Genomic DNA, 276,715 nt, shown 5'->3' with positions numbered 1-276,715 from the left:
ACCATACATAATGAGATATCACTTCATACCCATAAGAATGGTTGTTTTCAAAAATATCCAGGGCTAGATCTGAGGCTTAGTTGAGTGCTTGCTTTACATTACCAACACCCTGGATTCAGTCTCTGGCATTTAATAAAACTGAGCATGGTGGCTGAGCGGTAGTGGCATATGCCTTTAATTCCAGCACTTGGGAGGCAGAGGCAGGAGGATCATTGTGAGTTCAAGTCCAGCCTGGTTTACAGAGTGAGTTCCAGGACAGCCAGGGCTACACAGAGAAACCCTGTCTTGAAAAACTAAACAAACAGGGCTGGAGAGATGGCTCAGCGGTTAAGAGCACTGCCTGCTCTTCCAAAGGTCCTGAGTTCAATTCCCAGCAACCACATGGTGGCTCACAACCATCTGTAATGAGGTCTGGTGCCCTCTTCTGGCCTTCAGGCATACACACAGAAAAAATATTGTATACATAATAAATATTAAAAAAAACTAAACAAACAAAACTGTGCATGGTGACACATACCAGTAATGTCAGCACTGGAGTAATGTAGGCATGAGAATCCGGAGTTCAATGTTATCTCAGCTACATAGTGAACCTCAGCTACATAGTGAGCCTGTAGCATTTTGTGAGGCTGAGGCAGAAGGATGGCTACAAGTTTAAGGCCAGCCAGAGTTGCACAATCAGTTCCAGGCCTGCTTAATCTACAAATACCTATCTAATCTATCAAAATACCTTATGTAATGATCTGGGCAGTGGTGGCGCACGCCTTTAATTCAACAGAGACAGGCAGATCTCTGTGAGTTCAAGGCCAGCCTGGTCTACGAAAGCCTATTTACAGAATAGGATCCAAAGCTACAGAGAAACCCGATCTCCAAAAACTAAATAAATAAATAAATAAATAAATAAATAAATAAACAAATCCCTATCTCATGAAAGTGTGAAAGTTCCTAGCATGCCTGGAGGCAGATGTCTAAGTCCAAGGCCAGCCTAGTCAGTTTAGTGAATTTAAATTTAGTAAATTTAGAGCTACGATGAGAGACCCTGTCTCAGAAAACAACAGAAAGAAAGTTCTTAACAATTTAAAGTGATCTAGCAATTACATTATTGGGTGTATATCCAATGAAAATGAAATCAGTTGTTATGATAAGTCGCCTGTACTCCATGTTCATATTAACTGCAGCAGTATTCATAATAGCCAAGAAACAGAAATGACCTGAGTACTCATCAACTAATGTTTGGATAAAAAAAATGTGATTTGTGATGGGGATGGAACTGAAGATAATTATGTTAAGTGAAATAAACCACACAGAGAAGACAGACATGATATCATAGAAGTCGACAGAATGGTAGTTAGCAGAGAAGGGAGAGAGTAAGGGGATGAGGGATAGGGAAAGGTTGATCAATGGGTTGCATTTTGTTAAGAATAGGAACTTCTGGTGTGACAAGCATGATGATATGCCTTTAATTCTAGAACTCTAGATGCTGAAGTAGATAGATCCTTATGCATTAGAGACCAACTGGAGCTACGTAATGAGGCCCTCTCTCAAAATGAAACAGGCCTTTGAAAGGTTTCACCAAAAAGTGAATCTGATAGAAGATAATAGTTTAACATGATTTGGACATATATACAATAAATCTAACCGTCATTTGATGCTCAATATATATTCATGATTCTTGTGCATTCATAGATGGGTTAAAAATAGATGTAGCTGAGTGTCAAGGCATGTACCAGTAGTCCTGACTCTCAGGAGGTGAAAGCAGGGAATTGCCTCTGCTCAGGAGCTCAAGGCCAAATCAGGTAACAAGTCTATGTCCAATCTCTGAATAAAAGACTGAGGTTACTGTTCAGTAGTAGAGTCCTTGCCTAGCATGTGGGGAGCCCTGAGTTTAAACCCCTAGTTCTATAAAATAAAGATATTTTTCTTTTTATTCTGTTGAAGCAGGGTTTTTACTTTGTAGACCCGACTAACCTAGTCCTTTAGATGTAGACCAGCCTGGCCTTAAACTTACAGTTATCCTCCTGTCTCACATACCTCCCAAGTGCTAACATTACATGCATGCAGCACCACACTTGCGTTCTTGTTGGTTTTATTTCTTTTGAGATAAAGTTTCATATAGACCAGGGTGGTATCTAATGTGAATTCAATATGTAACCTTTAATAAACTTGAACTCGTGATCCTTCTGCCTCTACCTCCCAAGGGCTGGGATTACAGGCATGTGTCACCATTCCCTGCCTAATACTTTGGACAACATGGTACTGTTGTAAAAGTAAATCAGCTGGGCACAATTGACCATGCTTATAATTCCAGCACTTGGGAATTGTGTGAGGCAAGAGGATCGGAATTTTGAAGTATTCTTCAATACATAGGAAGTTTGAGGCTAGCCTGGGTTACATAAAACTATCTTTAAAGAAGCAAAAATAAACCAAGCATAGTAGCATAGGCCTTTAAACCCAGCATTCAGGGGCAAAGACAAACAGAACTCTTGAGTTTGAGGCCAGCCTAGGCTACATAGTGAGTTCAAGGACAGCCAGAGCTACATAATAGAAAAACACGGTCTCAAAATTTTGAGAATAATAATAATAGCCAGAAAGTTTATATAAATTGTCTTTAATTCTAATTGATTTTTCCATTTTACTTACCCCACAGAATTTTACCTTAATGTAGCATGATCATATGCTTTAAAAATGTATGGATTGAATATTTCTTCCCGAAATTTGTTGTTGAAGCCATAATTACCACTGACTGCTAGGATATAAGGCCTTTGGGAAATAATTAGGTTTAAACGAGAAGCCTGAGAGTGTGTGTCTTATATTGGGATTGGTGCCCTTGTACAAAGAGATCTTCGTGGGAGTCCTGATGTGGGGACACAGGGATAAGAAGCCTGTGCACAGTCCAGAGGAGCACATTTACCAACACTGTATGTGTTCATGCCTTCATCCTGAACTGCCAACTGCTGCCATTATAAGCATAAAACTCTAGGATAACTCTGAAGCCATTTCTGACAACTCTGAGGCATTTCTGAGGCCTCTCAACAGCAGTGCTCCACCTTCCCTAGGAACCAAGGACCTACCCACTGCACATGCACGTACTGGAATGTTGGGGATTTTCCATCTCCCTGTGACCTTGTGGATATTCTCCAGATAGAACTCAGTTATTGGAATTGGGGCAAGATAACCCTTAGATGTTGACTCAGTTCCTCAGCCTTGGTCAAGGGATATTGTCTCAGTTCCTCAGATACAGTTAGAATGCCACACAACCCCCAGACTACCCCCTTGTTTCTGTGACTTTCTGCTTTAAAAGTAGCCTGTACCAGCTATTTGGGGTCTTTCTGGCTTCTCGAATGCTGAAAGACCTTGTCACAACAGAATTAATTAAATCCTCTTGCTTTTACATCAACTGTGGTATGAGAGTGGTGGGTCTTTTGGTTAGAATATAACAGAGTTTAGCATCAATTCTATTATTTTTTTAAAAGGGTATGTGTGAATGTGTTTGTGTGTGTGTGTGTGAATATGTGTATATATAAAGGGGCACTGTATTTCTTGAAGCTGGGCCAGTGGTCAACTGCCACATGTGATTGAGGAGATCTGAACTCTGAGAAACCAGTAAGTGCTCTTATTTTTTCATGATTGGGCCTCACTATGTAGTCCTGGCTGTCCTAGGAACTCTCTCTGTAGACCAGGCTGGCCTTGAACTCATAGAGATCTACCTGCCTCTGCCTCCCGAGTACTGGAATTAAAGGTGTGCACTACTATGTCTGGCTTTGTAAGTGCTCTTAACCAGTGCTCCCAGCCTTCTTTCTTTCTTTCTTTTTATTTTCCACCTTTTAAAGATTTATTTCTATTTTATGAGTATTAGTGTTTTGCCTGTATATGTGTCTGTGTGAGGGTTTCTGGTCCCCTGGAACTGGAGCTACAGACACTTTTTTTTCTTTTTCTTTTTGTTTGTTTTTGGTTTTTCAAGATAACTAGCTCTTGTAGACCAGGTTGGCCTCAAACTCACAGAAATCCGCCAGCCTCTGCTTCCCAAGTGCTGGGATTAAAGGCATGCACCACCACCACCCGGCACTACAGACAGTTTTGAACTGCCATGTGAGTTCTGAAAATTGAACCCAGGACCTCTGGAAGAGCAGTCAGTGTTCTTAACCACTGAACCATCTCTCCAGTCATATTTTTATTTTTTTTAAAATTATTATATATGCTATGAGTATTTACCTGGATGTATGTCTGTGGACCACATGCATGCCTGTTACCTGTGGAGAACATAGGTGGGCCTTAGATCCCCTCAACTGAAGTTACAGGTGGTTGTGAGCTGCATGTGGGTGCTGGAACTGGAACTTGGGTCCTCTCGAAAAGCACCCAGTGTTCTTAACCACTGAACCTTCTCTCCAACTCCTACCTTTGTTTCTACTTTTTGAAGATTTATTTATTTACTATACTTTGGGGGCTTGCCTGCATGTATATCTTATGATGTGTCAGATTCCCTGGAACTGGAATTTCAGACAGTAATTCCTTGTGGGTGGTAGGAACTGAACCTGGGTCCTCTGGAAGAGCAGTCAGTACTCTCAACCCCTGAGCCATCTCTCCAGCCCCATTGTTTCTATTTTTATAGACATAATACATCAAGAGACCTGTTCAAACACATAAGAAAATGGGAAGAGACTATTGTAAAGTAAATGCAATTTAATTACTTGAACTCTTTTAGAGTCTTCTGGCAAAAAGAAAACACAGAAGACACGCGTTGACATATCAGAAATGATATTTTGTGATCTATTTGATTAGACTTTCTTTTAAGTTTGTTGAAAGAAAATAATTGGAAACCACTGAAATTGAAAAATATTTGTCTCTCACTACCTAGAGTTTTTTTTCAGTTTCTAGGAATTATCAATAAGCTTATTAAATGACCAATAGTTATGCTTATCTATTCTTTCACTTAGAAGTTAATTAATTCACTTGATATATTCAAATAGTCTTAGAAGATAAACTATTGTTAATTTGAAGTGATGTTTACTACTGTAGAGTTTAAAATTAAATGTTCCTATCTTCTCTTGTGCTTTGAATATGTTTTCATTAGTGTTTCAGAACTGATTGTTTGCATTCATTAATTTATGGAGATAGTGCCCCATATAATCTCGTTGGCAGAATCAGTCCTACTGTTGAAGAAGATTCTGTCAAGTGAGATTTACATTGGTTTTTACAAACTGACTTACTTTCAATTCAAATGAAAGCATATTAATATAGTCTTTGTAAACAATTATCATTATCTCATTTACAAGGTCTATTTTTCTTAAATTTTATTTATTTTTAAATTAATTTGAAAAATTATGTTTTATTTATTTTATGCGTCTGAGTGTTTGGTCTGCATGTCTATACACCATGTGCATGCATGACCTATGGGGGTCAGAAGAGGACATGGTGTCCCCTGGAAGTGGAGTTACAGGAAGTTACTTGCTGCCATGTGAGTCCTGGGACTAGAACCTGGGTCCTATGGAAGCACAACCAGTGCTCTTAACCTATCTTTCTAGCTCCGAGATTAATTTTTAAAAGATATTTTTCAGAGTTTCACTATGGAGCCCTAGCTGGCCTGAAACTTGCTATGAAGACCAAGCTGGCCTCGAACTCACAGAGATTCACCGTCCTCTGCCTCTGAAGTGCTGTGATTAAAGGCATGCACCACCTTCCCTGGCCTTTCAGATTTATGTTTGTGTGTATATGAGTGCACTCACAGAAAACAGAGAAGGGCGTCAGATCCCTTGAAGCTGGCGTTTCAGAAGGTTGTGAGCCCCTGACATGGGTGTTGGGAAGCAAACTGGTTCTCTGGAAGAGTAGCAAGCCGTTTCTCTAGCGCTCTGTCTCCTTCCTTCCCTCCCTCCCTCCCTCCCTCCCTCTTTTTCCTTTTTTCATGTGTGCACAAGTGCCATGTCTTATGGAGGTCAGAGCAAAGCTTTCAGGGGTCAGTTTTTTTCTTCAACTGCGTGGGTCCTAGGGATGGAACTCAGGTTGTCAAGTTTGATGGCAGGCACCTTTATGTGCCTAAGCAGCCTCCCTGGCTCTCATTCTGAAGTCTAAAACGGATGTGGCATAGTCTTGCCATGAAATTGTTGCCTAGAATAAGGCTCTGCCACCTTCAGTATTTCTTACTCAAACTCTCTTTCCCTTTCTTTTTCCCTGTGGGAACAGGAACAGAAAAAGACACAAAACTAAGGCTGTGGAGATGCTTTCTTGGCATCAGTACTATTTGTCCATTATCCCTTTGATATGTTATTGTGAAACATTTTAAACAACTGGAGGAGTTGATAGGGTGGCCTTGAACTCTTGAGCCTCCGTTGGCCCTAGACCTGACAACACGTACACTTTTCACGTCAATATATTGATTGGCTCCTTTGTTTGGGTTGTCAGAGGCTTTCTTTCTGATTCAAGTGTGATTTAAGAGGTTTAACATGATTCAGCTTGTGGGGTAAAGATGCAGGCACACTTGTGAAAAGAAGGATGGGAAAGGAAACCAAGAAGGAGTACACCACGCAGGCACTCTAGAGGTGTTTCAGCTTCAGGCATGAGCAAACATGGAAAAGGGGGGTCTGAGATAAAGCTCAGTTGGTAGATCACTTGCCTAGCATACACAGCATACTGGCTTCTACGCCCAGTACCATAGAAAACCGTGCGCAGCAGCACCTGCCTATTAAAGTCATTCTCACCTATGTAGCTAGTTCAAGGTCAGCTACATGAAACTGTCTTCAAACAAATAAAAACCCTGCCAGAGTAGACATGGAAATTGAGGATATGGAAAAAGTCCCTTAAAGTTATCTATATTTGCTTTGATATGTTGGTTTGCTTGCTTGCTTACTTACTTTTGTTATTGGCCTGTGAAACAGAGCCTCACGTCCCAGGCTGGCCTTGAACTCACTATATACGTACTCCAGGATAACCATGGGCATCTGATCTTCTTGATTCCACTTCCCAAGTGTTGGAATTGCCAGTGTTTGCCACCATACCCATTTTTTTTTTGTTTTTTTATATTTATTAATTTTGCACACTTGGAGTTCAGAGAACAACTTGTCATAGACTGTTCTCTCTTTTCGCTGGGTCAGATTCAGGGCTGAGACTCAGACTGTCAGGCCTGCCAGCAGTCACCCATTACTTGCAGAAGGAACCAACTCCCCGGCCCCAGTTTTATGCTGTTTGGGACATTGAGTGGATGGCCTTGTGCATTCTAGGTGTGCACTGTGCCAACTGAGCTGCATCCCCAGTTAACTTTTTTTGTTGTTTTTTTTGAGATAGGGTCTCATGTAAACACTCTAGTCTTGAACTATGTATGTAACTGTGACTATCTTTCAATTCCTTATCCCCCTCCTGCTCCTTAGTGATAGGAATATTGGTATGCGTCATCTATATACTTGAACAACTCAAAAAGTCTTTATATACCCATAAGGAATATTAAGAATATACCTCAGACTTTAAGACCCTGGTCTTAAATAAGATAAAACTATAAACTGTAAAAGAAAAAAATAGTTATAGATTCGACTGCATTAAAAATTTAAAACTCTGCATAAGAGAGATACATAAAGTAAGAGGACAAGATATTTACAACATGTTAGAGACTTATGATTAGCAACCAGAATAAGCGCTTCAAAAAATAAAAATGTTAAAAGACAAGCAACCCAAGCAAAAGTGAACAAAGTGTATGGGTAGAAAATATACAGAATGAAATATGCCTACCAAAAAAATGTGTTCAGGCTTACTAGTAAGCAGGGAAATGCAAATTAAAACAATAAACTGAAAATAAATGAAAGTATACACCCACAAAGAATGATGTTGTGGGCCAGCCAGATAGCTCAGTGGGTAAAGGAACTTGCTACCAAGCCCGATGACCCGAGTTAATCCCTGAAACGCACACGGTGGAAGGAAGGAGAGATCTAACCCTCACAAGTTGGCCTCTGATCTCTACATGCTGGCAATCTGTGGTATACACTTACCCATACATATGAAAACAAATGAAATAAATGAATTTTTACCAAAAGAATAGTAAACAGCTTCATTTATAATGCCTAAAAACTAAAAATAGACTAGTACTCATCATTGGAAAAGTGGAGGAGCACACTAGAATATTCACATAGTGAGATTCTGTTCAACAATAAAGGACAGCAAATTTCTGATAGGTGTCATAACCTGGACAAATCTCAAAAAAAAAAAAACCATTACGTTGAATGAGAGGAACTGTCCACAAAACAGTACACAGGATCCAGAACAGGAAAAACCCGTATATTATCTAAAATATTTTCTAGAAAACCAAAAACAGATAGTACATGCTTATATTCCCAGTATTCAGCAGGTAGAGACCTTGAAGATCAGGAAGGAGTTCAAGATTAGTTTTAACTACAGTATAAATTCTGTGCACGATTAACAAAATCTCAGAGAAATTGGGGTTCCACTTGAAGATCCAAAAAAAAAAAAAAAAAAAGCAACCAGTCACTGGCTCTTACCTAGACCTCAGTCTGAAATGGTTATCCTCCCTCCAGGAATCTCAGAATGAGACTGTGAATGAGACATGTCTCCTCCCGTTTTATAATCCTCTCTAGTTCTGGGTTTAAAGGCATGCCCCACCTGGTTTCTATGGCAACTAGTGTGGCTACTGGGATTAAAGGTGTGTGTTACCACTTCCTGGTCTGTAAGGCTGACCAGTGGGGCTGTTTTACTCTCTGATCTTTAGACAAGCTTTATTTATTAAAATACAAATGAAATATCACTACAGTTTTAACAACAGAATAATTTCCAGACCAGTCTGGGTTACAGGAGACCCTTTCTCAAGAAAACAAAAGAGGGGGACGGTGTGTCAGCAGTTAAGAGTGCACACTGCTCTTGTAGAGGACCTAGGCTTGGTTTCCAGCATTCAAAATGGGTGGCTCACAGCTGTAACTGTAGTTCTAGAGGCTCTGGTACCCTCTTCTGGCCTCCTTAGGCATGTGCATGCACATACCCACACTCAGACACATACATACATATGTGCATATGTATAAAAAACTAAAGAGAACAAAAATATATTCAAAAAGCTAAAATAAAAACAAAATAATGGTTGCCCAAAAGAAGTTGAGTTGGCGAATTTTCTGAAAGAAATGAGATATATATATATATATATATGTGTGTGTGTGTGTGTATGTATATGTATTTATGTATATATAATGGTATATAGAGAGATATATTGGCATGTATTATATATTTAATGATATGTAGAAATAGAATATGTCATATAGCTCAGGCTGACTTCTATCTTATTATGTAAAACAGGATGACCTTGAATTTCTGATCCTCCTGCCTCTATACACTGCATGCAGGTTTATAAGCTTGCTCTACCACATCCGACTTTTTGTTTGTTTGGAACAAGATCTTAAGGGATAGACCAGGCTGACCTTAAGCTTGTGATCTTCCTGCCTCAGCTTCTGTATGGAATTGTAGGTGTAAATCACTTCACCAGGCTTTATCTTACACTTACATTTAGAGATAACATATACTAATGTTTGGTATAGTGGCACATGCCTATAATCCTAGCACTCAGGGGGCAGTAGGTTCCAGGCTAGCCGGGGTTGCATAGTGACACACCCTCTTAATGAGAAAGGGCAGTTGAGAATGTAGCCCAGTTGGTAGAGTGCTGGCCTAACATTCACAGAACTATAGCATAGTATGAACTGGGAATAGTGGTGCACACCTGCAGTCCTAACATTTGGGATCAGAAGTGTAAGGTCATTCTTTTCTAAGTAGCTGGTCTGAGACCAGCCTGGGTATGTGAAATCCTGTGTCATAAAAAAGCAAAATCAAAACTCATCACTGACGTTTATAATTTACTTTGAATTATCTAACAAAATTAAATAGACTGAATTGTGTGTAGTGGGATTGCGTATAAAAGCAAAATGGACAAAATACTTATGTAGTCATCACCTGCATTCAAATTTTATATATGTCTAAAGTTTTTATAATAAAATATTGAGAGAAGAGGTGATGAGATAGGAGCTTACATCATTGGAGTGGCAGAAACCAATCCCAACAGTGCAAAGCACTGATGCTACAGTGAAATGCAGTGGCAAAGCTGTCTTGGAGAGGAACTTAGCAGCAATCTAGTGAAGCTGAAGGTGGCCGGATTTTATGGTTCACAAACCACATCTCAGAATATAACCCACAATTTCATGTGCTCAAAGAAATATTTGCAGAAATGTTTATTGCAGCATGGTTTTCTCCATTGACACTTATTAATTTCAAAACATTTCAAGGTGGCCCTGATGTCACACACTCATCATACCAGTACATTGTGGATACAAGCTAAAGGAGTTCAAGGACATCCTCAGCTACAAAGCAAACTGGAAGCTGAGCTAGGGCTGTGTGAGAACCTATCTCATAAAACCTAAACAAAACTTCTTCCCAAAACATTTAAAAATATTCATTTGTTTGTTTATTTATTTATATGTGTGCACATATGTTTTTCATGGCTCTGACTTTTTCTGCTTTTTTAATTTTATTTTATTGATATTTATTGAGCTCTACATTTTTCTCTGCTCCCCTCCATACTTCTTCCCTCCCCCTTTCAGTCTTCCCCCAAGGTTCCCATGCTCCCAATTTACTCAGGAGATCTTGTCTTTTTCTACTTTCTACTTCCCATGTAGATTAGATCTATGTAAGTCTCTCTTAGTGTCCGCATTGTTGTCTAAGTTCTCTGGGATTGTGGTTTGTAGGCTGGTTTTCTTTGCTTTATGTTTAAAAACCACCTATGAGTGAGTACATGTGATAATTGTCTTTCTGGGTCTGGGTTATCTCACTCAAAATAATGTTTTCTAGCTCCATCCATTTTCCTGCAAAATTCAAGCTGTTGTTATTTTTTTCTGCTGTGTAGTACTCCATTGTGTAAATATACCACATTTTCCTTATCCATTCTTCAGTCGTGGAGCATTTAGGTTGTTTCCAGGTTCTGGCTATGACAAACAAAGATCTATGAACATAGTTGAGCACGTGTCCTTGTGGCATGATTAAGCCTCCTTTGGATATGTACCCAAAAGTGGTATTACTGGGTCTTGAGGAAGATTGTTTCCTAATTTTCTGAGAAATCACCACACTGACATCCAAAGGGGTTGTACCAGCTTCCACTCTCACGAGCAGTGCAGAAGTGTTCTCTTTTCCCCACAACCTCTCCAGCATAAGTTGTCATCAGTATTTTTGATCTTGGCCATTCTTACAGGTGTAAGATGGAATCTCAGAGTTGTTTTGATTTGCATTTCTCTGATGACTAAGGATGTTGAACATTTCCTTAAGTGTCTTTCAGCCATTTTAGATTCCTCTGTTGAGAGTTCTCTGTTCAGGTCTGTACTCCATTTTTTTTATTGGATTATGTGATCTTTTGGTGTCCAATTTCTTGAGTTCTTTGTATATTTTGGAGATCAGATCTCTGTTTGATGTGGGGTTAGTGAAGATCTTTTCCCATTCTGTAGGCTGTCGTTTTATCTTGTTGACCATGTCCTTTGCTTTACAGAAGCTTTTCAGTTTCAAGAGTTCCCATTTATTAATTGTTTCTCTCAGTGTCTGTGCTGCTGGGATTATATTTAGGAAGTGTTTCCCTGTGCCAATGCGTTCAAGTGTACTTCCCACTTTTTCTTCTGTTGTAGGGAGCACAGGGCCTTTTTGTTCTGTCCTGCCTGGCTAGCTTACACCTGAAATAATCACACAGAAATTGTATTAATTAAATTACTGCTTGGCCCATAAGCTCTAGCCTCTTATTGGCTAATTCTCACATCTTGATTCAACCCATTTCTAATAATCTGTATGTCACCACAAGGTCATGGCTTACCGGGAAAGATTCAGCATATCTGACCTGGCAGCTTCATGGTGGCTCTCTTTACCTGCCGTCTTTCTTGCAGCATTCAGTTCTGTCTCCTCGCCTATCTAAGTTCTGCCCTATCAAAAGGCCAAAGTAGTTTCTTTATTCAACCAATAAAGCAACGCAAATACAGAAGGACATCCTACACCACTTTTCTATAAGGTTCAGTGTGGCCGGCTTTACGTTGAGGTCTTTGATCCATTTGGGCTTGAGACTTTTTCTATTTTTAAGCTCTGATATCTCTCATCTATCTATCTATCTATCTATCTATCTATCTATCTATCTATCTATCTATCCATTCATATATATTCTACTTTCACACATCACGCAAGTACACAGACTCTCTCTCACACACAGATATAGGATTTTATGTGTCTGTATAAAATCTAACAATCATAAATCATAGAAAGCATGAAATTTGTCTGACATTGTCCTAATCCACTTCATATATTCTCTCTCTCTCTCTCTCTCTCTCTCTCTCTCTCTCTCTTTGGTTTTTTGAGACAGGTTTTCTCTGTAGATTTGGAGTCTGTCCTGGAACTAGCTCTCATAGACCAGGCTGGTCTTGAACTCACAGAGATCCACCTGCCTCTGTTTTCCGAGTGCTGGGATTAAAGGCATGTGCCACCACCACCCAGCACTTCATATATTCTCTAGTTGTGTCTGTTTCCTGCAAAAGAAGTAATTTTAGGGACCAGAGAGATGTCTCAGTCACAGAGATCACCTGCCTCCCTCTCCCAAGTGCTGGGATTAAAGGCGTGCATCACTAGTGCCCGGTGCATTTGCTATTCTTGTAGAGGACCAGGATCAGTTCCCAGCATCTCATGGTGGCTCACAAATATCATTAACTCCAGTTTTTGGTGATGGGACACTCTCTTCTATCCTTCAGAGTAACCAGGTACACATTGGGTACACATGTACTCCTGCAGAAAAACATTCACACACATAAAATAAAGTAAAAATGAATGTATAGAATTTAAAAGTAAGAATAAATATTTTAAGATAATTTAGATACAAAATTATTAGAAAATAGATCATATAAGCTGGGTGGTCATGGCATATGCCTTTAATCCCAGCACTCAGGAGGCAGAGACAGGCGGATCTCTGTGAGTTCCAGGCCAGCCTTGTCTACCAAGTGAGTTTCAGGACAGGCTCCAAAGCTACAGAGAAACCCTATCTTGAAAAAACAAAAACAAAAAAAAGAAAGGAAAAAGGAAAAGCAAATAGATCATAGACCTATGCAGTTTGTGAAAACAAAAATTAGCATGAGAGAAAATATTGATGACCCTTAGGTATACTGTTGACTTTTTGCTTGTATTCTTTTGAGACCGAGATTTATTTACTTGTTTAATGTATGTTGGTGTTTCACCTACATGTATGTGCACCATGTGCCTGCAGTGACCATAGAGGCAATAAGAGAGCATTGGATCACTTTGGAACAGACTATAGTGGTGAGCTAGCTGCAATGTGAGTGCTCTGAATCAAATGTAGGCCTTCTTCAAGAGAAACCAGTGTTCTTATTGGCTGAGCCATCTCTCTAGCCCTGCTACTGATGTTTTTAGATAGAAAACAACAATCATTGAAAGATCTAATTGATAAAATGGATTTCACTGAAGCTAAAATGTCAGTTCTGACTGAGTCTGGCACCACAGGATTGTAATCTCAGCTACTTAGAAGGCTGAGAACTGGGCAGTGGTGGCACATGCCTTTAATCCCAGCACTCAGGAGGCAGAGGCAGGCGGATCTCTGTGAATTTGAAGCCAGACTGGTCTACAAGAGTTAGTTCCAGGTCAGGCTCCAAAGCTACAGAGGAACCCTGTCTCGAAAAACAAAAACAAACAACAATAACAAAACAAATAAAAAATAAAGGCTGAGGCAGGAGGTCAGAATTTCAGGCCCTGTTCGAGCAATTTAGGAAGACCCTGTATTGAAACAAAAAATGAAAAGGGGGCTGTGATATAGCTTGGTGGCAAAACAAGGGTGTTTGCCTAGCCTTTGCAAGACCCTAAATTCATTCCCAGTACTTCAATTAAAAAGACAAAACCCCTTCTCTTCTCTCTTCTGTAACAGTGTTAAGAGAATAAGACAGATTAAAGAGGAGGAAATATTTGCCAAGTCCGAGAGAGAGAGAGAGAGAGAGAGAGAGAGAGAGAGAGAGAGAGAGAGAGAGAGAGAGAGAGAGACTTAACCAAATTATACAGTGGAATCAGAGGTGGAGGCAGATGGATTTCTCTGAGTTCCAGACCAGTCAGCACTAAATAGTAAGGCCCTGTCTCAAAAAGGGAAAAAAGGAAAAGAAATGTTAAAAATCAGCAATATGAGACTAACAGCTCAACTCAAAATGGACCAAGACCTGAGTGATACCTATCCAAGGAAGAGATCACATGCCAAATAAGGTTGGAAGGACATTCTACTTCATATGTAGTGCAAACTAAAACAACAGTTAAACATGACTACCCAAATTTAAAATGGTCCAAATCCAGAGCATGGACAGCATCAGATCCCATCAAGGATGTGGGGTAGTACGCACTCTCTTTCACTGCCCATGGGAATGCAGAATAGGACAGGGACTTGGAAGTTTGGAAGTTTTCTTATCTGTGGCCGGTATCTGGATCAAGTGTTTTCATGTTCTTAGCCTCTTATTCAAAGAATTGGGAATAAGGGCTCAAACAGATTTGAAAAGGAAGCAAGACAATTTTGTTTTGAGCAAAGCAATAACACAGATTAAAGAAAGATACCAGCTGTCAACATTGATATGGTGGGGGCTATTTCTTAGAAGGCTCAGTAGTTAAGAACATTTCGCTGCTTTGCACAAGAGCAGGGTTTGGTTCCCTGTACCTACAAGGTAATTCACAACTGTTTTTAACTCCAGTTCCAGGGCATCTGATGCCTTCTGCTAGCCTCCAATGGCACCTGTATGCTTGTGGTGTACATACATAAATGCAGGCAAAATACACAGATAAAGTAAAAATAAATTTTTAGAAAGGTTGACATCAGACCACATAGGTAAGGAGACCCAAGGGCCACAATTATTCTTTTTTTTTTTCCAAGACAGTGTTTCTCTGAAGCTTTGGAGCCTGTCCTGGAACTAGCTCTTGTATACCAGGCTGGCCTCAAACTCACAGAGATCTGCTTGTCTTTGCCTCCCGAGTGGTGGGATTAAAGGCATGTGCCACTACTGCCTGGTTGGGCCCCAATTATTCTTAAGGGCTTTCTTTTATGGGATTCAAGAAGGAAGAGTTGGTTACTAAGGAGCATAGTTTGGGTGACTATTTTAAATGATAGATTGGGTTATATAATTGTTTCTCTGTGTATTCCCTTCCCAAAAATACATCCTATTTGGATTATATGTGCGCCTGTAACATGAGGGCTGGCTTGTTGGGGTTCTGTCCCACCCAGTACCCCATAGCTGGCAACTCCCAAGGAAAATCACACACAGGACTCCATAAGATTATAAACTGATTGGCCCATTAGGTCAGGCTTCTTATTAGTCCTTGTAACTTATATTAATCCATTATCATTATCTATGTTAGCCACACGGCTCAGTACCTTTCTCAGCTGTCAGCTCACATGTTGCCTCTTCAGTGATCTGCGCAGGAGTGGTGGAGGGAGCTTCCTGCTCTTTGCTCCATCCCTACTTCCTGTCTGGCTTTCCCACCTATACTGCCTGCCTGGCCAATCAGCGTTTTATTAAAATATGATTGACAGAATACAGACAATTCTCCCACACCATGCACCCAATTATGCATAGGTATAAGATGGTAAATAATAAGATGGTAAAAGATTCTCCCTAAAATGTTACTAGAAGACTCAGTTTCGCCTTCTATGAACCCAAAACCAGTTTTGTCTGGATTGATCCTCCTGTTCTCTATACCTAGCTATTTTCAGAATACACCTGAATAGAAATTGTTCAAATTTGATTGTTACCAGGGTCAGAAAGCTTATGCATGTTGTCTGTTGCAGGAGTTGGGGTTGAATTCTGAGGGTACTTAGATACCTAGTTTGGATAGGGATGTGGGTGAATACTTTGTGCAGAAGGAACTAGGGCTGCCAAAGGCAATAGGTCAAGTGAGGGGTGTGTGTATAACTCAAAACCAAATGGAGGTCCAAGGGTACTAAAGTATATCTTATGCTTGCCTACTTCAGTTTGTTATCAAACTAAGCACTGTCCTACTGTATAATTAGGCTATCATGGTCTTTGACATTTACCCAATGAATTGAAAAGGTATGTCCACACAAATACTGTATATGTATGTTTAGAACAGTACTCTTTTCTTGCTGTTGTTTGAGACTGGAAGTCATATACAATCTCAGGCTGCCTTGAATTCTGTATGTAGCCAAAGATGACTGTAAATCCTGCTCCTTCTGCTTTCACCTCCATACTGCTGGGATTAAAGGCTGATGCTGCCATACCCACCATTGTAAGGTAGTTGTTATTCCTTTGCGGTCCCTTTAAGGACTAACCACGCCCACTCCCAGCCACTTCTGACCTCCTGGTTGCCATCTTAACTCTCTCTCTTCTGTCCGTCTCTTGGCATGTGTACACATGTCTCTGTCTCTCTCTCTATGTCTGTCTCCATGTCTCTCTGTCTCCCTCTTTTTAAGTAATAAATGTCTCCCTCTTTTTTAAGTAATAAATGTTTAGCTTTATGTATAGCCTTATGTCCATTTACTCTGCCGTCCCCTGCATCCAGCTGCCTGACTCTGCTGCTTGCCTGGGCGGCAGCCTCTGTCTGGCTTGCAGGCCGCTCAGGGCATCCCAACACATCTTTTTAAAGAACAATATTGGTGCTGTGATTCGGATATCCTGAACCGGGTTCTTTTTCCACTCCCACCACTGGCTTCCCGGACGGCTTCAATCGGTGAGTGGCTCCTCGTTCTGCTACAGGTGGTTGCTTTCCTTTACCGGAATCATGCTTGGACAACCCCGGGGGTTGGTCCACCTGCGTTAGCACTGCATACTTCCCGTGCTGTGCATTCGACATTCGTCTGGGGACCAGGCGAATCTTTTTTCATTTTCACTTCTTTTCTTTCCTTTTTCTCTCCTCTCGTCATACCGCCGCTATGGAGCAGCCCTGGTCTCTGGTTTCTGAGTAACCTTCCCAGATCCAGCTAGGCCCATAACACCCCACCCGTGGATCAAGGATGCTTGTCCACATGGTTCTGGGCGTTCGTTTTGTTTGCACGGGTTTTCACGATTCAGACTCTGAATAGCAACCGTCCATGGCGGCCCCCAGCTTTTAAAATTCCTGTGGCTTTTCCATTCAAGCCATGACATGGTGCAGTTTTTTCGGTTCCAGCCTTTTGCCCCCCCTCTGTGGCTTATGGTTCGGCATGGCGGCTCAACAACAGGGCAGATAACGCCTTCAAGTCTCTCTCTTTAAGCTTAAAATCCTTACAGCTCTAAAATTGTAACTTTCCCCACAACACGTGGTCGCCGCCATGTTCACTGGGGTCAGGTAACTTTATTGCTATCTCGACTGAGAGCCAGATCACATGACCAAGCTCTTTCATTCTTATGTATGTCCTGCCTTCTCTTCCCCCTCCTCGGTGTTCACTGAAATCCTCTCATTAATTCTGATTACAGGTGTTTTGCATAGTGACATGCTTTTTGATAGGGCCCATCAAAAACATGCACTTTGCCTAATTCCTGGTCAATCTTTCTATGTATAATGATTGTTCATTGCATCTCGTTTCAGACTACAAAATCATAAGTCTCATATTTTAAACTGATATGTACTTTTATATTTAATATTAAGCTGTTCTCTACCATTGTCAGTTCTGCCACTAATCTTAATGTTACAAACAGTTTTTTTTCTTTCTTTCTGTCTTTTTACAAATGTGGATCTTACCTGTAAAGAGTCAGTACAGTCAAACTCAAACCCAACCTTCCAGATAGATTCTATATTGCAGCTATACCTAATAAACAGCCTCAACTGCTCAGAGATCTGGGGAATGTGATATTTAAGTACTTAATTATTTAAAAAACTTTTCATAACAAAAAGAGACAGGTTGGCTCCTAGTAGCAAGCACTCTGTTTCCTCCAAGAAGACAAAAGACAAATGGTCACAGAACAACGTCCATCTGCAGTTTGCTTCAACTGCCAAATGCTGACCATTGGGCAAAAACTGCCTTTCACCTAAACTGGAGACCTCCAAACGTGGACAGAATCATTGGAATCGACAGCCTAGCTGCCCAGGGTAAGGTAGGCCTGTCTTCCTACAGATTTCTTAGCCCACAGGGTCTTCTAAAGCCTGACAGGCTCTGAACTAAACAGCAAAGGTCAAATGCAACCTTCAGCAACCAGGGAGGACCCAAAAGAATAGCTCTGGGTGCCAACCAAGTAAGTTCTCTGTCATTTTTTAATCAGTAACTCAAATAAAATCTTATCCTTCTCAAAGATCTCTGACAGTCTGATAGCTAAGAGGTTTTGCCAGGTTGCCTCACCAAATAAAAATATTTTTCATTATATAAAAATATATCACATCCATTATACAATACATATGTCTAATATTTCTGTTTTTACAAACCCAAGGAGTTCTTGTGAGTTCCAGGGAGCCAAATTAAAGAACCCACCATAAACAGGTCAGATACAAACCCCTCAATTCCCTGGTCCTAAAAATTTTTTCTTAATTTAACTTTGTTCTCTGTTCTGCTAATACCCTAACCAGGTACAAGGGACACCAGACATTTCCATGCCACAGACACCTGTCGGGAACAGAGACCAACTATGCCAGGATGTAAACAGCACCCAGCCTTTTCTCGGATTTCCCCCACCCCCCAAAGATAACGCCCACAAATCAGCCGGAAGCAGTCTTGAGAATTCGCCACCCCAATTCCTTCAAACTGTAATGTCTAACCTTCTACTTTTTATTATAAAAAGGATCCGGGAATGTTATTCCTTTGCAGTCCCTTTAAGGATTAACCACGCCCACTCCCAGCCACTTCTAACCTCCTGGTCACCATCTTAACTCTCTCTCTTCTGTCCGTCTCTTGGCGTGTGTACACATGTGTCTGTCTCTCTCTCTATGTCTGTCTCCATGTCTCTCTGTCTCCCTCTTTTTAAGTAATAAATGTCTCCCTCTTTTTTAAGTAATAAATGTTTAGCTTTATGTATAGCCTTATGTCCATTTACTCTGCCATCCACCGCATCCAGCTGCCTGACTCTGCTGCTTGCCCGGGCGGCAGCCTCTGTCTGGCTTGCAGGCTGCTCGGGGCATCCCAACATATCTTTTTAAAGAACAATAGTAGTATTTTTCGTAACTGTTGGAAGCAAGCAAGACACCCTTTTGTTTGGAAATGAATAAACAAAATCCAGACAATGGACTGTTTTTAGCACTAAAATTAAACATGCTTCCAAACCATGGAAAGACCTTGCAGGACTTGAAATGTATATTAAGTAAAAGAAGGCAGCCGGAAAGGACTACAGACTATATGACTCTGTGTGACATTGGGAAGAGGCTAAATGAGTGTGAGACCAAAAGGTCCGTTAGCCCAGTGGTAGTTGGTGAGAGGGACCAGGAGGAAGCGCACAGATTTCGAAAACAATGAAACTCTTTTGTGTGACAGCAATAATGGCGGATACATGTCACTCTATATTCTTCCAGTAGCCTAGACTACTTGTCCCGAGTGAACCCTCACTTGGAATTTGCAACAGCCTCCGGCAGGGAGGATGACTCAGAGCTTGTAAAAGTATCACTCCATCCTCAATCAGCCATGCCTTGGGCACAATTAACACCTGGCTATATAGAAGCTGTGAAGATTTGTAAAGTTCACACAGGAGACAAGGTAGAGCCACACCTTTTATTTTATTAACGTCTATAAAGATTCAAGTCATTTCTAGATTTACAAATTTTAATATATGCAACACAAGTAAGAGTCAACCTGATGCCATCTCCCCATGAGCCCTGTCTGCCATCCTAAAGAGGACTATACTGAAGGGGAAGGGGCCAGCTGACTGCGGCGTGAACTGTGACACACACTTCTTTGGAGGAAGTCATTTTAGGCTGCTTTTGGGGAGATAATAGTCTATGACTTTGCATTCTATGAAATATCCATTTCCACAAATTTGTACTTTGTGTCAGATAAAACTTTTATTTTAGCCAGGGGGTGGTGATACATGCCTTTAATACCATCACTTGGGAGGCAGAGGCAGGCAGATCTCTGTGAGTTTAAGTCCAGCCTGGTCTACAGAGTGAGTTCCAGGACAGCCAGGGCTAGACAGAGAAACCCTGTCTCGAAACAAACAAACAAACAAACACCCAAAAGAAAGAAATAAAGAAAACCAAAAACAAATAAACAAAAACAACCACCAAAATCCCTTTCTTTTTTTTTTTTTTTTTTTAGTAAATTTTATTAAATTATAAAAGTTTCCATTTCCGCCCCCCCTCCCAACACCCTCCCACTCCCCCCACTCCCCCCTCCTTCCCCTCCGTCCCCCAGGGCAGTCAGGATTTCCTGCCCTGTGGGAAGCTCCAGCTCCCTCCCCCTCCCTCCAGGTCCAGGAAGGCGAGCATCCAACCAGACTGGATCCCCAAAATCCAGCATATGTAGAGGAAACAGGTCCCAGTGTCATAGTCAATGGCTTTTCAGAAAGACCCCGGGCCAGCCACAGTCAGAGAATCCGGCCAAATTCCGAGAATCTGGCTAGATCACGTCCTCGTTCAGTCCCAGTCCGACTGGCCCTGGTAAATTCTCATCAGATCCGTTCCCTTGTATCAGTGGGTGTTGTACATATTCTACATGAAAACAGGTTCGTATTCTGCAGAGACAGGGCAGCAACAGCCTTTTCTCAGCAGATTCTGTGAAGCAAAGAGAAACTGGTTATGCTAGTCTCGTAAGGGACAAAGGACATCGAGTGGGATGGTCTGGTAATAGTTCCTTCCTGGCTGTTAGACTCTCCTGTTGCATAAGGGTCACAAGGCATTCTGCCAGAACCCAGGTCAGTTGGGGGTCAAACCTTTGCTTATGTGGGTACCTGCAAGGCTAGGGAGCTATGATGGAGTCATTTCCCAACAAGTCGATTTCTTTTTGTCACTCTTAACTCTGTTTCTGGGCTGGAGCGGTGGATCGGTGTCTTGGCTTCTGTTCCTAGCGCACACATGATAGTTCACAACCTTCTTTAAGTTCATTCTACAGATGCCCTCTTTTGATTACTGCAGGTACCAAGCGTACATGTGATGCACACATATGTATGCAGGCAAAGCTCATACACATAAACTAAGCTAAATACATCTTAAAAGTTCATTTCTCAGCCAGGTTGTGGTGGCGCACGCCTTTAATCCCAGCACTCGGGAGGTAGGGACAGGTGGATCTCTGTGAGTTTGAGGCCAGCCTGGTCTACAGAGTGAGTTCCAGAACAGGCTCCAGAGCTACAGAGAAACCCTGTCTCGAAAAATAAAAAAAAAAAAAAGTTAATTCTTGCCTGGTGGTGGTGACACACACCTTTAATCTCGGCACTCGGGAGGCAAAGGCAGGCTGATCTCTGAGGTAGAGGCCAGCCTGGCCTACAGAGTGAGTTCCAAGACAGCTAGGGCTGCACAGAGAAACCCTGTCTTGACAAAAAAACCAAGCTAACTTCCTAGTCAGTTTTGCGCACGTACACAGTGGACACCGGCTACTTTCACCTCTCACCTCCCTAAGCTCCTTGGAGGAGTTCTCTGACTCATTTATGACTGTTTGTTTTGTGATCCACGGGGATTATCCAGGACTGTCTGTGTGCCTACAGATTTGAGCTATCTCTCGGAGCCCAGTGGACTCAGCCGTAGGTACACAACTGCAGATGCTGGCTCCCCTTCTTCCGGAGTCTTAGCAATAGCCAGTATTTCAAAGGTAAAGAGGAGGGTCCTTTGACCCCCCCCCCACTCCCCTTGGCTTATTGATAGGGCTTGTCTTCTATGCACCCAGTACAGGTAGCTTAGCTGATTATTAATAACTAGTAGTTATTGTATGGAGTTAATAACTGCAGCAGTTGTATGGAGTCTAAAGAATGGTAGTTCATGCCCCTTCACTGTATCTTCAGCTCTTACAAACTTTCTATCCTCTTTTCCATAGTGTTCCCTGAGCCTTAGAGGGGATACTTTAAAAGCCTCGTTTAGAGCTGTGCCCATGACAAGCCTATTTATTGACGATAGTTTTAGCAATGGCTGCTGCACTCCTGTGTGGTTGGAAAGATGATGCAGGCCTCCCTTGATTGATCATGATCTTCCGAATATACAAGGTCTCATTTTCTGACTGTTAGATCTTAGAGCCTTTATGTGGTTCTAGAAATTGATTTGCTTCCTCCAGCCACGTCTTGTCAGGGGAGAGAGAGGATTAGTGGCAAGTTAACGACATTGGCCTTTGAATTCTGATGATTTCATTTGTATTATATTGTTCTTTCCAGGGTACAGTTCCTTTTTCTCAATTAGTCCTTCTTATTTTCCTTAGAAGGTTTTTAGGCTGGAGCGTAGGTGAGCAGTAGAGTCCGTGCTTAGCCTGTGAAAACTCTGGGCTTTCCATCCTCAGCACCAAAGGAAATGTCGACGGAAGATCTTTCCTATGCTTGGGCGTTGCCAATGGTTACAGCCATATTTCTGTCCAGCTAGAGCAGACTAAATCATCAGTTCCTCATCAGGATGCTGTTTGGGTATGCCTCATGTTATAAGGCATTAGGAAAAATTAAAGCTAACATTCACAGTCAATACCCACAGGAAACCCATTGACTGTTTAAAAAAATAAAACACCCGGTTGGAAGCCTGGGGGGAAAAGTGTGCCAATGCTGAAGAAAAAACACTAGGTATGTGGGAAATCAAATACACAGCTTGGTTAGCTGCGAAGTCAAAGAAGCTATTGTAAGAAGGAAAAAGATGTCTTTCAAAACCTGGAAATATAGTTTCTAATGGGGAGAATTGAGGAGTTAGAAAAACATGGCAGCTCAGCTACCGAGCAGAAATTACACCGACTCAAAAAGATTGACAACTTCTTTGCTAGGGACTCTAATGCTCCTCTCTCAAACATATCTGAAAAATTGCCAACTAGAGAATCAATGGGATAAAAGAGATTAAAAGGGGATTTGATGTGTGGCCAGAGTCTCAGAGGTGGGGGTTTCAGGTTGCTGGTAGATTAAATGAATGGGCTACAATAAAGCTTCGAGTGGGGGGGGGGGTCTGAGTAAAAATGTTCCATCTTTCCTTCTCTCTCAGCCTATTCTTTCACCCATATATTTCATTCTCCCCTTGGCCTTTTCCTAAGTCAGCCTGGCTTTTCTTTTCTGCAGTGAATGTTTTTTTTTCTTCTGCTTCCTAACCTTATATTTGTCATTTCCAAATTATGATGCCTAGTCAGAAACTTTCAAGAGGGCTTGCTGTGCAGACAGAAGAGTCCCCTTTCAGAAGCAGTCCCGTGAAGTTTCTCCACCAAAGTACCTGGGACCAGAAGAAGCAGGTGAGGTGCAAACAGTCACATCCTTGTACTTTGTCTCTTCCCTGGTGCTGGACCGGACCATCGACTAGGCCACCCGGGCCTAGAAGGGTTTAGCTGTGGGAGCCTGACACCTGGTGGTCAGGCATGGGAGGTGCAGAAGAGTTCATAGTGGCCTCCTACTTTGACCATTTACCTACCATCTAATGTGAACTATTTGTTTAAAGGATTTATCTCATTTAAATGTCACAACAAACCTTGCATGCTTACAGCACTCAAGAGGCGGAGGCAGGAGGATTGCAGAGAGTTCAAGAGAAACCTGGGCTAAAGTATGAGCCCTTTTCTTTAGAAAAATGGAGGGGGCTGGAAATGTAGCTTAGTTGGTAGAGTACTTGCCTACCATGTATGAAGCCCTGGGTTCAAAACCCAGCACTGTATATGCCGGGTGTGGTAATGCACACCTATAATCCAAGCACTTGGAAGGTAGAGGCAGGATCGGGAGTTCAAGGTCATCTTTGGTGACTTAGGGAGTTCAAGACCAGCCTGGGCCATATGAGACCATGCCCCAGAAAGCCAAAAAGTAACAGTAAAAAAATCCAATAAAAATAAATCAAAAGACATAAATCTATCTCATAACAATCCTAGTGAGGCATGGTGGCTCAGGCCTGTAACGTCAATACTTGACATGCAGAAGCAGAAGAACTGCCTGGAGTTCCAGGCTAGCCCGGACTACAGAGTGACACTCTTACCTCCACAACCAAACCAAATCCCCCAGACAATCTTTTGCAGTGGGAATCACCACAACAACTTGATACACAAATGATTTTTTTTAATTAAAATGTTAAAGTAGCTTAAGAATCTGTGTATCCAGCTCAATTGCTAGGCTGCTTGCCTGGCATGTTTGAGGCCCTAACTTGAGCTCCAGCACCGCATAAGCTGGGAGCGGTGGCACATGCCTGTAATCCTGACATGTGAGGGGCTGAAGTAGGACAATCACTGAGAGTTTGAAACGATCCTTGGCTAACATAGCGACTTTCAGGACACTTTGAGCTACAGAGTGAGATTTTTGTTCCCGAACCGAATTAATTATTTTATTAGCACAGTCCGTGAATGTTAAAAACTCTGACACCAGAAAGCCATGTCACCTTATGCTGTTCGGTTGCTGCTACTTTAGACTGCCCCACCTGGATGGGTTCTCGAGATGGTTTTCCCTCATAAATATGCTGCAGTTAGGGCCAGTGAGATGACTCAGTCGGTAAAATGAGAGCTGCCTGCACCTGGTGACATGTGTTTCATCTCTAGAACCCACAAGAAGGTGGAAAGGAGAAAATTAACCTCACAAAGTTGTTCCTAGACCCCCACGTGCATACGCTGGCACCCATACCCACCCCACATCATGGACATACATATACAATAATAACAATTCATTAAAAACCAAGCAGGCCTAGTGGCGCGTGCCTCTAATCCCAACAGTCAGGAGGCAGAGACAGGTGTATCGCCTTGAGTTTGAGGCCAGCCCGGTCTACATAGTGTGTTCCATATATGCGCATGCTCAATATTCTGATAAGGAGAATGTGGAGGCTGGTGACATGTTCAGTGATAGGCCGGCCAGGATGTTGTTTGAGAGTTTTAGTGAAGGGCGGATGATAGATAGCATGGAACTCACAGATGCAATGGTGAAAGAATTGCTGCATAGTGGAAGCAGTGATGAAGTGGGAGAACGCCAGCTTCACCTCTGCCATGGTTCTGTGCCATACAGAGCATAAATAAATGAGCATCTTCCACTGGACGGAGGTGCAGGAGGAGTGGTACCTTTCATTTGGGGCTCAAAAGTGGCAGGGTATGGTGTGGGAGAATTGTCTGTATTCTGTCAATCATATTTTAATAAAACGCTGATTGGCCAGGCAGGCAGGATAGGCGGGAAAGCCAGACAGGAAGTAGAGGTGGAGCAAAGAGACTGGGAGTATTCTGGGAAGCAGGAGGCTCCCTCCGCAGTTCTGCCCAAACCACTGGAGAGGAAAGATGTAAGCTGCCCCACTGGAAAAGGTACTGAGCCATGTGGCTAACATAGATCAGAATAATGGGGTAATATAAACTATAAGAGTTAACAAGAAGCCTGACCTAATGGGCCAATCAGTTTATAATCTTATGGAGTCTTGTGTGTGATTGATTTTCTTTGGGGTATGCTGGCTGTGGGGTACCGGGTGGGACAGAAACCCCAACAAGCCGGCCCCCTCATGCTACAAGGGTATATGAAGATGAAGGGATGAAAGAAGGACCATGACCAGTCAAATGAGATGTCTACAAAGAAGAGTGGTCATTAGCTTTCCTCTAAGCAGAGGCTCTTGGCTACCTCGGGGGATAGACATTTGGAGCCATCATTTTGACTCATGGGGAGGAGTCTGGAGCCATCAACAAAGACGTAGTGGTTGTGCAGACAAAATCAAAGCCATTACTGTGATCAATTTCACTTGGTGGAAATGATCGCAATTAGAAAGCGAGGAGTACTTTTAAAAGGCTGAAAAGTAAGAGCGCTTATGCCCTAGAAAGGGGGCTGGTTTCCATCAGTAAGCTACACTTTGGACTTCAGTAATTTAAAGTTGCGTGTGTGCCTGTTAGAGGCAGAACCCAGGACTTCGTGCAGAAGCATTCTACCACTGAGCTGCATCCCTACCTCTTACGAGGATTTCTTTAGCTTTTAGCTCCCTTCACCCCTTCTCTCTCTCTCTCTCTCTCTCTCTCTCTCTCTCTCTCTCTCTCTCTCTCTCTCTCTTTCTCTCTCTCTCTTTTAAATCTGAGCCTCAGGTGTCCCAGGATGGCCTTGAAATCCCTGTGTGGCCAAGGATGACCTTGAACTTCTTGTTGGAGGAGGCTGCTTGTTGGTTCCCTGGCTAGTTTAGACCTGGAACAATCATACAAGAACTGTATTAATTAAATCACTCCTTGGCCCATTAGCTCTAGCTTCTTATTGGCTAACTCTTATGTATTAATTTAACCCATCTCCATTAATTTGTGTATCACCACGTGGCTGTGGCTTACGGGTAAAGTTCCCAGCATCTATCTCCAGCGACTCCATGGCTTCTCTCCTGACTCCACCTCCTTTCTTCCAACATTTAGCTTAGTTTTCCCTTCTGCCCTGCTATAGGTCCAAAGCAGTTTCTTTTTCATTAATGGTAATCACAACATACAGAGGGAACTCCCACATCAACTTCTGATCCTTTTGCCTCCACTTCTGAAATGCTGAGATACCAAGCCGGCATGTTATCACATGCCCAGGTATTAGTACCTGACCCAGGACCTAGTACCTGTGAGGCAAGCACTCTAACAACTGAGGTACATCCTTATCCCTGCTCAGCATGTCTTTGTACGACAACTTTCTGAACTTTCTTGGAAGTTCATTTTATACATGTCTTTGCCTCTTATTTTCCATTGTGTAAGCATGTATGTGCCTGTGTATGTGCAGGTGTGAGTATGTCTGTGAGGTCTGTATGTGTGTTTGCTGGGAATAAAATCCAGAGTGAGCCTCACACATGCTACGCAAGTGTTTTGATAAGTTGTTTTTTGTTATTGTTCCTCTTAGACATCTGTTCTTAAAAATTTAAATACGTGACTGGACGGTGGTGTCACACACCTTTAATCCCAACACTCGGGAGGCAGAGAGGCAGAACTCTGAGTTCAAGGCCAGCCTGGTCTACAAGAGCTAGTTCCAGGACAGGCTCCAAAGCTACAGAGAAACCCTGTCTCAAAAACAAAAACAAAATAAAAAATAATTGAATTACGTTTTATTTATTTTATGTATATGAATGTTTTGCATGCATGTGCATTATGTTGTACCATGAGGGCATGTGGCCCTCAGAGGTCAGAAGAGGGCAATTCCATCCAGTTCTGTGTTCTTGAGAACCGCAGTCTCTCACAGTCTCTCTCTTGTCTGTCTGTCTGTTTGTTTGTTTGTTTGTTTTGGTTTTTCAAGACAGGGTTTCTCTGTAGCTTTGGAGCCTGTCCTGGAACTAGCTCTTGTAGACCAGGTTGGCTTCAAACTCACAGAGATCCACCTGCCTCTGTCTCCTGAGTGCTAGGATTAAAGGCGTGCACCACCACTGCCCGGCTTCTTGTCTGTTTCTAATTCTGCCCATTTGACATTTTTTCCAAAACTGCACTACAGGAAACAATGTAATCAAAAGCCCGTAGGGATTTTGAAGTAGTAAGAGTGAACGTGAAACGACTTGTGTTGATTGGCCTTGTTCTTTTTCTGTAGGGTGAAGGATGCTATTGTTGGCAGAAAGTGAAGGGCTAATTCATCCCCATGAGGTTGTTCTGATCACTAAATGAGATAGCAGATGTGAATCAGTTAGCATAGTGCATGGCTGAATAGCAGAATTTTGACAAAGCATCCCCATGTCTGTTGGGCATGGTGGCACATACCTGTAATCCTGGCACTTGAGAGACTGAGGCAGGGAGATTGAGAATTTGAGGCCATCCTGCGCTACTGTCGTTATACCATTACAAACACCAGAAGCAGACCTTGTGGAAAGTCAAAGTCCTGTTGGGCATGGGTGTAGTTGAGGCAACTTACAAAGGATGGGCAAGGCTCCATAACTGCGCATGAGCTATGGATGGAGCAGGTGTGGTGGTGTCGGGCATTATCCAGCAATAAGCGAACACAGAGAAGCAGAAGCTCATATAAAGCAGCTGCGTTCCATCACATGGATTAAATAGTTGATTTTAAGAGAAGCGTGTGTGTTGGCAAATTATTTTCTAGCCAGGTTGCTTTAGGTTCCCAAGGTTCTTTCCTGGGTAGGTCTTTGAGGATCATCCCTTATGATCCATTACAGAGTCTAGAAGCCTAACTTTGTACAGAGTCTAGGCAGCTAGGCAGGATAATTGAGAGTTTTTTTTCAGGGCTGGAGAGATGGCTCAATAATTAAGAGTACTGACTCTTCCAGAGGTCCTGAGTTCAATTCTCAACAATCACATGGTGGCTCAAAACCATCTATAGCAGGATCTGGTGCCCTCTTCTGACATAAAGTTGTACATGCAGATAGAACACTCATATCCATTAAATAAATAAATTTAAAAAAGAGTTTCTTTCATAAAACATTAAAAGGAAAAGTAAAGAGAGAAACGAGGACAATTGATGGGCAAGGAGAATTAGATGAGGGGATTTAGGATAGTAGAAGCCCTAGTTTTGACTGTGAGTAGAGGCAAGTGCCTAAAGTAGGCACTTGGAAAGTGGAGACAGGGGACCCAGGACAGCCTTGGGTACCTGATGAATTCCAGGCCAACTTGACCTACATCAGGCCCTGTTCCCACCAAAAAAATAGGCAAAAAGGGCATATTTGGGGGCTGAGGAGATGTCTCAGCCATTCAGAGCACCTGCTGCTCTTGCAGAGGACCTCCCTTTGATTCCTGTCACTCACATAATGCCTCAGACCATCTGGAACTTCATTCTAGAGGGTCCAGTGTCCTCTTCTGACCTCCATGGGCCTACGTGAGTACACATACATACATGTAGAAGAAATGTTCATAAAGATAAAATAAAAGGAGACATAGTGTGTGTGTGTGTGTGTGTGTGTGTGTGTGTGTGTGTGTGAGAGAGAGAGAGAGAGAGAGAGAGAGAGAGAGAGAGAGAGAGAGAAATATGTTGAGAAGCCAAACAAAAGATAGGGTTTTGTAGGCTAGCTTATGACTGTCAGTAAGAGAGAAAAAAGCTAGGTTTGGTGATACAGGCCTGTAACCCCAGTTACTCGGGAGGCAGAGGTAGGAAGATTGCAAGTTCAAGGCAAGACTTGGTAACTTAGTGAGAACTGGTCCCAAAATAAAAAGTAAATGAAGTCCTAGACTACAGCCCAGTATTGGAGAGCCTTGCTTAACATGAAGAAGACCCTAGGTTTATTTCCAATTACTAAGGATTGGAGAAGGGAATAAGAGATATGATAAAAGTACATTATTTGAATATGTGAATGCATCACAATGAAATGCATTATTTGGTATAATTAATAAATGCGAATACAGATGTTGAACAAATATAATAACTGGGGCTGGCAAAATGGCTCAGTTGAGAAATTCTTTAAAAACTAATAGAAACAAACAAAAAGATAGCTTAGTCAGTAAAGGCACTTGCTGCCATGTCAGATTACCTGAGTTCAATCCCAGGACCCGCTTGGTGGAAGGGGAGGACCAACTCCTGCATGTTGTTCTCTGCCCTCCACATGTGTGCTTTGTCATGCATGCATGCACATATATACAGAAATAAAGAAAATATGGTAAAGTTTGTATCTATCTCTATGTGTAGATAGGTAGATAGATATCTAGGATCCACATATGTAAAGCCTGGAAGTTTAGTTCTAAATATGAACACTACAAATCTGTAAAGTAAGTATTTGTGCATTGTGGCAAGGAAGAAACCTGCCGGGGAAACAAAAATATCTGATTTAAAAAAAAAACAAAACAAAACTGGAGAGCAGAAAATTCAGTGTCCTGGAGGCCATGGTACATATCCCAGATACAGACTTTTAGAGTGGGTTTAGATTCATTATTATGGAATAGCAAGCAGATTAATAAGGAGAAATACTGGTGGTGCAGGAGACGGCTTTATTCAGAGCTGGGCCCATGCCCCTGGGAAGGTTCAGGATACAGGGAGATACACTTGCCAGACTGGATCCCTGTATCCATCCTATGACCCTAGTCAGGAGTAAGACAAGGACTCCACTGGACCCAATGCAGGCCCTATGAGGAGACAACCTCCCACTCAGCATGAATGCTAATCAGACCATTAAGCCAACCTCAGTCCTCTCTGGGCTCCCCAATGTTCTCCAAATCTCCCAGGTTCAAATGACTTCTGTGGTCCTAGTTTGCCCCTGTGTCCCCTACCACCCAAGAATAACCTGCTGTTTCCTCTCTCACACAGTGAGTCAAGGGTCCTCCCCTTACTTCCTGACTGATAGGAACCCCCGGCACTCACCTCCAAGTCCCCCAGGCAGGAAGACACAGAACTGGGCTCCTCCCCAGCCAGAGCCCTGTGTGTTTGGAAGATCCAAAGGGGAATGAGTGGCTGTGAGCTGCACAAGCAACCCCTGAGCTCCCACAGAAAGGCGGGAGAGGACACACAGGTCAGCACACTGTTGGGCAAAAGCTGAGGAAGGAAGAGGCGAGAGGGGCTGTGAAATCACGACTGCTACCAGCAAATGGCTCTGCTAACTACAGACAGCAGAGTCAGTGTGAGTTGAATTGGCTTAGTTGAGTGGGTGCAGACTTAGCTACTAGGAGAGGCCTGGAGGGCCCTTGAAGTCCTGCTGTTAGTGAGGGTAATTTAGCAGGTTTGAGAGAGCCAGGATGCTCTGGAGGCTGGAGAGAGTCATACTTAGCTACAGGCCAAATGATAGTAATGGCCCTCCAATTCCAGGTCAAGTGATGGCTTCTGAGTGTCCAGAGCAATCAGGCCTCTCTCTGTATGCAGGGACCCAGCATCCTTCTGGGCAGTGGTGGGGAGGTGCCCCATCACAGGGAGACACAGGGACAACCTTACCAGCTCTCCCAGACCTGGAGAATTGTCTAGGAGATGGGAGCCAGGCTTTGCATTTGACATGTCAGGATAAGCCAAGCATGGTGATACAGCCTGTAATCCAAGCAATGGGAAGGCTGAGGATCAGTAATTTAAGGCCAGCCTGGGCTACAGTGACACCTGTATCAAGAAAAAAAAGGCTTCCTTTTTTTGGTGACACTGGAAAGCCTGACAGTGTCAGAGCAGAGGAAGCTCAGGAGGCTTTACTCTGAGTTTTACTAGGGTTTGCCTTGGGACCTTTGATCCCAAGGCCGATTCAGCCATGGAGGCGGCATGTCTTAAGCCTTCATCTGGCAAGACGAACACCATAAGGGTTTTGTCTCAGCTCCATTTTGGGGGTATAATTTGGTATATTCATAAAGGCCAGAGGCTGTGCCGATACCATTCTGGGAGGTTCTTGGCTAGGATCAATGTGTACCCCACAAGTGTATAGGAAACACCTTAATCTTGGTATAGTTACATACTACAGACTCAGTCTGCATGGGTATGTGGTCACACCTGCAACCAGTGTCATGAGTTCACTGGGGAGGTGATCATACGCTGGTCTCAGTGTAACTTGTTTACTAGTGGAGACATGAGTGGTATCTGAGGGAAGATAGGTTTTTTTTCTCCCCCCTTCGGTTTTTCAAGACAGGGTTTCTAAGTGTAACAGCCCTAGCTGTCCTGGACCTAGCTCTGTAGACCAGACAGAGATCCACCTGCCCATCTCTCAAGTGCTGGGATTAAAGGCATGTACCACCACCACCCGACTGAGGGAAGGTGATTGTGTGTCTAGCTAAAGGTTGGCCAAAAGCTCTGGTCTGTTTAGGAAATGCTTCATCTGGGTGTGTTTGTGCATCACGTCATTGGAAGTGATGTATCATGGTGTCTTTCCTACTAGTGTCTCCTGAGAAATAACAGAGATGAGGAAATGGGCTACGACCGTCCCTTGACACAATAAGAAGGGGCTTTTCAGCCAGTTTTTTTCTAGACTTTGACATTCTTGGGACTCCTGTTCTTTTTAATGACAGACTTTTTGTTTTGTTTGAGGCACAGTCCACAAAGCTACAGGTGCATAGCTGAGGAAAGCCTTGCATTCCGTATCCTCCCAATTCCAACTCTAGTCTGCTAGGATTACAGGAATGGGCCATCATACCAGGCTCCCGAATTTCATCTAAAGAAATAAAGAGTGCTTCAGTGTCTATGTTGCTTCTGCCCTGGGACACTAGGTTGGCCTCGTCTGGAGTCTGTGAGATACAGTGCAGGTGGCAGCAAAGGGCACCCAGCTGAGAAGTCTGCTGTGCAATTGGTTGAGGTGAGGCTGGTAGCGTTTTCCAGGACAACAGATGTAGTGAATTGAGCCTTGGGTCTCTGCAGCAACCACCCCTTTGTCTATGCCAGCAGGAACTCTGAGCTGACAGCTGTAGCAATCAGCAGTGGCTGAAGACGGACACTAAAAAGAAATCCCACACTACCTCCGAACTGAGTATAATAAAGGGTTATTTATTTAGGGGCAGACTCACAGTTCACAGTCCTCTGCTCTAACGGGGAACAGCAACCGAATCCTGCAGCTGGAAGAGAGGGCAACTGCACTTTACATTGACATTCATAGTATGAGGCCACGCCCAAGTGGGTGGGTAACTTAAAGACTACTGCTGTAGTAATTCCTACAGCCCCTCCCCCTTTTGTTTAAATAAGAGAATTCTAAGCCTAGTACAAAATTACATACAATAAGAACAAATATCAGGTATTAGAATTACAATATCATAAACAATATCAAGCAAAAAACATGTGATAAATGTTTCAATAATTATTCTATCCTAAAGAGTTTAACTATTGTAGTATAAATAACTTGGCCAAGTCATGAGAGGAAAGTAACTACAACTATCTAGTCTTCAACCCCCATTGAAGACCCGAGAAGGGAAATAATATTACTTGAGTAAGCAGGAAGTGCAATCAAGCAACCTCAATGGCCTCACATAGACCCATTAAAGGAATCCTGAAGACCAAGGCATCTGCAGCGTTCTCAGTGGTGGCCAGGGGACCAAAGAATGGATATTAAATTAGCTGAACAGTTCATTTCAACAGATCTATATGATGAAAAGAAAGATTAAGAAATATTAGAGGCTGTAGATGGATATTGAAGAACAATATGGATATTGAAGAATCAAACTGAGGACCGACAAGAACCCCCAACAAGGACAGATAATAAGGACCCACAACAAGGACCGACAGCAAAACAGATCGCCAAGTGCATAGAAGAAATGTGTTCAGCATTGCAGTCATTGGTCAACCTGGTTGCAAGTAACGAACTATAGAAATGATCCCTGACAGTATAGTCTTCACACCTGGTTGTTCTAATACACTATTTCTTGTTCTCTACAATTTGTGACTTTAGTATCAAAATGCATGGCCAGTTACTATCTACTACCAAAAATTAAGTGATAACCGTGGAGATTGATTAGACTGAAAATTCCTGATTACTGCACATATTCTTGTGCTTCATAATTCACCGCAGCTACAGTGTAATATCTTTAATCCAGAACTGCTTTATTTTTAAAACACGCTGGTTAATTTATGTAAGGTATTACATAGCCTTTTTGTGTTGGAGACGAAATGTCATTGGGGGAATGGATTTGTCTATGTCACTTCCAGATGACTGTAGCTCTTAGAATAGAACGTTTGTGAGGGGGGGCTGTTTGATTATTTCCTGCTTTTAATCAAATACCCATTGCTACAGTGGAATACATAGGTAGGTATTTAGAGTGAAAGATAGTTTTACCTGTTTTCTTTCATTTGATTTGGCTAACTGAGGAGACTAGGAGTTGTCATTGCATTTTTTTCTGATCCATGACCTCTAAAATTCCTGTTTTCTTTGCGTTTGTAAGGGAAGAACTGAATGTTTCTCAGCCAAACTAGTTTTTCCCCACTCCTGCCCAAGTAAACGACCATTGTTTTTTTCTTTTTTTGTCTTTTATTTTATTTGATTTTTTTTATGGTTTATTTAGCTTTATTTTATGTGCATTGGTGTGAAGGTGTCAGATCCCCCGGAACTGGGTTTTCAGACAGTTGTGAGCTGCCATGTGGGTGCTGGGAATTGAACCTGGGTCCTCTGGAAGAGCAGTCAGTGCTCTTAACCACTGAGCCATCTCTCCAGCCCCTATTTTATTTTATTGATATTTATTGAGCTCTACATTTTCTCTGCTCCTTTCACTGCCTCTTCCCTCCTCCCTTCAATCCTCCCCCAAGGTCCCCATGCTCCCAATTTACTCAGGAGATCTTGTCTTTTTCTACTTTCTAATTCCCATGTAGATAAGATCTATGTAAGTCTCTCTCAGTGTCCGCATTGTTGTCTAAGTTCTCTGAGATTGTGGTTTGTTGGCTGGCTTTTTTTGCTTTATGTTTAAAAACCACCTATGAGTGAGTACATGTGATAGTTGTCTTTCTGTGTCTGGGTTACCTCACTCAAAATAATGTTTTCTAGCTCCATCCATTTTCCTGCAAAATTCAAGATGTCATTATATTTTTTTTCTGCTCCATTGTGTAAATGTACCACATTTTTCTTTTCCATTCTTCGATCGAGGGGCATTTAGGTTGTTTCCAGGTTCTGGCTATGACAAACAAATCTGCTATGAACATAGTTGAACACATGTCCTTGTGGCAAGATTGAGTATCCTTTGGATATATACCCAAAAGTGGTATTACTGGGTCTTGAGGAAGGTTGTTTCCTAATTTTCTGAGAAATTGCCACACTGACATGCAATGTACCAGCTTGCATTCCCACCAGCAATGCAGAAGTGTTCCCTTTTCCCCACAACCTCTCTAGCATAAATTGTCATCAATGTTTTTGATCTTGGCCATTCTTACAGGTGTAAGATGGCATCTCAGAGTTGTTTTGATTTGCATTTCTCTGATGACTAAGGATGTTGAGGATTTACTTAAGTTTCTATCAGCCATTTTAGATTCCTCTGTTGAGAGTTCTCTGTTTAGGTCTGTACTCCATCTTTTTATTGTATTATGTGATCTTTTGGTGTCCAATTTCTTGAGTTTTTTGTATATTTTAGAGACCAGACCTCTGTTTGATGTGGGGTTAGTGAAGATCTTCTCCCATTCTATAGGCTGTATGTAAACCACCATTGTTAAAGTGGCACTGGACAGACTTGAGATGAGTTTCCTAGTGCCACGTGCTAGCTCGGCGTTCCCTTTACACACCTGTCTTGATCTGCTTTTGTTCCCACGACCTCTGCCTATACACATACAGTTGTATTATAGAATGGCAAAGTCTGTTGGACACGAGGAACTCTTTTCTTGCATCTTCTAGCATTTGCTGCAGTAATGAAATCCCCACTTTGAAACCTGCTAGTCTTAATACAAGAAAGAGGCAGAGCAGCTAAACAGCCTGATCTCTCTCTGTGCTTCTCTGATTAACAGCTTGGTCAATACATGGCTAATATTAGCTCATTTGACCTACTTAGACCTTAGGAAACAATTAACTGAGGGTTTTTTTTTTGGCATAGTGTGAGAATTGTATATAACCAGATATAGGAGTGTTACTGAATATACAGACAGAATTTCACATCAGTATTTTTAAATGGAAAAATTCTAGGTAGCCCCTGCTTTATGGGACTATAATGCACACCACGACAAATGTTGATTCCTCTAACATGCTGGGAATTATTTGGACTCTCCCCTGAAATGTGGTGTAGTTCCTGTGTGCCTTAGTTTAGTGATGTTTTTCTTTGTAGTCACTTGTGGTATTGTAAGTTTTTGGTGGAACCAAATGAGCCTACTATATGACAGACTTTTTAAGTAACATATATACATATATGAAATAGCTTTTATTGACAGATTATCTTCCACTTTAAATATATGGAACTGTCATGATGTCAATATTTTTACAAAGTGGAGAGAGTCCTAAAGCAAAAGGAAGAAAGGAAGAAAGGGGCCAGCCGTCGGCTATCAGGTAAAGGTGCTTGCCGCCAAACCCGAAGGCTTGGATTTGCTACCTGGGACCCACATATTGAAAGGAAAGACTCCTGTGGTTTGTCCTCTGGCCTCCACATTTGAGCTATGGCACTTTTTATAATTCCCCCAAATAAATGGACAAATGTTAAAAAACTAATAAACGATAGGGTTGGTGATGTGGCTCAGTTGGTAGAGTGTCTAGCATGTGTGAAGTCCTAGATTAATCACAACACTAAATAAACCAGGCCTGGCGGCTCAAATACCGGTAATCCCAACACACAGGAAGGAAAGGCAGGAGGATCAGAAATTCAAGGTCATCATGGCTACCCAGTAAGTTCAATGCAAGCCGGGGCCACATGACATCCTGCCTTAACAAAGCAAAACACCCTAAACCCAAGCAAACAAAAAGAAGGAAAAAATAAATAAATACAGCAAGCCCCAGCTGAAGTTCCTTCTGTGTATCTTAGATATAGAGACATACAGAGATATATTTCCTAACTCCAGCGGTAACTACACTCTGGAATTGGACTTCATATTTCCATACATGCTGGAACTCTTAGCTAGCCTTCCCTTTCTTTTTCTCTTCAGAATTTCATCATCCAGCAAGGACAAGAAATACTAGTTTCACAAGTTCATATAAACTCCCCAATCATTTTCCTCGCACCTCTGATGAGGTGTACTTTGAACCTGCTTGTTTGGAGTCCAGTGTCTTTGTTCTTGATGATTTTAATCTCTTCAAGAGTGTGGTTGCCAGCAAGCGGGCGGCGGGGAGGGGGGGGGAGGTAGCACTGAACAGATCTGGAGTCATGACTAAGTTATGTCAGCCACAAACAAGTGCTTCTCAGGCCTGGGAGATGGGTCAGCAGGTAGGGGCACTTCCCATCAAGACTAAAGACCTCAGACCAATCCCCAGGACCCACACGGTGAAAAGAAAGAACCCACTCCTTCAGGTGGACCTCTGACCTCCACACTCAATGGTGTGCCTGCATGTGCACGCGCACACGCACACACAATGTAATTTTTAATAAGTACTTCTGAGTGTCATCAAGTTTGACACTTGGGGCCAAAGCAAATATAGCAGAGTCTCTTGTTATAAGAGTTTTGTCCAAATCATATTCCAAAGTACACGCGGAACTGGGGCTGATTAGCAGAAGAAAACATCTCAGGCCAAGGGGTGAAGAAGGAAGGAGACTGGAAGTTGAGCCGTTAAAGCGGTGGCAAGATCAGAGCGTGATCTTCAATAGACGCCATGAAATCAGTTAAGGAGTAGTGACAAGGGGAGGTCATAGCTGCTGGGAAAGTCCAGGGTCAGACTGTGAAGCCAGCTGTGGTAGCACGGGCCTGGAAGGAATTCCAGCACTTGGGAGGCTGAGGCGAGGGTTTCCAGGTATTTGAAGTCAACCTGGATTGCACAGTGAGTGCCAGGCCAACCTGGGCTGTTTAGCAAGATTCTGTATACAAACAAACTGGGCCAGGTTGAGGTAAAGAGCTGTGCTGACGTGAGGGACCTGGGGCATGTCCTTTATTGATCTGTTCCTCTAGATTCATCTCCCTCTGAAGGGCCCTGTAGCCTCTGGCTGTCACACTGGCTTGGCCTTCGGAGTGGCCTGGCAAGCATTTGAGGACAATTGTCCCTTGATGAGTTTCTCTGGGCTAGTTTGTGGCTTTTTTTCCCATGGGAGACTAAGCTCCTCCTGTCTGGTAGGTAGTTCATTTCAGAGAATACTTGTTGTTCCCTAATTCAGGTAGAAGGCCCTTTCTTCCTTTGCTGTGTCAGGCAGAAGGGTGTCTACAGCCTGTTCCTTTGTTAGCCTCTGCTCTGCAATATTGGCTGTGGCTTCTCTGCACCCTGCCTAGATGTTGTAAAAGGTTGCTTTATAAAATGCTTCTTTCAAAAATCTTGAGGTCGAAAAAAAAAAAATCTTGAGGTGGGTGTGGTGACACAGCCCTTTAATCCCAATGCTTGGGAGGCAGAGGTAGGCAGATCTTTGTGCGACCAAGGTTGATGTGGTCTAGAACATTCCAGGACTACAGAGTGAGACCTTGTCTCAATAAAACAATATATATAAAAAAAGAGCATGAGTAGTGGGGAAGAGGCGGGAAGTTGGAATTGGATCTGGGAGGAGTTAGGGGGAATAGCCGGGGCTGAATATGATCAAAATATAGCACATGAAGTTCTCAATTAATAAATATTACATTAAGGAAGTCTCATCTTGAAAATATGACTAAGTAGCAGAGAATATGCTTAACATGTTGGCAAGGCTTTGAGTTTAAGCTTCAGTACTAAAAGAAAGAGCAAGGGGAAACATAAAGATATTTAGGAGTATCAAATCCTCTACTTAGGAATATGTATTAAATGCTCAAATTATTAAAATAATATTTGAGACAAGTCTCGTTTATTCTAGGCTAGCTTCAAACTCTATGTAGCTGAGGATAACCTTGAACTTCTGATCTTTCCTGCCCCTATCTTCCAAATCGTGGGGTTATAGGTATACGGTACTAGGGATGGAACCCAAGGCTTCCTGCACACTAGGCTAACACTGCCAACCGAGTTTCAACCCCAGCCTGAAATACTGAGTCCTGCAAAGACAATCTCTGATGTGCTTACTTGTGTAATGTCTGCTTCCCCTACTAAACTCCACAAGGAAAGAGACTTGCTTGTTTTATCTATTTGTTTGTTCATTTGAGAAGGGTCCCCCTCTGTAGTCCATGCTGGCCTCGAAGCCATTGTGTGGTCCAGGCTGGCCTAGAGCTCATGCAATCTCCCAGTGAGGAGGAAGGCCTCCGCCTCCCAAGTGTTTACATTACAGACGGGATTATATCTGTCTTATTCAGTGCACTGTTCATGGAGATAAGGATAGCATCTCTAAACACAGCTTACAAACATTTCTCTTTGTTTGGTTTGCAGTGCTGGAGAGGCAACCCAGGGTTTTGTGTGTGCCAGGCAAGTGTACCTTTGCCTCCAAGAAAACTTTAAAAAATTTGTATGAGTGAAAGCCAGGCCTAAGAGTGTATGCCTGTAGCCTCAGTGCTTGGTAGGTAGGGCCTGCAGCGTGAGACTCTAAGCCTGGGCTACATGAGACCCTGCTTTAAGAAAATAAGAAATTAATATATGAGTAAAAAATAGAGAGAGGCCGCTGAATTGAAAACCGAGAAGAATAATGAGTGGATAAAAAAAAAAGTTAAAAGCAGCAGTAACAGCAATTAACCATGATGGATGCGCGGTGAGTCACAGCCTTCATTAGCTACAGATTTAATGAGACAGACACTTGTTTGGACATCTTTCTCAGAAGATCCTGTGACCTCTCCGTGCCTCATAATCATATCTTCTTGTGAAGGTGGTGTGGGAATGTTCACGCCTATTTCAGGGTGTCTGCTTGGGTATCGAGATAGCAGGAGATGGTCCATTTCAACACAGCCTATGCAGAATTGCTTGAACCTTAGGAAAGCCTTCACACATTCAGAGCTGAGAAATCCAGAACACATACTTCACAGGGGTGTGTCAGCAGTGTCTGCCGAAGGCTGAAGGGAAGAGGCAGGACTATCAGGCAGCCTGAAGGTGCTTTAGGTGGGAACACCAGCAGAGGTTTTAACTTACTTGAACCCTTACCTCCCACATTACCCAGGGACTAACCTTTTTCAGCCCACTCTCTTCCTGTGAAGTATTCCCTTTTTCAGTGTGTTTGGCCAATCGGCGCAAGTTCGTACTGTACCTTGTTTGTCTCCTGTCCGGTGTAGAGCTCTCCCACTCCCAGGCTCTGGCATGATGATGAGGACACAGTCTCTATGTGATTGCTCAGAGACTAGTGGAATCACAGTTTCAGGATATTAATGATACATGCTTTAATGAAGACATTATTTTTTGGTTTGTTTTTTTAAGATTTATTTTATGTGTGTGAGTGTTTGCCTGCATATATGCATGCTCGCCATGTGCGTGCCTGGTTCTGGCATCAGCACCGAACAAATAGCAGTGTTTGTAAGTACTGTTTAAAGAATGTCCTGATCCTCATAAACAGAGCCACGAATCCAACACATGACCATGCCTATAATCTCAACATCTGGAAGACTAGGGCTGGAGGATGACAGTGAACTCCAGGCCAACCTGGGCCATACAATGACTACAAGGCCTGCATAGGCTGCCGAGGAAGACCCTTCTCAAATCAGCAAACAAAACAGGCAAATCTCTATTTTTGTGGAGTTTCCTGGGGGAAGCAGACATTACCTGAGACCAGAAGGGGTGTCGATCCCCTGGAAGTGTAGTTAAGTGAGCTTCCATGTGGTTGCTGCGAACTGAACCCAGCCTCTGAAAGAGAAACTAGTGCTCTTAACCACTGAGCCGTCTTTCTATGTCTTGTAGCTTGGTTTCTTTGCTTTTCATTTAGGGAGAAATCTTTTTTTTAGGCAGGGTCTTATTCTGCCTCAAACTCATGCGAGGTCCTCTTGCCCTGGCCTTCCAAGTGCTGGAATTATAGGTGTGAGTCACTACACTAGACTTTGAAGAGAACCTTAAAATTTCAGAAAGAGAACTAGAATAAAAATAGTATAAAGGATACCTATATACCAATTACCAGGTCCACTTCCTGTTAACTCTTTACCCGAGGTGTTTTCATCATTCCTGTGGTCATTCTCTCTTTCATTGAAAATCAAACTGTGTGTGTGTGTGTGTGTGTGTGTGTGTGTGTGTGTGTATGTGTGCGTGCATACCCACGTGCACATGTGTGCACATGTACCCATGCCCATGCATGCATTTGAAGGTCAAAGAACAACTTGTAAGAGCTGGTTCTTATCTTTTAGCATGTGGGTCCTAGGTATTGCATTCAGGTTGTCAGACCTGGTGATTAATGTCTCTACTCACTGCTCCATCTTTTAAAATCTGTCTGTCTGTCTGTCTGTCTGTGTACCTTCTCTCAACTATTGGAATGTAATATATATCCTGACCCTTCCTCCAAAATTATTTCCATTCTTATTTCCTAAAGGATATGGTAAGCCAGATGTACCGATGCCTGTAATTCCAGCAATTGGGACACTAAGACAAGACACTTGCTACAAACTAATAAGCAGGGCAATTAGCTATACTCTGTAGCCAAGCTATAGAGTGAGACCATATCTCAAAAAAAATAAATAAAAATAAGAAATACAGTGCTGCTGGGCATGGCAGCACACACCTTTAATTCTAGCACTTGGGAGGCAGAGACAGGCAGATTTCTGAGTTAAGGGCAATCTGGTCTACACAGAGAATTCTAGGCTAGCCAGGACTACTTAATTGGACCCTGTCTAAGAAAAATAAAACAAACAGCTCCCCCACAAAACAGTGGTCCTTTTTTATCCAAGCATAGGCCAGTGAATTTCAACAATTTACATAGTTTCATTTATATTTAATCTAATGTATGGTCTTATATTCCAGTCTTAGCTGTCAATCCACTAACGTCCTTTATAGCATTTCCCTCCTCCAGGAGAGAATGAAGCCAGGTACTCTGTACTTAGAATACATTCAGCCTTGAAAAGATCAATTCCTGTAGAATATTAAACAATCATTGCACAGGCCTATTAGACAGTGTTGCACTCATAAGAAAACAACACAATTTTGCTTTGCTGTAAAAAATCCTAAACATTCGTATTTTTCATAGTGTGGATGTGTGTCTGCCTGTATGGGGTTACGTGCATATGAGTACAGGTGCCTGAGAAGGTCAGAAGAGAGCTTCTGTGCCTCTGGAGTTGGAATTAGAGATGGTTGTGAGCCACCGTGGGTGCTGGGAACCAAACCCAGGTCCTCTGAAAGAACAGTTAGCACTTTTAACCACTGAGTCATCTCTCTGGCCTGTTTTTTGGTGCTAGTTTTTTGTTTGTTTGCTTGTTTTTGTTTTTGTTTTTTTCTGACCAGGGATGGCATTCAGAACACATTGAGACAGAGTTTCACTTTGTAGTTCAGATGAGCCGAGAACTCACTTTAAGGCCCCAACTTGGGTTATTTCTGCCTCAGCACCATACTATCCCTTACTGACAAATTTTGAGTAATTTTTTAAAAACCTCCACAAAGGAACATGCTTAAACATTTGCTTATTTTTAAGTATAGAAGTGCTTTGCCTAAATGTGTGCCTGATGCCAGCAGGGGCCAGGAGAAGGCATTGGATCCCCTGGAACAGGAGTTTTAGAGCCACTGAAGGGTTTTGGGTCAGCCGATGCTGAGAACTGAACCTGGGTCCTCCGGCAGAACGGCAGGTGCTCTCCACCCCTGAACCGTCTCTCCAGCCACCAGAAAGTGTTTATCTTGTAGAACTCTCACACTGTGGGTGTCGAGAGAGTACTCTCTCCCACATTATCAAACTGCAGCCGGAAGCCATATTCATCACTTTTTGTCATCAATTTCTTTCCCCACAGGGTCCAAACACGTGTGTCTGAGGCTAGGCAGGGAAATCAATACCCATGAAAAATAGTTACCATCCTCTCCCCAGATGCTCATTGAAACCTCATTTACGCAGGGGCCTTGTGCAATTTGTTACTGACACCATATTAGTTTTGAGTTTCCTGTCTCTCCAAGTCATGAGACATGCCCAGGCATGGTTGAATTGCAACCATGGGACCAATGAACACAAACAGGAGGCGCACAGTCCTCTTCTTCTTAGATGACTACTTTCTTTCCAAGAGCTCATCTAGCTATCTAGGCTAGATTATAGTGCCATCTAACTGGTTTTGGAACAAGGCAAAGCTATCACCAAGTCCAATGTCAGCATCCAGTATTGACACTGCCCTACTAAAAAGGCGATGGCATCTTGATTTGTCTCTGGTTCAGATAAGATTTTTTATTCCTGTGAAGTCTGATACAGAGGACTTCAGCTCCCTGGGCACAATCTACTTAGACAAGTAGGAACAGACAGTGGTTCTGTGCCATCCTGTTTATTTAGGGTCTGGTAGGTTTAGCAAAGCCTATTTGCCTTGTCTTCCTTTCCCACCAAATGTCCTGAAACTGTATAAGAAACCATCAATGACTCTTGCATTTGTCCGTCCTTCCTTCCTTTCTTCCTCCCTCCCTCCCTCCCTCCCTCCCTCCCTCCCTCCCTCCCTTCCTCCCTCCCTTCTTCCTTCTTTGCTTTCTTCTTTTCTTTTCTTTCTTTTTTTTTCCGAGACAGATTTTCTCTGTGTAACAGCCTTGGCTGTCCTAGAACTTGCATTGTAGACCAGGCTGGCCTCGAACTCAGAAATCCACCTGCCTTTGCCTCTTCTGTGCTGGGATTAAAGGCGTGCACTACCACTGTCCTGCTCTTGCGTCTTTCATTAGGTTTTTTATTTGCCTATTTTTAGGGCCCCAATCCATGCCTTATTTGAGGAGTTGGAGACCCCCCCTCCAGACTCATTGTAAATGGCATTGCCTGACCCCAGTTTTATGGCCCCTCCTTGCTCTGCTTGTATAAGACAGAGTCCTGGCAGAAAGCAGATGGCTCATTCAAAGGGTTGATGTGAGGGGAGTTGAATGCAGATGTAGGCAGGGAGAAAGGAATCACTACAGGCTCATAATGTCTTCCAGGTGATAACAGCAGAAAGTCATTACTAGCTTTATTAGTTAGGGTTCTCTAAACGAATAGAATTTATAGGATGAATATATATCAAAAGGGATTTATTAGAGTGGCTTACAGGCTGTGCTCAGGCTAGTGCAATGGCATCTCTCAAACGAAAGACCAAGAATCCGGTAGGTGTTCACTCGGCAAGGCTGATATCTTGGCTGGTCTTCAGTTTATGTTGGAATCTCAAAGAAAGTAGGTTCTAACACCAGAGAAGGAATGACTCAGCAACAGGACAGATGAACTTGCCAGTGAAAGTGAGGGCAAGCAGGCAAGAAGCCAAAAGCTTCTTTCTTCCAAATCCTTGTATATGGGCTGCCACCAGAAGGCACGGCCCAGATTTAGCCCAGGTCTTCCTATCTCAAATGATCCAGTCAAGAGAATTTCTCACTGATGTGCTCACCTGCTTGGGTTGTAGGCGCTTCCAGCTGTAGTCAGGTTGACAGCCAAGATTAGCCAGCCCTCACCTTGAAAGGAGAGAAAGAGACATCATTAAAAGTTGGTGAGAAGGGAAGCTGTGGAAAGGGAATGCCCAGTGGCCATTGTGGCCATTGGGACACCATGCTGTCCTTTCGTCGTGACATGCTCATTGTTGCTTTGAAGTAAGAGCTTCTGCATTTACCCACGGGACTTCCTCACAAAGTTTGGCCCGCATACAGTTCCTTGTGAAGGGGAGGAAGCTCATGTGACAGCCCTCGAGGCCCCACCCCTCCCAAAGGAGCTATACTCAGTTAACGGTTGTTGGGATGAGGAGACATTTTCTTTGGCGGCATAACTGCCTGCCATTAATTGCCCATGCTCCTGTGGGTAACCACTTACTCTCTTGTAAGTAGCCTGGTTCAATTAAACGTACTGTGTTAAGATCAGACTATGCCCTATTATAAGCGACTCCAGTATTGAATAAAACAGTGGTTTTTTTTTGCAGGCTAGGCGTTGCTATAGGAGACACCATTTTACAAGCAGATTTCGACTCCATTCTGAGGAAGAAAGAAGACTGCGCGCACTGGGTGGACCCAGAAATTGCACCATCTGTCAGGCACCACCCACCCAACACAGACTGATAAGTGACTTATTGCTGGGAACAGAGAGGGAACCACCCTCTACATTTATTGGGGAGGTTTGAAACTGTGGGGGCACATGGACATCTTAAAATCTTATCAGGGAAGCCAAGCCTAGGAACTTATCAAGGAACGGGTGGAACTCCTTCACCTGCACTCTGTAAAGGGATGGACACCCAGCCCTGGGATGGCACGGTCCTGCACTGATGTATCATTGGATACCCTGTGTGTACTGATGACCCCTCTATGTGGCTTGTTTTTATGGCAGGTGATGGAAGCCACTCTACTGTCTTCCCATGTGTTTGCCTGTCTAGACTTGGACAGGACCGTTTCCTGCTCTGAACCTGCCTAGGCCTTTCCCCCTTCAATTCTGAAGCCTCCCTCAAGGCTGACAGCAGCAGTTTCAACCAGCAGCCCATCCCTCCCGCCCCCCCCCCCCCCCGCCAGCACTAGTCTGGTTCATTAGCTTTCCTATACAGACCTTTTCCAACCCACTTCTGCCTCCACTTGAGCACTGGTGCTTCATCTTTTCATTCCCGTTGCTCTAACTATTCATTCTGTAACACACACACTCACAGGCACAGAGCTGGATGAATTTACTGGGTTCTATGATGAGGGTTAATATTAGTAAATACAACTGGAATAAAAGAATCTGCATTCTCCTCTGCCAAGCTACCAGGGTAGGCAGATTTTATGACGAATTGCTGTCGTTAAACCCTCTCCACCTTGCGAATTTATTTGTATTTAATACATTCTGATATTGTGGAAAGGCACAAGTTTGTTTGTATGTTTCTGGCGTACTGTGTTCACAGCACATTGACTCACCAAGCGGAACTGTTTGTCTGCTCTGCCACTGGCACCCTATTTGGGGTGACTAGATGTTAGTTTGTGTTTTCCCAGGAAAGGATCATGTGACACATGGCTGGGCATGAAGAGAACAACAATAGTAAGTCCTCAGGGTGCTCTTTCTCTGCACTCAGTTGGGTGTCACGGCATGTTGCCTACCACAGGCCAAAGCCAAGTGGAAAAACCAGTGATCAAGAGAGCTCATGGGATCCAGGCTGTGGCAAGGTCAGCTTTCAGGGCACAGGGCAAGGGAGAGAGAGGCAGAGAATGGAATTTGAAGACCCTTAAAACTATGCAGCACTTCCTCGTCATGAGTTTGAGATTTGCAGGACCATCCTTCTTGTCAGATCCTCATGGGCCAAGTGAGGGAGGAAGGGCTTTTCAGAGCTGCCGGCAGGACTCAGAGGTGAATGCTAAGGTCCAAGTTGTTTGTTCTTGAGACAGGTCTCACTGTGTAGCTTTGGCTGTCCTGGAACTCATTATGTAGGCGAGGCTGAACTCAAACTCATGGATTCAAAGCATAAACTACCACAACTGGCAAGAGCCTAGCTTTTATGCAATATGTTGTGAAATGTGGGATAAAGGACATCTGTACTCACGGTGACAAGATGACAACATAGGGATTAAGAGAAAGCCATGTGTGGATATCTGTGATCTGGACACCCAGGAAGGAGAGGCAGGAGAATCACTGCAAGAGACAGGCAATAGAACTGACAAAGGAGATTGAGGGAAAGGGAACAGAGAGGAAGGAGAAGAGCCTTGTAGCTTCATTTCTGTTGTTTTTGACAAAAAAAAAAAGCAACTTAGGGAAAGGAGATTTATTTGGCTTACAAGTTCAAGTTAAGGTCCATTTTCTTAGAGAAGTCAAGGCCAAACTCAAGCTGCTAGTCAGACCACATCCACAGTCAAGAGAAAAGAGGGAAAGAATAATGCATCCTTGTGTGGCTACTTGCTTCTGCTCAACTAACTTTCTCTATGTCTATGGCTCGGGGACCCGGCTCATGAAATGGTGCCCACATTTAGGGTTCATCTTCTCACTTCAATTAACACCTAAGACAATCTCCTACATACAATTCCACAGACCAACCTGATCTAGGCAAGTCCTCAATTGAGGCTTTATTCCCAGGTCTTTCTAGGTTGTGTCAAGTTGGCGTTTAAAGCTAAGCAGTATAGCCAGGCTTCATGGCACACACCTGGAATCCCAGCCCTTGGATGACAGAGGCAGGCAGATCTCATGGTTGGATGCTAGCCTGGTCTACATAGAGAGTTCCAGGCCAGTTAGAGCCACACAGTGAGATCCTGTCTCAAAAAGGGCAGGGGTGGGTTTTTTGTGATTGGAATTGAGAATGGACAGAAAGGCAATAATGGAGAAGGATCAAAAATATGCACTTTGGAATTGGACTGACCTTGGGCCTTTCTTGCTTCTAGATGTCAAATTACAATTGTTTTCATACTGTGCAGGTGTATCTTAGTCTTACAATTCTCCATCTTCTAAAAGATGGATAACAGACACACTTTCCTACTTAAAGGTACCAAATGGAGTCAGAGTGCTAAAGTAGACATGAAGGCTCCAGCATGACAGTGATTACAAAGGTCATTACAGGAGAAAAAGACAATATCGCAAGAACATAAAAAGCCCAGCACAGACAAAGGCTGTGGCCCAGCAAGGCTCTGAAGAGACCAGAGGGAAGCTCCAGTTGTCCCATGAGAGGACATTCTGTCTGTAACCTGAAACCACAAAAGTTTAACTCCAAAAGCTGGGGTGGGGGTGGGGGGTGGGGAGGCACAGCAAGGGACTTTTGGCAACAAAGCTAGGTTCGAATTATTAATCTACTAATGAGCTTGAATACTCTCATCCAAAATACCTAACTAAATCTTATAATTTGGCAAACATAAGAAACTTCAATTTAAAACTGGCCAAAGCATCTGAAAAGTCATTTCTCTAAAGAAGATAAAATGAGTATTAAAGACATGAAGAGATACTTGTTAGTCATTAATGTAAACCAGAGCCATAAGATAGCACTTCAAAGTCACTGGGAACACACACACACACACACACACACACACACACACACACACACACACAGAGAGAGAGAGAGAGAGAGAGAGAGAGAGAGAGAGAGGTCAGCGCATAGCAAAGGATGCCTGTATAATTGTAGCAGTGGCTACTATCCTGAGTTTAATATCCTGAGTTTAAGGTCAGGCTGGGCTACATGGCAACACTACATCTCAAAAAGAAAATCAACAGGATGACAACAATAAAAATCAAAGAGGGAGACAAAAATAAGGACTGAGAAAGAAAAATATAATGGGGAGTGAATGTGATCAAATATGTGGCATGCATGTGTGAAAATGTCATAATGAAACCCATTATTACATATAACTGATATATGCTATTATTTTTTGAATGCTGGCAAGGATGAAGAAGAAAGGGACCCTAGCTGATAAAGTTATGTAATGGCACAGTAACTTTGGAGAAGTTATTTGGTCATTCTTCAAAACACTAGTGTTCCCATATAACAAAGTAATTTCATTCTTGGGTATATGCCCAAGTAAAGACATATATGTGTGTGTGTGTGTGTGTGTGTGTGTGTGTGTGTGTGTGTGTGTATACATATACATACGTACATATACATATATATGTATATCTGTCTTCACAGAAGTATTATCCTAAGAAGTGGCAACAAATGATGAGTGAATAAACAAAATGTGGTGTAATCACAAATGGAATACTATTTAGTCATAAAATAATACTGATATATGGTAAAACATGGATGAATCTTGAAAGCATTATGCCCTGTTGTACTAGTTAGATCTGGAGAGTGTTTATTTTTTGTTTTTTGAGACAAGGTTTCTCTGTGTAACAGCTCTGGCTGTCCTGGAACATGCTTTGTCAACCAGGCTGGCCTCAAACTCACAGAGATTCACCTGCCTCTGGTTCTTGAATGCTGGAATGAAAGGCATGTGCCACCATGCGCTGCTGTGCTAGTTAGCTTTAAATGTCAACTTATAACCTAGAATCATCTGGGAGAGAACCTCATTAAAAAATTGTCTAGATTAGGTCCACATCTATGGAGAAGAGTCTTGATTGTCGATTGATGTGGGAGAAATCAGCCATTGTGGGTGGTCTCATTCCCTGGGCAGGGGATCCGGAATGGTGTAAGAATAGGAAAACCATGCTGAGTCGCGAGAGCAAGCAGGAAGCATGGGTGCAATTCTCTGTGTTTTTGACTGTGGATGTGATGACTAGCTGCCCAAATTCCTGCCTTGACTTCTCCCCTATGATGAACCGACACTTGGAATTGTAAGTCGGAATAAGCCCTTTCTTCCTCAATGTTGATTTTGGTCAGGGTATTTGTCTTAGTTAGTTCTTTAATTGCTGTGGAGACACCATTGATCATGGCAATTCCTATAAAGGAAAACGTTTCACTGGGGCTGGCTTACAGTTGAGAGGCTTAGTCCATTATCATCATGGTGGGAAGTTTGGCAGCACACAGGCAGATATGGTGTTGGAGAGGTAGTTGAGAGTTCTACATCTGAATACACAGGCAGTAGCATGAGGAGGTGATTGGGACTGGCTTGAGCTTCTGAAACCTCAAAGCTGGCCCCCAGTGACACACTTCCTCCATCAAGGCCACACCTACTCCAACAAGTGTGCCTCTCTCCAATGATGCCTCTTTCTATGAGTCTGTAGGGGCCATATTCATTCAAACTACCAGAGTGTTTCATCCCAGTAACAGAAACAAAATAGGGTATATGTGAAAGGAGTCAATTCCTTAAGGCACCATATTATGTAGTTCACTAATATGAAATGTATCTAATAGTAAAATGCAGAGAGAGAAAGAGGAAATCAGAAGTTACCAGGGAATGAAGGAGATATTCAAGGCTTCTTTTGGTGGCAATGAAAATATTCTGGAATTAGATAGTGATGATGACTGCACAACATCCTGAATACATTAAAAAAAAATTAACGGGCCTCCAAGTGGTGGGATGCTTGGTTAACGAGCACACGAATGTGGGGTTCATCCTCAGCCACCACCCAAATAAAAAAGAACTGAATCTTAAAATAGAGAAATGTGCAGTGTGAACTAGTTAAAATTAAAACGATATAAGAGCAATAATGATGTTGTTCAAACTCTTCTGAAATGACTTCCCTGAAGACTAAAAACCATCTATTTCCTCCTTTGATTTGGACAAGGGTCCTGGAAGACCCTTGACAAAGTTCTCTGGCGAATTTCAAGATTGTTGGCCACTTCATTATATGCAGCCTGCATGTAAACAAAGGTTCTGTCCAATAGGTTACCACAAATATGATCTTACAGCGTGCCCAGAAGGTAGTGTCCAAATCAGAGCTGACATTGAGTTCCCTAGGGTGAGTCCTCCCAGAAGAGGTCCCAAGCCACTCCACCTTTAGGCAGAACTGGATAAGGATCCAAGATCTGAAGGGCACACTGCTGGGCTATAACTCAGAGTAAGCCCCCCTGAGCTTCCTCTGCTCTGACACTGTCAGGCTTTACAATATCACCTAAACGGGAACAAAATATCTCTCTGTGCATACTCTGTCCTGATTTGTTTTTGTTGCTGGAGTATTCTTTTCTTTTCTTTTTTTGAGACAGGACCTCACTGTAGCCCAGGCTGGCCTTAGAGCTTGATCCTCCCAGTCTCAGCTTTCCCATCACGTGGATTACAGGCTGTATCACCATGCTTGGCTTATCCTGACATGGCTTATCCTTCAAATGCAAAGCCTGGCTCCCATCTCCTAGACAATTCTCCAGGTCCAGGAGAGTTGGTAAGGTTGTCCCCGTGTCTCCCTGTGATGGGGCACCTCCCCACCACTGCCCAGAAGGATGCTGGGCCCCTGCATGCAGAGAGAGGCCTGATTGCTCTGGACACTCAGAAGCCATCACTTGACCTGGAATTGGAGGGCCATTACTATCATTTGGCCTGTAGCTAAGTATGACTCTCTCCAGCCTCCAGAGCATCCTGGCTCTCTCAAACCTGCTAAATTACCCTCACTAACAGCAGGACTTCAAGGGCCCTCCAGGCCTCTCCTAGTAGCTAAGTCTGCACCCACTCAACTAAGCCAATTCAACTCACACTGACTCTGCTGTCTGTAGTTAGCAGAGCCATTTGCTGGTAGCAGTCGTGATTTCACAGCCCCTCTCGCCTCTTCCTTCCTCAGCTTTTGCCCAACAGTGTGCTGACCTGTGTGTCCTCTCCCGCCTTTCTGTGGGAGCTCAGGGGTTGCTTGTGCAGCTCACAGCCACTCATTCCCCTTTGGGTCTTCCAAACACACAGGGCTCTGGCTGGGGAGGAGCCCAGTTCTGTGTCTTCCTGCCTGGGGGACTTGGAGGTGAGTGCCGGGAGTTCCTATCCGTCAGGAAGTAAGGGGGGGGACCCTTGACTCACTGTGTGAGAGAGGAAACAGCAGGTTATTCTTGGGTGGTAGGGGACACAGGGGCAAACTAGGACCACAGCAGTTGTTTGAACCTGGGAGTTTTGGAGAACTTTGGGGAGCCCAGAGGACAGCGTCCAGGGAGGACTGAGGTTGGCTTAATGGTCTGATTAGCATTCATGCTGAGTGGGAGGCTGTCTCCTCATAGGGCCTGCATTGGGTCCAATGGAGAGCCTGGCTCATTCTGTCGCCATGGACTCTGAGTTACCCTAGGTCATGGCTGCAGCTCTGAATGAGCCCTTCCTTCTAGCTGCTTATGTGATGTGCATGTCTTTGATAGGCTGGGGTAGTAGGGAGATTTGCTGACATAGATGCTGCTTTTGTCTATCTCAGCCTTTCTCTTGGGATGCTGAAGGTTGGTATGTGTCAAAGGTTCTCTGTGAGGTCCTAGGGAGTAGTGTTTGAAGTTTTGTGTTCCTGTAGGGAAAAGGCAGTTGGACAGAGGAGAAACCAGTACTCTCTTTGTTTTGTTTTTTTTGTTGCTGTTTTTTCCATTCTTGGACAAAATCCATCTCCATTTGCCCTCTGCATGGCCAGGAGAGTTCTGCCAAGTTACGAACTGGCTGATAGCACAGAAACCTGGAATGGATGTTTTCGCATGACTCAGGAAAAGACTGGGAGGCTAGTGAGATGGCTCAGTAGGTGAAGATGCTAAGGCGCTTGTTACCAAGCATGGTGACTTGAGTTTGATCCTCAGGCCCCACATGGTGGAACCAGAGAAGCAATTCCCTCAGATTGTCCTCTAAGCTCCACAAATGTGTTATGGTACTTGCGTGCACGCACACACACACACACACACACACACACACACACACACACACACACACGTAAATAAATAAATAAATATGATATGTTTTTGTTTTTTGAGACAGGATCTCACTATGTAGTCCTGGTTGGCCTGGAACTCACTATGTAGGCCAGGGTGGCCTCGAACTCACAGAGATCTGCCTGTCTATGCCTCCTGAGTGCTGGGATTACAGATGTGCGTCAGGCCAAATAACTGTAATTTTTTTAAGGGAAAGGAATAGCAGCGATGAGTACATTGCCTTGGCGGTCAGGACACAAAGCTCAAGGATGGAAAATGAGGGTGTGCTTGGGTGCCTTTCATCTGAATAAGGAACAGCCTGAGGAGACCTGTGATGTGGGGAGGAGAGGCAGGGAAGGACTAGGCTGATCACTCCCCCAGTTGTGTGTCATTGCACACAGTTGGGCCTTCTCCTATTTTTTTTCTTTTTGGTCTGAGAGGTGTTGTCAGAGGCCTGGGGTATTGAGCTGCTCAGTTCTCAGGTTCCCCTGCTGAACCTGGTGTGACAGATCCTTCAGGAGGGCTATCTTGGGCCGTGAGCTGCCCTCTCATTTGCCAGAGTTAACCCTAAAATATCAAGTTTTGAGACTAGAAAATGGCTTAGCAGTTGAGAGCACTTGTTGTTTTTCCACAGGACCAGAGTTCGATCCCGAGAATTTACATCAGCTGGCTCACAGCTGCCTCTAACTCTAGTTCCAGAACATTGGCATTTTTGGTCTCCGTTGGCAGCTACACACATGTACGTACTCATACATGTGCACGTGCACACACATAAATAAAAATAATACATAAAATTTAATGATAAAGTAAGGATACAAACAGTGTAATCCATCCACCATCCAGGTATGGTGGTACTCTCCTGTAATCTCAGCACTTGTGTGGAACAGGCAGGGGGATCAGAAATTCAAATCCATTCTAATCTACTAGTGCATTTGAAGCCAACCTGGAGTATGTGAGATCATTTCAAAAACAAAACTAAACAGAACAAAGAACAAACAAAACAGTATACAGGTTAAAAATAGTATGAGGTTTTGAGAGGATAAATTCAATTTTCTGTTATTTGCATATGAGATAAATATGCATACTAATACCCCCAAAGTATTTATAGATCAATGGTTAGGATTAATAAGACAGTTCAACCAGGAGGTTCACTTATTTTATTTTATTATTCTTGTGGTGCTGAGGATAAAATTCAAGGCTTTGTGTATCCTAGGTAAGCAGTGTACACCTGTGTCCGCAGCCCCTCAGTTAAGATTCTGGATAGAACTGCACAGTGTTCAGTCTTGTTTCCACAGAATGGTAGCAAGAAGTTAGAAGCGGGAAACTAGAAAAAAGATGAGGATGTGGAGGGATTTAGAGACAAGTGCACTGGTGGACTTCAATTTTCCATGTGGCTTCTGGGGCTGCCCCTCAGATCACCAGACTTCACAGGGAACACCACTCACTGATCCAGCTCGCTTCCAATAGTCTTTTTCTAGTTGCAGTTTGCTGAGTGTGATGGACAGAGTCTGTTTTCTGAGCTGCATTAGATATATCACAGAAACGAAAAGTAAATCTTTTGAGGTTTGTGTTTTTTTTTTTAAAGATTTTTCTTTCTTCGTTCTTGAAATAGGGTCTCACTATGTAGCCCTGGCTGGCCTGAATTCACTATGTACACCAGGCTGACCTCAAACTCATAACACGCTTCTCCATACTGAATGCTGGTACTAACCACATATGCCACTACACTTGACCTTATTTATTTTTAATTGTGTGTGTGTGTGTGTGTGTGTGTGTGTGTGTGTGTGTGTGCGTGTGACTGGAGAGATGGTTCAGAACAGAGGCTGCTCTTCCTGAGGACATGGGTTTGGTGGCCTGCACCCACATGGATGCTCATAACGATCTGTAACTCTAGATTCAAGGAGGTGACAACCTTTTCAGGTGCCAGTCACACAGGCAAAACATCCATAATACACACAAAATAACAGTTAAATGTTAAAATAAATAATTAGAGAAATAAGCCTTAATTGTGCATATGTATGTGCGTGGGGAGCGGGCCTGTGCGCTTGAATACAGGCACCCCTGGAGGACAGAAGAGGGCATTAGATCACTTGGAGCTGGAGTTTCATGGGGTTTTGAGTCACCCGATGTGGGCACTGAAAACAGAACTGGGGTCCTCTGCAAAAGCGGCTAGTTCTCTTTACTACTGAGCAATCTCTCCAGCTTTCTACCAGGAGGTCCTCAGTCAAATCATTGTCATTTCAAGCCATTGAGTTAAAAGAAATGAAAAAAAGAAATCAACACAGATACACCTAACTTGATTGATATAACAGTGCTCACCACACAAAATTCCGTGTTCAAAGGTAGCCTCTAGGACATGCCCCCGCAAAGGCCAGGGACTATGTGCAAACTAAAACAGCTTTGGGTATAGCACATATATCCAGAGCAAAGTGTGCTTTCCACTACTCAAAGGCTGAACTCATTCTTTGATTTAGACTGCAGACCACTCTCTCACTTTGCCACTTAATTTGCTGTGAAATAGTCATCAATAAAACCAGTGTGTGCGTCCACGTTATAGTTGAGTAAACCACAGAAAAATGTGATTCTGGGTTCATCTTGTTATACAATGAAGGACCGAACTTTACATGTTGGAAATGGGGCTATCTGGTATAGCCCATAATGTGTCGTGAATGGCAGAATGCACATAGGTTTTTACTTGGTTGATATTTATGTTAGTTACTTGTCTTGTTGCTGCAACCAAGCACCTGTCCAAGAACACCTTAAAGAAGGAAGGGTTTATTAGTTGTAGTTCTGCAGGCTGCAGTTCATTATGACAGGGAAGGTATAGGAGTAGGAGCAGGTCAGATTGCATCCACAGTCAGGACACAGAGGATGATGAATTCCTTTGCTCCACTTGCTTTCTCTTTTGATTTCAGTCTGAGACACCAGCCTATAGAATGGTACTTCTTGTCCTTTCTCAAGTATCATATTTTAATCATATGTGTGCATAATCTTGCATAGACATAAGATGGTGAATATAGCGCTTCTCCTAAAAGTTCATTCAGAGGGTACAGTCTGTCTTACTACATATGCATCTAAAACCAGTTCAGACTAGATTGGCCCATTGTCTCCAATTTTAGGATATATTACAGAATGTATTTAGTCACAAAAGGCAGGGGTGGGGGTATCAATGTGTTGTTAGGGAGCTACTGGGGCAGAGTGACTAGTTGTTTGCTTTCAAGCAGCTTGATGTACGTGAAGGCCAGATCACAAAGTGCCTTGTGAGAAAGGAATGTGTAGAGAGCTCAAGCCAAGCAGGGCTCCAGGTTTCCGTGCTATCCCTGTGCTTGCCTGTCTCCATGTTGAGATGCAGTGGAAACTTTTTACAGCCAGGCGTGGTCATGCATGCTTGTAATTCCAGCACTGCGGAGACAGAGGCAAGTCCAGCAAGATAGTCAGGGTGACAGTGTAAGACCCTATCTGAAAATTATAAAATGAAATAAAAAAATGTTAGAGCCAGGCGGTAGTGGCCTTTGATCCTAGCACACAGGAGTCAGAAGCAGGCGAATCTCTGAGTTCAGTGCCAACCTGGTCCACAGAGTAAATTCCAAGACAGCCAGGGCTGCAAAGAGAAACCCTGTCTTGAAAGAGGAAGAGGAAGAGAAGTGTGGCTTAGTAGAAGACAAATGGGCTGTCACGGTAGTGGGTTTACAATGGGTTTACGTCTGCTGTGCTTTAGTTCTTGTGAGAATGGGCTACTTCTAATGTGAGTTCAGGTCTTAGGCTCTCTCTGGCTTCCTGTCTCACTAGCTGATCTCTATTCTCTACTCACACCATGAGGCCATGTCTCCTGCTGTGATATAGCCATAAGGCCCTCACCAGAGCTTACAGTGAACAAAGACTTACATAACCCTAGTCTATCAATCAAAACTGAAGACCACTTACACCTCACTCTTTGTCTGGATACAAGGTAGAGTCATTCAGGAAGAGGAACCTTAACTGAGAAAATCCCCCACCAGCATGGCCTGTGGGCAAGGCTGTGGTGCCTTTTCTTGATTAATGATTGATGTGGGAAAGCTCAGTCACTGTGAGTGGTGCTGACCTTGAGCAGATGGACGAGGGGTGTCTAAGAAAACAGGCTGAGCAAGCCATAAGGAGCAAGCAAGTAAGCAGCATTCCTCCATGATCTCTGCTTTAGTTCCCACCTTGAGTTTCTGTCCAGACTTCCTTCTATGATGGATTGTCATGTAGAAGTAGAAGCTAAATAAACCCTTTCACCCCCATGTTGTTTTTGATCATAGCATTTTTATTACAATAATAGAAATCCTAAACACCTAGCAATCAACTCTTCCTTAGACCTGAAAAATGAAGACCCAGATAGTGACCAGGGCTCTTGAGTAAATCTCACCCAGAGCCCATTGTTTTCTTGTAGTTTATCATCTCCGTGCTCTGGTATAAAATCCTTGTTACTTGGTTATTTATGTGCGGTGACCCAGAGACATTTGATTCTGACAGACCGAGAGTAACAAGACTGCCACCACGAGAACCAAAATTCTGCACATGAACTTTTAGCAGACATGCCTAAAACTATATCTAAACCACAGTATGTGGTCTCTAAAGATGCTGTTTCAGGGCAGTGACTTGGGGATATCCATATGACTACCATACTGATTTGTTTTGAATGAGCACAGGCATAAGGTTTAGGTTTATTCCTCTCTAGTTATACGTGATTATGTTCATGGAGGAACTGGGTTATACTTGCTTAGTAGTGGGAATCATTAACTCCGATGTCTGTAGGTAAATAAAGGGATCATTTAGACATATGAGCATTATTTGTATAAATAAATCAGCTCTAGGGCTGGAGAATGCAGCTAAGTAGGTAGAATACTTGCCTGCCATGCTCAAAACCCTGGGTTCTATCCCCAGTGCTATATAAACTAGGGATGATGGAAGATACATAGAATTCCAACATCTCTTTAGGAGGTAGATGCAGCAGGATCAGAAGCACAAGGTCATTGTTGGGTATAGGACAAGTTTGAGGTCAGCCTGAGATATATGTAACCCTGTCTCAAAATATGTAGAGAGAAAAAAACAAACCAAAAACAACTTCCATTTTTCCTAAAACACACCTCATAGAAGCATGGGCTCAGAAAATGGTCTAATATGAGAGAAAAACAAATAGTATAAGCACAATGGTAAATGGTAGCCAACATTGGAGCCGAATTGTGAATGGAACGCAGTAAAGGCAGCTGCTATTGTGATGTAGCTGTAGAGGAAAGCAGTTGAGCGTTGCCATATTTTCCAACTTCTAAGAGACTCCGAAGAAATCCAGATTGTGTTTTTAACAGTGAAATATTCTGATTTTTAAATCTTGGCTCAATTTAAACAGAGTGGAAGGAAGGGAAAAAATAAGAGGGAGGGAGGAGGGGAAAAATCAAAGGAGACAGAAAGAAAACATTGTGTGTGGACAGAGTGTGCAAAGCAGATCTGCCTTGAAGGATACCACTTTTTTTCCCTCTTGCTTTCATGTAGCCTAGGCTGGTTTTGAACTCCTGAGCCTCCTGTCTCCATTTCCCAAGAGTCATGACACTAGAGATGCATTACCATGTACAGCATGCCCTACAATTTCTCATATAGTGTGGGTGGGACTTGTCACTGTTCCCTTATCCTGAACTGTATTAAGGATCTAGACCTTGACTGATTTTGCTTTGTTTGCTGGGAGGATTATTTAGTGAGTTCCGATCGTCTACACCTGGATAACAACACTGAACTCAGAGGAGAATATCGCCCTGCTTTCTGGCCACTGTGATTGAGGGCAGTGGGTCATGTGAAGGCTCCATGGTCTGTGTTAGGACATAATACAGGAAGGATTATGTTCACTGTGCCGGCAGTGATATCCATATAAGCTTTCTTCCATTTGCTCATCTTTTTTTTAAAAGATTTATTTATTTATTTATTATGTATACAACATTTTGCCTGCATATATATGCCTGCACACCAGAAGAGGGTGCCAGATCTCATTGCAGATGGTTGTGAGCCACCATATGGTTGCTGGGTATTGAACTCAGGACCTCTGGAAGAGCAGCCAGTGCTCTTAACCGCTGAGCCATCTCTCCTGCCCTCATCTTTTTGTTTTGAAACAGGGTCTTGCTATGTAGCTAAGGCTGGTCTGGAACTCATTATATAGACCAGGCTGATACTGACCTTTTGCTGATAGACCTGCTGTTGCCTCCCACGTGCTGCAATTACGGGCGTGCATTACCACATCTGGTTTGATATCTCCTGTCTTCCTCCTCCTCCCTTTTCTGCCTTCCACTTCTTATTTATAGAGAGGGTCTCATTGTGTAGCCCTGGCCATCCTGGAACTCATTCTGTAGAGCAGGCTGGCCTTGAACTCACAGAGATCTGTCCAGCTCTGCCTCCTGAGTACTGGGATTAAAGGCATGTGCCACTGTGCTGTGCCCTTGAGCTCTGTTCTTGATACAAATGCTGATTAGTTAGAAAACACATAAGTCAAGAAAAACAATTGACTGTTCAAACCAAATTTGATGAAATAACGTGAAAAATATAGCTACAAGCTTGGTATAGTAGAAGGCACTTGTAACCACAGTACTCCTAAGACGGAGGCAGGGTTAGATAAGTTCAGAATCATTCCTGGATACATAAGTAGTTTGAGACCACCCTGGGCTGCATGAGATACTGTCTCAAAAATATTGTTATAAAAATCTTTTAAAGATAATTAACAAAAAATTCAATAGTTCATTAGCCAGGATCAAGTGAGATTCATCTATGAAATCTGATAGTTACATATGATGAAATATGTGTGTGTATTTACATTTGTATGTATATATATGTAAATATCTATATTTACTTATGTGCTAGGAATAAAACTCAGGACCATGTACATGCACATTCTAAGCACATGCCATATCACTGTATGCACCTAGCTCCTTCTAATAGTTACTGAGTTGATAGATGAAAGATAGAAAACCATATGACCCTCCTAAGTTATTGAATTTATTATTATTGATTTGTCTGGGTGTGCACATGTCAGAAACATGTGTGCTGGTCAGAGAACAACTTACAGGAGTCAGTTTTCTCCTTATAATTGGGCTTAAGACCTGTCCAACAAAAGGGAAATCGTGCCTCCTATTGGAAACTTAGCCAGCTACCCAGGGATAGTGAGATCATAGATCATTTCCTTTTTTAAGACAGAGTTTCTCTGTGCAACAGTCCTGGCTGTCCTGGAACTATGTCTGTAGACCAGGCCAGCCTTGAACTCACAGAGATCCACCTGCTTCTGCCTCCCGAGTGTGGAATTAAAGGTGTGCGTCACCACCACCCAGCTGAGATCATGGATGGATCTTTTAGGAGAAATGAAAACCATCACTTTATTAAACCAATATCATCCTTAAATTGTATTGTGTACTTAGGCATATATATGTATATACATATATGTATTTAACAATAATTAATGAGGAAAGAGGCCATGAATTTGAAAGAGAGAAAGGAGGGGCATATGGGAGGACTTGGAGTGAGGAAAGAGATGGGGAAATGGTATAATTATATTATAATTCACAAAAATATTAGAAATAATAAAAATGTCATCCCTTTCCCTATGTGCCAATTAGCCAGCTAAAGCAGAATGTGAAGTTGAGCTCCCACCACTGGGATGAAGCACAGTCACCATGATAGTCATAGATAAAAGATGGAAGTCATCTTGGTAAAGTGTACTTGGTAGCCCAGTTTTGGTAATGGTACAAAACAAATTGCTTTTTACAATAGTAGTTGCTGTGCTTGGAGAGAGAACTCAGTGGTCAAGAGCACTGGCTATGCTTTCATGCTTTCAGAGGTCCTGAGCTGGATTCCCACACTGTGGCTTACAACTACTTGTAACTCCAGTTCCAGGGCATCCAACTCCCTCCTCTGGCCTCTGCTGGCACCAGACATACACGTGTTACAAAGACATACATACAGGCAAAACACCCATATGCAGAAAATAAAGTAATAAAAAAATTAGAAAAAAGAATCTCCTTGCTGGGCACCCATATTATTCTTTGTATCTAACCCTGCTGAGCCATCTCAGTAACACCCATATTATCATTTTAATTAATGTGCCCTGAGAATAATCTGGACTAATTCAATGCTTATTTATGATACCAATCTTTTCGAGACAGGATCTTGCTGCCTGGTGCTGGCTGGCCTGGAACTCGCTGTATAGACCAGGCTGGTCTTAAACTCGAGGTGAGGGTCTGGATCTTCTGTCTCTGCCAACCAATTCCTGGGATTGTAGGCATGTGCCACAGTGCTGGCTGATACTATTTTTTTTTTGCAACTTTTAATTAAACAGGGACAGATGGATATTGCCTTAACGTGACTAAAAAATAAAAAACAGGCCTCAAGTAAAAAGCCAGAATCATATTTTATTTTTTTTTCCTCCTGTGTGTTCTTCTGTGATGAATAAAACACTAAGGCAGATGCTGCAAATTGGAATGAAAAAAAATCTTTTAACTTAACCATCTACTGGGGCAGAGAAAAATCAGTATCAGTGTCTGAGTGAAGACGTGTTGCTGCTTCTACCAGTGGATTTCTTGTGTAAATAGCACTGCCGTGGGAGAGCTTTAGCAGGTTTGGGAGGCCCTAGATGGGCTGGAAGTGGGGCAGCTGGCTCAACAGGAAGGGTCAGTATTTCTGTGTGGGCTGATAATGTTAGTGACCACGGCAGACTACAAAGCAGACTCAAGAGGTATTATGTAATGAGTGACCTGGAGCTGGTAGCTGTGTGTGTGTGTGTGTGTGTGTGTGTGTGTGTGTGCGCGCGCGCGCGCGCGCTTGAGAGAGGGAGAGACAGAGACAGGGACAGACAGACAAGAGAAGGGTTGCTAACATAAAGCCTGTATGATACATGAAATATTTATAAGGAGGGACACAAGGGGGCTTATGGGATAACTGGGATAGATGAATACTTAAGGAATAGGTAAGGGATCTAGTGCTCACTCCGTACTTTCTTTTCCTAGGGTCCTACTGTTGGTTTGGGGAGATCAAATCCAGGCCCCATATATACACTGCGTCGTCAGTACTGTGCTTTGCTATGATAACATCTTTTGACTCCAAACTTGGCCTTGCAGCAGTCATTGAGATTATTCTGCTTTTGCTTTGCTCCCATTTTCAGGTGTATATAGTGTCCATGTTCTTTCCATGCTACAGGCCTTTGGTGTCTCAGGCTGGCCTCATACTTGATGTAGCAGTAGTAGTTCTGATTCTCGTGTCTCCACCTTCTGAATGCAGGGATTACACGGATGCACCACCATGCCTAGATTGTGCAGTACTGGGAACTCAATGCTGGGCTCAGTACATGCTAGGCAGGCATTCTGTCAAGTGAGCCACAACTCCACCCGGAACCTAAGGACCTATTCATGTTAGGCAAGTATTATACCCTGAACTGTGTCCCCAGTCCTATTTTTTATGTTTTTATTTTGAGGCTGAGTCATACTATTGTGTTCATACTGGCTGTGAACGGAGTCAGTCACCCACTGGCCTTGAACTTGGGATCCTCCTCCCTCAGCCTCTTAAGTAGCTAGGATTTTAGGCCTGTGCCAGGCCCAGTTTCTATATTCTGAAACTCCTAACCATTTTTTTTTCTTTTTTGTGCATGGTTAAGAGTTGAAGAATGTGGTAGATTTATAATGAAACCTATTGAAGTCTGTCTAGTTCTTGGCCAGAATGCCAATCATCTCTTAGATGAAAATTGTCTAGTAGAATCTTCAGGAAGATCTATTAAATACAAAATTTCCACAGGTCTTGAATGTATAAAACAGAAATCTTGGTTAATTTGTACTTTACTTGTTTTTAATTTTTTTAAATTTTATTGTGTGTGCATGTGCGTGTGCACGTGCAAGTGTGTGTGTGTGTGTGTGTGTGTAGGTCAGAGAGCAACTTGAAGGAGTCAGTTCTCTCCTTCCACCATGTGAATTCTGGGGATTGAACTCAGGTCGTCAGGCTTGGTAGCAGAAACTTATACCCCTCCGAGCTATCTTATTGGCCCTCACTTACACTTTTTTTTTACTTGACTTTCTTTTCAATTGTTTCACCCCACACACCTTTCTTTCAATATCATGTCAAGTATATTGGTCCCTTCTGCTTTTCCTTTCTAATAGGTCCTGTAGGTTTATTGTATTTTGGCATATAGTTATTTTATTTTTCTTTAAGAGGTAGAGTCTCATTGTGTTACCCAGGCTGACCAGTAACTTGTGCTATTTCTGTGTCAGCCTCCTGAATTCTGGGATTTCAGGCCTGCCTAATTGTGTCTGGTTGACTGTATTTGGATCTTTTATCATCAACATCTGTTTGCTTTAGCCTTGTTACAGAGTCGACTGTCAATGAGTTACCAACACAAGTTGGTTATTTTCTTCTGGAAAAGGCCAATCAAGGATCAGTGGTTGGGGCAAAGAAAAAGATTTATGTAGAAAACTAGGAAACAAAGAATTTGAAGGGTACCAGGTGTAGTGGTCCATGCCTTTTGTCCCAGCACTCAGAAGGCAGAGGCAGGGGTTCTCTGTGAGTTCGAGGCCAGTCAGGTCTACAGAGTGAGTTCCAGTACAGCCAGGACTACACATATGTTGCAGGATATTTGTTTACACTGTGTGAAGATGTGTCTATGTTCTGCCTCATCTACCTAAGGCACCTGATTGGTTTAATAAAAAGCTGAATGGCCAATAACTAGGCAGGTGGGGATAGGCAGGACTTCTGAGCAGAGATAGAAACTCTGGTAAGAAGAGAGGTGGGAATTGCCAGCGAGACACATATAGGAAGACTGATGCACATTTTGAACGAGGGGTAACAAGCCACATGGCAGAACATAGATTCATATAAATGGGTTAATTTAAGTTGTAAGAGTTACTTGGAAACTAGCCTAAGCGAAGGTCATGCTTTCGTAATTAATCAGAAGTTTCTGTGTCGTTATCTGAGAGCTGGCAACCCGAGGAAAGTCTGACTACACACAGAGAAACTCTGTCTTGACAAACACCAACCAACCAGACCAAACCAAACCAAACAAATGAAGACAACATAAATCATATTAGAGAGCTCAGGTTGCCAAAGGGATTTGGACGGAGGAACTGGGGGCAATGGGCAGGAAAGCATTGATGCCTGGATATCTCCAGGGTCTGTTCCAACAATATGGAACAGGGTGTTGTCTTAATCATTCTTAGCTTGCTGTGCTCATTCTTGAAGCAGGAGAGATTCAGTAACTTGAGGTCAAATCAACCTTGCGCAGTTCTGAACGAACCGTTTTTTTAATATGCCTCATCTATTCTACATGAAATACTGAGAAGATACAGTCTGACCTAAAGGCCAAGGTAGTCAAGGAGACATGCAATTGGAAGGCAGAGAGGCCAAGCTTTTCTACTGAGTTAATCACTCATTGGACATCTGCGGGGCTCAGTGCTTTCAGCAAAAGTGGACTCCATGTTCCTGAAAAGTAACCTAGGCAACCGTCATTCTCATTACCCACACAGCAGAAGTGGTGTTGACAGCAAGGCTAATGGGAGACTAATAATATATTGCCCAGCTGCATGACCTCCAAAAATTAAGAATTTTAAACTCAACTGAAAGCAAGGGAAGCTAGCAGGTTTATCGAGGTTTTCCTTCAGTTACAGATGTTCCTGAGTATGTGGCAGGATCTTTTAGCATGTACATTTAGATGTTATTTTGTTACTGAGCGTTCTGCTTCAACTGTGATAAATTTAAACATTTTTTTCTGTGCCATGATTTGCTTTTTCTTAACTTCTTTTCATTGTCATTCTTTCTGTCTTTCACCAGTTTGTTTGTTTTTGCAATCCTGAGGATTGAACCCAGGCTCTTCTGTGTGCTAGCTCCACTAGCCCCTAGCTCAATTCATTTTGACAGAGTATCACCAAATTGCTGAAGTTGGCTGCAAACATGTGTGACTCTTGCAAACATGTGTGCCTCCTGCCGTGGCCTCCCCAAGCAGCTGGGATTACAGTCACAGGCCACTAGTTTTAACTTCTTTGTTTTTTGTTTTGTTTTTGTGTTTGCTTGTTTGGTTTTTGAGACAATTTCTTTGTGTAGCTCTGGCTATGTTGAAACTCGCTCTGAAGGCCAGGCTGGCCTCGAACTCATAGAGATCCGCCTGCCTGTCTCCCAAGTGCTGGGATTAAAGGTTTGCGCCATCACAGCCCAGTTTAGTCTTAAATTCTTATTTTTATTTATCTATTTAGTCGAATCTCATGTGGCCCCTACTGGCCTTCAATTTGATGTGCAGCTGAGAATGACCTTGACCTCCTCATGCTCCTGCCACGGACTAAAAAGCCTTGAATACCTTTAATTTAGTGTTCTCGTCTGAGATGATTTTGTTCTTTCCCTTCAGTGTCTTTCTTGAGTTCAGTCATTCTCAGCATTCATTTCATATTTTCCTATTTCTATCGTGGATTTTTCCATTTCCAATGGTTTGTTTAGAAGGTATTTATTTTTATTTTATTTGTATGGACGTTTTTGCGTGCATGTTTGTGCGTGCCTGGTGCCCGTGAAGACCCAAAGAGGGCATTGGATATCCTGAACTGGAATTACAGGTAGTTGTGAGCCACCATATGGATGCTAGAAATCAAACTTGGGTCCTCTGGAAGAACAAGTACTCTTAACCACTAAACCATCTGATCAGCCCCAATTTCCCACATTTGGTTGTTTCAGATTTCTATTGATTGTTTAATGATATTAATTTGTCTTCTCTTCTGCTTTGTGGTTCTTTTGATCACAGGATGATTATTTACATCCACTAGAGAAAGGTTTGACTCTTAGAGCCTGGGGCCCAGTGGTAGGGGCAGAGCCCTTACTTGTCTAACATATGTAAGGCCTTGACATCAATTCCCAGCACATCCTACAGGCACTAAATAAATAAAGATAAGCCTCTAAAAATGTCTGGAGAGATGTCCCGGTAGTTAAGAGTATTGTTTCTCTTCCAGAAAACCTGGGTTTAATTCCCTGGACCCACCTGGCAGCTCACAACCATCTGGAACTCCAGGTCTAGAGAATCAGATGCTGTCTTCTGGCTTCCCTGGCCTCCACACACACACACACACACACACATGGTGCACAGACATACATGCAGGCATAGCGCTCAGGCACAGAAAGTAAAAATATGTAAAGCTTTCAAAAATGTTTTGACTCAGTGGAGTGTACTGTCACAAGCGTCTGGTACCAGCACTCAAGAGGTGGAGGCTGGAGGATCAGGTGTTCAAGGAAGTCCTTGGCTATATATCAAGTTCAAGGCCATCATGAGATCCTGCCTCAAAAACAAAAGCAAGCAAGCAAGAAATAAAGAAATAAAAGGGGAAAGACATAAAATTAGGGCCAAGTAGATGGCCTGGTGGGTATAGGAGCAGGCTGCTAAGTCTGAAAGCCTGCATGTGATCCCTGGGTCCTACACAGTAGGAGGAAAGAACTCTGGCATTCACTTGTGAGTTGAAAGCCTCTGTCCCCCAAAGTTAAAAATAACAAGATAATGAAGAGTTTGACTCTTGATTTTCTTTTCTCTTATTGTACCCTCATACAGATGCTGCAGGTTCTTCTCATCACAATAACGTGGCCCCAAGTTCTCTGGAATTATGGGGCCAAAATTTGGATGCCTTATTTGGTTGATTAGCTCAAGAGCACCCTCTTCTGTTGGTACAACAAGGTACAGTTGTGTTCACTAACCCTAGCTCTGGGAGCAGGGCCATGGGACTGATGGCTGTGGCGCCAGTCCACCAGCAGCCATGTTTCTATCTTCCTGCCTAATGAGATTCCTAGTTCTAATTGAGTGTTCTCATGCACTAGTCCCGACCCATGTTCTTAGTATTCACTTGGTTAAGGTGGCCTTTTTCCTTTCAAGTGCAAACTGTAGGTGACGGACGGTATGTTTTGTTGCTGATCATCCTCTGCAGAGCTCCCTTCTCTTTCTTACATTTCTTGCCTGACAGTTCAAAGAAATGGAGTAATATATGCGGTGTTGCGTAACTGTTTTCTGGATACAATTTCTTCAGTGTTTATCTGTGCCCTAAGTAGCGTGTACCATCAGTAGTTTATTCTTCTTATAAGTGTATAATCTTCCATTGTATAAATATCTCATATTTTTGTGGGTGACAGTTCTGTGGCCTGAGCAGACTGTGGGGCCCCTGGCAGTGGGACCAGGATTTATCCCTAGTGCATGAACTGGCTCTTTGGAGCCTGTTCCCTTTGGAGGGATACATTGCTCAGCTTTGATGCAGGGGAAGGGGCTTGATCCTGGCTCAAATGATGTGACAGACTTTGTAGACTCCCCATGGGAGGCTGTACCTTTTCTGAGGAATGGATGGAGTGTTGGGAGGGGAAGGTGAGGGGGAGCAGGAGGAGGGGTGAAAGAGAGGGGGAACTGTGGTTGGTATGTAAAATGAAGAAACAACTTTTAAATTTAAAAATAAATAAACATTAAAAAAAATAAATATCCCATATTTTCCTCACTCATACACATGATGGCCCATTCCCAATATTTGGCTATTATCTGGATTTGTTTTATTGGTGCAGGGAATTGAACTTCATATATATAAACTGTACTACTATACTCTGGCTATTGTGAATAATGCTATTATGAAGATTTGTGTACAAGTTTTTTGTACAAACATATGTTTCATTTACGTTGGGTATATACCCAGAGGTGGGAGGAGTAGTACATATAAGAGCTTGTATGTATTTTGAAGAATGGCTAAATGATATTTCAGAGTGCTTGTATGAGAGACCAGGTATGTTGTAGGAGGCTGCTTGTTTGTTTCCGGCTGTTCAGCACTGAAATAATCACTCAGAAACTATATTATTTGCAATACTGTTTGGCCAATAGTTTAAGCATATTTTTGCTAACTCTTATATCTTAATTTAACCCATTTTTATTAGCTTTTATATTGCCACATGGCTGTGGCTTACTGACAAGGTTCTGTCTGGTGTCTGTGTTTGGTGGGGCAACATGGCTTTTCTCTGACTCTGCCTTCTTTCTTCCAGCATTCAGTTTAGTTTTTCCCCGCCTAGCTCTACTCTACCCAATCACAGGCCAAGGCAGTTTCTTTATTCATTAACCAATAAAAGCAACACATATACAGGAGGACTTCCACATTATTTCCCCTTTTCTGTTTAAATAAAAAGGGAAGTCCTTCTGTCTACATGTTGCTTTTATTGGTTAATGAATAAAGAATCTGCCTGGACCTATAGCAAGGCAGAACAGAGCTAGGTGGGGAAAACTAAACTGAATTCTGGGAGAAAGAAGGTGAAGTCGGGAGACACCATGTAGCTGCCAGAGGGGAAAGTTGTGAGCTGCTAGGTGGAACCTTGCCGGTAGGCCACGAACCTCGTGGTAAAATATAAAATAGTAGAAATGGGTTAATTTAATATGTAAGAGCTTGCTAGAAATATGCTATAGTAATTTGTCAAGCAGTTACTACAGTTTCTGTGTGACTATTTCGGGGCTGAGCAACTGGAAACAAACAAGCAGCCTCCTATAACACAGGGATGTGGCTCAGTTGGTAGAATGCTTGTGTAGCATACGTGAGGGCCCTGCCGTTCCCCACTACCGCATAAATTATGTGTGCTGATGCATGCCTATAATATCAGCACTTGGGGGGGGGTAGGCAGGAGGATAAGGAATGTAAGGTTATAATTGGCTGAATAGTGAGTTTGAAGCCAACCTGGAATACATGAGACCATGTCTAATAAAACAATACAAAACAAAAATAGTTGTGCCATTTTACATTCCTATCAGCAGTATCTGACAGTACTCAAATGTCACATCTTCAACATTTGTTATTTTTTTTAATTGTAGCCATCCTGGTCATATACCATTATCAATTTCATTTGTATTTCCTTAATGATTACTTCTGTTGAACATCTTTTCAAGCCTTATTGACTACTTGTACTCTCTGTTTTTGAGGCAGGGTCTTACTCTGTAGCCCAGGCTGACCTCAGATTCACAGAGATCTATCTGCCTCTGCCTCCCAAGGGCTGGGATTAAAGTTGTGTACTACCATGCTTGACTATTTGTATATTTTTTATTGTTTTATATTTATTTATTTTGGTCTTTTGACACAGTGTCTTACTATGTCTTACTATACCAGACTGGTCTTGAACTTTCAGCAATCCTCTTGAATTCTGGGATTATAGGATTGTGCCGTCTTGTCCAGCTTATCTCCAATATTCTTTATGCATAAATATAATGTCATATAATATTTACAAATACTTTCTCATTCTGTTGGCTTTCTTTTAATTGCCTCTTTTACTCACCTCTTTGAGGTGGAGTCTCGTTATATATAGTCCAGTCTGGTCTGAAATTCACTGTAGCGCAGACTGGCCTCTAACAAACTGTCTTGAGTCTCCTGAGTGTTGTGATTATAGATGTGCACCACCATACACAGCTATCTTCTCACTTAAAAAAGTGTTCCATTCATTGTGTGTCGGGGGCGGGGAACAGATGGCAACTTGCCAGAGTAGCTTCTCTTTTTTCACAGTGTGGACTCTGCGGGTTGAATTCAGGCTTTAAGGACTGACTGCCAGAGCCTTTGCCAACAGTGTCATCTCACTAACCCTCGTTTCCTTGCTTTCATTGTGTTGAGTGTCTTTATCATGCTCCATCCTATTTTTTGAGACAGGATCTCCCACTGAACCTGGAGCCCACTGGCTTGTCAAGAATTGCTGGCCTTTCTAATGCTAGGAGTACAGATTATATACCACTACTTCTAGTACCCTGTAGACCCTAGGGGTCTAAACTTAGGTCCTCATGTCTGCATAGTAAGTACTTTGCCAACTAAGACATCTTCTCAGTCCTTTTTTGAGGTAGAATCTCGTGCAGAAAGGCTGCATTTAAGCTATGTAGTTGATATTGACCTTGAACTCTTGATCCTCCTGCCTCTGCCTCCTGAGTGCTGAGATTACAGGTGTGTGTTCCTATAACGGGCTCACTGGTTGTTTCGATGCTGTGTCTAATGACATGTTGTCTAAACCAAGGATTTTAAAGCTTTGTTTGTTCTTCTAAAAACGTTTTAAGTAGCTAGAGAGGTGGCTCATCAGCTAAGAATGTGCTGTGCTTCCAGAAGATCCAAGTTCAATTCCTAGCACCCACACCAGACAGCTCACAACTGCTTGTGCCTCCAGCTCCAGGGCAATCGGACACCTTGCTCCTCTTTGAGCACATGCACGTGGACACACACATACACAAAAATAAAAGGAATCAAAATAAACAAATTAAGTTCTGTTAATTTGTGTGTACACGTGCAGAGTGCATGTGTGAGATGTGTCTGTATGTGGTGTATGTCCATATGTGTGGACAGCTATGCACACATCTTCACTCTCCTCGAAGTCAGAGGACTATAGCATGTCCTCCTCTATCACTGTTTGCCTTATTCTTCTGAAGCAGCAGCTCTCTAGGGACCTGGAGCCCTTTTGGCTAGACTAGTTAGAGTGATTCTTCTGTCACCGCCCCCTGCAGCACTGGAGTGACAGGCACACTTGACATGTGCCTGGCTTTTTACAAAGTGCCGGTGTCTACACAGATCCGCATGGTTGCACACCAAGTCCTGAGCCCTCTCCCCCCAGCACCTTTATTCACTCTTATTTCCTCACCCAAGAAAATTTTACGCAACAGCAGGTATATAAAATAGATCTGTGTCAATAAAACATTTGTTGATAAAAAATCATAAAGTAGGCCAGGCATGGTGGTGCACAACTTTTTAAATCTCAGCATTGAGTACCAGAAGCAGGTGGATCTCTGCGAGTTTGAGGCCAGTCTGGTCTACACAGTGAGTTCCAGGTCAGCCAGGGTGATAGAGTGAGACCCCAGCTCAAAAAAAGAGGGAAAAAAATCTATTTTACTTATAATTAAATTTATATTTTTTGTATACATGTAATTTTACCATTAATTAAAGACAAAATCAAATTTTCATACTAATGAGATGCCTGTTTATTTTTACATAAAGAATTAATTCTTGGCTGGATATTTGCTATTGCAGAATGTAGATCATCTTCAAGATTTTTCATAGTTGATTGATACTTTGATTTTATAATTCTCATGCTAAAACTGCCTCCTTGTATAAATCTGTAATATAAAATGGCAGAAGTATATTTAGAGCCATTTCAGAAAGCGTTGGAAATTCATTTCTAATTCCAAGCCAAATGTACTTAATTTTTTTAAAAAAATAAAACTTTAGTCAGCAACTCAAACAGCTATTTCTACTTTTATTTTTAATGTGTATTACATTTTATTTCTTTCATGTGCATATATGTGGGAGTCATTGTGTACCACTGTGCACACATGGAAGTCATTCACAGGTGGAGGTCAGATGCAACATTTGGGAGGAGGGCCTTCTCTTTTTAATGTGTGGGTCCTGGGGCTCAAGCTCAGGTCACTAGGCTTAACATTAAGTGCTTGCACCCACTGAATCATCTTGCCAGCCAAAGAACAATCTTAAAAATCCAAGAGTCTAACACACTATAACCCAAATATGACATGTTGAGGAATAATGGTAGAGAAATACTTAAAAGGACTTGCTTTCTGTAAATAAAGCTATATCCCTTTAAGAGCAGGGAAAATGTGCATGTACACTAAAAAAAAAATACTGCAATTCATAACCGACAGCAGCGTTGGATCTGAGCTGAGATGTTTCAGGCAGCCTTGTTAGCTTTCCATGCTCTAGTGACATGCTCACTGTAAAGTATGCATGCCGTGTGTGCAGAATCTAGGCAGCAGTCAAGTGGCACTGTGCAGCGTCAGCAAACCATGCTGGAAACACCTCAGATTAGTGACGTATTTTAGTCATCGAGCATTCCGAAACCTTTTCCTGTTGCTAAACTTTTCTTTCTACATTGTGAATCCACATTATCAGTCACATAAATATTCGGAGCTGTCGTATCTTCTTGTGAGTGCTGTGGCAATGTCTCCCGCAATGCTGTTGGTTTTGTATTGTTTTTGAGACAAGGTCTCACTGTGTATGTAGCCTTGGCTGTCCTAGAACTCAAACTGCAGACCAGGCTGTTTTCGAATTCACAGATATCTTCCTGCCTCTGCCGCCCAAGTGTTGGGATTTAAAGACATGAACCATCAAGCCAATCCTCTAGAAATGCTTTTATAATTATCTGTCTGTCTGCCTGCCTGCCTGCCTGCCTGCCTGCCTGCCTGCCTGCCTGCCTGCCTGCCTGCCTGCCTGCCTGCCTGCCTGCCTGCCTGCCTATCTATCTATCTATCTATCTATCTATCTATCTATCTATCTATCTATCTATCTATCTATGTATACACACACACACTTGTAAGAATCAGTCCTTTTTTTGTATCAGGTGGATCCTGGGATCTAACTGAGGTCATCAGGCTTGGCAGCAAGTGCTAGTCCTAGCAATGCTGTCTGATTTATTTTATGTGATATTAGAGCATGTGTATAAAGTTTATTTTGGATAGAGCCTTAGGGTTTCTATTGTGTGACGAGACACCACGACCACAGCAACTCTTCTAAAGGAAAACATTTAGTTGGGGCTGGCTTCCAGTTTCTGAGGTTTCATCCATTATCGTCATGGTGGGACACGGTGGCATGCAGACAGATATGATGCTGGAACTGAGAGTTCTATGTCTAGATCTGCAGGAAGTAGGAGCAACTCTGTGTCACATTGGGAGTAGTTTGAGTATGGGAGACCTCAAGACCTGCCCCCCACAATGACACACTTCCTCTAACAAGGCCACACCTATGCTAATAAGGCCCCACCTCCTAATAGTATTGCTACTTATGAGCCAATCATTCAATCACATGAGTCTGTGGGGACCATGCCTATTCAAAACACTGCAGAGAGTGTTTAAATGGCATACCATTCCTCACCTTTTTGTTTTGTGTTTGTTTTTGAGGCAGGATATTATGTAGCCAAAACTGCTCTGAAATTCACTATATACTCAAAAATGATCATGAATTCTTGATTCTCCTGCTTCCAAGCATTGGTCTTACTTACAGGTAGACATGCCCAGTTTTATCCCAGGTTTTAAATATTTCTATAAATTTTTATAATACATACATTTTTAACTAAAGCAAGCAACTGTGTGTACACCTGCACATGTATGAGTGAGTGTAGTCTAACAATCTGTTTTTAATTGATGCATTTAGTAAAATTACAGTTAATATAATTTGGCGTACATTAGTTGATCTTTTTAATGTACTATCTCTTTGTGCCACCTGTTCTGTGTTTATTTTCTTCCTTCTAACTCTGGATGGTTACGGTTTTAAAATTATTCATGGAATAGGGGCTGAGTACATCAGTATATGGGGCTTTCTTAGCTTGGGTGAAACCTCAGGTTTAATTTCTAGGAGCTCAACAAATTTATTTCCTACTTATATAACTCCCTAAATTACACCCTTTGAAAACTTTTTGGGAGGTTATTGTGGTGGTACATGCCTTTAATATCAGCATTCAGGGGGCAGATACAGGCAGATCTCTGTAAGTGCAAAGCCAGTTTTGTCTACATTGAGAGTTCCAGGGCATCCAGAGCTACACAATGAGAACCTATCTAAGGGAAAAAAAAACTCAAAGTTTTTTTTTTTTTCAGTTGTGATGGCACATAGATATCTGAAGAGTCAGAGGCAGAGAGGCAGGAGGCTCACAACGTTGAGAACAACCTAGGCTATCCATTCTTAAGGAGTGGTGGCATACTACTTTAATCCCAACACTCAGGAGGAAGAAACAGGTAGATCTTTGTGAGTTCAAGACCACTGTGGTGAGTTCCAGGCAGCCAGTGCTACATAGTGAGACCCTTTCTCAAAAGCAAGTTCTTTGACGGTTTCATATATTTATACAAAGAGTTTTGGTTATTTTTGCTCCCTGTTGATCTACAACAAGGTCAAGAACCCTCAAGAGATAGTCCCTGGTGGCAGGAGACCTACTATAATAGTTTCTCTAAATAATCAGTTTCTTTGTTCTTCATTCCTGCTGTAATCTGACCTTCTGTCTGGAATCAGCCTCCTTTTGCCTGGAGAACAGTGTTTAAGACTTTGTTCTCTGAGTGATAAGAAATGCTCTCATGGGAAACTCTTCTCATTTTATTTTCCTTATTCCAATGTATCCCAGTGACATTCAATTATAGGTGGACGGTCATTTCCTTGTAACATCTTTTTCTTTTCTCTTGTGAGGTAAGGTCTCACTACTGTGAACTGAAGTTCCCGGGGGGGGGGAGTGCTCACGCTTGTAACAAATGGAGACCTGTACAGAAAACCACAGTCAATCAAAATGCAGAGTTGTGGAACCTGGTCCTAATGGATGTAACCACAAAACTCCCACAGCTAAGGTTCAGGGAACATGGCTGAAGAGAGGGCAGAAAGATTGTAAGAGCCAAAGGAACAGGGAGTTTGCTGTGAGATTGTAACATCAGAAGCTACATCCACAGTCTCACCAGCACGATTGCCCAAGCACGTGCTGAACAAAGGTGATAACAATGAACATGTCAGACTGCGCGGGAGAAGTGGGGGGCATGTAGCTTCAACCCCACACAAAGAGCTACAGGCAAGTGAGCCAATCTGGAAGAGGGAGGAGTGGTACTCCTCAGAAAAGCGCCCTCCACTGGTTGTCCAGTGCCAAACGGTCAGCCCTGAGAACATGCATACCAGTAACGCTATATACTCAACAGGTTATATTTGGGAAGATATATGCATATACAAACGCATGTATGCAATAACAGTTGATGAACAAAGGAGAGTGGAGAGGGATATAGGAGAGGATTTGGAGGGAGGAAAGTGGAAAGAGAAATGTAATTAAAAATGCAATCTCAAAAAAACCAACAAAAAGCTATGCTTGTATTAAATATTCTATAAGGCTGCTTGACTGAGAATAGGAATGTTACAGGTTAGGAGCCCAAATTATCTTAGACTAGCTTAGTTCCCTAAATAGTCAATTATTACCCCTATGTATGTGACCTAACTTCTTTGTGACTATAAGGTGAATATTTTTGGAGTATACAGACTCCCTAGCTTCCAGTAACTCAAAGGCTAAGAATTTCACCAGATAACATCTAAAGCCTATTACAAATTGCCCTGTTTTACTATAACTGGCATATTTGATTTTTTATTATTGTATTTAAAGTGCCTTGATTTATGATATCTTTATTCTATTACTATAAAACATTATGAAATTATTGCTTCATTGGAACATGATGCTTGGAATAATGTTAAGTCCGTGTTCCTGGGCCTGGGCTCACTCATATTTGGCTCCAGACTAAATTATCTCCTATTTCCTTTGTGCTGTGAGTGCTGTTTTGTTTCAATCCTTTGTAGTGCTAATCGGTCTAGAACTCGCTACATAGCCCAAGCTGCTCTCAGACTTACATTAATCATATTGCTTCTGCCCCCAAGTGCTGGAATTATAGGTCTGCTTCACTGAAGTCTCTCTCTCTCTCTCTCTCTCTCTCTCTCTCTCTCTCTCTCTCTCTCTCTGTGTGTGTGTGTGTGTGTGTGTGTGTGTGTGTGTGTGAGAGAGAGAGAGAGAGAGAGAGAGAGACTTGGCCTACTCAATTGCCTGCCCACCTCCCTGTTATCAGGACCTGAACCTGTTCTCTGCTTTTTCACCCCACAGGTGGACTCCACCATGCAACACTTGTTTTCAGCCCGGACTTTTCTGTGGATCTATAGCAGCTCCCCCTGGATTCTATTAACTTCTTGATCAGTTCACTTCTGCACCCCTAGGATGTTGCTACAGCCTTATTAACTTGTAGTCATGCTGTAACCACATATATGACTGTATGAAAAATATCTACTGTTTGCAGTATGAGAGCTAATGTTTATTACTTGTTCTTTTAAGATTATTTTTATTTCTTAAATTGTGTATGCGTGTTGCATGAATATGTGGATGTGAGTGTAGGTGCGTGTGTTCATCAAAGGAGCTGGATTTCCTGCGTTATGCCCATGTTTCTGGTCCTCAAATGATTTCACAGAGCCAGATTTCCGGTGCAAATTACATGAGGATTTTTAATATACAAACTTAAGTTTAGACCAACACCTTTCCAGCACTCCAGCATTGTTGGTGCGGAAAGTGTGGCAGGGAGCCCTGGGAGGGTAGAACTTTTAAAGGGGAAACACCATAGTCAGAGGAGTTCATGTCCCATCATCTTGGTATTGGGTAAGGTAGTTTCTCAAACCGTTGATCAGTTTTTGGGCACAAAACCCGGCAAAGAGCCATAAATGACTGACAAGGTGTCTTCAAGGACAGGATGCCTCCTAGGGACATCGGGACCTCATTAACTTTTATAACTCTGCTCCCTAGCTTCTTAATTGGCTACTTTCAGGGTATCCATTCAAATTCTGCTATGGCAGCATGTAGTGTGAGGGCCAGCTTGTTGGGGTTTCTGTCCCGCCCAGTACCCCAAAGCCGGCAAGCCCCAGAGAAAAATCAACCACACAGAGATCTCTATAAGTTATAAGCTGATTGGCCCATTAGGTCAGGCTACTTATTAGCTCTTACAACTTTTGTTACCCCATTATCCTTATCTACGTTAGCCACAGGGCTCAGTACCTTTCTCAGCTGGGCAGGTTACATCCTGTCTCTTCGGTGGTCTGCGCAAGAGCGGCAGAGGGAGCTTCCTGCTTCCCAGAATTCTCCTGTTCTCATTGCCCTGCCTCTACTTCCTGTCTGGTTGACCTACCTATACTTCCTGCCTGGCCAATCAGCATTTTATTAAAATACAAGATTGACAGAATACAGACAATTCTCCCGCACCAGCAGCACGTTTCTGGAGCTGAGATTGGTTGTCCCCCCGCCCCAGCTCATTATATGGTTTAAGATCAAACCCCTTCTTTAAAATTGAGTTTTCAAAGTCAGGTCCTCACACCTGCAGCTAGAAATGCAGGTGGTTGTGGGCTACCAGTTGTCGATGGCAGGATTTGAACTCTGGTCCTCTGGAAGAACAACACGTGCTCTTAACTGCTGAGCCATCTCTTCAGCCCCGTATTTATTTATCAGTTTTCTAGTAATTAATGTTAGAATAGCCAGGCAGTGGTGGCACACACCTTTAATCCCAGCACTAAGGAGCAGAGGAGAAGTGCGATTAGTAAGAACTCAGATGCAGAAATTGGGGTTCAACCTGAAGGTCAGAAAAGCAAAACAGCCAGCCACTGGCTCTTACCTCCACCTCAGTCCAACATGGCGATCCTGCCTCCAGGAATCTCAGAATAAGACTGCGACTAAGAGCTGTTTCCTCCCATTTTATAATCCTCTCTAGTGCTGGAAAAGGCATGCACCACTGGGATTAAAGGCATACACAGCCTGTTTTCTATGGCAACTAGTGTGGCCACTGGGATTAAAGGTGTGTGTTACCACTGCCTGGTCTGTAAGGCTGACCAGTGGGGCTGCTTTACTCTCTGAACTTCAGGCCAGCCTTATTTATTAAAATACAAATGAAATGCCACTACACAGAGGAAGGCGGATCTCTGTGAGTTTGAGGCCAGCCTGGTTTACAAAGTGAGTTCCAGGACAGCCAGGACTGTTTCACAGAGAAATCCTGTCTTGAAAAACAAAAACAAACAAAACAAAAAAAGATTAGAATAAAAGAACCTGTCTCAGACAGATTACCAAGGTAGTCAAGATTATCTGGCAAATTGCTGTCATCAAAACTGCCGGCCTTAGTGAATTTATTGTTATTCAGTAATTTCGATCTCAGAAATACACACTCCTTCCATGTGTGATTCTGGTATAGTGCTCTCACAGCAAATACCTTGAGTGTGCTAAGTATCTCTGTAGACAGAGTCTATTCACATCCCTGTGTTCTGACCACAGTTGCTGTCTCCAGTAAAATGACATCCTCTTTTGTTGTTATTTTATTTTTGCTTGTTCATTTGTTTTTTGAGAGAGGGTTTCTCTGTGTAGCCTTGGCTGTCCTTGAACTTGCTCTGTAGGCCAGGCTGGCTTCAAACTCACAGAGATCCACCTCCCTGCCTTTGCCTCCCAAATTCTGGGATTATAGGTGTACACCTCCTACCCCCCACAAAGTGATGATAATTTTATCAAACCATAAATCAGTCATTTCGTTCCTTTGTTTAAAACCTCCCTGCTGCTTTTTGAACCCAATCAAATTAAAAGACTTACTTCACTGACTCCCTAGTTCCCATTTTGATCATATCAGGAACACTGCAGTCAGCTAGCTGCTGGCTATTTCTCAAATGTGCCAAATATGCTTCTGCCTTGGGGCTTCCCTCTTCCCCTCTTGCTCTCACTGTTCTTCACTAAGATATTTTCTAGCTCATTTGTGCAACTCCAAGTTTCTGCTTGAATTTTACCTGTCACCAGAAGGACTTTCCTGACGATGTTATGTAAAATAGCATTTCTCCCTTTATGCCAACTAAAACTCTTTTCAGTTATAATAAAAGATGTGTTTCATTACTGCATACTTTGTACCTTGCATATATTAGCTACCTCCACTACCCTTCCCTGCCCTGCTCCCCACTTCTTGCTGCTTCCCTGACTCCCTATAGACCATTCTGCCGATTTCATAACACACACATGTATACACACACAGCACACATACACACACACATGGATTAAATCTGATTTCCCCATATGACAGAAAACAGTCAACATTTTGTCTTTCTTCCTCCTTTCAACAATTAAAGCAAAACCAAACCAACCAACCAAACAAAAAAAGCACTCATTTCAAAAGCAATGAGAGATAGTTTATTCTGGAGCCAAATAAGAGTGACATAGCCCATTACAGATTTAGATCACACAAATTTCACATTCCAACATGTTAACAGTTTTTTTTTAACAAATTCATCTTTTCTTTGTGTGTATGAATGTTTTATCTGTATGTGTATATGTGCACCACATTTGTGCTTGGAGCTCGCGGAGCCAGAAGAGGGCACCACTGCTCTGGAACTGGAGTTAAGGATACCCCTGAATATTTTGTCATGGAAACAATTTGAGCAAAAACTGACACAGAACTTTGAGATCCATGAGATAGACTTTTAGATCTAAAATGTTTCTCAGAACTTCTGTTTTCAAAGCTTATCACACAGCTTGCTGCTATTGGAAGGTGGTAAAACTCAGTAAGATGTTGTACTTAAGGGGTGAGCATTCTGGTCATTGAGTAATTGAGAGTGGGCCTACCAATAGGATATTAGTACCCCTGTCTCTCCCTGATCCTCTGTTTTCCAGTTTCTAGCTGTCATGAGCTATGCAGCTTCTTCTACCATATACTTCTGCCTATCAGCCTTGCTGGTCAATCTTGCCACAGGCACAGAAACAGTGAAACCAAATTTACCATGAACTGAAACCTCCACTGCCAGTGTGCACTCCTATAAGCCTAGCCCTTGGGAGGACCAGAAGCTCAAGGCTTATGGCAAATTCAAGACCAGCCCAGACTATATAAGATCCTGTCTCAAAAAACCAAACCAAATGAAACCAAAATCTCCTCCAAAACTATGAACCCAAACAAACCATTCTGCTTTCATTCTTTCTGCTCTAATGGACCCTAGGCAAGTGTCTTCTCAGGCAGCTGTGACGTTAATGAAAAACCAACTAACATAAAAATAAAAGGAAATAAAATTCAATGAGGAAAGAATAGTGCAGCATCTGTATAAAGGAAACTAAAGCTACTCAAAGCAACATAAAAAGACTAAATTTTGCAAAGATGTTATCCTCAAGTTGATTCATAAAGTTACTGAAATTCTCATTTTAAAACCTCACACTACTTTTTGTGTAGTCAGAAAGATCTTAATGTTTTGTCTAAATAATTATATATATTGAGGCAGCTTATGAAATCAAATTTAATACAGGGAAGACTAAGGGCTAGAATCATAGCTCAGCCAGTAAACTGCTTGCAATCACGTAGACCTGAATTGGACTCCCAGCACCCAAGTGTGGGGGCACATGATTGTAATTGGTCCTGGGGAGGTGGAAGCAAAAGGAACCCCAGGACCCAGCATAGTTGCATCAGTCTATCCCAGTTCCCCGTGAGAAATCCTATCTCAAAAAATCAAGGGGGTGGCTGCTATAGGCTGACACGCAGGGTTCACACACGTGCATACACTCATGCACCCTCACATATGCGTAGAAGTCTAGCTCTACTGTACTCGAAAACAAATTGTAAGTTAGTAGTTATTTTAAACTCATGATTCAATTAACTATAGTATAAAATAATAAGCTAACTACATGTGATATTTTAGATTTTGGTAAAGGTAGCCTTTTGAAACCAGTAGTGAAAATATCAAATTGTCCAATGAAACTGTCTGGAAAATTGGCTGGTATTTTGGAAAAATGGAGATGCTTTTCTACCTCATTTCTTTTTTTGTTTGTTTTTTGTTTTGTATATTTTTATTGCTTTATAAATACCATTCAAAATTTCCACCTCGTCCCCTCCTCCCATTTCCCTCCCATTCCCTCACTACCCCTCTGACCTTCAGTCCTAAGAGAGGGCAGGGTACCCTGCCCTGTGGGAAGTCCAAGGCCCTCCCACCTCCATCCAGGCCTAGGAATGTGTGCATCCAAACAGACTAGGCTCCCAAAAAGCCAGTACATGCAGTAGAGACAAATCCCAGTGCCTTTATCAATGACTTCTCAGTCAGCCCCCATTGTCAGCCACATTCAGAGAGTCCGGTTTAATCACATGCTCGTTCAGGCCCAGTACAGCTGGCTTTGGTGAGCTCCCATTAGATCAATCACACTGTCTCAGTGGGTGGATCAATCCCTCGTGGTCCTGACTTCCTTGCTCATCTTCTCCCTCCTTCTGCTCTTCAACTTGACCTTAGAAGCTCAATCCAGTGCTCCGATGTGGGTCTCTGTCTCTACCTCCATCCAACACCAGATGAAGGTTCTATGGAGATATTCAAGATATTCATCAGTGTGGCTATGGGATAAGGCCAGTTCAGGCACCCTCTCCTCTACTGCCCAAGGACCTAGCTGGGGACATCCCTGTGGACACCTGGAAACCCCTCTAGAGCCAAGTCTCTTGCCAACCCTAAAATGGCTCCCTTAATTAAGATATCTTCTTCCCTGCTCCCATATCTGCCCTTCCTCCACCTCAACCATCCCACTTCCCCAAGCTCTCCCCAGTCCTCCCCTTCTCCCTTCTCTCTCTCCCTTTCCATTTCCACCCATCCCACCCCACCCCCATGCTCCCAACTCTTGCCGGGCGATCATGTCTGTTTCCAGTTTCCAGGAGGATCTATATATGTTTTTCTTTGGGTTCACCTTATTATTTAGCTTCTCTAGGATCGTGAACTATAAGCTCAATGTCCTTTGTTTATGATTAGAATCCACTAATGAGTACTTTCTGTAAGGCTGGGTTTGTGGCTACCTATTGTTTAAATCTGTTTTTGTCCTGGAATATCTTGTTTTCTCCATTGATGGTGAAAGAAAGATTTGCTGGGTATAGTATTCTGGGCTTGCATTTATGGTCTCTTAGTGTCTGCAGCACATCTATCCAAGATCTTCTGACTTTTGGTTTCCATAGAGAAGTCAGGTGTAATTCGGATAGGTTTACCTTTATATGTTATTTGACCCTTTTCCTTTGCAGCTCTTAATATTCTTTCTTTATTCTGTATGTTTTGTGTTTTGATTATACATGGTGAAGGGACTTTTTTTTATCCAGTCTATTTAGTGTTCTGTATGCTTCTTTAGGTTGGGAAAGTTTTCTTCTTTAATTTTGTTGAATATATTTTCTGGGTCTTTGAGCTGTAATTCTTCTCCTTCTTCTACCCCTATTATTCTTAGGTTTGATCTTTTCATGGTGTTCCAGATTTCATGCAGGTTTTGTGTTAATAATTTGTTGAATTTACTGTTTTCTTTAATCAATGAGTTTATTTATGCAATAGTATCTTCAGCGCCTGAGATTCTTTCTTCTATCTCTTGTATTTTGTTGGTTATACTTGTCTTTGTAGTTCCTGTTTGTTTGCCCAGATTTTCCATATCCAGCCATCTTTTGGTTTGTGTTTTCTTTATTGCTTCCATTTCAGTCTTGACGTCTTGAACTGTTTCCTTTACCTGTTTGATTGCTTTTTGTTGGTTTTCTTGGGTATCTTTGAGGGATTTATTAATTTCTTCTAACTTTTTGTTTGTCTTCTCTTCCATTTTGTTAAAGGGATTTTTCACATCCTGTTTAAGGGCCTCTATTACTTTCACAATGTTATGTTTAAAGTAGATTTCTTCTACTTCTTCTGGATTAGGGGGTTCAAGTCTTCCTTTTGTGTGTTCACTGGATTCTGGTGTTGTCATATTGTTTTCCAGGTTGTTAGAGGAATTCTTTTTTTCCCCCGTTAGACTTGTTTAGTCAAGTATCCGAAAACACTCTTTCCACTTCCTCCCCTCCTCCCAATACCCTCCCGCTCCCCCCACTCCCTCTCCTCCTCCCTCACCATTCCCCAGAGCAGTCAGGGTTTTATGCCCTGTGGGAAATCCAAGTTCCTCCCCCCTCCCTCCAGGTCCAGGAAGGTGAGCATCCAGACAGGCCAGGATCCCAAAAACCAGTCCATGCAGACGAAACAAGACCCAGTGCCATTGTCAATGGCTTCTCAGTCTTCATTTGGACCTTGGGGGCTCAGTCAGCCTCCATGTCAACCACATTCAGAGAGTCCGGTTAGATCTCATGCTCGTTCAATCCCAGTCCAGCTGGCCTTGGTGAGCTCTCATTCGATTAGACCCCTTGTATCAGTGGGTGAACGCACCCTTCGTGGTCTTAACTTCCAGTGCTCCAATGTGGGTCTCCGTCTCTATCTCCATCCATCGTCAGATGAAGGCCCCCTCTGATTTTGCTTTCCATGCTCACGAACTCCCTCCCTCTGCTTCTCATTTGGGCCTAGGGAGTTAAGTTCAGTGTTCCAATACGTGTCTCTGTCTCTATCTCCATCCATCGCCATATGAAGGTTCTGTGGTGATATGCAAAATATTCATCAGTATGGTTATGGGCCAAGGCCAGATCAGGCACCCTCTCCTCTGCTGCATAGAGTACAATCTGGGGACCTCTCCTTGGGCCTGGGAACCCCTCCAGAACCAAGTCTCTTGCATACCCAAAATGGCTCCCTTAGTTGAGATATAAACTTCCCTGCTCCCATAACCATCCTTCCTCCCTCCCCCCTCCCATTCCCCCAATCCATCCCCTATCCTCCCCCTCTCCCCTCTCCCTAACCATCTCCCCGTACTTCCCCCCCCCCCTGTGCACCCAAGTTTGCCTGGCAATCTTGCCTACTTCTAATATCCAGGAGGATAACTATATGATTTTCTTCAGGTTCACCTTCTTATTCAGCTTCTCTAGGATCACAAATTATAGACTCAAAGACCTTTAACTATGGCTAGAAACCACTTATGAGTGAGTACATACCATATTCCTCTTTTTGGGTCTGGGTTACCTCACTCAGTAAAACGTTTTCTATTTCCATCCATTTACATGCAAAATTCAAGATGTCATTGTTTTTTACCGCTGAGTAAAACTCTAATGTGTGTATGTTCCACACCTTCTTTAACCATTCTTCTATTGAGGGGCACCTAGGTTGTTTCCAGGTTCTGGCTATTACAAATAATGCAGCTATGAACATAGTTGAACAAATACTTTTGTTGTATGTTAGGGCATCTCTTGGGTATATTCCCAAGAGTGGAATTGCTGGGTCCTGAGGGAGGTTGACTCCCAGTTTCCTGAGAAACTGCCATACCGATTTCCATGTTAGAGGAATTCTTGCATTGGCGCCTGCCCATCTCTTTCTTCAAATGCGTCCAGGAGAGTCTTGGCATCTTGGTCCAATCTTTGCTGTCACTGACTGTGTACTCAGGGGATTTTCTTGGTCTGCCCTCTATTAGGATCCCTCAGCACTGAAGCTGGCTCTCAGATTCCCCTCTGCCCTGAAGCATGTTGTGCTGGTGGATCTAAGGACCTAACGATCTAAGATGGAAAGGAGTGCTTGGAGGCAAGATGGGATGGGGTAACTAGAGAAAGCCAGTAGTTGGGGAGACACCCCGTTGAATGGCCAGAAACATTTAGGGAAATGAATGGGGGCTGTACTCTGTTTCTGGGACTGTCCAGCAGGGCAGGCACATACTTACCCCTCTGGATGGATCTCCTCAATACAGGAGCAGGGACTCTTGCTGGGCCAAGGACCTTGCAGACAAAAGGGCAGGCTTGGAGGAGACAGGGTAGTGTGGAGCAAAGAAGCTCCTGCAGCAGGAGCTGGAGGGGGCCTGTACTCCCTTTCCAGGACCAGCCGGGCAGGCACACACTTTTTCCTCTGGATGGATCTCCTCACTCTCTACCTCATTTCTTACTCTGGAAATATTCAAACATCTCAAAGATTTAATTAATAAAACCATAAAAGTATTATAGAAAGAAAAAAGAGTAGTGAGGCATTGGTAAGCATAACACAAAACCAGAAATCAGAAGGCAAAATATACAAATTTAATTGCACACAAGTGAAAAATAAACCTATGCAACATAAAATGTTAGAGATAAAAGTAAAAAAAATTAAATTGGACATAAATACTTACACTACAGATGATAGAAAAATGTTTATCTAATGAAAAAATAACCCCAAACCCTTATTACCAATAACCAAACAATTAGCAAAACGGACAAAATACAGGCACAAATATAGATAGCTAACAACTGTATGAAAGACACTCTTTACTAATAACTAAGGAAATGAAAAGCCAAATACTTCATTTGAACTATTGGATGGGCAAAGATGCAAAATACTGATGGGTCTGTCCCTTGGTAGACCAAACTGTGTAACACATACAGGCTCTCATCAGGGCAAGCAAGGGCTCTCTCTTATATGTTTAGTGTTCTATGGCCTTAGAAACCTTTTGAGGTTCCTTGGTGGCATCTGTATGAAGAGAAGTGTGATCTCCTCTTCATATGGCACAGTGTGGCTGCCCAAGAGGAGTTTTGTTCGCAGTCTCATCCTGGTGTTACAGGGCTATAGAACTTCTTAGCTGATGCTTCCTCAGGCAGCATTAAACGCTGATGTGAATATGTCATGTTTCTATCAAGACCAAGTAATGATAAATATATTGGTTTATTCCAGTAAACCAAGGAATGATATGATGATGGCCTTGGTTTAAATAGGTACTTTCAAAGGGTGCTGTGAGAGCTGGTATAGAACTTACACTGGTGCTATTAGTTAGAGATCTCAATTGGGCTACAATACAGTTTTCTTTTTAATAGACAAAAGAGTGTTTCACCTTTTAGCTAGCCTTTTTGCTATCTGATGAATGTAGTATTTGTATGGGATTATAGCTAATAGGTAGAGTGTGAAGGCCGAACAGATGTCTCAGTGGGCAAGAGTGCTTGCTGCACTAGTGTAAGGACATGAGTTTATATCCCCAGCACCATTAAACACACACACACACACACACACACACACACACACACACACACACACACACATCAAAACCACCACCAATGAAAGCCGAGAGAGGAAGTTCACTGGAGCTTATTGGCTACTGGCATAGGTCCAGATTCAGTGAGAGACCCTCCTATGATCTCCACACACCCCGTTATGCATGTACACAATACTTAAACTCACACATATATAGAGAGAACACAAGAGAACAAGAGAGGGAGGGGGTGGCTGGATTGATTGCTCAGTGGTTGAGAAAACTTGGTGCTCTCTTACAGAGGACTGGAATTTGGTTCCCAGAACCCATGGGGGAAGGCTCACTTTTTATTTTCCTTCATTCCTTTTTTCAAGTTAGCACCAATGCAATGTCCCTATAGTATTTAACATGACACTTGACCCCGATATTCTCTTCTTACCAAATCCTGCTTGCAAGTAACACCACAGCTGGAGTTGGTAGAGTGATGGAGCCTGGAGGGTGTATCTAAGGCTGCACTTCTTTTTTTATTTATTTTTATTTTATTTTATTAAATTATAAAAGTTTCCATTTCCACCCCTCCTCCCAACACCCTCCCACTCCCCCCTAAGGCTGCACTTCTTATAGAAGCATCTACAGGAGATGGAATGCAGATCTGAGGAGTGTCCAGCCAATGACTGTGCATAGCCATGATGTCAGCTCATGACAATTTCTGCTTTGTGGGAGACACTTAGGTAATCTTTCCTCTGGATTTCTTTGCTGAAGTGGCCAAACTGTTCAATCTACTTAGTTCTGGGAGAGAGCTCACAGACTGTATAGGACTACAGCATATCTCTTGGGACCTGGGATAACGATGGTTATTCTGTGATTCTTCAGACAATTCTGCTTTGTGTGGATTATAGACCTCCCTACCAGGTTTCCTGAGGATGTAGCATACTTGTCTGATTCTGATGACTATGATGGACCTGGAAGAATACTCTTTGGCTAGCCAGAGTTGTTTTCAGCTTCTCTGATTTGAAGAGATTGCCACTTAAGCTCTGAGGAAACTGAGGCAAAGGCTTCTTCCTTGTGTTTCAGCAGAGGGGTAATGACTCTTCGTCTAAGTGTGAACCAAAAGAGCCAAATCTGCTAAGTCTTCCACTATTTACTGGATAACCACTGCTCATGGGACCATAATAATCTGACATACTGGCTAAGAATTCTAAATCATGACCAGGCAAAGGAAATGACTCATTCCAGGAGATGCATTAGCTAGATAAAGGAAGAACAACTTAAACAACTAGAAAAGTGACTTCTATTGACGTAGCACTACAGGATGAGGCAGAGAAAATTATTAACTGATTAAACAAGTTCATATTTGTAGAATGTTCAGAAAAAAGTCTGGTACATACTATGTGTCATATAAAACCTGCCAAATAAACTGCATCAGAAAAGTTATGTGAGCTCTCAATGATGTACTGTCAGGGTGCGCACACGTACACACACACACATACACACACACACCACCACCACCACCACCACCACCACCACCATAGAACTAGAAAATGGGCTTTTAGAATGTAAAACTTCCCACATACTAATACTAAGCTGGGCTGGAGAGACAGCTCAGCAGGTTAAGAGTACACTCCTCTAGCAGAGGACACAAGTTCAAGTCAGTTCCGATCGCCTAGTTCAGTTCTCAGTACCGTTATTGGGTAGATCACAACTGCCTGTAACTCCAGCTCCAAGGGATCAGTCTTTGGACACTGCACTCAAGTACACACACACACACACACACACACACACACACACACACACACACAATTAAAAAAATATGGGGGCTGGATAGATGGCTCAGCAGTTAAGAACACTGGCTACGCATCTAGAGGACTCAGGTTCAATCCCCAGCACCCACATGTTGCCTAACAAACCACTTAGTCTTAGAGGATGCAATTTCCCCTTTTGGTCACCGTGGACACCAGGCATGCATATTGTGCACAGACATACATGCAGGCAAAAGTCTCATGTACATAACAATTTTTAAAAAAATCTTTAAAAATAAAAATACGTAAGCTGAAAAAGAAAGGGATGATCTTTAGCTCGGAAACAGATTAATAATCTGAAAGCTCAAATAGGAGAAATATCATGTAGCAGATGCTTCAAGGAGCTAGAGATCACGAGGATTAGAGGAACAGAGAACAGACTCAAGAGGCTTATCATGAAAGCAGTGAGCCCAGAAGAGCGAAGTGAAAGTAAGGAAGAGAATTACATAACTAGTTAATTAAAAACAAGAAACTTTCCCTGGATTGAACAAAGATCTGAGCTTGCCAACTGAAGGTATTCACTGAATCTCATGAATGAGAATCAAGAGAGAGAGAGGTGGAGAGGGAGGAGACAAAGCGATCCTTGTTGAGTCCCCGAATTCCAAGATAAAGAGAGGGTCTTACAAACTTCTGAACATAAAGAGCACATCATGACTTGCAGCTGGCTTTAGGGAGAAGGAGGCACTGGTGGGGGAACGGGGCTTTGCTTTGCTCTATACCTCAATGCGTCTGTGTAGTGTCAATTATATACTGCACATAGGTCTCCGCTGGATAGCCTTTTGTCCCTGTTTGGTTTATCAGTTCTTCTATTATTTGTTTAATTTATTCTCTGAATTGCGATAGTTCATGTTTTATTCATTCAATTACTTAGGTTTTTTATTTTATTTTATTTTATTTTTTTTGAGACAGAGGCTCAAGTAGCCCAGGCTGGCCTTGAATTTGCCATACAGCAAAATATGACCTTGAAGTCTTGATCCTTTTACTTCCACTTCTCTGGTGCTGACATTATAGGTTTGTGTCAACATGTCCAGATATTGTACTTGTTTTCTTTAACATATTTTAACTTTTTTATTGTTATTGTTTTTTTGTGTGTATGTGTGTATACACATGATGTGGGTACATAGGCACTAGGGCCAGACTGAGCATGTGGAGGTCAGAGGAAAATTTTGTGTAGTCAGTCCGCTCTTTCCACTGGGTTAAAGGGATCCATCTTGGGTTATCAGGCTTTATCTGCTAGGCCACCCTGCTGACCCCATTATATTTACTTTTAATTAGTCATTGAGACTGAGTTTCACTGTGCAGCTGGCTTCAGCTTGCTTTCTTGCTTCTATACTTCTTGGTCTGCTCTTTCTATTTTTTTTAAAGATTTATTTATTTATTATGTATACAGTGTTCTGTCTGTACGTCTGCCTGCAGGCCAGAAGAGGACACATGATCTCATTACAGGTGGTTGTGAGCCACAATGTGGTTGCTGGGAATTGAACTCAGGACCTCTGGAAGGGCGGCCAGAGCTCCTAACTGCTGAGCCTTCTCTCCAGCCTCCTACTCTTTTTATTTTACTTGGAGGAGTTTCTATCTTCTGGTAGGACTGTGACTGACACATGTACCAATGAAAACAAATCAGGATTAGACCTTTTATCCATACCACAAAGGCAATAGAATGGTGGGATACAGAATTGGTCAGAGTTCTTTCAAACAGAACTGAAAGAATGAACGAACGAACACACACACACACACACACACACACACACACACGAATGAATGAAAGACTTAAGGCTGTGGTCCAGCTAATCCAACAATGGCTGACTATGGACGGAAAGTACAAGCATCCAGTAGTTCAGTTTGTAAGGCTGGTTGTCTCATCTGGTCTTCTGCATAAGCCAGAATCCCAAAGAAGTAGACTCTAATGCCAGTGAAGGAATGGACTTGCCAGCGAGAGTGAGAACAAACAGGTTAGTAAAGAATAAAAAGCAAGCTTCCTTCTTCCATGTTTTCTATATAAGGTGCCAGCAGAAGGTGTGGTCCAGACTAGAGGTGGGTCTTCCCACCTCAAAAGAGCTGTATTAAATTCCAGCACTTGGGAGGCTGAGCCAGGCAGATCTCTGTGAGTTGAGGCCAACCTGGTATATAGAGTGAGTTCCAGGACAGCCATGTCTGTTACATAGACAGACCCTATCTCAAAAACAAAAACAAAACAAAACAAAAATGGCCTAGTGGTGGTGGATCTCTGTGAATTCAAGGTCAGCTTGATCTACAGAGCAAGTTGCAGGACAGGCTCCAAAACTACAGCGAGACCCTGTCTTGAAACCCCCCCCCCAAAAAAAAGCAAACCCTGTATTAAAGGTATGTCTTCCCACCTCAGAGAGCCAGCCAGATCAGAAGTGGATCTTTCCACTTCAAATTAAGCAAAAATCCCTCATAGGTGTGCCCCATTGTGGGGATTTAGTTAATTCCAGATGTAGTTAAGTTGACAAACAATAATAACCATCACAAATACCAAAACCAAAATGTTGAGAGAAAAGAAGTAAAAATCTTATATTTAGCTGTGAGATGATTCCTCAGAGCGTTACCGGTATTCATGGATGTATGAAAATCTTTCCAAGTCAGGCATAGTGGCCTATGCATTAGTACCAGCACTCAGGAGGCATAGGCAGAAGAATCTCTGTGAGTTTGAGACCAGCCTGGTCTATAGAGTGGGGTTCCAGGAGAACCAGAACTACATAGTGAGACCCTGTTTCAAACAAACAAACAAACAAACAAATAAAAAACCTATCCATATTGTAGGTGTGTGCGTGTGTGTGTGCGCGCGCATTAGGACTAGTAAAAATTGACTTTGAAAAATGGAGGAGATTGGGGCATGAAAGAGTAGCTTCCATACGTCACTCGCCTTCTCGGTCCGTCTCTTCTTGTGTGGTGTCTTTTGTAGAGGGCCACCTGGCAAGGAACAGAACACTTCCAACAACCGTGTAAAGTAGGTCCTGTTCCAGAGGAGTCTTGAGCTGAGAGCACAGATACTTGACTGTAGTTTGCGAAAGACCCTAAGGGGACACACTGGTTGCAATCTTTTGAGAGAGTCTGAAGCAAATCAGGCCATGCCTGAATTCCTAAGACTCTGAAACTCTGACACTATAATGTGTGCCAATTAAGCCAATGTGGTTTTGCTTTTGCTTTTGCTTGTTTTGTGATGCTAGAGATTGAAACCAGGGTCCTACGGAGGCTACATACATGCCATACCACCGAGTCACACCCCCGGTTCAGTAATTAAGTTTTATGGGGTAAAAAAAATAGAATTCAAAATCAAAAGCACTAAGCAGTTATATCTCAATTTACCTTGTGTATTTTTTGTTTTGTTTTGCTATGTTTTGAGACAGGGATTTTCTGTGTAGCCCTTGCTGTCCTGGAACTCAATCAGTTCAGGCTGGCCTTGAACTCAAGGAGATCCACCTGCCTCCCAAGTGCTGGGATTACAGGTATTTGCCACCATAGCCCAGCACCTTGTGTATTTTTTTATGTTTCTGTTTGAGACATGGTCTCATATAGTCCAGGTTGGCCTACAACATGCTATGTAGCCATGAATGACCTTGAACTTCTAACCATTCCACTTCTTTCACCCCAGTTCTGGGATTACATGCCTGAGGTAGCACACCCAGTTTCTATGGCTCTGGGTATAGAATCTAGGGCTCTCTGTGTGCTAAGAGAGCACTTTACCAACTGAGCTATATTCCCAGCATTGCTTAATGCTTTTGATGTACAATTTGGGAGACACAGAGCTTGCAGAAAATTGGAAAATACGAGACAGGCCTAAAAGCATTCAAGTTCAGCAGCTTGCTATAGTCCATTACCATAAATGCTTTTATAGCAGTTAAAAAAATTAAAACCATGCAAACTATGTAATCTACTAAGAGCATATAAACCACAAGTTATCAAAAGAAAAGACAAACAGGCAATTAATGAAAGATAAACCTCAAATAACTGAAAGAGAAACTTGTCACTGGTTGGCTTCTCTGGGAAACAGGCTGAGGGCTGAGTTAAGGGCATAGAAGAGTTTTAGAGGAGCAACCTAGAAAAACAGTGACGAGTTGGGTTGTGAGAATGCGGTAAACACCCGCTTGTCTCAGCTGGCCCAGCAGGGAATTTGGGAGCAATTACTGCCCATCAAATGAGCTAGCTGTGCCTTGAACAGACCAGGTTAGACCCCAGCACCTCCCCTCACTTCATGTCTTGCCTTGGGCATTCTGAGAGGAAGATGACCTCAGCTCAAGCACTGAGGTGGACCCTGGAGGAGCTAACAGCCAGCTGCGCTTCCAGCGGCTCACATTCCCTCCACTGGGACAGTGAGACCCCATTTTTGAAGCAAGGCTTAAGTGGCTCCTTTTTGTGTCTGCCACATAAAACAAACATCATCAGAAGCCCCCAACCAAAACCTACATTTAAAAAGATAGATTCGATCTACTAAAGCATCTACCCTTTCTTTGTCTGTATGTAATTTATAAAATGGTTCTACAGGTGGGATATATGTGCACAAAGCCTCAGGGGACATTTCAGATCTGTCAAATGATTTATTAAGCAAAACAAGTAATATTCAGAGGGCTGCCTGCCAGCGTGGAGCCTTTAAATGAAATGATTTTGATGCAAGACTTCCTTGCATTGCCTCTAAACAAGGTAGAAAATTCTGACAAAATGAAAAGGGGCTACTTTTTTAGAAAAAAAAAAGCCTGTTCTGTTAGATTGGGGTTTCTGTGTCTGCCAGAATTGAAGTCAGTAGCTTGTTTTTTGAACTTTCAATTTTGGGTTTTGTTTTGATTTTCTGAGACAGGGTCTCAACTACATAGCCCTGTGGGATTGGCATTCTGTGTTGATCAGATTGGCCTCAGATTCACAGAAAACTGTCTGCCTCTGCTTCCTGAGTGCTGAGTGCAAGGGGCAAGGGAAGTATTCCGGGAAGTATTTTTTTAGAATATATATATATATATATATATATATATATATATATATATGTATATATGTATATGTATATGTGTGTGTGTTTAAAAGAGAACAAACAATCTACAGATTCAACGAAATGCTCATCAAAATCCCAGAAAAATTCTTCAAAGACCTCAAATGAACGGTACTCAACTTCATATGGAAAAGCAAAAAACCCAGAATAGTCAAAACAATCCTGTACAATAAAAGAACTTCTGGAGGCATCACAATCCCTGACTTCAAACTCTACTACAGAACTACAGTACTGAAAACAACCTGGTATTGGCATAAGAACAGACAGAAGGACCAATGGAACCGAATAGAAGACCCAGATATCAATCCACACATCTTCGAACACCTGACCTTTGATAAAGAAGCAAAAAATATCAAATGGAAAAAAGAAAGCATATTTAATAAGTGGTGCTGGTATAACAGGATATCAACATGTAGAAGAATGAAAATAGACCCATATCTATCACCATGGACAAAACTCAAGTATAAATGGATCAAAGACCTCAACATAAAGCCAGCCACACTGAACCTTACAGAAGAGAAAGTAGGAAGTACACTTGAATGCAGTGGCACAGGAGACCACTTCCTAAATATAACCCCAGCAGCACAGACACTGAGAGAAACAATTAATAAATGGGACCTCCTGAAACTGAAAAGCTTCTGTAAAGCAAAGGACATGGCCAACAAGGCAAAACAACAGCCTACAGAATGGGAAAATATCTTCACTAACCCCACATCAGACAGAGGTCTGATCTCCAAAATATACAAAGAACTCAAGAAATTGGTCATCAAAAGAACACATAATCCAATTAAAAAATGGAGTACAGACCTAAACAGAGAACGCTCAACAGAGGAATCTAAAATGGCTGAAAGACACTTAAGGAAACTTTTAGCATCCTTAGTCACCATAGAAATGCAAATCAAAACAACTCTGAGATTCCATCTTACACCTGTAAGAATGGCCAAGATCAAAAACACTGATGACAGCTTGTGTTGGAGAGGTGGTGGGGAAAAGAGAACACTTCTGCATTGCTGGTGGGAATGCAAGCTGGTACAACCCCTTTGAATGTCAGTGTGGCGATTTCTCAGAAAATTAGGAAACAACCTTCCTCAAGACCCAGTAATACCACTTTTGGGTATATATCCAAAGAATGCCCAATCATGCCACAAGGACTTGTACTCAACTATGTTCATAGCAGCTTTGTTTGTCATGGCCAGAACCTGGAAACAACCTAAATGCCCCTCAACTGAAGAATGGATAAGGAAAATGTGGTACACTTACACAATGGCGTATTACACAGCAGAAAAAATAACATCTTAAATTTTGCAGGAAAATGGATGGAGCTAGAAAACATTTTGAGTGAGGTAACCCAGACCCAGAAAGACAATTATCATATGTACTCACTCATAGGTGGTTTTTAAACATAAAGCAAAGAAAATCAGCCTATAAACCACAATCCCAGAGAATTTAGACAACAATGCAGATACTAAGAAAGACTTACATAGATCTAATCTACATGGGAAGTAGAAAGCAGAAAAAGAGAATATCTCTTGAGTAAATTGGAAGCATGGAGACCTTGGGAGAGGGTTGAAGGAGGGAGGGGGGAGGCAGGGAGGGGAGCAGAGATAAATGTAAAGTTCAATAAAAATCAATAAAATAAAGAAAACAAACTACCTTTTTCCATTATACATACCTGGTATGAGAGGTCCTTCTGTGTATGTGTTGCTTTTATTGGTTAATGAATAAAAAACTTGGTGTGGGAGAACTGTCTATAATCTGTCAATCATGTTTTAAATAAATGCTGATTGGCCAGGCAGGAAGTAGAGGTGGGAAAACCAGGCAGGCAGTAGAGGTGATGCAATGAGAACAGGAGAATTCTGGGAAGGAGGAAGCTTATTCCTCCCATTCCTGCCCAGATCACGGAAGAGGCAAGATGTAAGCTGCCCCGCTGAGAAAGGTACTGAGCTGTGTGACTAACATAGATAAAAATAATGGGCTGACATAAGTTATAAGAGCTAATAAGTAACCTGAGCTAATGGGCCAATCAGTTTGCAATCTTATGGAGTCCTCTATGTGATTTTCTCTTGGGCTTGCCAGCTGTGGGGCACTGGGTGGGACAGATACTCCAACAAGCAGGCCCCCTCATGTTACAAAAACTGGCTTGGCCTATAGCATGGGAGGAGAAAGGCAGAGTTAGAGAGAAGCCATGGAGCTGCCTCAGATAGATGCTGTGAACTTTACCAGGTAAGCCACAGTCACATGACGATACACAAATGAATAGAAATAGGTTAAATTAATTTGTGTTAGCCAATAAGAAGCTAGAGCTAATGGGCCAAGGAGTAATTTAAGTAATACAGGTTCTGTGTGATTATTTCGGAGCTGAGTGGCTGGAATGAACAAGCAGCCTTCTCCAACACATACCAATCCAAGTTCCCACTCCCTCCCCTCCTCCCATTCCTTCCACTTACCCCCCCCACCCCCATCCAATCCTCAGAGTGGGTAAGGCACATTGCTTTGGGGAAGATCCAAGGCCCTCCCTACTATATCTAGGCTGAGCAAGGTATCCATCCAAAGAGAATAGGTTCCCAAAAAGCCAGTCCAAGCAGTAGGAATAAATCCTGGTGCCACTGCCAGTGACCCCTCAGTCTGCCCCAGTCATGCAACTGTCAACCATAATCAGTGGGACTAGTTTGGTCCTATGCTTTCCTTCGAAGTTCAGCTGGTGTTGGTGAGCCCCCATTAATTCAGGTAGACTGTTTCAGTGGGTGTACCCATCATGGTCTTGATCTCTTTGCTCATATTATCATTCCTCCCACTCTTCAATTGGATTTTGGTAGCTCATTCCAGTGCTCCAATGTGGGTCTCTACCTCTGTTTCCATTAGTTGCTGGATGAAGGTTCTATGGCAATATTTGAGATATTCATCACTCTGACTACAGGGAAAGTCAGGATTGGACCCTCTGTCCTTTATTGCTTAGGGTCTTAGCTGGAGTCGTCCTTGTGGATTCCTGAGAATTTCTATAGAGTCAGATTTCTTGCTAACCCCATAATGGCTCTCTCAATCAAGATATCTCTTTCCTTGCTCTCATCTCTGTTCTTCCTCCATCTCAAGTATCCCATTCTCTCAAGTTCTCCTCACCCCTTCCCTTCTTCCCTCCCCTTCTCCTTCCATCCTCCCTTTTCCTCCCACCCTCATGCTCCAAATTTTGTTAGGCAATCTTGTCTATTTTGACTTTCCAGGTAGATCTATATATGTTTTTCTTTGGGGTCATCTTATTAATTAACTCCTCTAGAAACAGAAACTATAGGCTCAATGTCCTTTGTTTATAGCTAGTATCCTCTTATGAGTGAGTACATACCATATTCATCTTTTTGGGTATGGGTTACCTCACTCAGGATAGTGTTTTCTAATTCCATCCATTTGTATGCAAAATTCAAGATATCATTGTTTTTTTCCCCTCTGAGTAGTACTCTAATGTGCAAATGTGCCACATTTTCTTTATCCATTCTTCGGTTGAGGGGTATCTAAGTTGTTTCCAGGTTCTGGCTATTACAAATAATTCTGCTATGAACATAGTTGAACAAATGCCTTTGTAGTTTGATTGAGCATCTTTTGGGTATATTCCCAAGAGTGGTATTGCTGGATCCTGAGGTATGATGATTCCCAATTTTCTGAGAAACCACCATACTGATTTCCAAAGTGGTTATACAAGTTTGCATTCCTGTCAGCAATGGATGAGTGTTTCCCTTACTCCACATCCTCTCCAGCATAAGCTATCATTGGTGTTTTTGATCTTAGCCGTTCTGATATGTATAAGATGGTATCTCAGGGTTGTTTTGATTTGCATTTCCCTGATGGCTAAAGATGTTGAACATTTCCTTAAGTGTCATTCAGCTATTTGAGATTCTTCTGTTGAGAATTCTCTGTTTAGTTTCACATCACTTACTCTAGGTACACATTGTGCCATTGAACTCTGTGTCCCCAGAGAGATATGGATCCAGTTTCATTCTTTACATGGAAATATCCTGTTTTTTGAGCACTATTTGTTGGAGATTCTTTTTCTTCCTTCCTTCCTTTCTCTTTCTCTTTCTCTTTCTTTCTTTCTTTCTCTTTCCTTCTTTCTTTCTTCTTTCCTTCCTTCCCTTTTTCTTTCTTTCTTTCCTTACCCCCTTCCTCCCTCCTTCCCTCCCCCTCTCCTTCCTTCCTTTCTTCCTTCCTTCCTTCCTTCCTTCCTTCCGTCCTTCCTTCCGTCCTTCCTTCCTTCCTTCCGTCTTTCCTTCCTTTCTTTTTAAAGACAAAGTTTAATGGAGCCTAGGCTAGCCTACAACTTGAACTCCTCATGTAGTCTGAGAACTTCTTATCTTCCTGCCTCCACATTCCAGAGTATTTAGATCATGAGTATGTGGCACTACAATCTGTTTATTCAGTACAGAAGTTGGAATCGATGGCTTCATGCACAGTAGGTATCTACCAACTGAGTTACATCTCCCAAACTAAAACTGTATTTTTTAAGCATGGTAGGGTAGTTTTGAGGCACAGCTTCAAATATTACTTTGTCTTATTTGAGTAAATTAGAATACTGAAACAGTACTGAATAAAAATGATGGTAACATCCTTTAATTTTAATATTTTTATATTTTAATATTAAGAACTCTGTATTTTCACAATTTAGTGTAATGCTTGCTGTTGTGTTTTCCTTAGAAATTTAATTATATTTCATTGTTAAATTTTAATCTGTATTACTGTAAATATTACAATGGGTGCTACTTTTAACTGCCTTTTCAATGTCTACTGACATAATAATATGTATCTTCTCCTTTGATTACTTCATATGAATTATGTTGATAGACTTCCTAATGTTAAATCATTTTTGCATTTTTGAAATAAAGTTTACTTAGTCATGATGTGCTATTCTTTGCCACACTGCTAGATCTGCTTTGTTATTATTTTATTTGAAAATTTCCATGTGTATATTTGGTACAGACATCATATTTTAATACATCATATTTAACACACTATATAAGAAACATGAGCTCTTTTCATATTTTTCTGTGGTCTGAGGACACATCAGGTGGTAAATACAGAATTGAAGAGAGTCTGGAAATCTTCACAGTAATTTGATAACTGTAATGACACCCAGAGAGTGATCAATGAACACATCAGTGAAGAGCACATTCTTTCCTAATTATTTCCTGTGTCTCTATGCGAATCTTTTCTGATCATGCTTAATGAAAAGTAACTTTATTTTGATGATCGCAAAAACTTAGAATCAGAAGAAAACTAGACACACAGTGTTCTGAACTGGACTAAAAGGCCCTTTACTCATTTTTCCATTGGCATACAGAGAATGGTTTTCATTGTAACATATTTATGTGAAGACTGAGCTAAACAACTTTTTGATAACTTTCTGTTAAAATATTGGACTTGGAGCAGGAGAGATGACCCAGTGGTTAAGAGCACATACTGCTCTTGCAAATGTCTTGAGTTTGGTTCCCAGCACCCATGTCCTGAAGCTCACAACTGCCTTTAACTCCAGGTCCAGGGATATCTGCCTCTGACTTTTGAGGGCAATAGACTTACATGCACTCACTACCTCCATACAGTTAAACATAATAAAATAAATCTTGAAAAGAAAGTTGGCTTGAATTTAGTTGCACAACCAAGTGGACCTGGTGGTTTCCATCCTCTTGCATGGTTTTCTGTTTCTCGGTTCACTCTGTAGACCAGGCTGGCCTGAACTCACAAAGATCCTCTTGTCTCCACCTCTCAGGTGCTGTAATTAAAGACATATGTTACCATGATTAGTCATTTTTCATTAATTATTTAACGAAGTATTTTATTTTTAATTATGTGTGTGTCTCTGTGCACATGAGTGCAGGTACAATTGGAGGCCAGAAAAAGGCATCAAGTCCCCTGAAATGAAAGTTACAGATGTTATGAGCTGCTTGACATGTGCTGGCAACTGAATTCTGGTCCTCTAGAACAGAAGCAAGTGCGCTTAACTGCTGGGCCATCACTCTAGCATTCTTAGAACTCCAGTTCTGTGATGTAGTTAAAAAATCCTAAACTTCCATAGATTTCAGGATCATTTTGTATTTACAGTTGTTATTACATTTATTTATTTTATGTGTATGGGAGTGGGGCATAAGTGTGCCATGGCACATGTGTGGAGGTCAGAGGACAATTTAGAGGAGTCAGGTCTTTTCTTTTGCCATGTGGCTTCTGGAAATCAAGCCTAGGTCACTAGGCTCACAGGAAAGCACTGTCACATTCGGAGCCATCTCACCAGCCCATAGTTAAGGTTTTGTGAACTATTATTTCCATATCATTTGCCCTCTATTCTAAGTGGTTTCTCATTTTCTTATTGGTTATAGTTCATGTATATTTGTGGTCGTAGATATTAAAATCACTTATAAGGGCTAGGTGTGGTGGTACATCCTTTTAATTCTAGCACTCAAGAGACAGAGACAGACAGATCTCTGAGTTAGAGGCCAACTGATCTACAAAACAAGTTCCAGGTTGGTTAGGATTACATTGTGGGTCCCTTTCATAAAGAAAAAGGAATAGCTGTACAGGCCAGGACCCAGATATGGATGTGGTGGACTGCTTGTGCCTCTATGTAAGGCTTTTCTCAAGTCAAGTGACATAGTATGCTATGTAAATGTGTTGGTAGAATAGGTGGAGTGGCATCAGACAAGGCACATGCCCCTCTTGGCCATGACTATACACAGTATCTTCAACTACCAGTGGTTTTCTCTGGGCCACCTTCCTTTGCTTTTTACAGCAATATGTGATGATGCATGAAGTCAGTGTGCATCTTCCTTCTTAAAGAGGAGGCCATAGCATTGGAGAGCTCCCCAAGCAGTGAGATGTTCAATGTTCCCTTCCCATGACTAAGTTTATACTTCACTGGGCTTCCTGTTGAGAAGGTACTCGATGTACAAGCTGTGTGCATTGTATAAATGTTCCTCTTTCTCCAAGGCTTTGCCATTATTTTTTTTTTTGTCATTTGTTTTGATGTTCGCCATTCCAGTTGGGATGGGTAAGAATGTCAAATAATTTTTCAAGCTCTTATTGGCCATGTTTTTATTTTTATTCCATTCACTTGCCCACTTATTGGCTAGATGATTTAATTTTTCTGTATGTTTATTTTTGCATTTTTATATACTAGATATTAATCCTGTGTGATAAATAGAAGGCAAAGATTTTTTCCATTCAGTAACTAATTTCTTCACTCTAGTAATTCTCTCTCTCTCTCTCTCTCTTCCTCTCTCTCTCTCTCTCTTTTCATTTTCAGACAGGGTTCCTCTGTGTAACTATCATTCTGGCTGTCCTGATGGTGATTGTTTTCTTTGTTATGAAGACATATTTTAATTCCATGCGACTCCTTCTGTCAGTTATCTACTATTCTATTCGAATCCTTTCCAGAAAGTCCTTGCCTATGCATTTATCTTGAATTTTTTTATCGGTGTTTTACTCTAGTATGTTTAAAGTTTCAGGTCTTATTATAAGGGTTTGACTCATTTAGACATGATTTTTGTGCATGGTGGGAGATACGGATCTAGTTTCATTCTTTTATATGCTGCCATCCACTTGTTCTAGCTCTGTTGATTAAAAAGTCTGTCCAATTGCTGGTGCATGTTAGTAGTTTTATTTATTTATTTGTTTAATTTTTGAGACATGATCTTATGTAGGCTAGACTGGCCTTGAGCTTGTTATAAGGCTAGCTTTGGACTTCTGATCCTCCTGCCTCTACCTTAGAAATGCTACCATTACAGACATGTGCCACCACAACAGATCTGGAAGTATGTTTTTGACACCATGGTTGAAAATTAGGTGTCTATAGCTCCCTTCACTCCTTTTCCAATTCATAGAATCCTATTCCTTGATTACTGCTATTATACACATATAAATGCACAAACAGATAATAAAATCTGAGGTGTCCTTTTAGTGTTACTTACATTTGTATGCTTTCAGGGCTGACCACTTAGTACTGGGCAATCAATTAGGGGCTCAATCCTTGGAAAGACTAATAGTCTCTCTCTCTCAGCAGTCATTAGTTGCTTGTAGTTCTTTTCCTAAGGGTTGAATCCCATGAGATACACGGTGAGACCCTGTCTCCAAAAGCAACAAAAAGAACTTACTTAATTGCATCACAAAGGTTTCTGTAAATGGTACTTTCATTTGAGTCTAGGAGTTTTTTAAATTTCTTCTTGACTTTTTAGTGACCCACTGCTGATTCAAGAATGTATTCAGTCTTCATGTATTTCTTTAGTTTCTGTACTGTTTTGTAGCTGGAGGTTTCTCATCCCACAGCTGGGCCTGCAACTGCTTTTAAAATAACCACTCAGAGGTTTAATATTAATTACATACTATTTGGCCTGTTAGCTCAGGCTTATTATTAACTAGTTCTTACAACTTAAATTAACCCATTTATATTATTATTTATTTTACCATGAGGCTCATGGCTTATACCTCACATCTTGTTTCTCTGGTGACTGCTTATGTCCCCTGACTCCACCTTCTTTCTCCTCCTCTCTCTCTGCTTGAATTTTCTGCCTAGCTATATTCTCCCCTGCCATAGTCCAAAGCAGCTTCTTTATTAACCAATGGTAATAAATCATATTCACAGCACACAGAAAGGCATACCACATCACTGTTTTTTTTGCTATTTATTTCTAGTTTTTTTCACCATGCTCTGATAAAACAGAATAAAATATTTTAGTTCTTTTGTATTTGTTAAAAGTTGTGTTGTGGCATATAATGTTAGCTTATTTTAGAGGAGGTTTCATGACCTGTTCAGAAGAATATATGTTCTCTATTTATTGTATATATCTGTTAAGTTCATGTGAACTATGCTATAGTTTAACTCAGAAGCTTCTTTTTTTCATTTGTAGTTTGAGTGATATATCTAAAATATATGAAGCACTTCTTAGATTTGAATGTCATATTTTTACACTGAGGCCATGTTAACATCTGTATTCCTCCAATTTTTGTGTATGTGTAGCTAAAGTGAACACTCTATTTGGTTTTTTATTGAGACTCATTTTATATTTTATCCACACATACCCCCTAATTTGAGACTAAAATGTGTTACTTGTCTAATTTTTTCACTTTTATACTATTTTAGACATAATTGACAACAGTGGCAAATGGAAGTTTATGATTATTATATTTGGGTGAATATTTTGATGTCAGTGGAATTCAGAAACCCTAATTCTGTCTGTTTAAATACAAATTTCAACACTTCATTCAAGCAGGAGAGCAGGCCTAACTCCAGAAGTCTTGCCAGGATATTAAATTTTAAGTCAAGGGAGAATGTTCCATCCACGCATACACCCATATTCATTCTTCCCATATCCAGCCTCCTAAGATCCATCCCCAGCTTTCTTTTCTTCTTCTCTCTACAAATACAGATACATTGAGTTGATGTGGGAAGTCCTGTATATGTGTTGCTTTTATTGGCTAACGAGTGGCCTCTGCCAACATCAAGTTTTATAAATAGTCAATGGATAATTTTTAAAGATTCATTTGGGGCCTGGAGAGATGGCCAAGTGTTTAAAATCACTTGCTCTTTCTTAAAGGGATTTATTATTACTCTTTTTATTCGTGAATAAAAAGAGTAATAATAAATCTTTTAAAATAAATGCAAATAAAATTAATCAAAGAAAAAGTCTAATTTTGTTCACCACCTCACAGATTTAGTATATACTCAAAGGCAAACCTGTACAGTGTGATTCTTGAGGTTATATTCAGTGCGTGAGTGTGTACTTTATAATAAAATGTTCCGATTTCTTCCTTTGTCTCATCATACAGTTCTTTCGTTCACTGTGACAAGAATTTCTTCTGGTTTCTCTACCCTGAGGGTGTATTTTACAGGATCACTTCTGATCTTGCTGTCTTACTTTGACTAAAACAGGCCCTGAGGTAAGTATCTGAGAGGAAAAGTTTTCTCTCGTAGGTAATCCCAGGAAGCGATGGAGGGAAGTTAGACAGGGGAAAAAAAGAAAACAATACAACTTCTGTTAATGAGGAGGTTAGTGCTGTGGGCAAGTGGCATTCAGCTCCACCGGGATCTCAGGAAGACTAAATAGAAAAAACATGCCTTAGAGTCTTCCACCTAATAAGCAAGAAAGCCAGAGTAGCTTCCTTTTATTCACACTGTTATTTCTTTTGTTGTTGGTTATTTTGGCGGGGGGGGGGGGGGGGGAGGAGCGGTGTTCGAGACAGGGCTTTTCTGTATTAACAGCTGTAGCTGTCCTGGAACTCACTGTAGACCAGGGTAGTTTGAACTCAAAATTCACCTGCCTCCCCCTCCCAAGCGATGGGATTAAAGGCACGGACCACCACCGCCAGGTTCACGCCAGTGCGTTCTTAGAGGAAAAGTCCTTAGGCACACATGTTGAGGGCTTGGTTCCCAGTGGGTGGTGCGACTATGGAAAGCTCTGGAAATGCTAGCAGGCAGAGGCTGGCCAGAGCTGGCGAGTCACTAAAGGTGAATTTTAGGAGGCTGTATCTTGTCTCTGGTTCCTTCCTCTCCTTTTCTGTTTGGTTACTGTGAGGTGACCAGGGTTAACCTCCCCTGCCCTTCCCACCCTACCGCTCTGCTCACCACAACCCATAAACAAGGGAACACACAACTGTGGACTGGAGCCTCTGAAAGCATGAAGCAAAATACAGGTTTCCTGCTTTTAGGTTTATTCAGCCAGGTACTTCGTCATGGCCTTCCTTCCTTCCTTCCTTCCTTCCTTCCTTCCTTCCTTCTTTCCTTCCTTCCTTTCTTTTTTGAGACAGGGTTTCCCACTGTAGCCCTGACTGTCCTGGAACTAGCTCTGTAGACAGGGTAGCCTCGAACTCACAGAGCTCTGCCTGCCTCTGCCTTCCAAGTGCTGGGATTAAAGGCGTATGGCACTACTGCCCCCGCCCGATTTTTTTTTTTTAACAATAAAGCACCATCCGCATTGATTAAGGGATGCTCCTGGTTCCCATAACTCCTTGACGCATCTCTATTCCATCTTACAGTTTGGTGAAACGCTTCTGTGGACAGGAAGTTCTTAGGCAGAGGGGCAGGGGTACTTGTAGTAAGAAACTGTATAGTAGAGAACAACGGATTGCTGCGGCACACAGGGAGAAGCAACGGCAGAGGGCTGCCTTCAGGCCTATGAAAGAGTGTAACATGACGGGGGCCGGCTTGTTGGGGCTTCTGTCCCGCCCGGTACCCCAACAGCTGGCAAATCCCAAAGAGAAATTACACACAGGACTCCATAAGGTTATAAACTGATTGGCCCATTAGGTCAGGCTTCTTGTTAACTCTTATACCTTATGTTACCCCATTATTCTTATCTATGTTAGCCACATGGGCTCAGTACCTTTCTCAGTGTGACAGCTTACATGTTGCCTCTTCAGTGGTCTGGACAGGAATGACTAAGGGAGTTTTCTCCTCCCTAGCCTTATCCTATTCTCATTGCCCCGCCTCTACTTCCTGTCTGGTTGACCCACCTATACTTCCTGCCTGGCCAATCAGCGTTTTATTAAAATACATGATTGACAGAATACAGATAATTCTCCCGCACCAAAAGAGAATGAACATTTCCTTAATATATTGTCTCCCTCCCTTTCTGGTTGAGGTAGGGTAACAGGCGACTGGGCAATGGTTGGCAAAAAGCATCAAGATGGAATGTTTCCTCCTTAGAGATCAGACATTTCCTCTTTAGATTTGGAGCTAGTAGATTTGATAGTAAAGTCCATAAAACCTGTACCTGGTAGAGAACTACCTCCCATATGAATGGGAGCAAGGCAGAAGGGGAGAAAGAAAAATTCCATTCCCAACATATAGACCTTGCGTGCCTATGGCTGAGTCTCAGTAATATTCTCTCACAGCTCCTGGTGCCTCTACCTTACTGCTCTGAGATGCTTTTGTCTGTAAGTACAGAATACCTAAGTACAGTGGCATTAAAATAAGGGTTTGTGTGGTTATTTTCTCACCAACAGGAAGGCTGAAGGACACGAGCTGCTGGCACTTGCGTAACAGCTCAGCAAGGTCAGGGATGATGGCTTTGCAGCCTCTTGGCCTTTCTCTCAATGTCACTAGGTCTACATTCAAGGCAAGGATAAAGGAGAGAAAAGAGAGTTCCTGGATACGGAAAGCAAATGTGTATCCAAAGAAGCCGTGAATTAGTTTCTTCCAGAAAATTATCAGTAGATCACAAATTTAGTGGCTTCAAGAAATACAAACTTAACATCAATATCTTACAGTTTGGGACATCAGAAGTCCAAAGTGGGATCACTGGGCTAAAATTCGTGTCACCAGGGCCAAGTTCCTTCTGGAAACTGTAGGAAAGAAAATGTCTCTTTGTTTGGAAAGTCATATTCTTGGCTGATAGTTCCTTTTTATCTTTACTGCCAATGACTACACCACTCTGATACCTCTCTCTTTCTCTCTCTCTCTCTCTCTCTCTCTCTCTCTCTCTCTCTCTGTGTGTGTGTGTGTGTGTGTGTGTGTGTGTGTTACAGAGACTGGAACCCAGTGCTTCATGCACATGCTTTACTACTGAGGCTCTGAGACCCTCACTGCTGTTTTTGCAAGCATGCATTCTTTCCTGATTCTGCAGCCCTCCATCTTCCACATTTAAAGACCCTGGTATTCTTCTTTCATTGTATTTGCAACCATAGTTTTCCTTTGCCATGTAATCTAATTTATTCACAGATTCTCAGGATAAGCATGTGGGAATTTAGTGGGGGACATCCATTATATCAACTATTACAACCCACTAAGATCTCATTAGCCAATAGTCAAGCTAGAAAGAACCCAGGCAAAATAGGATTGGGAGGGTGCATTGACTCAGCATAACAATGCCTGTTAACCTTGATGTAATTCTCTCAGCTTGTCGTTTTTTTTTCTTGTATGGTTTTACCCCCGAGTTATATAGTCCATGAGAAAAGGAATAATGTCTTATTTATCATTGTTTTCAACATGTGACCTAGTACTCAGCACACAGCACATTTTAGTGCACATAGGCATGCATGATGAAGTACACATGCCCACAAAGTGTGCATCCTTATTAAGGACATTTGGGGTCAGGCAAGTACTGAGCCAGGCATTGTGGCTCATGCCTTTAGTCCCAGGACTCAGAAGGCAGAGGCAGGTGGATCTCTGTGAATTCGAGGTCTTGAACAAAACAACAATAAAAACCAAACCCAACAAAACCAAAAACCAACAAAAGAAATGGAAACAATTTAACTCTTCATATGGAGTAAATGGATAAACAACTGAATTTTTCGCAAATGAATCCATGTACATTTTATCCAATGGAATACCCTTCAGCCTTTTTAAACGGTGAGGCAGCTCTTAAGTGTAATCACATGAATATTCATGATTTATCATCAAGGGACACTGCAAGCTGCAGAACAACATGTGTTGTGTGTCCTTATTTATGTTGTAGAAAATAAATTGCAATTTATTGTCTCGAGGGGAAAAAAAGAACACAAAGATACCAACTTCTTGGTTTGGAAACCTAGGTGCGGTAGCACCACCTGTGATCCCAGCAGTCAGGAAGCAGAAACAGGATAACCCAGATTTCAAGGCTAACCTTACTAGGTAGCTAGTTCAAGGAAAGCCTGTTGCCAAAAGAAGCATAACAACAAAAAATAATTTTTAGGACCAGCCAGATGGCTCAGCAGGTAAAGGTGCTCCACCAAATCTGACCGCCTGAGTTCAGTCCATGGGATCCACATGGTGAATGCAGACAGCCAACTTTCAAACGTTGTCCCATGACGTCTACAACATATTCACATACACTCTTCATCCTCCAAAATAAGCACCTGTAAAAGAAAAAAGAACCTAATTCTTGGTTTTGAAGTATTCCAGAAACACATACCATATTCTTCTCATGTCTTTGCACTGACTTTTCTTCCTTTCTGTAATACTTTTCCAGCAATGTATTAAGATATTAATGTATCTTGTAGAAAAAGACAAGATCTCCTGAGTAAATTGGGAGCATAGGGACCTTGGGGGAAGGCTGAAGGGGCGAGGGGAGAGGCAGGGAGGGGAACAGAGAAAAATGTAGAGCTCAATAAAAATCAGTTTCAAAAAACCAAAAATATTAATGTATCTCCAACACAGAAAAAATAGAGGAAATGTTCTCTGTTCATTAAGGTCTCTGTGTAATGTCTTCATAGAGCTACCGGACTTGATTGACGTAGCAGGCTCTGTCACTCTCTCATCCTCATGCTCCACTCTATTTTCATGACATTCCATGTCCATTTGTCTGTCCCATCCCTTGAGGCTGTGGATCTAGGTTGTACATTTAACCTGGTGATTGTGATCTGGGCCACTAAACTGCCTCAGTTTTGGAACCATTTCTAACACGTAGTTAGAACAGTAGTTCTCAAAACATGGTCTCCAGGCCAACAGCATCAGCATCATCTGGGAACTTGTTAGAAATGCAAATTATCTAAGCCCCACCCAGAACAACTAAGTTTAAAGCCCTGGGAATTGGGCCCAGCAGGCGGTGTTTAACAAGCCCTCCAGGGATTGTGATACCTTGTTGTTTTTTTTTTTTTTCAAGTCAGCACTTCTCCAGTTTTCTTCTTAGGTATCTTTCCCAAGAGAGAACATGGCAATTGTCTCACCTATTCTCTCCTCCACGATGCACGTTTTCTTCTATAAGATTTATTTTTCTTTATGTATGTTTATGTGAACTTCGCGTATGTGAGTGCCTGAAGCCAGGAGGAGTCATATCCCCTGGAGCTGGCGTTGTGGCTGCTGGGAACTGACAGCTAACGTCCTCTGCAAGAAAGTAGTACAAGCTCTTACTGAGTCATCTCTCCAGCCCCCAGGCTTCACCTTTACACGGGTGATATAGCTGTTGTTGCATTCCCAACAAACCAGCAGCAGAGAACAGCACTGAACTCCTGATAAAGTATCAGTGACTGAGGATATCCAATTGTTAGATTTCAGCATCTCCTCAATCTCCTAAGGAGAAGGGGGATATGGGCTTCTTATGTACATCTGCTCTGAACCTGCCTTCCCCTTCAATTCTATTCTTGAGGTTCTTGACATGGCTCTCCCTTGAGCCGCCAGTGCCAATATTGGTATACATTGTTCTTTTCCTAAGTGTCTCCCTCTACTAATTACTGCCCATTAAAAGCTGTTTTAAAAAGAATGTAATTTGTGGTAATAGTAGTGGTAGTGTGTGTGTGTGTGTGTGTGTGTGTGTGTGTGTGTGTGTGTGTGTAAGGGGGCCTGAGGACTCCAGAAGAAGGTATCATATCACCAGGCAGCTTTAAACCACCTGACATGGGTGCTGGGAACCAAATTCAGGTTTTCTGGAAGAACAATAAATGTTCTTTATTGGTAAGCCATCTCCTCAGCCTTGAAAACCTCTTTTTAATAAATTCTGACTTTGTTTTTTTTTTTAAAAAAATCTGTGCTATAGGATGACCAACTATCTTCATTTTCCCAAATTGTAAGGCTTTCCTAGGTTGCAGTATTTTCTGTTTTTATAAAGAAAAATTACTTTATTGTAATGAACTCACAAATAAAACATACTAATATAGCACTCAAATGCTTGTCCAGTTGATCATCCTCTTAGGAGACCACTGTATCAAGAAATATATTGGTGAGGGGCTAGAGATGTAGTTTACTGATAGAGTACTTGTATAGAACAAGCAAAGTTTGATCAACGCACACACACCACCACCACCACCACCACCACCACCACCACCATAACAACAACAATCAAAGCAAAAACCACCAGGAAAGACTAAGCATTGGGGTTGTGGAAGTAACAAACCTCTTTCTGATTAGATGTGAGGACTATTTACCTGAGGAACTGGATATCAGTTACTGTAATTCTGACCAAAATCCTGTGACTTGGGGAATCATAGTACATAAGAGAGAACCTGCTGTTGTTGTTAAACAATGGTCATACTGTCAAAATAGCTAAAATATTTTAGACCCACAGATTTGTATTGCTTTAATATGAGAATATGGTCAGTGTTTCCTTTTGCCCTTTAGCTGGAGGTTTGCTATCTTTCTGGTGACTTCCACTATCTGGTTGTCCTCTGACATTGTCCTTGATAGTCCAGGGCCAGAGTAACTGAACAGGAATCCATAATGTTCCAGTGGATCCATCTGCAACAACAAATGCATAGCCCTCCTCCCATGATAAACATTTTAATTTTGCTGAAACTGCACTGGAACTACCAAGTGCAGCTCTTGAGACCAGGAAAGAATTGGGTGAAGTCCTTCCTTTTCCCTGCAATGCCTTAGATTGTCTAGGTTGTAAATTCAGCCTTTTCATAGGCTTTTCAAAATCCTCGTGAGGAAGTGGAGAGGATTCAAGATTAGACTGATTATCAAATTCCTCACCCAGTGCTTCAGGGTCATTTTCAGGCGATGGCGGTTCCGCAGCTAATGGGGGCTCCAGTAGGGGAGTTTGTCCATGCGTTTTCAGTGGCGTTGTGCTTACTTTTGATTTTGCCTGAATGGGGAACATCTTCTTTGCCTCTTTTACCAGTTTTAAGGGTTGATTTTTCCAATTTACATTCATTTAGCCATTTCTTCCTTGTAATTAATAGCCTCCTTATCTTCCTTGAGTATTCCACTAGTAGTCTGAATCAATGCCCAAGCAACCCAAAACTGAATGGTGAAATTTTCCTCTTGTTTTTACGCATTTGCAATATTTTTTGAACTCTGTCCTGTACTTCTTCATCTAAAGTTCCTTCTTCTGGAAACCAGGGATTATAATAAACAACTTGCAATCAATCTAAGAGTTATGATTTTGATACTCGTGCTCCTTCTTTCTTTAAAACCTGATGCACAAGCTCGACACAAGGTGAAGCCTTCCCTGGTCTCTGCCCCATTGTTCTCGTCACCTCTACTCTCTTATCTCATAGGCTACTTCAGGGCCTTGATTTTGGGGCCACTTGTTTACCACGCTAGAGGTGGTGGGACCTGAGTAAAATGTACAATCACAAAGGTAAACCACACACCGCAGACAAGGCACACATGGCAGACAAGCTGCCTGCGGCAGAAACATGTTTCTCCATAGAGGAATAGAAACAAATAACAACAGCCAGTTGTAATGAATAATCTGAAGTAAACTCACTCCTCCCCACTACAGCTGAGAGGGGGCATGAAAACACATTCCAAGAACAATTTCACGGTTTTGAAGAAACTGAGGTCACAAGAGTATTGCCTTATTGGAAGACTTGTCTTGTTTTCTTGGCATTTTTTTCTCACAAGCTCTCAGAATTCTCCTCATACGGTGGGCCATGTTCTGATGGGTAGTAGTTAATGGGGAGACTTAAAGCAGGTCAGTATGCTGAGTGTAAGTAACTGAGTGCTCAGCTGTGGTTGAATCCTCTGTAGCACTCTCTTCCCAGCTAAGGAAGGGACATTGTGTAAGAGAGGATAGAAAGAGTGGATAGGGAGGAGAGTTTTTCTGGGGCCCTACAGTCAGCTCTGTCCCTTCAGCTGGCTCCCAAATAACCACACTGAGACTTAATATTAGTTATAAATGCTCAGCCGATCAACCCTCTGCATGTGGAGGTATCTTTTCTCAGCACCTACCTAACCTCTCCCTGCCTAGCTATTGGCCAGTCAGCTCTTTTATTAATCCAATCAGAAGGTGCCTTGGCAAAGATACGTCTTCACAGTATACAGAATGATTATTCCCAGTGCTTGTGAGGTAGGCGGATCTCTGTAAGTTCGAGGTCAGCCTGACCTACAAGAGCTAGTTCCAGAACAGCTAGGGCTGTTACACAGAGGAAACCTATCTTGAAAAACAAAACAAAGGAAAAGATTATTCCATAACATTGTACACAGCAACTCACTGCAGCTATGTTTACTTGAATAAGACCTGGACGAGATCATGCCAGTCAGAATTTCAACATGGTTTGGGGAGGGGCCCTAAAGACTCCATACTTATCTCAGGAGTTACCAACAGTTAAAGGCCTGTGTAACCAAGCCCCTTTTTGGCAAAAGAAATGAGATATTCTTTAAAAATTCATCATTGTTAAGAGTAGCATCCGCATTATTGAAAAGTTGCATAAAATACCATTTGTAAGCTGGAGATGATGGTGGGAGTTACCATGGTGAATCTAGGCACCCTGATTTCAATAGAAACCATAGGGCCCTAAAGGATATAGTCTAGGTGATAACACTTAAGTATCAGAACTGAAGTTGGCACAATGAGCATAATCAAGACCAGGGATAGGGTGAAGACAAGAGGATGTTCTAAAAACTGTAGTGGTTGACTGTGGAATTTTCAGGAGGTTATTTCATGCCACGTAGATGCTGACTTGGTACTTGGCAGACTTCTAGACACTGTTACCAGAGCTGCTAAGCCAATTTACAGCTGTGGGATCTCTACATGAGAACAGAAACTGAATGTCTTTGAAAAAGAACCCTACTGCTATGCTATCATATACACATGTGTGCTACAAACCCTGCAGGCCTTCCTCATATTCGGACCTATTGTCATTTAATAGCTAAGCATGGTCAGGGAAAAAGAAACACCTTCCTTCTCAGAGTTATCAGATCCTGTCATTGAATTGATACTGACTCTTCTTTATTTTTTCTTATTGCTATTTGTGAGTTTTTGATACAAGGTTCTACTATATAGCCCAAGCTGCTCAGGGTCCACTATGTAGCCCAAGTTGAGCTTTATCTTGTCAAAACCCCACCATAGTCTACCAACTACTGGGATTATAAACATGTACCATCATGCCTGTTTCAAAGCTAAATCTTGGATACTTAGTATGACCCTTTGTTTTTTTCATTGAGTGGCATCAACTGAAGTCACCTCCCCAAATCCCTGCCTACATTATACAATCTACAAGGATGATTGATTGATGACACTTTGATGTTTGTAGGGAGTTGGGGTATTTATTCCTAGAGCCAAATCTAAGACTTGATCCCCTAAATAGCCATGAGTTACCTACCTATGAGTGTGACCTAACATCCTTGTAAATAGGTTTTGGAGTATAATATCATATCCCTTAGTTTCTACCAGTCCAAAGGCTAAGAATATTATCACATAACATCTAAGACCTACATCAGATTACTGTTTTGTTGTAACTGATCTCCCTGATGTTTCCAGCAGCGTATTTGAAAAATGTCCTGAGTTATGATTTTCTTTGGCATGTGACTATAAATCTTCATGAAACTGTTACCATGTTGGAAGATGGTATTTGGTACATATAAAGTCTATGTTCCAAGGCCATGGGCACTCTCATATTTGACTTTAGGATAAACAATCTCATTTTCTTTGTTTGATTTTTGCAATACCCATTAAAACATCTTTATTAAATATTTAAAAATTATTTATCTATTCTTAGTTCTTGTGCATTGGTGTTTTGCCTGCATGTATGTCTTTGCGAGGGTGTCAGATCCCCTGGAACTGGAGTTACAGATAGTTATGAACTGCCATGCAGGTGCTGGGAATCGAACCGAGGTTCTCTAGAAGAGCATCCAGTGCTCTTAACTGCTGAGCCATCTCTCCAGTTCCTATAATAAACAATTTCATATCCCATTTGAACTGAGGGCTGTGATTGTTCTGCTTCTGTAATGGGGACATAGGAAACGAAGCCTTGGTTTTATCATTTTCACTGCCAACTTGCACCCATCTCAACAGAATCACCACACGTCATTTTTCTGACACACTGACCCTTCGAAAGAGAGTTTTATAGAGATAATCACTTCTGCAACTTTTCCTCACCCTCCTTTCATCCTTGAAACTGAATCAGTGCTGGATCCCAGGAGCAATCAAAATGAGGAGACACACAACCAAGAACTTAAACCACAGAAATATGATGACTTCAACCACAATCTCTCCCCTTTATCTTGCTTCATCTATGGAAAAGGGTGTAAGATTTTGATGGATGATTATGGATTATTGTTAGTTGATCAGGTGCTTGAAGATGGACACTAAAATGAAATCCCACACTAGCTCAGAATTGAGTATAATAAAGGGTTATTTATTTAGGGGCAGACTCACAGATCACAGTCCTGTGCTCAAACAGGGAATAGCAACTGAATCCAGCAGCCAGAAGACAGGGCAACCACAAGCTTTATATTGGCATTTATAGTGTAAGAGGCCACGCTCAAGTGGGTTGATAACTTAAAGGCTACTGGCTGAAGGATTTCCTATAGCACTTCCCCCTTTTGTTTAAATAAGACAGTTCTAAGCCTAATATAATATTATATATAATAAAAACAATTATCAAGTATAAAAATTAGAATTACAACAAGCATAAACAATATCAAGCAAGAAACGTGATAAATGTTTCAATAATTATCTTATCCTAAGGAGTCTAAGTATTACATTATAAATAACTTGGCCAAGTCATGGGAGGAAAGTAACTACAACTATCTAGTCTTCAACCCCATCGAAGACACGAGAAGAGAAATAATATTACTTGAGTAAGCAGGAAATACAATCAAGCAACTTCTAAAATACGCAACAAATGACAGAGACAACTGGCTACCTGGGCAATCACCCAATCTCATTTGCAATGTTGGAGCAACCAACTTTGGCTAACGCCTAGAGTAACTGACAGATCATTTTCAGAGAGAGGAAAAATTTTCAAAACTGTCTTAGCCTGTATTGGATAGATTTGACAGTCTTTTTTCTTGTATCCTGCTTGTCCTATAAATGTTTGTTTACATTTAAAGGAGGATATGATATAGAGATGAATGTGTTGCTTTTATTGGTTAATGAATAAAGAAGCTGCTCATGGCCAATGGATTAACAGAATATAGCCTGTAACATGGAGGGGTGTGCTTGTTGGTGTTTCCTATCCTACCCAGTTCCCCACAGCCGTTTAGCCCCAAATAAAATCACACAGAGATCTCTATAAGTTATAAAGCTGATTGGCCCATTAGCTCTAGCCTCTTATTAGCTCTTGTAGCTTATATTAACCCATTATTCTGATCTATTTCAGCCACATGACTCAGTACCTTTTTCAGTGGGGCAGCTTACATCCTGTTGCTTTGGTGATCTGGGCAGGAGTGGGAGGAATCAGCTTCCTCCTTCCCAGAATTCTCCTGTTCTCATTGCATCATTCTACTTCCTGTCTGGTTTTCCTGCCTATACTACCTGCCTGGCCAATCAGCATTTATTTAAAACATGATTAACAGATTACAGACAATTCTCCCACACCACTTCCCTCTCTTTAAAAAAAAAGGAAAATATCCATAGTCCATTTTTTTGTGGGGGGGAATGTGGGTGTAGTATTCCAGGCTACTTCCAGCTGGTTGGGGTGCTGATAATCTTATGGGGACCTAAAGAAAATTTAGAGTTATGATCAAGTACTAACTGAAGTATCCTGTGAGTCTTATCATCTCAGTCAGCAGTCTTGAATCTGTTCTGGATGAAGAACTCAGACATCTGGGCCATCTGTTCCTGCTAGAGATTTCCCAGGTGGTCTTCCTTGATCAAAGCCAATTTTTCTTAACTCTGAATAAATCTAGAGCCTCTCATTTTCTGTGGAAACAAAAGCAAAATCTCTTCCCCAAAGTAACATAACTTTTGACTTCAATTTTGAAGTCAAGGTATTTTCAAATTACCGATCTTGGATTAATTCTGCAGCATTTAAAAGCAAATATTTTTTAGCAGCTTTTACTCCTTCCTCAGCATTCAAACAATTTAAAGAGAGCATAATAACATACAGTATCCAGATTCTCTGTGTATTTTCCATCTTTACGTGGCTTTATTTTAACCTCTATTTCTTTTATTTTTACTTTTAACTTTTGGCTTTTTGAGACAGGTTCTCTGTGTATCTTTGTCCTGGAATTCCCTCTGTAAACCAGGCTATCCTTGAACTCATAGAGATCCGTCTGTCTCTGCCTCCCAGGCAAATTCTACTGGCCTGCACCACCACAACCAGCTACTCTTTCTTTCTTTCTTTCTTTCTTTCTTTCTTTCTTTCTTTCTTTCTTTCTTTCTTTCTTCTGAGAACTTTAAACTTTAGCCTGTATATATGTTTAATACAGTGTAAACCATTTAGAGGTTTTCTTTCACTATGAAGGCTCTCTTTACTGTATATCTCTCTTTTTCTGACGACATGGGTCTTTAATTTGCTAAGGAATATGGAGAAGTTTTTTGCCATAGCTCTATAGTGTTTTAAGGTCCTTGCCAGGAAGCAAGCTGCAACAGTGTGTCCATAAACAACACTGAACAGCTCCTATGGCATTTCAAGGTCCTTGCCAGGAAGCAAGCTACAACAGTGTATCCATAGTCAAGACTGCCTGCTTGAAAAAGTCAGAGCTTTCCCTGGCAGGACGACCCAGAAAGCCGGCATTTTAAAACAGGGCAGCTTTTTTCCTGCTACGGCTAAAAACCAAAATGCTTTACTCTAGACTTTCCCAAACTTTCTCAGGCTTTCTGTGGATGCAGTTATCCACGTGGGCACCATTGTGTAACATGGAGGGGTTTGCTTCTTGGGGTTTTCTGTCCTGCCCAGTTCCCCACAGCCACTTAGCCCCCAAATAAAATCACACAGAGATCTCTATAAGTTATAAAGCTGATTGGCCCATTAGCTCTAGCCTCTTATTAGCTCTTGTAGCTTATATTAACCCATTATTCTGATCTATTTTAGCCACATGGCTCAGTACCTTTTTCAGTGGGACAGCTTACATCCTGCTGCTTTGGTGATCTGGGTAGGAGTCGGAGGAATCAGCTTCCTCCTTCCCAGAATTTTTCTGTTCTCATTGCATCATTTCTACTTCCTGTCTGGTTTTCCCGCCTATTCTATCTGCCTGGCCAATCAGCATTTATTTAAAACATGATTAACAGATTACAGACAATTCTCCCACACCAATAGCCAGGCTGGAAGAGAGAGAGAGAGAGAGAGAGAGAGAGAGAGAGAGAGAGAGAGAGAGAGAGAGAGAAGCCAGAGTCAGGGAGACACCAGAGGGGAAAGACACTAGCTGCCAGCTGGAAACTTTCTGATAGGCCATTGGCCTCGAGGTAAAATATAGAATAATGGAAATGGGTTAATTCTAGATGTAAGAGCTAGCTAGCAATACACTTAAGTGATTGGCCAGGCAGTGATTTAAATAATATAGTTTCTGTGTGATTATTTTGGGAATCTGTGTGGCCAGGAAATGAACAAGCCTCCTCTTACTACAGATGCTGGTGTTCCTGATTGAAACTGTGATTCCCAAGCTAATGTCTTATTTGTATTTTAGAAACTTATTTCTTTTTTGAGATAGGATCTCATTATATAACACTAGCTGGTCTAGAACTCACTATGTAGACCAGGCTGGCTTTGGACTTACAGCTATCTACTAAACCCTGCCACCTGACTGCTAGGATTTATGGAGTGTGCTATTACACCTAGTCTTAAATATTTTTATTTATGTGTATACACGTGTGTGTGTGTGTGTGTGTGTGTGTGTGTCCACGTGGACACCCTTGGCGGCCAAAAGAGAGCATTAGATTATTTGAAGCTGGTTGTGAGCTCTTTAACATGTATCCTAGCAACGAAACCCAGGTGTTCTGCAAAAGCAGCAAGTGTTCTTAAGCACTGAACCATCTCTCTAGCCTCCCAAGGTTATATCTTTACTGAAGAAAATAAACACAGCTTTTGGTATATGTTGCCTTAGCAACTATTATCAAAAACGACTTGCCTTCCTGGATGTGGAGCTATGAAATAGAGAATAAAAAAAAGGTTGGGGCTGGAGAAATGACAAAGAGGTTGAGTATTCACTGCGCTTACAGCATATGGAGCTTCAATTCCAGGCACCTACTTGGTGGGTCACAACCGTTTGTCACAGTTTCAGGGGACTGATGCCTTCTTCTGAAGTCCACAACACCAACAATGCACTCATCTGGCGCCTGTACATCTATGCAGGCGAAACACCCATACACATAAGATAAAATCTAAAAAACAATAAAAATGAAGGTAAAAATGTTTACCCTTGTTCTCTAACCTCAGTATTATCTACTGCCATAATCTATTCCAGAAAAAAGCTGGTTATCTTTTTTTTTAATCCCACAGACATGATGGTGACATTATTCTAATAATTATACCGAACAGGAAGAAATAGATACTTTATCCACACAGGAAAGAAGATAAGCCCCCGTGAAAGGTCAAGTGTCTGTTACATGAATGTTTCTAGATAGTTCAGCCATTCGGAGTATGCTAAGACATGTCCTTTTAAAAACTCCATTCAAGGGTTTAGTACTTTGCTTGGCAGAATGCTTGTCCAGCATGATTGAGGCTCTGGATTCAGATCAAAGCACCACAGAAACTCAGCGTGTTGGTGCTCACCTAGAATCCTAGCACTTGGGAGATAAAGACAGTGGCATCAGAAGTTCAGAGGCAATCTCAGTGCCATAGAAAGATTGAGGGCAGCCTGGGAAACATGTGGCCTGTCTCAAGTATGAATAAAGAAATGAATAAACTCCCTAAAGTCGTTTTCTTGTGCATCAACCACTGCAAATAAATCCATCTTCAGTAGCCTCTAGGGTTTAGAAGGTAATGTATATGTATTATATTTAGGTACATTACTTTGACCCACTTACGGGGTAAACTGTTGGACGGCCAGTTTTGAGTGCTATCTGAAGAGATGGCTCAGCAATAAATCTAGACTGCAGTGCATACAGTTCTGTTCCTTGGGCCTCATGACTCAGCAAACTCACACAATTAATATATGAAAATACAAAAAGAGAAAAATACCCTAAAACTCCCAAATCCTCCAAAGTTACGAGTTTGATTATCTACTTTGGAGGAAAAAGAAACAAACTAGCCTGATGTCCCAGCTAGACTCACACCCCAGCACTTGAGAGGCAGAGAGGTTATCTTTGTGTTCCAGAACAGCCTGGACTACACGAGGAGTCCCAGTACAGCCGGGAATACACAGAGAGATCCAGTACAGCCAGGACTACGCAGAGAAATTAGTTTAAAAACAAAAGAGGGAGAGAGGGAAGAAGGAAGGAAAGGTAGATTACACTTATTCATGTGCAGAGACTAACAAGGTAGCAGCTGAAGAATGGGGCAAAACAAGATAGGAATTTGATGATAAGGAGACCCAGTAGAGACACGTGTGGACAGACCTCTAGAATGGGCTCCACTGTGAAGATAACATTGTCTCCAAAGTGTATCTGCTGTAGAAGAGGTCCCGTGAGCTAATAACCTATTTGAAAGAGGTTAGCGGACCTGTTTCCTTAGCTACCCTAGTGCTTGCTCAGGAGGCACAGGAATAAATGCTAGAGACAGTTGAAGTAGGTTCCCTGGACTCAATAGTAGCTTTTCCCTTACTGGAGCTGATCTGTCCACGGCCACTGTTAATTAGGCAGTCTGATTATCAGCGGAGACCAAACACTGAAATGCCAGAATGGCTCCACTCTTCAGGGGCAGCAGGTAGGCAGTCTCCTAGTGGAAGGCTGGTTATACTAGAAATCTTCCATCATATGATAGGTTCTAAACATCTTCACAGGATTAGAAACATGCTTTGAATGCGCATTTGCTTCCCACGTTAGTAATGCTTGATCTGGCACCATCCTGTGGACTCACAGGATAGTCTATCCATCACCATGGCAGTTCTTTCTAATGTTGACATTGTCGATTCATTTTTAGGATGGAGGACACATTGTGATCAGCCAAACCCCCATGGAATCTATTGGTTTCTAACAAGCATTCTATCAACCAGGAAAATGTGGCTCAAAAGAATGGTGAAATTTCCTGCTGGAAGCAAAGTTATGGCACCAAAACGGCAACTAGCAGGGTGTGGGGGCACAAGCCTTTAGTCCCAGCACTTGGGAGGCAAAAGCAGGCGGATCTCTGTGAGTTTGAGGCCAGCCTGGTCTACAGAGTGGGTTCTGGGACAGCCAGGGCTACACAGAGAAACCCTGTCTCGAACTCACCCCACCAAAAAAGAATAAAGTAACTAGCAAGTTTAGAATATTTTCCTAAAGAACATTGGAAAAACTTTTAATATCTACCATTAATTTTAATTTTTGTTCATGTGTATGCATATGTGTCATATATGCAGGTGCCAACATAACCCAGAACAGGGTATCTGATTCCCTGGAGCTGAAGTCACAGGTGGCTGTGAGCCACCATATATGAGTCCTGGGAACCAAACGGAACCTCTAGAAGAGCAGCAAGGGCTTTTAACCATCGAGCATTCCCTCCAGTTCCCCTTGTAAGTATTTTAAAGCATAGGCTAATATAACTCAATATTTCTTTTGTATCCAGAATGTATGAGTCCAAGATTTAAGGTGGAAGAATGATCCTTTTCTAACAAGACCAAGTTTTTTAAATTAAATTCTGCATATCTATTTATCTATCTATCTATCTATCTATCTATCTATCTATCTATTTATCTACTTATCTATCTCTTTGTAGGGGTATGTGTATGTGAGTGCAGGTACCTGAGGTCAGGAGAGCATGTTGGATATCCCAGAGTTGGAGTTACAGACGGCTGTGAGCCACCGAACTTGGATCCTCTGTAATAATAATGCCTGCTCTTAACCACTGAGCCACATCTTCAGCCCTACAGAGTGATCCTTCTCAGTAAAGAAATGTTTGCTTTCCAGCTTTACACATAGGTATCAGTGAATTATAAGGTTCTAGCAACAAGGGGAGAGATGCTTCTGCTAGGGGAGCATTGGGAATGTAGTGTTTTAGGCACTAGCCCTGACCCCAGACCATTCTATACTTCTTAGGGGGTTTTGTTAACAGGCAGGCAGGAGTCATAGTCACAGTACTGAGTGTTGAAATTGCAATGGTTAGTGTGTGTGTGTGTGTATGTGTGTGTGTGTGTGTGTGTGTGTGTGTGTGTGTGTGTGAAAGAGAGAGAGAAAGAGAGAGAGAGAGAGCGAGCGAGAGAGAGCGAGCGAGCCAAGGGCTGGCCTTGAAGTCACTGTGTAGTAGAGAACGAGTTTGAACTCCTGATTCTTGGCTTCTACCTCCCTGAGTGCTAGGATCAGTGGCATATGTCACAAAGCCCAGTTTGAGCATTGCTTGGGACAGAATCCAGGGCCTTTTGAATCCTAGGCACCCATTCTATACATTGAACTACATCCTTAACCCTGGACCATTTTTTTTTTTGAGACACTGGAACTCGCTATATGCATTAGGTTAGCCTTGAACTGACAACAATTCTCCTCTTTTAGAGTCCCGTGTTCTAGGATGACAGGTGTAAACCATCGTGCCAGGCTTTTGTGTTTGGAACTTTTGAAGTTGGATGCTTAGTTTTTTTAATTTCCAATGTTATTTTTCAATAATAATGAGGTTAAGTGCACACATTTATCTTCAAATCCTACTTTAGCTTTGAGTCTTTCATTAGTTTTTGAGGTATAATTTTTTCAGCAGTCTTGGTGTTATTTTATCTTTTTAGTGTGAATTTTCCCTGAGCTATGACTTACTTCAAAGGATGTTTTTAAGTTTCCACGGATGGGCGTTTTATTTATCATTTTATTATTAGTTTCCAATTTAGTTGCATCAAGGTCAGAAGATTGTGATTTGAAAGAGAGTGATTATTTGAAATGTACTGACCCTTGCTTTCTTGTGTCTAGTTTATGGTTTTCATAAATGTTTCCTGTGCTGGGCCAACAAAAGATGGCATATTGCCTTTGTGTAGATGATAAAAAACGAGCTATTTTTCCAGGTAGATGCAGTACCATGCTTTATAAGTGATTTGACAAGCGGAGCATGCAATCAATGTGGCCCCATTTGTTCCTTTGGTTTGTTACTTTTGTAAGTGAACACTCGTGACCTTGTTCATATGTTCTTTCAAAGGATGTTTGTTTTCTAGCTGCTAGGTCTAGATATATGCACTGGAAAAAGCTTGTCCTAATTTTCTACATCATCAGTAATTGTTTTTCTGAGAAAAATCTTTTTCTGAGAAAAATCTCTTAATATGAAGGTAAGATCTATTTCTCCTTGTAATACTGTTAATTTTTCCTTCACATATTTCAGACTTGTTACTGAATACAGTTAAGATTAGGATCGTTTATTTTTATAATTAATTGAAATTTTATGAATAGCAACCATTTTTTACAGATGAATGAAACTTCTTACAGGACCTCTGTTTTTGCTGGGCATAGTAGCACACACCTTTATTCCCAGGACTTGGGAGGTAGAAGCAGGCAGATCTGTGAGTTCAAGACTAGACATAGTGAGTTCCAGGATAGCCAAGGCTGAATAGGAAGACCCTGCCTCAAACAACGACAGCAACTAAAAATTTCTGTTTTTTAGACAAATAACTCTCACAAGCAAACAGAATTTACATTTTGAGGGTTTTTTGTTTGTTTATTTGTTTTTTACAACATGTGTGGGCCATTAGAGCATTAAAACCATGATCTAAGCCAGGCGGTGGCAGTGCACGCCTTTATTCCCAGCACTCGGGAGGCAGAGGCAGGTGGATCTCTGTGAGTTTGAGGCCAGCCTGGTCTACCAGAGCTAGTTCCAGGACAGGCTCCAAAGCCACAGAGAAACCCTGTCTTGAAAAACAATCAAAACAAAACAAAACCATGATCTAAACTATTTAAACTACCTCTTCAGGTTTAAAAAGGGCTTATGGTTTAATAATCATTGAATAATATAAAAACAATCAATCAGTAAGAATTGACTAATCAGTTATTGAATGCACTGTGCAATGATGTATACTAAAGCATGACTAAATGCCAGGCTTTCCCCAGACATAAAAAGTGGCGGTTTTCAGCGGCCTGTCAGTGTTGTCCTCTAGACAAAATCTGCTTGTTGCTCTATTTTTGGGCAGGGTTATATTTTATTGGGATGTTTAAAAAGCAGCTGAATAACAGTAAAAAAAGAAGAATATGCCTTAAAATTATTTAGCATCTGATTTTCTACAGAAAAAGGTTGTTGACCCCTTTTTCAGTACAAATCCAATTGAAAGAGAATGCTACTGGCATAGCCTCCTGCATATTAAACTAGATGCTGCGGTAATGGACCAGTGCCAGCAGCACAATTCACTCCTCAAATGAGGCACTTTTGTTTGAATAGGTACATTTCAAAAACAATTTCATCTGGAAAGCCGCACTGCCACTTAACTCTAGTCCTTGGTAATTAGACCCACATGTGAAATCACAGTATGCTTAGGGACCACAGCGGAGCAGCACCGGGTGTTTCCAATGTCAGCAGTTATTAGTGGTTTGAGACGACTTAAATGTTAATAAGATCTATCATTTAGATGTTGTTGATAGGTGGCAGTGGTGCATGATTTAAACACCATCCACAGAAACATGTATGAACATCCCGATTAATTATTTGCAGAAGTAGGCATAACTAGTGAACTTAGGAGATACTCATTTTAAAGATGGGAAATCGAGGATAAAATGAGTGCAGTAGGGGGACTAATTTGAGGGAGGAAGGAGAATGAGGAGTAGGAAGGGGACCAGTGGGACAGACATTTGAGGGTGATGTGAAGCAAATATGAGCAAAGGATGATGATACACATGTGTAAAACCATCGCAAAGAAACTCATTATTTTATATGCTTATTAAAATTATTTTATAAAAAAGAAAATGGATAAAAAGGAAAACAAAATTAAAAAACTGTAACTAAACCCTCTGGAACACAAAGACTAGGGTCTCTCAGTCATTGCTCCCAAAATGGCCTGGGCTTCTATATTAGTTTACAATGGTTGCAGTGGGAAGCTTGTAAGTAAGGCTTTTTAATTTTGGAGGTTTTATAAGACAGGGTTTCTCTGTAGCTTTGGAGCATGTCCTGGAACTAGGTCTCGTAGACCAGGGTAACCTCCAAATCACAGAGATCCATCTGCCCCTGCCTCCCGAGTGCTGGGATTAAAGGCATGGGCCACCACCACCCGGCAAGGCTTTTAATAAACACTACGTAACACATCCTTGAACAGATGCTTTCAAAGTAAAATCAGCTTAGGGTTGTTCAACATATATGGTTTCAGTATGTTAATTAGACAGTTCCTGGTGAGTGCACTATATTTAAGCCACAGAAACCATGACTTCCCTTCTTCAAACTGAGATGGCTAGTCCTCACATTCCTTCCTTATACACCTCTCTTTTGTGTAGTGCATGCATGCGTGTATGTGTATAACTGTAGAGGCCAAAGATGACAATCAGATGTCTTCCTCTATCACCCTCTCCCCGATTATTTGAAAGACTGTCTTTCAGGCTGGGCAGTAGCGGCACATCTTTAATCCCAGCACTTGGGAGACAGAGGCAGGAGGATCTCTGTGAGTTCAAGAGCAGCCTTGTTTGCAGAGCGAGTTCCAGAGTTTCAGGACAGGCTCCAAAGCTACAGAGAAACTCTGTCTTGGAAAACCAAAAAAAAAGACTGTCTCTCACTGATTCTGGAGCCCACCAAATAGGCTGGCTGTCTTGCCTCCCCAGTGCTGGGATTACAGGCATGATTTTCCATACCCAGTTTTTCATGTGGGGGCTGGGGATCCAAATTCAGGTTCTCAAGCTTGTATAGCAAGCACTTTGCTATGATACACATTTTAAGTTCTCAGTAAATGCTGAAGTTTTGGATTTTTCCTTTTTTAAAGGATGTTCACAGTCCCTAAATGTTGCATGCTTTATTTGTGTACGTGATGTTCAATTCAAAACACCATTGCTATTTTCTTTTGAATGATTTTGAGTTAGCATACAACATGAGTTTCATCATGGTGTGTGTGTGTGTGTGTGTGTGTGTGAGAGAGAGAGAGAGAGAGAGAGAGAGAGAGAGAGAGATTTTTATTTTCACTCAGTCCTCTCCTCTAAAGCCCTTTCCATTGATTCACCTACCTCCAGCTATTCCTCCCCCTTCTGCTTTCTTATCACACATATTCAATTACACTCTGTTTCCCAACTGTTGTGTGACAAACCTTTCCTGGGGAGACATCACACATACACATCAACCCGCCCCAGTTAGGGAACCCATGAAAGACCAAAGTACAGATACTGCCAAAGTATAATTTGGTGAACCTATGAAGTTCTTTTTGCGGGGGGGGGGGGGGGTTACTTGCAGGAGCAGAAATGACTCAAAGACAGCTGCATCACCAACGTTCACACCATCACAGGTTAACAACTCACAAAACCTGGGAACCCAGAGTGCGCTGCACAGCTTGCAGCCAGCACAATAGGTGGAAGCATATCCTTTCCAGGTGCCTCAGTTGGTCTAAATCTCCTCCAAGCAGTTCAGTTGGTGTCTGTTTCTTCTAGGCAGCTGGTCTGGTCTCAGAGGGTTTGGGTTTTTTTGTTTGTTTGTTTTTGTTTTGTTTTGTTTTTTTGCAGCTTGGCTCTGCTGCATCTGAGGGAGACACTCAGTTTTTATTGCTTGCTCTGGCACAGAGTAGCCTAGTGAATCTGGTCAGTTTCAGGAACTTCCTGAAGCTGTATTGCATTGTTTACCTTCCTGCTTAAGACTTCCCTGTTGGATGGACTGTTTCTTACTCTTGAGGAAATGGTTATACAACACCAACTCTCTTCAAGATCTTCAAGTTGAGCATTTTCAAATGATCTTCTATATCTCTTTGATTGGGACTAACTTCTTTGTGTAGCCTACTCCTGGGAAATATCTTCTGCTTAGGAGCAACTAACCATTCAGGAAAAAAAAAGAAAAAAAATCATCAGGTTCACTTGCACACAGTAGAAAGATAAACTCCCTATATTGTCTCAATACAACCTCTATTATGAAGCTCATAAATGACATGGTTTTGATATTCTCTTGGTGGATTGAGCTGGGAAGGTGTCCCTGAAAATGGCTTTCACTGTCTAGGCAAGCTTTATGATTATGGCCAGTGTTGTCTTTTAGACAAACAAACTAGAGCTTTTTTCTAATTTCATGTAACTGGTCAGCCATGTGAGAATCATCATTACTAATCTTTAAAAAAAAACAACAACATTTAGAGCTGACATGGTGGCACATGCCTTTACCAGAAACAGGTGGATTTCTGTCAGTTCAAAGCCAGCCTGATCTACATAGTGAATTCCAGGCCAACCCCCACTGCATAGTGTGATCTTGTATGTTCCCAGATGCCATGTAGTATTATTTAGCTGAGTTACATCAGCCAGACACATTTGTCTGCAATTTAATTGCCTGTGTTTCAGACTTGTCAAATGCTATAACTTTTGTTTTGTTTTGTTTTTGAGACAGGGTTTCTCTGTGTAACAGCTTTGGCTGTTCTGGAACTCACCCAACTGTCAACTAGGCTGGCCTCGAACTCACAGGGATCCACCTGCCTCTGTCTCCCAAGTGCTGGGATCAAAGGCCTGCACCACCACCTCCCAGCTTAAATGCTATAAACTTTAAAGGCAGGTCATGAATTCTAGTAACCAGTGTTTACATTTTCTGTCAGTCAAGATACCAACTTGGTTTATATCAATTTCATTAAAGACTCGTGTTCTGGTTACTTATGTGTTAAGGTAACACAAGCTGGAGTCATTTGGGAAGAGGGACTTTCATTGAGAAAATGCCTCTATAAGATTTGCCTGTAGGCAAGTCTGTAGTGAATTTTCTTGATTGATGATTGATGTGGGAAGGCCTAGACCATTGTGGTCAGTGTCATCCCTGGTCAGGTAGGTGGTCCTAGGTTGTATAAGAAAGCAGGCTGAGCAAGTCATGAGGAACAAACCAGTAAACTTAACTCCTCCATGGCCTCTGCATCAGCTCCTGCCTCCTGGTTACTGCTCTGCTTGAGTTCCTGTCCCAGTTCCCCTCAGTAATGGAGTGGAACCTGAGAGCTGTAATTGGAAATAAACCCCTCCTACTCCAGTTGCTCTTAGTCATGGCATGTTATCAAACAGAGACCTAACTCAGAAAACTTGAGCCACTGAGTCACTGAACTGCACAAATAAAAAAGGAACCTGCAGGGCTGGAGAGATGGCGCCAGTGATTAAAAGCACAGGCTGTGCTCCCAGAGGTCCTGAGTTCAATTCTCAGCAACTATATGGTGGCTCACAACCATCTATAATGAAATCTGGTGCCCTCTTCCGGCCTGCAGGTATACATGCAGGCAGCACACTGTATATGATAAATAAATCTTTAAAAAAAAAAAAGGAACCTGCAGGTCCTCAGAATGATACATTTTGTGAAATGACATAGTGTCAAATTCTTCGGGGAACATGTCTTGCAGTTCTTGCACAACAGTTCGGTCAGTCACTTGAGACCTTTGTGAGACTTTCCGAGATATGAATCCAAATGTATCATTTAGAATTTTATTTCCATATTCCAGGGAATCTGAAAATACGTTTTAGTTATCTTTAATATGTTTGCTCTCAGTAAAGTGTGTCCATTGCATCTCCAGTGCTCTGTCCTCAAGAATACCATGGAAGAACTTTTTCTCCGTTGAGCAAAAAGCCCAGGTAACTTGCCATGTGGCATGGTGCCCTTCCAGTTACTACTTCATTAGTAGGTAGATGATCTTCAGCCTTTCCCTCCTTGCTGTTTTTCTCCTCTCCTTCCACTGTGAGCTTTTTCCTTTTCCACTTTTAGGTGGAATCATTAGTGACACCTTTCTATTGGTACACCCAGGCCTGCCGCACTTTGGATCTTAATTTCTGTTTTTAATCTTGCTTTGGCTTCCAAGAACCAGTTGTGGATTCTGATCCTGGTTAGTGCCCATATCCTTTACACTTTTATTGTCTCTGCTGGGAATGCTGGCCTCTGTAATCTTTGAGAAGTTCCAACATTGCTTGCGTTTTGTGACCTGGTTTGTCCAGTAGGGTCTCTAACTTCTCATTTGTTTTATCTCATTTATTTTATGTCATTTTAATAAGTTTTACATTGGGTTTTTTACTTTAGTATCTTGTTTTTTGTTTATTATTATTTTTTGCTTTTTTAGTTTTGTTTTTTTTAGTTTTTTTCAAGATCAAGTTTCTCTGTAGCTTTGGAGTCTGTCCTAGAACTAGCTCTTGTAGACCAGACTGGCCTCAAACTCACAGAGATCCACTTGCCTCTGCCTCCCGAGTTCTGTGATTAAAGGTGTGTACCGCCACTGCCCGACTTACTTTAGTATCTTGTAAATCCATTAGAAATGACCTCAGCAAAGATTGTAACCCTTCAAAGTGATTTCTCCATGTTCCAGTTTCAAGTCCAAGTTGCTGAGACTCAAGCCTCTTTTGGAAGGAGGTAAACATTAACCAGGAGAGATTTTCATTTCCCCTGGGACTCTCCCTGTCGCATTAACACCACGCCTTTCTGAAGTGTTTTTCTCTGAGAACATCCTGGAAATGGATTTTTGCCTATAGAATAACTGTTACAGGGCTGATCAACTTTCAAAACAAGTTTCCGTAGTTGTGGAATTCAGTTTCTGGCCCTCCCTGTACCTACCTCTACTGTCCCCTGGATTTTGAACTCTTCATCATCTGTGATTTGAAATGTGACATGAAAATATACTGCAGTTGCATTCATTCCACTGTGCAGGATGAGGCAGAATGGTCACCACTTTTATTGGCAGAATCTTGTTGGATTGCCATTGAAGGCACCTTCAATTCCTCTTCTGGGTATTTGTGGAAAGCTGAACTAAGGGAAGGAAGGACTTGACTTTGGGGTTGCACAGTGAGTCTGATTTGGGGATTTACTTTTTACGGCTGATGAAATATTCTTGCCCACTCTCGCCCTCATCAAGCTCACAGTGAACCAGGAATCTTCATGCTTTTAGTTATGTTGGACTCTAGTGTCCAACCCGAGAAGGAGTCGCCCCCAGAGACCATCTCATACACCATAGCCGATGCAAAAACATGAGGATTTTATTAATTCTGTCATGACAGGGTCCCCCAGCATTCGGGAAGCTGAGAGACCCCGACTAGCTGGTACAGTCTACTTTTAAAGGAGAAGGCCCCATAGAAACAAGAGGGGTTGTTCCTTGACCATTATGATTGGCTTGTTCGAAAAGGGCTAATACCAATAATTGACTGGATAACTATTGTCAGATCAGATGAGGTAAGAGGTCATTTTGACCCTGTGTCCCAGGGGACTGAGTCAAAACATACGTATATGGGTAATTGTTCAGGAACTGAGTACGTGCATGTGTAGCTGTTAGGTCCTTGGTTCCCAGGGGAGGAGGGGAAGCACTGAGGCACAGAGGCTGAGAGGGTTTAGAATTGTCAGAAATGGCTTCAGAATTGTCTAAAATCTTACAGTTACAATAAAAATGCTGCCTATTCTGAAACTGCTCAGCCTCTCTAATACCAATATTTCCGATGACCCTACCTCCTGACACTCCCTCTGGTAACTCCCTCCCCCTGTCACCGAAGAAATCACCACCATCCCACATTTTCACAAACCTTATTGATTTGGGGTTTTGTTGTTGTTGTTGTTTTTGGGTTTTTTTAAGACAAAATTTCTCTGTAGTTTTTGGAGTCTGTCCTGAAACTCACTCTGTAGACCAGGCTGTTCTCTAACTCACAGAGATCATCCTGCCTCTGCCTTCTGAGTGCTGGGATTAAAGGCGTGAGCCACCACTGCGGAGCAAAACCTTATTGAAATCGCCTTCTTTTTCTCTCTCCCCCTCCCTTCCTCCCTTCCTTGCTCTCTGTAATTTTGGTTTCAGGCCTCCAAAATGTACTGTACTCAATGCTCAAGGCAAGTGAAGGGAGCAGAGGGAAGAGGTGGGAAGGGGAGGCAGGGAGGCATCTGGCAAAAAAGCAGCCTGACAGTCCAGCTGTTTGCAGAAGAAGGGGAAAGGGTAAAAAGAAAAGGGGAGAGAGAAGAAAAATAAACAGAGAGAGAGAGAAAAGAGAAGCAAACATGAAGTGAGCTGCCGATCCATGAAGGAGAGTAGCTATTTTATCCACGTTGTTCCAGGGAGCAGGGAGGGAAAAAGAAGAGGGAGGGAAAAAAATCAGAAGAAACATTGGGGCAGAGGGAGGAAGGGACATGGAGACATGTAGACAACTTAATACAACTCAATTAAGACAAGGCAACCCGGCTGATGTGGTCCCACGAAGATCCTGAGTCCCCAGTACATTGTGGCACTGGTCCGGCTGTGTTGGTGGTGCTGGCTGGCATTTCTGGGGTGAGGGGTTCAAAGGTGGAGCATAGTCTTTAAGCAGCTCCCCTCACCCTGAACACTGAGGCCGCAAAGGCTGGGCAACAAGAGCTTGATGAGACCGATAAGGCAAGAAGTGTGGCTGACTGGTGGCCCGCTGCAGGTGGGTGTGGGCTGGACAGCCTGTCTTCTTTCTGCTGACCCCCCAACATGGGATGGGCCAGCACACAGGGTCAGGTGCTAGAGTATGAGCTTGCCTGAGTGGGTGTCACTTCTCCGGAAGTGGCGGTTAGGGGACCTGGATGAAGAGTGGGAGTGAGGATCCATGTTGGAAGAGGAGCTGTGGTATTTCATGACGACGCTAAGGTCACCAACTCAGCAAAGCTGCTACCTGGAGCTCAGCCAGCACCCTCAAGCCCCAGGAGTTACTGAGTCTGCCCACCCCACCCCATTCCCCCCCCCCCGCGAGGGTGAAGGCTGCTAAAGGCCTTCAATTGCTTCTTCTTGGGCCTTTTAGCCACATGCTCCCTGCTCAGCCCAGGCAGAGGCTCATGATTCCAGTCTATGGTGTAGGCGGAGCCATCCTTGGTGCCAGACCTGTGGCACCTCCTTGAGCAGCTTCTCTGGTCCTTGTCCTTGACTGACTCGCAGGTGGTGAAGCAAAGCTCCACATATTTCTTCATAACCTGCAGCCAATCATCTGGCTTCCCAGACAGCTCCCACCCCGACTGGAAGGCTCACTGTGGTTCTGAGCTTTCTCTGAGTTGAACTGGGAGCCAAAACTACAGTGTTGACCCTTGCGTTGGAGCTGAAGTTCTGGTTAGTGACAGCCAAGGGCCACTTCTGGATGTTAAACATGAGACCTCCAGTCCCAGGGCCTGGTTTTATGCGGGCCCACAGCTGCTGACCCTTCTTGGACTTGGCAGGCTTTCTGCAGCTGCGTGGGCCATATGCATGCCCTGTAGGTGCCCCTGTCTGCCTGTGCTGAGTGGCTGGGACTGTTCCAAGCAGAGAGCCATTGCTTAGATCATGTGTCCCTTGCTGAAGGTTCGAGGGCTGAGGGGACTGGGCTGCAGGTAGCTGTGTTGGACCCTAGAGTCCAATCACTGAGGAGGAGTTGCTCCCCAGAGACTGTCTCTCACACCACAGCTGATGTAAAAGCATGAGAATTTTATTAATTCTGTCATGACAGGGTCTTTCAGCATTCGGGAGGCTAGAAAGACCCCGAATGACTGGTACAGGCTATTTTTAAAGGGAAAACCACAGAAGGAAGGGGTGTCTGGGGGTTGTTCTTTAACTATTATGATTGGCTTATTCAAAAGGGCTATTACCAATAATTGGCTGGAGAGTGGTTGCCAGATCAGATGAGGTAAGGGAAAACATCTGAGGGTCACTTTGCCCCTTTCCCAGGGCCTAAGTCAAAACATCAGTCACTGAGTCAACACCTGAGGGTTATCTTGCCCCTATTCAATAACTGAGTTCTATTTGGAGAACATTCACAAGGACTCAGGGAGATGATGGAAAGTTCCCAACATTTCAGTACGTGTGTGGGCAATTGTTAGGTCCTTGGTTCCTGGGGGAAAGGGGAACGTTACTACTGAGACTGAGAGTTGTCAGAAATGGCTTCAGAGTTCCACAGCTGCTGAGGGAAAGCCTGGCAGGCCATACTCTCATCCATGTTGGGGGACTGGAGGCTGGCTTAGAGTCTCTTGGTGCTGGGGAGCTGATAGCTGCTGAGCTGTAGCTGAGCGCCAGGAACTGGTTATCCCATACTGCGAGGGGGAGCTGTGTCACTGGTATGTGCTCATGGGGGAGTGGTAGCTGTAAGGCAAGGTAGGCATAGTTGTATTGCCTATGCATCAGTAGCACTGTTGCTGCTGTGGCGAAGCTGAGGCTTCTGCCTGAGAGCACTGGCTGCAGGCCCACTGCTGTTGGCTTTGGAGCTGCTGGCAGCCTCTGCTTTGCTGATGCTGGCCAGGGTCTGGTGGGCCTTCTGCCACTCTGGGTTCTTGTGCATGGGAATCTCCATGCCATTCTCTCTGCTGGCCCCAGCCACCATGCTGAACAAAGAAGACCAATCTGTGCTGCACTGATCACCCACGTTGGCCGCCATCTGGACCTTGGGGTATAGGGAGTGGACCTGGGAGCCAGACTGCCTTTTCACTGTCAGCTAAATAAATGTCTGTTACAGTCATTGGATCTGATGTGACAGGACTCCGAATAGCAGGTGAGCTGAAAGTAGGCAAATGGCTTAAATTTTGAAAAACATTCTGGCATGTTTTACGATTGTCACTCCAAGATTGTCAGCATTCTGCCAGGATGGAATCTGCCTATAGGTGACAACAAAAACATTCTCAACCCATGGTGCAAATCTTCCATAGATCACAGTGATTATCTCAATTCTTCATTACCTTCAAAAAGGATGGCAGCCCTGCCTGCCTCCTATAACAAACAAATGGAACAATCAGTTCTCTGCCAACGATGCTCCTTTTCTTCTCTGTTTGCTTATGGAGTTCTTGAGAATCTTTAGGGTTATTCCATTTATGAAGGCCAAAGTGGCCTCTGAATACAACTACAGCAGTTTTGGTTTATTTTAGTCAACTGGTTCCATTTATTTATTTATTTATTTATTTATTTATTTATTTATTTATTTATTTATTTATTGTGTGGGTGTGGGTCCATATGTTGTGACAGGTGTATGGAGGTCAGAGGTCAGAAGACAACTCGCAGGGGTTGATTCTCTGCTTCCACTATGGGATCCTGGGATGGAATTCTCCTTTGTTAGGCTTGGAGGTAGGCACTTTTGCCTGTTGAGCCATACGGCCAGCCTGAGCTTTGTTTCAGAAGAAAAGCTTTGTGGCAATTTTCTTTTCCGTTGATTTGTTACTGGTTGCCTGGTGTAAACACCCTCAGGAAAGCCAAATCTCCCATCATTAAACCCGAGGATTCTTTCTCTGGTGTCAAGTAACTTCTCTGACCTGTTTGCCTTTGCTTTTCCATGGTCCGGTGTGGGCATCTTTACCATCCCCAGTACTGTTGAAAAAAAATGGAAATGGTGGTAGAAGAAACTTTAGTTTTTGCCACTTGAATACATGCGTGGCAGCAGGAAAAGAAGAAAAAAAGATGTTAGATGTTAGGTCCTTCCGGTGCTTTGGCCAGCAAGGGTGTGTCCAGGACAAGCCCTGGCACCTTTGCGCAGTGCGCCAGCAGACATCCCAGCTGCTACTTAAATCTTGGCTGGTTCTGTTCTGTGCCTTAGAAGCATTTCTCTCACTGCTTTCTGATCCCCTTCCACCTGTTCGCTAACTGTTCTCCTTTCTTCAGCAGTCATGATCTGAGCTGTTCAACCAGGTGTCAACTGGTCAATTGGCCTGGGCAGACAGGTCCAGTTCTGAAAGGATTTCCCAGAATGTTATCTCTATAGGAACCAGCTAAAACCATTCCAGGATTACCTCTTGGATCTAGAATCTGAAATCAATGGCTACAACAATGCCCATAAAACAGAGTTAGTACCCATACCTGTGAGACAGAAAGATGTAGGTCTGTCTCTACAGCAGCTGGAGCAGCAGTATTACCCAGTGCCACTGCAGGAAGAATGGATGATGGCTGCGGGCTGCTGGTCCAGGGGTTCTCAAGCCCTGGGTGCTGGAATCTACAACACAGACCAGCTCCATGACTGATGGGCTCCCTGGTTGTTGGGGAGGAGGGAGAAAGGACGTTCCTCCTTAAGTCTCTTTAAACCTTCCAATTGTTGAATGGAGAGATGGCTCAGTAGTTAAGAGCACTGACTGCTCTTCCAGAAGACCCGGGTTCAATTCGCAGCTCCCACATAGCAGTTCACAACTGTCTGTAAATCCAGTTCCAGGGGATCTGACAGCTTCACACTAATGCACATAAAATAAAGTTAAATAAATCCTAAAATTTCCAATTATATCTCTGTCTCTCTCTCTCTGTCTCTGTCTCTGTCTCTGTCTCTGTCTCTCTCTCTCTCTCTCTCTCTCTCTCTGTGTGTATGTGTGTGTGTCTGTGTGTATGTGTTTTGTGCTGGGGATTGAAGCTAGGGCTTAACACATGTTAGGTAAATACTCTACCCCTGAGCTACCTTCTAGCCCCTAGAAAACAAAACAGATCATAGTATTTGATTTGTGCCTTTCCCCAGGTATTTCCAAAGTTTGCAAACTTTTTTGTCCCTATGCTTTAGGACTGTCTCTTAAAAATAGCCAGACTTCTTTAAATCAAGACAATATTCTTTTTTTAAACTGGAATATTTAGTATATTTATATTTTAAGAAATAAAGGTTAGCTGGGTGGTGGTGGTGCACACCTTTAATCTCAGCACTCAGGGAAGCAGAGGCAGGAAGATCTCTGTGAGTTCGAGGCCATCCTGGTCTACAGAGTGAGTTCCAGAACAGCCAGAGATACACAGAGAAACCCTCTCTCGAAAAACCAGAAAAAAAGAAGTTACTGTTATATTTAGGTTTTAAATCCTATATGCTTCTTTTTATTATTTGTTTAGTGTTTCCATTTTCCTTCTTTGCTGACTTTTACAAAAAATATATAAATAGACTTAAATTTAAATTTTAGTTTTTAATACCAATTTTAAGATATAGTATAATTACATCATTTCTTCTTTCCTTTTCTCCCTTTAAGCCCTTCCACATAACCCACATTTTTCTTCTTTGTTTGATTATTTTTGTTTCCCTTTTTAAAACAGGGTTTCACTATCTTAACCAGATTGTTATTGAACTCAAAATCCTCCTGCCTCAGCCTCCCACATAGGGATTACAGGTATGCAGCACTGTGACAGGTAGAAAAATCTATATTCTGGATCTTATTTATGAGATCAGGAAGAGGTAGGCACTTTTTAAAATTCCTTCCTTAACCCTTCTCCTCCTCAGACTGTATTTCTCAGTCCTTTACTTATATATTCTGGGTACACTTCTTTAATAAACTGCTTGTGTTTGAATCTTTGCCTCAATGTTTACATACGTGAAAACTAGTTTACAGCAGGATATATACATGCAATAAAGCTCCATGGACCGTTAATCCAAGACTCTTCAGTTCAGCCTCAGGCAGATTTTTAGGACAAAGAGCAAAAACAGCCACATGTTTTGCCAAAATATTGTAAGAATGGTTTCTAGATCAGTTGTTAATATCATTCATCTCTGCAAGTTCTTGAGCTGGATCTAATTCACATTGTTCTCAGCACTATTGTCTCCCAAGCTCTTAGTAGCATGGCCCACTAAGAGTTGCTTATAGTGTTTTAACTGCTTCCCTAGTACAAAGTCCCCAAGTCTTCCACATTCATCCCGTGAACAGTGTATGGTCAAACCTCAGCAATAGTTTGAATTAATGGCATTGACAGAAGAGATATCAAGATAGCCTAGTTAGTGTAACATGTAGGGCCTGCTTGTTTGTGTTTTCTGTCCCCGCCTGGTACCCCACAACCGGCAGGCCCCAGAGAAAAATCAATCACACAGATCTCTGTAAGTTATAATGCTGATTGGCCCATTAGGTCAGGCTTCTTACTGGTTAACTCTCACATCTTGATTAACCCATTTTTCTGATCTATGTTAGCCATGTGGCTCAGTACCTTTTTCAGTGGGGCAGCTTACATCCTGCTGCTTCGGTGGTCTGGGCAGGAGTTGGAGGAATCAACTTCATCCTCCCCAGAATTCTCCTGCTCTCCTTACATCATTTCCACTTCCTGTCTGGTTTTCCTGCCTACACCTCCTAACTGGCCAATCAGCGTTTATTTAAAACATGATTGACAGAATACAGACAATTCTCCCGCACCACTTCCCCCTCTTTTTTTAAAAAAAAAAAAAGGAAAATATCCATAGTCCATATTTTGAGAAAGTGGGTGTAGTATTCCAGGCTACTTCCAGCTGGCTGGGGGCGCTGATAATCTTATGGGGACCTAAAGAAAATTTAGAGTTATGATCAAGTCCTGACTGAAGTATCCTGTGAGTCTTATCATCTCAGACAGCAGTCTTGAATCTGATCTGGATTAAGAACTCAGACATCTGGGCCATCTGTTCCTGTCGGAGATTTTTCAGGTGGCCTCCCTTGGTCAAACTGGATTTTTCTTAACTCAGAATAAATCCAGAGCCTCTCATTTTCTGTGGGAACAAAAGCAAAATCTCTTCTCCAATGTAACATACCTTTTGACTTCAATTTTGAAGCCAAGGTATTTTCAAAATACCTATCTTAAATTAATTCTGCAGCGTTTATAAGCAAATATTTTTTAGCAGCTGTTGCTCCTTCCTCAGCATTCAAACAATTTAAAGAGAGCACAATAGCAAACAGTATCAAGATTCTTTGTATATTTTCCATCTTTATGTGGCTTTATTTTAACCTCTATTTCTTTTATTTTTACTTTTAACTTTTGACTTTTTGAGACAGGTTCTCTGCATATCTTTGTCCTGGAATAACTCTGTAGACTAGGCTATCTTTGAACTCCCAGAGATCCGTCTGTCTCTGCCTCCCAGGCTACTCGTTCTTTCTTTCTTTCTTTTTTTTTTTTTACTCGAGAACTTTAACCTTTAGCCTGTATATATTTTTAACACAATGTAAACCATTTAGAGGGTTTCTTACTTTTTGAATCTCTCTTTACTGTATATCTCTCTTTTTCTGACCACATGGGTCTCTACGGAATATGGAGAAAACAACAGTCAAAAGCTCTTAAGGGGTTTCAAGGTCCTTGTCGGGAAGCAAGCTGCAACATTGTTTCCATAGTCTGGACTGCCTGCTTGAAAGAGTCATGAGTTTTCCCTGGCCGGATGGCCGGCATTTTAAAACAGCGCAGCTTTTTTTTTCCTGCTACAGCTGAAAACTGAAATGCTTTACTCTAGTCTTTCCCAAGCTTTCTCAGGCTTTCTGTGGATGCAGTTATCCATGTGGGCGCCATTCTGTAACATGAAGGGCCGGCTTGTTGGGATTTTTGGGTTTTCTGTTCAGCCCCCAGCTGTTTAGTCCCAGAGAAAAATCACACAAAGATTTCTATAAGTTATAATGCTGATTGGCCCATTAGGTCAGGCTTCTTACTGGTTAACTCTCACATCTTGATTAACCCATTTTTCTGATCTATGTTAGTCATGTGGCTCAGTACTTTTTTCAGTGGGGCAGCTTACATCCTGCTGCTTCGGTGATCTGGGCAGGAGTGGGAGGAATCAACTTCATCCTCCCCAGAATTCTCCTGCTCTCCTTACATCATTTCCACTTCCTGTCTGGTTTTCCTGCCTACACCTCCTAACTGGCCAATCAGCGTTTATTTAAAACATGATTGACAGAATACAGACAATTCTCCCGCACCACTTCCCCCTCTTTTTTTAAAAAAAAAAACAAAGGAAAATATTCATAGTCCATATTTTGGGAAAGTGGGTGTAGTATTTCATGCTACTTCCTGCTGGTTGGGGGCACTGATAATCTTATCTCAGCACTATTGTCTCCCAAGCTCTTAGTAGTGTCGCCCACTAAGAGTTACTTATAGTGTTTTAACTGCTTCCCTAGTACAAAGTCCCCAAGTCTTCCACATTCATCCCGTGAACAGTGTATGGTCAAACCTCAGCAATAGTTTGAATTAATAGCATTGACAGAAGAGATATCAAGATAGCCTAGTTAGTATTGACTATGTTATGTAGTTGCCAGTAGTCACTCTTATGTAGATCTACAATGAAAAGAAGCAAGTTGGACAAAGAAACACAAAATATACAATTTGAGGAGAAAAGAGACACCAGGAAGGGTAACAGAGCTAAGTCCAGTGCTCAAGGAGAGAAACAGGTGGGTTTTTCTTGTTGTTTGTTTATTTTTTTAAAAGCCTGTTTCTAAATGAAATATAAGGAGTAGTGACTTCAGGGCAGGACCTCACTTAGCTAAGCTTCTAACTCATGAAAATGAATCAAAGAAACATATAAGCAGTGAAGAAAGTCATCAACAACAGAAAACTTATACAAATATAACGGAAAAATTGTACCAAGTTCTAGCCGCTGGATGAATCAGAGTGTGGCAATTTTGACCACGTGGTTCTGTCAAGGATAGAAGAAAAGGGTTGTGGAATCTCATTCCACTACTAAGGAAAGCATCTGAGGCCAGGAGTATATCAGGGGTGACCCTGTATGGTGGCCTAGAGAGGTCATTATGTGAAGCTGTGCAGGTGAAGCCTGATTTGTGTTAGAGTTGCCAGAGTCATGGGATACCTGCCAAGGAAAACTGCTAACAGGGAGTGGAAACAGCCCAAAAGAACTATGTTGCAGTCAACAAAGCTGGAAGAAGGTGGAGATCTGATGAGCGTTTTGACATCAGACACAGAGATGCAGAGTTTAGAGTTTACCCAGCTGGTTTTCAGTCTTGCTTTGGTCCAGTGTTCCCTCACTATGCTTCCTTTTCTTCATTTTGGAATAGTAATGTATATGCTGTGCTATTATATGTTGGATGTATGTGGTCTGCTTTTTTATTTTGATTTTACATGGTGTTACAGTTAAGAAATTGCATGAAATCTAGAAGAGACTTTGGACTTTGCAACATTGTTGAGACTGTGACAGACTATGGGGACTTAAGGAGTTGGACCAAAAGCATTTCGCATTATGATATGACTTCAAGTCCCTGGGGGACAAGGAGTGGAATGTGACTTCACAGCAATAGGACAGTGACTAAGACAAGGAGTGTGAGTCATTTGGCTCCTTCTAGTCCCAAGTTACTGTTATCTTTACTTGTTAAAGAAAGAAACAGAATCATAGAGAATAACTTATGTCCCCAAATTTATGATGCTAAGTAAGGAAACCTAAGTTCATATTCAAGTGTTAAGGTTGGGGGTGGAGCTCAACAAAGGAACACTTACTTGTTCAACATGTATGGGATCTTGAGTTCCATGTATACTATCACCAGAAGTCAGACAGAGACAAAAGCCAAGGAAACCTAAACAAACAATCTTCCTTCTGAGAAATATACAGATAAGAATGTGGGCTCTATTACTTGAGCTGTGAGAGAGAAGAAGAAAATTAAATTGAAGGGAAAACAATGAAAAACTGATAGGAAACAAGAGTTCTAATCTGGGCCCTGATAATACCTATCAGATATGTAGTAAGGTCATAGTTATCAAACTGATTGTTTTGACCCTGCTGATATTGACAACTTTCTCTCTTAGGATTCTAGACCAACCTCTGCCCTGCCGTTTCTTTCATCTCTGCTTCCCCTGTGGAAGTCCAGTTCCGAACTGAAGATTTTACTACTAACAGACAATGAAAAGGTAATTTTCATACCAAAGAATTAGCCTGGATAGGATGGAGCTAAGGGGACTGACCTGGCATAAACAACTCTAGCCTAAAATACAGAAGTTATCAGGTAGCGTGTGTTAAGGAACTTCACTATTTTAGATGTTATGAAAGCTTCTGTACTCCCCTTCCTTCCTTCCTTCCTTCCTTCCTTCCTTCCTTCCTTCCTTCCTTCCTTTCTCTCTTTCTTTTTTGGTTTTTTTGAGACAGGGTTTCTCTGTGCTGCTTTGAAGCCTGCTGTGGGACAATGGTCTTTTATCCTGTCACTCGTATTATTTTTAATAAAATGATGATTGGCCAGTAGCCAGACAGGAAGTATAGGCAGGGCAACCAGGTAGGAAGTAGAGGCAGGACAAGTAGAATTCTGGGAAGAGAGAAGTTTCAGTCTGCAGTCGTGACCCAGAGGACACAAAATGTGACTGTCTTGCCGAAAAAGGTACCAAGCCACATGGGTAACACAGGCAAGAATTATGGGCTAATATAAGTTAAAAGAATTAATAGGAAGTCTGAGATACTAGGCCAGTCAGTTTATAACTAATGTAGACCTCTGTGTGATTTATTTGGGACTTAATAACTGCGGGAACCGGGCAGGACAGAAACCTCAGTCAACAGAATGGTGCCCAACGTGTGAACAACTGCATCTACATAAAGCTTGAGAGAGTTTGGGAAGTAATTCTAGGCAGAAAAGTATATAGTTAAGCATGACTTATTGATAGTAGCATTTTCTCAGGTGGGTTCTGTTTGCTAAATGCAAGCACTCCCATTTAGGAGAGGCTTCCTGACTCAGCTTTAGCTGTAAAACCTTGCAGCTCTTTTAAGAGGCTCTGCCACAAAACACTTAAATGGTGTTTATGAATAGTGGCACTAAACATGGCTCTGGCCTGTACCTCCACTGTAAAGCTAAATTCTCAGAAAGCTAAAAAAAAAAAAAGAAAAAGAAAGAAAGAAAGAAAGAAAGAGAAAAAGAGAAAAGAAAAAAATGGGGTGGATCTAGCCGTGAAAGCCACAGCTTTAATCCTAGCAAATTAAAGACTCATGTGGTCAGAAAAAAAGAGATATACAGTAAAGAGAGATTCAAAGATGAAGAAAACCTCTAAACAGTTTATAGTGTGTTAAAAATATATGTAGACTTGGGAGAGAAAACAAAAAAGGATAAAGTCCTTAAAATAAAAAGAAAGAAAGAGAGTGGTTGGGTATGGTGGCAAACACCTTTAATCCCAACAGTTGGGAGACAGGCAGACAGACCTCTGTGAATTCAAGTCACGGTAGCACACGCCTTTAATCCCAGCATTTGTGGAGCAGAGGCAAACAGACATCTGTGAGTTCAAGGTGTGATAACACACACCTTTAATCCCAACACTAGGGAGACAGAGGTAGACAGACCTCTGTGAATTCAAGTCATGGTAGTGCATGCCTTTAATCCCAGCACTTGGGGGGCAGAGGCAGGCAAATCTCCGTGAGTTCAAGGACAGCCTAGTCTATAAAGGGAGTTCCAGGACATCCAAAGATCCACAGAGAAACTTTGTCTCAAAAAGCCAAAAATTATAAGTAAAAATAAAAGAAATAGAGGTTAAAATAAAGCCATGTAAAGATGGAAAACACACAGAGAATCTGGATACCATATGTTATTATGCTCTCTTTGAATTGTTTGAATGCTTAGGAAGGAGCAGCAGCTGCTAAAAGATATTTGTTTATAAATACTGGTGAATTAATCCAAGATACATATTTTGAAAATATCTTGACTTCAAAATTGAAGTCAAAAGTTATGTTACTTTGGAGAAGAGGTTTTGCTTTTGTTTTCATGGGAAATGAGAGGCTGTGGATTAATTCTGGGTTAAGAAAAATCAGGATTGATCAAAGAAGACCCCCTGAGAAATCTCTGATAGGAGTGGACGACCCAGATGTCTGAGTTCTACATCCAGAACAGATTCAAGACTGCTGCTTGAGATGATTAAGCCTCACAGAATTTTCCAGTAAGGACTTGACCATAATTCTATATTTTCTTTTTGGTTCTGTAAGATTATCAGTGCCCCCAATCAGCAGGATATAAATACTTTAGAATGTTGGTTACAAGTTGTTATGGATAATGGTCAGGAGAAAAGTTAAACAAAGATATTAGATTCATAGTTCTTGGTTTTTTTTTAAAAAAGGGGGGCGGGGAAAGTGCTGTGGGACAATGGTCTTTTATCCTGTCACTCGTATTATTTTTAATAAAACACTGATTGGAAAGTAGCCAGGCAGGAAGAATATGTGGGGCAACCAGACAGGAAGTGGAGGCAGGACAACTAGAATTCTGGGAAGAGAGAAGTTTCAGTTGGCAGTCGTGACCCAGATGCAGAGGACACAAGATGTGACTGCCTCGTCGAAAAAGGTACCAAGCCACATGGCTAATACAGACAAGAATTATGGGCTAATATAAGTTATAAGAGTTAATAGAAAGCCTGAGATACTAGGCCAGTCAGTTCATAACTAATGTAGACCTCTGTGTGATTTCTTTGGGACTTAACAACTGCGGGAACCAGGTAGGACAGAAACCTCGGTCAACAGGAGCCTGTACTATAACTAGCTCTTGTAGACCAGGCTGACCTCGAACTCCCAGAGATCTGCCTGCCTCTACCTCCCAAGTGCTGGGATCAAAGGCATGTGCCACCACCACCTGGCTCACTTATTCTTTCTTTTGTTTGCTTTCATGTGCTTATTCTTTACTTCTGTCTCCTAAACTCTCATATATTATCAAGACTGCTTGATATTAAAATTACCTAAAATCTACCTACCACGCCACACATGAGATTGTCAACAAAGTAAGCCTCCAATCCTAGCCCTTTTCACAGATTGCAGTCCCTCATTCCCTTGTTGGCACCCATGAATTGTTGAGATCACCAGGGAACAATACTCTCATCTGCTGAGACAACAGCCAGATGTTGATGGCAAAGAGAAAGCAAGATAACAAGGATACAAAAGATATGATAGCTTTGCAATCTTATAGGGCATAAAGCCAATTAGCTCTGAGCAATTCCTAAGGGAGTCATCATTTTATATAAAAATAGTTCTGTTGGCTCCATGAAAGGGGAAAACCAAAGCCCCAAAGGACATCCCTGCACTCAGGTCATATTGCACTTGTGGTATACTGGGTAATATGCATATTGCACACACTTCAGAGTTTGGCAGGAGGCATCACCATGATGTGTGGCAAGGTAAACTATAATGTAGCAGAAGGGGACAGTTTGCCCTCCAGATGACACTGGTGTGTGTGTGTGTGTGTGTGTGTGTGTGTGTGTGAGAGAGAGAGAGAGAGAGAGAGAGAGAGGGAGAGAGGGAGGGAGGGAGGGAGGGAGGGAGGGGGAGAGGGAGAGGAAAGGAGGGAGGGAGGGAGGGAGGGAGGGGGAGAGGGAGAGAGAGAGAGAGAGAGAGAGAGAGAGACGTTGTTTAGCATCCTACATTGCAGAGGACCCATCTTCAAAACACTCATAAAGAATGATCGCACCTAAAATGTAGATGAAGCTCAAAGTTGGGGAGAATATCTCTACAACAGATTATATAGAGAAGAATACATTTTTAAAAAAAACTAGTTAGTGTTTCTTGTCAAATACAAACTGCACAGTAATAATGATATTTTTTTTAAGATTTGTTTATTTATTTAGTGTACATTGGTGTTTTGCCAGCATGTATGTCTGTCTGTATGAAGTGTCAGATCCCCTGGAACTAGAGTTACAGACAGTTGTGAGCTGCCTTGTGGGTGCTGGGAATTGAACCCAGAAGAGCAGCCAGTGTTCTTAACCATTGAACCGTCTCTTTCAATAGTAATGATTTTAAATTTTTTTCCAGGGAGAAGACTGGTACATGAAAATTCACTGCATCATTTTGTTTTACTTGGTATACATTTAGTTTTTCATAACAATGAAATATGAAGATATGTAAGGATAATCACTCTTGGACTCTCTTTGAAACAGCATAATGTTTTTAAATGAGCCCAAGTTATTGAAGATGCCGAATAGTTTTCCATTTAGTAGCTTTAGAACTTTAGATTCAGTCATTAAGAAATTAGTTACAGGTCTAATCTAAAACTAGATAATACCCTGAAATGTTTTGTCTTATATGAAAATTCATTGCTTTATAAAAAGATTAGGTACAGCTGGTGGGAAACAATAATAAGTATTTTAATTTTTCTTCAGACATATTTTAAATATAGCCTATTCCTCAGTTTATTAGCACCAATAAACATGGATCATTTAATAAAACTTGCTAAGTTTAGAAGATAATGCTCATTCTAAATTTCCTATGTTAGAGCCTGGTGAGATAGCACAGCAGTCAAGAAGTCAAGCCGGATGATCTGAGTTCGAGCCCTAGGATCCACATGGTGGTTAGAAGGAATCAACTGCCTGCCTCACATTGTCCTCTGATCTCCATGCATACACTGTGGTCTGTACACTAGTACACTAAAAATACCTGTAAAATAAGTTCATACATTAGTATGTGCAATAAATTTCTTTATTTTCTTATGTATGTTTAATAAACTTTCTGCCAAATGTGTATTTCTTTTTACATATTACTATCTATTTATTTATGCACAGGTTATTAGACTATCTTTTTGGCCCCAAGTATGTGCTTCTAGAATGCTTTTTATTTTAAAAAGTTTCACAAGCAAAAGCACCCCTGTATATCCTTTATCCTTAATAGGAGGGAAAATTTTCCCACTATCCTGTTAGTGTTCGTAATTGAACTGATAAAATAAATGGGCATTAGACTAGAGAAAATAACTTATTAAAATTCATTGTGTACATAAAGACTTCATAGGAAAGCAAAGCAAATGTTTCAACTAAGCATGATCTGGAATCTTATATGCCCTCATCATAAGTTGTTATTATTACTATTTGGAATAGGGATATGCCCCTCCCCTGACCCCCTGCATCCTTATAAAGAGCCGGATGTGACAGTACACATTGATAACCCAACCACTGATGAAGTAAAGACATAGGGATTCAAGGGCTGCTGGCCAGCGAGTCTAGCCCATTGGTGAGCTCCATGTTTGGTGAGAGACTGGTTTTTAGAAAAATGAAATGGAGGCCAGGCGGTGGTGGTGCATGCCTCTGATCCCAGCACTCAGGAGGAAGAGACAGGAAGAGTTCTGTGAGTTTGAGGCCAGCCTGGACACCCAAAGCTTCAAGAAACTGTCTAGAAAAAAAAAACAAGAAAAAATGAAGTGGAAAAAGATAGAGGAAGATATTCAATTGCTACCTCTGACCTTTCCCCACCACACACACAAACACTTATTGGACAGGCAAATTGGTCTGTTGGTAACGTGTCTTCCCTGCAAGTCTGATAACTTAAAAAGGTGTGTGTGTGCACATGGTGTGGGGACAGAAGCTCAAAGCTGTCTTCTGATCTCCACATGCATGTACTCATACCGACACATCAAACACATACATACAATAATTAATTTTTTGAGACATGATTTCTTCACATATCTCTGACTGTCCTAGAGTTCACTATGCAGATCAGGCTGGCTTTGAACTCACAGAGATCCACCTTGTCTCTACTTCCCAAGTGCTGGAAATAAAGGCGTGTGCCATCACAGCTGGCTAAATTAATGTTTTTATTAACTTTTTAGTTAACGTGTAAAATGACGTCTCTTTGTGGCATCTTTTCATATATACACACATTGTGGTTTGCTCATATTTGATCCAATTACTGTCCCTTGTTCACCCTATTCCCATAGTCTCCTTTCTGCTTTCATGCTACACACACACACACACATACCCATACGCATGTATCTAGATTCTCCATGAGAGGAAACATGCAAGATTTGTGGTTTTTTGCACATTTGAAGTTTATTCATTTATTCGTTAACCCAAATCATAATGCTAGTCTTCCCATTCTCATAGGGCTCCCTAAAGAGTCCAACGATAACAATCAAGACTGCTGGGATTTGCTACTGATCGTTGAGAAAATGAGCGCCATTGGAACTGTCTTGCTGTTTTAACTCTGAAATGTGTATCTGGAAGGACTGAAGGAGGTTTGAGGGATTCGAGGAAAGCAGCAGAGGCTAGGCTGCTTTCTCAAGTAGAACACATATTTTTAGACATGTTCTTTTTGCTTTTCAGTTTGTTGATTTTTCACGTCCAGTTCTTCGTTAGTCTGAGGCACTCAGCTCATTTTCTCCTGCCTGTGTCCTGTTCCTCCACAGCCTTGTGGAGGGCCATTTCCTTCACGTGGTTCACTTGAGCGTTTCTCTGATTCGTGTTTCGTCAGCACTTCTGCCATAGTTCTTCCATAGATTCAGTCCTCTCTCCACACTAATTTTTTCTAGAATTATTTTCTTCACTTCTTGCCTTTAACAAGATTCTTCTTCATAGCGAGATCAAAAGATGAATACTTTTCAACTAGGGCCGAAGTGCTGAAGCTGTTATGAATGGACTCATGGAGAGAGCAGAGAGGTATATCTGTGGATTGTCTTCAGCAATATGAAGGAAGTAGGCATTAAATTTGTCATTGAGCTCTGGCTCCTGGCTTTCACCTGTGTTGGGGCAATAGATGAGTCCAATGAGGTCCTGGACTATGCCTAGCACTGGTCATATTCGTCATGGTCATGGATAACAGTCTGTTCTGGTTCAAATGTGTGTGTGTGGGGGTGGTAGATGCCTATTTTCTTGGTTGCAGTTGTACTTAGTGACCCTTGCCATTACATTTAGAATACCTGTTAAGTGGGTTATTGTCCCGCGCTACCGTCTCGCCAGCAAGAACCACACGGAACACTAGGATCCTTCTGCAGAATAGCTTTATGTCTCTTGGGAGCAGAGCATAAGCCAACACGGCCGTGGGGACCCAGATAAGATGGAACCCATCCCTTATAAAGGAAACAGACCCTGCCCTGGACGTGTCATTCCCGGATTGGCTGACTGCTCCCAGTCCCAGGTGAAACCTCGGGAGTAGGCAGGGACGCAGCGGTAGAGAGTTACAAAGCACGTGCGCTGAGATTAAAGACGTGTGCCGCCACACCTTGGGGTCACAGAGGTCAATCTCTACCTTTGTTCCTAGAAGCAATGGAGAATGTGGTCCGGCCCTCCACATATCCCCCTTTTTTTACTTCTTTGCAGAAAGGCAACTCCCTAGGAAGGTAAAGATAGAGGTCGCACTTCCCAAAATGAAAACATAAAAATGGGCTTACACGGAATCTGTCCCTAGGCTCATGACACCTGGAACCTATCCGGCCTGCCCTCTGCCATTTTTCTGGGAAAGGGAATATACAGCAGAAAACCCTTAAGCAGAGCGACTTATCTCTCAGAGAGGGCCATTCTCTGTGCGATGCTCTTCAGCTCGACAACCTTCAGGGCTAGCTAAGCCAAGCACTCCACCCTGTGCAATGGACCACAGTCCTAGGGGTGCAGGAGCTGGTTGACTTAAACCCTACTGCTTTAGATAACCACACATCAGTAGAGGCCCCCTGTTTCAGGGCAGCCAGCGCTTGTGCAATAACCACTTTGTCCCTACAATTTTAGGATTTGAGTCAGCAGACCATCCATAGGAAAAACACTAATCCATAGCATAGGACTGTTCCAAAACATTTCCACCCCCACCCATTCTTTGAAGTAGGGGAATGAGAGACACGGCCCAGGACTGAAGTCCTACGGCCAAGCTTATAAATCATCTCTAGGACGGTAGGGAGAGGGCCCAGAGTCTTATTGGTTGTAAAAAATCGGGGAGACACAGCCATCCTATGGTTGACTGGTAACAACTTCAGGAAGGCTGAGAGTGTCCTCCATCGGTGCTCTGTCATCCATCCGCAAAATGGCAGGAGGAACAGCAGCCAGGTCCTCAGGCGAATCCGTGTGTTGTGGATCACTCTTCACTGTTCGGGTCAATCGCTCTGGCAGCCAGAATGGGCTTTCTTGATCCTGTGGGAAAACACAAACAGCTCCCCTGGATCTCAATAAGATGGGATCCGGGCCTTTCCATTCATTAGAAAGCACATCTTTCCACTTAACCTTTTTGACAAGGCTTTCCATGCTCTTACAGCTGTATCGGCTATCTGGCGGTAGGCGCCGTAAGGGTAGTTTGTCTGGGCAGCGGCATAGTGCCCTCGCCCAGTCAGGAGGTCAAATGTCCATTGCTGTTGTTCTGGAATTAAGGCCTGAGCGTTAGCTCTGGCCTGTTCCTGGGCTGCCTCGTGCCACAGTGCTTTCCATTCCAAATATTGACCCATGCTGATGAGCGATGCTTTTGCAACTGTTTCCCAGTCCGCTGGAGTCATGGCAGACAAGGCCAATCTATCCAACTGGGCTAAGGTAAAATTAGCAGTCACTCCATACTTTCTGACTGACTCTGCTAACTCTTTGATTTGATTGTACTCCACAGGTGCATGTAATCGCCCGTTTTCCCCTTCATAAACGGGGAAAGCCAAGTGTAGCTTTCTCTTGACCTTATCAGGGATAAATGAAAAGGTCTTTGGCCCAAGGCTTTCCTCATAAGGAGGCGCCGAAGGGGCAATTGAGGGAAGGTGTAGCCTATAATGAGGCGGATGGACCGTTTGGGATAACCTCATGGCCCTGCCGTTGGCTAATTCTACTTCCTCCTCTGTATCCATTTCTCCTTCCTCTTCTTCTGCAGAAGACTTTTGGCCTTGTGGGCCAATATTCTCCCCCATTTCTACTTCCTTAGAATTCCTGGAGGGTCCTTTTTCCTTAATTTTTTCTCTCACGCGCGCGTCTAACCTCCCACTGCATTCAGTTTCTGATATTCTGTCCTGAATTTCCTCCGCCCTTGCAACAACCGCTTGGCAAGATTCATCTTTTAAGCAATTTTTGATGAAGAATAAGAGAATTGCTAAGATAAGCATCAAGGCCTGTATGAAACCTTCCCAATGCGGAGACAAGTCGAGCTCAAAACCGAAAAATCCAGGAACAGACATTACCTCTCTGATATGCAGACCCTGCAGTTCTGAATCCTTCCTGAATCCAAAGTGAATCCAAGAGATCCCCGTCGGTGCGGTGGTCAAGATTCCTCGGCGTCCCGAGGGCTTCGGCACCAGATGTCCCGCGCTACCGTCTCGCCAGCAAGAACCACACGGAACACTAGGATCCTTCTGCAGAATAGCTTTATGTCTCTTGGGAGCAGAGCATAAGCCAACACGGCCGTGGGGACCCAGATAAGATGGAACCCATCCCTTATAAAGGAAACAGACCCTGCCCTGGACGTGTCATTCCCGGATTGGCTGACTGCTCCCAGTCCCAGGTGAAACCTCGGGAGTAGGCAGGGACGCAGCGGTAGAGAGTTACAAAGCACGTGCGCTGAGATTAAAGACGTGTGCCGCCACACCTTGGGGTCACAGAGGTCAATCTCTACCTTTGTTCCTAGAAGCAATGGAGAATGTGGTCCGGCCCTCCACAGGTTATTCAGTTACAGAGGGCACTACTCCTGACATACAGATAATGGGAACTGCTTTTTGAGAAGTCTGAGTGTTTTTTATTCTTTAAATAGGCTTAATTAACTTTTTCTTTTTTTTCAAAGTTTATTAAATTATGAAAGTTTCCATTTCCGCCCCTCCTCCCAACACCCTCCCACTCCCCCCTCCCCCTCCTCCTCCCTCTCCATCCCTAAGAGCAGTCAGGGCTTCCAGCCCTGTGGGAAGTTCAAGTTCCTCCCCCCTCCCTCCATGTCCAGGAAGGTGAGTATCCAAACAGACTGGATCCCAAAAATCCAGTATATGCAGAGGAAACAAGTCCCAGTGTCATTGTCAGTGGCTTTTCAGAAAGGCTCCGGGCCAGCCACATTCAGAGAATCCAGCCACATTCAGAAAATCTTGTTGAATCACATGCTCGTTCAGTCCTAGTCCAACTGGCCTTGGTGAACTCTCATTAGATCAGTCCCCTTGTATCAGTGGGTGATCGCACCCCTCGCGGTCCTGAGTTTTTTTTCATGTTCTTCCTCCTTCTGCCCCTCATTTGGACCATGGGGGGCTCAGTCCGGTGTTCCAATGTGGGTCTCCGTCTGTATCGCCATCCATTGTAGGATGAAGGATCTATGGTGATAAGCAAAATCTTCATCAGTATGGTTATAGGCCAAGGCCGGTTATTAACCTATGTAGTAACCCCAAATAAAACCTGGGTCCTCTGCACAGAGAACCTAATGATTGATGAGTTCCTGATGGGAGATTTGATGAACATGGTTGAAGTCAGATGGTGAGATTACTGTAGGTCTTGGAGGTGACATCAAAGGTGGCCTTGGTGAAGTTGTATAGGGTGGTAATGAAGCCACTGGTTGACATCTGGAAATCATCAATACCTGCCATCATCAACAGATTCTTGGGCACAGGAGCAGAAATGATGCCAGTTCATCTAGGGACAGAAATGAGATGTACCAACACAAAGCCATTACAGCCTGTTACCTATATGGAACAGTGAGGGGCTTCTGTCTTAGGGTTTTATTACTTGAAGAGACACCATGACCATGGCAACTCCCATAAAAGAAAACGTTTAATTTGGGTTGGCTTACAGCTCAGAAGTTTAGTTCATTATTGTCGTTGTGTGATGTTGGAGTCCCCTCTGTGTGTTGTGATTACCATTAATGAATAAAGATTATTCTTTATTGCCTTGGCCTGTTGATAGGGCAGAACTTAGGTATGCAGAGAAGATGGAAGCTGGGAAAAAGAAGGGCAGAGAGAGACGCCATGGAGCCTCCAGAGTCAGACATGCTGAATCTTTCCTGGTAAGCAACTGCCACGTGGCGCTATACAGATTCATAGAAATTGGTTAAATTGATGTAAGAGTTTGTCAATAAAATCTAGGGCTAATGGGCCAAGCAGTGATTTAATTAATACAGTTTCTGTGTGATTATTTCGGGGTTAAGCTAGCAGGGCGTCCGGGAACCAAACAAGCGACCTCCACCCAACAGTTGTGGGAAGCATAGTGGCACACAGGTAGACATGGTGCTGTAGATTTTACTGGGAGTACTACATCTGGATAGGCAGGCAGCAGAAAGAGAGAGTGAGCCACTAGGTTTGTCTTGAACTTTTGAAACCTCAAAGCTTGCCCCCAGTGGCATACTTCCTCCACCAAGAACACACCTCCCAATAGTACCACTCCCTATGAGCCTATGGAAGCCATTTTCATTCATACCATCACAGCTTGATAATCTTGTTTCCTCAGTAGCCTCTCCACACAAGGACAATGGGAAATTTGGACAAGATGACGGGGCCCTTGGATGGCAATGGCTATCTCCTTGGGTCAGTTAACACCAAGACAAACATGACCATTGTAGTGCTCAATGTTAACAAAAACCTTGAACCTGCTCTGCTGGTTAGCCTGCATCTGCCTCTGCACTGGCATGACTGGTCTTCAGACCCTCATCCTTAGGGGCTGCTTCCAGAAAAAAGTCAATAATCTCAGACTCTTCAATGGGTGAGGAGAATAGCTAGATCTCATCCAGGGACTTGGACTTGATTTTTTTTTTTGGTTGTGAGTCTAGCCCTTAACAGTTGAGCCATCTCTCCATCCCCCAGGGACTTGATTCTTATGCCCTTGACTAAGCTGTGGTGAAAGGAATCCACTCCTCTCTGGCTTTGCCTCTATGAGCTTTGTGACCTTAGCCTATTCTCAGAAGAAAATTCCTTGGCCTCCCAACCTGGGCTGCACAGGTCCTCCTGGCCCTCCTCCTGCACTGGCATCACCTACCAACTCCCACCATTTGGTGTTTTCCTTGAGAATCAAGGGATTTTAAACTAACAGCCCCCACAGACACAAGCATGGCCTTGCTGTAGCTCTAGGTAACTTCAAAAGATCAATCACTGTGCCTCAGCTTGAGTTGTGCTGGGAATTACAGGTTTGTGACAGTGTACTCAACCGACCTGGTTCTACCCACACCATCCCCAATTGATTTTTAAAAAACTCCTTTTGGAGTTTTTCTTTTTCTTTTCTTTCTTTCTTTCTTTCTTTCTTTCTTTCTTTCTTTATTAATTATGTATACAATGTTCTGCCTGCATGTGTCCCCGCAGGCCAGAAGTTGGCACCAGATTTTATTACAGGTGGTCGTGAGCCACCATGTGGTTGCTGGGAATTGAACTCAGGACCTCTGAAAGATCAATCAGTGCTCTTTACTGCTGAGTCATCTCTCCAGCCCTCCCCCCCATTGATTTTTTTTCTTTAATTCCTGGGCTGATAGCTTGCCACTATCAAGCTATGATTTCTTTCCACTGAATACTTTCTGTATTTAATCTGGCTTTGTCTCACCATCACACCTCCGAATTTCTGAGCCACTGTCTTCAGGCATGAAAAGAGGTGAATTGCCTCTGGGTTAACATCAGGATCAATGAGAACCATTTGACACATTTTTGTGTCATTTTTGGTTACTTGTGACTGTTGACTGTGACCCAGAATGGTAGGTAGTTGGATTGGCCAATAAAGCCCATCTTTCCTGGGGGCAAATTTCCTTAAAAGGCTCATTTCTGTTAAATCAAATTATTTCCCATCACCTACTTGAAGCTGCTTCCATACTACATGTCTGTTTGGCCAGGGGACATATCTTTTAAATGGAGGTATTGACTTCATCACACTGTCAGGGTCCTGACTTTAACTACTCTTCTGGGATTCTAAGGAATCAGTGTTCCCATTGGCCAGGTCTACTCAGTTGCTCCTTTCCAGGCTCAAACCTCTCACTGCTTCCTGCAGTAGCACACACACCTTTTGTTCTGTGCCCTGGAAACAGATACACCCGCTAAAGCCACCCAGGTGTGCTGGAAGTCCCCTTCTGGCAAGGCGCTGGTTTATGTACCTGTTATATCACTCTCTCTCATTCTTTTGTCTCCCCCTCTTCTATCACTTTAGAACTCTTCCTCTCCTCACACAATTCCCCAGCTATTTTCTTGTTTTATATCCATCTTAATCTGGATTTACACCTGATCATAAATGTTTGATTAAAGCTTTCTCTTCTATGATAAGAGTGGTTTGTGTTTTTTGTTGTGGTTGCTGATTTTACTTGGTTAATGACAACTGATCCTTAACAATTGAGAGGGTTTCTTTTTTTTCAGACAAGGTTATCTGAAGAAGGCTCCTTCCTCTTGCAATTTCTTAAGCAGGTGTAGTCCCTGGGACCTGGAAACTCAGTGCTTTGCGGACTGAGGCAGGTCACTTATGGATATTCTAGCTACTATGAAGTAAACAGCATATTAAAGGTACAAATCTCATATTTGAGGGTAGCAGTTTCTAAATACCGTCAATTCATATTCCTAGAGTCTTAACTTTACATTTGATTACTCAATTTGAAATCTCTTTTAACTCTACCCCCCAAAAAACATATTTGAGAATAAGTTGCAAACAAACAAACAAACAAAAACAGAGCCAGGCAGTGGTGGCGCACACCTTTAATCCCAGCGCTTGGGAGGCAGAGGCAGGCAGATCTCTGTGAGTTCGAGACTAGCCTGGTCTACAAGAGCTAGTTCCAGGACGGGCACCAAAGCTACAGAGAAACCCTGTCTTGAAAAACCAGGAAGAAAAACGTTGCAAAATCTATCATTTCAGTGAGACTTTTCTTTTTTTGAGACTGGGTCTCGCTACATACTTTCAGTTTGGGGTCCTCAGTTTCAGCCTCTGAGTCCTTAGATTTCAGGCTTGTGTCACTATGCTTGGCCGAGCCTTCTTTATTTCTTTTCTTTCTCTTTTCCTTTAATTTTTTATTTTTGTTTTTCTAAACAAGGTTTCTCTGTGTAACAGCCCTGGCTGTCCTGGAACTCACTTTGAAGATCAGGCTTGCCTCAAACTCACCTGAGATCTGCCTGCCTCTGCCTTCCAAGTGCTGGGATTAAAGGCATGCGCCACTACCACCTGTCTATCTTTTTTTCTTTTTCTTTTTCAAGACAGGGGCTGGAGAGATGGCTCAGTTGTTAAAGGCTAGGCTCACAATCAAAAATATTTTTCAAGACAGAATTTATCTATGTAACAGTCTTTGCTGTCCTGGAACTTGCTCTGTAAACTAGGCTGGCCTTGAACTCACAGAGATCTTTCTGTCTCTGCCTCCCAATTACCGAGATTAAAGATGTGTGCCACCACTGCCTGGCCTATGTATTTATTTTTATGTGCATGAATGTTTTGTCTGAATGTATGTGCTGAACCACATATGTGCACTGTCATCTTAGCGAACTTTTTTGTTGTTGTTGTTTTGTTTTGTTTCTCAAAATGGGGTCTTAGCTTTGGACCCTGTCCTAGAACTCACTCTGTTGACCAGGCTGGCATTGAACTCACAGAGATCCACCTGCCTCTGCCTCCCAAGTGCTGGGATTAAAGGTGTGTGCTAACACTGCCCAGTGTGCACAGTCATCTTAAGTCAGAAGAGGGTGTCTGATCCTTTGGGACTGGAGTTACAGATCCTTGGAAATGACCACTTGGGTGCTGGGACTTCAACCTGTGGGGTCTAGAAGAGCAGCCAGTGCTCTTAACTGCTGAGTCATTTCTTGTTTCTCAGAACAGGGCTTTTTCTGTAACAGTTACAGTGCACATATTTCGGTCAAGAAAATAACTATGATACAATATTATTACTTTACTTACAAATATTCAAATGAAGTCAATTGTGCCAGTGATACACTTTTTAAAAATTAGCTAATTTTACATTCTGACCACAGCTTCCCCTCCCTTCTGTCCTACTCCCTCTCCCTCCCCTCCATCTCCTCCACAGCCCATCTCTCCTGCATATTCTCTCAGAAAGGGGCAGGCCTCCCACGGGCATCAGCAAAGCATGGCATATCAAGCAGCCATAAGACCAAGCCACCCCCCCCCCCCCCGTATTCAGGCTGAGAAAGGCAGTCCAGCATGAGGAATTAGTTCCTAAGAGCCAAAGCACTAGGAACAGCCCCCACTTCCATTGGCAGGAGTTCCACAAATAGACCAAGCTAAATAACCATCATATCTATGTAGAGGGTCTAGGTCAGTCCCATGTAGGCTCCCTGGTTGTTGGTTCTGTGAGAACCACTCACAGAGTCTTCTGTGAGTTCCCATGAGCCAGGCTAGCATTTCTGTGGGGTTTCCTGCTATGTTCTTGACCCCCCTGGCTCCTACAATCCCTCCTCCCTCCCCTCATTAGGACTCCCCGAGGTTGGCCCAGTGTTTGGCTGTGGGTCTCTGAATCTGCCTCCACCAGTCACTGGATGAAAGCTCTCCAATGATGACCTGGATAGTCACCATTCAGATCACAGGGGATGATAGCCGGTTCAGAATATGCATCTGCTGCTGCCAGGAGTCTTAGCTGGAGCCATTCTTGTGGGCTCTTGAAGCTTCCCTTGCATCAGCCTTCCACCTGACTCTGGAAAGATCCTCCACCCAGTCTTCTCTCTTAGCATTCTCCCCTTCTGTCCACCCCTAACCCATCCCTAAAATTCTCATCCCATTCGCCCCCACTCCAACCAGATCTCCTCTATTTAGTAATACCCTTTATAGTAAAAGAAAAATATGTTTTTTTTTTTGTGGGGGGAAAGAAATTTCTTATATTTCTTGTCGCCATTAATCTTTTTTATTTTTTTGAGACAGTCTCATTAAGTAACCTTGGTTGGCCTCGAGCTCGCTACGTAGAGGAGGCTGGCCTTGAACTCACAGAGATCTTTCTGCCTCCGCCTCCAGTCTTCATAAATCTTGACAAATTACCATCTTCCATGAGCTTGGCAATTTTGAAGAGTGCAAGTCAGTAATTTTGTAGACTGTCCCTCAGTTATGGATATGCCTGCTGTTTCTACAATATCAAATTAGTATGTAAAACTTGGACATTAGCAATTCTAAAAAATTGATTAGCATGTTTCCTAGCACATCACTGGTAGTCCCAGGATGTCCATCTCTTTCCACTAGCTTGCCCACCTTGCCTACATCCAGGCTATGCTCCTGTCTCAGGCTCCTGACTGTTGGAATTAAACCTGTGTAAGCCTGTGCCTGGTTCTCTTGCCATATTTCTGAAATAATTCAGTCTTTTTTTTTTTCCAGTGTGAGTTCCAAACCAGAGCTTGTTGCAAGCTAGGCAAGTGCTGTGGACCTGAGCTACAGCTCCAACCCTTGCAAATTTATTTTCACCAACATAGGGTGATATCTTCTATATTTTCCTACAGTAATGTTTTCTTTTTGTAATAACAAGTATTTTGTAGAGAGACTTTGAGCCGGCACCCAGTGTTTTTTGTTATACAAATGCTCCGTAATTTGACAGCTAAAGTAAGGAGTTAATTTTATGGATCCTGTGTTTCCCAGGGCCAGCTTTCACACATTACGCTAGCATGGTCCTCGGCACACCACGTATCGCGTTGCAATCTCCGTGATAATTTTCTATCAGTAGTTTGACGGGATATTTCTTATCTCATGTTCCTCTTTTCCAGAGGGCCGCGCAGGGCAAGGCTAGACCGAGCGCTTGAAAATTTACGTGTTTGAATTAGTGGCTTGGGGTAGATATTACAGAAGATCATAAAGGCTACAAGCGGTCCATGTCTGGCGTTTTTTTATTTATTTGTTTAATTGTTTCTATTCTAAAGGGAAGTAAAACGCGATGACTGTTGTGGGCGCGGTCGGGCAGGTATCAGCGAAAGGGACCACCGGCGTCTGCCACCTCTTTGTCAGCAAGGCCCGGGACTTCCGCTGGGTGGGGAGGTAGGTGGGGCGGGAAATCTAAAACCGAACTCCCAGCTTCCGTCACTCCCCGTGGGCGGTGCTCCCCTTTGACCCCTCGCTCGCGAGCCACACATCCGGGCCACTGTTACTAGCGAGGGGAAGATGGCGGCCGCAACTGTGCTGGTTCCCGCAGAGTGGATAAAGAACTGGGAGAAATCAGGGAGAGGCGAATTGTGAGTGTTCGGGCTGGGGGAGGGAGCCGGGCGAGCCGAGGCCGGGGCGTTGGCCACATTCGGAAGTGGGGTACAGGGGCCGGGAGTGGGGGGGGTAGCGGCGCCCCCTCCCCCACCCGGGCGACGGTTGGGGATGGTTGGTAAGGAGTTTCGAACTGCGGGAGGAGCGGAGCCGGTAGCCTCCGCCGAGCGACTTCCCCGACCTCCCCGAAAGCCCCGCCGTCCGCCGGAGCCCCGCTTCCTTTGGTCTCTAAGCAGAACTTCCGTCTTGGCCCCCAGGTCCCCCTATGCTCCTGCTCTGTCTCTTTTTTTTTGTCTCTCTTTGGTTTGACTCGGTTCACTTGACTGCTTTTCTCTCCGTGGGTTCGCGTCCGGGGCTGTTGGGTCCATACTTGACATTTTTTCTCTCTGTCCCATTTCATCACTCTGCACCCAAGCCGACTCCTGTAGTTTGTCGCCTGGCCTCTCTCCTGTGCTCGAAGTCTTAGGAGGGCGAACTGTCCCGAACTCTGTCCAGTCCTAGCTGCCAGTGGCAGAAGAACACGGGGCGTCAGGGACAGCCAGGCTTGGCACCTCTGGTTTCTTGGGGAGCGCCAGCTTGTACTGCCCTGGCCCTGAGGTCCTTGGGGAAGTGTGGCAGGGATTGCTGCTTTTCGCCAAGTCCCTACCGGCATGTAACCTCCGAGTGGTTTCGAACTGGATTCAACTTTTCATTCTCAAATGTTGATGAAGCCCCATTTTGGCCTGGAATTGTAGCTAATTCTGGTCACCCTTGAAGCCTTTTTTTTTTTTTTAAAGCACTTTAGAATGTTTTGTTACCTTTAAATCGTAAACTTTGTTTTGTAACCTCCCGGTGACAGAAAACCTCTACTGTGGCCAGTCACCCCCACTCCCCGTTTAAGTAGCAAAATTAACCATTGATTTGAAAAGAAAAAAAAAGTGCTGATTCGTCTTGGAAATTTAGTAGCCAGTCCTAAAGGAGATTAATTCTTGTTAGCTGTTTGGGTTGTCTCCCTTCACTCCCACACTCCCACACTCCAGTCCAGTGTCAGGTTCCCAGTTGCTAGCGGGAAGATAGGAATCTCTGAAACTTTGCAGTGCGGGATCTTACTCTTGTAAAAGGACTTACTCCCGCCGACAGCTCCCTGTGCTGTTCTGTGAAACTTAGCAGTGGGAGTCCTAGAATTGGATTGTCGGAATAAGTGACTAGATTAGTCCAGTTAACTAGCTGAGTGACCTTGGTAAATTCTTAACCACTTCGGCTGTTTCCCCTTGAGTAAATTGGGAATAATAAACACTCTACTGAAAGGATTGTTGTGAAGACTAAATGCCTGTAAAGCACTTGGCATATAGCAAGTGCTCAAGTGATAGCTATTAAAAGTAATATTATTCCAGCTTTTAGATATTTAAACTTCTCAGGACAGCTCTTGCACTTAGAGGCTCTCCCTTTTTGGTTAGCAATTAATTGGCCTCTGGCTTCACATGTGTTTGCTCATGTATGCCAATGAATTGAGAGGTTCTTGAAGAAAAGCGATGACATCTCTTAGTTCTTTTGGTTCAACATCTCCTTCAGCATATACTTAGAGTGCCCTAGTGTTTTGTTAACTCGCAGGTATAAGATAAGCTCTCATTTTTAATTTTTATGTGTTATTTAACACATACCTATGAGGTGCCTCGAGTGCTGAGAAGGCAGGATGGGAAGCAACACAACTAAACTATCCTATATTTGTGGGTAATCCTTCCCAAACAAATAACCCAGTTCATCGTTATTTACTGTCTACAGACTATTTATTCATTTATGGACGGTCATGTTTGTGGGCTGCTCAGCTTCCTTCTAGGTGGATTTCATGTGTGTGTGTGTGTGTGTGTGTATGTGTGTGTGTATATATGTGTATTTATATTTGGTAGTACGTGCTTCATCAGTGAGCTACGTGCACAGGGCTAGCTGTTTTTTTTTTAAAGACAGTTCAATGTTTTTGCTTCCACCTTAAAATAAGTATTAGGAATAGGAGGAGTTCTGCCTGCTTTGCCTCTGATTGGCAATGGTTGGAGAAAAACAAAGTGATGTATGAAGTCAAGACTACCTAGTTAAAATGGAATTTTGGGTTTATGTATTTTTACACGATCTATGCTACCTAGTGTTAAAAAAACTACTTACTGTACTTAGGATTTTCATGTGTGTATTTATTGCATAGCTTGTGGAATGTGGTTTAAATTATAGTAGATCCAAATCAGTGTGATCAGCTTAATGATTATATTAATAGATATAATTCCTTTTATATTAAGAGGACCTATCTCATTTTTTGAGACAATGACCTTGTAGCCCATGCTGACCTTGAGTTTATAATCCTCTTCTGGGTGCTAAGATTATAGGCATGTACCACTATACTAGCTGAGAATTTAAAATTGGATGGCATAGCTGGGTGTGGTTGTTAACACCTGTAATCCTAGCACTTGGGAGGATGAGGGAGGAGGCCTGTAGGTTTGAGGTCAGCAGGGGCTACACAGTGAAACCTTTTCACAAATAAAACAACAAAAGCCAAAAGAAAATTAAAGCTTCATAGACTGGAGAGATGTCTCATGAGGTTAGGAGTGCTTATAGTGCGTCTAGAGGACCTGAGTTCAATTTTCAAAACCCACATCTGATGGTTCACAGTTGCCTGGAATTCCAGCTCCATGGGATGTTACACCTCTGACCTCTTCAAGTACCTGTATTGCACGTATACCCAAACACACAAGCACACACATACACACAACTAAAAATAATCTATAAAAATCCAAAAGCTGAAACTGTGTAATATAATGAAATATTTTAAATTTTGTCTTACTGGTGGATGGACCTAGAGGCCTGTACATACTAGGTAAGTACTACTACTGAGCTATATCTTCAACCCTTTACAAAATTATTTACATTAGCATACAAAGCAATAGTTTTTTTCATGACAATTTCATCCATATATCATACTTTAATTTGCTGACTTTTTCTCTACTACTTTTCTCTACCCGCCTCTTACTGGTCACCTTTCTCCTCCTAACTAGTCCTGCCGTTTGCTTTTATATCTTGTATATTCCATTATCTACTCTTTTTTTTTCTTTTCAATTTGAGACAAGGTCTCACTATGTAGCCATGGCTGGCCAGGAACTCACTTTGTAGACCAGGCTGATAAGTGCTGGGATTATAGGCATATACCACCATGGTTCTCCTCCATTACCTACTCTTAATCTAACCATTTCTTTCTTTTAAGGTCTCTCCATCTCTCTTGTCTCTTTCTTCTTTTATGACATATGTAAATATGTACATTTAAAAACATGATATCTGTCTCTCTTAGTCTAGGTAATTTTCCTTAAAATAATACACAATTTCCTGTTCTGTTTTCCTGCAAATTTCATTTTCCTTTATGTCCAGCCTGTTTTGTATCCCTCTCCCCTTTTTTTTCAAAACGGGGTTTCTCTGTGTAGCCCTGGCTGTCCTGGAACTAGCTATTTAGACCAGACTGGCCTCAAACTCACAGAGAGCTCCTGAGTGCTGGGATTAAAGGTGTGCACCACCACTGCCAGGTGGTTACTGTTGCTGCGGCTCTTCCCTTTTTTAAAGACACTTAAATGACTTAAGTAACTAATAGTCTATTTTTTTTTTTGATTTTTCAAAACAGGGTTTCTCTGTAGCTTTGGAGCCTGTCCTGGAACTAGTTCTTGTAGATCAGCCTGGGTTCAAACTCACAGAGATCCGCCTGCCTCTGCCTCCCGAGTGCTGGGATTAAAGGCATGCCAAAGTTTAATATATCCCAGGCTGATTTGTAACTTTGAAGCCCAGGGTGACCTTGAATTCATTATCTTCCTGCTTCAGCCTCTTGTCTATTGGGATCGCAGGCGTGTGCCACCACGCATAGCTGATAATTTATTTAAAAGAAGAACAAGTGCTTTCCAGCCCTCAAGTTTTTCTTTTGAAAAGTATTTTTAAAGTGTTTTTTTTTTCCTGAGACTAGTCTCTTCTGTGTAACCCTGGCTGTCCTGGAACTCGATTTGTAGGTACGTAGACCAGGCTGGCCTTGAACTCAGAGATCTGCCTGCCCTCCTCCCAAGTTAGTGCTGGGATTAAAGGGGTGTGCCACCACACCCGGCTTTTTAAAGTGTGTTTTCAAAAGTTTTCATGAGATTGCCAAGTTTTTCTTATCTGTAGTATGATAGCAGGATATAGCTATTGTGAGAGTTATACAGTGTCCATAATACTAAAAGCGGCACGATGCTGGAAGTAAGTTCCTGGAAGTAAGTTCAGAGGTAAAGCAATTTGCATAGCATACTCAGAGTCCCTGGGTTTGATCCTCAGCACTGAAAAAAGAAAAAACAAAACCCAAAGGAAAATAGCAGCAACAACAAAACCTAACATAAACTGTATGGGGCATTTTATTATTTTTTTTTAAATGAAATATTCCTTAAATTTTTTTTTTTTTCGAGACAAGGTAGCTTTGGAGCCTGTCCTGGAACTTGTAGACCAGGCTGGCCTGGAATGCACAAAGATCTGCCTGCCTCGGTCTCCCAAGTGCTGGGAATATATTCCTTATTTTTTTATTTCTGGTACTATGACCACAATCTGCATGTAATGAAAAAGTGCTAAGGCAGAGACCTTAGGAGTGCACATCTAATTGACATTTTACTGTATTAATCAATAGTTACATTTTTTTCAAAATGTGCCTATGACAGCTCTAAACAAAGGATTTCCTATTCAGACTGCAGTAGTAACTTACGACTATAGATCGTCTTTGCTTCTGTCTCAGACTTTTAGACTTATTGTCTGAACGTAACCTGCAGTTTCCCTGACAACTCTCCAGCTAACAGTAGAACCCTTTTCTGGTGTCTTAAAACCTTTTACTGTGTCCATCACCACTGGGACTTCCAGAGCTTTAAAAAAACTGTTTTATTTTTTGAAATTATAATGTGATTACATCATTTCCCCTTCCTTTTCTTTCAAACCCTTCCATATAACTCATCTTGCATGCTTTCAAATTCATAACTGCCAGAGGTTCTAAAGGAGGACAAATGTATAACTGCTCAATGAAAAGCAATTGTCTATTATATAGAAAATCTTGGTTTTGAAGAATAAGCTTTGTTAGATAATAAAGCAGAAAAGTAAAATAATTTTTGTCTATCCAAACAGTCCATCCCTCATATACCTATACACTATTAGTTTCTAGAGAGTATATGTATACATATATACATATATATTTAAAATTGTAGTGTGTGTATGTGCGCACATGTGTGCAATTGTGCATGCTAGGATGGAGGTCAGAAGAAAATTTGTGGTAGTTGTTTTTTTCCTTTCACCATGTGGGACCAGGGCATCGAATTCAGGTCATCAGGCTTGACAGCAAGTCCCTTTACCCACTAAGACACCTCTCTGGCCACCAAATATATTTTTAGATAATTATAGAACTTCTAGGGCTAGAGAGGTGGCTCAATGTGAGAACATTGACTGCTCTTGCACAGGACCAGAGTTTTATTCCCACTGTCCATGTTGGGTTACCAGTTACAAGTGTAGTTGCAAAGGAACCCATCACCTCTAGCATTCTTGGACACCTGTACATGCACACACTCAAAGACACACATAATTAAAAGTAATAAAAATGAATTCTTATGGGCTGAAGAGATAATTCAGCAGTTGAGAACACTTACCTCTCTTAAGTCCCTGGGATTCCAGCACTAGGATGAGGCCCTACAACTGCCCATAACTGTAGTTCCAGGGGATGTGTCACCCTCTTCTAATTTTGCAGACTCTTGCATGCATGCACATGGTGCACATACATACACTTAACCACACATGCATGCACAAGAAAAAAATCTTAAATCTTTAAAAAAATTATAAAACTTCTAGCATGATTTTTTTTCCCTAAGAGGTATGAGTACAGTAAAGGGATCATAGAAGTAGTTGTTTTATTCGGTAGTTCTTAAGTAGCTTGGGTATGCCTGGAACTTGCATAGTTCAAGCTGGCCTAGAACTGATAATTCTCCTACTTTAATGTCCTAAGTGCTTGGTCCCCATCTCCTGCAACTTTTTTTTTTGAGACTGGGTATCCAGTCTGTATTCCAGGCTGGCCTTGAACTGGCTGTGTGCCGAGGATAACCTTGAATTTCTGATCTCGTCCTTCACTTCTCAAGTGCAAGGGTTGCATATGGATCAATGATATCACAGCTAGTTTAGGTGGCACTGGTGATGAAACCCAGGGCCTCACTCTAACAGCTGAGCTACATGTCTGGCCCTGAAACCTTTTCTAATTTGATTTTCTATTTTAACTTGTATTCATGAACTAAATGTTAAGTCTTGGTCTATTTTTCTGATAATATAAATTCATTCTTCAGAAAATGTTGATGATTAGGAAGTTATTACGTTACCACTTTTTGCTTGCTAAGTTATTTTATGATGGTGAAGTAGAGTGAGTGCCATTAGTGCAACTGATGTTTCCTACTTACAAAGGTAGAGCTTTTGTTAATTTGTCTTTTACAACAGTTCTTGCTCTCTTTATAAATGCATCTTTCCACAAGGCACAATGATTTTGTCCTAGTATTCATTTTAGAGGGTAATATTTGTTATAGCATTGATAATAGAGAAAGCACATTGCTTAAACAAATTTAACCTTTTGTTTTATAAAAAAAACTAAGTGAAGCATAGATGAATATCAGCCTCTTGTGTGAAGCAAATTTGTAAGCTTTTAGTATAAGTAATTCAGGCTTGTTTGTGTTCCATTTTTGCTGAAAAAAATGGGAAGTAAGATGAAAAGCTAGGGACTGGAGAGATGGCTCAGAGCTTAAGAGCACTGGCTGGTCTTCCAGAGGATCTGAGTTCAGTTCCCAGTGTCCACAACAAAACAAAACAAAAAAGAAGCATTCACAGTGTACTTCTGAAATTATTAGAAGAACATTTCATTCAGATTTTCACAGATCTTTGACAGAAAGTAGATTTCTGTTCATGCTCGCAGGTAGTTGAGGCAACATTTCCATAAGAGTACAAAACGAGTTTGAAAAGTGGAAAAACTGGTAAACTCAAATAGTAAAAGAGGAAAATATTACTGATTTTTAAACTGAGATAGAACATTTGAATAATTTTAAGGCCATATTAGAAAGGGCAACTATTCAAGGTCATTTTGTTTGTCATCCTCCTGTAATGTGGTTTACTAGAAGTGTTTGACAGATAAAACAGTAAGGCAGATGCAACATTTAGAACCAATTAATTGTAAGTATATTTGCTGGTCTACTATTAGTGGATTGCTTAGGAAACACATAGTTAAATCTGTACCTGGAAAAAAAAGTGTTTTTTTTTTTGTTTTGTTTTGTTTTGTTTTTTGGTTTTTTTTTTTTTTTCTCCGAGACAGGGTTTCTCTGTAGCTTTGGACACTGTCCTGGAATTCGCTCTGTAGACCAGGCTAGCCTCGAACTCACAGAGATCCACCTGTCTCTGCCTACCAAGTGTTGGCGTTACAGGTGTGAGCCGCCACTGCCTGGTGAAAAATTCTTTTTGAGACAGAGTACTCCTATATCCTAGGTCTGTTTTTGAACTTTACATCTTCCTGTCTCAGGTATCAGGATCACTATTGACTAGATCTGCGATTCTTCTTGGGAAAGTTTTTACTGCTTGTTTTTTGTTTTCTAGTACATAAAGAATTCTCATTTTATAGTAAGGCAACACACATATCTGTTATGCAAGTGAATTGACTGAATATGATAACCCATTAATGATTTTGTACACAATTTGAACAAATCTTTGAGGTGCTAATTAATAGCTTACGATGACAGTATTATCTTCAGGCTAATAAATGTGCTTGCGGCCTAGTGAGTGGATAATATAGAATGACATTTCAATTATTCCCTAGTTATGTAATGATGACTGTACCATAGGTGGGAGTATGGAACACTGATACAATCCGTCCTCAATCATTGGAAGGCTTATTGAAAAAGACAAGTGTGTTAACATTGCTGAAAGCTGTAGAAGATGAAGCTGTTGAAAATGTGAGGAAACAAAAGCATTTGTCATGAGAAGGAGAAAAAAGTTTCTACACCCTCCTTTTTTGAGACAGGATTTTACTCTGGATTCCACACTGGCCTTGAACTTGAGTAAACTCTGCCTCAGTATTTCAGGGGCTTGCGTTTTCAAGTGCATCAAGTGTTACAGATGGCTCCAATTTCTTTCTTTTTTTTCCCCTCCGTCCTACCTTTCTTTGAACATATCATGCATCCCAGGCTTGCCTCAAGCTTACTGTTATAGCTCAGGTTGACCTTCAACTTCTGATCTTCCTGCTACCATCTCCCAAGGTCTGGAATTCCAGGTGTGTGTCCCATACCAGGTTGGTGTGCTGCAGGGTATCAAACCCAAGGCTTCTATATGCCAGGTAATCACTCGATCATCTGAGCCACATCCTCAGCCCATGGTAAGTTTTCTGTACATATGTACAAAGCTGAGTACCCCAAACATTGGGAAGGCAGAGTCAAGAGGATCAGGAGTTCAATGCCAACTTCAGCTTCATAATGAGTTTAAGGTTAGGTTGGGGTATGTGGACTTTGTGTCCAAATCAAAATCCAAAAAACCCTCCAACAATAATACCTGTATACAGTGTGTAATCTTCAGACAAGGGTAATCTCAGGTGATCCTCAACCTTTCTATTGCTGCAACTCTTTAATACAGTTCCTCATGTTGTGGTGGCCCCCAATCATAAAATTATTTTGTTGCTACTTCATAACTATAATTCTGCTACTTTAATGAATCATAATGTAAATATCTGCTATGTAGGATATCTGATATACGTATGCCCCTTGTGAGTGTCAAGACCCACAGGTTAAGAACCTCTGCCTCAGCTATTTAGTTTTTCTTTGTACTGAGAACACATGAAAATTCTCGCTACTGCCATTTTTTCTTTTGAGACAGGGTCATATTCCACGGGCCGTCTTGCTAGTCCTGTCTGATATTTTTTACTAGTTAAATAAATTTTTAATAGGTGGCCATGGGTGGTCAAAAATTTATAATGGAATTTTTAAATTTATGCAGATATAATTAGTAATTGCTTTTCATTGGCCTTTTATTCTTAATTTTGAAAATAATTCTGTTACTGGGATTGATGTTACTTGGGGCAGAAAAATCATAGTTTTTGGTTTGCCTGGGCTACAGTGTAACTTCAAGGCTAGCTTGATAAACTTGGCAAGACTATCAAAAGAAAAAGAAAACAGAAGAGTGATTATGATTTGTCTTATTGATGCAGTACTTGCCTAGCTTATGCAAGGCCCTGGGTTCAATCCCCAGTAGCACAACAGCAAAGAAAAGCAACATGTAAGTGAATGTGGATCAGCAGATGTTTATTGTGTTTACTTTTTCTAACCAAGAATGGAGTATTAAGATATATGATACCGAGTGGCAAGGTGTAGGTATGATAATAGATGGTTTCTGTAGGCGATGGTTTTGTAGCATCATATTAGCGTAAGATAGGATATATAAACAGAATCTGTAAGCTTTTTCCTCCAGTGCACATGCCAGGGACATGCTCAACCCACTCATAAATTTGAGAGGGAGTGAAGGGGGTACAGGAGTTGGAGGTGAGAAAGAGTAGGGTAGAAATGATGGAATTACAGTACTCATGAAATTCTCATAAAAGAAAGAAAGAAACTCTTGTAATAGGAATTCATTGATTCTCTTCCTTTACTTTAAAAGGTCAGCATGGCTGGTCATGGTGGTACATGCCTTTAATCACAGCACTAAGAAGGCAGGAACAGGCACATCTCTGACTTCAGAGGCAGACTGGTTTACAGAGTTAGTTCCAGGCCAGCCAGGACTACATATGAGACAATATCTCAGAGAATGTTGATCTGTAAGATTTTCTTCTAATTTCCTTTTCTTTCTTCCTTCCTTTCTTTCTTTCTTTCTTTCTTTCTTTCTTTCTTTCTTTCTTTCTTTCTTTTTTTTTGTTTTTTGAGACAGGGTTTCTCTGTAGCTTTGGAACTTGTCCTGAAGCTAGCTCTTGTAAATCAGGCTGGCCTCAAACTCACAGAGATCTGCCTGCCTCTGTCTCCTGAGTGCTGGGATTAAAGGCATGCACTGCACGGCCAGATTTTCTTCTAATTTCTAAATTGTGAAATTGAACAACAATATAGAGTAGTGCCTAAATTCTAATGTGTAGAGCTTAGAGAATTATGCAATTCAAATGCAAGTTAGGTATAGGAATAAATACCTATAAACCAACATTTAGAAACTAAAACACAGGAGTCATGAATTTGAGGCCAGCCTCAGCTACATAGCAGACCTAGTATCAAAAAGCTATATAACAGCTAGACTTCTTGGGCATACATTTAATCCCAGCACTCAGAGACATGCAAATTTCTATGTGTTCAAAGCTAGCTGGGCTTCTATTTAGTGAGTTCCAGCCAGCTAAGGTTACATAGGAAGACCCTGTTTCAAAACAAAACAAAACAAAAAGCAAATTAACAAAACAACATATACCAAAATGAATGTACCACCTATTTTACATTACCACCAGGATAATATCACCTCTTTCTGATCTCTCTTTTCACCTTCTCTGTGGTATTCATCATTTTGACATTTATGTTTTGCTCCTCCATATTTCACCTCATGAATTCTGGAATTAGTGCATGTGTCAACATACCTGACTTTTAAAGTTAGTGTCACATAGTAATGAGGATTTGAAGATTGGCCAGTCTGAGACAGGAGGATCAGGAATTCAAGGTGTTAGCCTAGAAAACATGAGACCTTGTTTCAAAAACAAGAGCATCAAAAAAAAAATAATAAACTTAGAAAAAAAAGTCAGTGTTATTTGTATGCAATAGAATACTTCATTGGTGGTTTATTTTTTTTAGATCTTATTTATTTATTATGTATACAGTATTCTACCTGCATGACAGAAAATGGCACCAGATCTCATTGTAGATGGTTGTGAGCCACCATGTGGGTGCTGGGAATTGAACTCAAGACCTGGAAGAGCAGCCAGTGCACTTAACTGCTGAGCCATCTCTCTAACCCTTCAATCTTCTGTCTTTTGTCTGTTTTTCCATTTAATTTTTCTTTGCTCTCTTGAGGTTCTTCATGTTGTTTGTGGGTTATGCATGTTCTTAGTACATATTTAGTCTTAAAACAGTGTCCTTAAACATTTTTTTGAGGTTCTGTCTTGATTGTGTAGCGTTTGGTGTCCTGGAACTCTGTAGCCTAGGCTGGATTCTAACTCATGACAAATTTTCCTTTCTCCGCCTCTCATGTGTTAGTATGTGCTAGGAATATGCCATTATGTTTGGTTAATAGTGATCTTTTTGTTGTTTGTTTTTGAGATAAGGTCTGGCTATGTAACCCATGATGGTCTGAAATTAATGATTAACATCTGCCACTACACTTGGGATTAATGGTGACTTGTGAACAAAAAATAATTCATTTTAATATTGTCAAATATATCCATTACTTGCTATATTAGTACCCTTTTTGCTTACTTAATGTTTCTTAATGTCTTTCTTTCCCACTTTCTTGTTCTTTTTTTCTTTTTTCCTGAGACAGGGTTTTATGCTAGTCCAGGCTTTTTCCTGAACTAAAGAAAATCTTTCTGCCTCAGTCCTCTGAGTGTTGGAATGCTCCTTCTTGACTACGAGGTTAATGAAGTTGTCCTATATTACTTTAGGAATTTAATTTTACTTTTTAAATATTAATGATACTGGTTGATTATCATAGAAAAGAAATTGAATATATATGTCCCCGCAAAAGAGATATGCATGGTAAATTGTGCATCCTGGAAGTTCAACAGTGTCATTTATAAAGGAAATGAAATAAAAGCCAAAATTTAACTTCATATTACATCAGATAAGTTTGTTGAAAAAAATAGCAATGGGATCTTGATCTGTAATCTACCCTGGAACTCACTGTGTAAGCTAGTCTGGGCTCAAATTCAAGGCAATCTTGCTTCCACCTCAGGAACGCTGGTATTAATGACACTCATCTTCTTTTCTTTTCCTTTTTTTAGTTTTTCAAAAATTATTATTTTGTGTATGTGACTGTGTGTGGCATATACATGTGTGCGCACATGCATGTGCGAGAGCTATTGCATGCATGTGGTGGTCAGAGAACAACTTTGTGGAGTCACTTCTCTCCTCCCACCTTTGTGTAGGTTCCTTGGATTAAATTCAAACTCTCAGGCTTGGTGGCAAGAGCCTTTATCTTGCCAGCCGTTCATTTTTCAGTTTTTGTTCATGGCATTGATTTATATTGTGAGTTAGGGATTGTAATAGGTCGTTGTGATTGAAGTTATGAAGAAAATGTAGCCTCATCTAGCTAAATAGTTGGCAAGGGCACTACAACTGTATTGGACTTTTTTGTAATTATGCGTATTATTGTTTGATGGTATGTTAAAATTCTCTTTCTCTCTCTGTGTGAATATGTGTGTGTGCTTGTGTATTTTCTCCCTTCATCTTCACGTGGTTCCCAGGGATTGCACTTAGCCCCTGTGCTTAGTCATCATCTCACTGGCCCTGCTTTTCATTTTTTTATTGTTATTTTTAAAGACAGATTCTGTGTTGTCCTGGCTGGTTAGAATTCAAGGGCTCAGGTGATCCTTTTTCTCTATACCCCAAGATATAAAATCTATTTATATCTCTTTCATTTGGAGTGGATCTTTTATCCATGTGTCTGTCATTTTATAACATCATGCATTGGCCACTTGAAACTTTTTTTCGCTGTATTATGTAGCTCTTTCAAATATTGGAAATACTAAGTTTAAATCGCCTTAGTGTTGGGTATGATGGTGCATACCTGTAAAACGCCAGTGCTCAGAAAGCAGAGACAGGAGGACTATTGCAAGTCCAAGTCAGCCTGGTCTATATAGTCAGCTCTCTGCCAACTAGAACTGTATAGTGAGTCTGCCTTTACCAATACCCCTCTACACACAAAAGTTAAAGAAAAGAAACTAAAACAGAAATCCCTAAAACAGATGCACCCCCCCAAAGAAATACAGAGTAGTGATGTTTTGATACATTGTAAATAAAATCTATTTATATCTCTTTCATTTGGAGTGGATCTTTTATCCATGTGTCTGTCATTTTATAACATCATGCATTGGCCACTTGAAACTTTTTTTCACTGTATTATGTAGCTCTTCCAAATATTGGCAAATTTCATTGTAGAATATCGAAAGTGCATTCTTTATTTTCACCACCAAAGCTGATTAGGGAAACCTTTATGATGAAAGTAGTCATCACTATAGTGGTAGAAATGAGTTTTTCAAAATTCTTTAAGTTTGAAAGCTTAGGTTTTATCATTGACAATGAATACTCTGTTGTTTTCCTTGAAGGGACAAACTCAGTTCATTTTTGAGAAAATGGCCTGCCAGGTATCTTTGAGTCGTCATAACTTGTTAGTTGTTTCTCAAGTGGGAAAAAATGGTGTTCTGTAAAAACAAGATAGGTAAGCTTACAGTTAAAAACGGCTGTGTGGGACATGTTGGGGACTGTTATAATCCCAGCACTTGGGGTGGTTGAGGTGAGAGAATTACATTGAATTAGAGGTTATTCTAAGCTACACAGTGAGTACTATTCCAAGCCTAAATAAAAAGACCCTGTCTGAGAAAAAAAGATAGATATACAATAGTTTCTATGCAAGCAGCTGTTAATTTAATGCTGAGTAGGAATTTGTTATGCAAACTTCTCATTTTATCAGAGTATCTAAAAAATGGTATTAAAAAATGGCAGCATGGGATGTGGTATTGCACACTTGGAATCTCAGTGTGTGTGACACTGAGGCAGGAGGATCTACTGTGCCAGGCCAGCCTGAACTTAATGATAAGATCCTCTGTCCCCCCAACAAAAAGCCAGGCCAGCACTCCAGAGGCAGAGCCAATGAAATGCATGTCTCAAAAAAACCAAACAAACAAATAGTTCAGAACTCAGGAATATTTTTTTGTAGGTACTGGAGATTGAACTCAGGGCCTGATGCATGGCTAAGAATTGGCTTTCCACTGGTCTGTACTCCAGCCCCATGTTCTGGAATTGCATAAAATAATAATGAATGGAATAAGGATTTTATTCTTAAATAATAGTTATTTAGATAGTCTCTGGGTTGCAACTGTGCTAAAAGATTTTTGAGATTTTAGGGTTGAGTGCTTTTTTTGTCTAGCATGTCTACCAGGCTCTCAGTCAGAAGTGTGGAGATTAAATTGGAGTTAGATACACTTAAGAATTGCTGCCTTAGAAGTGGATGAAATCACCCAGGGTGTGTGTATGGGGGAGAAAGTGATGCTGGTAAGAGCAAAAGCAATCAAATATAAAGACAAATGTGCTTGCAAGCATAAGAGTGATGATTCCTCTGAGAAGTAAAGGGAGGGAGGGAAGAGGTGTTGAACACCCCTAAGCTGAGGTTGGAAATGCTCCGAAATCAGAACTTCTCGAGCCCTGATACCACAAGTAGAAACTTCCATAACTGACATGTTGGAAGAACACAGCTTAAGAACACTGTTTATTTAGCTGTGTCCCAAGAAGAAGATTCTGTTACTCCCTTTCAGCTACAGTCATCCCTTTTCTGTGCATGTCCAGGTTCTCCTATGCAAGTCTGCCTATAGAATAATAAAATGGCATGTCTGGTCCACTGTACAGTAAACTTTGTTGAATGTACAAAATTTTTAAAATATTATATAAGGTTATTCTTACGGGTTTGTTTGTAAAAATGACTTAGCAGTTAATAGCTCTTAACTGCTCTTGGAGAGGATCTGAGTTCAGGTCCTGGCACCTATGTTGGATAGATCATAACTGCCTTTAACTGCAGCTCCAGGGGATCTGTCATCTTCTGTCCTCCACAGGCACATAAACATGGCATACACTAACACAAACATACACACACAAATAAAAATGAATTTTTAAAAAACTACTGTCAGGGAGGCTGGAGAGATGGCTCACCAGTTAAGAGGCTGGAGAGATGGCTCACCAGTTAAGAGCACTGGCTAGTCTTCCAGAGTATCCGAGTTCAATTTCCAGCATCCACATGGCAGCTCACAACTGCCTCTAACTCCTGTTCCAGGGGATCTGACACCCTCACACAGATATACATGTAGGCAAAACACCAATGTCCATAAAATACAAATAAATTATTAAAAAATTACTGTCAGGATATATGTATAAGGTGTGTATGAAACAATGAATTTTGTGTTATACTTCAATCTGTCCTCAGGTGAAAATATTCTGAACTGAGATATGAAAAAACTAAGTTCTGGAACAGTTTTGGTTCTAAGCATTGTAAATAAGGGATACTCCTCCCCACAATATATTAAATCTTGTCATGTGGGTTATCCCTTTTGCTGTTTTGATTGTTTTGTTTTTATTGTGGCATGCATGTTTTCTACTTTGGTCAAGTTCAGTAGTCACCAACTCTTTGTCAATCTTGTTTTATCTATAAGTCCCCTTAATTTTTTTATTGTTTTGTAGCATATAGCTTGTTATCTGTAGTGTTATTGAAGAGGAGAATGCAGTAATGTTTCTGACATTCTATTTCCTCTGGGGTGGTATATTTTTTCATCAGTAGGTAGGACATAATGCTTGTAGTCTGTTTTTATGATGTGAACAGCCATTGACAGATGGTGAATTTTTTTATTAGGCATCTTAAAATGAAGATGTTCTAAGTCTATCATTTGATTGGCATATATTAATTGTACAAAATAATGGACTTGCTTATGATATTTTTATTTATGTATACAATTTACTGTGATCTTACGCAAGTCCAATCACTACCCCTTCTATCTTCCTGCTGCCCTCCCCTAACTGACCCTTTTATGTTATAGCCTTGGGAGAGGAGAGGAGAGGAGAAGAGAGGAGAGGAGAGGAGAGGAGAGGAGAGGAGAGGAGAGGAGAGGAGAGGAGAGGAGAGAGAGAGAGAGAGAGAGAGAGAGAGAGAGAGAGAGAGAGAGATTTCTTATCTAACTTGCCCTCTTATTGGTTGAAATAGTTCAAACTGGAGACATTTTGAGATAGTCTCAAATTTGCTGTTAGCAGAAGCTGATTCTCTCTTCACTTCCTGACTCCTAGGATTATGATCATGTACCACTTTGCCCAGTAGAGACAGTCCTTATCTAGTATTGGGTTACCCCATGTTTACATATAGAGGCAGAAAAAAATTTACGTAAAAAATTATGTCAATTTTCGGAATAATGGCTGATTGTTCTCTTCTAGTTCTGATGGGTTGGAAGATTGGGGTTGGCAGTTTATTTTGTTTATGGTCATAGGTATTTAAATGTGTCTGGGAAATTTTTATATACTTTTTAGGAGATAAAACTTGTTCCTTAGGAATCAGATGTTTTTAGGATTGGAAATTGACAGATTTTTTTTTATTATAGTTTACATTTATGCCGGATCCTCAGTGAAAACAAAAGCCACGACAGTTCGACCTACAGAGGTATGATTTTTCAAAAGTATCTTAGCTATTTATTTTTGGTTTGCTTAACATTATAAATTATTTGATGTTGTGTGTGAAAACTAAAGTTCTAAGAGTGCATGTATAGAAGACCTTACGGTTATTAATATAACTGTAGTTGCAATAAGACTGTACATCTTGAATGCACACATTGTTTCATCTGCCTTTTATAATTGAGATTTTGTACATTTATTTAGATTTCTGTAGTTAGCTGTATCAGTCATAAATGTGAGAGAAAGCTATCCTGGGAAGAAAAACGGGTTTGATTGTATTTGCTCTAGAAAATTTCCACACACCCATTTCAGTGCTTTTACTAAAGCAGGTTGTGTTCAGGTGGTGTCTGGGGAGCTTGTTAAAGGCAGTTGTCATGGAAAACATCAGCAAAGGAGTTGTTTGCTGCGGGTCACAAATAGGATTTATTAAGTAAAATGTTACATAATTAAGCAGGATGTAGGTTTTACTTTTATGGGATTTTGCTGTTTAACATTCGTTAATTTAAAATTAGGCACGTGGATTTGGCAGAAGATAAGCCAAAATAAAGCAATTGTGTCTGATTTATAGTGTTTTCATTTATAGCTTTTATTGCAGATAATCCAATAAGGTTTTTTTTTTCCAGTCTAAAATCAACGTTTTTGTAACTAATAGTCTTTTTTTTTGTTTTTTGTTTTGTTTGTTTGTTTTTGTTTTTGTTTTTTTGGTTTTTCAAGATAGGGTTTCTCTGTAGCTTTGGAGCCTGTCCTGGAACTTGCTCTTGTAGACCAGGCTGGCCTCAAACTCACAGAGATCCACCTGCCTCTGCCTGAGTGCTGGGATTAAACGTGTGAGCCACCACTGCCTGACTAGGGGAGTTTTTAAAAAGCATTTCTTTTTTCACTTTTTTTTCCCCTGAAAAGATTTTGATTTTTTTTTGTCCCTAAAAGGGGATTATAACTAGGCTTTCTTTTAGCTTCTTTGAGGGTGAAATGGGGTGGGACAGGATCTCATGTAGCCAGGTTGACCTGCAACTTGCTGTGTAGATGAATATGGCTTTAAATGCCTGATCCTCCTGCCTCTGCTTCCTGAATGAATGCTGGGACTATGGGCTGGTTGTATACTACCATGCTTGGTGTTTGTGTGTGTTTGGAGGAAGTTTCCTTTGAGGACGTTTTCACTTTGTCATCCCAGGGATTGAACTCAGTCTCTCAGAAATGGTAGGGAATCACTCTACCACTTCAGCTAAATCACCAGTTCCTAGGCTTTCTTTTACATTTGTGTTTTTATTTTTTTTGAAAAGATGTGTCATGTAGCCTGTGTTGGCTTGGAACTTGATAAGTGTGCTGAGGTTGGCCTTGAACTGTAGATCTTTCTGTCTGCCTTTATCTCCCCAGTGCTTGAATTATGAGCTCCAAGCACCTGCCATTATATACCCAGTTTTATGTCATGCAACACAGGGCAAGGAAGAACTTTACCAACTAAGTTATGTCAGTAACCCTCTATTAGTATTTTTTTAGAGATATTTTGTTTTTTCACATTTAATGATTTGAAGGAGAAAAAAATTCAGTATGTGGAAATAAAAACAGTCAACTTCTTACTCCTCACTCCATAAAAGACTTTTTGTTTGAGGAAATGGGTCCGCGATAATAGCGTGGTTCGTTCGTTCGTTCGTTCGTTTGTTCTTTCTTTCTTTCTTTCTTTCTTTCTTTCTTTCTTTCTTTCTTTCTTTCTTTCGGCATGGGTTTTTTATAGTTGACAATTCTCATAAAATTGCCATTTTTGTATGTATACACATTTTTTTGGTTTGAATTCTGATAGAAATCGACAAGAAAGAAATTAGATTTTTGGAAGGAATGCTCTATCATATTTACTCCTTAGGTTTCATTGTAGCCCTGAGGTTGAATTGACTATATTCTGAATATATTTAGACCAATCTGTGAAGGTAGCTGGTGAGGAAATGGTTAATTTTGTTTATGTCTTGTTATAGCATAGTGTATTCATATAAAATATTTCTGAAGACTTCAAGAATATGGCCGAAATGTTTTAAAATGAGTTTGTGGGTCAGGAATGATTGTACATGTGTAAATAGGGTTGAGGCAGGATTACCCTTCAGAACTTAATGAGACCCTGTCTAAAATTAAAAATGGCTAGTGATGTAGATAATTGGTATAACACTTGCTTAGGGCACATTAAGTCGGCCAGGACTATCAGAAAAGAAAACGAAGTATTGAAGAGGAATCAAAATACTAAATGATATATATAGTAGATATGTGAATATGTGAAATGTGCAGTCATGGAAAGAATCTATGCTTAACTACTAGTCATATTAGAGCAGAGAAGGAAGGATTAACTTTTTCCTAACCTCGCTAGTATTGTTTTTGTAGAACTAGAAAGATAAGTTGCCAGAGAGAACTGTTATAAATGTTTTATTTTTGATGTTTATAATAATTGTGAGAAATAAATAGATTTTCCAGGAGAGTTTGCCTTTCTTGTTAAAGAGGCTGCCTTTACACTTACGTCTTTTATGTTCAACAGATTTTCAACAAGCTCTCTATGAGTTGTCATACCACGTCATTAAAGGAAATTTAAAGCATGAACAGGCATCTAGCATTCTTAATGACATTAGTGTAAGTATATATATTTACAACAATAATATCTCTTCACTTTTGATATAAAGATTTTTGCAGTGTAGAACATACATTTTCCAAAATAATGATTGTTTTGAGGTAATATTAGTAAGAAATTTTTACCAAACAGCAGTTGGTATTTTAGTCTTTTTGTCTGATTGTCAGGAAGAAAAGGTTATACAAACTGGGTAAGCAAAATGACAAAACTGTGACGAAGTGAGTGTTCTTAATTAATGTTTTAACTCTAAAAATAGTTTAAGTATTTTCTTCAAATGTTATTTTTTGTAATTATAATTAAAAATTTCTTAAACTTAAGGATTAAATTATTTTAAATTGTGGTTTCATAGCTCTGACATTCATTTGTATCTGCTTCCTACTTATTTTTAGAAAATAACAGATTTTTTTAAACCTTTAAGTGGCTAATTTCATTTTTATTTACATTTATTGGAGAATTTAGGCTAGATTCAGAGGAAATTGCTAATGAGTCATGTCATTGGTGATTTGATAATTTGCATTGTAAGATGGACTGCTAATTGTTAGGGTGCTTATCATAAACTCATTATCAAGTGGCGTGCTATTCTGTTGTGAGGCTGCTTTTTAGCTTATGTTAATTATTTGTCCAGCTTTTCTAATAAGTATTGAGGTGATATCAGGGAATTTATGGTCTCAGTGTGAATTATGTGTGTTTTATGTTTCTATAGTTGAATATTTTCTATTGGAGAGTGGAATCTGCTTCATATGATTCTTATGCTTTTCTTGGGTAGTTTTAATGGAAGTTTTAAGGTTGGCTGTTCTGACACTCCCCACTCATGTACATTTGAGAAGTAGGAATTTTAGTATGTTTTTCTCTTTTATCCAGAAACTGTCTCCAGTTAGGAGTAACTTTAGTTCATATTAAAGTAGTATATTTCTTTGACAATTAATACTCTGTGTTGGAAAAACTCTTATGCCTTTCTACATCTGGTCTTCAATTAACCTGAGTATTTGCGTTCATAGCCCTTGAAAAACTGATAGACCACTAAGATAATTTCATTTTAAATTAGGAGTTGATAACAGTTTTAGTCTGTTTGTACAATTTGGTTGTAGTATTTTTTCCATTTATGAAAATAATCCAAATAAACATTTTTGTATACTTGGTCCTTAGTAATTACTGTCTCCTTTGCTTTGATTACTTCATTATATCTATGTGCTTCCACGCTACATTGCCTTTGTCATGGCTTTTCCATAGTAATGGACATTTGTCCGGTATCTTAGCCACAGAAATGAATTTATGTGACTGGCAGCTGCCGGCTTTTTTCTTTAGAATTTCCTTTCTTACAGTCTCTGAAAATATATGAATTTTAGGGTTGCTATAGTGCTAGAAAACTACTGATTACAGTAACTGAACTGTGATTCTTACTAATGGGAAATAGCTCTAAAATTGATTATGGGAGTAGCAACTCAAGAAGCAAATGTGGAATAATGCTGGTGCTTTTATCCAGAAACAGGATTTGGGGTCAGTTTTTTTTTTCCCCAAAAGCTATAAATAAGAGTGAATAAAGAAAACAAAAATTGATACTTATTTCATCTTCATAGAATCTCGAATTGTGGAATAATTGCTTTTAATTGATGTAATTTTTGGATTTTTGTTCTTCTGGTACTATAATTTTTGCGTGGATCAGGTGTGTATATAATAAAGTTTTGATGAAAATGTACCAATATTGATGGTCTTTATTAGGTGCATATGAAGTATTCTACATTTTAGTGTTTTTCTGAGGTGCTTTTTTAAGTTACTGTCATTTTATTAACTATTCTGTGTTTGAAATTTAAATAGGCAGCTCTTTTTTGTGTGTGGTTTTTGAGACTGGGTCTCAGTATGTAGCTCTGGTTAGCCTAGGACATGTAGTCATGCTTACCATGAGATCATAGAATGATGGAGTTTAGTTGACTTCTAGATGGATAACCATTATTCTGAAATAATAACACTTTCCATGTGCTATTCTGAAATTTATTGTAAATTTATTTTTTAATTTAGGAATTTCGTGAGGATATGCCTTCTATTCTTGCTGATGTATTCTGCATATTAGGTAGGTTTTAAGCCTTTATTTTACATGCAACATGTACTTGTGGTAGATTCATGTTAAATGTTTTCTTTTAAGGGTTTACAAATGTGAAAATGTTTCTGCAAATCTTCAGTCATTTTTAACTTTATACAGAGTGTAGTTTTCTAAATCCAGTATCATTACAATTAATTTATAAAGTAGCTTTTCAATATTTTATATGTTTGACAATGTATAATTTATATAAATTTGAGCTAAATGAGCTAATTTCAAGTAAAATCAAATTTTCTGATATTTGTCTGAGTGAAATGTCATTCAATGAGATTTCTTTGAATCTCAAACTTAAGACACTGTGAAGATACTTTGCTGTTGTACCCTTTTGATTCTTAATTTTAAGATGAATAAGATTAATCAAAATTATTAAAAGTCTTTTGTTTTGCGAGTAAGTAATCTGTTTTATATTTGTCCAGAATAAGAGTTCATTTTTTTCTTAAAAATAGGTATGTTTCTTTGATTTATGATCTAAAGGTAGTATCCCTCCAAGGAAAACATGGATTTATAAATAATGTGTTTTACAAATTTATTTGTCTAATTTTAACTATTGATTAAAATAGCTGAGCATGGCTTCCCCATCAGTTTTGTGTTTTCTGTAGCTTTGCATGCTAACAGATAGCATTGCTAGACATATATTACCTTTAAAACATGACCTCTGAGGAGTTGTCAAATTGGAAAGAGTTATTTTAGCTCATTACCTTCTGTCTGTCTGTCTGTTTCTGCCTCTCTCTCTCTCTCTCTCTCTCTCTCTCTCTCTCTCTCTCTCTCTCTCTCTGTGTGTGTGTGTGTGTTTTCTCTGTGTAGCTCTAGCTGTCCTGGAACTCACTCTGTAGACTATGCTGCCTCGAATGAATAGAGAACCATCTGCCTTTGCCTCCCAAGTACTGGGAGTAAAGGTGTGCACCACCACCACCCAGCTAGCTCATTATTCTTTATTCTTAGGATTAGATGAGTTACTTAAATGGCTTACTGATTTATCTAGAGTTTGGTCTTAGCTAATATGAATGCCTGTGTATGAGTTTAGAGAATGTTTCAGATTTCAGAACAGTGGCAATGTTGGGAACAGGTCAGAATACGTGAGAGTGATAAATGGGAAAAATAGACCACCAATGAGTTGACTGTGTTTCCTAGATTTTCCACTTCTGGCATAATTATTAATAATGCTATCTTTCATTCTAAACTCTCTTTGTTTTAATGATAAAGTACATCTTCATGGCATGTATTTGATTTATTTATACAAAATGAAAAAAGGAACTTAATAATTGATACGAACAAATAAATTTAGCACTGAACAAGTTCCAATGTAAAAATAACTTTTTCCCAAAAATTTTATACACAGGAAACCAATTTATAGGAGACATTTTGTGAAAAATGTTCCTTAATGGTGTTGGGAATATATTTTGTCTTTAGTAATTATTATTATTAGCTTTTTCATTCTATTAGTTTTTCTTAAATTGACTTATTTTATTAAAACATAGCTTTCCTTCATAGTTATTAAGACATAAGAATTATTTCTACAGGTTATTACCTGTTAGCTGTTAACATGGATTCATGATAGTGATATTTGGTCACTTTGGAGGAAATTTCTTTCATACTGTCCAGCCCATTTTTACAGACAAGTTTAGAGGAAACTATCCTTTGCCTGTCCCCTTACACGTGCTTAATCTTGGCAGGGAAAAGTGATACAAGGGTGACTCCAGAGCAAGAAGGGGAGTTGAGATTTTAAAAATGTGACCTAGCAGGCTGGAAAGATGTCTCAGTGGAGAACACTTGTTGCTCTTGCAGAGAACACAGATTCAGTTTCTAGCAGCAATATGGCAGCTCACCATCCTTACCTACAGTTGTAGAGGATCTTACTTTTAACTCTATAGGTACCAAGCTCAAATGTGGTACATACACATAACACACAGATAAAACTCATACAATTAATAAATTAATCTTAATGAAGGTTGTGTCTAATGATGATACTAATAACATTCATTACGATATAGGTGCTAGTTTTGAAACACCTTTCATGTTTTAGGCACCATGTTAAAACTTTTCATTTTAATCTTAGTCTTTATAACAATTTCTGTATGGAAGGTATGGAGATTGGGAAGATGAGGTTTAGCAAGGTGGTCATTTTTTCAAGGGAATGCAGCTAGTAAAGCTGCATTTAAGTCTGGGTCCCTTTGGATCCAGAGCCCATGATCTTTTTACTATATTGTGTTATCTTCTTAATCTGTTAAGTGTAATACGGCAAAATATTCCTATACTTTCCAGGTTAAGAGAACTTTTAAAAAGACTAATCACATGAGGATGAGGGAGCCTGAGAGCTGTAGTAACTTGAGAGGCTGACTCTGAAGTAACATGATACACTGATGAGACCTTGGAGGTTGGCCAGTTGGTTGGTGATACAGAAGGCAGGAGTTGGAGGATGTCAAGGGCTTTTAAGAAAATTATATGAAAATTAAAAAGAATTTACCAAGTGCTAATTTAGGATACAGGAGTAAGGTATGATAAATGAGTTTATTTGAATGGTGTTTTTTTTGTTGTTGTTGGGGTTTTTTTTTGTTTGTTTTTTTGAGACAGGGTTTCTCCGTAGCTTTTTGGAGCCTGTCCTAGAACCAGTTCTTGTAGACCAGGCTGGCCTTGAACTCACTGAGATCCGCCTGCCTCTGCCTCCTGAGTGCTAGGATTAAAGGTGTGCACCACCACTGCTCAGCTTGAATGGTATTTTGAGTTAGAACAAAAATAATAAATTAAACTGAGAGAGACTAACAGATTTACTGAGGTCATATTCAGTATTACGACCATAGTCAAAAACTGAGAGAGTAGTTCCTTCATCAGGTCAGGTAGCTAAGAGGACTTTGTAACACTGCGTGCCTGATCTTAAGGACCTTAGCATATATCTTAACAACTTTAGAGCTCTGTGACAACTGGGAACCCCTAGAAAAAGATTAATGTGATACATACACATCAATTAAGTCTTGTAGAAAACATCATTAAAAGTTGAGATTAGCTGGACTTGAGGACACACACTTCTAGTCCGAGCACTCTAGAGGCAGAGGTAGGTGATCTCTGTGAGCTTGAGGTCAGCCAGGTCTACATAGTGAATTCCAGAATTGCTAGAGGTGCATAGTCAATTCCTCCCAGGAAAAAGTGGAGATTCTACTATAAGTTAAATTGCATGAATCACACCTTGAATTTTCTTTGTATTATTTTTTTCCTTTGTGATTTGTGGATAGGAGCCAGGACCTCACAGTTGGCTAGGCAAGTGCTCCTACCACTAAGCCACATACATTACCCCTAAAATTTCCTTAATGTTCTTGTGCTAACTTTGTGCTAGAGTGGCTAGGGTATGGGCAAATGGCAATTGTCCTAGAAGGAAGAGTGAAAGGCCAGGAAAATGTTTGATGATGAGTGTTGTATTTGATGATAAGTGTCTTGATTCTTGGTGTTGACAGTAGAACGCAAGCTGAAGCAAAACTCTGATAAGGTGTTTGTTCTTTTGGAAGACCCACTTAGAGGCTAATAGTAATTTCACTAAGGCTGATTTCCTTTATTGTACTTTCTAAATTGCCAGTTGAGTCTGAAAATGTTTGCCTGTAATTCTAAGCACTTGGGTGGCAGAAACGAGAGAATCAGAAATTTAAGGTCATCTTAGCTATCTAGTGAGTTTGGGATCAACGTCAGCTACAAGAGTACCTGTCTCAGAAAGTTAAAATAATTTAGTGAGTTAAAGCAGCAGTTCTGAAGCCAGCTTTGTGTAATCCTGCTAGTCCTATTTGAAATTTTTGATGTTTGACATTTTACATTAATTGTTTTATTTCTTCCACTCCTCAGATCTAAACTTGAATAATTTTCTGAACAATTTACTAAAACTGAAGGACATCTTCTTTTTAAGTATTTCATAGGAAGAAGCACATTTTTATTTAGTGGCTAGAATTGTTCCAAATAGGATTTTCAATATTCTGACTTTGCATAGACTTGACATTAGACTTCTCAACTTTATTGGTTAGGGGCTTTTAGGGTTAGGAAATATTTTTGCCCTGGCACTGGGGAAACTGTGAAAAAGAGAGAATTTTGCTGAGACTTGAAAGTTAGCCTGAATTTCATAGCACATTGAAGGCAAGTCTGCTACATAATGAATGAGACCTTTTCGTAAAAAGGAAAACAGAAAACCAAACCAATACTGAGAAGATGACTTAGTGGATAAAGCACTTGCTACAAGCATGTACCCGCAGAATAGCAAAGTAAGGCCAGGTCTAGTGGTACATGCCTCTAGTCCCAGAACTATGGAAATAGAGGCAGGTGTTATTTAGTCAAGTCTTTCTTTAAAACAGGGGAAGGGGTCAGTATGGTGGCTTTCCTGTAATCTCAGTTCATGGGAGGCTGAGACGGGATCTCTTGGGCAAGCTGGCTAGTTAGATTAGCCAAGTTGACAAACTCTAGGTTCAGTGAGAACCCTGTCTCAATAAATTGGAGAGCAATTGAGGAAAAGACACCTGACACCATCCTCTGGCCTCCATACATATCAGTGTTAATCAGTATGTACACTGCATATATATACTCACTCAAAAAGGGGTTTGGGACCAAACCAATCAAACAACAAAATAAGCCTTGCCTTGCCTTTCTTTTTTTTGTTTTTCTTTTTACTTTCTTTCTTTTTCTTTTTTTGGTACTGTTGTTATAACACAACATCTTTCTATTTAGTTCAAGCTGGTCTTGAACTCACGATTCTTCTGCTTCAGCCTTCTGAAGGCCGAGATCACTGTTGTGTACCACCAAACCCAGCTAAATTAGAAGATATTTTTTTTGTTGTTACCCAATTCTACTTGGCCATTAAGAAATGAATCTCTGTCATAGCACCTCTGACAAGTGGTCATTTAAGCTTCGTTAATCTTTTTTCCTTTTTTAGAGTATTTTTATTTCTGAAATTTTGTTTTCAGTGTTTCTATGATACAGATTTGCTATTTTATGGATATATGTTATAGGTGACAGGGTCATTCATTAGTATTGAGAGAGTGTTTATATATGTATGAAAGACATAATACTGCAGTTTATAATTTTCCAGATTCAGAAAGAGGTATTTTATTTTTAATTAATTATATTTATTTTTGAGACAAGTTATTTTTGTATAACCTGGGATACCTAGAGCTCACAGTGTAGGCCAGGCTGGCCTTGAACTTGTGCTCCCCATGTTTCTGGTTCTGGGTGCTGAAATTACAGGTGTGTACTACCATGCCTGGCCTGGAAAGAGGCATTTTTAAATAACTTTTAAAGAAGATGAATCTTTTAGTAGTAGAGAGTATAGAAAAATGAAACTTGTATCTCTTTTCTTCTGTCGTTATAGATATTGAGACAAATTGTTTAGAAGAAAAAAGCAAGAGAGACTATTTTACACAATTGGTATTAGCATGTTTGGTAAGTTTTTAAATACACTTTCTCCTCTAAATTTTACATTGAATGAATATAATCATTGTTAATGATGTTAAATGGAGGAAGACATTGACATTCAGTTGACTTTATTATAAGGTGCAGTTTAGATCTTGAAGTGGATGTTTTGTGAAATTAGGTATGTAATTTTTGTGAAATAATCATTTCTAAATTACTTAATCTATACATACAAAAATCTTCAGTGATATTTCTTACCTAGTGAGTTTCTAATATAGAAAAAGTTAAGCAAGCAATTCTTAAACTAAGATTTTAAAAACTCAGACAGGGACAAAAAGATGGAGGTAATTAAAAAAATAAATGCGAATTGGGCTGTGGATGTGGCTTAGTGTATAGAGTGCTTGCCTAACATGCATGAAACCCTTGGTTCTATATCCCTGGTATCTTACAAACTAGGCTTGGTGACACATGCTTGTACTCTCAGCACTTAGGAGATAGAGGCAGGAGGAGCAGAAGTTCAAGATCATCCTCAGCTACATATAGTGAGTTCAAAGACAGTCTGGGATACATAAGACACTGTCTTTAAACAGATAACAACAACACCCTCCCCAAATAGAATTCATAATTGTCTGGTGAGCTACTTCATGTTCATAAAATTAGAACCAAGGAAAAATACCATTACTGGGACGTAGAAAGAATGTTCTTGTCTTTGTTATATTCTAGTTTGGCTTGGTGTAGAAAATATACAGTCCTGAAGTACTGTATTAGGTGAAAATTGAGTTAAGATAGGCTCAATGTAATGAAAATTTAATCTGTAGTTACTCCATAGGCTGTGTATAACAAACATATACTCTTAAAGTAATTTTTAAAAGAGCTTTATATTTTATATTTCTGTATTTGGAGAGTTATTTTGTTGAACTGAAATTCTAGGCTTTATAAAGAGGTAATGTGATTTTGTATTTTTACATTGGAAAGAGTATTTTTATATTTTATTTAAGATTGTGGGTACATAGTTGGAATGCTAAAGAATAAATGGTCTTTAATCTTTTTAATACAGTATTTAGTTTCAGACACAGTTCTGAAGGAACGTTTGGATCCAGAAACTTTGGAATCATTAGGACTCATCAAACAGTCACAGCAGTTCAATCAAAAGTCAGTTAAAATCAAGACAAAACTCTTGTAAGTATATTTGCCTTATGTTACACATCAAGTAGCTGATAGTTTATTTCTCATTTTGAATAGTAGCAGTTTCTAAAGGCCCTTTGAAGCTATTATTTTTTGTTTGTGGTTAGTATTTTTTTTCCTTCTAAAACACTTAAATTATTGTGTTTTCAGTGAGCTATTCCTGTGTTAACTTTGTCCATATTTGAGTTTTAGATAACATTAAATTCTCTTTTAATGATTTATTTTTATTTTAAGTTAATTGGTGTTTTTCCTGAATGTATGACTATGTGTGATGGTGTTGGATCCCGTGTGTGTGTGTGTGTGTGTGTGTGTGTGTGTGTGTGTGTTTATTTATGTGCGCACGCACTTGCACATATGCGTATGCTCAGGTGCTGTCAGAGACCAGGGGTAGTGGAAATCCCCCCCAGAGCTGGAGTGGTAGGGAAGTTGTGAGCTGCCTGTTTTAGGTGCTGAGAATTGAACTCAAGTCTCTACAAGAGCAGCAAGTGCTTTTAAATGGCTGAGCTACTTCTCCAGACCCATACATTTTGTTATTAGCATTACATATTTAACAATGTATATATTTAGAGCTATTCATAATCAGTGATGGAAATATTGGTATATTGATGTGTTCCCTTATTAACTAATATTGCTTTTGTGTTGAAAAATACAAAAAGTTAAACTGTGACAGCCATTCTCATGATTGTTTCAAGTTAGTGATATGCAGTGAGAGTATACTACACTGTGCAAACTTGATAATTGAAATTAATTTTATCCTTTTGATGATATTTCTGTTTTCAGTTATAAGCAGCAAAAATTCAATTTATTAAGAGAAGAGAATGAAGGCTATGCCAAACTGATTGCTGAACTGGGGCAAGATTTATCTGGAAATATTACTAGTGATTTAATATTAGAAAATATCAAATCTTTAATAGGTAAGCCATACATGTAACTATATACTATGTATTATTAATATATGCTTTATTTTTAACTTTTGAAAAGTATCCACAAAAATAAAATCAATGAGTCTCAGCTATATAGTGAGTTTGAGGCAAACCCAGACAGCAGGAGATCTTTTCTCAAGAAACAAAAGAACCCCCTAAACCTGGAATATTTATAACTTTTATTTTTAGTATTTTATTGGTATTTATAAAATTTATCATGATCTTTATGAAAAATGTTTTTGTCATTGTTACCTATATGTATATTAGTTTCCAAATTCTTTTGTACACTTCTCTCTGCCTGTCAATTTTAACTGTTTCTCGGACGTTTTCATACAGGGTAGAAAATAAATAAGAATAGTCAAATAAATATTTGGAGAACTCTTGAAACCTTGTGATATATAGTTCTTTTGGACCTGGTTTTACAAATTTCCATTTATGAGGGACTTTGAAACACATTTTGTCTTTTTTTTCTGAAAATAGCAGAATATTGTAAGAATACAGAAGATTAATGTTCTCCCTAATTTTAACATAGCATTTCTGTCACATTACTGTTGTATTGGGCATTTGAAGAAAGAAGCTGACATTTATAGACAGAAGGAATGTTTAGGGTAATCTTGGTTTTCTGAGTGACAATAATTTACGTTAGGTGGTCTTCTTATCTAGTGAATATTTTGAAGTTGTGCAAAATCATGTTTTGCGATCCCCAGGAGGAATATAATTTCCTGCCTCATTGGTTAGAACTTACCTGCCACTTATTCTCAGCTTTTTTTAAAAAAAAAATCTGTTTTTTTAAGTTCTTATGTGACTAAGAAAATAAGTTGACTGAGTCCTTAATTCCTTCTTCTACTCCTTTCTGTAGGCATTCAAATAAATCTGTATTTATTTCAGTCTTCTTTTTTCTTTGGCTTGGCTGTTGGTGACTCTAAGTGTACATGCTAAGGCTACACTCAGTTTAAATTTACCTTTTTCTTTGAAGTCAGCTTCTGGTAGATGATCTAGTTTCTTTTCTACTTCTGTCCCTATGGTGATTGAACATCAGATGAGTGAGCCTCTAACCCTGAAGGACTCTTGCTGTCTTCTGTGGCCTTGACTATGTCAGTGACCTGTTTTTAAAACTCCTTTAGTAAAAGTTTTCTTTTCTTTCTACAGTTGGCTGTATTTTTCCTGCAGATTTCCATCCCTCTTTTATCTAGCTTGCGAAGTACCACCATATTGTACTTTTCTCTTTCTTGTACTGTATTATGTCCTTACTTAAGATAGTCTTCTTTTCCTCTTAAGATCTCATGTTATGGAAACCCTTTCCAGTATTTGCTTTCACTTTATCTCCTTTTATGTGCATGTCTGTTTTTCCTATTTTTTTTTATTCTTCTGGCTTTTTTTTTTTTTTACCTTTTCTATGTTTTTTTTATTTTGGGAGCAGCATTTCTATGTTTTTTTATTTTGGGAGCAGCATTTCAAAGATGGATTTTCTTGAAGGTATGCTTTTATGTAACTAGAAATTGTTCGCTCCTTTCTTTTCTTCAACTTTGCTCTCATAGAAAAGAGATTATTATCTCTGTATATCAATGTGGCATCCCCTCTTCTCCAGGCTCATGATCCACATGGATAGTCTGTAAGTGTAAACAATTTCATTTCTTGGTCTGCATTTTATTCTAATCCATCTGGCATCCTGTAAAGCTTGGTAGAGCAGATGCACTCAGATACCATCTTCTCCAGACTTGCCTGATCACCACCATTTAGCACTTCTTTTTTTCTCAGGTTAGTTTTCTTCTCAGCACTTAGGACTATAGTAAGAATAGTTGACTCTGTGGAAACACAGGGTTGCAAATATTCATGGCAGAAACTGTTACAAGTATTTACATTGCATTAGTTATTATAACCAATCTTTATGTGATTTAAAGTAAGAGCATGTATGTCAATTACATGCATACCTTGTTCCATTTTATATGAGAGACTGTAGCATTTGTTGATTTTGGCATCCTTAAGGCAGTCTTGGAACAAACTTAGACACTGAGCTTATGACTCTATCATCAGTTGACTGTACCTTTCATGAGGAATATGTTTTTGGTTTGGTTTGTTTAGTACTCAACTCTTAGGGCTTGGTAGGCGCTAAATGAGTGGAAAGTTAATTAATATCCTCCCCATTTTTAGTGGTGTTTATAGTGATTTTTAGTCTCTCTTCTTTGACATGGAAACATTTAGAAAGCTTAGCTCCCTGACACTGATTCTTTATGGCTTGATTACCTTTTGTTCCCTCTAGTTGTTTGAGAAAGGAAATTTTCATTGCTGGAGAAATTAAGGTTAAAGGTTTAATTTCGTTGAATTTCAATGTTCAAATTAATTTTTTCCAATGTCAATGTAACTTCATTTAGGTCTTGTCTCATCTGACCAGAACATTTCACCTGCACAACATCCTGTTGTTTTTTTTTTATGACATCTTTGGATATATTTCTCCATGTTCATTTACACTGGTTTCTCTTAACGAACAATCTAGAAGGTAATATTTCATGTAAAACTATCTTAGATCTGCTCTTCATTAGCCATTGTGAGAAACCAATGCCAAATTTGGAAGGTATGTATGTTGGGTACGGTTGTATTCAGAATACTGTGTCTGATCCAGAGAGATTCTCATTTATCACCCTTTAAGATTCTGGCAGATGAAAGTGCATGTAATTGTTTAGCTTGTACTGTTTACTGTGTAAGCAAGCACAGAAGCAGAACTGCTAGTATTGTGTGGTGGTGATTGCTATTACTGTTACTACTTCTTTTTACTCACAGTAAATCTGAACAACTCATTAAAGAGGGATGAAAAGTTATTACTAGGCTACTAATGCATAGATACTCTAATACTTTTTTTGGTTTAGAATAGTGTATTCTGTATATACTGTCTTATCTCTTTAAATGGGTCATCCACAAGCTGCTTTCAGTCTGGGATCTTACCACATTGTATTTGTTGGCTTCTAAGGTTGAAGATTTGGTATGGAAAAGTAGGATGGGAGTCTTTTCTCTTTCAGTCTCATTGGTTCTTTTAGTTGTGTGTAATATGACCATAAAAATATTAAAAAGAAAAATGTAAAGCCAAACAATTCTTTGAAAGATTTGTGGACATTCAACTATTTTGACTGCATGATTTTAAGAGTTCTTAGTATACTCTGAGTATAAAGTTTATTCATTCCAGATTCATATTGTCTCTGTGAAAATCCCTTTATAACAGGGAAATGAGTTGACTTTTTATTTCACCTAAACCTTTTCATGTAATAGTAGCAACAAACTATAATAATATAACAAAATATGATGATGATAATAATAATAATAATAATATTCTCTGTGTAGCCCTGCCCATCCTGGAGCTCACTGTGTAGACCAGGTTGGCCTTGAACCTAGAGATCTGCCTTTTTCTACCTTCTGAGTTGTGGAATTAAAGGTATCGCCTCAGTGCTACACACTTCTTTATTAAAGTTTCTTGACCATGTATTTGGAGTTTCTACTCTCTACTATGCAAAAGAAGACAGTAATTTTTGCTCTCAAGAATACATTCTAAAAAGTATCAGGTTACTCATGCTTTTAAGTACATTTTCTGACATTTGATTCATTGATTCTTGCTTTAAGATGTGCTTTTACTATGCTTTTTCAACAAATATTTTAGAAAAATCACCTATTGTAGATATCTTCTGGCTTGTTTCTTTTTCTGTCTGTGTGTTCGAGGTGTGTGTGTGTGTGTGTGTGTGTGTGTGTGTGTGTGTGTGTGTGTGTGTGTGTGTATGTATGTATGTATGTATATATGTACACCCTCACTGTTGGAAATTGAACTCAGGACCTTATACATGCTTATTAGGCTCTCTTTCTATTAAGCTATGTCTACAGCCTTATTAAACTTTAAAAAAAGGAATTCTTCCTAGTGTTTTGAAAATTAAAGACATGATTTCCTCTGTCTTATAAGGTCTACCCTACCAACAACATGATTATTGAATCTATAATTTTGTTGTTTTCCTAAAATTTATACATGGACATCTCTCTAAATAATGCTTACAGTATTATCTTGGTCTGTTATTTTCCTGTTAAGATATTCACTTTGCTTCATTCCTACAACATTGTCAACTTTATCATATTTCTTGCTTTCATCTTCTTACATTTACTGAATATCTGTTCATCTTTGCATATACTCCAGTTACTTTTAGCACATTTTTTTCAGTGATCTTTCTTCATAATGTGTGAACTCATCTTAAGGATAGAAGAGGTAATCTCTTAATTGTGTATCACAAGCTTGTGGATACTTAGTGGATAACTACGTAATATTTAAATGGAGAATGAGTACATGACTGTTTCAGATCTGGTATTTCTTTACTTTTTCCCACATATTCTCTTCTGGGATGCGTTTGTATTCCTCCAAAGGCATAAAGATATTACTGCCTCCCCTGCCCCCATATATTTGTGGTGCTTAATATAACTGGTGGTTGGAGCTTATGATTTCTCTGACGATCACATGTCTGTTGATGCTTAGGATAGACAAAAGCCTTTCTAAGATGCTTAAAAACAAGAGTGCCTATGTTCTACCACAGCTGTCATTTGAAAAAGGTCTTTGAATATTGAAGCTTGCTGATTATTTAGAATTTCACTGTGTAGGAAATAGCTTGTTATGTAAAACCCTAAAGTTTAATAAAAAATGTTTTAACCCCTTAAAGTAGTGTGGCTACTTTAAACTACTAGAGTATCCAAAGAGACCCCAATCTGGTTGTTTCTATTTTCACCTGTGAAATATGTAATCTTTAAAAATGTTCCTGAGAAGATTCTCCTCTTAAGGGGGGGGACACCAACTTTGAAAATAAGCTATAAATATAGTTTTATCTTGCTATATATTGTCGTAACTGATGATTTTACTAGAAATGACATGTAACTTGTATGTTTCTCATCTGTTTCAGGATGCTTTAATCTGGATCCCAATAGAGTTTTGGATGTAATTTTAGAAGTATTTGAATGCAGGCCAGAGCACGATGACTTCTTTATATCTTTATTAGAATCTTACATGAGCATGTGTGAACCGCAAACACTGTGTCATATTCTTGGGTTCAAATTCAAGTTTTATCAGGTAAAAATGTGTATATATGTATATCTATAGGTTAACTTCATAATTTTGTATGTTTAGCTTTATTTTTTATTTGCACTGTAGTATTTGCTAGTTGCAGCTCAAACGTTTAGCTGAGGAGATAGAGAAAGAGAAAGCTGATGATATGACTTATATATGATTATATGATTTATATTAACACTTTAAATGATCTGAACGAGAAAGTTTGGAGAAAAGCACAATTAAATTTTACATTATGAGAGACAGGGTCTGGTAATACTTGATTGAAAGAGGAGTAATAGTGTGTTGTATAGGCGGAGACTATGTATTTGTTTCCTGGCTGCCCAGACCCAAATAACTATATTATATAACAAAAACTATATTAATTATAACACTGTTGGCCGATAGCTTAGGAGTATTGCTAGCTTGCTCTTATATCTTAACTTAACCTATTTTTATTAATCTGTATCACCACGAGGCTGTGGCCTACCAGTAAGGTTCTGGAGTCCTTCTCCTGTGTAGCTACGTGACATCTCCCTGACTCTGCCTTCTTTCCTCCTCTTATCTCTGCTTGGACTTCTTGCTTTGCTATATTCTGCCTTACCCTACGCCAAAGCAGCTTCTTTATTAACCAGAGATAACAAAACATATTCACAGCATACAGAGGGGAATTCCACATAAGTGGTGAGACTTCTGTTTAGAAATAAACTGTGATGCTAAAGATTGGTGGTGTGGGCATATCTAACAGATTGAAAGAATGGTCTGTAATCTTATGTGCATGAATTTGTAACATGGGCAAAGAAGTAGTAGAAAATCATCTCTGAATAGGTTTGATGCATATTAGATTGTCATAGGCCTTTGGTTACATGCTATTTTAGAATTTGATTATGTATATGAAAGGTATTAGAATTTTTAGGGATTTTATGAAGTACTTGAAGTATATTTTGCATCTTTTTTTTTATTTAACCAGTATAATAACTGTAAAGAATCCCTATTCTTTGGTTATTTCTCTTTTTGTCTGTCATATTATTGCTAATGCTATTTTCTAAAAGATTCAATGGAGGTGCCTACTATTGAAAAATTGTTTCTGGTGGTATTATACTATTATTATAAAATTAGCCACAACTTCTTCTCATTTCCTGACCAAAAGTTTGAGAGTCCACCCCCCCCCCCCCCCCCGCCCGAGATAGGGTCCTCTCTGTAACAACAGCTCTGGCTGTCCTGGAACTCTGTAGACCAGGTTGACCTCTAACTCACAGAGATTTGTCTGCTTCTGTGTTCTGAGTGCTATGATTAAAGGTGTGCTACCTACCATTTCCTAGTTCCAGTCCCTGATATAGGTCCAAGTATTTTATTAGTTTTTAAAGGGCATTGTAATTATTTTAGATTTGATCAAGGAACCAGCTGCTGAAATATAAAATTAGAGAAAATTTAATTTGGTACATGATTAATTAAAATGTAGCTTGCATGTTTAGAGTGTGTACCTTTCAGATCATGTCGCAGTGAAGACTGATGACCTTTTGAGAAACATTAAGTTAGTTAATTTTAGAGTTAAAGAATAGTTTTACATGAACATATTGTTAGTGATATAACCAGTGTATAACTCAATTGTTTTACTATATTTGAACAATTTTTTATGTTTTAAAATAATATTTAATATGCATTTTGGACAGTTTTTAAGATTAAGAAATATTTGATGTTAGAAACAACATGCTATTGTAAGAAGTATCTTTCATACTTCACTGTGTGACATTATTATCTTCTTGCTATTGCCAGAGCTATCTTGGTTATTGTGAGAACTTCATCTTAGGACTGCTGAAGGGAAGAAAAGAATTGTCAGGGATTTTAAACAATTTGTGGTCTGTGAGGGAAAGTAAGGAAAGCTATGAAAACCAAAGTCTTATTTAAGGGATGGAACCATGGGTGTAAGCTTTTAGGAATGTGTAGTCAACCAGTATATTGGTTCCTCCACTAAATCCACATTTCTTTCCTCCCACTTTCTAAAAGCATTAACTCCCTCTTTTCACAACTGACACTGATAAAACCATTTAAAGGGGGACGGAAAGGGATGTGACAACTTTATAAGCAGAAATGCAGACGATGTTATATAGTTTAAATCTCACATTCTGTTTAAGTCTCTGCTTTTACTCATATATTATTATGTGAATGCTTATAATCTAAAAACATTTTTTATTTTATTTAAATAATATTTTTTTCATTTATATACTGACCAAAGTTTTACCTCCCTCCTCTCCTTCTGGTTCTTTCTCCCACAACTCTCATATACCCTCTTCCCCATCCACTCCTCCAGCTCCATTTAGAAAGGGACAGGCCTCCCATGGGCTTGAACAAAGTATGACACATCATGTTGAGGCAGGACTGTAGCATGAAGGCCTGCTTGTTGGGGTTTCAGTCCTACCCAGTTCCCCCAGCCGTTTAGCCCCCAAAGAATCAATGGAGATTCTGCATTAGTTATAACTGATTGGCCCATTAGCTCAGGCTTTTTATTAACTCTTGTACCTCATATTAGCCCATTATTCTTATCTATGTTTTTCACATGGCTTAATACCTTTCTCAGCGGGGCAGGTCACATCCTGCTTCTTCTGTTGTCTGGGTGGAACTGGTGGAAGAGCTTCCTTCTTCCCAGAATACTCCTGTTCTCATCGCCCCGCCTCTACTTCCTGTCTGGTTGATTCTCTTCTACTTCCTGTCTGGCCAGTCAGCATTTATTTAAAACATGATTGACAGAATACAGACAATTCTCTTCGCACCACAGGACCAAGTGCTTCCCCATGTATAAGAGCTGGACAAGATAATTCAGCATGGGGTATAAGTTCCCCCAAAACAAGCTAAGCACCAGGGACAGGTCCTGATCTCACTGGTAGAAGCCTTCCATACAAATCAAGCTACACAGCTGTCACATACATGCAGAGGGCCTAGGTCGGTCCCATGCAGGCTGTTTGCTTGTACTCATCTGAGGATGCTTTGGAATGCTGGCAAAAATCTTTGCCCCACTATTCAGATGCTTGGTTTTAAAACAGAGAATAGTGAAGTGTATTGATGATAGGTAGAGAAGAGAAAAGATTTTTATTTTACTTTATACCCTAAAGAATTTTTTTTTTCTTTCAGGAACCAAGTGGTGAGACACCATCATCTTTGTACAGAGTTGCAGCAGTGCTTCTGCAATTTAATCTCATTGATTTAGATGATCTTTATGTACATGTAAGTTGAGTGGTCTGTTAAGACTATTGGCTTCTTTTTCTCAGGGGCAGGGAATACGAGTAGATAGCTATATAGTACTTCACTATTGGGTCTAGACTCCTGGGCTGTATTTTTTGAAGATTTGTCTACCTTAAAAAATTAGTGGATTCTCTTCTTTGACAAACTATGGAAATTGAATTCCTCTTAATCACCCTTATAGATTTCAAGATTGGATAAAAAGCTCTTTTGAATCATCACCAGTGCTAAGCTCATGGGGAGAAAGTGAAGCACTAAGCAATGTAGTGCTAAGCTTCTTTATTTTACATGTGACTTGTAAGAAATAGGGAATTACCTAGATAGATTTAGGTAAACGTTGCTGTATTTTTATTTCTAATATATTGATTTTTTTCAGTATGTTTACTATGTAATAATTGACCATTATTGGTATTTATTGTTGGGTCTAGTATCTAGAAGAGTTTATTATGGTTGTGACAGATGACTTCTAGTTCATCAAGAGTTGAGCTGCCAGTTTGGGAAGCTAAAGTTTGCAGTACGCTCTTTTATTAGTTTCTTCCTTAGGGTATCTGTTGACTTAAAGTAATTCACAATTGTAGTCTTGTCTGCCTTTGAAATCATGTTATAATTTCCTTCCTATTTGTATGCTGTGGCTAGAGAGTTGAATAAAAAGATTGTCTCTACCTTGCAAAGTCACATTGTGACAAGGGAGAAAAAATGTCTTGTATGGAAATGTAGTCTGTGGTGTGAATTTGTAGTAGATAGTGATCACATTCATCAGTGGGTGGGCTGGGTGTTGGAAAACTTTCTAAACTAGTGAGGATGAATTAGGACCATAGAAGAATAGATATTTTCCAGACTGAAATGGTAGAAATATATAGGTAAAATTAAGTGAGTTTAAAAGCCAGAAATTCCACAGCATTGGAGTTACCTGTGTAAGGAGACCCTAGGAACTTCAGAGCATTTGAGGCCTAGGTGGTATGAGGGAGTAATGAAGATGGAGAAGCAGGTTGGAACTAGACCATTGGAAGGCTCCTAGCTGCATAGAGTGGATAGTTTGAATTTTTTTTCTTAGGATGAGAGGACTATTAAGGATTTATAGAAAAGTGATACATGAGCTGAAACTGTGGAATATTAGTTAGAAGATGAAGTATTGGAAGGCCTAAAAAATAGATCTGAAATGATAATGGATTAAATACTCATGTTCCAGGTTAGTAATAAATACAAATAGACTATGCAGCTACTTTGAGATGATATGGGTTGACAGATTGGATTTATATGCCAGAATAGAGTCTGTGTGAGACACAACTAAAGCCATGGAATCAGGAAATATTATATATAAATATTATTTATATATTTATTATATATAAATATATAAATAAATATTATATGTATATTGGCTCATGTCTGTAATCAGTACTCAGGGCAGTGGCAGGAGTTTGAGGGCTGCCTGGTTTACATAGCAACTTCCAGGATAATTAGAGCTATGCAGAGAAACTTCCTCTCAAACAAACAAACACAAACATGTAAACAACAAAAAGAAAACAGTGGAAGTAAAATAGTGAGGGTTTTATAGTTAGAAGAGACTTCCTAGTAGTAGAACCTAAAGAGAATCATTTAAGGCAGTGGTTCTCAACCTTCCCAATTCCATGACCCTGTAATACAGCTCCTCATCTTGTGCTGACCCCCAACCATAAAGTTATTTTTGTTGCTACTTCATAATTGTATGTAATTTTGCTACTGTTACAAATCGTAATGTTAATATCTGTATTTTTCAATGGTCTTAGGTGACCCTGTATAAGGATCATTTGACCTCAAAGGAGTAGAGAACCACACATTGAGAACTGTTGATTTAGGGGGTTATGTGTTGCTCCATGTAAGAGTGCTGTATGTGGCTTATTCAGGGTGTTGGATTTAAACCCCAGCACTGCAAAACAAATAAAAACACACCAGAGAGTGTTAAGGATGTTCACTAAGAAGATAAAATCATTCTAACTTTATACACCAAATCAACATATTCTGAAAATATACAGAACTGGAAGTTGAGATAAATTAAAGCATTGTGTACCATTTATCTATTAGTTACTGTCATCTAGATAAAAGAATTTACACTAGCCATTGAAATAAATCAATAACAATATGTTTGCCATTCAGAATGAAGAAAAGTTACCTCTTTGGACATGTCTCTAGCAAATTGACTGTTTCTCCCTTTTCTTTGATAAGATGAAGCATACAGTATTTAATATTTCACCTTTTAATGTTCACTGGTTGTTTTCCTTACATTAGCTATAGCTAATGAATTGAAATGGATCATGCATTTTTACAGGGGTAAAAACATTTCTGTTGTAGCTCACTGTAGTGTCTTGTAGAAGCTAAGTGACTCTTTTGGTTTGGTTTTCATTTGTGTCAGGTTTATTATTATTATTATTAAATATTTTTTTTTATTAACTTATAAAAGTTTCCACTTCCGCCCCTCCTCCCAATACCCTCCTATTTCCCCCACTCCCCCTTCTCCTCCCTCTCCAGCCCTAAGAGCAGTCAGTGTTTCCTGCCCTGTGGGAAGTTCAAGTTCCTCCCCCCTCCCTCCAGGTCTAGGAAGCTGAGCATCCAAATTGATTAGGATCCCAAAAATCCAGAACATGCAGACAAAACAAGACACAGTGCCATTGTCAATGGCTTCTCAGACAGTCCCCGTGCCAACCACATTCAGAGAATCCGGTTTGATCACATGCTCGTTCAGTCCCAGTCCAGCTGGCCTTGATGAACTCTCATTAGATCAGTCCCCTTGTATCAGTGGGTGACTGCACTCCTCACAGTCCTGCCTTTCTTGTTCATGTTCTCCCTCCTTCTGCTCCTCATTTGGACCTTGGGGGCTCAGTTCAGTGCTCCAATGTGGGTCTCTGTCTCAATCTCCATTCATCATCGGGTGAAGGTTCCCTCTGATCCTGCCTTCCTTGCTCACGTTCTCCATCCTTCTGCTTCTCCTTTGGACCTAGGGAGTTAAGTCCAGTGTTCCAGTGTGTGTCTCTGTCTCTCTCTCCATCCATCGCCAGATAGCTTTCCTCCTGGATATTGGAAGTAGACAAGAGTGCCAGGCAACATTGGGTGCACGGGGGCGGGAGTGGATGGAAGGGGAGAGGGTTAGAGAGAAGGGAGTAGGGGAGGATTGGGGAAAGCTTGGGGGATGGGGGGAGGGAGGAAGGATGGATATGGGAGCAGGGAAGTATATATCTCAACTAAGGGAGGCATTTTAGGGTTTACAAGAGACTTGATTCTAGAGGGGTTCCCAGGTCCAAGGAGAGATCCCCAGATTGTTCCCTGGACAGCAGAGGAGAGGGTGCCTGAACTGGCCTTGGCCCATAACCATACTGATTAATATTTTGCATATCATTATTATTATTATTATTATTATTATTATTATTATTATTATTATTATTATTATTATTTTGGTTTTTTGAGACAGGGTTTAGAGTCTGTCTGGAACTAGCTCTTGTAGACCAGGCTGGCCTTGAACTCACAGGGATCTGCGTGCCTCTGCCTCCAGAGTGCTGGGATTAAAGGCGTGCGCCACCACCGCCTGGCAGGTTTATTATTATGAAATTCTTACCTCCATATGTACAAGGTAACTGATTTGAGATAATCAAATTTCACAATAGGGAGTTGACAAAATACTTTCTTTTTTGTATTGATTTAGAAACTAGTTTGTGACTTATTATGAGATACCAAGGTATTACGAGTTTTTATAATAGATAATCAGAACATTCAAATCTCCCTTTTATATATATATCATTGGAGTTTGACTTTTAAAGGGGCAATACATAGTTTTTCTTTGTTTGGGTGATACTAAAGTTCAAACATGGGATCTAGTCATGCTGGACAAACTTTGCTCTCTATCCTTGAGCACCCTTCCTCCTGATATTTTCAATGGAATAAGTACATATTTTGGGTATTATTAAATTCAGTGGTGAACATCTCTGTAGTGTGAATTTAGAACATTTAGCATACCAAAGATATGAAACATTTATTGCTACATGACTTTAAAATGTGTACAATATTCAGGTACTAACCTTTTAAATTGGACAATAAGACTTATTTGGAAGGAAGTCATAGGTATGGGTAAACTAAACTTATTTATAAATTTATTAATTGGAAATAGAATTTGCCTTTTATATGTATAAGCTATTTATGTTAACTCTTATGAAATTTTAATGATCTCTTTTTAGCTCCTTCCAGCTGATAATTCCATTATGGATGAGTACAAACGAGAAATTGTGGAAGCTAAACAAATTGTAAGAAAACTCACAATGGTTGTGTTGTCTACTGAGAAACTTGATGAACGAGACAAAGAAAAGGACAAGGATGATGAAAAAGTAGAAAAGGTACATCATTTAGTCTAGTAAAATTTGCAATGTTTAAAATCACTAAATTTAATTTCTCATCATTAATCACCTTATAAAAGTAAAATTTCTTAGTTTGATTATGTTAAAATATGATTTGGGTAATATTTGTTTGACATTTAATATGAATGGTACCTTTAGAAAGAAAACTGCTCTTTTTGTTTCTTGTGTAAAATTTTTTAAAAAAGTCACAAAATATACTGATTTTAATTTTGCTGTATATATAATCTTCAAGTACTAAGGGGGTTCTCAAAGATGAATGAATTCTAGTGTCTCCTGCATTATAGCATGAAGTCAAAGTTAATTCCAAATTTATAAATTATAATGCCTGTTTGTGCTAAATGGAAAAATAAAACAAAAAAGATTCTATTTTTTCAAGTCACTAAAAATTCAGGCAGTTTTAAATTTCCTAGATTTAACTTTTTTGATGTTCATTAATTGTAATATTTAGCTGAAGTTGTAAAGAGAAATAACTATTCTAAGTATCATTGTTACTCTTGTTCATTTTTAGCCACCTGACAACCAGAAGCTTGGTTTGTTGGAAGCCTTGTTAAAGATCGGGGATTGGCAGCATGCACAGAACATCATGGATCAGATGCCTCCATACTATGCAGCTTCACATAAACTAATAGCTCTAGCTATTTGCAAGCTTATTCACATAACTGTTGAGCCTCTATACCGAAGGTATGCGACTCTATTAAGTGCTAAGATCTAGTTTGGGATTGCTAAAAAGAAAGTGTATTTCTGTCTTTTCTCTTTAAATCTGGCATATCTATTACTATATTTTCTCAAAATGGAAGATTGTTCATAGGGCATGTCAGCCATGTTTATACAGCTTCTTTCCTAATGTCCCAGTGTTCTAGAATATGTGCTGCAATGTTATATGAAAACTTAGGTTAAACTTCTGAAGCCTTTCTACATTTATTTAGAGTGAAAATACCTTTCTTTTATTTTTAAACTTTTCTTCGTGGGAAGCAGAAAATTTCCCCCTTTTTATTAACCTCAGGGAAACATTATTCTGAGGTTAATGACTCTGCATATTAGTATTCTGACATTCTTGGGTAATTACTAGCGTAGTTCCTCTTATCCCAGATGTGTCCACTAGTCCTGTAGACGTCAGCCTATTTAGGGAACTTAGAGCAGTATCAGCAGCAGCTCTGACTTCAGCCTCATAAATAAAGCCTATTTCACGCCTCTCAAAAGCCCCATCCTTCTTGACTTGTGCATAGCCACTAGCTGCTGCTTTCATTGCGACTTGAGGTGTAGATAGCGCAGACCTCTTCTCAGACATCATCTCCTGTGACTTCAAAGTAAGATACCTGCTTAGTATGTGAGAACTCTGAGCATGCTGTCCTTTCTAGTATTTTACTTCGATTTTCCAGTTATCTTGCCTACCACACCTTCCTCATACTCAGTGTAGGTAATAGAACTTAAGATTGAGAAATGTTTGATTTCATCTTGTCATACAGATGAGGGCCATCTCTTCTTCATCCCTATAACTATATTCTCTATGTTGGCCAAGCTTGCTTAAACTCATGTTACATGTTACATGAGAGCTACATTGAGAATTCCTTATTTAATTTGCTATTTTGAAACATTTTCTTTCTGAGCTTTGTTTTTATGCTTGTTGAATTTGTTTTTATATTTTCACTTGAGAATTACTATAATAAAGTTAGTGATGACTAGAATAGATATACAAGCAAGAAAATTATTGTGTTAAGATATTTGGGTTTAATAGTGCATAGATTTCTAAATGTTGCTTCTTTTTTGTAGAGTTGGTGTTCCTAAAGGTGCTAAAGGCTCACCTGTTAGTGCTTTGCAAAACAAGTTAGCACCAAAGCAAGTGGAGAGCTTTGACGATTTGAGGAGGGATGTATTCAACATGTTCTGTTACCTTGGTCCTCACCTTTCTCACGATCCAATTTTATTTGCAAAAGTCGTGCGCATAGGCAAGTCATTTATGAAAGAGGTCAGTAAGATTTTTCTTCCTAGTAGAAAATTAAAATTTGAAATGAATATATTTGTTTTGATGAGTATTTCTAAAAGCAGAAACAAAGTAAACATGATGTAAGGAAAGCTGTGTTGAATAATATAACTCAGTTTATGGAAAGCCCATGATGATTCATCAGATACCTCCCTTAGGAAAATCCATATTTTGAATTCTGTTATAACTAGCACTTTCTTACTATTTTTCCCCTTATCTGTCTTCTGTATATTTTCTAGCATGCGGTTTTGGATCATTACTATTAGCTGTTTGTAATTTTTCCAAACACAAACTCTTGGGCTTATTATTTCTATTTTTTACTTATTTTAGGTGATAGGATTCAACGTGGTGTTTCGTGTGTTCTGAGTATGTGCTCTACCGTGGAGCTGTGTTCCCAGCTCATTTTTTTTAAGTAAAGCTTTTATTGAAATAAATTATAGATACAGAAAAATATGTAAATTGTGATTGTATAGTTCAGTGACCTTTCTAAAACTAAACACCCATGTGTCTACCACTTAAACCAAGAAATTGAATAGTACCAGCAATGCCCCTACCTCATTTATAAACTTAGACTATTAAAAAAACATATGTGACACGGAATGTGCATATGACATGCATCTCCAGTCTTAAATTACCTTTTTCCTACCTTACTTAAGTCAGCTTCCCTTATGTGTTGCTGGTTTCCGTCATTGTAGTTTTGCTTTTTCTATAATCTTATGTAAATAATTAGTGTTTTCTTTTCTGATTTCTTTCACTTAATGTTTTGAGATTCATCATTCAAGTTATTACATGTGTCAGTAGTCCTTTTGATGAGTAATAATATTTCATTATATGTAAACATGTAGTTACTGATAAATTACCAGGTGATGGATATTTAAGTTATTTCTGGTGGGGGCTATTATAAAGATGCTTTTAATATCTATACTTTGGGGGGCATATTTTTGCATTACCATAAGTAGGATTTGTTAGTGGAATAAATAAGTATATGTTGAGCTGTAATAAATTACAAAAATGCTGGATGTGATAGTGAACACTTTTTTTTAAAGATTCATTTATTATGTAAACAGTGTTCTGCCTGCATGTGTTCCTGAAGGCCAGAAGGCACCAGATCTCTTTATAGTTACTTGTGAGTCACCATATGGTTGCTTGGAATTGATCTCAGGACCTCTGGAAAGAGCAGCCAGTGCCCTTAACCTCTGAGCCATCTCTCCAGCCCTTTTGTGGTGCACACTTTTAATCCCAGAACTCAGGAGACAGATGCAGGCAGATCTCCATAAAATTTTCAGGTCATCCAGGTTTATATAGCAAACTCTGGCTATATAGTAAAAGCCTTTCTTAAAGAAAGCAAAGAAGAAATTATGAAAACTGACAATATCTATAGTATTTTACATTTCTGAGAGCAATCTTTGAGACTTCCAGATGCTCCATAGCCTCACGGACACATGGTATTTTAATACTTAAAATTTAGCCATCCTAAAGTGTTGACCAGACTGTAGCATGCATCATAATTACCTGTCAGGCTTACTAAAATGCAAATGGTTGGTCCTAAACTTCAGTATTTGGTCAATAGGCCTGGCTGGAAATTTGCATTTCTAACATGTTTCCTGGTGATGCTGATGCTTCTGGTTCAAAGATCAAATTGTTACTTTAGTATATTAAGCAGAATTGATCCTCCTTTGTGGACTTAAAAGGGGGTGGCAGTGACTAATAATCTAAAATCTGACCAGAAATCACTACTATTCTCTCTGCTCTAGCATCCTGCGCATTTTTATCCTTGACATAACTGGGGGATGACAAAAAATGAACAGAGTAACTTACAATTTTGCCATACTTTCAAGAAGACCCCCTTTATATCAGACTCTTGATTATGAGAATGCTGAGATTCCCAAAGAATACATGGCATTCTACATAGTGGGAATTTGTCTTGTGTTAGTAACATGTCTTGCCATTGCCATTGATGATAAGGCTCCTCAGAAAGCCAAAAAAATGTTGCTAAGATAAAAACTCTCACAAGAGTAGGAAGAGAGAAGAAAAGAAGCTCCATTGTGAATCTCCTACTCCCATGCACTGGGTGGAGGCGCAGACTGCTGCAGGAGACCTACAACACACATAACCACATAAGAGTCTTGTCTCTTTCCAGACTGCAAGGACAGAAAATAGTTGTTGTAGTTGGATTTTGTGTGTGAACCAGTCAGTTGGCTTCCATTTTATATAGAAGCCAATTTTTATTTTATTTTTTATTAACACACAAAGATGTCGGTTTTATTATAGCATTTTCAAACTTTTTTTGCTCTTTTCTCTTATTGAAATTATTTTTTTTTATCACATAGTATGTCCTGATTAGTTCTCCTCCCTCTAATCTCATTTCTTCCCAACTCCCCTGCCATCCAGTTCCACTCCCCTTTTTACTAGAAAACAGGCTTCTAAGGGATACTAATACAATAGAATTAAATATAGTAAGATATGACAAAAACTAACACATAGGAATTGGACAAAACAAACAGAAGGAAAAGAGTCCACGAGAAGGCACAGGAAACATAGACATCTGAAACATCTGAACATTCAGGAATCCTATAAAAACACTAAGCTGGGAGCTATACTCTATATACAAAGGGCCTGTTGATTTAGAAGGCCTTGCTCTCTGGTGTCCTGCACCATCTCTGGCTCTTATATTCTTTCTGCCTCTTCTTCTGTTGCACTCCCTGAGCCAGGGGTTGGGTGGGCTGAGGAGGGGAGTATTTAATGGATACATCCTATTTAGGGCATAGTGTTCCAAGTTCTATCATTCTCTGTAATGTCTGGTTGTGGCTCTCTGTATTTGTTCCCATATGCTGCAGGAGGAACTGTCTCTGATGATGGTTGAGCAAGGCACTGGTCTATGAATATAGTAGAATGTCATTAGAAGTCATTTTATCATTTTTTTAAAGACCAGCAGCTTTTGGTTTTCCCCTAGGTACCTGGAGTTTCTAGCCTCAGGTGGTCACCCAAGCAGTTTCGGGTATTAGTTCCATCTCACGGAGTGGACCTTCAGTCAAATCAGATATTAGTTGTTTACTCCCTCAAGCATTGTGCTATCATTGTCCTAGCATATTTAGTAGGCAGTACAGCATTGTAAATCAAGGCTTTTTGGCTAGGATGGTGTTTATTTTTTTCTCTTTTGGTAGTGTACAGAGTATCTTCCTATACTAAAGGAAGTAGAATGTAGGGTGTTGGCTCTATATAGGCACCACCTTGACTGCTTCATGTTCATTGAGATCTGTAGGTATTGTCTTCAGCAACGAGGCCTTACCATCAGTTTTTGTAAAGCAATAACCTGGGTTGTTTGTAATCCTATGGGATTCCTTTTGCCAACAACTCAATTATATGTAACTCAGTCCCAATACTGGAAGTTTCATTTGGTGACAAGAAATGGCCAGTTGTACCTCTGTCTCCCCTAGTATTTGACGGTTTCATTTAGATCACTTTCATATATGTATATATTTTAGGAAACTTCTACTATAGTGGGTTTCCATACCACCCTTCAAATTTTCATTAATTTTAGCTATCTCTCCCCACATTTTCTCATTTGCCCTCCTTTCAAAGTCCCCACTTAATCCTCCTATTTCTCGTCCCCTGCATGTTCACTCATAACTATTCTATTTTTGTTTCCTGATGAGATCTATCTGTTTATAGTTCCTTACTCTATACCTACCCTCTGTGGTTATATGGATTGTAGCTTGGTTATCATTGACTTAACAGCTAATAGCCACATATAAGCAAATACATACCATATTGTCATTCTGGATATGGGATACCTCCCTCAGGAGGTTTTTTCCTTGTTCCATCCTTTTACCTGCAAAATTCATTATTTCACGTTTTTATTAGCTGAGAAATACTCCATTGTGTAAATGTACCACATGTTCTTTATTTATTCATCTGTTGAAGGACATCTAGGTTCTTTCTGGTTTCTGACTATTATGAATAGAGCAACAATGAAGATGGTTGAGCAGCTGTGTCTGTGGCAGAATGAAGCATCCTTTGCATATGTGTCTAAGGCTGGTAGTACTGGATCTTGCAGTAAATCAACTTCCGTCTTCCTGTTTTCCCCTTGTTCTTTGCTTCTTTTCTGATTTTCTGAGAAGCAAACTTTGACTACTTTTATTTTATGTGCGCATATGTATGCATGTATGTATACCACAGCACTGTGTGGAGGTCAGCAGAGGACAACTTGCAGTTAGTTCTCTCCCTCCACCATGTGGATCTCATGGATCAAGCTCAGATCCTTGTCAGCCTTGATGACAAGCACCTTTACCAGATGACCCTATCTCATCAGCCCAAGAATGTTTCAAAACAACTAAACCTTTCATTAGAGTTGTTTTTCAAATAGACACTATTGTGATTGATACTGTTTGTTATGCCTCCTACTATACTTTGGCTAATATAATACTTTGTATACAAACTATGAAGAACTGAGGCCAAAGTCTGTTGGTTTCTTTATTTTGAGATTTTATTTTTATTCTATACCTTTGGGTGTTTTGCTTGCATGCGTGTTTATGCTCTCTGTGCATGCATGTAGTGATAGTAGCTGCAGCCTGTGGCCCGGCTCCCGGCTAGCTTTACCCAAAATAATTACGCGGAAACTGTATTCATTTAAACACTGCCTGGCCCATTATTTCTAGCCTCATATTGGCTAACTCTCACATCTTAACTAACCCATTTCTAATAATGTGTGTATGTCACCATGAGGTCGTGGCTTACCGGCATGAGTCTAGCCAGCTTCCATCTTGGGAAGAGGAATCATGGCATCTGCCTGCCTCTGCTTTCTTTCTCTCAGCCATTCTTTCCAGTCTACTCCACCTATCTGAATTCTACACTATCAAAAAGCCAAGGCAGTTTCTTTATTAATCAGTGAAAGTAACACATAGATAGAAGGCCCACCTACTCCATATTCAGTGTTCACAGAGGTCAGAACAAGACATTGGGTTTCTTGCTGCTGGAATTAAAGATGTTTGTGAGCTACCATGTGTATGCTGAAATTCGAACCCAGGTCCTTTGTAAGAGCAGCCAGTACTCTTAACCACTGAGCCATCTTTCTACAAGTCGTGTTTTCTTTGGTTGTTTGTTTGATTTTTGAGACAGGGTTTGGTTTCACTGTGTATCACTGTCAGGCCTGGAACTCACAGGGATCTGCCTCCCTTGCTTCTCAAATGCTGAGATGTACACAACTACACATTGCAGAGACCAAGTTTACCATAAAACAGTCCTGCTTTCCTATGAGACCAATCAGGGAAAACTACCAAGATGCTTGTGTTTGTTTTTTTTTTTTGTGTGTGTGTGTGTTTGTATTTTTGTATCGTCATTTATAGTAATTGGTTTGAACTAAGATCACCTTATTTTCCTCATTGATAAAGTATTCAGTCATATTTAGGAAATGTATCTTTTTTGTGCAGCATAAGTGTTATTGAGTAGGGGAGCAGGCTTGTGGGGGCATCAGTCCTTCTTGACCACAGCCTCTTTCATGGCTGACAGCTTGTTGCTCAACTCTTCCCTCTTTCTCTTGGTGTGGATGTGTGCCCACTCTTTTCTTGATGAACTTGAACTAGCACTTGTCCTTGAACACCTTGAGCAGCTCCATGGTGTACCAATTGTAGGTCATGAAGCTGCACACCTTCTGGATCATGTCCTGCATGAACTTGGTGTGCTTGGTGAGGTGCCAGTACTGCTGGCTATGCATCGGCTTGCTGCTGTGCTTTGCCACTTTGGCTTTTGTTGAAGTCCACCGCCTTGGGGTTGAACTGGGCCATAACTGCTGCTCTAATGGCAGTTGGCACAGGAAGATTATGCAGTAATTTTAACATTAGCTATACTTTCTAGGTTCAGATACTAAATATCAGTAGGCAAGTGGCAACTCTGTGTGAATGGTGTGTGACTTATTTTTTATGAGACTTGTTTTGCTAAGAGTAGGAGATTAATGAGTATATACAAGTTCATACAAGAAAAAGGTAAAATACGTTTTTAATTCATTTATTCCTTGCTTCATCTTCCAAGAATTAAATTTTAGAAGATATATTGTTAATGGTATATATGAGTGTGTGTGTGTGTGTGTGTGTGTGTGTATTGCATGCATTTAGGTTCCTTAGAAGCTAGAGATGACCATCAGATCCCCCAGAACTGAGTTGTAAGTAGTTGTGAGCCAGTGTAGGTGCTGAAAGTCAAACCTAGATCTTCTGCAAGAGCAGCAAGTGCTCCTAACCATCAAGCTATTGTTCCACCCCCTCAAGTATTTTGTTTTGTGTCAACAGTGTTGAAACTAATTTCAAGTCAAGTTCAAAGTGCAAAGAACAGAAGTAATTTCTAGAAACACTTGTGAGAAGCTTTTTTTTTTAACATGCATGACAGCAAATGCTGCCATATTCTAAGTTGTTAGCATTCTGCTGTCTGATTTCTCACTGCTTGTTCTGGGAGCCTGTGCTACCCACACAAGTAAGGTATGAACTGCTAGGGATCTAACACCACATAACATTTTCTCAGCTGTCTTTTTAAAAAATATATTCGTGCATTTTGTGTGTGTGTGTGTCTTGTGTATGTACACATACATACATACATACCACAGCACATGTGGAGATCACAGGATATTTTGCTGGGGTCTGTTTTTTCCTTCTACTCTGTGGATTCTGGGGGAATCAATCTTAGGTCATTAGTTTTGCTAGCAGGTGCTTTTGCCACTGAGACATCACTGAGACATCTCAGAGGCTCTCTGCTCAGTTTTCAACCACTGAGTTGATTGTCACTAAGACATTTCCACAGAGACTCAGAATCTGCTGTGGTGTTGGACCTTTTTTACCTACAGTGCTAATTTGCTACTGGTACTTCCTAGGATTACTTGCCTGCACTTGAATATTGTTTGCTTTTGGGGAAAGACAAACTAAAATATGAGTACATTTCTTTAAACAGATTTAATATTTAAACTGTAATTTGTTCTAAAGTTAGATGCACATGTTATTTATAATGGAAACTATTCATATATAGCAGTGGAAAAAAATGAAACAATTTCCAACTCCCATTCCTGTAACTCTTTCTATGGGTTGTATTTTAAACTCCAAATTACTATTTTATCTTGATATTTAGCCAGGACTTGCTTTAAACTCAAAAATCCTCCCTTCCTCTACTCCTGAGTTCTTGTATTTCATGCATGTGCCACTATCTTCAGAAATTCCAAATATTTTTATTTTTACTTGATTATTTAAAAAATATTCTGAATTTATGTATATAGGTGTTTTGCCTCCCTATGTGTCTGTGTAGCATATGTGTAAAATGTCTGTGGAGGCCAGAAGAGGGTGTTGAATTTATTGGAAATGGAGTTAGAGGTAGTTGCTAGTTGCCTCTTAGGTGCTGAGAATTATACGTGGGTCCTCTGGAAGAGCAATCGGTGATAATAACCATCTCTCTAGACCCATTCTAAATTATTTTAATGGGACCTGTTTTGGATACTTTCTAGCAAAAAGGGTTTTTCATAGAATAGTTTTGAGGTATGTATGTGCAGTTTTTAATCTAATATACTATAGCTAGTAGGTACTCAATACTTGGTAGTTAATAAGGTAAGTTAAAATAGTGCTATAATTGGGGCTGGAGAGATGACTCAGAGGTTAAGACCACTGACTGCTCTTCCAGAGGTCCTGAGTTCAATTCCCAGCAACCATATGGTGGCTCACAGCCACCTGTAATGAGATCTGGTGCCCTCTTCTGGCCAGCAAGTATACAGACTGTATACATAATAAATAAATAAATCTTTTAAAAAAATACAGTGCTATAATTTTACAGGCAGTCTAGTCACAAACGTTAAATGTTTTCATCAGAGGTAACAGTAACAGTTCTAAAGTAACATTTGAAAAATAAGGCAGTAAATTGTTAGATCATTACTCATAAGAAGCTATTTGTTTAGTTTTATTTATAATTCTCTCTTTATTTCTCAACTTTCTCAAAGCCTGTCTTGATGCCTCTATTTTTTTTTAATTTCTCGGGTGCTGAGTATTGTTGTATAATGGCATTGTCTTTTATGCCATTATACAGTCATGTTGGAACCTCAGTTGATTTTGATGATGGCCTTTCTAACCCTAGTTGAGTGCTCTGTTTTTACTCAAATTTAGAATTCAAATGTTGAAAGCACTTCAGATGTCTTGTAGCTTAAGAGTTGTCACTTCAAAATAGGAACTGTGTCTTCTTTTCAAAATTTAAGTGTGTGGTACTTAGTATATAACTGCAGCTTGCACCCACCTCCTGATGTCTCCTGCTTCAGCCTAGTGCTGACTGCAGCATAGAGTATTGCGTGGGTGATGTGTAATGCTACTCCCAATCTGAAAGTGAAGTAAACTAAAAGAAAAGGAAGAGATGAATGGAGTAGGATGTTGTTTTGTTAGGGTTTTTTGTTGCTGTGAAGAGACACAATGGCCATGGCAACTCATAAATAAACATTTAATTGAGGTGGCTTGCTTACAATTTCAGAGGTTCACTCTATTGTCATCATCAGGGTGGGGAGCAGGCATATGTGGTGGTGGAGCTGAGAGTCCTTACATCTTGATATGCAGGCAACAGGAAGTCGATTTGACTGTCACATTGAGGGAAGCTTGAGAAAAAGAGCCCTCAAAGTCTGTCCCCACAGTGACATACTTCCTTCAACAAGGCCACACTTCCTAACAGTGTCACTCCCTTTGGGGGCCATTTTCTTTCACACCATCAGAAATATGTTTATCTTCTTTAAAAATTGCTTTAATTTGCGTGTACCTCCTGATTTATTTCTATTAATCCTTGTTGGAATGAGCTTTTGATAGGAAGGTTTACTGCTCTTCTAGGTAGCTTTTCTTTATGTCCTATATTTTTAAAATCTTTCTGCTTATGCAATATTAAGAATTGTTATGTGGACATTAGAAACTGACTAGAGTTACTCAGGGAAGTAAACGAACTCAGTTACTGTAAAAATACTCTATTTCTATGGAATAAAACTATGTAGTTTTACTAGGCTTAGATCACAGCAGGGTAGGTTGAGAACTGCTACTGTCAGGGAATGTGGATTGAAAATATAAATGCATTAGACCTAAATGATTTTGATGATTACAGTTTTCCTAAGTTTAGTAACTAATGCTTAATATGAGTTTTCAGAAGCTTTGATTTATAATGATGTTAAGAATTGTCACGTAAAACTGGTACTTAGGGTTGGGGGTAATAGCCCAGCTAGCAGAGTGCTTGTCTAGTGGGCCGAAAGCCCTGGGCTTGAACCCTAGTCCTTCATAAACTAGATGTGGTGACACACACTTATAATGCAAGTACTTGGGAGGTGGAGGCAGGAGAATCAGAAATTCAAGGTCAGCCTGAACTACAAAGAGAATTGGGAACCAGCTAGGACTACTACATGAGACCGCGTTTCATAGACACACATGTAAAAATAAAGAAACAAACTGTACCCATACTTAAAATTCATGGATTTTAAAATTATTTAGAGGTTAAAATATACATACAAATTTAAAATGTTTCTTAGTGGTGTGTTGTATTTCAAATAACCATGTATGTAAAAAAGGCAAACATATAAGTAATATATAATTTAATTTTTAAAATTATAAACTTGGGAAACAACTTTTAAATATGTTATTGTTTTAAATTTTAGTTTCAGTCAGATGGAAGCAAACAAGAAGATAAAGAAAAAACGGTAAGAGACTGAAAATATTAAATAATGAGTGTCTGTCAAATGTAGCATGCTGAATATTTTACTATGAACAAGATTTAACTATCATCAGAAATAATTATTTTATAATTTATGTGCTCAGTACAGCATCTGGCAGCTCATTTATACTTTTTTTCTAAAGCCAATATCCTCTTTTTGAAGATTACCATATTATATAAGAAAAAAGGTTAAGCCCCTCACTGTTTTGCTACTTCCTTTGCATCTCACCACATTTGCTATCTTGGATGGAGAAAAGACACTGATAGGGTGGGGAAATATATATATTGTGTTATGAGATTTAAAAATGGCAATTCTTTTAAGATTAGTACTCCTATTTTGACGATATATTGAAATAGGACCCTTATTGACATATTTTTTTCTTGCTTTCTTCTTAGGAAGTTATCCTTAGCTGTTTGCTTAGCATTACTGACCAGGTATTACTTCCATCTCTTTCTTTGATGGACTGCAATGCTTGCATGTCTGAGGAACTATGGGGGATGTTTAAAACATTTCCCTATCAGCATAGGTAAATACTTACTCAGATTGTTGATTCCTGTTAATTAATTCTAGTGCACTAACTTTTAAGCACCTAATGTTTTCTAATTTTTCATTTAATTTTTTTAAAGATACCGTCTATATGGCCAGTGGAAGAATGAAACTTATAATGGTCACCCACTTTTAGTGAAAGTTAAAGCTCAAACAATAGACAGAGCCAAGTATATCATGAAGTAAGTTTTACTGTTTTTTATATTAATCCTATTTATGTCTGGACATAATTTGCTTTGTTTCAGCCATCTTGTTGAGAGTCTTAATTTAGAGAAAGCTCATAAATATTTGTTAAAGGTATAGCTGATTATATATTGTAGCTAGAATGATTTAAGTTTTATGTAATCTTATTTTAATTACAAGTTAATATTTTTTAGATTTATATGTCTATGTATGTGGGCATAACATATGCCATGGTATGCATGTGGAGGGTGGGGAATAACTACTGGAGATGGGTTCTCTCCTTACTCCATGTGTGCCCTGGGAATCAAACTGTGTTTGTAAGAGTGATATTAATTATACTTTTCCATAAATTATTTGAAGCTTACGAAAATTGTGTTCTTTATGCTAGTATGGGTCTGTGTCTGTGAAGACTGTCTACTGGAAAAACAGCCATGTGCACGGTCACAGTTGTTGCATAGACTATATATAATGGGGTGGGAAGATAGAAGAAAATATCTATTTAATGGGAGATGAAGTTATTTTAGGAAGTAATTGTTGGGGAGACTGTAGGCTTGGTGCTTGAAAGAGGTTTGGCTTAAACCTACAGATACAGTTTCTAGGTTATCAGAATCAGGTCAGGTTGTTTATATCATAACATAGTACATAAACACACATGTATATACACATATATATGAGAATGATCAGGCCGTGTGTGTGGTGTGTGTGTGTGTGGTGTGTGTGTGTGTGTGTTATTATGGTTTGTGCTAGGTACTGAGTGAGTGCTTTTATCATTTCCTTGATTTTCTGTGCTCTATAACAACAACCTTAATTTTTTTTATCTGGAATAGCATAGTATCTCATAATTATTCCCTCACTTCAAAATCCTCGGGTGACTTGACAGTACTTGGCAGGCTGTATGTCAAACTTTATGGCATGATGATGTGAGAGATACTTCTTGATCTTTCCTACCGTATATCCTACCTCATTTCCTAATGATTATACTTACCAGCTGTACTTAGCTTACTTGTATACCGGAATGTATGAATGTAGCACACTCTCTGTAGCCTTACTTTCATTGTATGTATTTTTTGTTTCCTTCATTTGTACAAGTTTTCCCTTAGCTTGCCTTTTCCTCTGCATCCCTGTTTCATTCTTCGAAAGTAAGCTCAAGTGTCAGTTCTCTGAAGCCTTCCCCAGATCATACTGCCAAACAAAATTGATTTGTACATCTAGTACACCTTAGGGAAATTATACTAGCATTCTACTTAGCACATTGCAATGAGAGTTTTTTCATTTTTTGTATTTTTAGAAAGTTCTTGAAAATTATATGGCCAAATGATTTCAATTTTAGTAAATGAGTATACAGATTTTATATGCAAATATTCTACAGCTTTATCTTTCTGTGCCTACTTTAGTTCAGTTACCACAGTGTTCTCCCATTTTATCAATGTAGTGGTTGATAGAATTTCCTCCCTTTTTAAAGTGATAAAAGTGGTTCTCAGGCAGTAGCAGCAGGAGAAATATGGGGGGAAAAGAGATATGAAGGAAAGGAGAAATGTCCATCAAAGGAATCGATATTTCACTTAGATGTAAGAAATAAATTTTAGTTATATATTCTACTGTGTGGTGATCAATTAACAATAATGTGTATTTTAAAATTTCTAAAAGAATAGTTTGAGATTCACACCACAATATAAAAGTTAAGTTTTTGAGACAATAAAATGATAGTTTGACAGATTCCTTTTGCAATGCATATATAGAAAACATCACATTGTGCCCTTATAAAATATATACATTTTTAAAAGGTATTCAGTAAAATGTCTCTCATCATTTCTCCACACACTCAATTCTCTCCAGAAAGAGAAATGTGAAGTAACCAGTATTTAGATTCTTATTTATTCTTCCAGGCATTTTTATGTATATTCCAGGCAATATGGACATACTATTTTCACTTTTCATATTATTGATAGGATATAAGTACCGTTTTCAGATTTCTTAGCTTTTTAAAAAGAAAATTCTTAGGAGTACTGGCATACTCCTGTATTCCTGGTATTTGGCACTCTGAGACAGGAGGACAATGAATTTGAGCCCACCATTATTTCCAACTAAGGTGAGACTGGCAGAAAAAAACCAACAAACAAAAAATAACGGGAAAATTTAAAAAAAAATGATTTTAAATATGAGTCTTTAGTTAGGCCAAACTTGAGAGCAAGAACTGCTCTCATTTTTGTATTCCTGTGTCATAGAAAGCATCAATATAAATGCATATATGAGTACAGTTATTTAGTGTAGAACAATGTGTAGAATTTTTAATGTCCTTGGATTTTTGTTATATTTTAGCTGTAACTGTTTCACCAAACTATGAGTTTGCTGCTTAAACCTTTTACACTGAGAGTGGAGTATATTAATGTGCTGTTTGGGTAATTTTACGTTTTCAAATCATTCATTCTTTAAATGCTCATTGGTTGTGTTTTCTATGCATGAAACTCTGGTAGCTTGAAGGTTGAATGCCATCAAGAAATTATTTGTTTAGTTTTGCTTATTTTTCCCTTCAGGGTAGTGAAGACAGAGGGAATAGAATAAAGTATATAGTGTACGTGAGAAGGGAGAGTGTAAATCCTGGCAAGTAGACCACCCAAAAATGTGGTGTTGTGTGAAGGCAGAGAATATGGAGTCAAGTTTAAACCAGTGGACTCTCTTCTCCACTGGTTGGGAATGGGAATGTAGGAAACAAGAAGAGGAAGCACCTGGTTATAACATTGTTTTAATGGATTGCTTTTTATCACACTTATAGCTGTTTTTAGAGTTTCTTTTATTATGTAATCATCTCAGAAAAGCTTCCAATTTTGTCTAATAATAAGTTATATTATGTATTTGTATAGTAAAGTAAGTTTTATTCTTAATAGATAACTAACTCTTAAACTTTGAAATTCCCTCTGAAAGTTCAACTTCTGCTGCAGAGTAGATGAAAATGCAGTAGTTTGTATGGATCCATACTAAGTATGAACCTTGACATTTCTCTCCCTCTATAGGCGTCTAACCAAGGAAAATGTGAAGCCTTCAGGAAGACAAATTGGCAAGTTGAGCCACAGCAATCCAACCATTTTGTTTGATTATGTACGTTTTGAAGTTAATATTATTTTAAGGGGTTTTCCTTTTGGTTTTCTTTAAATAAATACAAGTGGAAATGAAATGATGTAAATTTTAAGATGTTTTGAGAAAAAGCTGATGAAATGCCAATTTATGCTTAAAACAAAACTTCACATAATATTGATCAGTTTTCTAGTAATGTACAACAGAACTACTGTTATGTTTTAGAAACATCTAAATAGTGTTCAGTTTTAACAGTGTTGCATTCTTTTTTTTTTTCTTTAAAAAAAGTTTTTCAATACAGGATATCTTTGTATAGCCCTGACTGTTCCATAACTAGCTCTTGTAGGCCAGACTGTCTTCAAACTCACACAAGTCCCCCTGCTTCTCTACCCTGCAAGTGCTGGGATTAAAGGCGCATGCCACCACTGCCTGGCATTAACCTATTTTTTGAAATTATCATTATTGAAATTTTCATACAGTATATTTTCATCATATTCCTTGCTGCCTTCATAGCTACCCAACATCATGTTTTCTCTCTCATTTGATAAAACAAATCGCAAAAAAAAAATCAACAAGACTAAAAATGTGTACCTGAAACAAAGAGCAAAGAGTTCATTTTAGAAAGAGTAAATAACATTTAAAACAGGACTGGCCTCTACCATTCCAAAATCCAAATTTAGACCCCTTGGAATTGTTTTCTAAATGGAAAATGTAGCCTTAGAAAAATACTGTATAGAGCACTAATTGTAATATGTAATATGCTTTATTTATATTTATAATTATATGCAAAATAGAAAAACCACTTTAATTGTATTATTTCTAATTTTGGATAAGTATTAACATTAATTAGCATATAAATTTTTATTTAGTTAATGCAACTTACTCTTGTTCTTTCAGATCTTGTCACAAATACAGAAATATGATAACTTGATAACACCTGTAGTAGATTCATTGAAATACCTCACTTCATTGAATTATGATGTTTTGGCCTGTATCCTTTCATGTGAAGCCATATATAGACTTCATGTGTACCTGTATTTAAATGCTGAATATTTTATTCGTTCTGATTTCCTTAGGTAATGATCTAAGTTTGCTCCATTTGACGGATCAAACAAAGTATTGGAAGATAAATTGTATGTGTGTGTGTATGCATGCACATGTGTGAAAGCAGAGACCTTGTTTTACCAAACATGTTGAAGCAGGTAGAATGTTGCTTGTTAGAAGATGAGAAAGAGGGCAACGGAGAATTGATATACAATGAGTATAGTTATTTCTATTTCTCCTTCAAGATGTGGGGGTTTAAGGGTCTTTGTTACTGATGTGATAATTTTTTCTTAATGTGTGAAAGATTGTATTATTGAAGCTTTTGAGTATAGTTATTTCTATTTCTCCTTCAAGATGTGGGGGTTTAAGGGTCTTTGTTACTGATGTGATAATTTTTTCTTAATGTGTGAAAGATTGTATTATTGAAGCTTTAGCTAATCCAGAAAAGGAGAAAATGAAGCATGATGACACAACCATCTCAAACTGGCTTCAGAGTAAGTGCTCTTCTTTTTCTAAGGCTCATAGTACTATTGGTGATACTAAGGAAGTGTTAACCGCCATCTTTGTTAACTGTTTGAGACCTTGGGTCTGTATGGAGATTTATTAAGTACTTATTAACGTTTTTACTCAAGAAACTACTTTTTACTATGATAGAATTTGAGGAAACAATCTCTGGCCATACCAGCCTGAATGTATTAAGTGCCATCTGATCAGGGAAGCTAAGCAGGGTTGGACTGGGTTAGTATGTAGACAGAAGAATTTAGGGGAGGCATTTGGAAGCTGAATGAGAGGATGCACATTCATCCTCTTTACAAGATTACAAGATCTTTCGTCTTGTAATGTGTGTGAATCTGAATCCTGTAGTGACTCCTATTGTCCTGTAAAGTTTGATTTTTTTTTCCCTTACAATATTGGGGACTGAATTTGGTCCTTCTCACATACTAAGCAAGCATTCTACATTTACTTAGCCCATGAAATACTTAGAAAGTGCTACAAAGTAAGTGCTTCAAGTCTTATAAAATCAGGCCCTTACTAGTCTAGCCCCCCCCCACTTGTCAGTCTTTAATTCCATTAATACTGAAGTTTTGTGCCATTCATAGACCTTTTTTTACCTTCTTTCCTCTACTTAGATACCCTTTCATGATCATTCATTTCATTCAGTTCATCTTCTGATTTCGTCATCATTAGATTTCAAACAGGAAGTCATTTTTTGGAAAACTCATTATTAATGCAAACCATCCAGAAGTCTAATCTTTTGCTTTAGTACTATCATAGAACCTTTTATTCACCATATCCATTCAGTTTTCTGAATTCCTTATTGAATTCTAAGCTCCAAGGGCAGGACTATGTTGGTTTAATTATATAGGTGCTTAGCAAATAACTGTTAGATAAGTTAGATAAGTTCCAGACACTCTTCCTCTTACTCTTTCCTGGGGTTTCCTCTCTCTTCTATAAGTGAAAGGGATTATTGGTTCAAATTGGTCTTTCTAGGATGTGGAGATGGTTCAGCATTTAAGAGCATTGATTGCTCTTCCAGAGGACATGGGTTCTAATCTCAGAATTGATGTGGTGGCTCACAACCTTCTGTGACTCCAGTTCTAGGGAATCTGACACAAATTTCTGACCTTTATGGGTACTAGGCACACACATGGTACACAAACATACATCTAGGCAAGACCTTGATATGTATAAAATAAAAATAAAAAGGTCTATGTCTGATTTTAGGAAAGTTGCTTGTTTCTTTTGTTGTCTATAACTGTAGCATGTTCTTAGATATAAACAGTCTATTTTGACTTTGTTTTATGGGTGGGAATTTGGTTGTTTTGAGTTTGCTTGGTATTCTACATGACTGAGTCCTAACTGATCAGGGTACATAGGTTGAATTATTGCCTAGTTAGTACTGTTACCACCACCATCAAGTTATATGATCCATCTCTTCATTTCGCCTCATCGGTAGGTTTATACTAACCTAAGGTATTGTAAGAATTAAGATAATATGTTTACATATGTATACTTAATAAACATTAGGTATTGTAAAACTCCATTCAGTTACATCAGTCAAAACTTAATTCATATGGGACTGGAGAAATTGTTCAGTGGTTAAGAGCACTGGCTACTCTTCAAGAGTACAAGAGTTTCGAGCACCCACACGGCAGTCACAGTTACCCACAGCATCTGTTCCAGGGATCTAATACACTCTTCTAGCTTCCTTAGGCAGCTGGTATGAACATGGGCACATATAAACATGCTGGAAACTGCAAACACACATGAAATAAATCTTTAAAAAAATTTATACCTCATTTTATTTTAGAAATTGAATTTGTTGAAATTATACTAATACATTAATACTAATAAATTATAGTAACACATTTTGTTTCATAACTTTTTATTTCATGTAGGTCTGGCTAGTTTCTGTGGTGCAGTGTTCCGTAAATACCCGATTGATCTTGCTGGTCTTCTTCAGTATGTAGCCAATCAATTAAAGGCAGGCAAAAGGTAAGTTATATGGATATGAAATTCAATAATTCAAGCACTTCTGGTGGATTTGGAATAATGACATTACTGTTACTTTGTCAGATTCATAGATTTTTAACTGGAATGACTACTTATTTATATAATACATATTTTTTTAAGAGAGAGTCTCATTTGCAGTTCTGATTGTTCTTAAAATTCATACCTTTATTCCCTCAACCTTTTAAAGTATTCCATTTGCGTGTATATAGAATTAGCTTTTTTGACATGGTATCTCACCATGTAGCCCTGGTCATCCTAGAACTCACTTATGAAATCCAGACTGGCCTTGAATTCCTTCTTGGAACTCACTAAGAAGTCTAGGCTGGCCTTAAACTCACAGAGGACTGCCTTTGCCTCCTGAGTACTGGGATTAAAGAGTTGTTGCAAGGAGAGATGGGGGCCGCTTGTTTGTCCTGGCCGCCTGGCTAGTTTACACCCAAAATAACCACACAGAAAATGTATTAATTAAAGCACTGCTTGGCCATTAGCTCTAACTTCTTATTGGCTAACTCTTACATATTAGTTTAACCCAATCTCATTAATCTGTGTATGGCCATGTAGCAGTGGCTTACCGGAGATTCTAACCAGCATTCGTCTCAGGCCGAGGATCCATGGCTTCTCCCTGACTCTGCTTTCTTCCTCCCAGAATTCAGTTGTCTTCTCCGCCTACCTAAGTTCCACCCTATCAACTAGGCCAAGGCAGCTTCTTTATTCATTAACCAATGAAAGCAACACATAAACAGAAGGAACTGCTACACCAAAGAGTCATGTGCTACTATGCATGTCTGTATATTGAATTTTGAATATAAATTAGAAAGATTGTTTCTTTAGTAATATAATATTTGGCTACAGATAAAACTCATTAAAAGGACAGTTAGCTTATTTTTACCATTGAGATTTTTGAATACATGTTTAATAAGAAATATTGAATGTTCTTTTATGGCAAAACATTACACTGTTGATTTCTTTACTACATTACACATTTGACAGAATGTTTCTTTAAGGAAATATATAGCAAAAAAATTACTTTTTGAATGTGAATTTAGGAATATGTAAGACTTACGTGATTTTTAACTGTTTTCCTATTTTTGTACATACTATGGGGCCAGTGGCAATGCTTAGGCTTTGAATAAACAGCACCACTAGATTGATTATAATCAGATAACTATATTGTTTATGGACACTTTCTGATATAAAGTCAACAAAAAAATAAAAGCTCTTTGGTGTTTCAAACAGGCACTAAATTAATTTCCGACAGTGCTATTTTGACTTTGGGAAAAATTAAAAATATATAATATCTCGGTTTTGTTGGGACATTGTTGCTACCTTTGTAATCTCTGTCACTTCTGTATTTTACTTCTTTACTTCTACAAGCCATGAGAACACTAGTTTTAATCTATAATTTAGTTTGCTTTATTGTCAATACGCATTTGTGGCCATTTAATTAAAACTGTTTTAATACATCTCAATGCTACATTGGTAGTTGTGTATTAGTTTGCATGAAATTGCCTGATTTGGGAAAGCATGACAAATTGAAAGGAATCCCCGATAAGAATATTAGAAAAGTATTTCTTGTCCAATAATTTGTATATTGATAGATATGCTTTTACATTTGGAAAAATTATGTAATTAAAGAAAGTTATTGAAGTCACAAAGTGTTATTTTCATTGACAGTTCTAAATGTACATACCTAGCCAGGTGTTTTTGGGAGATGCCAGAACATCTAGGGGGAGAAGCATGAATTTGAGGCTACTATGGGTTATATAGTGAGACTATGTCTCAAAAAATGTATAGCTGTTACTATATAGCTAGAACATGCTTAGTGTTTTTGTAAAAACTTTTACTTTTGGTTCAAGTACCACAACTTGCCACTATTTTCTTTCCTTCCTTACCCTTCTCTTTTCTAATTATATGGGTATTGTAGGGCTGTATTCATTTTTCTTATTTGGAGTTTTAGCGAGATGGCTCTCTACTGTAAGAAACTTATTGAACATTGTGAATTGGAGAAGGAAAATATTATTGGCAGCTGATGAACATGAACTATGAATAATAGATTAAATATTAGAGTTACTCTAGTTGGTAATGGCTGCAGTTTTGTAAACACATGGCTCTGTGCTAATGTGCATTCTTAGACATTTAAAGGAGCAAACGAGCATTCTTAAATCATCTACTCTCTTGTTCATTCTGTAAAGTAGTCTGTGCTACTTTCTTGTCATTCTGAAAAATTCCTGAAAGAAGCCATATGAGACTGATTATTTTCTAATCAGTGTCAGAGGGTTCAGTCTGGAGGTAGCAGCTATGTTGTGAGGCAGAATATCACCACTTAAGGTGGTGTGGTTGGGCAGAACTATCACATCACAGAAATGAAGAGACATGTGTATGGGGAGAGGGAGGACGTGAGGAGAGAAACAGATACAACAGAAAGACACACAGAGGCAGACAGACAAAAGGTGTGAGAATGGGAGGGCAAAGGGGTCAGGGACAAGATACTGCCCCTAAGAATATATATTCCCAGAGACCTGTTTTCTCCAGCAATGCCTCACCTAAAGTTTCAAGAATCTTCCAAAAATATTGCTACCATTGGGATCAAGGCCTTAACACTTGAACCCGTGGGGGACATAAAATTTAGTGGGTAGGGAGGAAGGACAGGGTGGATGTAAATGAAAACTATGAGTGAAAACATGAAGTTTGGGTAAGTAGTATCTGAGTATGTTTCATATTACTTTTAGTTTTTGTATCCTATCCCCAAACTTCAGGTTAATCCAGGTTTAAAAAAAAAGCAAAGGTAAACATGAAATATTTCTATTGTAGTACTAGAAGTGATATAACCATTTTATTTAAAAATTAAAATAAAAAAGCAAGCCTTGGTGTTCCCTTTTGTTCTTTATGTTTAAATATTCTCAGTATATTAATTATTTTGTATTTTTTATATTTGAAATTTTAACTGGTTTAATTTTTTTGTATTAGTTTTGACCTACTAATATTGAAAGAAGTGGTACAAAAAATGGCAGGAATCGAAATTACAGAGGAAATGACAACAGAGCAATTAGAGGCCATGACTGGTGGGGAGCAACTAAAAGCTGAGGTAAGAATTATTTTTCCTGTTTGTGGTCCCACTATATCTATGGATTTGTTTTTCAAGGTTTCAATTACCACAATTCAAAATTAAAGAGAAAAAAAATGTAAAAAAAATAAATAAATAGTTTGAGGCCCATCCTGTGTAGAATGATGTAAATCTTTAGCCTTCTTCTTGCTCACTTTTGTCTCATAAATTATCTCTTTGGCCAGCATATCCATACTGTACAAGCCATCTTGGGTTTTCATATTGGCTATGTGAATAGTAGTCTTAGTTATCAGTTGGTGGTGCTGTAATATGCTTGTATTCAAGTAACCTTTGCTTAAGTTTCCTAATTCTTTATTACTATGCCTAAGTGGCATTTCATCTCATAAGAATGAATGCAGTATAATAACATACTGGAGAGTGACTATGTTTGCATAGTTTTATTTTATCATTCTGATTATTTTACTAATTGTTGCTAATTTCTTTCTGTGCCTAATTAAGCTTTGTCATAGGTATATATGCATAAATAAAACATAATTTGTGTAGAATTTGGTACCACCTTTTTATCCACTGTGGATTGTAGAGCATGTTTCACACAGATAAGTAGACAATTCTGTATGTGTGGTCATAGTATAGAGTTCAAATAGTATATAAGTACCTAAAGCCTAATGTTAAAGCCATATGTAGTTCAAAACCACTGCTACCTTCTTTTTCTTGTTTTTATTTTTTTCAAGACAGGGTTTCTCTGTAGCTTTGGAGCCTGTCCTGGAACTAGCTCTTCTAGGCCTGGCTGGCCTTGAACTCACAGAGATCCACCTGCCTCTGCCTCCCCGAGTGCTGGGATTAAAGGTGTGCTCTGCCACCACTCGGCTACTGCTACCTTCTTTTTTAAGTGCTGTGATGTACTAGTAATGGGATCTTTAAAGACTGAAAGTATAAAAGACTTTAGAACCTGTCCTGAAACTTGCTTAGTTGACCAAGCTGGCCTCAAACAAAGAGATCCATTTGTGTCTGCCTCCCAAATGCTGGTTTTTTTGTTTTGTTTTTTGTTTTTTTTTTTTTTTTTTGAGTTTCCCTTGTAGCCCTAGCTGACGTCCAACTTGTGTAGTCAAGGATGATCTTGAACTCGCATTCCAGGTGCTTGGATTGTAACTCCTATGTCAGAAATGCTTTTTTAATTTTTTTATAGCTTATTTAACTTTATGTAAATTGATGTGGAGGTGTCAGTTTCCCAGGAACTGGAGTTACAGACAGTTCTGAGTCATGTGGGTGCTGGGAATTGAACCCAGATCTTCTGGAAGAACAGGCTGTGCTCTTAACCGCTGAGCCATCTCTCCAGCCCCTGGTCAGAAATGTTTTAAAGACTGTGTCTCAACTTTATTTCTTTTTCCAGCGAGGCAGCTTGGCATACATTGCATATAGGCAGTAAATATGTTTCTTCTGTTTGTATAGGGTGGTTATTTTGGCCAGATCAGAAACACTAAAAAATCTTCTCAGAGATTAAAGGATGCACTATTGGACCATGATCTTGCTCTTCCACTCTGTTTACTTATGGCTCAGCAGAGGAATGGAGTAATTTTTCAGGAGGGTGGAGAGAAACACTTGAAACTTGTGGGAAAGCTCTATGACCAGGTAAGTGAACGAAGCTTTGGTGTAGAGAGAAATTTTCTTTAATCCTGATAAAATAGAGATTGTAATGTCCTTTGAAACATATCATTTGTACATACCATATGAATATGAAACATCTGTAATGTCAAATAGGATTTCCCTAAATAGGGCCTCTATTTCTGCAAATTATGACATTTCAGAGATGGCTGTAGAAGAGGTTGTGTGTAAGGTTTTCAGTTAATTAGATATTCCACCTTATGAAAGGCCAGTATCAGATTGTTTGCCTTCTTTTTTGATCTCTGGAAATCTGTAATTTCAGTTGTGGCAAAGTAGATATTATCTTTTACTTCTTAGTAATAAGATTAAACACATTTTGTTGGCTAATAAAATATTTTTTGTGTGTAATATAGTTCTATAAATAATGACAAAGGTGTTGACTTCTCATTGTTTGTGCATATTGTTTTATAGGATTTTTAGATAAGTGTTTTGAGAGTCTTTTGTACAATCCTTGGTTAGCAACTAATGGAGGGTTTTCATACCCAGTTTTGGAGTTCTTGTTTAGTAGTCTGGAGCTCTTAAGGGCAGTATTGTCAGCTCAGATGATAAATTTTCATTAAAATGATATAATCAAATTTGCATGTATTTATGGGTATGTTTATGTAGATAATTAATAGCATGATTCCTTATGACTTTTTAAGACATCCCTTTATTTGGCCCTTATTCCTTGTCCCTTTGTATTTACTTTCCTTCCTGTCCTGAATTAAAGATCTACTTGTTCTCTCTAGTTCCCCCTTAAGTCACTTGTATCCTATTATTCCTCTTTTGTTCCCCCCACCATAGTGGTCCCTTTTTACTTTCCTGATTTCTGCAGTTACTCCAGGTTTTATACTGAATATTTGAAGATGTAACTCAGGCTGGCCTTGAGCTTATGATTGCCCCCTGCTTCCTGAGTGTTGGGTTATATTCTAGATATGTGTCATTGTGCCTAGAAGAGTGCATGTTCTCTCCTCCTTTTTTTTAGGACCATATAGAAAATATATTTGACTAATGTAAGTATATGAATATATAAGCTTTGTTTTAATTCAAAATTTTTATTTGATATCTAGTAATTGTGCATGTTTATAAGGTACATTGCCATGATTCAGTAACGGTAGCCATGATTCAGTAACGGTATCTAGATGTGTAAATGATGAAATTGGTAATTCCTATTTTTATCTTTTATCATTGTCTTGAGAAATATTGAACTCCTTTCTTCTAGATCTTTATATTTCACAAATAGCTATAAGCTGTAGCCATTCTGTGCTGGCTATACATCACTAGAACTTATTTATCCTATATAAATAAATGTGCTTTGATGTTAAAGATCTCACATCTCCCTACCCCTTTTCCAGTGGCACTCTTAGCCTCTAATATCTATTCTTCTTCTCTTTTACTTTTGGGAAGTCAACATTATTATAGGCTTTATGTACAAGTGGGAATATGTGAAAATTGCCTTTCTGGCCCTCATGTATTTCACTGAACCCAGTGCCCTTCATTTCTGTCTCTGCCTGTACTGTTAAAAATCCGGGTACTTAATTCCCAAACAAAATTCTGTCAAAATAACATACCTTAATCATGGGCTGGAGAGATGGCTCAGAGGTTAAGAGCATTGCCTGCTCTTCCCAAGGTCCTGAGTTCAATTCCCAGCAACCACATGGTGGCTCACAACCATCTATCTGTAAGGGGATCTGGTGCCCTCTTCTGGCCTGCGGGCATACACACAGAAAGAACATTGTATACTTAATAAATAAATAAATATTAAAAAAATACCTTAATCATTTGAAAAAGGGTTTATGTTGGTTTTGTGAAATGTTAACATCTGGTTTTTTTTTGTCTTATTTTAATTTAGTGTCATGATACCCTAGTACAGTTTGGCGGGTTTTTAGCATCCAATCTGAGTACAGAAGATTACATAAAACGAGTGCCTTCAATTGACGTGCTCTGTAATGAGTTTCATACACCTCACGATGCAGCGTTTTTTTCTGTCTAGGCCAATGTATGCACACCATATTTCGGTAAGTACTAACATCTTCATTGGCTTTCAAGAGTAATTCTAAATTCTTTCACAAATATTTTAGTTTTGGATACACTCTAATTTGATAAATTCAGATCTTCTCTCTTGGAGAATTGCTCTGATTTTTCTGTTTTTATTCTTGTCTCAGCAGTGAGCAGTACTGCTTCAAAAAATAGGTCTTCCTGACTTCTTGCCCCATAAGGCTATAATCAGTTCCTTTAGATGCAGCATAGTCTCCATTTTCTGTTTACTTGGGTTCTGGCCTTTCTGCTCTTTGTGTTTAGTTTGACACTGTTTGTGGTTTTTAACTGCAACATGGGGTGAAATGGTTTAAATCTGTCCTGTATGTGATATTGGTCCCCTTCTCTTAAACTAAGATTCCCTCTTTATTCCCTGTAGGGACATGAGTGTGTAGCACAGGTCTCTCTCTCTAAAAAGACACTGGGGAGAAATGCTAAGTTCATCTCATCATGTAATTGCGCATACTCCGTTAGTGTTTACTTTTGAACTGCTGCAGTCTTACTTGATTTAATGACCATCTCAGTGCCATTATCCAGGAATTCCTGTCCTGTATGTTCTAAAGTGTTAATGGGAGCAAAGGAAGCTTTTGTTTTCCTTTAGAATCTATCATTACAGAAAATTATATGCTGTTTATGTGTAGTTAATGACTTGTATTCTTACCCTAACCACATCAGAGAAGTCTCACCTATAAAAACATAGGACCTGATTTCTTGAAGAACTTAGGTGGAAGGATTGCTTTATTTATTTTGGGACTTTCATGTTGCATTTTACTTTTCTGAGACCTGGACATCCTAATCAGTGTCAATGAATCCTAGCAAACAGGAATACCTGGTTGTTATCGGCTGAACTCTGGTCAGGAAATGGAGAAGATCATACCTATGACCTACCTTTTTTTGCCATGAAAAATGTTATTTGTCTTTTAGGAATTGAAAAAAATCTAATGAAAGACATGTTATATAGGGTTTAGGAAGAAAGAAATACACGATGTCATTTATGTACTCCAGGCAGTAATAAATGTCCCCCAACTCACCCTATGTGGGTGGCATACTTCTTAGGAAAGGGAGTGCCTCAGCAGCCTAGGTTGCGATTAGATGGGCATTCATACCCCCCTAAATTTAGTTCTTAGGTGAAATCCTCTCAGTGACCCTCTGATGAATGAGGGAAAATGTATAAGAAAGTGAAGAGAGGACTGAATATAGGGCATACAGAAAAGCCCAGAGTGCTTCCCAGCACCTATGCTGGGAAAGTCTGAACTGCACATAATTCCAGTTCCAGAGGATCTGCTGTCCTCTGATCCCCACAGGTAGCTATAAACATGCTACACAGACACATACATTCTCTCTTTGTCTGTCTCTCTCTCCCTCTTTCTTCACATACACACACATACCTCCACCCTTCACATACACACACAGAAAGAGAGACACAGTAAAAAATATTTTTTTCTTTTCAAATGCTGAGAGAGAAAAAGGGGTAACTGCATGTTCCCCTCAGTAAATTGGCTACCACAGGCCCCCTTGTGAATTATACAACCAGAAATGCTTAGATTCTTGTCCTGACAAAAAACTTTTTAAACATAAATCAAAAGTATAGTGGTACCCCTTAATTCTCTGTTTGACTGAAGATGTGAACCTAAGTGTTAATTTAATTTAGATAAGGGAAATTGACATTGTAGATGAAGTATAACTATCTTTTTGATTAAGCCTATTTTTTGGACTAAATTCTAGTGGAAGGCCTACCAATAGAAGTCACAGATTCAGAAACACAGAAGTAGGAAGCTTAATGTTATTATTTAGTCTTCTCATACATATAACTTAATTTTTAATCATTGAGACTTAATCTTGAAACAGATTTGAAAGGGAGATTTTGCTTGCTCCAGTTGTTCTAGAGATTTCCCAATTAGGTAGTCAGATTGTCATTTGCAGGTCATTTTAGGACTGTTTTATCTCATGTCTCGTTAGAACCTTATCAGATGTCATTTTGCTCATTTAAATTCATATTAGTTATCTTCAGCAAAATCCATTTTCTAAATTTAAAATCCTTTTTACCTTAGCTACTGTTCTTCTTGGTTTCTGATATATAATTGGCACACTTTCCTATAGCTCATGGGTTACTAGCTTTATCAGTTTTGTAGTTTCAGTAGTTATCAGCATGTTCTCTAGCATGGGAGTAATCCTACTTCTAGAGCAGTCTCAGGAATCCTGGATTCTGCTGGACGTGCCATTGAATGTAATGGATATCTTATGCTTTTAGTCCAGATGAGACTGTTACCTGTCAGTGCACAACTCAATCAGAATGTTTCATAGGCGATCATCTGGTTTGGGGTTATAGGTTTAGCATGAATTAAACGATTTCAGTGTTTTTCTAATATAAAGAAGCAACTGATTGTAGGGCTTTTAGATTCACCTTAAAAGTGATGCCTGAATCAAGTAAAATTTTTTGGCAAGAAGTCTTTCATCATAAAATGGCTGAAAGACATGAGACAATGTATTAATTTTCTTTGCTGCGTTTGACATATTTTATGAACTAAAAGTTATGCTAGTATGACTTCAGTAGCAGATTCATTTTTTACCTCATGTAATTAAAAGTATAGCCTTCCTCTGATTCTCTCCCTAGTTAGGACACACCAGTCAGCCCCCCCCCCAAAAAAAAGAAAAGGTAGCATCAGTTCTCACATGATTTCAATTTAATTTACCACAGGTATGTATGGAAAATTTGATTTGGCTTGACAGTAGACTAAAGTAATTGGTTGCTCTCTGGAATATTGTCAGTTTCAGCATTGATGTCTTGCATTCTGGGGAACCACTAAGTCTGGCAAAACTGAACATTTGGTCACTGAGGTAGTAGTCTCAGTAACTTTTTATAACCTTTCTTGTGGCAATCCAGCTTCTTGATACATACCCTATTGCAGTTAGTAGGTCAAATTTTATTGATTAAAAAACTAGTTATGAAACTAAGGATTGGAACAGATTTCAGGGATAATTTATCTTGGAATAAGTGCTCTTGGTAAGAAACTAGAATTGCCATTACAGTTTTGTATAAGTATATATGATATGTTTTAACTTTTTATCTCCAGTCAAAATATGATGAACTTAAAAAATCAGAAAAGGGAAGTAAACAGCAACATAAAGTCCATAAATACATTACATCATGTGAGATGGTGATGGCTCCTGTCCATGAAGCAGTGGTCTCCTTACACGTTTCCAAAGTCTGGGATGATATCAGCCCTCAGTTCTATGCTACATTTTGGTCGTTGACAATGTATGACCTTGCAGTTCCACATACCAGCTATGAAAGAGAAGTCAATAAACTTAAAGTCCAGATGAAAGCGATTGATGACAATCAGGAAATGGTAGGTTTTATTATAGCAGCACAGGTATAATTATGACATTTAGTATTGTCCATGCTTTGCAATTATTTTAGTTCAATATTTTTGATTCTACAGTCTTATTGATCTATAATATTTTAAATTAATTTAATGGTAACCCCTCAATGGATAGAAATTATAATTAAGGAATAAAAAACATACATGTCTTTTCTAGTGAACACTCTCATAGCAATTTAAGCTGATTTGTTTGACTCCTATTTCAAGAGCAGGATAATTATCCAGTGTGTGTGTGTGTGTGTGTGTGTGTGTGTGTGTGTGTGTGTGTGTAAGTGTGTGTAAGACCTTTTTTTACTCTACTGAATGGACTTTGATATATTTGAAAAATGAAGTTAGTAGCAAATTAGGCAGGTACTGAAAAATCAGGCAGAATAGTAAATACAGTATAATCTAGAACTTGTTTAGATATCTCTTCTGGTAAATGACATGTAAAAATGGTACCTTAGAAAGATTATGAGAATAATTTTAATAGTGATTTTGATAAGGGGAAGATTAGTCTAAGTCTAGAGACTGGTTGCGTATCTTTTGGGGTACTTGGTTATGTGGTTAGGTTATGCTAGAGACAGTTGCAATACATGACTTGTAAATAAGTGAGGTAGATGAATGAAGGGAAGTCAAAAATGACTTCATTTTTGCTTCAGAATGAAGCACTGTTAGGAAGGTGACCTGTTCAGAAGGGTCTGAAAACTCTGTGATACTGATTTGGATGTGTTGGATGGAGTATTCAGGAATACCTACTATATAATCATGCTGAAGCAATTATAAAGTATAATCATTTTTCTCTTTAAAATCTTAATTACATGAAGGGGAGACAATGTAGATACAGTTAAAAAAGTATGTGACTTTACTTTGTAGCCTCCAAATAAAAAGAAAAAAGAGAAGGAGCGTTGCACGGCCCTTCAGGACAAACTTCTTGAAGAAGAAAAGAAGCAGATGGAACATGTTCAGAGAGTTCTTCAGAGACTGAAATTGGAAAAAGACAACTGGCTTTTAGCAAGTAAGTTGTTGGCATTATATATTCCTGCTGCTGTTAAGTTGCAAGAGCAAGCATTTCTAACTCTGGAGGTGTTCAAGTGATTATGTTTGTATTCAGCACTGTTCACTGGTCCCTTCTTTAGTTATTCATTACAGCAGAATCAACTTCATGTGTTCACTAACGTGACTGATGAGTTAGTTGGTTAGCAAAATAAAATTAGATTATAAAGATAATATTGGCAGCTTAGTATTCAAATTTTGTGTATAGAATCATATTTCTTGGAAATTGTAGATAGAAAAATGTCCATTGAGTAAAAGTGATGATGAATCTTTATCTGATAGTTTGTGATTTTATACCATTCTGTACACTACAGTAAAATGACTTGTTTGGTAGCCTTGAGGCACTTGAGGAAGATTACTTCTTAATACATTCCTCTTTTATTTTTAGAGTCAACCAAAAATGAGACCATCACAAAATTTCTACAGCTGTGTATATTTCCTCGATGCATTTTTTCAGCAATAGATGCTGTTTACTGTGCTCGTTTTGTTGAATTGGTACATCAACAGAAAACTCCAAATTTTTCCACACTTCTTTGCTATGACCGAGTAAGTTCTTATTGCAACATTTAAAAAGAAAATCTCATGTAAGGACAGCTAATTTATTATAAATTCTAGAGGTATTGTATATATGGTAGATATCATGATCCTTTTTTTTGTTTGTTTTATTTTTTCGAGATAGGGTTTATCTATGTAACAACAGTCTGGCCTGTCCTGAACCTCGGTTTATTGACCAGGTTGGCCTTGATTGAACACACAGAGGCATGCCTCTGCCTTCCCCCTCCTGAGTGCTGGAACGCAAGGTGTGCATCACCCGTGCCCAGCTGAATGGCCTATCTTAAGAGCTAAGTTCTTGACCTTGATTCCTAGCTCTAATTTTCAGCTATATGATCTTTCACAAGATATTTAACCTCTCTGTGCCTCAATCTTCCTATCTATGAAAAGGAACCTATATATAAAAACCCCATGCAATGATACCTATTATATTCAAGGTTAACCTTTTCACTCAGAATTTGATTTTAATAATTTTTTCTCTTTATAAATAGGTTTCTCCACTCTTAACTTTCATTCTTAAAAAAAAACTAAGGAAAACAACCTTCAACTCAAATCAAAGACTTTACACAATCATACCACATACAAGTGGGGAAGCATTTTAGTGTTGTCATATTCTTATTTCATCTGGCTTTTTTCTTTTACTGCATTTGTGGGTTAGAAATATATGTGTTATGTCATGTCTGCTTCATATTCTAAATTTTATCAGATTCGCTTTTGCCTATTGTCTTTCATCTCTGTCACGAATAGCTAAGTGTTCAAGAAGCTATTATATAATAATAATAATAACCTTTCATTTTATCATCAACCAAATTCATAAAACTTTACTTGGATGCTTTATGATTGCTATTTTTTTCTACAGACTCTAGAGTCACCAAAAATTTCTGCAGGTGTGAAAAGGAGAAAGTCCATTTTTTACTAAATTTATCTGTTTATTTGATAGTCTTTTAATATTTTCAGTCAGTTTAATTTTCTTTTTCAATCATTCTTCCTCTAGGTTTTTTCTGACATAATTTACACAGTTGCAAGCTGTACTGAAAATGAAGCTAGTCGGTATGGGAGATTTCTCTGCTGCATGTTAGAGACAGTGACCAGGTGGCATAGTGATAGAGCCACATATGAAAAGGTATATGATTAATAAATATGTTTATATTTTACATGTGTGTATATAATGATTGCTTCAGATTGGTCCATTCTAAAACAATTTAGGATTCAGATGTAAAACGATACTTAAAACCACAATTAATATATTATTTAAAAGTGGATTTTTAAAAATTCTATTTCAACTTATTATCATTGTAAAAACTGAACATTTCTTTTATATCTGGTCACTTATCTGGTCTCATTCTTCTATTTTGTGGGATAAATTTTACCACTAAGAATGAGAAATTTATTTTTCCTTAGGAATGTGGAAATTATCCAGGATTCCTTACTATATTACGGGCAACTGGATTTGATGGCGGAAATAAAGCTGATCAATTAGATTATGAAAATTTTCGACATGTTGTACATAAGTGGCATTACAAATTAACCAAGGTAAAATAAAAAGTGGATATTTTTGAAAGGTAATTTTTTCCCTCTTCATTCCTGTGTTTTATGATAATAGATCTTTAAATGTCTGTTATAGGCATCGGTGCATTGCCTTGAGACAGGCGAATATACTCACATCAGGAATATACTGATTGTGCTAACAAAAATACTTCCTTGGTACCCAAAAGTTTTAAATCTGGGTCAGGCTTTGGAAAGAAGAGTGAACAAAATATGCCAAGAAGAAAAAGAGAAGAGGCCAGATCTATATGCATTGGCTATGGGGTAACACAATTATATTTTAATGTGACTTATGAGACTAGATTATAGAAGGATTCTGAAGATCTGAAAATGTTTTACAATGTTGAAGTCTTATCTTCTGCTTTACTTCAGGAGATTATGGGAGATTATGCGATCATGTTCCCACAGGCTGGTGAGAGTTGTCACTTCTGATTGTCAACTTCCGGTTTATACTGGATGATAGATAGCTTCAAAGGCCACATATAATAGTTCTTGAAATTGGGGAAATACAATTTTGTCATAGTTACCATCTCTTGAGGATCAAAAAGAAAAAACCTCTCTAATTTATAGAATAAGTTTATTTTGAAAGAATGACTTTTAAGGTTTTAGAACACTCTAAAGACCTTGAAGAATATACTGAAAAATAGTACATTATTTTCTAGGACCAAGTATCAGAGTGAATAATTTGCTAATTTTGTTATACTAAACCCCATATTTGTGTTTTTTTTGTTTTTTTTTTGATTTGTGTATGTGTATTTAAACACTTTGTGCGACTTTCAGCTACTGGGGGCTGTTGAAATGTAGAAAGTCTCACATGATACCTGAAAATGAATTTCATCACAAAGATCCTCCTCCAAGGAATGCTGTTGCGAGTGTACAAAATGGGCCTGGTGGTGGGACTTCATCATCATCCCTTGGAAGTGCGTCTAAATCGGATGAAAGTGGTACTGAGGAGACTGGTATGCTTATTTATAGACACTTATAAATAATATATTAAAATATTTTATCACATGATAATTACAGTGCAAGCTTCGTATTGCTTTTTAATTCTCTGGTTATGAGTATGTAACTATTAAATAACCAGCCTCCTGAGTCTTCTAATTATCCACTAATCATTTTGCTATGAAGTCATAGTTTATGTTTACAGTTTGCTAACAAAAACCTTCTTTTTATTTTAGATAAACCAAGGGAGAGATCTCAATGTGGTACAAAAGCTGTTAATAAGGCTTCTAGTACCACACCAAAAGGGAATTCAAGCAATGGAAATAGTGGCTCTAACAGGTAAGAATGCTATGCCTTATGTCACAATTCTAAATTCTCTGTTCGTCCGTCCGTCCGTCCGTCCGTCCTTCCTTCCCTCCCTCCGTCCTTCCCTCCCTCCGTCCCTCCCTCCCTCCGTCCCTCCTCCCTCCCCCCTCGACTAATGGGTGTGTACTCACATTCATGTGTGTGCAAGTAGTTGTGCACACTTGCCACAAATGTGTGTTGTTCTAACCTCAGATGTTACTTTTCACCGTGTACCTTTGGATTCACTTTGCTGCCTATCCCAGGCCAGCTAGCCGGTGAGGTTTCAAAGATACTGTGTTCCATTTTACCATAGGAGCCAATAGAATTACAGATGTGTAGCCGGAGGCTTTTCTATGTCCTACCCAGTCCCACAGCTGCTTATAAAATAATCACTCAGAGGCTTAATATTAATTGTATCTGTTCAACTGGTGGCTCAGTCTTATTACTCTTATATTTATATAAACCCATTTTTATTAATCTGTGTATTGCTATGTTGCCTGTGGTTTACCGGTGCTTGCTTTGTTATCTTACTCCTCCCATGGCTGCTGGTCTCTCTCCGTACTCCTTTTTTTCTCCCTCTATCTCTGCTTGGATTTCCCATCTAGATATGTTCTGCCCTGCCATAGGCCAAAGGAGCTATATTCATCAATAAATAAAAGCAACACATATTCTTAGTGTACAGAATGACATCCTACATCACAGATGAGTGATTTTGTTCTGGTCTTTGTGCGAGTTCTGGGAAGTTAAGCACGGCAAGTTCTTTACAAATATGAGCCATCTCCCTAACTCCAAAATTCTCTTTTTTTTAAAAAAAAATTACCTTTTGACTTAACATACAGAGTAAAGGGTTATATTGTGTGCCTCATAATTGATTCTAATTTGACCTCCAGTGCTCTCACCTTATTTCCAAATAATTTCCCTCTGCTCTTATGTCACTTGTATTCCATTATCTTCCTTTCTACCTCTTGTCCCTTTCTTAAGATGTGTTCTTTATTGATCCCTTTTCTAGTTTCAGGACGTATATGATAGTATTCATACTTTAACGTAGGTTCTACATATAAAACAAAACATTTTTTTGTCCTTTTGAGCCTGACTAATTTCAATTAAAGTAAATATTTCCAGTTGAATCCATTTTCCAGCAAATGCCATTTCAGTTTTCATTTTGCCTGAATTAAATTTCATTTTGTATGTGTACCACATTTTCTTTTTCCATGAATGTGTTGAGAGACACATAGGCTGGTTCCATTTATTATGGCTAGTGCAGCAGTAACCAAAATTGTGCAAGTATCTCCCTCCATGTTATGTTAAATTATAGAGTATCTTGGATGCATATTCAGGAGTGGCATATATAAGATAGCATTCCTTCTATGTATCCCTGCGCGCCAGAAGGGGGCACCGGATCTAATTATAGATGGCTGTGAGCCACCATGTGGTTGCTGGGAGTTGAACTCAGGACCTCTGGAAAAGCAGTCAGTGCTCTTAACCGCTGAGCCACCTCTTCAGCCTGAGATAGTTTTAATTCTTAAACTTGTACACTGACTTCTATAGTCGCTGAACTAGTTAATGTTCCCAATAGTAATTAATAAGTGTTTATTCACATTCTCGTCAACTCTTGTTCTTGTTAATTTTCTTGATAAAGCTATTCTGACTGGTTCATAGCAGTTTTAATTTTCTTTTCTCTGATGGCTAAGATGTTGAATACTTTTTCAAGTATTTATTGGCCGTTTATATTCCTTTAAACAGTTTATCAGCTCATATATTTATCAACCTGTTTATTTATTAGATAAATTTTGAAGAGTTAATTTGCTGTTCATTATTCTAATTTTCAATCTTGTATCTGATACAAAATTGACAATGCCCCCCCCCATTTTGTATGCTCTCTATTCACTGTGATGATTGTTTTCCTTAGCTGTGCACAAGCAGAATTTCATGCTATCTTATTATTTGTCAGTTCTTAGTCAGCATTCTAGGGTTTAGAAATGTTTTTCCTATATTTTCCTTTCACAGTTTAAAAGTTTCAACTCATACATTCAGGTGTTTGCTCACTTTGAATTGATTTTGAGCAGAATGAGTAATAGACATCCAGTTTCAACCTTTTACATATGACCATCACGTTTTCCCACTACTGTGTGTCGCAGATACTGTCTTTTTTCCAATATATGCTTATGATATTTTTGTTGTAAATTAGATGATTGTAGCTGTGTATATTTACTTCTTACTCCTATATTCTATACCAATGACCTACAAAAATCTACATGTTTGTTTTTCTGCCAGTAGCATGCCATCTTTGTTGCTATGAATCTATAGTATAATTTGGGATCAGGTATTATGATTCTTCTAGTATTGCTTTTTTCGTTAATTAATTAGACTATTCTAGGTCTTCTGTATTTCCCTTATCAGTTTTAGGTGTGTGTCCCTTTAATTCTATGAAGGACTGTATTTATGGGAGCTGTATTGAATATGTAGATCAGTTTGGGTAATAGAAACCATTTGCACAATATTGATTCTCCCATTCCATAAGCATGGGGTTTAATTTTTTTTTTTGTTTTAAAATTTTCGAATGGTCAAGGCAGTTTCATTTTAAATTTTTTTTTTATTTTGAAAATATATTTTTTCATACTGTATAATCTGATTACATTCTCACCTATTCCAGCTTCTCCCAGATCTTCCTTACATCCCCACCCACCCAATTCTACATCCTTTCTTACTCCTTCCCATTAGAAAGCAGGCGTCTAAAAAAACCAATGTTAAAATTAGATAAAATGGAAGCAACAAATCCTGAATAGGTCAGTGTCTTAGATTTGTCACTTTTACTTCACATTTTACTAGTCTTTTATTTCCTAAGTATTTTTTTCTTTCAAGTTATCGTGGATGATTTCTTCTTCAGAATTTTCATCCTTATTAAGTAGATCTTTGTATCCTGTTAATTTGCTGAATGTGCTATTAGATATAAGATTTCTGGCATAGCCTTCTGGGTCTTTTAAGAATAGGATCATGTCACATTTGCAAATCACGGTGATTTGAATTTTTTTCTTTTCTGTTATCTCTTTCATTTCACTTTCTTGCCCCAATGCTCTAGCTAAGATTTTAAGCACTATATTTAATGAGTAGAAAGGGTATATTCTGTCTTATTTCTGATTTTGATTTAAGTGCCTTTGAATGTTTATTATATATTCCCTGTATTCCCAGTTTCCTAAGAGCTTTTAAAAATGTTTTGATCAAAACCTTTCTTTACAGCTATTAACGTAACCTTATGCTTTCTAACCCCAAGTCTGTCCATCTTTCGTATTACATTTCTTGAATCATTCTTGCATCCCTGGAATGAAACCAATTTGGTCATGGTGCATGATTTTAGTGTCTTTTTGAATTCTGTTTACAAGAATTTAAGATTTTTTTTGCATTTTGGGCTAGAGAGATGGCTCAGCAAGGTTTAGAATACTGACTGCCCTTCCAGGTTTAATTCTTAGACTCACATGGCAGCTTACAACCATTTGTAAGTCCAGTTCCAGCAGGATCTGATGTCTTCTTCTGGTCCCTGTGAACACCAGGCATTTATGTCATACACAGATAGACACGAAACAGACATACATGTAAGGAAATGCAAATCAATGAAAGTTTAAAAGTACTTTTACATCTCACTTATCAGGGGTCTTATTATTGGTCTGTAATTTTGTGCTTTGTTGGTGTATTTATTCAGTTTGGATATAAGGGTAATATTGGCATCATAGAAATGTGATTGATCGTGTTCTTTTACTTTCTATTTTATGGAACATTTTAAGACACTTCTGTAAAGGTTTGGTGAAATTTATTCATCAGTCTAAATACTTCTGGGCTTTTCTTTGTTGGAAGACTTTTAGTAACAGCTGTCTCATTGCTTGTTATGGGTCTATTTAAATTTGTTATATTTCCTTGATTTAATTTTGATAGGTTATATGTATCTAGGGAATTTATCCATTTTATTCTAGATTTTTTTTTAAGTTTTATTTTCTGATACTGGAATCAACAGTAAAATCACCATTTTCATCTCTAATTTTTATTAACTTGAATTTTCTGTTTTGACTAGTTTGGCTAGGTATTTGGCAAATTTTTCAAAGAACCAACTCTGATCGATTGATTCTGTATATTGTTCTTTAGTCTCTATTTTATGAATTCTGCCTTGACTTCAATTATTTCTTGCTTTTGATTGCTTTGAGGTTTGCCTTGTTCTTGTTTTACTACATCATTAGACTATTTGAGGCGTTTCTGTGTTTTTCAATGTAAGCATTTATAGCTTGCACTACTTTAGTAGTATCTGAAATACTCTATTATGTTGTGCTTTTATTTTCATTTGAAGTTTGGAATTTTTAAAATTTCTCCTTGATTTCTTCAACCAAAGTATATTTTTCAGTCTCCAAGTATTTGTGTGGTTTCTATATTTTCTCTTGCTATTGATTTCTAGTTGTATTTCATTATGATCTAATGAGATAGAAAAACCCTTTCAGTATTGTATTGTATTTCTTAAGACATTCTTGTGGTCCTGTTTCTGTTTGAAATATTCACCAGATTATTTGTTAAGTTTCTGTTGGATGAAATATTCTCCAGATTATCTCCTAAGTCCATTTACTCTTTGGTATGGTTTAACTCTGCAGTTTTTGTTTGGAGTATGAATGACATATCTAAAGTTGACAGTGAATGTCAAAATGATCTACTGTTACTCTATCAGGACCAGTGTCATTGTGTACAAACATTAATGTTTTGTGAAATTTATAGCCCTAACATACAATTCATATGGTTTGTGATGTTACATATTCTTGAATAATTCATATATAGCTAAATTATTTGACTATTCCAATTTTTATTTGAATTCTACTTTGTTAACCACCAGAAGAACTATGCCAGCTTAAGTTTGGCTTTTACTCACTGGGTAGGTTGACTTCTATCTTTTGAGTCTCACCCTGTAGGTATTCCTAGCAGTGATACGTGTTTCTTGAAGAGAACAAATAATTGTGTCTTTTACTCTGTACTTTTCAGGTAATCTTTCTCTTTCTGAGGGTTTCTGTTAATCTTACAATATTTCAAGATGTGTCTTGGTGCCTTTGTGAGTTTATGAATGTCTTTATCTCCTTTTAAAAAAATTTGAATAGAGTCTACTTTTTATTCTGGCTTAATTGTGTATATCGTTACATTTTGTTTAACAACCTGATTTATCCTTCTGAGATACAGGATATGATGGTAAAGTTTTGAGACATTTTAGGGATATAGTGCTTGTTTTAGACAATTTGAGTACTGCTTATATTAATGCAAGAAAATAGTAGAGTAATTTTGAAAGTAGTCCATACAGCTTAGGAGTCTGTTTACTGATATCTCCTTTTTTGGTTTGTTGAATGTGTTTTTGGTCATTACTTTCTTATTCTCAAAGATTGTGATTATATACAAAATAATCTAATATCGCATTATAATTATCTTTTATTAATTAATTTAAAAATATTTTCTCATTTTACCTATCAATCTGAGTTTCCACTCGCTTCCTTTATCCCACTCCCTCCACTTCTCTCAGACCACCACATCCACTCCTCAGAGATGGTAAGGCTTCCAGTGGGAAGTCAATAGTCTAGCATATCACTTTGAGGCAGGTCTAAGGCCATCCCCACTTATCTAGGCTGAACAGGTATCCCTCTAAAGAGAATGGGCTTCAAAAAAATCAGTTCAAGCAGTAGGAATAAATTCTGGTCCCACTGCCACTGTCCCCACAGACTGCCCCAGCCATACAACTGTCATCCACATTCAGAGGGCCTAATTTGATCCTATGCTTGGTTCCCCTGCTGTCAGGCTTTAGTTAGTGAACTCCCATTAGTTCAGGTAAGCCATCATGGTCTTTACCTCTGTGCTCATATTATCACTTCTCCCTCTCTTTGACTGGACTTTAGGAGCTCAGTCCAGTGCTTCCCTGTGGATCTCTGCATCTGCTTCCATCAGTGCTGGATGAAAGTTCTATGATCACAGTTAAGGTAGTCAGCAATCTGACTACAGGGCAAGGCCAGTTCGGGCACCCTCTCCACTATTGCTAAGGGTCTTAGATGAATCATCCTTGTGGATTCCTCGTAGTAATTTCCCTAGTTCCAGATTTCTTGCTAGTCCCATAGTTGGCTCTCAATCAAGATATCTCTTTCCTTGTTCTCCCTCTCTGTACTTCCCCCATCTCAACCATTCCTTCCCTCGTGTTCTCCTCTTCTCTTCCTTCTCACCTCCTCCTCCCCTTCCTCCATCCCTTCTGCCCCCACCCCAACACTCCCAGTTTTCTCAGGAGAACTAATCTATTTCCCCTTCCCAGAGGGATCCATGTATGTTTCTCTTAGGGGTCTCCTTATTACCTAGCTTCTCTAGGGTTGTGGACTATAGGCTTTATGTGTGAGTACATGCCATGTTTATCTTTAAGGGTCTGGGTTATCTCACTCAGGATGGATTTTTCTAGTTCCATCCATTTGAATGCAAATTTCAAGATATCATTGTTTTTTACCCCTGAGTAGTACTTCTTTGTGTAAATGTACCACATTTTCTTTATCTGTTCTTTGGTTGAGGGGCATCTGAACTATTTCTAGGTTCTGGCTATTACAAATAATGCTGCTATAAACATAATTGAGCAAATATTCTTGTATGATTAAGCATCCTTTGGGTATATGCCCAAGAGTGGTATTGCTGAGTCTAGAGGTAGGTAGATTCCCAATTTTCTGAAAAATTGCCATACTGATTACCAAAGTGGCTGCACAAGTTTGCACTCTCACCAGCAATGCAGGAATGTTCCTCTTATTCCATATCCTCTCCAGCATAAGGTATCATCAGTATTTTTGTTAACTTAGCCATTCTGAAAGGTGTAAGGTAGTATATCAGAGTTGTTTTGCTCTGCATTTTCTTGATGGCTAAGGATGTTGAGCAGTTCCTTCAGTGTCTTCTGCCATTTGAGATTCTGCTGTTGAGAATTCTCTATTTCAATCTGTGCCCCATTTCTTAATTGGATTATTTCATATTTTGATATCTAGTCTCTTGAGTTCTTTATATATTTTTGTAGGTCAGTCCTCTGATGTGGGGTTGGTGAAGATTTGTTCACATTCAGTAGGTTGCCATTTTTATCTTTTTGACGGTGTCCTTTGCCTTGCCGAAGCTTCTCAGCTTTAGAAGGTCCCATTTATTTATTGTTGCTTTCCGTGTCTGTGCTACTAGGATTATATTTCAGAAGTGGTCTCCTGTGTCTGAGTTCAATCAAGGCCATTTCCCACTTCTTCTATTAGGTTCAGTGTGGTCAGATTTATATCAAGGTCTTTTAATCTAATTGGAGTTGAGTTATGTGCATGGGGATAGGTATGGATCTATTTTCATTCTTTGACATGTTGACATCCAGTTATGCTGAAGATGCTGTCTTTTTTATTGTGTAATTTTAGTTTTTTTTGTCAAAAATCAGGTGTTCATAGGTGGTGTGGATTAATATCTGGGTCTTCAATTCGATTCCATTGATCAACCTCTCTGTTTTTTGGTGTTTTTTTTTTTTTTTTTTTTTGCTCTAGCTCTGTAATAGAGCTTGATGATGTCAGGGAGGATAATGCCTCCAGAATTTCCTTTATTGTACAGGATTGTTTTGGCTATCCTAGGCTTTTTGTTTTTCCATATGAAGTAGATTATTGTTCTTTCAAGGTCTGTGAAGAATTGTGTTGGGATTTTGATGGGGATTGCATTGAATCTGTAGATTGCTTTTGGTAGGATTGTCATTTTTATTATGTTGATCTTAGCTCTTCAAGAGTATGGGAGATCTTTACATTTTCTTGTATCTTCTTCAATTTCTTTCTTCACAGATTTAAAGTTCTTGTCCTATAGGCTTTCAATTCTTTGATTAGTGTTACCCAAAGATATTTTGTCATTTGTGACTATTGTGAAGGATGTTTCTCTGATTTCTTTCTCAGTTTTCTTTATCATTTGTATATAGGAGGGCTACTGAATTTTTTGAGTTGATCTTCTATCCTGCCACATTACTAAAGGTATTTTTTTCAGCTGTAGAAGTTCCCTCAGAATTTTGGGGGTCACTTATATATACTATCATATCATCTGCAAATAGTGAAAGTTTGACTTCTTTCTTTCAAATTGTATCCCCTTGATTTCCTTTTGTTGTCTTTTTGCTCTAGCTAGAACTTTAAGTACTATGTTGAATAGATGTGAACAGCCTTATTTTATTCCTGATTTTAGTGGAATTTCTCTCCATTTAATATGTTTGCTGTTGGCTTGCTGTATATTGCTTTTATTATGTTTATGTATGTTCCTTGTATCCCTGATCTTCCCAAGACCTTTATCCTGAAGGGGTGTCTGAGTTTCTTAAAGGCTTTTTCAGCATTAATGAGATGATCATATGGTTTTTTCTTTCAGTTTATTTATATGGTAGATTACATTGATAGATTTTCATATGTTGAACAATCCCTGCATCTCTAGGATGAAGCCGACTTGATCGTGGTGGATGATTTTTTTGGGGGATGTTTTCTTGGATTCAGTTTTCTAGTGTTTTATTGAGTAGCTTTGCATCAATTTTCATGGGGGAGATTGGTCTGTAATGCTCTTTCTTAGTTGAGTCTTTGTGTTTTTGGGGGGTTTACTAGCGTGAGGTTATCTGTTGCCTTTGTTTTCATGGGTACAACTAACTTCCTTGGGTTAGAGTTTTCCGTCTAGTACTTTCTGTAGGACTGGGTTTGTGGATAGGTATTGTTTAAATCTGGTTTTGTCATGGCATATCTTGTTTTATCTATCGATGGTGATTGGAAAGCTTTGCTGGGTATGGTAGCCTGGGCTTGCATCTGTGGTCTTGTAGTGTTTGCAGCACATCTGTCCAGGACCTTCTGACTTTCATTGAGAATTCGGGTATAATTCTGATAGGTCTGCCTTTATGTGTTACTTGGCCTTTTTCCTTTACGGCTCTTAATACTTTTTTTTATTCTGTATGTTTAGTGTTTTTGATTATTATATGGCAAGGGAACTTTTTTTTTTGGTCCAGTCTATTTGGTGTTCTGTAAGCTTCTTGTACCTTCATAGGCATATTCTTCTTTCGATTGGGAAAGTTTTATTCTATGATTCTGTTGAATATATTTTCTGTGCCTTTGAACTGGTGTTCTTTTATCCCTGTTTTCTTTAGGTTTGGTCTTCTCATAGTGTCCCAGATTTTCTGAATCTTTTGTGTTAAGAATTTGTTGGCTTTAACATTTTCTTCAATTGATCAATGAATCAATTTTTCTATCATATCTCTAGTGCCTGAGATTCTCTCCTCTGTCTCTTGTGTTCTGTTGGTTATGCTTGCATCTGTAGTTTCTGTTTACTTACCCAGATTTTCCATTTCCAGAATTCCTTTGGTTTGTCTTTATTGCCTCTGTGTCAGTTTTCAAGTCTTGAATTGTTTGCTTCACCTTTTTGATTTTTTTTTTTTTGGCTTCCTTTAAGAGATTTATTGATTTCTTTCCCCCCCCCCCTTTTTTGTTTTTTCCTCCATTTCTTTGAGGGAATTTTGTATTTCCTCTTTAAGGGTCTCTATCATTTTCATGAAGTTATATTTAAGGTCTTTTTTTTTCTGCTTCTTCTGGGATGGGATGTTGTTCAGGTCTTCCTGCTGGATCCTGGTGTTGCCATGTTGCTTTTTAGGTTGTTGAATGTATCTTTGCATTGGCACCTACCCTTCTCTTCCTCCAATTGGTGCAGTCAGTGTCTTTGTCTCTTGGTGTAATCCTTGCAGTTGGTGTCTGTGTCTCAGGGATCCTCTCTTGGACTTGTAGTTTCTGTTTGTGTCTTGGGGACTTGCTCTTTGTCTGCTCTGTGTAGTCACTGTCTGTGTCTCAGGGAGCCTTTGAGATCTCTGGGGATGGGTTGGTTTAGGGGTGGAGTGGGACTTGTTGATTACAAGGTTCCTTAGATGGGGTTTGTTGGAGCAGCCTGCCTGCAGGAGGTTTGCCTGGTGGCTGGCTAGTCCAGCTGAGGTATTGGGGCACGACTGGGGTTTTGGTCCAGGGCTGAGGGCCTAGAGATTGTGCTGTTCAGCAGGGGAGCTTGTCACTCACCTCTTGGTCCATTCTGTGCAGTTGCAGTGTTGTGCCTCAGCTGCAGAGGTTGTAGGGGGGATGGATGGATGGATGTGTTTGGGGGTGGAGTGAGACTTGTAGGTTACAAGGTCTGATGGGTGGGGGTTGTTGGAGCGGCCTGCCTGCAGGTGACTTTCCTGCTGATCAGCTAGTAAAGCTGAGACAGGTGGGGGAGGGGCCCAGGATTTTGCCCAGTGGTTCTAGGGCCTAGAGCTGGGCTGTCCAGCTAGGGAGCTGGTCACTCATCTCTTGGTCCACTCTGTGCAGTTGCAGCCTGATGGCTTAAGCTTATTAATCATTATTTCAATCAAGTATACATGAATATGTATTGTTTATTTCATGTGAAGAAGTACTTTCTTATCCTGAAGCTTTTTTATCTTTCTTAGAGTTCCTCTTAGTGTCACGGCATTTTTTTATGTCAATAGAGACCGTTTATTCTTTTATTTTATTTGTTTGTTTTTTGAAACATGATTTCTCTGTGTGACAGCCCTGGCTATTTTGGAACTCTTTTTTTAGACCAGGCTTTTCTTGAACTCACAGAGATCCACCTTTCTCTGCCTCTTTAAGTGCTGGAATTATGGCTTGTGCCACTGGGATATATTTGATGATTATTTGCCTTTTTTTTATTCTTAAGCAACAAAGCTGTTAAGGAAAATGACAAAGAAAAAATAAAAGAGAAAGAAAAAGAGAAAAAAGAAAAGACTCCAGCTACAACTCCAGAGGCCAGGGTACTTGGTAAAGATAGTAAAGAAAAACCAAAGGAAGAGCGGCCAAATAAAGATGAAAAAGCAAGAGAGACAAAGGAAAGAACACCTAAGTCTGACAAAGAGAAAGAAAAATTCAAGAAGGAAGAAAAAGCAAAAGATGAGAAATTCAAGACCACCATTCCCAGCATAGAATCAAAATCTACTCAAGAAAGAGAAAGAGAAAAGGAGCCATCCAGAGAAAGAGATGTATCGAAGGAAATGAAGTCAAAGGAAAATGTTAAAGGAGGAGAAAAAACACCAGTTTCAGGGTCCTTGAAGTCACCTGTTCCCAGATCAGATCTATCAGAGCCTGAAAGGGGCAAGTGTACCTTTTTATATTTCTGTACTTTTGCTCTAATTATGCTTGTTGGTTGTCTCATTGTCTTGATAAGTTAGTGATTTTGCTACTGCAACAAATGCTTGATCTTAAAAGTTGTTCACTTTTTGAAGTGTTTGGAACAACTGGAAATATCCCTTATTCTGACTATTTCTTTTTGTCCAAACAGAACAAAAACGCCGCAAAATTGATACTCATCCTTCTCCATCACATTCCTCCACAGTAAAGGTTAGTATAGCCTGAGGAAGGCAGCATCCGTATTAGGCTCACCTGTTTGGAATACCAATGTTCTGACTTCGTTCAAGTCTTGTGCCAAGTATTCACTGGAGCCACTGGAGGTTTTATATTGAATTAGAAAATGAAATTTTTCTGTATTGGTGGACTAATTTTTCCTATTGAGTATTTTTATTATAAAAATGTTAGAACTTCAAGGACCTAGCACTAATTTTATTGTGTTTCAAAGTGCAAGAGAAATTTTACCCAGAAGTGCCTCACTGCTTTAAGCAGTCCTTTTTGGAGCGCAATGGTAGCTACAAGCAAACGAATGTTTTCAGCAGAATGAAGCTATTTTTCGGCATAAATATTGAAGATTATATAGCACTGAAGACTTCCTGAATGATACACGATAAACAAGATACCTCTGAATTCATCAAGCTTCTTGATGAGCATCATTCCGGTGTGCCTTCTAAGAAGGAGTCTTGAAAGGAGTTCCATTTTAAAGTCTCCTTGGTGATCAGTTCTCCTGTAGTTGTGTTTATTCAGTGAGCATGCAGCTTCTGTTGTATCTTCCCTTGGAGGTTTGTTTATACCCATTGGGTTCCCAACAAGTTGAACCTTGCGTTACCATAAGAGCAGATGTGGCATCCAGTCCTACCACCCAGCAAAGAGAAACCCCAGGCATTCAACTGCAGCACAAAATCGTGGGTGTAGCCTTCTTGAAGACTCAGGGTAGCCATTCCTTGCTCCATATTTAATTTTAATTCTAAAATCATCTAATTTCATGGAATCTTTGAATTTGCAGTACGTTGAACTTTTAAAACTGTAAGTTAATTACTTCTTCATCCAGAGCACTATGGTGGAATAATATAATTGGTTTATTTTTCTTCTTCGTTTTAAACTTTTTTTCCTTGTGAGAGGCATGTGATTCAATAATCATGATACTTTGCATCAAAAAGTATTGATTCCTGTTTTATAAACTATTTTTGCTTATATGCCACTGAATTTTGTAGCTAGATTAAAATGTTTATACTTACAGGAGTTATAAATGGATAAAATTTGAAAATCTTCTAATTAGAGAATAACAATGACAATATTAGTGAAATTTCTTCCATGGCGACCTCCACTGCTTTCACTTTTGGTGGAGAAAAATGTTTTGCCTTTTTAAAGCCTCTTAATTACTTTAAGTTTAATATGAAATCTGTGGCATTGACATTTATTTTTATCTTTCAATCGGAACAAAATTTAAATTTTTTATATTTATAAATTTTTAGCATTATAATTCCATTATATGGTTTTGTTCTTTGTTTTTATTGCTGATATTCATATTGATAATGATTTTTTTTGGAATTTATCCTCACAAGAAATAGCTGGTTTATTTCCAGGTTACAGACATACTTCCCAAAGTTCCTCTGGGTTCTGAGAACTATGCCAGCTCACCTGTCATCTCCATTCATTTTCTACAGGACAGTCTCATCGATCTCAAGGAATCTTCAGCAAAGGTTTGAGTCTTTTAAAATCATGCCTAAGTATACCAGAAATTCTTAACTTCTTTAAGTTAGTAGGTGCCACCACCCTTGTAAATTTTGTATGCTAGGATTGGTAGGAGAGAGCTTTCTTTCCTTATGTAGAATCACCTTATAAATTCTTAACACAAACAACAACCATAAAAACACAGATGGCAGTGGTCCTTTTAGAGACAATGTTAGATGTGTGATGTGGTAGTAATTTTATATATTCATGCTTGCTGTATTATGTATTTCTTATGCTTTAAAATCTGGAAATTTGATAAGATTTGGGAAAAGGAGAGTTACTGATTTGTTGGGGATGGGTGGTAGGTAGGCTTACATAGTTTTCACAGAACAAACTTGTCAGTTTTTTTACTTTGTTTATAGATAACTCAGAAGAACAAAAAAAATTTGCTGCACTCATAGAACTTTTAAAAACTAAATCCATCTCAATCCATAAATTTCTTTATGTGTCCCTCTGCTGAAGTATCCTTTTAGTAGCTGTGGCATAAGACCAGGAGTTAGAGTAAATATAAAATAATCTTTCTCCTGGAGGGAGTACTCAATTTGATGGCTGTGTTTATATGTCAGTATTAATTCTTTCCTTTTACACTACTCTCCTGGGTATTCTGATCTTTAAAAACAGTATGCAGTTTGTGTATTTTTATGGAGTTCATTTTGGTATTATAGTTGAATTGTCTATTTTTCATGTCATTGTGTCTTATTATAAAATCTGTACCCTCTTTACTTTGATTTTTCTACTTTATGTCTTCTACTTATATGCTAAGTATAGTTTTTACTTATGGACCATTTTGAAATGGCCATATAATTTTATTTCCAGATGAAATGTCTGTAGATTCTGAGCAAAGAATTAATTGCTAATTATTTAGTGATTTAGATAGGCAAAGAGCCTGTGTCCTAAATATATGGTATTGTTTTTAAGATAACCTATTATTTGAAAGATTATCCACTACATTATGAGTAGTTTGTTTTAAAGTAAAACCTTTTTATTAACTATCATAAAAACGTACTGCAGTATAGTAGGTCTTTGCAGTCAGTTTGAGATTGTATTTGTCAGTTTTACCAATCAGTTGCTTGTGTGGGCTATTTTATATTCATGGGCTTGTTTGTAATAGTCTTAATTTTTTAGCATTTATTTATTAAGATATACATAGAATTGGTTTGAAACCTGATGCTCAGATTAATTAGATTTTCTTGTCGGTGATGAAGATCATGATTTCTTGAATTTGTCGTGAAGATTATGTTTTGTCATTTTTGCGTATCTAGATAATATATATTGTCTCATATCATGCATTTAATACTACAATGAGTTAAATAGGGCAGGTAGTAGTGTCTTTTTGACAAATGAGAGATTGAACTATTCTCAATGGCACACAACTTGTCATTGCTGAAAATGTGAGTTAAAATCAAGGTTTCCTGTTCTCAACATCCATCTCAATAATAGCTGTAAAAGTTTCCTAGTGTCTTTAGTGAATTTATATTATTTTTTAAATGTGGCAATTGAAGTCAATTTAGTTAGTATTATTCTTAAATGTGGCAATTGAAGTCATTTTTTTCAACATTTTCATGCAAGAAGATTTTTGTGGGCATTTGAAATTCAATAGATTATTTTACATGGAACCAGAGAAATTTGAAAGTGGCATATAATATGCAATTAAAACTTAGAGACTCATTTTGTTTCTCAGATCCTTAGGTTAGCATGGGATCTTAGAGTAAGGTTTAGTCACTCAACAAATACTTTAAATGAACTCTTACAGCCTTTGGTAAGCAATCCAAAATAGTGTTTTTGTATAGTAGCTGATTTTATAATTTTGAATGTATAGGAAATCTAAATGCATTTGAATGGCTTGGCATAAAAATTTTCCTGTACTTTGAGCAGTCTTTATACCCTCACTGTTTCTGGGACAGCTTCTACTTCTAGAGGTTTTGCTGTAAGATATGTGTCTGTCTTTCCTGTTACCTTGTTACTTGTACATATAAAATTGTTTCCTTGATTTTATTTTGATATTTTTAAGTTATGATTTGCCCCCAGAATTTTCTTTCTTAATACTTATTTGGTATTTTTACTTTCTAATCCATAGTAAGTAATGCATGAATTTAATATTTTAATGAGATTAAAAGATGACTAACCTAAAATAGAATTCATATGTTTTGTCGGCCCACTTTCCAATCCAGTTTCCACCTCCCATATTTCTGCTGCGGATCAGTTTTGCTTTGGTGTAGCAGTACTAGCAGCTACATAGAGTGACGAGTCTAACCAGGCCTTGATTTTGAAAGTTGGCTAAATTCCTTTATTAGATATTAATGGTCTCAATATAAGGAAATAAAATCAAACTAAGAAGAAAGTCCTTTATTACCTCTAGAGTGTCCTAACACATCTTTAACTTTATTTGACAACTACGTATTAAACATTCATATATACTAGCCTCTAAGAAGCATAAAAAGTGGAAAAGGCATCTAGTTCTTCTGTACTAGAAGTGATTTTGTACAGAAATAAGTCACTTGAGATTCATAAGGAAAGCCCTTTACAGAAATGGAAGATGAATAACACACAGAGTCCACTTGGAAGTGAATTGCAGAGCTGAGAGATAGTTTCGTTGCTGATGGCTCTCAAGCCATCTTTGGAAAAAAAAAGAATTTTAAGATAAATGTAATTATTCATTCTTAAAAGGCAAAAGGGATGAAAGTTAGGTACTACTGATAGTCATAGAACATTAGATTGCTGTATGGTAGGATATAATTTTGAAGATTATGCAGCGTGCTTAAAATGCCTAAACAAAGACATATGAATTCCACTTATTAGGGATTAGAAACTATGCTTTGTAGAAAAAGGTGTTGTGATCACACTTATTAGAAAGGCAGAGAGGAAGAGATGAATTGGTATATTTCTAATCCTAGAATTTCTGATTGTATATCAGGTTAACTATTTATCATTTTATGTGAACAGCAAAGGATTTGAGTATTAACGCCAGAAGTCCCAGAAAAGTTTCTCAATTCCTTACAGTACAGATTTAAATAGGCATGGATAAAAATGTTGTTTGTGTGGGGATGTAAGGGTACTCTTGTAGTAGGAGAAATGAAGCAGCACTTTCTTAAAGAGATTGTTGAGTATCTCAGTAATATATTATTGAGTTTGTCTCATCTAGTTCATAATATTATAATGCAGGAAAAGATGTGAATAGATTTCACAATTAGAAAAATCTTGTCATTTAAAGCATATTCAGCAAGAGAGTATTTTAGATAGTCTCTTTTATGACCATATGTTTTCTTTTAATCCTGTTATTGATAAACACTGTTTTCAGTCATTCTTCAACTTTTAAACATAATTTTTTTAAAAGAATGGACTTACTAGTAAAATTACTTTGATAATATTTCTCAGGCAACTGAATTAAGAATGTTTGGTAGTGGGACTGGAGAGATGGCTCAGTGGTTAAGAGCATTGTCTGCTCTTTCAAAGGTCCTGAGTTCAATTCCCAGCAACCACATGGTGGCTCACAACCATCTGTAATGAGGTCTGGTGCCCTCTTCTGGCCTGCAGGCATACACACAGACAGAATATTGTATACATAATAAATAAATAAATATTTGAAAAAAAGAATGTTTGGTAGTGTTGAAAGAATAAGTGTTTAACCTTTAAATTGATAGTCCTTTTTCTTGCGTTTCTTTGATTATTAAAGGATTTATTACTATAAAATATTTTACCTTTCAGTCACTATTCTGTTTCTTCTTAGGATATATCTAGACTTATGTAGCTACATTATGAGTTCTATTTATTATTCTTTGAACATATCAAATGAAACATCAACTTGTACCCAATTATAAATGCCATAAAGTTAGGGGTTTGATTATTTTTTGACTTCTTCCTAGACATTTTCTTTTATATTTGTTTTCCATATTTCCACCTCCCATAAGTAGGATTTTTCTCTCATTTAGACTTAGAATAACCTTGATATTTGGCTATTTTATCACCAATAGACCTTTTCACAGAGAATAATTTTTATATCACCTTTCAGTCTTTCAAGTAGTTTAGTCACCCTCAGCTCACCTGATGCTTGATTTCCTGAGCTATTTAGAACCAGTGAGTTAGAATTTACCGTTGTGATTATTTGATAAAGCTGCAGTGCTTTCAGTTTAGAGACTGTGCATCAGTCTTTATTTGTATAAACAATATTTGAGATAATCACTGCCTGGTTTATACCTAGCCAGAATGGACTTAATAGTAAAATTGTGGCTAGGTTTTATTTGTACCTTTTTGCCCTGTTGACTGAAGTTTTTCTTCTGCCTGGTCTCGCAGTTGTTCAGTCCCAAAGAAACACACAGAGGTCTACATTAATTATAAACTGATTGGCCCATTAGCTCAGGCTTCTTATTAACTTTTATAACTTATATTAGCCCATAATTATTGTCTGTGTTAGTTACATGGCTTGGTACCTTGATCGGCTAGGCAGTCACATCTTGCTTGCTCTGTGTCTGGGTGGTGACTGCAGACTGAAACTTTCCTCTTCCCAAAATTCTTGTTGCCCTGCCTCTACTTCCTGCCTGCCTACTGGCCAATCAGCATTTATTTAAAATACAAGTGACAGGGTACAGACTATGTCCCACAGCAGCCCCCTGTCATTGACTCCCTACTATTAGATGATTAGACCTTCAAATATTCATGACTGCATGGGGATTTGTGTTTTATCTTTTTTACAGCAGAAAAGTCCAGTTGCTGTTTTTCACATATCAATACTTATAGACTAGAGGGACATGGAGAATGCTGGCTTGTGAATTTACTATGAAATGTCAGTTGAGACAATAGTGAACTAAGTAAAAATGGGAATCTTTATAGGGCTCAGGAATAAAGCCTTTGTATATGCATCACATTCTTTTATTTTAGCTCTGGTAAAACAGGCCGATAACTAGTTCTGACTATATATTTATCTTTAATATACCTATTATCTTTCATTTAAGCAACGAAGATACCGAAGGCTGTCAATACTGGAAAACTAATAATCTTTAGTAATATTGCCTTAATTTTAACAGCTCTACATTAATCATACTCCTCCACCACTGTCCAAGAGTAAGGAGAGAGAAATGGACAAGAAAGATTTGGACAAGTCAAGGGAAAGATCCAGAGAAAGAGAGAAAAAAGATGAAAAGGACAGGAAAGAGCGGAAAAGGGTTTGTAATTTTTAAAAATTAGCTTAGAACGCCTTTTTCATGTATATTAATGTGTTTTCTGCTTTTAAAAAAATACTGCTTTATTCCATAGCAGTTTGTTTCAAGTTGTAACTGGTATATTCACCCTAAAGTGTGTTTGCATTTTGTACACTAATACGGAACTTCTGCTTAGCAATCTCTTTCATGCCATTTTACCAAATATGTGGTACTTCAAATATCCTCCAATACTAGTTAGTGGTGTCTTTCTTGTATAATATTTATTTTGAAAATACTTCAAAATAAAACAACATAAATCAGAAACCATAACCCTTGATCAATGTAGTTCACAATTCTTGGTTCTAGGATCACTCAAACAATGACCGTGAAGTTCCACCGGACATAACAAAGAGGCGGAAAGAGGAAAATGGAACAAGTAGGTAGACTTACTGATACCTTGGAAGCAATCATCAGAGTGAATTGGAAAAACCTTTCATTATTCTCTTTTGTAATTTTAGTGGGGGTTTCAAAACACAAAAGTGAGAGTCCATGTGAATCTCAATATCCAAATGAGAAAGACAAAGAAAAAAATAAGTCAAAATCTTCAGGCAAAGAAAAAGGCAGTAGTGATTCGTTTAAATCTGAGAAGATGGATAAAATCTCCTCTGGTGGCAAAAAGGTAAATTAGGAACACAAAAGAACTGTATAGTTTTTGGAAACATGTATTTTATTATTTTTTGAGAATGTCATATACAAATACTGTATTTATATCATTTCTACCCTATGCTACTGACTTCCAGTCTTCCTGTGTCTTTCCTAAACACTCTCTAAACTTCATTACTTCTTTATTATTGTTACACCTATATATGTACCCATAAATAAAACCTGCTGAGTCCTTTTAATGCTGTTCATGTGCATATGTGTTTAGGCTGACTACTTGTGATTGGATAACATATCAGAGGCCATGTCCTTTGAGAAGACTGATTATCTCGCTCTCTCAAAGCAGCCATTAATTACATGTGGCTCTTAGGGCCTTGGGAGGAAAATACTCACTCTTATAAATTTAGTGCCTTGGTGTATGTATGTATGTATATTCCTGCCGGATAATCATTTGCTAATTATTTGGAATGGGAGCAGAAGGCTCAAGAGTGGGCAGGTACTCTGATTGCAAAATTGGAGATTCATCAGTCCTAAATTACTGTGAAGTTAGAATTAGTATGCTTCTGAAGTTCTTTTTCTCTCCATTTTACTCTATCCACTTCAGTTCTTTATGTTTACTTTTTCTTCTACACAGTTCTTTTAGGTTCTCTTTATTTGTGAGATATGCCTATGCATGTATAAAGTGCATTATTATATACTGATTGATACTCAAATCTCAATCATGCTTCATAGACTTGATAAGCCACTAAGTTGTTTGTAAACTGTTTACATAGCATTACTGTAAATGTTAAAAATGTGTAGTGTACTTATACTTTTCAAATGTTTTAGAAAAGTTAACAGTGGATAATTTAATTCTGTAGGCTTCCAAAAAGAAGGCTGTTTCTTTTCAGTGCTTTTCAATTGACATAAGGTTAATGTAGAATAATGAAAGTCATCAGTTTTCAACCTCTGGGTTGTAGCCCATTTGACAAACCTCTATCTCCAAAAACGTTTACATTATGATTCATAACAGTAGTAAAATTAGTTATGAAGTAGCAACAAAAATAATTTTATAGTTGGGGAAAATCACTACAACATGAACTATATTAAAAGTCACACAGCGTTAGGAAGGTTAAAAACCACTGAATTAATTTGCAATATTGTACACTTGGTGTTTGTTTGGTTCCAAAGCATTATAATTATCCCAAAGGGGACCCATGGGCTCATGATACATTCATTTCCCACTTTGCCTTCCCCAGTCCTTGGCAACCACTAATCTGCTTTCTGTCTCTGTGGAGTTGCCTATTTTTAATGTTTCATGTAAGAATTATAAAATAATATAGCCTATTATGTCCGCCTTTTAAGAATGATTTTGAAGTTTTTCTTCCATATTGTAGTATCTGCCATTACTTAATCTTTTCTTATGACTAAATTTATTATATGAACATACCACATTTGTTAGTTGGTGGATTTTTGAGACAGGACTTCCCTTTGTATCCCACGCTGGCTTGGAGCTTCCTTAATAACTCAGCCTAGCCTTAAACTTGCAGTTCTCCTGCCCCAGCCTCTCTAGTGCTAAGATTACAGGTGTAAGCTACCACACCCAGCCAGCTGTTGAATTTTTAGAATGTTGCCATTTTTTGGCTATTATGAATGTTGCTGTGACCATTTGTGTATTAATATGAAATAATTCATTTGACTATCTTCAGTGTTCTTGGAGAGGTAGGTAGGTAGGTAGATAGGTAGATAGATAGGTAGATAGATAGATAGATAGATAGATAGATAGATAGATAGATAATTTTGTTTAGCTTTTTTGAATTGCAGCCAAGCTTTTCCACAGTGGCTGTATAGTTTGCAATCCCACTAGCAATATATCAGGGTACAATTTCTACATATCCTTGTCAACACTGGCTACTTTTTATTTTTAGTTTAATCATAGCCATCCTAGTGAATGTGAGTAGTAATTCATTGTGGTTTTGGTTTGCATTTACTCAGTGACTAATGATATTGGCTATGTGTCTTTCTATGTATCACTATATCTTCTTTGGAGAAATCTCTTCACATTCTTTCACTGTTTTCAAAATGAATTGTCTTTTATGGCATTCACTTTTAAGAGTTCTTTCGATATTTTGGATACTTGACTGCAATACATCTTTTTCAAATACCATTTTCTGTTCTTTCCTGTAGTGTATGACTGATTTTTTTCTTTAGTTCAGTATTCCTACTTTTTCTTTTGTTACATGTGGTTTTTATGTCAATATTAAGCAAATTTTTGAAGAAAAATATGACTGGTGGACAAACAAAGGGAATTTCAAGCTGTTTTTAAGAAATGTGTTTTATTTTTTTTCCTTCCCCGACTAATTTCATCATTCCTTGTAGGAATCCAGGCATGATAAAGAAAAGATAGAAAAGAAAGAGAAACGGGATAGTTCAGGAGGAAAAGAAGAGAAGAAACAATATCCTTTTCATTTTTATATTTCACTCACTGTAATAGAAGTTTGATACTGTTCATATTTACAATTAAACTTTTTTTGTATGTGGTCTAAATATATAGTAGCTTAGTAGTTTTAAAGTGAAACTTGTACTTAACCTTCAATGTGTGACCTGAAAACAAGAGATTTGATCTTCTTCACTTTAAAAATAATTTTGTAAGTGAACTGAGATGTTTTATGGCACAAGTTTTATAGGCTCTGTGTATTTTTGTTGTTATCCCTTTGTATTGTTACTATGAGAAAAAAGAGGAATGGTGAATCCCTTGGGCTGTGGAGCATGGTGACCACATCAGCAGAATGATGTGACACATAAGTTGAGCTTCTAGAATTTGAGTTAGTAGGCTAATGAGAGCTAATTAGACTTAGAAGCCTAAGAGGTTAAACCAAAAGTAGGACACTATTCTTCCCTGCCCCAACGTTGTTTTCCCTTAATTTGTCATCTACTCATAAGTCCTCTGACAAGCACAGATAATGAACACTTTCAACCAAGGTGAGTATACTCTCCCTTCCTTTTCATTTAGAGATAACACCTAAACGAGGCCTGAAAATGGTAAAGGAATTAGATTCTTTTTGCAGGATGCAGCTACTTGATTTTTTTACCTGAATATAATGACAGTCTTTTGTGTATAGATATAAAATTTGTAGCTATTTTTAAACTTTAAGCTTGTTTTCACTTTAAGCTTGCTGATTAGTCACACTTAAAAAAATCAAGATATAGTTGAGAGCATCTGTCTTTCTCTTTGCCACATAGTTCCACCTTTTCTGGATGATGTTTTGCAAAGTCAGATACTAAGTTCTGGACTTTTAGCTATATTTTAAATAGCCAAATTTGTTTTCAAGGTGATGCATTTGCTTTGTGTGATACATAAAAGTTATATGCTCACCATCATGGACAGACTATTCATATCCTAATATAGCTTATATTTTGTTGAGGACTTAACGTCAGCATCTGAATGGTTACTCATGATGTTTGAAGATACAGGATGATTTGTCTCCTCCATTAATGATTCCAGACAGATATAGCTGAAGTTGACTTTGCTTTTTTAGCCCTTTTTTTTTTTAACTTTCATTGTAATGGTCACTTCTTATTAATATTACACATATATCCACTATTTATAACTTATCTCTAATCTGAGCTGCTTTTAATTGTTTATGGAACCAGGAATATAACAAACCTTACTTAGGGTTTTTTAAGGGTGAGAAATGTCTGGAAGACAATTCACTGTAATGGTTTGGTTTCGGATGCGGGTTTTGTCATATTTATTTTAGTTGCAATGCAGAAATTTGAGGTTATCTGATGAATGACCTAAGGAAAGATATGGGTTTTTTAGCCCTGTTTCTCCCTGCTTATTTTCCAAATAGTAGAGCAGGATAGGCAGTACTATATAAAAAAAATTTAGCATTTAGTTTTTTACTCTTATTCCTCAAGGCCCTGGCTGACCTTGAACTTAATATGTAGACCAGACTGACCTCGAAATTACAGAAATTTTCCTGCCTCTGCCTCCTGAGTGTTGGGATTAAAAATATATACCACCCCACCTGGCTAATAGTCTTTTCTTACCTTTTGATTAGGAAGATTGCAAAAAAAAAATAGTATTACTCAGTCTTCTAGGCATCCTTCCTACTGTCTCCCCTTGGGAACTATAATATATATTATATGCTATATAATAGTTTATATACAGTATATATATACACCATATATTGTTTTTATTCTAATATTAACCTTTCTTAAAAATTATTTTTATTTCATGGTCATTTGTGTTTTTTCCTGCATGTATGTCCAGATGAGTGTGTCAGATCCCCTGGAACTGGAGATACAGACAGTTGTGAGCTGCAATGTGGGTGCTGGAAATTGAAGCTGGGTCATCTGGAAGAGCAGCCAGTGCTCTTAACCACTGCGCCGTCTCTCCAGTCCCTTTCTTTTAATTTGAAATTCTTATTTAACATGCTGCATTTCTGTGAAGATTCTATGAAGTTTTTATTAGGAATGGATCAGCCATAGTCACTGACAACTTTCACTGTGACTATATATCTTTTTTCTCTCAGAATCTGTTTGCCTTTTTAGACATGAAGCTTTTGATACTGATTTCTTTTGAGTTATTCCTATACTGGCCATGAAATATCCCTTGGACCAAAAGGTGGGGTCTGTAGGATTGAACAGGACTAAATGTTTGACGTCTTGTAGTAAATCTTCTTGAACCTGATAACCATTTACAGCTATATTTAGTTTCTTGACAATTTTGTCACACATGCTTTCTTCTGGAGCTGATTTTTGCTCTTGGGAGGCTGTGATTAATTTTCTTCTGATTATTTTCTGGCTGCTTCCGTATTTGGCTTTGTTCTGTGATTGGTGAAGCTATTCTCTTTCTTTTTTTGGATCAGGAATCTCATTTTCTATGGTACTGTTGTCTATCTGCAAGGTGAATCCAAATCTGCTTTTCTTGCTCCCCTGTTAACTTGTTTCCTAATCTACAGAAAGGAGAGCTGCTGACACATCACATTGTCATTATTTTATCCTATCACTGATTTAAGATTTTCTTGTTGGTATTTATAATAGTTATTTCAGGGGAGACGGTCAAGAATTTACTCTGCTTTGTTTTACCTGTCATCCCAAGTACAAACATATTACAATGATCACATTAGAATAGATAGATAGATTATATATATATAACATATATATATATATATATATATATATATATATATATATATATATGATTTAGATTATATTCATTTCAAAGTCTCTTGTTCTGGCCCCTACTTTTAGCTCAAATTCTTCTGTTTTGGTTTTTACCTGCAAAATCTTTCTCCAAATTCTACCTCTCCTTGATTTATTGCCTTGAATATCACTAGTTGCTTTTGTCTTAACATTTTGTTTTACTTTAATCTTTAAAAGTCCTTGCCTGAAGCTCAGGATGTAGCCCAGTGGTAGACTGTTTTTCTAGCAGTGCAAAGTCCTAGGTTCAATCCCCAAACCCAAAGTGCAGGAAACAAACAAACAAACAAACCAAAAACTCCTACTCATTAAATCATTATCTAACAACTATCCTATGACTTCTGAATTGCTACTTGGTATATGTGGCTGTTGGGGGAAGCTGCTTGTTTGTTTCCTGGCTGCCTAGATTCCTGAAATAACCACACAGAAACTGTATTATTTAAATCACTGCTTGGCCAATCACTTAAACATATTGCTAGCTAGCTCTTATATCTTTGGTTAGCCCATTTGTGTTGCAGGGTTCCGCTTGTTTGGTTTCCTGCTGCCCAGCCCCAAAATAATCACATAGAAACTATTAATTAAATCACTGCTTAGCCCATTAGCTGTAGTTTCTTATTGGATAATTCTTACATCTTAATTTAACCCATTTCTATTCATCTATATATCACCACATGGCAGTGGCTTACCCAGTAAAATTTCCAGTGTCTGTCTCCTGCAGCTCTATGGCTTCTTCCCGACTTTACCTTTCTTCTTCCCAGCATTCAGTTCCGTCTTCCCTGCCTACCTAAGCTCTGCCGTATCAACAGACCAAGGCAGTTTTCTTTATTCATTAATGGTAATTATAGCACATAGAGGGAACTCCCACATCACATTTCTATTAATCTGTGTATTGCCATGTGACTGACTTACTGGCAAGCCTCGGGTAGTGGCTCCATGGTTTCTCCTCACTCCTCCTTTCTCCCAGCATTCAGTTTAGTTTTCCCCACCTAGCTCTCTATTTTGCCCTATTATACGCCAAAGCAGCTTCTTTATTCATTAACCAATAAAAGCAACACACATACAAAAGGACTTCCCACCCCATGTGGCCCACAACTCATATTCTATTCTAATCATACTTTAAGTATTTTTAACCTTCCATTCCAGTAAAACCAGTTTTTTTCTTACTTTTAGTCTCATATGTAACTGATTCTTTCATCCCCCAAGTCTGATTCTGCAAGTTTCCAGTCCTTGAACAAAATTTTATTTGCTAGGTGAGGTCTTAGTCTCACATGAAGTTTAAAAAGACATTGTTATATTTATTTGTTGCTTGGTTTGACATAGGCTCTTACTCTGTATTCCAACCTAGTTTGGAACTCACTGTGTTGCCCAGGTTGCTATTAATTTCAATAGCAATCTTCCAGTTCAACCTTGTTAGTGCTGTGTCATTCTGCTAAAACACTAGGTTTTAATAGCCTTTAACGATTCAGAAAAATTCTCCAATCAGAGTCTCAGTTTCTTTTGATGAATTGGAACATTTGACATTGTGTCCTGATTTCTGCCTAGCAGCAATCAAGCTTCGACCAAATGCTCTCCCCCTAGAACAAGGCTTTTGTGGGGAAGGTGGTTCGGGAGAGGGAAAGGCAGGCTGTTTACTCCAGCAATCCCTACTTGGTTCACGTTGTTTCCATTATATCCTTAGCCCCTGTGGACAATCAGTTTTAATTTCTGTTCTAGCCTCTCCTCCTTATAGTCTGACTTGGAAAACTGGTCTCTTAAGATCTCACAAGTTTCTAACTTTAGGAACACATTGTCATTCCAAGGCATAGTCTAAATGTGGTAGTAATCCTTATGAGGAAATAGAGTATTTGATGGAGTTTATTCCTTAGGATCTAGTCATTACTGGTTCTCACATATGTATAAGTATACAACATAATCCACATACCAAGATTGTGACTTTACCCATTTTTCTAGTGAAATAACCAATTATTTTTGTATGATATTTATGCAGTCGGTTAGCTGTACCTGGAAATCTGTGTATAGTAGTAGTAACCACAATGTAGAATGATTTAATCAGTGAAAACATTGGTGAAGAACACTATTGGAAGAAAAAAGACTTTGTCCTGCTATCAAACAAGTTTAATTATGTATACTGTTTGATAAAAGTGAAAGCATACTAATGACTGTTTTATATCTTTGAGGATATTTCTTGAGAACAAATTTGGCTTTTATTTTTGAGTTTATATATAGCAATCATTTAATATGTACAAAACTTTTGTTAAGAAGATTGGAGTAATAGATACTCCATTAGATATCTATCCAATAGATATTTTCTCATTAAATTTATACTTTTGAAAATACTAGTTATGAGTTTTGTGAACCAATACTCAAAGGTACTAAGTTATTGAAGCCAGAAAGAATTTTGTACTTCTTTGCTTTTTCTCTTCAGATAGACACATACTCTTTAAGGTGCTATTTTGTTTTGTGTTTTAAATATCTTGACATTGAGATAAAGGGTTCCTGCCACACTTGTCCATCTGTGTGACTATCCTCTCTGTACATTTTTTTTATTCTGACAAGCAACCCTGTGTACAATTAGGTTTCAGTTTGAAAGATTCTCAAGTTTAAGTTGGTGTTACATTTTATCTACAGAGAACATTCCAGGATCTGTGCTTGCTGTGAAAGTTCCTAAGAGCACTTGCAGGTGTAATGCTAAATTAGAATGCCTGTCCCCATGTCTTTTCCCTCATAACTTTGTCTTTGTGAATGCTCCTTTCAGATTCTAAATGTCAACTTTCTCCTTATATGTGATTTAGCTTTGGACAAGGAGAGGGATAAGCACTCAAGGGGAAAATCATGCTAATTCAAATGATAGTAAATCCAGGCAGCACATTGCTTTGGTGGTACCTCCTTTGAGGTAGACACTTAACCATGAGTTAACTCTTATTTGGGCAGGCTTGTATTTTATAATTTCTCTTACATTTTTCATTATCATCAAAAAGTCTATTTTATGAAATGTGTGAACTCTGAATCAGGTAAAAAGAATTGAGTACATTGAGATAATTACCAATATAAAATGATGTTTATATATTGTTTATATATATATAGTCTGCTCTCAGCAGAATGGAAGGCCACTTTTGGTTTGGTTGAGTTCTATATGGTAGTAAGTACAGTTTATAGCTCCAAAAGAGTACATGTGTATCAGTTCAGCGGGTTGAACTGCGCCTGCAGTACAAAATGATTTGTTTTTACTTATGAACATGAATTTTTATTCTCTAATTCTCTTTACAATATACAATACTTGTGGTCTTCTAATACTAGATCTTCATCGAATTAATTAATGTTGGTATATGATTTACTAAAAAACATGGTTTATATTATCTCCAGTTTGTACTGTTAAACACATATTGTCAATAATATTATTAACTCAGAGTTTCAGCCTGTCAAATTTGAGCATCAAAGCATTGGGAACCCAAGAGAGTTAAATATGGACTTTAATTTAGCCATGACCAGAATATCCACTTTGTTCAGGATCTTCTGCCAGATAAATAGGTTGATGGATCTATAAAGACTTGACTAGATAACTCTAGATTTAGATGTAAATACCCCATATAATTAAGAAATTATATTGATAATATAAATATCCTGACCAATGTTGATAATGAACGACATAGCCAGAAAAAGTGATGGGTCATAGCCAGTCATCAATTAACATTACAATGTATCCGTGATATGGTGTACATAACAGGCATGGGTGATGATTTTGTCGACCAGCCTAGAACAGTCAAGAAAATGATTTTGAAAAATATCAACAAAATAACTGTGAAAAAGATACGTATTGGTGACCCTTTAGGTTTATGAGCTAATCTTGCTTATTTATAATTGTTAAAGTGGCATATATTTATTGCATTGTTTAGAAATAAACTTAGTAGAACATCGCAGAAGATTGACATCAGCTAAGTGTTGAGAATAAAATTGTAAATTTATTCTCATGGAGGACAGATTCCTGAAGACCGAGTTTGGTGCCATTCCATCATGATGTCTTCTTGTTTTGGGTTTTTTGAGACAGGGACTCAATTTCGTAGCTCAGGCTGGCCTGGAATTCCATATACCTCAGGCTGGAATCTAACTCACGGTGATCCTCCTCTCATGTTGTCAAATGCTAGGGTTGTAGGTATGCTTGATAGCAGCTAGCTCTTCCTGAAGTTCATTGAGCTTGGAAGTGAATTTCAAGTTGTCCCTCCCAAACTTTGTTGCTATTGAATAAACCTCTGTGGACACTGTTGAGATGTTGTGTTTACATCCACTATCTTCCTTGTACTTGCTGATTTGTCATTCCAGGGTGTGGACAGACCCCTAAGCTGAACGTCTCCCCGAGGAGGATGCCAAAGCTCCATGAGTCACTCTCAGAATAATATCTCCCATAATTAAGAGCTTCTGGTGCTGTCCATTTTATGGGAATCTGCTTTAAGTCAGAAGATGCATACACACCACCATCCTTTTGACAAGACATTCCAAAGTCACTGATTTTCAGAACATTATTTTCAACTGCAGGCAATTTCTTGGAGCAAGGTCCCTGTGCATACAATTTTTACTTGAGATATGCCATCTAGAAGCAGCATCTAATGAAAAATTCACTAACTGACTTTTAGTTCACCCTTCTTTCTCAGAAAGGAGAGGAAATTGCCTCCTGGAAGCAATTCCTTAATGATGTAGATAGGCTGCCTTTGTGTGTGAACTCTGTAAGTGTGGAAACATTGGGATGACTATGTTGTTTGGAGGGTTTTGGCTTGTAAAAAATTTAATTCCAATTCCTGGGAAAGATCTTTATATGCTTTAACAGCAACAACATTTTTATCCTTTAATGTCCCGTTAAATATATCATCAAAAGTTTCCTTGTCCTTAAGGAATTCTCCTGTGACATCATCATGACTGAGACCCCATTTCATGTGGATACCATGGCGTGTTTTGTTTTGTTTTGTTTTGTTTTGTTTTGTTTTGTTTTGTTTTGTTTTGTTTTGTTTTTGGAACATTATATAGACATCATCATGATCAAGGATCATCATGTGAATATCATGATGTTCTTTATTGGGACATTATTCATTTTCATTCTAAAATACGGAGACGCAGTCACCATTTGAAAGTGGATGATTCAGTGGTCTTTAGTATATACTGTGTGGTACAGTCATCACCATAGTCTAATCTCAGAACATTTCTCTGACCTGCAAAAGAAGCCCCATGCAGGTCAGCGGTCACTTTTAACTCTCCTCTTACTCTAGCCACTGGAAGCTACTGACACATTTTCTGTATATGAATTTGCCTGGTTTGGGACATTTCATATAAATGGAATCGTGCAATATCATGTCCTTTGGGGCCAGGGTTCTTTCATCTACCATCATGTTATCGAGATTTATCCATGGTGTAGCATGTGTCAATAATCCATTCCTTTTTATGGCTAAATGTTCCATAGAGTGAATGTGTATCATGTTTTGTTTACCCATTAATCAATTGATGGACAGGAACAGTTATTTTTTTAAGTATTAAAATTGTAAGTTCAACATCATTGTATCCAAAATTATAATTGATGGTGTCAAGATTATACATGGTATGCACAGAATGCTGTGTAGAAATGATGTATAAATTATTTGTCAGCATTTCATGCAAGTGTGATTATTTTCTAAGGCCCCTTCTAGCTATGATTTTAGAATCTGTGTGAATGTAGTATTTTCATTAATAAAGTTTAATGCATTAAGCATTAATTTAAAGTTTGAGAACAATGTTAGGCAGATATGAAATTATTTGCCACATGCTGTAATGATGATGTTTTGAATTTATTTCATTATGCAGTATTTGAAAAATGTCTACATAAAGGAAAGGAAATGAGTATAATTGAGTCAATATATTTTTAAAGCAATTTTTATAATTTAGCAGACATTGCATCTTAATATAATTCACTATTAAAATTGTGTCCTTGTGAAAAAATCGATGTCATTTTTCTGTTTCTTTTGGCTTATCATGTAAAATAGGTTCCTTTCCTTTGCTCTGTGTTGTTTATTTTTCATACCTTACTCCTTGCGCCTGTAGAGTGTTGTACCTGTTACTCTTTAATCTTTTTCTCTCTATCCCACAAATCTTCCACTCTCTCACACACAGAAAATGTACAGTGTCTCTTAAAATTCATAGTGTCTTAGTGATTTCTAAGAATGGACAAAGACACGGAACTATTTCATCATTTTCTGGAAACTTCATCCCAGCCTTTGGTATTGGCAGAATTCTGAGGTTTCTTCTTGAATGTTTTTTCCTTTCCCCTTTATCACTCTTTAGCCCTCCCTCTCTGTCCTCTTCTTTCCCTGCTTTGGCCTTCCTCCTCACTTTCTTCCTCAGCCTCTCCTTCTTGTCTATCAATGTAACTAATTTGTTTCTTTCAGGTCGAAAGAATGAAATGAACTCATACAGCTGTGACCAGAATTTTATTTTCCTGAGTAGATTTCTGAGAATTGTGAATGAAGTGGGCCCGTTTTCAGTTATCTGCTTTATTGCTCCATGCAGAAAACCTAACATTGTTGTGTCGTATGTTGTTGTACTTTAACTTGTTGCTTCGTTTCTACATGTTTATTTTCAGTACTGGCTGAAAGTGTTAATTATTCCATATTTTAGCACAATGTGCTGCATATACTTCCCAATAAGCAAATAAGTGTGTACAGAATTTCACTTTTGATTAAATATTGCCTGGGTTTTGGTCCCTCCTCCCCATTTGAAATGCTTCCTTTTTAATGTTTGAAACTGAAAATAAACAGTTATTGAATGATTTTGAATTTACCTCATTTTAGAACACAGTTTTAATTTATTTGGCCTTTTTTAATATTAGTCACTAAAAATAAAGTGGAGCACTGTCTTATGCAATGCCTAAGAATCGTTTTATATAGTAATGTGTACAACATTAAAACCTGTTCTACAAAGAAAAATATACCAGCGCTCACTTGTTCCTTGCCATTTTTTCTTGTAATTAGGAAATATCGGGGGGAGAAGGGAATAAAAAAGTTAATTGTGTTTTAATTTTACAGCTACCGGAGCTTTGTATTGCTAAACTTACATCTGGAAAAGTTTCACAGTGAAGTTTTTAAGAGAATTTTTTATCTGCTGAATTCTACCAGTGTAACCATTTTTCTAAATAAACAATAGTTTTCTCAAATGACTATATCATTGTGTATATTGTTACTTATTTGGCATAACTTAGAAAAGTTAATCTTTCAGCCCTTAATTTTTTTCATGGGCTTCATTGTCAAATATCATTATATTGTTTCTGCACTTGGAGCAAGCTGTGGGATTAAAACATGCCTAATACTATCCAATTCTCAATGTTTTGATGACTATGTTTACACAAATAAAAATTTTCAGAGTTGAAAAAGAATATACCTTTTAAAAAGAGGGTTAAGAAATGATGAGCCTCTTAGTATTGGCAAAAGAATATACATTTTTTGGTGTCCATTTTTGTGTAATTATTATTTGCAGAAGATGAGCACAACAATTAATTGTGAGAGTGTGGTTTGTGCTTTGACTGTTGAATACATACCTATTAACATACCTGACCCAGACTATTTCAAAAGAAAATAATCTTCATTAAAGTGATTTGTGACTTTGAGAAAATACCTGATTTTTCCTTGAAATCATCAGTGTTTAAGAAGGACTTTCTGTTTCTTAATAATTGCACTCATGTTTTAAGGACTATATGGCCATAAGTATAGGATATACCTCGACATGGCAAAATTATAGCCAATAATATATTCAGTTAGGAATAACTTTCATTTAAAATCTGGAATGAGACGAGAGTTCCCACTTGATCCATTTTTTACTCAATATAGTACTTGAGTGTCTTAGCTAGAACACTAAGACGAGAAGGAAAGGGGATTAGGCAAGCTTTGTTTATTAAAATACAAATGAAATGCCACTAAGACTAGATCTATATTTACCATGAACAAAAATCTAATTCAAATGGATTAAAGGTTTTACCTAAAGACCTGAAGCAGAAATTGATAGGGGAATGTACAATTCAAGATACAGACATACAATGATTTTATAAAAGACCCTTAAATAAAGCAGGAAATAATGCCAACAGTTGACAGATGGGAATTCATAACATTAAGGAGCTTCTGGGCGGAAAAGGAAACAAGCAGAGTGAAGAGACAATCTAAAGAATAGAAGGACATCTTTGCAACTGTGCAGAAGATGGGGTTAGTATCAAATATACTTTTCAAATGGGCACTTGATAATTCTCAAATAAAATGCAAATGACCAGCAAACATGTAAAGTTCAACATCCTAAGCAATTAAGGAAATGCAACTAGAAACTGCATTGAGTTTCAAGCTTACCTCAGAATGGCCATCATCAAGAAAACATGGCAAGTGTTGCCAAGGGTGTAAAGAAAGAACCGTTACATATTATTGATGGGAGTGTAAAATGGAGCAGCCAGCATCAGTGTGAAAATTCCTTAAATGACTGAAAATAGAACTACCATGAAATTCAGTGATGCCATTCCTGGATTAATATACTAGAAGGGCTCTCTGTCTTTGACCCATAGACATACTTACGTTTCTGTTTTACTGCTTCATTGTTCATAATAGTCAAGAAACCAGCCTTTCCCCCCATGTATGGATGAATGGGTAAAGAAAATGTAGTATATACACAGAATGGGAATTTTTTTCAGTTATAAATGATGAAATTATGTAATTTGTAGAAAAATAGCTGGAAGTTGAAATCATCATATTAAGAAAAATAATGCAGACCCAGACTGCGATTTTGAACTAGATAGTTGATGGTCGTTAACATTTTTGGAGGGTGAGATAGGACGTCCCTGGGTATTCCAGCCAGGCCTTGAACAATTTTCATTTAGCCTAATCAGTTCTGGGAGTGCAGATGTGCATCATCATGCCTAGCTAGCATTTTTCCCTCGGCTAGTAAATAAAAGTAATCTTTAGTTGGGACATTAAGAAGGAATACATTAATGTAGAACACAGAAACTTTATTTCAAAAAATGGTTGTGTATGTGTGTATCTGTCTGTCTGCGAGTATGTACAGTACATGCATGCAGGTCCCTGAAGCGTCCAGAAGAAAGCCCTGGAATTTGTAATTGAAGTTATAGGTGGTTATGTTCTGCCCGATAAGGATGCTAGAAACTTAATCTGGGTCTCCTGCAAGAGTTCAAGTGCTCTTCTTTGCTGAGCCATCTCTCCAGGTCCATAGCTTTGCTTTTAACTGCAGAAAAATCAGTTATGTTGGAAGTAGGAAATTTAAATTTGTAATATGGTAACTGCTTCTGAACATCTACTTGTTTTCGTACAAGAGGATAAAACCATTTCCTGTTTTGAGAGTGCTTCTGACCATGTTTAGATAATAAGGTGTCCAAACATTTTCTATAAAGCACCAGGTAGTAAATATTATTTGAGACTTGTGGTCATGTGTTTCTCTTGTACCTTTTCAGAGCTGTGGATGTAGTTAAAAAAAAAAAGTCATACTTTATCAGTGAGTGTGGCTACAGTCTGAGGAAATTTTTATTTACCAAGTGATGTGAGGATGAAATACCCATGATGTCCAGCCCACTTTTGAAACTTACATACATGTCATGAAATATGCAGAATCTGAATTTTAGTAAGTGACTTTGAAGTTTGTCAGTTATCTGGAAATGTCTTCTTATCTTAGGTTTTGTTATTAGTCCTGGAGATAATTTATATTTCAGATAAAATCCCAGCATCTTCATAGAATCTTCCTGTAACTAAAGAACTGCAGACTGGAGGAAACTTATTTGCATTCACCAAGAAGCCAAGTTTTGTTTTTTGTTTTTTAATTTTTTTTTCAGGTAATAAAACAGTAAGCACCAGGCTTGGTGGCACACGCTTTTGGTCCAGCACTTGGGAGACAGGGGCAATTGGATCTTTGTGAGTACGGAGTTTGATTTACTTAGTTCCAGGTCAGCCAGGGCTAAGTAATGCAACCCTGTCTCAAAAGCAAAACAAACAAAATGGAAGAAAGTATTTTTGAATGTCCAGGGTGTTAGCGGCTGGGTGAAACCTCAGTCTGTAGTTGTATGGTTACTTCTCTAACCACAAAAAGTGGTCCAGACATGCAGATTTTTGATGATTTTTGTCTGGTCCAGGAAAATAATTTTGAATATTTACAACAAGTTGTAGAACCTGGAATTTATGATAACATTCTTATTTTTGCTATTGAAATTTGCTTTTTTTCATATAATATTTTCTGATTCTGATTGACCCTTCCCCAACTTTTCCTAGATCCTACCCACCCATCCAAATCCACATTCTTTCTTGCTCTCTCGTTAAAAAGCAAGCATCTAGAAATATTAAGATAAAATAAAAAAACAAACCTGAATAGGACAAAACAGATGAACAGAAAAACAAAGAGTTGAAGAAAAAGCTCAAGAAACAAATGTAGTTGCAGGGAAATACCATTGGTACGAACAAAAATCCTTAAAAACATAAAATTGGAAGCTATAATATATAAGTTAAAAACCCAAAGGGTAAAGAAAAAAGCTCATTTAAATAACTATGAGGAGGAAACAAAAACAAACTCCAAAACATCCCTGAGTTCTTTTGTTGTCCATGTACTGCTGGCCATAGGGCCTGAATTTAGAGAATGGTTTGTATCTAAGTGGTGGTGGCACATGCCTTTAATCCTAGCACTCAGAGACAGAGACAGGTGGATCTCTGAGTTTGAGGCCAGCCTGGTTTACAGAGCGCGAGTTCCAGGACAGGCTTGAAAGCTACAGAGAAACCCTGTCTTGAAAACCAAACGAACATAAGCGGGGAGGGGGGGGGGGGCGCCTTGTGTTCATCCACTTCTCAGCATTTGGTACAGACCTGTGAAGGTCGTGTGCATGCTGCCACAGTCTGAGTTCTTATGTGTTTAGAAGACCTTGTTTCCTAGATATTCTCTATCCCCCCTTCCCCCAGCTCTTAACAACCTTTTTCTGCCTATTCCTCAGGATTCCCTGATTGTTTGGGTGGGATGGGGAATTAACTGAGACATCCCATTTTAGACCAATTGTTCCAGTGTCTTTCACTTTCTGCACCTTGTTCAGCTGTGGTTTTCTGTATTCCTAGTACAGGAGGAAGCTTCTTTGATAATGGCTGAGCAAGGCATTGATCTCTGAGCATGGCAAAATGTTCTTACAAGTCCCTTTGTTGTTAACATTCCCTTTGGTTTTTCCCTAGCCTGTCGGGTTCTTGTCCACTCTAGCAGTATCAGGCATGGATTCTATCATGGAATGGGGCTTAAATACAAATGGATAGTGATTGGTTAGTCACACAGGCTTTGTGTCACTATTACATCATACAGGCAGATCACCACTTTAGATTGAAGAGCTTTTAGCTGGGTTGGTGCTTGCATTTCTCCTTTGGTCGCATCAGAGTGCTTTCTGTTATAGCAAACACTAGTGAATAGGAGTGAAAGGCTCTAGGTAGGCACCAGTTCAACTTTTCCATGTTCAGTGAGTTGTCTTCAGCAATAAGACCTTACCATCAGCTTGTAGGGAACAACCAGTAGCATTGCCAATAACGTGGATTTTTTTTTTTGAAGTTTCCCTTGGGGCCCCTTTGATCCAAAACTCAATTAGATGTAACCCAATTCCAGAAGTGGAGGCTTCATTTTATGAAGAGAGATGTCCAGTTGGGGCTCTGTCTCCCCCATTGTTTGGCAATTTCACATTCATGTATGTATATATTTTAGGAAGCTTTTACTGTATTAGGTTTATTAGTTTCCATACTACCCCTCGAATGGCCCTTAGTTTAGCTGTCTTTCCCCATATCCCTTTTCTCATACCCTTTTTTGGTCCTATCCCTGTTTTATCTTCCCATTCCAGTTCCTATCCCATCCATCCATAGCTATCCTATTTCCCCTTCCTATGGTGATCCCATCCACCCCCAAGTTCCTTACTTTATACCTAACTATAGTGATATTTTATTTGTATTTTAATGAGAAAAGCATGCCTGAAGATCAGAATGCAAAGCTAAGTCACCAGAGGCCAGAGAGTGGGACTTGGAAGACAGAGGCAGACAGTTTTCTGTGAGTTCAGGGCTACCCTGAGCTACATAAAATCAATCCAGAAACAGATCCAGGTGGTGGTGGCTCACACCTTTAATCCCACATAAATGGGAAGAGACAGGAACTCACTAGAGTGTGGAATCTGAGGATTCAGGGAGACAGGATCTCGGCCTTTTGGTCTAAAGATTTGGTAGAGGTACAAGGTCTCTTTAATGGTTGGCTTCTTTGCTTTTCTGATCTTCAGATTGAACCTTAATATATGTCTCTGGGTTTTATTATTCATGCTACATCTGGTGCCCAATGTTTGGGGTACAACTTCACGAAAATACCATTTGCCTGTAACTTTACAGCCATGGGAATAGAACAGAGCTACACACTGCTGGAGTCACTGCTTTACTGGCTAGGTTTTTATTTCTTCTCTCCTGGCAGACTCTCCCTGAATCCCCTTCTCAGGCTGCTGCCAAACTAGGTAGCCTTGAAGTCCGGTCAGATTTTTACTGTTCTAAGCAGCAGCAATAATACATCTCATCAACATTGGTGGCAAATTTGGTAAGACAATTGGGAATTCTTAAAGGGAGGAATTAGTTAAAAGAGATAGTTTTCTCCACATTTAAAAAATGTGGGAAACCTTTACAATGGTCTGTATAATATGCTAGACAGTTTGAAAATGAAGCAATTAAATGAGAGGATATCTAATTTTGATGGGATTTATGTAATGTCAATTGTAAACATTATTAGCTTCATCATTTTTGTTTTATCACTAAAAAAGCTGGTTAATATGAGTACTAAGATACAAGTTTTAGAAAAACGTAGTAAAACAGATCATGGAGATATTCAAACCAGACAAAGGAATTTAATGGAGACCAATTTCAGCATTGCATTATAATAGAGAGGAACAGCCTAAGGTTTTAAAACAACCAACCTTAATATATCCTTACAAGAATTGCCAAATGGCAGAGGGTCTGTAAGAGCTGAATGGACTCCTGTGCCAATGTTAGATTGAAGGAGATCCAAGGAAGTAATAGTCTCACATGGCCTGCATTGCCCTTTTGTGAAGCAAATGTTAAACTCATGGTCAGCTTGTAATAGAATTATCCCTAAAGACTAGAAACAGTTGGTTAAAGTTGTTCTGGAGCCTGGCCTACAAGTACATGGAGTACCTGGTTCAGCAAAGAGGTTAAGACAATTGAACAATAGAGAAAAGGTAGAAGTATGGAAACCTCTTGGAGAAAGAGATTATGCTACTGTACAAAGGCAATCTCTATATGTTGATCACATCCTGGCTTTATGCCACGGAGCAACTTTGAATGCTTGGGACAGAACTGAAGAAGTAGGAAAGAAGATTGAATCATTTACTAAAGTCATACAAGTCTTAAAAGAAAACTTCCATGGATTTCTTACAAAGATTGACATCAGCAGGAAAAGAATAATACCAAATTCAGAAGTGAGACAAACAATAATTGAATCTTCTGCTTTTGAAAATGTTAATTCTCAATGCTAAAGAATTATAAGGTCATTAAAGACAAGGTCAGCACCTTTTGGGGAATGGATCTGAAATACAATTAGTATTGAATCACATGATTATGATGGCACTTGGATGGGAGAGGTGATTTCCAGAGGTTTGAAGAAAAATGGAAATATCAAATGTTTCCACTGCGGCAATCAAGGTCATTTTAAAAGGGATTATAAACAGGGTGTTCCTAGAAACAATGATTTTTCTAAGTATAATCCATTCAGAATGCCTCTCCCTTCTGAATTATGCAGAAGGTGTGGCAAAGACAGGCATTGGACTAATGAATATAGGTTAAAAGGGATATTCAAGGTAATCCTTTACCGTCAGGAAACTCCCTGAGGGGCCTCTCACAGGCCCCTATGTCAAATCTAGTTCAGTCATTTCCTGCCATCATAGAGGAAACTCCTTCCCTGAACAATTAAAGAACCTAATGCCTATTGTAAGAAACCATACTGCTCTGGATGATAGAACAGCTAGAAAGGAGGAAATAAAAATTCAGGAATAAACATAAACCGAGTATTTTGGCCAATTTTTATAAGTGAACAAAGAACAAAATTAAAAATATGAATAAATTACATTGTTTGAAGGCCTGGTAGACAGAGGTTTGAATGTAACAATAATTTCATCAGAATCTTGGCATCCATATTGGCTGCTTTAGGATGTAAATGTTCAGTTTTTAGGCATTGGGACCTTATCTTAGGTAAAGAAGAGCATGAGATGGGTGGAATGTGTAGGGCCAGAAACGACAGACAGGAATATTAAAGCCATATGTGGTTAACATAACAATGAATTTGTTGGGACATGATTTGTTACAGCAATGGAACACTCAGATTAACATTCCCTCAGCCTTAGAAACAAACCATAAATTAACATATGTTTCTGAGAAAAATACTAGAAGATTTTATAAAGAGCATTCACCAACCATTCTGGTTGTACAAGAACAGGGTACAGCAGCTGCTGATATTTCAAAGGCACCAACAGCCCTACCTTTAAAATGGTTAACAGCCAAAACAGTATGGGTTAAGCAATGGCCTTTAACAATAGAAAAACTGCAGGCTTTAGAACAGTTGGTTCAGGAGCACTAGAAGGTCAGCATATTTGTTATGATTTCAGCCACAATAAGGCTGACACTTCTGGGTTCTAGGGCAGACAAGCCCTCAGGCAGAAGTGCCTAATGGCCCAGGGGCCCCACGTGACCTGCGTGCATGCGTGCATGATTGCATCATTCACACATGACTCAGCTAAGCCCTTGTGCTCATGTGTGGTTGCATCATCCATGTATGACTCAGCTAAGCCCTTTAGTCACGTCAACCCCCTGTGTGGATGTGCTAGGCAGCTTGTAAAAGCTTGACGCGCCATCCCCCCCCCATCCCCACACTGACTTCTCCGGCCTAAGCAGGTTTGTTGTATGTTCTGTGTTTCCTTCTCACTCAGGCCTAGTAATTTCAATATTGAAGAATCAACCAAGTTCTTGGAACTTTCCCGTTTTTGTTGTCAAAGAGAAATTTGGAAAATGGAGAATGGTAACAGATATAAGAGTTGTTAATAAGGTAATTCAGTCAATGGGCCTGGCATTTCTTTGCCTTCTTTATTGCCTAAAGGATGGCTTCTTATAGTAATTGATTTAAAAGATTGTTTCTTCACTATACCTTTACAAGAAAAAGACAGAGAAAATTTTGCCTTCAGAGTGCCTACTTATAATAATTCTCAGCCTGTCAAGAGATATCAGTGGAGGATTATTACACAGAAAATGCTAAATATCCCCACCCTGTGTCAATATTTTGCATGGCAGCCATTGGAAATCTTATGTAAGCAATTTCCTGAATTACATTGTTGATGTACTTATTGCCTGTGTATATTGTAAATAGTTATTGTAGTTATTATACATAGTTTTTCTTTTATTAGTTATAGTCTTCTTGTTAAATTTTAGACAAAAGGTGGGAAATTTAGTGTTATTTTATTTTTATTTTAATAAACAAAGCTTGTCTTAAGATCAGAATGCAAAACTAAGCCACTAGAGGCAAGGGAGTGGTGGCACACACCTCTAATCCCAGGACTCAGAAGACAGAGGCAGCTAGATCAAGGATATGCTGGGCTACATAAAATCAATCCAGAAACAGATCCAGGTGGTGGTGGTTCATACCTTTAATCCCAGTGCTTGGGAATCACACATTTTTAATCCCAGCACTAGGGAGGTGGAGACAGGAATGATATGGCTGGGCGGAGGGAGAGGAATATAAATGAAAAGAGACAGGAACTCACTGGAGTGTGGAGTCTGAGGATTCATGGAGACAGGATCTTGGCCTTTTGGTCTGAAGATTTGTTAGAAGTACAAGGTCTCTCTAGTGGCTGGCTGCTTTGTTCTTCTGATCTTCATCTTGAACCCCAATATCTGTCTCTGGTATTTTATTATTCATGCTACACTTAACCTCCATGCTTATATAGTTTGCTTATCACAGACTTAATAGCTAGCATCCACATATAAGGGAATTCATAATATGTTTGTCTTTTGGCATCTGGGTTACCTCGCTCAGGAAATTTTATTCTTCCTCCATCCATTTACTTGCAAATTTCATGATTTAATTTTTAACAGCTGAATAATATTTCATTATGTAAATATTCCACATTCATCCATCATTGAGAGGCATCTAGCTTGTTTCCGATTTCTGGCTATTGTGAAAAAAGCAGCAGTGAACATGCTTGAGCAATTTTCTTGGTGGTATGATGAAGCTTTGGGTATATGTCAAAAGTGGTATAGCTCGATCTTGAGGTAGATCAATTCCCATCTTCCTGAGGAATTGTCATATTGATTTCCATAGTGACTGTACAAGTTTGTACTCCCACAAGCAATGGGTAAATGTTACCCTTACTCCATATCCTTACCAGCATGATCCAATTTTTCTGAGTTAATTTTGTATCCTGATACTTTGCTGAAAATGTTTATTAGCTGTGTGAGTTTCTTGGTAGAATTTTTAGGGACACACACACACACATAATTGTATCATATGCAAGTAATAATACTTTGAATTCTTTCCTTCCTTATTGTGTTCCCCTGTTTTCTTGTAGTTCTCTTATTATTCTAGCTAAGACTTCAAGGTCTATATTGAATAGTTATGGAGGGAGTGGAAAACATTGCCTTAAGTTCCTGGTTTTAGTGGAAATCCTTGGAGTTTCTCCATTTAGGCTGATGTTGGCTGTGGGCTTGCTATGAATCACCTTTATTATATTAAGCTATGTTCCTTGTATTCCTAGTCTCTCCAGGACTTTTATCTTGAAGGAGTGTTGGATTATGTCAAGACTTTTCTGCTTCTAATGAGATGATCTTACAGTTTTAGTTTTTCAGTCTATAGTGTACTACTTTTATTGATTTACATATATTGAACCATTCCTGCATATCTGGGACAAAGCCTATTTGATCATGGTGGAAGATATTTTTCATATGTTCTTGTATTCAGTTGGCAAGTATTTTTTTTTAGAATTTAAAAATCTGTGATAATAAGGGAAATTGATCTGTAATTCTTTTTTGTATCTTTATGTAGTTTTGGTACCCAGGTAACTGTGGCCTCAGAAAAATAACTGGTCATTGTTCCTTCTGTTTCTATTTTGTAGAATAATTTGAGAAGTATTGGCATTAATTCTTTGAAAGTCTTGATAGAATTCCTCACGGAAATCATTGGGTTGTGATTTATTGGTTGGTAGATTTAATTGTTGCTTCTATTTTACTAGAGGTTTAGGTATTTTCAAACTTGTTATTGATCTTGATTTAGTTTTGGTGGGTGATATATCTCAAGAAAATTATCCAATTATGTTAGATTTTCAAATTCGGTTGAGTATAGGTTTTTAAAGTATGTCTTTATCATTTTCTCGATCTCCTTAGTATCTGTTGTTACGTTTCCTCTTTCATCTCTAATTTTGTTAATTTTGGTCTTCTCCCCATGTCTTTTAACTAATTTAGCTAAAGTTTTGTTATTTTTATTGATTTTTCTCAAAAACTAACTCTTTGTGTCATGGGGTTTCTATTGCTGTGAAAATATACCATGACCACAGCAACTCTTACAAATGAAAACATTTAATTGGGGTGACTTGCTTACAGTTTCAAAGGTTCAGTTCGTTATTATGGCAGGGAGCATGGTGGTGTGCAGGCAGACATGGTGCTGGAGTAGCAGTTGAGAGAGCTGCATGTTGCAGGAAGTCAACTGAGACTGGTATCAAGCTGGTATCCTCAGCTTAGGAAACCTCAAAACCTACCTCCACAGTGACACACTTTCCCTAACAAGGCCATACCCACTCCAACAAAGCCACACCTCCTGATATTGCTTTTCCCTATGAGAATATGGGGACCAGTTACATTCAACTACCACATTCTATTCCCTGGCCCCCATAAGCCTGTAACAATACCATAATGCAAAATACATTTACTCCAACTTTAAAAATGCTCATAATCTAACACAATCTTAACAATATTTTAAAGTTTTGAAAGTCTCTTCTGAGATCCATGTAATTTCTTAACTATAATTCCCTATAAAATCAAAATACAAAACAGACCACATATTTCCAGCATTTAATGGCACGGGATGTGCATTACCATTCCAAAATGTAGAGAATGGAGCATAGTGAGAAAAGACTGGACCAAAACAAGACTGAAAACCAACTACAAACTCCCAACTCTTCATGGCTGTGTTTAATGTCAAAACACTCTTTGGATCTCCAATTGCATTCAGCTTTGTTGATTGCAACACCTCTTTGCCTCAGGTTGGTTTCACTCGCTATTAGCAGCTGTCTTCTGCAGGTATCACATGACTCTGAGATCCCTAACATCTTGGGGTCTCCAAGGCAATTCAGGCATCAACTTCACAGCTTAATGCAATGACCTCTCAACTAGGCCTCCATTCAGGGACACTCCTAACACATGCCTGATATCAGCACCTTTCCTTAATTGTAGAGGCAAATTCCATAATATTTTTATTCTATCCTTAATTGGAATGTCAAAACCGCGTGCCCGAAATTGCCAAGTTCTGCTGCTTACTGGGGCTGGAACATGGCCCCTTGCTCAATTACATCTTCACCAGCTTTCTGTCATTCACTGCATAAGCTTGGCTGTCCTGAAACTGCATCTTTAGACAAGGCTAGCCTCAAACTCGGAGATCTGCCATCCTTTGCCTTCTGAGTTCTGAGATTAAAGATGTGCAACACCACACCCAGCTCTAAGCTTTTCTTTTTCTTTTTTATTTTCCAGAAGTTGGAACTGTAGCTAGGTGGGATCTTGTCCTGAGGTCACTACTCCCTTTATTCACTTTCTAGTCAATTTATTTCCTTGAGCACAGTATTTAGTTCCATTTCACTTCCATTCAATTTCTCCTCAAAATTTACATTTTGTAATTTGCTCTGCTTAGTTTGCGCATTTTCATTATAAATCTTCATTAGAGTTACCATTAGTAAACACACAATAGAGTCTATAGTAGGCTGTTTTGAGATTTCCTCTGCCAGTGGAATTAATCCAAAACTCTTCACTTTAATCTCTGACTGACTGTGGACAAGGGCAAAAGTCAACCACTTTCTTCACCAAAATATTATAAGAATGGTTTCTATGCAACATACTAGAATTCTTCTCTGAAGCATCTTGATCCCCACAGTTCATTTGCATTCAACACCACTGTCTTCCATGCTTCTTCTCTATGGCCCATTAATCAGCACTTAAAGCATCCCACTGCTTTCCTAATCCAGACTCCAAAAGTTCATATTACTCCAGACAAAAACATGATGGGGCCTATCAGAGCAATACCCATGTTACTGCCTTTTGTCTTACGGTTTTCTATTGCTGTGAAGATACACCATGACCATGGCATCTCTTATAGAGAAAACATTCAATTGAGAGGGCTTGCTTATAGTTTCAAAGTTTTGGTTCATTATCATCAAGGTGTTATGTGCAGGTAGATATGGTGCTGGAGTGGTAGTTGAGAGCCCTGTGAAACACTAGATGCGGTGGAAACTCCTCCAGCCAATAGCCTTTAAGATGCTGGTCTACTTGGGCATGGTTTTATGCACTATAAATCCATACATAAAAGCGTGCATGGGCCTCTTGGCTGCTGAATTTGGTTCCAGTTCTCCATACATGCAGATGACTGCAGATCACTACTCTTTCTGCGAGTTTAGCAACCAATAAATAAACCTTCGTTATGCTCCATTCTGGGATAGTGTGCAACTTTTATATTGCAATAGTTCGGCACCCACATGACCAGAGTCCACACCATTACTGGGCCCTGCCCAGACGGTCTGTGAACTACCCCTCTGCAGCTGAACTACTGTGGCTTGCAGCTGTGCACCATTTGAATGGCTTAGCCATGTGGCAACTCGGTAGTTTCCTGCTGGGCTTCCTGAATGGCTTGGTTCTACCTGCTGTTAAATCTGGAGCATAGCCCCCAGTCCCTGGCATCCATCCCAGCCCCCCCTCCTCTGGGGAGGGTCAGGACCACTCCCACAGGGCATTTAAAATGAGCTCCCAAAGGTAAAACATGTGGTTCCAGGGTTTTATGTGGCTCCAGGTTTTCATGTGGTTCCAGGTTTTCATGTGCTCCCCGACATGCGTTTGGCCACCGGAGAGCGCTGTACTTAATAAAACGATGGGCATTTTGATTTGGTTTGATTTGACCTAATTGGATTTCTTTGCGCTGGCGGAGCTGCCCTTCTTAGTATTTTTTCTTAACACCTACTAAGCAGCTTTTTGCCTAAATTCCTCCGCGGTTTCTCTGGCTTCTGCCAGGCCTGCTCTAATCTGGCCTAGCTCTGTCTCTGGGGTCAGGGGCTGCTCTGGCTTGTGTTCCTAGTTTGTAACCGCTAATGCTTGGCCCAGGCTGCATCCAATAACCTCGTGACTCTCAACTGCTTGCAATCTCTGGGTTCCTTGATATTCTGCCCAGCTCAAATCTTCTTCTTATAAGGATTGCTGCTCTTAAGTAATTAACTAAATTTTTTAGTGATTCTAAGTCTCAGGTAATTCAGGTACTGACCTAGGACCTGCCTTACTGCCGCAACTGTGACACCTGCTGGCCAATAAGGATTATTATACATACAACAATTTTATGAAAATTATAACGGAGGTAAGTTAATTTTATTAAGAGATAATAAATAAATTTTAAAATTGTAAACAAACACCAAGATAATTGCAGGCAATATCACCATCCAGAAATTTAACAACATTTTTGTTTCTACTATGGATTGAATTCTGCAAGTGTTAAATGATGTACTTTGTACATACATTTTTGTGATCATGGTGCTTAGCTTTGTTATTTATATTATATCCTTAAAGAAATGGCTTGATAACAAAGTCAAGAATGAGAAACTTTTAGGAACGATACAGTCTTTAACTGAAAGGATTCATACTATTGAAAATGATAACCTTAATTTGACAGGCAAAAATCAATCCATGTCAATGGGTTATGAAACCTTAAAAAAGGGTACTGAGAGATTGTCTGAAAGGATTCATACTGTTGAAATTGACAATCAAAATCTTAAAAAGTTATGACAAGTTAACAGATAGAACATCTCTGCAGGAAGGTAATTTTCATGCCATACAAATAATATCCAAGGATGAGAAGATATCATTAATGGAAAAATTTAATACCTTGGAATAACATGTAGAGAATGAGAAATAGAAGTTATTTGATTTGATGAAATCATTAGAAATATTGACAAGTCAAGAGATTCAGGCTTTACAAAAGGCAGTGATAAAAAGATTTGAAGAGATTGAGGAACTTGTCAGGACTGATGAGCAAGGAGAGGAGGGGCAGGCAAAGGATTTAGCATCACCAGCACCTCTCAGAGTCAGAGATGATTTACTAAGAGTTTTAGCTACTTAGCCTGTTATTACCCCATGAAAAGCAAGCAAATACTTAATACCAAAATGGATAGAAGGAATGTAAATGGAAACCTATAGGTATGAAAGATCTAAAGGAAAGTATCTTATAGCATGAATTCATGCATTTATAGGAAGATGATGAAGACATGGGCTTCAAGCAATAAGGTTACTTCACATGATTGACTTCAATTAGTCTCAGTGGTGCTTGAAGATGGGCCATGGTTACAGTGGAAGTGCTCTTGGAGAGAGGAGGTTAAAGCCTTAGAACAACAAGGAAGAGTCAAAGGATTTGAGGCTTCCCAAGATCAAATTCTTAGAGAGGGCTGTTAGGCTGATCCACAAAGTCAAGACAATTAAAATGAACACCTCTTGTCCCTTTGCCATACAACAGCCTAAAGTGCTAGGACAGGATTCAAGAACTAAGGAGAAGGGTGTGAGGGAGATCTGGCTGAGACAGCTGTCACCCCATTGATCACCAAGGTTGATTCGGCTGATTTGGCTGGCTAGGTGGGTGTCCCCTTCTTCCCTCACTGCTCTACGTGTATCCCCCCCCCCCCCGAAGCTGTTGGCTCAGTAGAGGAGGACTGGTCTTCAGTCAAGGGTATACAAGTAGCTGCAATCCCCTGCTAGAACCTCTAAACAAGCTCTCAAGAACCAAGGAGAAGAACTGAATAATATACTAAGGTTAAACAAGGCTCAAGAGAACCCATTACTGACTTTTTGCAAATACCTAAAGCTGTACAAATAAGGGTAACAGATCTAGAAGCTAGATGAGTACTTATTAAATTACTGGCTTTTGAAAATGACAGCTTAGAATGTATGAAGATACTTGGGACTTTAAAGGTCAGATCAGCACCAATGGATGAAAAGATCCTGTACACCATCAATATTGAGTCATTTGACTATAATATTGAGGCTTGGGTAGGAGAAGTAGTTTCAAAAGTATAAAGACATCAAAATACCAAACGTTTTAATTGTGGTAGAACAGGACATCTGAGAAGGGATTGTAGACAAGGCATTCCTAGAAATAATGTTTCCTCTGGGAATGACAAAAATAGAAGGTCTTATCCTGAATTATGTAGAATATGTGGCAAAGGCTGACATTGGACCAATGAATGTAGATCAACAAGAAACAGACAAGGCAATGTGTTACCATTGGGAAACTCCTTGGGGGGAGGTTCTCATAGACCCCAGGTCAAATGTGGTCCAGTCATTCTCAGTCACTGTGGAGGACACATTTCCCCAGAAAAATTAAAAAAAAAATCAGTGCCTGTTTTAAAAAGCCATACTGCTCTGGATGATAGAATAAACATGGAAGATGAGTAAAAAAAATCCAATAGAAAATAAGAGACATATGTTGGCAGAGCAAAGCTGTGAGTATGAATAAATAACATTGTAATAAATGAACATAGACCAAAGCAGAGAGTACAAATAAATAATATTGTAATTGAAAGATTACTGGACATGGGAAGGAATTTTGCTCTTGTTTCCATAGAAGAAAAGCTATGGCTACCATAAAAATTAATAAAGATTCAGTTCGAAAAAGAGAAATCTCTTGAGAAAGAGAAATGACAGTTCATCTACAGAGGTGACAATCCTACAGATGGTAAGAAAACCTCATAAAGGTTGGGGCAGGGTACTATTTCTTGTCTCTGCAGGAAAATATCCTTTTTCAAAAAGTCAAGAGACCTTAGATAGCTATCTAATCACCAAGCAAAGAGTCCCCTCTCTCAATAAAGTTTGTTCTCAGGGTTAGGGACATCTATTAGGAATTGGTTATAAGTGGCTGAGAGTGGAAATTAAGTAGGCTCAGAGATCTCTTTTGAAAAAAAAAGAATTGTATGGGATAGTAGGTAGATTAGTGTGAGTTTATTCATACTACTAGTAATAGTAATAGTGAGAATTCTTGTGAGCTATTATTTATAGACAATTTACATTGGTATAGATTCTTGTATATTGATACAAATTCAAATTATATTTGTCATATTGGATATGCTCCTATTTCTGTGTATAGTAGAAATATTATGCAAGGCTATTTTGTCATATTATATGCATGCACGTTTCTACCTCTGCTTAAGATATTTTGTATATTGAAGCAATTTTATGATATAGTTATCATATTCCACTATACATTTCTACCTCTGATCATGATACTTAAACATTATTTACATTTTGAGGTCATTGTTCTTCATTTGCTGCACGTTTGTTTAAATATTGTTTACTATTTTAATATGAAGCCTTAGTCTTTAAGCTATATAGGTATTAAGAATAATATGACAATAATCATCCATGTTTGTTATACTTATAGTTAGACTAATCAGGTTTTTTTTAGATACATAGAGATTGTATTCTGCATAGATAGGTATTCTTAAACCACTTCAGAGAACTGTAAAATTTTACATAGCTTAGGATTCTGTTGATGTGAGACATGATTGCTCTTAGAAGCACCAATCTATTCCTGAGAGAATGTTGGGCACTGAAGACACTCCACTTGGGGCTCTCCTGAAAAAACTGGCCTTTGGGCAAAGAACTGCCCCTGCCTTGACCACTGATGAAATGGTTGGTGTCCAGATTGGATAAGCAGGAAACAAGAAAAAATACTGCCAAACCTTGCAAAGACCGTGTAAGATGGTTTTAAAAAGTTTTCCTGCTTCTAAAAAATGGTCTGTCAGTTTCTCTAGGCCTTTGTCAAAGTTGATTGCCCCAACACTGCAAATGAGACTTTGGGTGATTGCCCAGGTAGCCAGTTGTCTCTGTCATTCCTTGCACCTTTTGAAAGTTGCTTGATTGCACTTCCTGTTTACTCCAGTAATATTATTTCCCTTCTCAGGTCTTTGATGGAGTTGAAGACTAGATAGTCATAATTTCTTTCCTCTCATAGCTTAGCCAAGCCAAGAATCCTTAGTATAGGATAACTACTGAAACATTTAGCATACATTTAATGCTCGATGTTGTTCATATTGGTTATGATTGTAATTTTTATACTTGATATTTGTTATTATTGTATATAGCTTTGTATTTGGTTTAGAACTCTCTTATTTAAACAAATGAAGATATGCTGTGGGAACTCCTTCAGCCAATAGCCTTTAAGAGACTGGCCCACTTTGGGCATGGTCTCATGTACTATAAATCCAGACATAAAATCATGTGTGGGATCCTTGGCTGCTGGGTTCAGTTTCAGTTCCCCACACATGCAGAAGATTGTGGATCACTACTCTTTCTGTGAGTTTACCCCCTAACAAATAAGCCTTTCTTATACACCATTTTGAGATAGTGTGGAACTCTTTTATACTGCAACAACTGGATGGTATCCTGAATATAAGAAACCTTAAAACCCACCCCCATAGTGTCACACTTCATCTAACAAGGCCATACCCACTCAAGCAAAGCCATACCTTCTAATAGTGCCACTCCCTATAAAATTATGGGAGCCAGTTACATTCAAACTACCCCGCTTTGTTTCATTGATTTTTTGTATTGTTTGTTGTTGTTTCTATTTTATTGATTTGAGCACTGAATTTGATTAATTTTTGTCATCATTTTTTTGGACATTACTTTTCATTTCTAGAGTTTTCATGTGTGCTATTATGTTTTTAATATGAGATCTCTCCAATTTTTTAAATTGTGTGCACTTAGTGCTATGTATTTACCTCTTAGAACCACTCTCATTGTGTCCCATAATTTTGGGTAAATTGTGTTTTTTAATGTTCATTCAAGTCTTTATTTGTTTTGTTTGTTTTTTTTTTTGGTACAGGGTTTGTCTGTGTAGCCCTAGCTGTCCTGGAACTCTCTCTATAGAGCAGTATGTCCTATAACTCAGAGATTCACCTGCCTCTGCCTCCCAATGCTGAAAGTAAAGGTACGTACCACTATATCCAGTTTTGTTTAATTCTAAAAGGTTTTAACTTTCTTTCTTGACTCATATTTTATTCAACAGTAAGTTGGTCAGTTTCCATGAGTTTGAAAGCTACCTGGTGGATATCCATGGTGGTTAGATGTAGGGTGTTATTATAAGTTTTTGTATATGT

At 39.5% G+C, this 276,715-nt stretch overlaps 1 protein-coding gene, 2 long non-coding RNA genes, 1 other non-coding gene and 2 pseudogenes across 4 annotated transcripts; 2 read left to right on the top strand and 4 right to left on the bottom strand.

The window, feature by feature from the left end:
* The first annotated feature begins 16,383 nt into the window (after nt 1-16,383).
* Nucleotides 16,384-18,966, top strand: LOC146889275 (uncharacterized). The gene is made up of 2 exons (XR_015736938.1): nt 16,384-16,710; nt 18,520-18,966. It is a non-coding gene; the product is annotated as an uncharacterized LOC146889275 (long non-coding RNA).
* Nucleotides 18,967-33,027: 14,061 nt separating this feature from the next.
* Nucleotides 33,028-33,131, bottom strand: LOC146889276 (small nucleolar RNA U3; annotated as a pseudogene).
* A 62,391-nt stretch (nt 33,132-95,522) lies between these two features.
* On the bottom strand, nt 95,523-102,951 carry LOC148117264 (uncharacterized). The gene is made up of 3 exons (XR_015736998.1): nt 101,918-102,951; nt 98,510-98,626; nt 95,523-96,321 (listed from the first exon to the last, which is right to left on the bottom strand). It is a non-coding gene; the product is annotated as an uncharacterized LOC148117264 (long non-coding RNA).
* LOC146889277 (U6 spliceosomal RNA) lies at nt 99,463-99,568 on the bottom strand. Its single transcript, XR_015000499.1, has one exon. It is a non-coding gene; the product is annotated as a U6 spliceosomal RNA (small nuclear RNA).
* A 23,766-nt stretch (nt 102,952-126,717) lies between the features above and the next one.
* Nucleotides 126,718-128,598, bottom strand: LOC125403688 (leukocyte receptor cluster member 8 pseudogene; annotated as a pseudogene).
* Nucleotides 128,599-152,414: 23,816 nt separating this feature from the next.
* Nucleotides 152,415-258,465, top strand: Thoc2 (THO complex subunit 2). The gene is given in 40 exon segments (XM_087903014.1): nt 152,415-152,543; nt 168,887-168,945; nt 171,472-171,563; nt 173,578-173,629; nt 178,992-179,062; nt 180,090-180,211; nt 180,998-181,131; nt 186,060-186,226; nt 189,332-189,424; nt 193,642-193,797; nt 194,327-194,499; nt 195,589-195,784; nt 205,437-205,478; nt 205,889-206,019; nt 206,120-206,221; nt 209,234-209,318; nt 210,192-210,285; nt 210,752-210,832; nt 212,738-212,834; nt 215,820-215,937; nt 217,366-217,545; nt 219,410-219,535; nt 219,537-219,575; nt 222,669-222,944; nt 223,833-223,974; nt 224,401-224,558; nt 225,559-225,687; nt 225,966-226,097; nt 226,189-226,373; nt 226,890-227,068; nt 227,288-227,390; nt 238,110-238,540; nt 238,728-238,786; nt 240,160-240,276; nt 245,329-245,466; nt 245,809-245,878; nt 245,961-246,121; nt 248,461-248,537; nt 249,018-249,063; nt 255,607-258,465. Coding segments are annotated over 39 exon segments (4,866 nt in total). The 5' UTR covers nt 152,415-152,472; the 3' UTR covers nt 249,046-249,063; nt 255,607-258,465.
* Nucleotides 258,466-276,715: the final 18,250 nt, after the last annotated feature.

The sequence above is a fragment of the Myodes glareolus genome, chromosome X (assembly GCF_982192425.1).
Source record: "Myodes glareolus chromosome X, mMyoGla1.1, whole genome shotgun sequence".
Taxonomy (NCBI): Eukaryota; Metazoa; Chordata; class Mammalia; order Rodentia; family Cricetidae; genus Myodes; species Myodes glareolus.
Note: the sequence above shows the minus strand (reverse complement) of the source record. Positions and strands in the feature narration are given on the sequence as shown.